This window comes from Cydia amplana, chromosome 17 (genome assembly GCF_948474715.1).
Source record: "Cydia amplana chromosome 17, ilCydAmpl1.1, whole genome shotgun sequence".
NCBI lineage: Eukaryota > Metazoa > Arthropoda > Insecta > Lepidoptera > Tortricidae > Cydia > Cydia amplana.
The window spans coordinates 1,267,158-1,555,515 of NC_086085.1; the positions used below are offsets into that span (position 1 = coordinate 1,267,158).

General features: G+C 37.3%; 1 protein-coding gene across 1 annotated transcript; it reads right to left on the reverse strand.

Moving 5' to 3' along the window:
• Positions 1-22,616: 22,616 nt before the first annotated feature.
• Positions 22,617-239,823, reverse strand: LOC134655690 (hemicentin-1). The gene is made up of 17 exons (XM_063511145.1): positions 239,642-239,823; positions 50,212-50,344; positions 47,035-47,243; positions 46,153-46,263; positions 41,966-42,169; positions 40,084-40,235; positions 38,588-38,729; positions 37,208-37,338; positions 34,849-35,008; positions 31,435-31,591; positions 30,915-31,054; positions 30,230-30,366; positions 28,407-28,572; positions 25,617-25,770; positions 24,398-24,573; positions 23,151-23,299; positions 22,617-22,771 (listed from the first exon to the last, which is right to left on the reverse strand). The coding sequence occupies exons 1-17, from the start codon at positions 239,751-239,753 to the stop codon at positions 22,625-22,627; spliced, it is 2,580 nt and encodes an 859-aa protein (XP_063367215.1). The 5' UTR covers positions 239,754-239,823; the 3' UTR covers positions 22,617-22,624.
• Positions 239,824-288,358: the final 48,535 nt, after the last annotated feature.

The following is a 288,358-nucleotide window of genomic DNA, read 5'->3' on the forward strand; positions in this document are numbered from 1 at the left end:
TTCTGACCTTTCGGAACACCTGTCCGATCGCTACTACCAACTGAGCTACGGAGATGACTATAGAAGCGCGCGAATCTTTCCGTTCCTTCTTTTAAATCACTACATAGTATAAAACAAAGTCGCTTCCCGCTGTCTGTCCATATGTATGATTAAATCTTTAAAACTACGCAACAGATTTTGATGCGATTTTTAATATATAGAGTGATAGGTACAAGAGGAAGGTTTATGTATAATTTATTAACCCGTGCGAAGCCGGGGTGGGTCGCTAGTTTGTTATAAATTAGATATCATTTTGATGTCACAATGTAATAAATTGTTCTCCAAGGCTCTACAACTGGGCCCCCACCCACTCCCCGGCAGTTTTTAAACTCCTCTTTACGACTTGAGGAACTTTAATATCCTGTCCGAAGACGGACGGGACTCCAACTCCTAAAAGATTTACCTTCGTAATTATCGGTGCTTAGCAAATATCGCCTTAATGGGTTACGGCGGTTTTAATTAAGTATCCATTTTGGAAAGTTGCTGCTAAGTTTAGGTTTTTGTAATATTTGATACAGTGTGACTGCTATAGTTTTTGGCCACTCTTAAAAATAGACTTATAGGTATTGCCTTTTTTCTTTCTGCCTCATAAAGTAAGTACCTACATAGTAGGCATGTTGCTTTAAAAATGCATTTTTTTTTCAACAAATTCTATCGAATGGAATGAAATTCGTTTGTAAAATCAAAGAAAAACTAACACTTTTAGGCCTTCTCCGTTAGCTTATCCGCTTAAGGCCACCCTTCTCTACACTTTTATTTTTTCAGTAGGTAGATATATAGTTAGAACAGTCAACAGCAGAAGTTGTTAAGCGGACGAGGTGTTCAAAATGATCATGACACGACTTTATTGTTAAGAGAGTAAGAGGGTGTCAAGGTAATTGTGAACACCTCGCTCGCTAAACAACTTCTGCTGCTGACTGTACATTAACCCTTCGTATGTACAATCACTGATCAGTGCGAACGAATTTAAACCTATTGTATTCAACAATGGATTTAAATTCGTGCGCACTGATCAGTGCGGGTACGGGATCCAGTGTGCGTGGTCCAATACACACTTGTCCAGTTTCTTACTCACATTGCGTGAGTAATGTACGAATGTATCCATAATTTATTTCCTACACTTGGAAGATGAAACGACGGTTAAACTATCGATGCGTATTGTTTAATATTCATTGGGATTGTCACATTGGTTGAGCATACACGAATAAAGTTTCGAATACATTTTAATTATTTTATCGATGACCTTCTTTTACATAGATTCTAAAGTATCGTTTTACATTAAAACATGATTTTGTAAATTTTAGTTTTAAATCAAAGGGGTGTTGCTCATTTGACCTGTTTTATTTCTTCTTTGTTTAACATATTTCGTAAATGAACATAAAACAGAACCAAATCAGTCGCTGGACTGGAAAACGGCTGCGTTTTCAACCCTTTAAGGTAGACTAAGTCACTTTCTTGAAAGGCTACTTTCGACTTAGGTCATGTTCCAAGGATGTCACTTTTGAACTTAGGTTTTTACTTTTAAGGACAACACTTCCGACTAAAGGTTTTTGACAGCACACTCGGTAATCGTCCATCGATAAATCAGTCATTATCTGAGAACATGTCTGCAGTTGTGTCTGCGACTAATTGCCACGACTCATTCCATACATTTTGTTTGGGTCGAGCTATTAGATTGCAGATTTATTTTATGAGAATTACTGAAATTATATCATCTTAAAACAAAAATAACTCCACTTGACCTAATTTCCTGTGATGAGTTGTATGAAATAACTTAATTTAGATGAAAGTTGAAGGACCTCGATATTTTATTAACGTCCAGGACGTAAACCGACACTGATGGACAGACGTCATTACTGTTTATTATAGAACAAGAGTTGCTTTATGACGCGCGGTTTTATAAGGCTTTTATGTGGCCATTTCTTTTCTAATAGCGGAGAGCAATGGAGAGTGTTTTTTTGGTTTATTTATTAAGTGACGTTTATTTTGCTAAAGTTGACCGAGCGAGCGCGAAGCTCGAGCCAAACGTCACTGTTTCAGCTTGGGTGAAGATGCCTTTGTATGTCCAACTGTTCAGAGGTCGGCTGTTCTCCTCTACAGAACTAGTATAAATTTTATTAGATAGCGTGATATATATGACGTAACGCAAACGCGTTGCATGGGATTTTGAACAGCGCACCAAGCGGGGTAAGTAGCAGAAGATACAAAACTTGCGACATGCTCAAAACGCAGCATATAAAATCCTATAAATTTTGTATGTATCCTTTATCTTTTTGGTACCTTGTTGTACATTTTGCTGCATTCGTCACCCTCTTTTCACTTTCTCCTCTCATCTACTCAAAGGTTAACTGGAAGAGATCCCTCATAGGGATTAGTTCGCCTTTGTACTTCTCACTACTTGTATGTTATTTTTAATATGTCTTTTTGTACAATAAAGAGTTTACTACTACTACTCCTAAAAACGAAGAAATTTTAATGATAATTAATTTCCTTGATGAATGATTAAGATAACTTTTAACTTATCTATATATTATGATGACTTTATTTCTATACATACTAATAGGACGTATAAAACGATGGTTGCACTTTGATCGTCTATTGTATCATACATTACTGGTGCACTTAGGTAAAAACGTAGTTTTAATAGCTACTATATGAAGCAGAACAGCGCGAGGGGCCTCACAGCCGAGGCCGAAACAACTGTAATTACCCACTGATTGCAAAAGTTCCGGATTGGACACAATCTGGGGTTCAGCAAACGTAGGTTTTTGACGAAAAAAAGCAGCTCAAAACACGTATTGCAAAGCTACCTATAAGATATCACTAGGAACATTAAAATCCTTTTTGACGAGAAACGTGAACGAGACGTCTTTAAAAACTTCAAAAACGAAAAGAAAGAAAGATTGGATCAAAAACAAAAAGTGTTACGGCGCGGTAGCTTATTTTCTGCATCTACGTATATATATTATAAATATTCTGTAGCGTATATGCACTTACAGTCGCCATCAGATATATCAGAGCGGCTAAGGCGCTCACTAATATCTAAACACGCCTCTATTATCTGGGCTTTAGAGTGCGTGTTCAGATATTGTGAACACCTTGGTCGCTCCGATATATCTGATGGCGAATGTACATGCATAGATTTTTGTTACTTTACCTAATGTATTCAACACAAAATACAGTATTTACTGTGTGCATAAAGAACCCTTCTATCGATAAATTGTCTAGGCCCATTGCATCGGAACCCACGCGTGCTTCAAACTTAAAACTGGATCAGATATTCGAGTATTGTTTCCAAACAATCCTTCTTTTTTTTCGCTTTTTCAGCTTTTATCAGCTCATATCGTTAAAAATCGTCAATAGTACACTCCGTTTTGAAAACGCATTTTGCGAAATGTGTAAATATATTAAAAATATTAAAATCCCTTTACATGGTAAATTAAGGTAAATTATTTACAGCTGGGGCCCGTTTCTCAAAAGCTTGTAACTAATAATACAAGTGGAAGTCCCTTTCTAACAAAAGCTGTCAAACAGTGACATCCGCTTGTATTACAAGTTACAAGCTTTTAAGAAACGTTCCCCTGGTAGTGGTGTAAGTACCTAAGTAGATATCATTTATAATATTTTACTTGACGGATAAAAAGGTACAGATCAAAGTCAAACGTAGTAGGCGTACGCCCTAGGTGGTTCTACCCCCCATAGCTTTACATCCAATCCATTAATCTATATAGACCCATCAAAATATTGGATAACATTAAAAAACTAAACGTTACATAAATTTTCATTGACGGTTTTAATTATTGACAATACCGAGCATAAACAATGGAATCCCTATAAATAACGCCTACACATTGATTTTGGGTCTAAAATAGGTTGATTTTATAAGATTTTCAATAGCATCCTACCAGTAATATTCCTTGAGTTTTTGATCGCGATGCGCGATGCGCCGCCAAAGGAATTTGAAACATAATTACTAGTTAACCCTTTTCTTGATCTTATAAGATACATAGTTTTACGTGTTTTTTTTCCTAAGAGCATTGTTTGCTCTCTATCAGGCGCAATCTAAAAGGCTTGAACTCACGATTTTTTTTTAAATTTGCCAAGAAAAAAGGTTTAGATTGTCCATATTTAACAATGAAGCTACTTAAACTGTGGAATAAACTGGCGTCCGCAGTATTTACGGGTCGAATCGACCTTCAAACCTTAAAAAAAATCATACTCACATCTTAAAGGCCAGCGACGCACTTGCAACCCCTAGTGTGACAGGTAATTGCTTGCCATAAAATGGTCCGTCTGCTCGTTTGCCTCCTATATTATAAAAATAAACGCAGAAAAAAATTCACGATGATAAACAATAGAATGAGTTCACGAATATCACTTACGGCTGTTTTAACCTCCTAAGGCCCAAGGTCCTACCTATAGTACCTATTCAGTTCGATGTAATTTAATTCAATTGGAACAGAGTCGCTTTTGCTTTATTTCGTTCAATTTTCAAACAACGCAAAGTCAGCTCTATTTCCTACAATTTAGGTTCAAATTTCAGTGATTAATTTTGGATGTTTCGTTTGTATGGCTGGGGAGGATAAGGCAGTAAAGACACATTGGACATCCAACCCCAAAGATTAACCCATAACTTATAATTACAACAGCAAATTATAAAAGACATATAAAGTCCCTACATATTCATTCCCCCACATAAATAATTTTAATTAACCGAAATTAAGTCATGCAATTTGATTACCTTAATTAATTCTTACCACGAAGCCATCTAAAGCTCGCATATGCCAAAATACTAAATGTGCCCATTTTATGGTAAATTAATTAAAACAAGCTGTTATTGTGAGGTAAATCAAATTAAATTGATACTGTGCCTTTCATATATCCTCTAGCGGCCCATACGTCAAACCTTGCCAAGCAAAATGAAATTTTATTTTGTCAACACAAAGTTCAAATTAGAATGGAACAGGAGACCTTTTTATAGGTCTCTGGGCGGCTAGAGGATATGAGTGGGTCAGGTTACAACATAATGATTATAAAAACGCAGACTTGTAATATTAACATTGGGTTAATGTTTAACGGCTATGAGGCCTTTGAGTCTAGAGAAGGATTAACGAGTCTAGACTCGGACCATGCTAAGTTTTTATGCCAAGAGATACGCCAAGTATGGAGGTTTTAGGGATATTGTACGCATTCTTACTGCCAAGTTTGTGCAAAGAAATCGTGGTCAAAGTCTAGTTAGCAGTGACCCTGCCTGCGAATGTTATGATCCTTGTTCGAGACCCCAGTTAGGGCATGGAACGACCGAACCGTTCTGCCAGCAGTGTTAGTGTGTGAATGGGCTTCAAGGTTGTACAGACAGTCGCCATGAGATAAATCGAAGCGGCCGACGTGCTCTAAAATATCCGCCTAACGCCTTGACAATAGAGGCGTGTTCAGATATTTGTGAGCGCCTTGGCAGCTCCGATATATACAATGATAGCGACTGTACAAAACAAGGAAACAACTCCATAAACAAACTTTTTAATTATAAACCACCTGCCGTTTCACCTGTTTAAATTCAAAATTAGAACAAAATATTTCCTATCGAGGTGTCGTAAAGAAAGAAAAATAATATCTTGACACGTTCAAGCTACTTTAAACCTTACGCGTGGTAGTTAAGGTTGGTTGTAGTTTGTGTATCACTTGGTCTGTTTATGAAGTTAGTTAAAAATGCATGTGTATGGAAATGTGATGCATAAATGTCAATGATAAATAAATATTTGTTAACAAATTGAGAATGTAACTGTCAGAGTGCTAGAGAGCTAAAGGTCTAGAATGTAGGTACAAGATTGCTTGTCAAATATCAAAATTGTGACGAAAATCTGAATTATGTCAAGTGTAATAAAATTGGAAGTATTGAATTCAGAAATAATAGTATACTGTCACAAAATAAAGTATATACTTCAAGACATAATCACCCACCTCTCCTGAATAAGTACAGCTTTACGTATCATTCAGTCCGCTAACCTTTTTGGTACATCTGGGAGGCTGCTAATGGCAGCTATAAGCTTTAAAAGTGGTAACTTAATCTTGTAGTCTGCCTCTATCGCACTCATGAAATATTCACATACCTACGTGATGGTTTCCCTTTTGCACACTTATCTTTAAACGTAAGCGTCATTGTATATCTGTGGCAAAGAGAATTTGAAATAGAGGCGGATTGTCAAAGTAAATTATGTATACTTGGTCAACCAGATCTTGACAGTAGAAAAAGGCGGCAAATTTGAAAAATGTAGGCGCGAAGGGATATCGTCCCATAGAAAATTTGAATTCGGCGCCTTTTTTTACTGACAAGATTTGGTTGACCAGCTATACCCACAGTAAATTTACTGCCATGGTATGGTATGGTGCAATCTTTTCGAGCGATTGCGCCATACTTTTGGCCTACTATCTAGTAGATAGCGTTAATGTTGGACATTTAAGAAATTGTCACATATCAGTGAAGTAAGGATCAAAGTCAAATGGCGTTCTAACAGTTTTATAGGCCACCAAACGAAGGAATTACAGCGGAAATAATACGTGTATAAGTAAATTTTCACATAGTTGTAGGGAATGGTGTAATTAACAAGATACTCAAAGTACAGGGGGGTAGGAGTGAAGATAACGGTTTTAAGGTCCCTTTTTATAGCTTTTCGTAGATAACTCTTAAACGGTGGCCCGTAACAGAAAATATTCTGTTACATAAGTAATCTACATACAATTTTCTACAAAAAAGATTCAGGGCACTTTTTCGCTAGGATCAATAGTTTAAAATATATTAAAGTGGTAAAGTTACGTATGTTCTACGATCGTTTTTGTTTAGTTTTTCGTACAAAAACATTTCGTACGAAATTAAATACATTATCAGCTATCACACCAAACTCAGAGCTCTATAAATTGCACACCTTCAATTGATTTTATTACAACCCCTTTGTTGCCCATCCACTCTCACACCCACCGCTGAACAGCTGCCAGGCGCCCCGGATTAATTAATATACTGGGTCAACCAAATCTTGTCAGTAAATAGGAACAAAAAAACTATACTCATCCTTTTCTTTTGGGTACTAGTATAAGACAAAGATAGTATTATTCTCTCTATGTTTGAAATCAAACAGACCTTTGACACACTATAATGATAGTATGGCACACTAACTAGAGGGATTTCGTTGCTCTATAAATTGCATACCTATTTCCGTAGCTAGCTCTTAGACTACTACATAATTTACCATGTCAATAACTATCTATACACTCTATTATCTTTGATCAGTGGTAATGAGCACTATGTTGGTGTTCCAGAAACTATAGTTATCTATTTAATATCGGGCGAGTTTAGCACATAATGTACGGTAAACAATGGGATAAGTGTTTCGGATATATCTATTTTCAGTTTACGACCTATCTGAGTTAACCGTCCCGAGAGACGGTCGTAAATGAAGCGCTACTACGGGCAGGAGGGAGATAGGATCGAGAATAAAGTGAGAAAGTGAAATATGACTACATATGAGTCATTAGAGAATGACTCATGATATTGAGAATATGTCTGCGATAGCGTCTAATTGCCACATTTGCCCCTTTTTCCTCTCTCTCTCTCTTTTCTATATCTTTTGTTTTTTGCGTACATTTTGTATGGCTCGCGGTAATTAGATCGAAGACTTATTTTTTGAGAATGACCGACATATTATGCTTCCTGCCTTGCACAGCTAAACTGTGTAATGAACTGACGCCTGCGGTATTTCCAGGCCGATACGACCTTCAAATCTTCAAGAAACGAGCGTACGTCCACCTCAAAGGCCGGCAACGCACTTGGATACCCCCTTGGTGTTGTGACGCTCCGCAGTAGGTAGGGTAAGTATTTGACTACAGCTAGTCAAATCATTTTATTTTTTCGAACTGTCTAAACGATTTTACTACTATGGAATTTATACGAAACACTAGCATGTGACGTCACAATCAACTTACCTACTCTTTATAGTTTTATACGGGATTAAAAATATAAATTGTGTTTAAAAAATATAAATTGTGTCTGCTGTCTAGATTTCTCTATTAATTTTCTGGTGCTTTATTTAATGCATGGTGTAAAATAATTTATTTTAAATACAGTCAATTACCCTATTGCCGGTCCTTTGACTCGTGCCCAAAACCGACAAAATACGGAGCGGAGGGCATGACAGGAGAATGACGTGCGGCATGACGAGTAACGTTTTCACACTACGTGTCTGTCTTTATCCCATGCCACTCGACGAGTGTGTGGCAGGGGTAATAGACACATGGTATCGAGTTCCACTAGTACCGCATCCATAAAGATCCCTAGTGATAAATTAACATTTTGAATGGCGTCCGGGCGTCGATTTACGTATAAATTAGTCCAGTTACGACATTTTGTCATTTCCGAACGGCGTAAAGCATTGTTTGCTTTATTTTTGTTCCTTTCGGATAACAGTGATATGTGAAATTTGATTGGTCTTTTAAGTTCATGTTATCGTCGGTTTAGTGAACTTATGAGTTTCCTTTTTAAAACTCGTAAAAAAATGTTAACCACTATTAAAATTTGGATTGGTACCTACACAAAATTTGCTGTTGGCGTTTTTACTCAACTGTTACTAGTTACGAATACATTCATCTCCAACAATATTATTTTACACAACTGACACGATAGTATTTGAAAAGCCTTATGGCTTACGCTCTTATAGCGTGTCACATATTTTTGTCTCCAGGAAAAGTTTTACAAATACCTAGGTAATTTATGAAATATCTCGCTCCGGTTCAAATATATCTGTTTAAGGCCAATTGTTCTACATAATATAGACATATCTCTTTTTGAATAAGTTATTAACTAGATAATAAGTATCTACACTTTTGACTCGCAGTCTGATCCGCTACTTTTGATGCTGACTGTACAAATTTAAATTAAATATCCCAAATGTGAATTATGTGAACAACCAAAACTCGGGCGAATGTTTTGTTTCATTAACGGGCTGCAATAATGGTTTATTATTACACTGTAATTAATAACGCGGACAGAATTTGATAAAATTTATTACTTATGCTGTGTCCGATCCATAAATTATTGTGTCACTTAAATACGAGGCTATGAAACCAGCGGATTGGATGCGGCTTCGTTAATACGGTTCAATCAAAAAATAAATCAAAAATTTGATTGTGTGTTTAAGTGTTACCTACTTAACAGGGAGTACCTATTGTATTGTAGTACGGGCGATTTTCCGCAACTCGACGTCCTGCGAGTACCTATTACTGCAATGTTTTGCCACCATAGTACAGTACCATATAGCGACGTAATGATACCATAGAGTAACTTATACATACTGTACCTTAAACTGTTTCTTGACAAGTTTTCACACACAATCAAACATTGATATAATCAAGGCGGTTTGTTTACAAAGGGCCTACCGGGAAACGAGAAATCGAAACTCAGCTATCTGCCTCTTTATCGCTCGAATACGCAAGAGTGATAGAGAGGTTAGATAACAAAAGTTCGACTCTATCGTTTGCAGTAGACCCTTAAATTGTGACTTATTGTGGGAGTGGCGCCCCCTACCAGGCGTGTCTCACTCCGCGATTTCGTCGCTTTGCTACAGGTAGCTAAAAGTACATCCGTTCGCCCCCAATTTTGGGGAAAGCCATAAGCCGCGCGTGGCGCTGTCGCCACCTAGCGGCCATATCTGTGCTGATTCTGAGCCCCTACGCAGACTTTCGCGTAATAATCCCTATTCAATAAATAAATGAACTTAAGTAATACACTTTGCTCAATATCCGCTCGCAATAGTCACAATATGCTCCACTCTCTCGGTTGAAGCACTGATAATTCTGCTAGAACCCAGATCACGAACAGTGTCGATACAAAAAAATATACAAAAATAAGTAGAAATTTGCCTATTAAATAATAATAATTGTTGTAGTATGCAGACAACGTGTTATGCTCCCATGGGCGAAGGCAAGTACAGGCAGGGGGGGCTACGCCCCCCTGGAGCTCAAATCTTAAAGTGGTAACACTCTATCGCACCGCACCGCGACCTTGGAGTGACAGCGAGAAACAGATATCTCTTTCTCGCTCTCACTTATGGGTGCGTCGCTCCAAGGTCGCGGTGCGGTACGATAGTGTGATACCACTTATATATAGGTACACTACATACCCCTCTGCGGCCTCTTCCCCCCCTAGGCCTATTAACTTACCCCCCCCCCCCCTCCTCCTAGTTTACTGGCTTTGTATGCTCCTTCCGCTGTTCTCGTGGCTCCAAATTCCTGGAAAACAAACGAGCACACCTCTACCACTAATTCCGTGATTAATCGCGCCAGCGATGACGGTTTAATTTCTTTCTCGATTTAATGATTGAATTAGTCGACCACGTGTTTCTTCTCTCTAAGTGATTTTTTAATGTAATTGCTAAATAATTAGTAAACTAAAGAAGACAGCGGACGACCGCTTCTCCGTAAAAAAGCAGTCCCCATTTTTTTCCTACGTATTGATATTTTAGAAAATATTTTTACACAATTTAGTGTAGGTACATTTAAAAAAAAAAGATTTTTTTTACGATTTTTTATAATAAGATCTCTTGCTTAATTAATTTTGTCTATTCTGAATACTTTTAGCGTGCCCCTCGTCAAGTTCGTATGCTAACGTATATCACTTACAATATCGATACATATCGATATTACCACCAGGAAAAGCTAATCAGTGAAATTTAATTAACCGATGCCAAACAAAGCCGGTTTTAAGCCACGCTAAGCTTAATAAGTACGTCGCGTCGGTTAATTAATATTAACACTAGTAATTAACGCTTCCATTGCTCGTATTTTGATATTAATAGTGTACGGTATTTATAGATAATCCGTATGTAAAATGGGCTTAGTAAGTAATTGGTAGTGTTAATGTCTAATTGCAGTGGAAAGTTGACAATAAATATTTTGTACCGTAAAATGTTTTTTTTTTTCTTTATTGAAAGAGCGTTTGTCACTGAGTACCGTAAAATGTGCCTACAGATGTAGTGCATAATTATTTTACTTCGAATTTTCACGGAAACGTACGAACGTCTTGCTATTTCAATCAGTCTCGGACAAAAAGTACTTAGGTTGATTGAAGTAGCATGACAAATACAGCATGACGAATGGAGCAAAGTTGGCACATTTTACGGTAGGTAGTGAGAATTCAACGTCTACGGAGCAGTCCAAGTAAATTGAGCGCTCGAATGATAACTAATGATATCATTTAGTCATCGTTTTGATGTCAGGTGCACGTTCGAAGCGGCCTGTTTAATAAATTTCAATCTCCTCCTTTCTAACCCTACCTTTACTGTGCCTTTACTTTAGATGATTAAATTTGCTATGGGTATTAGCAATTTCGCTACTGCTAAAGTTAAGAATGTATTACGAGTATACCTATACTCTTTATACGTATTACGTATTTACGATGCGTCAAAATTGAAATAAGATTAAATCTAATCCGACCACACATTCAAAAACTTTCAAAACTGAACATTAAAATTCCTACATACTAATTGAATCGTACAAGTAGCCATTTTACGAGCTGCCTTATAAAACGTAAAAGAAACATTAAACTTCAAAATAAAAACTGTAGTAAATCTTAAACAGCATCAAACTGTAACTGAGATGCTGATTCTGGGGTAAAAATTGGATATACCATAAAGGTATAAAACTTTGCCCTTTAACATAACATTGCCCACCAGGTAACAGTTCAGTAAAAGTGAAATAATTTAAAAGTAGTTACCACTTTCTTTAGAAAGTGTATCTGTAACTACTTTTAAGTTCTTTCGCTTTTACTGAACTGTGACGCGGTGGGCAAAGTTATGTTAAAGGGCAAAGATTTATACTTTTATGGTAATTTTCTGTTTTGGTACAACCTGGATCTCGGGCACCAATCAACCGTACCGTAAAATGGGCGTACTTTGCTGTAAAATTCACTCCAAAATTACAAATTTAAATTTTTATATTATCTTTATTTATTTATCTTCTCAGTTTAGGTTTTTTTACAATATGAATATAAAAGTAAAATAAAAAACACTTACAAAACAATAAAAAATACATATAAACAAATTACAAAAAAACCTAACCTAGGGTGCCGCCAGCAGCGCGGCAAGGCCCAAGCTGCCGGTGGTTAGGGCCGCAGAGAGAGGAACCGGCGGACTATCCGCGCCGTGTCCAAGATCACCGCCTTCTGCATCTGACCCTTGATCCAACCACCTAGCGAGAGTCTCTCAAGATGTTGGTCGAGACTCTTCGCTATTAGACCGTTCACTGAAACGACTATCGGCAGTGGCGGATTTGCAGTCTTTGCCGCCCTAGGCTCCAGGCCTTGTAGCCACCCCTTTCTCGTTAGGAGGTGAACATATCAAAAGTCCCCTTGAGAGGGGGAGGAGGGTTTGGTTGAAGGTCCCATTTTTTGGGTTTTTGCTTATTATATCTCAGTAACTATGCGTCCTTGTGACAAATTCATTATACAAAATCAAAGCTAATTAAATTTGCTACAAGTTTTATACAGTCGAGTCAGTCGAGTTTTTCGATAGGTATTTTGTTTAGTTTTTGAGAAATCCGCTCTCTGTAATTTTGCATTAAATTTCCTTCAATACATAATATGTAAATATTTACGGTACAACTACGTACAACCTATCAGATTTTAACAGTGTATTCCTGTAGGGCTAAGATGGTCGGTTTTTTATGATATCATGCCTGTCACGTTCTAACAAGTATGTAAGTGCGAAAGTGACGCATAACATGACAAGTGATAAAAATGCGACCATGATATTGCCGCTGATCATATTTAATTTAAAGACTAAATGTCCTATAAACTTTTCTGGAACTCGCCTAGTTTCAGAATTATTACCAATTAAAAAACAAAACATCTAGAATGCATTTACGGTGGCGATGTTGCCACTATGCGACGTAGTCTACATATTATCCTTATTAATAAATGTCAGAAAGTAGTAACGATTTGCAAAAAAAATAGGGTTTACGAAAAAAAGCAAATACTTATTCATTTTAAGTGACAGTTTTACCAATAACACTAGTTTTTATGTACAAAAACATTAAAAAAATCTAAAAAGAAACATAATAAAATCTTTTTTTTGCCAAAATTCACCTATAAACACTCATATAACATTTTTTTTCCTTATTTTGGCCTCCACCGAATTCCAGAGAAGTTGAAAGGACATTTTAGTCATTTAATATGATCAGTAATAAACTGTTAAAAATTTTCGGGTTCCTTTTTCCTCGTCAATATTATTGAAGAAAATTTAATGCAATATTTCAAGAGCCACTGCGAAATCGACGCCACACTCGCGTTCGGGGCTTCGCGACGCGATTCGCGCACAAGTGTAGAGGGCCCTCAAGATATCGAAAAACTTGACTGAGTAAAACTTGTAGCAAATTTAATCAGGTTTCATTTTGTATAATGATCATGTTTGTCGTTAGAACGCATAGTTTCCGAGATATAAGCGAAAAACCGAAAAATGGGACCTTCAAACCCCCCTTTTCCCCCGGCTCAGCAAAGGCTACGGCCGGGGACTTTTGATATGTTCACCTCCTAACTAGTTCAAACAAAGTTACGAAGTCCAAAATTGTGTTCCAAGACTTCCAAGCATTTCCCTCTATGGGTACCTTTTTTTGAAAATTCGTTGCCTAATTTTGAATTATTTCTTGTTATAATCAGCGAATTTTTTGTCACAATTTGCCGCCCCTAATATCTCGCCGCCCTAGGCTCGAGCCTACTGTGCCTTATGGGAAATCCGCCACTGACTATCGGGTCAACGATAGTCGTTTATATTATATTATTATTATGAGAACAAAATGACATCATTTAGATTTTGATACTAAAATGTAAGGCCTCGTTATGAAATGACTCAAGGTCGTATAAAATGTAGATGAAAACCATATCAAATTGGTACAACAGAATTGGCTTAATGTATAAAACTGGAACACAGGGGGGTAATGATATATTCTATCACTCGTATATTTTTGTGACACATATCGTTCAAAACAAATTATTAATACATATTTACACGAACTAAATTCCACCTTATCTTCATTCTGCTAAGACTTATATTTGATTTACATTTAAGTATGTACGTGTTAGTACGTGAAAGTAACAGAAAGTTATGTGGCGATTATTCTATTTTAGAATTTCAAATTTAGAATTGAAATGTAGAGAGTAAAGATGTCTTTTGATGTTATTTGTTCGTTTTTAGGGTTCCGTAGCCAAATGGCAAAAAACGGAACCCTTATAGATTCGTCATGTCTGTCTGTCCGTCTGTCTGTCCGTCTGTCTGTCCGTCCGTATGTCACAGCCACTTTTCTCCGAAACTATAAGAACTATACTGTTGAAACTTGGTAAGTAGATGTATTCTGTGAACCGCATTAAGATTTTCACACAAAAATAGAAAAAAAACAATTAATTTTTGGGGTTCCCCATACTTCGAACTGAAACTCAAATTTTTTTTTTCATCAAACCCATACGTGTGGGGTATCTATGGATAGGTCTTCAAAAATGATATTGAGGTTCCTAATATAATTTTTTTTCTAAACTGAATAGTTTGCGCGAGAGACACTTCCAAAGTGGTAAAATGTGTGTCCCCCCCCCCCTAACTTCTAAAATAAGAGAATGATAAAACTAAAAAAAATATATGATGTACATTACCATGTAAACTTCCACCGAAAATTGGTTTGAACGAGATCTAGCAAGTAGTTTTTTTTTAATACGTCATAAATCGCCTAAATACGGAACCCTTCATGGGCGAGTCCGACTCGCACTTGGCCGCTTTTTTGTTACTTTAAATTTATTTGACATTGACGATTTTGTGACGTATGTGATTGTTTCAACTTGTATGTTTTTATAGATGGTATGTTAGGTTTAATGTTTATTCAACATGATTTATTATAACATTTATAACTCAAGATACGTTATAGGCATTCCAAAATTGAAGCACTCACCTCGTGACAAATTGTACAAGTTGCCTTTAGTCGCACTTAGGCAAGCGAAAAATGTGCACGTGCCAACGAGCGCCCGCTCACCGCAAGAGAAAGAAACAAGCTCATGTTTAACAACAAGTGTGACAAAAATTAATGGATTGCGAATCTTAATTAAAAATAACAGATTTCTTCGTAAATATAGAAATAAATATAGAAGTATTTTTATGCTCCTTATGTATAACTAATATACCTACCTAGTTATTATCATTGATGTTTCACCACCCTAACTCATAAAGGTTGTCCTTCAAAAACTGCCGAGAAAGTTGAATTTCATGTGAATATGTGTTTTTTTTTTTAATTTATTTATCACAAAGTACACAACAATTTTTAACAATTTATATTCCTCGCCAAACTGCGATTTCAGTTTGTTGGCGAGATCGCGCTCATTTTTTGTGTGTGTGTGTGTGTGTGTGTATGAATTAAGTACTTACAATAAATGCAAAACAATACAATTCCCGTGGTTAGTTTTCGTAACACAAATGAATCAATTAAATTAAGACGAATCACAGCTTCTTAATCACGTAAGGTAAATGTGGCTAATTCCGTCATAGGTCTATTCCGTCTACTAACGTTTTTCTCGAACAACGAATAAAATTGATGATTTCATCGACAAATCAGCGATTGCTTTTAGTCTTAGCAATCAAAAGCAGATGTTTTTTTCCTACGATTGCAAATCAAAGAACCTACGCTCGTAGACGAAATAGTCCCCTATGACGGAATTAGCCACATTGACCTTATAGGATTATTTTTGCATCGTGTGTATGCAGCCTGCTATAACTAACTTTCGATTTAGCTACATTTCAAGTGGCGGTGTTTATTATAAACTGGCGACCCGGCGTCTTCACACGGGTTAGCAAATTATACATAAACCTTCCTCTTGAATTACTCTATCTATTAAAAAACCGCATCAAAGTCCGTTGCGTACTTTTAAAGATCTAAGCATACATAGGGACAGGCAGACAGCAGGAAGCGACTTTATTTTATACTATGTAGTGATAGTCTATAAAAATCCATCGTTTTTCTTGCATAACTTATGCATTGTTTTCCTCCAAGATTTAGTAAACAAATATTCCCCAAAATCGAATATCAAGTAAGCCAATTAACGATGTTTGCGCCTGTCCCAATTTTCACCCGATGGAAAACGGAAAACAGCTCGATCGAGTTACGTCGCCTATCGGATTATACTTTTACAATAACATTATTATTTTGTTATGTAAGTGAATTTGTTGATCGAAGTAATTATAACATTTTAATTGGTTTTAAGATAATTGTTATGGATGATAACTTTAAGATTGGTAATTGTAATTGATTACATCTACACAACTTAGGAAACAAATCAGAATCAGAATGATTTATTTGTAAAACATAGTAATCAAATTATTTTATTAGCGCTAAGAAAACGATGATTACCAATTTCACTCTATACCTATCTTTAAAAATAAATACTTGTATCACTTTTGTTATACAACATTAAGTACTTTCTTACTTTAGTACCTCGACGCTCTAAGTGCCACGACTTTTTTATAAGCAGAAACAAGATATCCTCTAGACTGAGCATAGTAACGCTACCCCCTCTGCCACTATATACGGTAGTTTTACTCCATCTTCGAGTCAAAGTATCAGAATCCCGTGCCGTGATTCGCTCACCTCGTCCCCCGCACCCCCGTATTTTGGCAGCATCGGCTTCATGAAATAATTTCTCTAAACGCCGTCTAGAGGATTCCTAGTCTATGGCAGAAACGCGTCACTTTTCAGGATTCCCATAAAACGAACCTCTTTTTTTTAAGAGGGGAAATGCTTTACGCATACCACCCGGCGCGGGGACGGGCCGGGATGGTTATGTGGGACTCCCTGTTGTGGGCTAATGAGACCCCAGGTTTACCCACTAAGACCCCTCTGTTGCCGCCTCGCTGCTATACGGCGAGGTCCCAGGAACGACGGAGTACTCTTCCGCAACCTCGCCAGCGGCCGTCCGGACTCGAACCCGACTCTTGGGGAAATCACCTCTTCACCTCAGTGTCAAACATAGGTTAGGTTTGTTTTATGGCGCCCACTGAGGTGAAGGACTTTTCAGGATTTTCGTAAGGTTATCCTATTGATAGCCTTACGAAAATCCTGCAAAGTTAACCGTTACAGTTTTATGAATGATGATAATATGACAAACAACAAATTATGACATTTATGACTTAAAACTTTATGGGAAACAAAGGGACCGCGTTATTCTGGGATTAGGAATATTAATAAAAACTTCATTTAATAAATGCTTGACATTGTATTTGGAAACATTTACAAGAAATCTCTTTCAACAATACTTCGTCATACTTAGTATGACCGACAATTGACGCTAGCCTAGGCAACTCCGTGACTTTTCACGGACACGCCACGGTAATTAGGTTGTGGTAATTATAGCGGTGATGAACTTTGATCCAAAATAATAAAAAAAACTTTAAAAAAGTAGGTAGAGTCCGTTTTAACTCTTTGAATTGAATGCAACGAAGTGAGAAGAGGTCATTATAAATAAACGTCATGTTTTCATAAAATAATGACGTTAATAAAGACATTGCCACACATTATCATTAGAAATGGCATACAGAGTTAGCAGTAATGAAAAGTGCGACTATGACAAAGAGAAACAATAATAGCGCTTTCTCTGCTATTTCTACTGAAAGTTTTATAAGACCATCTCATTCGGTCATCTCCTCCTTTCCCCACCTCTATAGTATTGTTCCACTGAGGTGCAGAGTTAACTTAGTCCGACTCAAGGAGCTATTCTACCTTTGAAAAATGCGTCGGTTACAACTTTGGTTTTAATTTAACTGGGTTGCTGGTTTTTTTTAAGTTTCCTGCAAATTTTCTGCAAAAAAAAAGGATGCTGGATTAAATATAAGTAGTGCCTTTATATCCTATACTTGTATTAATTAATTGAAATAAGCTATTTATTGGGATACATTGTGTTGTGCATAACAAGTGATCAAAGATTAAAAAAAAAACATTAACATGGACGGTAGCGGCAGTTGAAACCGTAAAATTTCACCGTAACTAAATTACCGTGGCTAGTGAATGATGTGATAACAGTGGAACCACGGTAAATCGTACGAATTAATTCGTTACGGGTCATTTCTTAGTAACATAACGGAAGCTAAATTACCATGTCATTGCCGTAAAAAGTCATGAGTGCTGGTAATTATAATATACAGTACTTAGCACCTTTAGACCTAAATTAGACTAGACATTTTAATTTCGTTACAACTTTAATACTTATTTACAAATTTACATTCATACAAAATTATTAGAGGAGTTATAAAGTATACAAAAAAATGACAATTTTTATTGAGTAGATACTATTATAGAGGTTAGGTGTTTTTTATAAAAAGAGTTCGTCTAATAAATCAATATTTTGTACAAATCCTTATAATTACAGCAGTTTAGGTAAAATTACAAAGTTAGACTATTATTAAAGTAGGAAAGTAGGTTTTTTGTAATATTAGCATGTGTAGTTCCAATTGAAAAAGGACCGTAGTACCACAGACGATTTACAGTGCCTTAATACTAACATTAAGTCCCTTTTTACTAAAAACCTCAAATCATAGTCCAGTTTACTTAACAATACATTTTATAAATTAATCTTTGATTAGTTTATTCTTAAATTAAGATAAAAATTAAAAATATTCCTATTTTGTAACATAAATAAAAATAAATCTACTGATTATAGCCAGCATGGTTGATAAAATAAAAATAAGAAATTTTCCTTAGTCGTTTTCCTAGCTGAAATCCACAAGAGACGAGACACGCTCGTGACAATGTCAATGCTCTGTGTCTTGTCTCGTTGTCATATTAATCATTTTAAGTTCGGATTAGACTAGGTATTCAAATATTTATTTATTTACAATTATTTTTGGAAACGATAGCGAATGTTATTAGGTACAACAGTTACATACAATCTATTTACAAAATTGAAGGAAGTATAGTACGATTCGATAATTTCTCGATGTTTTGTAACAATAAAATACAAAGTAATATTGGAGATATAAAATAAATGTTAAATAAAATAGGTGAATATTATTCCTAAGTTACGAACATACTGATTGTACGGCTAGATATACGAGGTGGTATTATAATCAAAGCTAAGTACAATAAATAAATGGTTTGACAATGAGCGAAAGAATTCCCGTGGTCGGATTATTATCTACAAACACAGGTTCTTCACGATTTTAACATTAGTGATCGCAATTACCAATTTGTATTTATTGTCATGAATTCATGATTAGAATAGAAATATTTTTAGTCACTTAGATACCATTATAATAATTAGATTAACAGGCGCATTCTAATTTTTATTACAGGAAAACTCATCACTTTTGATAGTGACAGATCCGATCCACATCTAATCCAGATCCAATGTATATCCTATCATTTAAATTAAATTACGCCTGTATGATAGCCCGTAAAAATGCGAAACCGAGTATGTGAAAAGCGCGAGGCACTGGTTTTTCCGAATTCATTATTAATTACTTGATGATCAAACGAACTTCTTGAAGTGAAATTCGATCGAATTCTGTCACTTAATTTGAAATAATACTTGAATTTGAATGAAAGATTTTTATGCAGTACTCTCAAAATCTCACGGGAAAATATTTACAGCCATAACTATACCATAAACGTCACTTTTCACGCCCTTTTTAATACTGTTTGACAATAGATCACTTTGGCCATTGTCAGTTAAAACCTCATAAAACTCCGTTTAAAGTGTATGTGTATTTTTTACACCCGTTTAAAGCGTATGTGTGAAACTTATAACCAGCGCGGCAACAGACAACTGGGCTAACTGGGATATTGAGTTAACTTGTAGATAAATGTTGTCGTTCGATTTAACGGCGCTTCGCGTGTGGCCGTCAAGGCGTGGGCGGGGCCAGGGAAAACGCGGGAGGCCAATTCAAAGTTACTTTTTGGCATCCAAATGATATTTATAATATAAATATTATGATGTATTTTTGCTATCATTCGCCTGTATGTCTCGAGCGAAATGCACGCGCGAATGATAACTAAATTACATAATTTAATGTCAGTTTAATGTCAAATGTACGTTCGAATCGACTTCCGGATTAAGTTTTGTACTATGGACGACTCTGCAGACCTGCTAGCGACACCACAGGATGGTTGCTTTTAGTTAAAATACTTTGCATGCGCAAAATATAGGACTAGAAATTTGATAGCAATTACAATGACATTATTTACAAATATTTAAATAACGACAAAGAGTAGGTAATTCGTCCGTGACAAGACTGAGTTTCATAATTATATATCTCTTTATTTATGTTGATAATCGTTCAAACAAAAAGAAACTAAACCGTATACATTTTTTTATAATAAAGGGAACCTCTAACGTGACTTGCGTGTTGTTCCATGCTCTTTGAGCACCTTCATCAATAACTATTTGCTCACATATACGCTTGCTACAACTATTATTCGTTAGAATTAATAAAATGTTGTCAAAAGAGCCAAGAAATTTTGCACCTAGCAAAAATGTTGCCATATTTTTTTTTTATTAAATGTTGTTATTGGGCAATACGCTCATTTTAAGGCCCGCCACAATTCTTCTCGATCGATCTGCAGGGTGTTTAACTAAATTACTTTTTCGGCCTTCCCTGTAACGGAGCCTTGACCGGCGTTAAATATTTGTCCAATCTATTATCTCCTACGCTTTGTTACTTATCTTAAACCTATGTTAGTTTTTCTTTTAACTCGCTGAGACATTTCTAAGTTATTCATTTGTTACTTTAATGTGTTACGTTTGTTATTTCTAATAATGGCTCTAACTTCGAGAATTCTTTCGTCCATTTTTCATCTGTTAATTCTTTAGAAGCTTTCTTATTTGATCGTGAATTCATGTGTGTAGTTAGAAATTCTTTTATTTATTGTTATTTTGTCTAGACATTTCGTGGAATAAATTAAATGTTATCGTGACATTACTTCATACCTATTTTTTTCTGGAAATCGAATACAATTTTGCAGTGAACTCATCATGCATATTTATTATCAATAAATTATGATAAAGTAATTTCAGTTGTAATATTTGAACACATATAGTATAAATATGGATGAACGAATAAGTGAAATATAATTTTAAAATGATTTCCAACATTATTAATAATATTTATATAATTTTAGGCATTAATTGCTGTAAAACATTCGAGATTACAAATAAATCAAAACGGAATATGGCAAGAAGGTAATGAAATGAATTCTTCATTTCTTAGGTTATTACAGTAATTCAGTTGAGCTAATAGCGACTTAAAAAAATATTACAAAATTCTTAGGCCTCATATAAAAGTTCTATTATAGCATCGAAACAAAACGTATATCACACTCTTAAACTATCAATTTGTACACAAAATTCGTAAAAGATTACAATAGGAGCTCTAAAGGAACACAGTCAAATACTTATTCATACGGAGAATTTACATCGGAGGGAGCTGCAGTCAGATAGACAACTTTGATGTTCAACATTCTTAGCAATCTTTCCTTAGGCATGTAATTACTACGACTATTTCACTTGCATTTAGTATGGTCATGGTAATTAGACAGCAGAAACTTCTAATCTAGTAAGGGCGAAGATACACATAAAAGATAAGATTATAATAAAAGATAATATAGATAAGACTTTGACGTTTAAGATCCAAAGAATATAATAATACTGTTAACATCTTTCCTTGCAAATTATTTTGACTCACATTCGTTTTACATCGTATGGTCGTGGTAATTAGACAACCGACTTTTTTAAACAGAAGTTGAAACAAGGAACGTCTGGACACGTCATTTGTTTTTTTTTTTTATCAAGGTGGATAGCAAAGATGTTATAAATAATTATAACGTTTTGCTTTAGCCTGGAGATTTTGCGTTAAGGTCGTTGGTTGCCATACCAGACTTTTATTTGTAGGTTTTGTTTAGGTACTTACCTACAGACAATTTTTCAGTTTTTTGCTATCCAAGATCTGACTGCAGAATTTGAAGGGAAATGGCGCTAACACATGACTATTCCCATATCCATATCCATTGAGCAAGACATTACTCTTAAATTATTTGCGCGTTCGTCTGATCTTTATGCATTCGTGACCCTATTGGAGCTGGGGTATTATTAAAATTCATGGTTGATATTTGAATAACGAATATTCATTTTTGTTGTTATTCCTTCTCTCAACTAAGGCAGGTTGTTTGCTGACATAAGCCAGTACGGCTAGTTAGTCCACTATTCTCCGCAAAATTTATCCAGTTCAGAATAAAGCTACTTTACCTGACTTGACTTCGAGTAATCCAGGCTGTATCACTACTGACTGATTGATGATACATTCATCTGACCAGCTTATCCACCATCATGGTCGCATTTTTATCACCTGTCATGCTATGCTTCACTTTCGCACTTACATATTTGTTAGAACGTGACAGCCATGGTGACAAATGATAAAGAGCCGGCCATCTTAGCCCTACAGGACAACGCCCAAAAAGTCGAATACCTTTCTGAACAATTTTCAAATTATTACATGCGCCATACCCTATGACTACCCTAATCTACTTATATACAGCTCTCCTGCACCCGGTGCGACGTCGTGACGACCTCGGGCCGGAGTCGGTGCGCCGTCAGCGACGACGTCACGCCCGTGGCCGAGGATGGGCTGCAGGCGTTCACGCCTTTGTTCACTCTTCCTAAACTATGATACGACTGTAACAATGGAAAAGAAGATTAGTGACTAATCAAAAGTGCGACTATCATAAATCCCATTCGTGGGTTTTATCCTCGACCGAGAAGCATTTGTTTTGTTTTTAAATTTGGAACCCTTAGTTACTCAATGAAAGTTCAAATTTTTTTTTTGGAATATGTACGAAAAATTGTACGCAGGGTCTTAGGTGGTTATGGGTGATTATGTAGCAAAAGTCTTGGCTTTATAACCCGGCACTTTTGGTCCAAAATAGGAAACGTGAACCAAATTGTTGTTTATGACCTATACCAATCTAGGGCAAATATAAAATTACATATATATACGAGTGGTGGTTGGTAGTAGGTGCTTTTCTCTCTCTAAGGGGTTACAACCTATACTTACACTAGTTAAAGGTATTCTATAATCCTTCTTCCTCAGGTCCGCGTAGTAGGCCCCGTCGGGGTCCGCGCGGATCTCTTCCACCTTCGGCATCTTGGAGGCCGAGGGAGGCCGCTGGAGGCTCATGTAGCCGTTGGAGACTGGCCTCCGTTCTAGAGACAAAGACGTAGTTAGAAACTTTTTACTTTTTCACAGAATTTGAAATGTTTAAGCTACATATCTATACTACAGTTCTATAATTAAAGTCAGACACTAAGCCAGAGTGCTTTAGTTTAGTAACTTATGTGTTCATCAAAACTGTAAAGTTTTCTCTCCTGTGGACTATAGTTAATAGCTCGTAGGCGTGCAGGTAATTATTTTATCATACTCATCCAAATAACAGGAGTACCCCTTCATGTGGTTAAGGGTTAAATAAGAAAATTAACCTTTATAGCCCTTAACTTTTGTGTATGTCTACAGGAGAGATGTGAACATAGTTTTGTGTTTGACCCTTATATCTGTCGCCCGCCTTTTTGACAGCCCGATACACGTTGACTTTTTCCTCGATCCATGAAGAAAAATGCACAAATTCCACTAGTCGGAAAAATAGTGCTCATCAAACATCAACAATTATTCAGCAAATATGCCACAAGGGCACTTGGACACGTCAACATGGAATTTACATACAAGCAAAAAAAAAACACATCAACAATTAAATAGGGATGATGACACATGTTGAATTTTATAACAAAATCTAGTAAAATAGCAAACGAACAATTTATCACAATAATGTGGATATTAAAATAAAATATTGAAAAATTACAAAAATATAGGACCTGAAAGTTTCAAAATTTAAGTTTTTTTTAACTTCCAAAAACGATAAAAGTAATTGGATGAAATGTAAGGAGTCGAATGGTACCCACCATTCGACTCCTTACATTTCATCCAAAAAAATATTGTATGGCAACTATATACATAAACGCAATATTTCACCGACAAAAACGCAATTTTCTTGTTTTGTCCATACTACAAGATGGGCGATGACGTCACGGCCTCTGGCCGTTTTGCATAGGGCGTTTCGCGAGTGAAGTGCGACTGTCGGACTTTGACTACAATTTCTGACTTTTGTGTTACTTTAATGCAATGGGTCCCATATAGACATTTGATCCTAAAAACAAACCCGATCGATTGATACCATAAAAGAAAATTAGTCATGTAGCCTATTATGAAATAAATAGATCTAACCGCAAATATCTGCAGTGGATACTCACCATATAAACAGGGTATGATGTCAGGATCAGCGTCGTCTTCTCTCGGGTCGGGCGCGTGCAGCAGCGCCCCGCGCGCCCCGCGCGTCTCCCCCCGCGGCTCCGTGCTGCTCGCGCGGGATTCCGCCTCTTTTACGGGAGTGGGGGCGTGCGCCGCGCGCTCCATGTACATTGCCTCGCTAGGGGCAGAAAATAGTTATTTGTACAACAAGAGATCAAAGTTTGATATTTCTTCGAGTGCTTATTTTGAGTCCCGTGCAAGCGAAAGATTCTATAATAGATTCACGAGCGTAGCGAGTGAATCTAATTTAGAATCTTGAGCGTAGTAAGGGACTCAAAAGCGCACGAGATGTAAATAACTTTGATCTCGTGTAGTTCACTAAACTTTTCACCTCAGCAGTGAGAACATATTAGAGAACCCAAAAAATGTATTCCTTCTTCATCACTTACCTCTATTCACTCATGTTTTCTTAAGATATGCCAACAATTAAATTTTCACCTCAGCATCTCGAACAAGGGTACTTTGCTACTTAAAAACAGTGAGCAAAATCGCATTTTGCTCATTTTGTCCCACTCAGTGAGCAAAATGCGATTTTGCTCACTGTTTTTAAGTAGCAAAGTACCCTTGTTCGAGCTGCTGAGGTGAAAAGGATATTGTAGTTGGTCAAACCAATTTGTCAGTAAAAAGGAAATAAATAAACTATACTCATCCTTTTCTTTTGGATGCTAGTACTAGTGTAAGACAAAGATAGTATAATTCTCTCTGTCTATGTTTGAAATGAGACAGTCCTTTGACTCACTATAATATAGTTGTCAGTCGTCAGGATTCATTTTTGTACCTAGTGTACTACGTCGATATTGCTGAACGTCCGAACTATTTAAAAACTCATCAGGATCGATCAAGATTCGACAGCTCGGTAGCTCAATGATTGGTTGGAACGGGATTCCAAATGGTCTCGAGACAGTGATTTGTTTTTAAATTCTTTTAATTTAAAAATCGTATACCTATTCTAGAAACGTAGTATAATATTACGTCGTATCTAAACTACTATTGTCACCCGGCCGACGACAAAAAAAGAAAAAAAAGTTGATCTATCCATCTACGATTACACAATACACAACATACATTACACATACATACATTATACATTATATATTTTTGTGGCTAGTTTCCTACCACAAAAATTGGAATAGTTACTACCTACTCAAACAGTTCACTTACCTCAACGGCGCATGTTTCGCCGGCAATCCCCGGTTTCTGTTGGCGTGTCTTCTATACAAGACCGCCAGCACTCCGCACACAGCTGTGGCCAGCAACGCAGACATGGCCGCTATCGAAGCCAACACTGGTGAGACGCCGAGCGTGTTGCTTTCACCTGAACCAAAAATATATTTATAGATTCAGTTTATTCAACTAAAAACCCAATTAAAATTATATTGTGACATCAAAATGATAAATCTAAATGATGTCCGTCGCCTGTGCGACAAGCGAAATTCACGCGCGACTGAGATCATTTGGATATAATTTTGATGTCACAATGTAAGTTTGAATTGGCCTCCAAGTCTTATCACCCTATACAATTTTGTAAAATGCACTACCTTTACTAGGTATCTAGACTGCAGTAACTTAGGTTTTTTTTTTCAATACTACAGCCGATATTTTTTACCACAGGCAAAACAATTATACAGCGCGGCTTGTTTGTCTGTCTTTGTTGTCTAATACTCAAATAAGTTAATAAAATCCATTGTTTATTTTCCTTTTTGTACTGCGATTATAGGTGAAAATTATACGCCAAGCGAAATAATTCTATTTCCAGAATATTTTTTTTTTTAAATATTATTATGAATCATTAAAACAAATAAAACTCCCGAAAATAGACCAAACCTAACTATTATCGTGTCTTTCCTAAAGCGTGATCACACGTACGTAGTGTTCCAAATAAAATCACTATCAAAGAAGAAATCTAAGAATTCCCCGCAAAACACACAAATCTAAACAACGGCTTCCAAATAACACATTAAAGGGACCTTAAATACCAAACAAACATAACATGACACATTATTAACAGACACTTCAAAGCATGATTATGTAACTAAGAAGATTAGCTTACTGACGAAGCGTTTATAATGAGAATTTTAGCAAAGGTAATTTCAAATTATATGAACCGCAAACACAAATTTTAATTAAAATAGTGTATTTATTACAATATGTATACAGTTTTAACAGTATTATGGCATCGCTGAGTGAAACAAAGGCTAAAGGCAAAAGGTAACTTGGTAAAGTCGTCAAAAATCTACAGAAAGTTACCCACGAGTGTGTAATGTCTAGTGTAGATACATAAAAATATAACATCACAAAAATATAATAAACTGAAAACATTAAGTGAACACAGAACAAAAAATCCCTTAATAATAAACTAGATCTAAAGTACTAATATTTTAAACTGAATATCAAAATCTAGATCGCTATCATTTATTTCATTAACTTTCTTATTACTGGTAGGTAAATGCAACTCTAGTAAATTATACTCCAGAAACCAAATTGTCAAAAATACAATTGTGTACCAAAACAGCATCACAGGTTTGTTTGATGCAGTTCTGTTTTAATTAATTTACGGCAAGTTATAAAATAGAGACTGAAGACGGCACAATTTAAATTGACAAAGGAAACTATACTTTAAATACTAACAATACGGTGTAGGATCGGTTGGCAGGTAACGTTTATTGTATGCAGTTTTTAATGCAGTCGTCTTCCGGCAAATGTCGGAAAATAAACGTGGCTCTGACGTTTATTGCCTTTGATGTAGTTAACATTTCTTGTACTAAAACGGGAAATTAGTAGAAAAAGATAATTAAAAATATGTGAATTTACTATGACATATCGTTTGATATACAGATGTTTTCACGGAGAGAAACAATGAATTTAACAAGAGAACAATAAACACTGAATGTTGATGAGTGAGACTAAACATGAAACAATATTAGTTATTCTTGGTTACATTTTGTTCCGCACCAAACTTGGTTCGTATCGGATGTCTTTATTCCTGACTAATATAAATCCTGAAAGATTCCTATAAAATCTAGTCTAACCTGGTAAAATATAAAAATATTAATAGTGAAAAAAATTATAACCCCCTTTTATGGTTTTCTTTTCTTCACTTTAATGTAAAACTTATGTTAGTACACGCCTAGCATGAGCGCTTCCGATTTAGACCCACTCGATCCAAACACCATTACTCTAATCATACTCAATTACATTCTATAGGAACTCGTCCTTCTAAAACGTGCAATCTCCTTTTCAGGTGATTTAGTAAAGTGAAACTTATTATTAAAGGCTTAAAGTGCCTTTCGAAACCAGCAGGTAAAAGTTGAGCACCATGTCAAAGCACTCGAGCCTCGAATTTAAAGTCAACTTTAAATAATCACACAATCACAAGCGTAATCACTCAACTTCCCAAATGTCGTAAGAACCATTAACTTTCTAGTTAAATAAGCCATTTAATATACTGGTACAGTATTTTAGTGCAAATGTTTCTCAAATTGGCGGTTTGCTCGGCCGCGGGTAGTTTATTCGACTGCAATCAGGAAATACGGCACGACCGCAGTTGACTTCATTAGTGACTTCGGGTTTTAACATACCGTGTAGGTATAAATGAATATAGGAAATTCGGATCGGTTCGGCGACATATTCGTACACTTTTTCAGATATACACGTGTTTCTGAATTAAATTTTGTATTCGCACGACCAATAATTATAAGTTAATGACGGAATATTAACTATTATACAGGATTACGATTTTTTCGGATTTTACTAACGCATTCGACACTAAAGATTAAAACTATGATGTAATATATAATTATGGAGGCTCAGGTCTTTTTTATACTATTTTGTAATTAATTAGAACTTGAAAATTATCCATTAACGTTCAGAGTTATAAATAGTTATAATTGTCGTTAATAATATTCTAAAAGTTAGGGTGTACCGCAGGGTACTATCTTGGGACCAGCTTACCGGTATACTTGGCTTGTCCTTTCAGAGTGACAGTTTCAATTGTCGACACGTCGCTACGACCCTTTGCGTTGACGGCGTATAAGTCGATACGGTAGCTGACGCCGGGCGGCAGCCCTTTGATCTCGAAGAAAGGGGGTGTTCGGTTAGTTGAGACGTTGTAGCGGACCTGTAAAATAATACATTGTTACGAAAGAAAAATAAATGATGTGATACAGTTAAGTTCTAAAAATAATACATTTCAATAATATAAAGTATCCTCCATTGAGTAAGATGCATTAAAAATAGATGGAATGGATTATTCCAAACTTATGGCTACACAGCATTATCAGCGATTTTATATAGGTATCTTTTACAATAAAATTTTAGACAACGTCGACCAAAATCATTTTTTTTAATACTCTATTAATAATAGACAATTTTATGCCTCTATTTTATACGTCTAGCTCAAACTTATATCGAAGCTCTGATGAAATTTTAAAGACGTAGTAAAAGCAAAGTTTGATACATAACTCTACGAAACTAATTTAATCTCCACTACGTACAGACAGCGGGTGTGTTATATTAGTTAGCTATATTAAAATATTACAGGGACAAATTTTAGATTTGATGCTCGTTTTAGATGTAAAGTTAATTTAGAATAACAAATTAATACTCTCAGGAACATTGGAATCGGAAATATCGTATCGAAATTCTAAACAGTTTCTGTAATGAAAGTTTGTTCATTCATACCAATAAAATAACTAAGTACATATTAGGTATGTAGATAGTGTAAGTCATATAGACTACAATAACAACGAAAGCCAATTATGATGATTACCTATGAATGAGTGTAAGTAACAAAAAACTACCTATATCAACCAAAACTAAGTACAATGATAATTTTACTACAATATAATTATGTTTATACGTAATTTATGATAGTAATTTTAGTGACTTATTATAAATTTTATACCAGATAATAGATTTCAGAACTACTACCGATATTATTTTACTCCAAACAGTTAAACAGCTTACCAACTATTACATACTCGAGCAAAACGAACGGAAAAGTAGTTTTGCATAAACAGGATTACCGATACCGATGGGATACTGTACCGATAAACTGCCTGCTCATGTTGTATCGGCGCGATCAAATCAACGCGATGCCTTTCGGGTTCAATACAGGACCATTCATATACAACCAGCATGGGTGAGTCAAAGGCACAAAAAACCCGTATTACGCTCTCTGGATATACACAATAGGTTATGGAATCTGAGGTCATGATTAACTGGTTAGGGTGAAAAATTGACTCGTACATATTCTGAATATACAAGTGCCATTGCAATTTTTTTCCGAACGCTATCAAATGATTGTGGCACGTTTTTGTTGCATTGTTTGTTTGTCAAGCATTTGGACATAGTTCCGCGAATTTCGCATTCAGTTCGAACAAATTTTATTGTATTTTTTTTAGTTTTTGCTTTGTGTGCGGTTTTATTTAAAAATCGAACAGTTACAAAAAACCGTAGAAAAATCTAACAATGAAAATATTTACGTGGATATATTCTGTACTGGTACTTTTAGGAGCATTTATGTTTAAAGGAATTCAAAAAAGTGCGTAGTTTAAAATATATTATAAAAAGCATAATTAATCTAAATATGATATGGCTTAGGTAGCTTAGTTAGGGCGGCACATAATCGCAACTTTATGAGGTACAGCACATTATAGCCCAAATAATATGGAAATCCCTTAAATCAACGGCCGAACTTTAAAATGTCTTGAATCTAGGAATGGACTGCGGCACTCAAAAAGGCCAATAATTCAATAATAATAAAATATACTCACAATCAGAGATGGCAGCTCCAGCAACTCCATGAGGAAGGTCTGGGGGAGACCGCCGTCGAAGTTCTCCACGCACTCGACGTATAAGGAGTCGATGCTCTGGTTTGCCACCGTGCAGTTTTGCAGGTGGAATGGACGACCTGGGAAAAAACACTAATATAGTAGCATTCTGAGCATAGTCATAATACTCATAATCTACTACCATTAGAGACAACCAGTAGGTATCAATGCTTTTCGACTGAAGCTTTTCATCTTGACAGTTTATCTCTTTGACCGCCAGACGTGCATGATGCAAGCGGCGACAGCATAATGTCAACATTCGTGCGTTCTGACAAGGGTCACGATGATACTACGCACGATAAGCGTAGCGTCCAAATTCAAAGCATTCGACGAATAGAAATAATTAGGGCGAGGAACCTATTTTCACGGCCAAGATAATCTTCAGAAAGTTTGCACTTCATAACTTACGACGTAATGAATTAATGATTCTCATCATTCAGCCGAGAGCCGCATTGTAAGAAATGACGATCGGCTATTGGAACAGCTATCGAAGTCGATGTAGTCTGTAGACTCTCTCCTTCAAAACCCTTCCTTAGACGCTGCAACTATCATTTGATGATACCATTAGAAGTTGTGGCCAATCATGATAAAAAAAATTAACAAATGAAGATCAGCTCCACCGACTCACCGGCCGCCACAAGCTGGAATGAACACGGCACCTTCTGCTGACCCACAGAGTTCTTCCCGTAACACATCAGCGTGCCGTACTCCATGTCGGTGGTGGGAGTATAGTTCAACGTTGACTTGTGGCCGTTGCTATTGAATAACCTGAGAAAATAATACATCTTTAGTATGGAATGCGAAATTGACAATAATTAGGAGGTTTAAATCAAAATTATGTTCAGCACGTTCCCAAAACCACCAGTCAGTCTGTCAGCGATTTTTGATAGATTAGGTGATAATAATTGTGTGTGATATTGGCATGATGTGTCACTAGGAAATTGATTAAGGAACTGATATGGAGAACATATCTCCGATATAAGACGAAAGGAAAACCAAAGAAAAGGTGGATGGACTGTGTGAGAGATGATATGAAAAGGAAGCAACTGATGAGATGACAAACGACACAGGGGTATAGAGGAAAAATACATTTTTGGGCCGACCTTAAGTGAAGGAAAAAGGGTAAGCGAATGATGACAATGACATACTTAGGCGCTAGATCTGTCTGCTCTCCAGAGTTGTTGAACGTCCAATGAAACGACGTGACCGCCGGGTTGGCGTCGACGGAACAGTGTAACGACACGGTTTCATGCTTGAGGGCACCGAAGAGCTCCCCATCGCGTTGTTGGGCGCATACTGGAGCGTCTGTTGACAAAAGGTGTAATTTAATTTTAGGATATGAAAAGCAATCGGTTACTTAGCTGGCAGTTAGTTACATGATCTACAATTCTACATATACAATTTGTATGATACATGGTATATGTAGAGTTGTAGCAAAAAACAATATTCAAGAAAAAGTACCGTTGCCCATCACCATACCCCGGTTTGACAAGTGCAATTTGGTCTGACGGTTAAAAAGTACGAGGACAAGTCATCATTATAAAGTCGATTGTTTGTTATTATGTAGTTTTATAGTTATACTAATAATATGAAATTACCTACTTATAAAGACTCAACGGTACAAGAGCAGTCAGATTCTAACTCACTCACCACACTTTACCATTGGGATTGTAGAAAAAAACCACAACTTACTAGCTTTAAAAACACTTATTATTAGAACGTACAAATTCTCTTGACCCAACAAAAAGCAACCCGCTAAATCTCTCCTTAAATCATTCGCAGATTCTAAGAGCACTATAAAAATCCTGAAAGCTTCAGTTTATCGACAATAACCTCGAGCAAAAGTCACCAATTTCAGTATCCATTAACTTCTGCGATATTACTTTGAAAAAGTTATACTTATCCTGGTTCATGGCACCAGAATAATGAAGAATAAGACTGAAACTCTATAATGATGAAAGCAAGAAAACTATCAAAGTTTGCAGATTTAATCTAGATTGATAGCGCTAAGTTTGCCAAGATAATAGCTAGAGGCGTTTTAATGAGAAAATGTGAAATTATATTTATATAAGGAGAATTTGATATTTAAAGAGAAATTAATCAACTAAACATGTACTGAATAATTTTGTATCAGAGCGAGACGTCTGATAATAATACTATCATGTATGCAATACTACCCGAAGCAGTGAATGTATCGATTCTCTCCTGATTGTTACGAACGAATCGGTTATGGTCTCATTATTGTGTTAGTTAAAAAAATACAATGTCAAATAAAAAATACTCCTTATCATTATGAGAAATATTTAAATATTAGTAGTATTTACATACTTAAATATTTCTGATACTCTTCGTCTTGAACTTCAGTTTATGCTGTAAGCATTGTACACCGTCAGTTTGTATGGAAGACAGCAATATTTCTTTATACAGAGCGTAAGGGTAACATTCCATTTCTGACCGCAGCTGCACTACTGGTACTGAACGCGCTGTCAATTTCCATAGTAAAATGAACAGTAGTGCAGTTGCGGTTGGAAATGGACTGTCACGTTAACGCTACCACGATACCAACGCGATAGGTATGCTGCGCCGTGACGCAGCAAACAGCGTCAAACAGATAATAAGGCCTATACAAGTTCCCCAACATAACCATGAAGCGTTTTAATGAGAAAATTAATAATAACAAGTGCGTCCCTTATCCCGTTACCTGGTAAATTAAATTTGCCCCGGGCCTTTACGCTGCATTCCAGAAAAGCGCTCGGAAATTTAAAGCATTTTCAAAGAAAATGCTAGTTTTAATACCCTATTATGGGCAAAATGCGGGTAAGTAAGCATACTATATTCAGCGGGCGTCTTAAAACGGTTTAGAATGCGAGTATTTTAAACGGAATATGAAGAATATTAAGAGAACACATAAATATTGTTTTATTATCCCATGTATGTATGTATCTTAAGCAGCGTAAAGTCAAGAAATTAGAAGGGGACAATAGATATGGTCCCCTGCAAAACATGCGACGGAAAAATAGCTAACGTGCGTTTTTACCTTTTATCTCAATAAATCTGAAACTATCTTAATATTTTGCTTCTCATAACAAATTCTACTCCGAAATCTTAAAACAATCACGTCTAGCAAAACAACAGAAATACTAATAAGGCCAATCGAGAGCCCTTCAATAAAACACGTTGGAAACCTAAGCTGACAAAACTCATATATGTGACACTCTAAACGTTGTCAGGGTTTAAGCATTTAGCGACCAATCTAGGCGTCCGACCGAAATCCGACTAGCGCCCGAACTCAACAGAACCACAGACATATCTGAAGAGAACATGTAAATGCACTCAAAACGATTCGAGTTCCTCACCACACCTAGATCAGGTTGAGTCGCTCAACTGATCTCGCTGATGCAAACTCAGTAGGAATATTCCAGTGTAGTTGAAGTAAAAGTAGAGAGAGAGGGCAATAGAGAGATTAGAGAGTAATCTCTCCAGGCGGGTGTTGACATAGACATTTATTCATAACATTTTAAATATTACATGTCAAAAGCATTGTTCAGTTCTTATATAAAATTAAAATATATTAATACATTAGGATTAAATTATTAAATTAAATTACATAAACATATTTACTATTAAATTACACTGAGAAGGCACTGTTGTGCACTGAGAAGGAGTACACAGTATGTAGCAAATTAGGCACATTTTACGGTTTTCTCGCATGCGACATCTATTCAGATATGTCTATCATTCAGGGATCACAGTTCGTCCAACAGGCGAATGTCGACTTAAAACGTCAGCTTACGCAGTGCTCTAGCTAAAAAATTGGATTTGCGTTTGGTGTGAGAACGTGGAGGGAGGGTTTTATACAGACGGTTGATATTTTCTTAACCCTACCTAATTCAGAAAAAAAAATCGAGGCAAAAGTCGCACTCGATGGTCAGCCACAGCTGGGAATTACTGAATTACCTATCAAAACCTCGAAACAGTTTGTCAGATTTTTCATTTGCCAAACTTTCATTTGACAGAACGCGCAATTTAAAAAAAAATAAAGACTGTTATTCAGACTGGAAGATTCAAATTTCACCTTTTAGTTTTTGCAGAATACATTTTAACTTTTGACAATTTAATAAAACGCGGTTTTGAATAAAACGCGTTCGTTCAAATGCAAAGGCAAATTAAACATCGACAAAACATTTTCGAAGTCGCGATATGATAGTAGATTATAAGATTACTGTCAACACCGCACATAACCGCAAAAATAGTAACAGCTGGTTCGTGAACGAGATCAGAAGCAGTCAAATTTTTTTTAAATAATAAACGGTAATTTATGAAATGGATGTAAAATCATTATTTTACCAGAGCCCTAAACCCTGAATACGAAGAGATGGCTCAATGGATCAAGAAACCGCTTTCTGAGGAACACGCACGACGGGTTCTTGAGAAGATCCTTGGGGGAGGTCTGTACTTACCAGACCAGCCGAACCAATGATCTGATTAAAATGAGAAGCCGCTGTATGAGGAAGCACAATTGGTTGTAGATGAGATCCTGGATACAAGGAGTCTTGACTTACATCTGACCAACAAGGAGACGGGATTGCTAGTGCCTTTGCCTTCGCTGTTGGCGGCCATGCAGGTGTAATCACCAGCAGCTGCCCTGGTCACCCTCTGGAGAACCAAGCTCTGGGCGCTGAGTATGATGCCGTCAGATTCGTTGTGGAGGATCTCGGTGTTCTAGAAAAACAAATACAGGTTACATACTATCACAAAATAAATAATAGTACTAGGTACAGAAGATTCACTGTCTAATAAAACGCGCTCTATTTAATTTTGTATAAGTGTGTTTTGTTATTGAGACTACAGTTTTTAATAAACTTATATTTTATAAGAAATTACACACGCAGATTAAAAAAAAACACAGAATCAAATTAAGTCAGCTTCCGTCAGCGGTATCAAAAGAACAACATTAGTTGTGCAAAAACCTGCCCTTTGAGTTTCATAGGACGGCAATTCTTTGCAGGCTTGCAGGAATTTATTATGGCCCTCAAAAGGCCGGCCGGGAAGTGTCATTTTTCCTTCAGAATAAATAGAGAATATTTTACGCGCAAGTTGGGTAAAGTAGTTTCATAATATGTGATTTATTTTTTAAAGTAACAATAATGTAACGTTTTTTTTTAATTGAACCTGCGAAAACTTCGACCAATAACATAAGTGTATTAATATATTTTGGAGCGTTTCAAATTAGTAATTTACACTCACTCACTCAGTAAGTTTTACCATTTCAAACGAAATTTCAAAGTAAAAATACAATAAAAGTTAATAATAGCCAGCAAATTAACATAAGTTCAAATAGGCGATGAAACCCTATAAGTATCTTATGACTAATAAAATAATTATGAAAGAAAAAACATTTCGGTACACTGCTTACTTAATTAATAATATAATTACGCAAATTTAATTTTTGTTGTGAAGAGGCTTCCTCGCGTAAAATCTTTTAGATAACATAATATTAATTTTACCTATGGTAGAAATCGAAAATACTAAAATATTTACGCAACTTTTTAATGAGTCTTACTAAAAATGTTTTTCATAATTGATAATAACCAACAACGATATTAAAATCAGACGGTGATTATTAATTTTTAACAACTTGTTTCAAAGTTACCATATAAAATTGAGGAAAAAACGAAACTCTCGAAAAAGTTTGGCCCCGTCAAACCGGGGTATGATTATGATCTTAATTGGATCATCAGTATTTATGTGGCATCTTATACTAATTGCAGGATAGTTCACTAAGAATAGAATTCGTGTACAGGTTTGAACATCGTTCACCATTCATAAGTGTAAGGCCTGAGTGGACGCTCGGAGGGGAGCGTTCGGCGGGGCGAGCAGCGTGGCGTCGGGCTCACAAGTGATTTGAGCGGCGTGCACTAAGGCCGCTCCTATACGTTTGCATTTGTTTAACATGCACGCCACACGCCCCGCCCCGCTGCACGCCCAACTTGAGCGTCCACTCAGGCCTTACACTTACGCTCCATCCATCTTCAATGAAATCTAATTCTAGCTAAATACGGCCTACGCATTGTTCTATTCATTCACTGTCCACTTTAGGACAGCCTGGACAGCATTTGACCAAAATCCCCAGCATCTAGGTTCACTGCAATATGAGCTTTATTTACTTTCAATTTAAGTTCATCTTCCTTTGTTATTTTTGTTGTAGTTGGGACCTTTTTGTTTGACGGTTGGGGAAGGCTAGTGCAGCGTTGATAAATTCACGTTTTAAGCGACCGATTTCAGGAATTTGTCCGAGTTAAGTGTAATGAATTTAAGGATAGATTTTGACTGACTATTTGAAATCATCTAGATCAAATCATAGTTTTACGAGTATAACATTTATAAGTTAATTCAGAACTTAAATATGTGTTCATTCAAAATATAAAAAAAGCAAAAAACGCCATTTAAAACATGACGAATGATTAAAAGAAATGAGCGGCATGTCAAAGAGATATAAAATGAGTAAAATTACACATTAAGACAGTTAAATTCAAAATAAATAAATATTAGGGGACATCTTGCATAGATCAACCTAGCCCCAAACCAAACTAAGCAAAGCTTGTACTATGGGTGCCTGGCGACATTCTCTAAATCTGATGAAATATTTAACTAAAGTCTATTTTTTAATTCGGTAGACTGAAATGACAGTTAATAGTATGAACATGAAATGTCATTTCATACTATTAACTGTCATTTCAGTCTACCGAATAAAAAAATAGACTTTAATAAGAAATACAACCTGTGAGTATACTGATCAAATTAATAACTAAAAAGGTGTGTTATATTGATCTATGTCTTGGCTCTACGATTCTCATTAATATTATAACAACCCTGAATCTTAAAATCTTTAACGTACTTATAAGATATTTGCATACTCACATCATGGAACCACACTAGCCGATGCACTTTAGGGTTGGCCCGCACGGAGCACTCGAAGTACACATCGTCCCCCTCCTTTATCTCGTCCGGGTTAAGACTGGAGCCCATCCTCAGATCCACTATCGGAACGTCTGTGAACAATAATGGGGTTTAACGTAGCGTTGCGCCTTTGACTGTCCTTCAACCGTATAAAGCTTAAGCAGATTCGCTTAGGGGTGAGCTCAGACAATTCATGATTTGTGAATTTTAAAGTATACAATACAATACAAATCCTCTTAGTTTCACGACCTCAATAAAACATTTACAAAGAAACACACATAATATATGAAGACAATGGGAAGAACAGGTCTTGTCGCTAAAAAGCGAATTTTGAATTTTAAAGTATTATGCATTTTTACTTTACATTCAAATTGATTCAGCATGTAACTAATATAATATTATAGTTTATTGCGTCGAACTTTTGAATAAATGTTCATCGCAAAAGCGATTTGTCGATCTCTTACATTATCGCGATTTTTCGAACAAGCGTTCATCGCAAAACCATTTTGTCGAGCAACAGTTTATCATTCCGATCTTTCGAATAAAAATTCGCCGCGGAGCCGTTCTGTCGCAATAGCGTTCAAAGTCGCACTCTAAACAATATTGCGGTGTTCATTTAGATTGAAATATGATTCCATGCGACATTAATAATTCAAATAGTACCACGATTTACACAAGGCAAGAGATTGCCCGAGTGTACCCTTAAATTGCCGTAGAACCTCTTAATAGACACAATACTATAACACAATATCAATGGGTATAATATGCTCTTCAGTTTTACTACATACCTACTCGTATGCCTTTAGTCTCGGTTAGACAATGAAATTGTTCCACGCATTGTAGCGAACATAATACCGTATTGGTCGATGAACAGTTAGGCTTGGTTCCGATCTGGGCAATCTAGGATCTATTCTATTCAAATATGTACAATATGAACAATGCATTTTGTATTAGTTCTTATTTGATAAACAAATAAAAAAATGAAATATAATTCAACCTGATATAAAAGTGTGATTTAACATTTCTGTTTTTTTTTTATTATTACTCCCTCAAAAATTGTATGTAAGTTATGCGTCGTTTTCGTTGACATCATTCAATAAATAGACCCTAAAGCTCAATTTTAATTATTCACAGGAAAGACTCCCCGTTTCGGGAACGTTATCTACACATAAAACTTTGTCTCAGCTGACAATACAATGCGACATTTTTTGCTTGAAAACGTCACCAGCTACATCCCGCGTTGCGTCGGCGGTAACAAAGAACGGGTCAGTAAATTCGTTAATAAATCTCCCAAGGAATCCAGGGCAATGAGACAAACACGCGTTTAGTGCAAGAACTCACAGTGCACATTAAGCCTCCATTTGTCTTCGATGGCCGAGTCGGGAATGTGCTTGTTTTCCGCCCGGCACATAAGGAACTTCCCGTCGTCTTCTACGGCCGGTACTAGACTGAGGACGCTTAGCGTTTCGTTGTTTTCTGAGAACTGCAACAAAGAATATTTGCAGTGATTATATACTTACTTGATTAGTTTCTAACAAGTTTTGGTCCCGGAGGAAAAAAGAGGACGAAGTAACGTGACCGCTTCTCCATAGAAACCTAGTCTCCATTTTTCTCTCTCGATTAACATGAAATGAAATAGAAAATGTGTTTCCTCAATTTTATGTATTTAAACCACAGCATCGTATCATTTTGTTATTAATGATCCTAAGAGTTCGGAACCTTCAAAAATTTGTATGGAATTTGGTTTTCGCTCGTTACTCTTATAATAATGAAAAAACCTATTATCATAGATTCATAAATCTCTATCAGAATATCTATAGCCTGGGAGAAAATGGGGTTTATCCTTGAAACCGAACTTCATTATCTTAATGCAATTCAATATGTTTGTTGAAATTTATTAAGTATGTAGTTTTTGTGTTCCGTCATAAACTGGGTGTACATTTACAAATCACTTGGAGCATGGAATCATTTCAAGAAATACTCTAAGATCTTAAAAAAAATACACAAACCAGTAGCCGTACAAACTAAACTTAAATTCCAGTACATTAAAGCAAAATACGGAAGCTCTAAGAGATAAAACACAAGTACGAGTATAGACCAAGCCCGTGACAAACGGACAAAGGAAGCGTTTTTTGCCTTTTGAGCGGCGATCCTCTAAAAAGAATCAATTAATTAAAACACAAAGGAGCACGCGACAGCAGGAAACAGCTCACTTGGTGGCCTGATTTGAGAGTTTATTGAGTCGAAAAGTGCATAGATTAAAGTAGCAACTCGAGTTTAGTTCGAACACAAGCAAAACTTCACGGACTTTCTGCACGAAGTTTATTGCAGTTAAAATTGTAACTATTCTGTGAATGTGAGTGTTCAAAATTAAAGGAATAGGTAGCAACTGTGAAGCTGGTGGTAGACATTCCGCGATGGGAGGTTCGTCTTATGAACTTTACTGCATATAAATATACGCCAGTAAGTACAACCGATTAGCATTAGCACTAAGTAATTGACTATCACGTTATTATTTCGCGGATTAGCAAAAAAATATTTTTGTTTTGATTAATATGGATATCTGCAATATAACGCCTTATTTTATTAGTAAATTACTTGAACTTCGTAATCTGTTATTTTTCACTTAAGTATCCGGATACTTACGTTTTTCGCCATCCGCTTAAGCTGCCTGTTGTTTTTCCACCACGACACAGAGGCCTCGAGCCTGTCGTTTTGCATTCGATCTCGTACCTCTTGACTGCCGATACTTGCTTTTCTTTCATTGGTATCGACACTGTAATTGTTTTTTTTTCCGTCTTTGTGTTCTATTATTTATGCACTTATCGTACACTTACGTTTTTCGCCATCCGCTTAAGCTGCCTGTTGTTTTTCCACCACGACACGGAGGCCTCCGGCCTCGAGCCTGTAGTTTTGCACTCGATCTCGTACCTCTTGTCTGCCGATACTTGCTTCTCTTTCGTTATTATCGTCACTGTTATTGGCTTCACTGAAATAAAGAAAAAGGTTTAGCTTAGAGTGAGACTTTACTTAATTTATCTATTGTTCGCATCATCACCTGGTTTAAGATAATTAAGGTCATTGAAATCTTAAAATATAAGTTGGAAGAGGGATATCCTCAGGCATTTCATGGGATATAAATATTTTGTTTGAGTAAATACATGCATGTTCTATTACGAATCCGAGTTATCTTACATACATAAATGGGTTACTAAGTAAAAATGTCATTTTTAAATTTTATTTCTTCAATTATAAAATCCAAGTATCGTCCAAATAGGTATAAAAAACACTGGTGGGGTAGGAACCTACTTATTCTACTTGTACAAAGTCTACTTGATTTGGTGCAATGTAAAATGTCCCCATAAACTAACTTATTGTAGTTTACAAAGTCGCGTACCGTACCTACTATTAAATCAATATCGATTTTGGTAGACCGAAATCATTCACAATGAATCGTGAAACTGTTTTAACTTCAACGAGCTTTGGCGAAATAACTGAAATATCCATTGTTCAGTTACACTCAATTGATGTTATTACTCGAGTACCGCGTGACCCAGATTTAGAAGTAGTTTGAAATCGTGCCTTTAACGTTTGAAAATTCTTGCTTCTTTTCCTAATGATTTACTTAGAACTGAAGTAGTGCTCTTATTACATGCTTTTAGTATAAATGGGAGCAAAAGGAGCAGACCGGTGTGATTTTACTAGCTGGCGTTTTATTTTAATTGGACTAGCTTTGATTTCATTTGTAGTTTCAAATAAATTCGTCGCTGTCAACCAATTAGCCCGAAATTGGTAGCGGTCAAATCACAAATGTGACGTTATCTATGAAAAGGGACCTTATTGTGGTTGGCGCTTACGCTATTATTAACGATGCTCGGATATAAATACAATGCCGCGCAACGTTGTGCGGCGTAAGCCCCATCGACAATAAGGTCCCTTTTCATAGATAATACCCCAAATAATCTATAGATATTGCGCTCTAGCGGGAAGCGTACTCAGATAGTTAGAATAATTATTTCGGAGCGATTTGTCTCTTATTGGGTAAAAATCGCTAATTTAAGCTTGAGCGATGTTTTAAATGAGCAACGATAAAACCAATGTCGGGTTGACTACTATTACGTATCCTCAATAGCATTCCATTGAGTAACAATGCATTGACAATGATGTGGTAAAGAACCTACAAAAGTGCAGTCAGCATTAATAGTAGCGGATGAAACTACCCGCCAAAGTATCTGACATCCTACATATAAAACTTTTCAAATATATAAAATATACTTGAACAGTTCACGTTTAAAACTATCTTTCACGCTCTAATTGCTTAACAAAGGAAGACAACATCAGCTCTTTTCGTAAAGACATTAGAGAATGTCGAATACCTACTTTTGGTGCGTAGTCCCATTTGTTACTATTGATGCTGACTACACTAGAGTATTATTTTCGCTCTCTCTCTAGTGTTGTCGCGGACAATCTGAAGACAATTTCAAAGTGTATTAGGAAGTTTTTGCAAATCACGCAATCCTGACTCCAGCAACTTTGTTGTACCAACACATTGTATGTAGGTCATCAGCTCAATCACGACTGCGCTAACAGCCGATACAGACAGACACGCCGACGTTACAGTTGGCGTGCAGTCGGCATGCAGTTCCCATACAAATTGCAGTCGGGTTGCAGTCCGTATATACCAGCCCTATAAGAGAAGGAATAAAGAGGAATACTCACAGTTGATATCCAATATGAGCACTTTAGTCTGCGGCGGCGCCAAGTTGGTGTTGGCAGCCTGGCAGACCAGCCGCGCGTTCAGGTGCTGCCGGCCCACGTTGGGGAACGTCAGCGTGTTGACGGTCACGCCGTCGCCTCGCTGCTCGTAGGAGTCGTCGATAACTGTGTTCTCGAGGTACCAGGTCACCCAAGGTCTTGGCCGGCCTGTAGAAGATTGTTTAGTTAGTGTACCAAATATATACATTGACACGTCGGTTGGATGACGCTCGGGTGGCGGGTCACTTCTGGATGATATTAGCTAAGGACCGAAACAAGTGACGGCTATATAATGCTGATATAAAAGGCTGATTATGACGATGATGATGTTATTCTTGATGCCTGATGAGAATATCTTTAAAGTTAAAAGTCTTTTTTTTATATAGGAGACAAATCGCCCGATAAGATAAGATAAAAGATAGTTTATTCAAGGAGGCATAATTACAATGCGCTTATGAACGTCAAATAAAGCTACACCGGCTCCAACCCTACACCTCTGCCCCGAGAAGATTTATATCCCCCCTCAATTGGATAGTAAGTCATTACTACTGCTCAAGGGCACTGTGCAACACCAGAGGCATTACAAGTGCCTTCCTTTATCGACCTTTATTCATTGTAAAAATCTGTGGGGAGGTTAATAGTCCATCGTTACCTGCATCGGGCTGTTATGAAGATAGTAATATCTCGTTCCCTAAAACGTTCTGCCGACTTATAAAAATAGAACAAAACCCCTTAGATTAGACACACAGAATAAAGCAGAGCCTTGATTAGTTTGTTGTATTGTTCCGTTGAACGAACAAAAGCAGGGAAAAAGAAAAATATTTATGTTATAAATGTGCGTTACTGTATCGCACTGTACCTTTGAATATTCGTTCGATTTTGTACTTTAAGACATAGGAACAAAGTCTATAATTTGTCTGTAGTTGAAAAAAGTAAGCTTCGTATATTGGTGTAAACATGATAGGAGTTTTATTGTTTTATCCCCAGTTATCGAAACTTTGGACAGCTTGATCGATGTTACATTACGGCTTATGTGTATTAAAAGCGTTTTTTGTATAACTTCGTATATTGTTGTTGTTAAAACTTTAAGTAATAACTAATAATAATCAAAAGACATATGGCCGTATTCGAACTTTAAGATACGTCAAATATTAGAGATTGAAACGATATATTCATATTCATATTTTTATTGATAAAAGTAATTACACAATATGGATGGATTGGATATGTCAGTGTCAAACAAGTGTCAAAAGTGACGCGTGTTTGAAGAATTCCATATCGTTTCAATCTCTAGTATTTGACGTATCTTAAAGTTCGAATATGGCCGATAATCTCAGACAGAATTTCGGGATTTGATTTTCATACAATACATAGGTACAGCTTCAAAAGGAATAAAATTGTAAGAGTTTATTTTGTAACGTAATGTGAGTTTATGTTGTAATAACATCTTTTATAATTATCATAGGTATGCGTGGAAACTGTCACTTAAGCATAATTTACATACAACTGATAAATATTTTTGAAGAGGGAAATAAATTTTCTTTTGTTATAATTACTAATTGGGCTAATAATCTACCATAACTATTTTGTTAATGTCACATGGCCCTCGCTGTATAATTCCCCCAATGATCGTTGTACTCGTAAAGCTACAAGGTGTCGTGACCAGATCTTGATAGTAGCAACAGCACTAAATACAATTTAGCATCGAAATGACAACTTGTCAGCAAGATTAATGGTTCGGGCGGAATTAGTAAGTTTTCAGGGACGCTGGTCGAACATATATCGAAATATCTATATTTATATTTATCTAGTCTGTAGTGACTAAACAGGAGGTCCCGGGATCGAGTCCTGGGAAGAACATTTTATTTGTGAGTTTATCACTAATAATTGTTCTTTTTGAAGTGAAAACTTCTTTACCGGCGCTGGGCACTTTTTGAGGTGGGAAAAAAATGATAAACTCGAGACAGCGTAAGGCGATCACGTGACCGTAAGGGGCGTAAGGTGGCCACTCATAATTTAGATGGCATTTAAATCAATATAGAAAAACTCAATGTTATTTGACATTTATGTTGCGGACTCCTTTTCAAGACTCTTTACCTATTTTCAAATAATTTGACGTTGTCATGGCAGTATGTAAATAAACATGTCAATGAAAAAGTGTGATCTTATTTGAGAATGATAATAATATATAATAAATAAATAGAATACCTCCGCTAAACATATCGTGTTACCGGGCGTCGGTAACATAGTGAGGTGAGTTTTCACTTCTATCGGCACTCCCGGAGTGCAACCGTTGTTGCTTGTTTTTTCTTTTTTTTTATGCTTCTACCTCCAACATTATCGGAGTCTTTAGTAAGTTCTAGATGTTTTCTATGTACATAAATACATTTAGACTAAGCTTAGCGTGTACTAATAAACGCCAACTAACTAATGCGTATCAATCAGTCTAGCCTGTCTTGATTACCTAGGTATTGGGTTTGAGCTACAATTACTAAACAAATAGACAAGCCTTAGATTAACTGTGACTAATAAATGAAGCAGAGAACGGAACCACAACAGTTTGATTAAACCTCGTAAGACCCACCATACAAAATTTTACCTTTTTGTAATTTGAACCTTATTGTTTTATACTAAATATGGATGAATATCGCTTCTTTGAGTTAGCAATGAGTCAATAAAAATGCTACTTTATTCGGTTTGTGAAAGATTCTAATTTGATTAAAACAGTTAACCATAAGGAAATTATGGCGAAAGTGGACGACCAAGCGAGAACGCTTGTCCATACCAAGTTATATGGATATTAACATTATAGAAAATAAGTTTACACAATTTGATGTATATCACAGACAGAGGAAGTCTTGTCTGTGATGTATATTAACCACAGCCATGCCTCTTCTTTTGGTTATATATATTACACGATATCGATATGCTTGGTCCGAATTTAGTAATATATTTTTTCTGAAGTTCACTTTCCGTTCTCATAGGTACCTACTTTTAATGGAAAAAATCACATTATTGGGCTTTTTCTAAAATAAATATCGAAAACCCGATTCTTTCAAATCTGGACATTCTTGGGCTCATTCTACTCAGAATCGACAGCACTCTCCATCCTACCATTAAAAAAAGATGTCCCAAAATGTCCATTCCATTACGTCACGTTTTTAGTATGAGAAAAATTTTCACTTGTATGTAACGTGACGTAGTGGAATGTACAATTTTCATACAAAATTTTGGGACAATGTTTTTTATCACCAGGATTGAATATGCTAGTGATTCTGAGTTGAAAGAACCCAAAAACACCAGGATCTGGGAGAAACGGGTTTTCAATATTTATTTTAGAAAACGCCCTTTTACTACCATCATGTTTGTGATTAGTCTTTATTTCGTACACTAAATAATTTTGTAAGTACATACATATACAACAGGTACGTACCAAATCCAATTGACGGTTTTAACCTCCTAAGGCCCAGCCATACAAACGAAACATCCAAAATTTGCCACTGAAATTTGAACCTGAATTGTAGGAAATAGAGTTGATTTTGCGTCGTTTGAAAATTGAACGAAATAAAGCAAAAGCGACTCTGTTCCAATTGAACATGGTTTAAATTACATCGAACTGAATAGGTACTATAGGTAGGACCTTGGGCCTTAGGAGGATAAGGAAAGAGGATTGCGTGCCACGCCGCAGTAACATTATCACAAATACGTCTCGTTATGTTCCTTATGCGTTGCTTTAATCGCAGTAGGATTATTAGGGATATTTTCCTTTGTAAATGCTTTCTATAGGACTATAGTAATAGGTACTTTCCGTTTATAATATTCAAATATCATGTAGTATTTTTTACAAACTGACCAGTGATTGATCCTTTTCTCAGATGATATTAAGTTTTTTGTCAAATTTTTTTTTTATAACATTAAAAAGTATAACTAGTAGCCACAGTCGTCTTACATCCTCGATATTTTTATTACTAACTTTTGTAACTTATGTAAGAAATATCATTTGATATTTACCAGTCGCCAGTCCAGCCGCTTTTCGGTGAAGGAAAACATCGTGAGGAAACCGGACTAAAACGGAAAGTATTACAGTATAACTAGTAACTGTAACCAGCACAGTCGTCTGACATACTCGATATACTATTTATCTAACTTACCTCCTTCTACCTCACAGGTTAGCTGCACATTTGACCCTTCATTGTAGGGCTCCACTAGCTTCGTCCTGTCTCTTCTTTTGGAATCGTATATCGTGGGCCGATTTGGAGGTACTGCAAAAAATAGCAAGGATAAAGATTGGAAAGTTGTGCACAAGACTTTATATCGACCGGGATATGAACCGTGACCCACCCACCCGCTATCTTCAGTTGCCCGTGAACAAGATGCATGTAACTGCGTCGAAATATCGGACGCTCGAAAACAATACAAAAGGTATATAATCACGGTTAATATCCCGGTCGATATAAGTCTTGTGAAACTAACCGTGAATCATTCAAAACTGGTAAGTTGTGCACACTTCTGGTAAGCTTCCGTAGCTCAGTTGGATAAGAGCGATCGCTTATTTATAAAGTTTTCCCTTAATAGAAAAATTGTAATATGATTCCAATATTGAAATTCGATTCCCGCAAACACCATTGTAAGATTGAAAATAGAAATAGAGTTTTCTCAGAATAGTGTAATTAAAAACAGATGGTGCAAACAAATAAAAAATAAACATTATTTCGATTTCGAAACAACAGTTCGTGGAAACCATCTGAAGTTCCATTTTTCTCTTTCCATTTCTAGGTTGTTGTTGGAACATTATACTGAAAAAATAATTCGCCGAACTAATTTCAAAAAATAACTAGGTATTATGACATAAGATTATATATGAGAATAGCATATACCTGTAGTTAATACCGACATATTTAATATCATTTGGCATTAGGGATACCTCGAAAAACGAAAATCGAGATTTCATTAACTGCCTGTGTATCGCTCTTGCACATTTGAGCGTTAGAGCGATGAAAGTTCGATTTTCGACGAAGATATCTACTACTTACTTATAACAGTAAAATTGACTTTCAGATTCCTGGTAGGAGAATTCTTGAAGTCTACCCTGCAGCGATAAAGACCAGCGTCGACCGCTATGACGTTGTCGACCATCAGCACCGCTGGCGTCGCGCTCGCCCTGAAGTACGCGCGGTTCCCGAAGACGGATGGGGACGACCACAGCTTCGGCTGGTTGGCGGTGCGGCCGCGGATGTCGTAGCTGAGAACAATATGACAAATTAAAAACAAGTGAGAACAGTTCAACCAAATGTTGTCAATACATGTAGCGGAAGTGGGAGTAATAAAAATATATTCATTATAAATAATTTAATTTGTATCCCAATACTATGTACCTATACTCATTTAATTCTTTCCCGTATTTTCTCGCAATTAAATCCCAAAGTCAATCTGTTTTTCAAGTGTCAGGGCGAAAATATAATTCGCATAATGGATACTAATAACATTTACATTGAAAACACATTCATTTCAACATTTGGATCTAACATTGTACCTATTTCTAGCTAATTTGAATACCTACAAGCACGGACTCTATATCAATAGAAGATTTAATTTAGGAATAAGATACTTAGAGCTTATTCACACTATCGACTGTGACTTTCTATATAGTTCATATAGGCGTTTACGCACTTGGTCGCCAATCGCCCGGGCGACTCATGGGCGATGCACAAGCGACGGCTGGGGCCCGTTTCTCAAAAGCTTGTAACTTGTAATACTAGTAGAAGTCCCTTTCTAACAAAAGCTGTCAAAAAATGACATTCGCTTGTATTACAAGTTACAAGCTTTTGAGAAACGGGCTCCTGGTCGCCAGCGACCTTTAGAAACACGGGTTCATATATGGAAGCGTTCACACTGCGAGCAACTGTCATGGCGACCTTGTATCCGCCCCTCTCTCGAACATAGTTGTGAAGAACACAACATATTTTAGTGATGTTTCCGCTCGGCTTGGTCTCCTGGCCCTAGTTGTCTATATATTGGTCGCCAAGAGACCAAGTCACCGGCGACCGGCGACTAAATAGTCGACAGTGCGTAACGGCTCTTATAGAGTATACAGACGTATAATGCTTTGTATGCCTTTGAGGAACATGTTAGCGTTCACCCGTATGAATGGAGGTAGAAATTCCTTCCCAACTCCATGTAGGTATGTCCGACCGAAGATTCGGTTTCGGTTTCGGCCAGTTTCGGCCATAAAATCATGTTTCGGCCGTAGTTTCGGTTTCGGCCAAAAAACGGCCGAACCTTTCGGCCGGGCCGAAACATAATAAATAGTACTTCGTACTATGAAACTAAACTATGTGACAAAGACCAACAGTTAGGGAGCAAGTAGGACAACAATATTTATGTATACAGAAATTAATTGGTTTATTAGAAAACACAATTCCCCTAATGATGGCGCCACTGGACGGTCGACGCAGTCCTAATATGTGTATAAAAGCAGTTTAATGAAATTTATTCAACGATTTTAGTAAATCTGCAAAAGTTTCGGTTTCGGTTTCGGTTTCGGCCGAAACTAGAACCAATGCCGAACCTTCGGTTTCGGTTTCGGCAAAAAAACATGTTTCGGTCGGACAGTAAGTATAATGTGAATAAAGCTACAGAGCTATAATCAACTATACCTAAATTACCTACCTAAATTTATGTGAATTTCATGTGAACCGGTTTTTGTACAATAAAGTGATTTACTACTACTACTACTATAGAGTGCTCTATTGATTCGGTCAAATTGTGTTTTTTGAAAAACAAATTATAGCTCGCTTGCTCAGGTATCAATATTAGCACGAGAGCTTACACTACAACTTTGCCGCCTTGTAAAACAAATAATTTATTAATTTTCCGCTTTTGATTAGCAACAATTCTATCATGCCTCCCATTTTCCTTAACAAAGTTATTACGTAACTTTTACATCCACTTTAGTTGCTCGCAGAAAAATGTATTTCCATTATTCAGAAAGGTTGTGTCGTTTATTACCTATGGGGTAAAAATAAACTACATTGATACGAGAGTTTCCGGAGCCGTGCGGAAATACGGACATCTTTGAGCGACAGGGCGCATCGGAGCCTTACAGGTCAATTCGAACAAACACAGATATTAAACTTAGAACCAATTTAAAGTGGAAAAATTACTGCCTTGGGTGAGACTTGAACTCACGGCCTTTGAATCGATACTCCAGCGCTCTGCCAACTGAGCCACCAAGACCTCATCCATAGCCGGCAAATCTTTCCACCATATGGGACACTAGCGACATCTAGCTTAAGAGTGTTACACTTGTTAAACGGCTAACGGAGTTCCGAGTCATATTGGAAATTCACCAGTTACGATGTGTAAGGTGTGTTTTTATACACAGAACTTAATTATCGTGCATTTCGTTCGTACTTGTCTGTATATGTATTGGCGCGAGCTAGAATAACGAAATCGCATTCAAATATTATTCTCGTGTCAGTGTACGTTCGAATTGGCCTGTTATGTTGAGCGACAGGGCATATTCGAGTCTTATGTTAACGTCAAAACATTCGGTTGTTATTCCCGATTCTTCCGTATGATGAAGGTGTTTGGCAGCCTTATTTCCCGAAGTAGCCAATCAGGAGAATTTATGTATTTGTTGTTTTACTAGATGGTGTGATGTCCAGTAAAAAGGACATTTTTTTGATGACCGAAATAGGTACCTGTATATTGGCAGTTTTAACTAGTAAAAAACTTTATTGTACAAAATAATACAGTGAAAGACAACAGTTTAAAGGTCCCATGTTTCGGTGACAGTTACGTAGGAACAGTGGTGCCCCCAATATTGTCTACAATAGGGAGTATTACTGCAATGTTTTGCCGCCAGAGTGCAGCACTAGCGCCTTTAGTAAACCATAGAGTAACTTATACATATTGTACCTTAGTTTTTTGACAAGTTTTCACAGATATTAAAATATGACATTGATACATCAAGGCAGTTTGTTTACAAAGGGCCTACCCGGGATACACGAAATCGAAACTCAGCTATCTGCCTCTTTATAGCTCGAATATGCAAGAGTGATAGAGAGGTTAGATAACAAAATTTCGACTCTCTCGTTTGCGTCCTTAGATTGTGACTTATTGTGGGAGTGGTGCCCCCTACGCAGACTTTCGCGTAATATTTCCTATTTCTTGTCGGGCATTTAATTTGCTCTTGAGTAACAACTTACCTGTATAGAGGTTCCCCGCCGCTCTCTTTGAACCAGAGCACCATGACCACTTCGTCGTTCTGCTGCAGCGGCGCGATGTCGCACGGGAGGGACGCTTTCTTCCCCAGCACGCCTTGCACGTCCGATGTTGGCACTGCGGAAGAAAAGAAACTTTGGTAAGTTGAAGAAGTACAGACAAAACTGTCCAACAAAAGTAACACCCATTAGTGCGAGCGAGATGGGACTGCGATCGATTTTACTCAGTCGCTAGAGTAGGTAAATGTCAATTGTCAAGTGGTGGTAGATGTAAGTACCTACTGCAATATTGTACCTACGATGTGAATATGTAGATCATACTGAGCAACTTTGACTATGGGGCCAACCCCGAAATCGCGATTTTTTTTTACTCTTCCATAAAAAATAATATATACCATGTTCAGACCAAGTGAAAATGTATGAAAAATCCAATACTTTCCCTTAATTTCAGCGTTGGTCCCATAGTAAAAATTGCTCAGTATGAAAAAACATCCTTTATTTGACCAATATAGTATAGACCATCAAAAAACTAGTCGTCTAGCATAACCTAGCTATTACCATCTCACCGACCAGTCATGCAACATCAACCTCAAGGTCAAAGATTGATGACGATCATCTGACACCGTCATCAATTGATCTCATCACTGCGTCATCGATCACCGATTTTGTAGGTCATCGACCATCGTGTATCTAAGTCCGGTTGATTTTTTTTGGTCATTAAATCTTTTTGCTTAACACACAGGCCAATGCTAACGCAAAGCTACTGCTATCAGAATCATATTATTTAGTTAGAAAAAGGTTATAAGATATAGGTATAAGATAGAAAAAGGTTAGAAGCTTTCGAAATGTGGTGTTGGCGGAGGATGGAAAGGATCAGCTGGACTGAAAGGAAGACGAATGAAGAAGTCCTGAGTATGATAGGAGAAAAGCGAAGTTGTTAAATACAATAAGAAATAGGACAGACATGATGGTAGGACACCTGATACGGCGTGACAAGTTTGTCCTGGACATCTTGGAAGGCAGGATTGAAAAGACAAGAGAAGAAGGGAAACCTAGAACAATTTATCTTATCCAAATAAAAAATGATACGTCGTATGAGGAAATTAAAAGACTGGCACAAGAAATAAATTATTGGCGATTACTCCACTGACAAGAGCAAAGCTCTTAAGTTATGATGATGATTATTATTATTTAGTTATAGTGCATTGCGCTCGTACTTGTCCGGACATGGATTTCCGCGAGCGAGACGCACGACATCTAAATATATAGGTAATATGATTCAAGTATCATTGTGATGTCAGTGTTCGAATTGGCCTGACAGTCACTACCAAAAACACGATATTGTATGTGTGCTCAGATTGTTTTGGAAAGGGGACGCTTGGCACTGAAAGTCTTAATTTATGTGCAGTGTGATGCAATATAAGAAAAGATTTGGCCAAAATAATATTCAAGTACTACATAGGCATTTTCATATGATACAACTTTAGATAATTTTAGATGTAACCTCACATTCGGATGTCTGCCACAGCTGCATAACTGTTGCGTCATCACTGCTGCGCCATAAACGCCGGCGCTATATTTGTCAATTTTCTTGTATAAAATTGTCGATAAAATTGACTAATTTTAAACTGTTTAGACGACAACCGTTTCACTCACTTGAATTTTTTGTCGCTATTGGCGACATGTTTCGGGCCCTTCAGGGGTCCTTCTTCAGGCTCGAGTGCTCGCGGCAACTGCAACTCGTGCACTGATCGCCAACATGACATGACATGTCGCCAATAGCGATTAAAAATTCAAGTGAGTTAAACCGTTGTCGTCTAAACAGTTTAAAATTAGTCAATTTTATCGACAATTTTATACAAGAAAATTGACAAATATAGCGCCGGCGTTTATGGCGCAGCAGTGATGACGCAACAGTTATGCAGCTGTGGCAGACATCCGAATGTGAGGTTACATCTAAAATTATCTAAAGTTGTATCATATGAAAATGCCTATGTAGTACTTGAATATTATTTTGGCCAAATCTTTTCTTATATTATGAGAGAAATAACTCGTTTAGAATAAAATGATAAACAATAGTACACAACAGGAAAATTCTAGCATTTAATTATGTTTTTATCTCATTTTTACCGTAACCCGGCGACATAACATCATACTTATGTGCTCTTAAACTAAAAATAGAATTCAATTAAAATTTCCCAATAAGCATAAAATGCGCATATAACATTACCAAGAACTACACACACATTGAGTTCAAGTCATTGCTACATTATCATAAAAAAAAGAACATGAGCATCTCCGGGTGTAAAACCTGTTTTTATCTCCAACTTTACTTTGCCGGTTAACAAATAGATAAACATAGAAATCACATATAAAATTCACGTGTATAATGAAAACTCGACCGCAATTATAACTTTGTGCATTTTGACCTCAGATGCGGTGGCGTTTCCGTTCTATAAAAAACAAGGCATTATTATCTTAAATAACGTGTTTATAAGACTACCGAATTGTTTCAATATGGAAAACCTGTTTGGTGAATGCAAGCCAATTTAGGTAATGTATTTAATATACCTTGTAAGTGTTATTTGATAGCAATTTAAAAAGTAGCCGACTTTTACGCCCCACCCGCCGCTTTTACCCAAACCTGCACGGCTGCACGGGTATAGCTATTGTTTTTTGCATGAGAACAGACGTCGTAACATGACATCACTTTGTGGCTGGCAATAGATGGTCATAGGTACATTGTCGGCCTAGGCCGGCCGGCAAAGTGAGCTTGAGCCACACGTCACGTTTCGTCGTGAGTGAGACAAATTGAACCTCCGGGTAGTTTTGATTTAGGTAGAAATTTTTGCGAAAAGAGAATTTTAAATTAACGCGAATAGTTTTTGATGTCATGTACATTTATAATTATTAAGTAAATAGTATTAACTATATTAATAAGTAGCATTTCTTTGTAAACTGTACACAACATTTAAAGTAAGGTGGTTTAACTTTGAAAGCGGGATAATTTTGAAAATTGCTAAATACTTATCTACTTAATTAAATTGTCGTGTTTGTAGAAGTTATGCATGCAAGAGGGACTTATTATTTACCAATACCATGCCACACCATAGTTCATGTATAACTTCGGAATGATTTCAAGAGTTTTTTTCCTAAATATGAAGCTAACTGCATACCTAATAAATAAGTAAACCAAAGCTTAATATTTTGCAGCTGTACCTATACGAGTAAGTTGTACCTAAGTAGGTAAAGGCCAGTGTTCCGTGCTCGTAAATCAACGCCCTTCGTTACGCGCATGTAGGTACAGAAATATAGCTCCGCGTCAATTTTCAGCAATGTTCATTTCCTTCACGGGTCACACTGTGCGATTTCCGGGTTGAGGTTATTTTGTAGGTTGGGAAAAACGGTTTCATAAAATATAGTTATAAGATATAGTAAAAAATTGGTGTAGAGGGCACAGATACTTGTAGCTAACTTATAAGATTCCAATTATTGAAATATCGGTTTGATGTCATATGCACGTTAGACTTGGCCCGATAGTTTGCAGCAGCAATGCAGTAGGCAGTAAAGTCGCGCTCAAAAAACATGACATTTGCGACAGTAATGCTGTCGACAATATTATTAGACTGATTTACACTTTCACGATTTTTACACATTATTAAATTGTACAACGGGACTTAATCGCGTATCTAAGTTTTAAGATTTACCTCCGACGTTTCGAGGACGGCGTTGTCCCCGTGGTCTCGTCGTCGTGGTCTTCGTGGTCGTGGTCGGAGAAGACGAGGACTTCTCCGAGACCACGGGGACAACGCTGTCCTCGAAACGTCGGAGGTAAATCTTAAAACTTAGATACGCGATTAAGTCCCGTTGTACAATTTAATAATATTATTAGAATTTAGCAGTAATATTGCATACTGCTGCAGTAATACTGGCAAAAATCCGAACTAACTGCTGTCTACGTTTCTGTATTAAAGTTCTGTTGCTATCATACATGATGTTTAATAATTTATTTTAAATACATTCAACACCCCTATTGTGTGACTTTTTCATTCAAAACCCTGTGACCCTTAAAAATAATGAGATGCACACAAACATATATCGTCTAGTGTGTATCGACGACAATACAATGTTTATGTAACAAGCGTACAATGTAGGTCAAAACGATACGATAGGCTTCGACAACAGGCGCTTCAATAGGCAGAAACACCTAAGTTAATATTTATTTATTCCTCGTTCGATGTTTTTACCTTAGCCATTATAGAAGAAATATGTTCTGCGAAAAACAAAAGCTCTATAACTCCAAATCAAATCAAATATCTTTATTTTGCATAAAATATGGTACAAAAGATGGACTTAGCAACTAAGAAGCACATGCATACTTCACCAGCAACTGGCATGCAAAAACCCAAACACTCTAGCTATGCTACATCTATTAATAATGCTAATATAGCTGGTCAACCAAATCTTGTCAGTAAAAAAAGGCGCGATATCCCTTCGCGCCTACATTTTTCAAATTTGCCGCCTTTTTCTACTGTCAAGATCTGGTTGACCAAGTATAAATCTAATATTATACATGTCACTTCTCAATATTAAACTTTCGTGAGACATATTTTTGTCAGCGCGCGCGCAAATAGCGACGAGATGGGCGGTGCGATCAGTGCACGAGTTGCAGTCGCCGCGCCGCGAGCACTCGAGCCTGAGGGTGGACCCCCGAAGGGCCCGAAACATGTCGCCAATAGCGACTAAAAATTCAAGTGAGTGAAACCGTTGTCGTATAAACAGTCATGTCACTTCTTATAATTACAACGCTAAATACAAATGTCATACTTAATCTAATTCCAATTGTCAGTGCCTATCTAGTCATATTTGAAATAGTCAAAAAAATCATCAATTGAATAAAACATTCCTGTATCAACCAACTCTTAAGTTTGCGCTTAAAAAGACTAATTGTAAATACCACCCACCACTCCACCTTCCATAGAGTCCATTTTATTGAAAAAAACATCTAATCGAGAAACAATAATTGAAAACGAGTAAAAACACTGATTTAAACTTTCACGATTATTACACATTATTAAATTGTACAACGGGACTTAATCGCGTATCTAAATTTTTAAAAAACAGTAAAAACAGTAGGTACCGATCTGAATCATAGAGAAAAAAATACATAGAGTGCTCACTCCATACATCAGTTTTAGTACCAAAAAGACTATTAGCATCTAGCATCGAGTAGCGGAACTATCAGTACTGCTACTTGACAATAGATGTAGCACCGACCGGAAAGTCTTATGCTGTTGAGATAAGACTTTCCGGTCGGTGCTACATCTATTGTCAAGTAGCAGTACTGATAGTTCCGCTACTCGATGCTAGATGTAGACACTGAAATTAATAGTCTGAACTGATGTATGGAGTGAGCACTCTATGTATTTTTTTCTCTATGTCTGAATCCCTAGTGTAAGTTTCATCCGATAGCGTGATGTACACGTTTGTGGTAAAGTGTAATTTTTTATGGAATTTTGAGTTTCCAAAACGTCCCGCTTAGCGCGCTGTAATGTTTTATCACATATAAAATGAGACATAACGCGAACGCTCGTCACGCTATCCAATGAAATTTACACTAGGGGTAATTGTTGTTTAGCTTTGTCATGGTGTATCATTCACGTTTCTTATTTTGTTTCTTTTTTGGGATGTAATACATGAATTATATTGAATTTAGGATGTTTAAGGACTTAACAATTGCGAAAATGGAAAATCTCAACTATAAGGAACATTTTGTTCGCTTGTTTGCCACGTTTACATTGTAAAATAAATACAACCAGTAACATGACAGTTTTACCATTTGCAAACCCATACAAATAATATTTACCCTGGAGGACAATTCCAAGTTATATTGTGACATCAAAAGTGATATCTATATGATGTCAGTCGCCCGTGCGTCTCGCTCATTCCAATACATGTACAGACAAGTACGACCAAAATGCACGTCCAACTGACATTATTTAGATATCATTTTGATGTCACAACGTAAGTTTGAATTGGCGTATTGGCGTGTTAAACAACAATATTCGTGTAACGAGTCTTGTAAGCAAACTTTTCCGTATTTATCCGGCATTATGAGAAATTCGTGTCGTGTGTGATTGCCTTTATAATGGTGATTCCTTGAACGTGAAAAGGCAGTTTATATTGTTATAATAAATCAGTTTGTAGAAGTCCTAGTTTAGCGAAATTTTGTTTCCTATTAAGTTTTTAGGTTTACGTACCCAAAGGGTGAAAGCGGGACCTTGTTACCAAGACTCCGTTGTCCGTCTGTCGGTCATCAGGCTGTAACTCATGAACCGTGATAGCTAGATAGTTGAAATTTTCACAGATGATATGTTTCTGTTGCCACTATAACAACAAATACTAAAAGCAAAATAAAATACCTAATTAATTATTAAAGTGGGGCTCCCATACATAGTCTGTTGTGATATACGTTGCTTTCCATCACAGAAGGGTCCTTATGCTTCAAAAGTGCTGCTGTGAGGACATTTGTGACGTCCCACGGGTAAAGGTACCTTATGGCCGTTGGCGCTTACGCTATTATTAACGCCGCTCCGCCGCCGCGCGCTATTATTATTGCGACGCTATGCGACGTAAGCGCCAAGTGCCATAAGGTACCTTTTGCCGTGGAACGTCACATTTTCTTACCTTTCATAACCAGAGATCGGTCAAATTTGCGTCATTGCTCGCAATAATGTGGACATGACTCCAAAATTGATTAAATAATTAATCATTTAACTAATTTCTTACCTGAGTTTTAATTTTGATTCCTAATCAATAAATAACACAAAAAATTCTTATAATGTAAATATATTTAAAAAAATAATTAGTATGTTTTCCAAATTTTCTGATGGTACTCATTTTTTTATATCAAAAATATATTTAAGTGCTATTTATTGACTAGGAATCAAAATTAAATCTCAGGTAAAAAATTAATTAAAATAATTTTATGATTAATTATTTAATTAAATTTGGAGTCATGTCCACATTATTGCGAGCAATGACGCCAATCTGTCCGAACTCTGTTCATAACAAAAGGATTGGACAAGTCCACTACCCAAATTTATGAAAAAAATCAAGACCATCTCGCACTCATCCAATTTAGGGGTCCTATTCTCGCTCGTTTCAATTTGTCTGTCATATTTCATGTCGCATGCGACTATTTGTCACCTGTCCGATGTATTCCTATCACTCAGGTGATTTTCTGCGAATTTCAGAGGTGATCGATAAAAAGTTGCAAATAAAATATTTAAATGAAATGAAATGAAAATATTTATTTAAGGAAACTAGGAGCCCATAGATAAATATCTTAAATGTGGTATAGGTACTATTTGTCACCTGTCCGATGTATTCCTATCACTCAGGTGATTTTCTGCGAATTTCAGAGGTGATCGATAAAAAGTTGCAAATAAAATATTTAAATGAAATGAAATGAAAATATTTATTTAAGGAAACTAGGAGCCCATAGATAAATATCTTAAATGTGGTATAAGGTACCTACATATTACAGAAAAATATCTTAAAAACTAAAAGGTCCTTCTTCGAACGCAGTTACTATAATAGTTTAATTCAAATTTTAACTAACCCAAATTTTAAGAACCAAACGCAAATTTTAAGGCGACCGTTTTTTTATCTAAAAACGCTTCACCATTTTTCAATAAGTAACTGAGCTGGCTGAACCCACTGCACCTTAAGAAGGCATCCGAATCACGTTGATACATTACTTTGTTACGTACAAACCATTAAAAACATTTCACAAAAACGCGATAATAAATTTGTGCGTCCACGCTTTTGACTAAGTTTCCACAAAACTATTCAAGTTTAGACTGTAATTTGAGTAGTTTAAGGTTCAATTTAGCTTAGATAGGGTTACAATAGGCTGTTGTCGTATTGTCAGGTCAGTCTAAGGTTGTGGGTGATGATTGATCGATGTGGTCAACAACACAATTGATATAGAATTGCACAACATATCCAATAACTATTGTGTTCTAAAAAGAACCTTATCACGTGGAATTATGGTTTCAATTCCTCCGTCCGTCCAATTTATAGTTTTATAAAGTTATTTAGCAAAGGATACCGAAGACTTGTTTATAATTTAATTTACATCATCACGTTACAATTACAAGACACAAGAAAAAAAGAACATTAGCACTTCCATACAAAATTTTACTTAGAAATTAATAAGTCATTACAACCCTTCGCCTGTAAACTTCCGCCTCGGGAATGTCTGTTTAAAAATGTAACTGACAGAATTTTCAACAAATCTAAAACTATGAATGTCACGTGAAGGGATAACTGTGTGGCTACCACCAGTTTGGCACTGACATTAAACGCCATCGAGAACGTAATTTACTTCTCCTATGTATCTCGTTCGTACTCGCATATTAGTGCGAGCGAGATGTATAGAAAGTAAATTACGTTCTCGATAGCGTATAAGTCAGTTTTGACACTGTCAGTGACTCATTGTACGGACTCTGTAAGTAACATTAAAAAAGTTTTAACTTGGAATTGCGCAGAAATAGGTAAGTAAATAAAGAAATGAGTTTTCGAATGTCACATAAAATTGTTACATATTGTGGTAAAGAAGAATGTGATATTTGGTTAAACCTGGAGTTACCATGGTTACCAGTACAATTTGACACTGATTTAACGGTTTAACCGCTTAACCCCGGGTTAGTGGGATGGTGCAAGTGGAGTTTAGGCGTTCTTAGGTAATTTAGTAAAATCCAACGTTCGTCCAAAGATCAAAAAAGTCTCACATAGATAAGTAGTAAAGAATGCCGTTGTATATGTTTTGTGCAATAAGTTTAAAAAGTAATATGAGTAGGAATCACCAGATTTGCAAGACCAAGTTTTTCTAAAATGTCACCATTCGAAGGTAATCTTCTAATTTACCGTCAGTTCCGTTGTATTTGATTAATTTGACAAGGTAGCTACTTGTGCCTATTGCGCTAAACTTGTGTCGTAGACAATCTATAATAATGTCAGTTTTATCTTTAACAGTGATGTATTTGAGTGGACTAACGATATATCAAATTGGCAAGTAGGTATTGAATGTATTAAATACCTATTTATAATTCAAAATCATCATTTAATAGTCGAATCTACCCGCAAACATAAGAAAACAACTCAAAATTTTCATTTGATTACTTTGCCTCACATGTGAATAAAATGCAACTTTCTTATCAGTTTTTGAACAATAAACTAGTAGGCGCCCGCTAGCTATTGGAATTTAATTCTAAAATATATGTATAATAGACAGTTATTGAGGGTGCCATTATCCTAAGGGCATCCTGTAACCATCATGTCAATATAAAAATAATTGACTTAAATTAGACTCAAAAAGACCCCAATACCTAGTATTCCTACTAACACTCATCCCTACCCGTCCCCCGTCCTTTACACTTGTAACACACTTTGCACGTCATAAACTGGACATCGGTTATAACGAACCTTAGGCTGCGTTTCCACCAGATATGTTCGAGGATGCGAATCGAGGGATGTGTTTCTTAAGAACCAATACAAAATCGCCGACTAAGTAGAGCTGCGCTGAGCGAGGACAGGTATTAGTGATTTTATTGATTATTTACGAACATATCCTTCGCTACGCATCTTCGCTATTCATTTCTGGTGGAAACTCAGCCTTATAATAATAACCAGCCTGGAAAGTGTCCAACTACACAGTTTACCAACGCAGCAGGTGCGCTCAATAGCGCCAGTACCCGTGTAAGTATTGATACATATATTATACTGTAAAGTGGGGTTAATTCTATAGGCTCGTTTCTTGATGGGTCAGACCAGCCTAAATATATTATACTCGTATATACTCGTACTGCCTAGAGTCTGTGCGGAAAGAGAAAAGTCGTGGAATGTATGGGGCCCAATACATTCCACGACTCTTCAATTTACGCACAGACTCTAAATCATTTCACCCATGGAGCGCCCTAGCGGCCTTATAGTATCCTAAATAATTGTGATTATTTAAATTTAACGATAGATACCTATTTAAGAGCCAACAGGAGTGGTCATTTCTCCATACAAACGTACTCGACTGGTTCCTCCGTGGGTTTAGAGCAATGATTTTTTCAACACAGATTAATATTGTCAATATCTGTGTCGGACCGTTTTGCTTTTTTTGATATTTTTGTTTTTTAAGGCGCTAGAGCCCTTCAAAAATGGCCAAAATGGCCTAATTGACTATGCCGCAATGAGAGGCGCGCTATTCAAAACTTATATCAATTAGCCAAAAAAGCAAAACGGTCCGACACAGATAATGGTCATTAATCATTTAGATTTCCAAATTTGGTTACGATTGGTTAAGTTTTGGAGGAGGAAACAGTCGAGTACGAAACCTCGATTTTTGAGATTTTTACGCAGGATTTTTCGCCTTGTCCTTATCGCACTAGTTTTAGGAGCCGCTTCCGTTAGCGAGACGGGTATATTTACCTAAAATATTTAAATCTCAGCTCCTGTTGGCTCTTAAAAAGGCGGCTCACTGTATGTAGATACAAAATTAACATAAAATAACAGGATTAAATAGCTACCTACATTTAATTAGTTGAGCTCAACAATATTTGAAAACATCTAAGGGCCGGTACAGACGGACTGCAACCAGAGTGCAATTTGCACGCTGACGTCCGTCTGTATCAGCCCTAATTATCAGTAGTTTTCACAAAATTAAGTGTGAAGCCCCATTTTGTCTTGTAGCGTAATTCTGACCCTCCATCCTAAATAAGTGAAACTTGAACAATATCCACCCACTAATCCTTAAAATCAATAACCAACAACAGAATTACTATAAGCTTTCATACTTAACTGATATTACTATAAATTCCGTCTACCATCTGCCACAGGGTCCAATAATAAACGAAGGTGATTTTGCTTTCATGGTTATACGCACCCAATTCATCCAAACTGAACCCTATTCAAATCATTTTAAAGTACAAATTCCAATAACGGGTCACAAAGAGATATTACTAGATACTCGTATGAAAGACATAAGTTTTTACGATTGAATAAATTTGATCAGATGTTAAATGAACGGATTTGGCCGTTAAATTTAACTTATAAAAGATATAGGTGCTTCATCTTTTAGAATCTATATTTTAGATTAATCGTTTTGTGGATGCTGAATTTGGTGTATAGTAAACGTTATGTAATCTCTATTTTATTGAAGTGAAAACGTCTTTAGCGGCGCTGTGCACTTTTTGAGGTGGAGAAAAAATGTTAAACCCGCGACAGGTCACGTGACCGACATATTCGACAGATTGAAAATTCGTAAGACTGATACGTGACCTGATCGAAAAAATGTTACAATGTCATTGAGTTTTCACTTCTGCCAGCACTTCCAGAGTGCAACCCGTTGTTTTTTTCTTCTTATTATTTATTAGCGTTCTATAATTAAATAATGTACTTGATAACTAGGGGAGAGTTGGTTATATCGTACCAGTTTCTACATAGCGCCACTTACACCATCCCACTAATCCGGGGTTAAACGGTTAAACCGTTAACCCAGTGTCAAATTGTACTGGTAACCATGGTACCTAACTCCAGGTTTAAGCGGCAAGTGGCGCTTAATGTTATGTAAAAAATTGCAGTACAATCTTATTTTAATAATACGTAAGGAATCGAATGGTGCCATTTTTTTTTTAAATTATGTTTTGAAACTTTGAGGTCACGTATTTGTTTATCATTTCTACATATTTTTAAGTGTCCAATTTATTGCGATGTTTTGCTCATTTTCTGTATATTTAACTAGGTTTTATAATGATCTTTCGCGTTTTGTACACATATTAACTCACATTAATAGACGGGTCTATCGCGAATTTATTTTATTACCTTTATTTACCGACGTTTCGACACAGGTTTCACTTAGTAAGGGTAAATAGATTCTGTTATAAAATTTAACATGTGTATTCTTCGTTCTTAGCGCCCGTACTTTAAGCAGCCAGCACTTTCGAATACTAAGTCTTGAAAGTTAATTATCACAGCAATTTATTAATGTAATTATTATTGCACATGCTGTAGCAATAACGCAGCAGCACTGCAGTGACTTTGATATATGCTTCGTACCTTAATAGCCTAGCTAGATGAAAATATACAGAGTGATTCCAGCAAGAAATTGGGGCATATTAAACTAAGAGAGGGCTTCGTATTCGAAGTTATGGGCCAATTCGGGTAATTTAATACGGGCAATTTGGATATTTAAACGGGGTACTAGTCTAGAATATAAACGGTCTACACGTGAAGAAGGAACGACATCTATATGCAGAGACATGTACCATCACGCTCCGCGATTGTTGCGAAATATAGGGTCCTAGCAAAAATTGATTGTTCAATACTTACGCTATAGAATTTACAATTTAGCAAGAACCCTAAATGGCATAACGATCCCGAGTGGTGACTGTACCTATACATCGCGCGTCCAATGATGGTCCCAATGACAGTTCATTTTTGTAGCAGCTGTCTAGAGATGGGTACCTAGACTATTACCTAGTGAGTAAATACCGAGTAAATACTCAATATACCCTTATTTACTCGCGCGAACATATTTTCTTAAATCAAGCCAGTCTAAAAGCTACCCAAGTAACAAAATTTGGTACTATAAAAGTCCTGAGAACGTTGTGGAGAGTGCTAATTAATTAATGTTCATGATTAGCACTATAATGGTGTTGTAAACTTTTACAAAACCCCAAATAGGCCCTAGTTTTATCACTGATTTATTCTATAAACATTACATAAAGGCTCTCACGGTGATAAATCAGCTCTATGGTTGAAATGTAAAAGTGACGAGAAACGCTTTTTAGTACTAAAATAGTGCTGTCTGCAACGTTTATGTCGCAATTTGGAATTATAAAAGTAACCAAAACATGCTTATAGTGCTATTTAGCACCGTAAACGATTCCAGTGATCTAATTTATCACACTTGCGTCGTGGGTGCCGAAAATATTATATAAATATCAGTAAGTTAATTCGTCACTGTTTCTTAAAGTAACATTTGTATTTAGGTAATAAAAAGGACGTACTAAAAACATCCGTGGACCGTTACTATGCCGGTATATTGTACATGCGAAAATAATTTTATCGATAAAATCATTATGCTGATTTCAACTTTGACAATGCGCTCTCATAATTTTCATGTTTTAATTAAATTTAAATTAATAAAATAAGGACTTGTCCCAACTGTGGCTACTATAGTACACATAGGTAGGCTCCAGCCGTGCTACTAACGTGCTATCATGGCAGAAAACAGCAGCCATATTTTAACGGGTTAGAATTAAGTTATTTAGCAACGTACCAGGTAACTTTTATGGTACTATATAGCACTATAGAAAAACCTTCATGACTTTTACAGAACTAGCCTTATAGCGATGTTGAGAGAGCTTTTAAAAAGCTACAATGTTACGTAATGGTCGTGAAAAGCCCTTTTATAGTGCAGATTGATCCTCTAATAGTGTTTACGATACTGCTATAATACTAGTACTATAAAAGTTTTTTTGACGCATTATTAGTGCAAAATAGGTACATAAGCGTCAGTAAAGTCGTCTATAGTATTAAATAGTACCATAATCGCATAATTGCGTATCTATTACAGTGCAGCACTTTAAATATTCTTTTGTACGGTGCTATAAGCGTTCTAAACGCTCTGTTGAAAACCTTTATAGTACAAGCAGTCACAATGGTTACCATTATAGGCCTATATCACTGTTTGGTCATATAATGTCTTAGTTATAGAACCTTTTGTTACTTGGGTAGGTACTTGGAGGAACTATTATATAATAGGGACCATCATTCGACGCGTCAGGTACCTAGTGTTAACAAATATAGTAAAAATAAAAATATTTTCCATAATGTCAATAACAAGAGATGAAAATGGGGTCTACGTTTAATTGTCTGGAGAACCGGTCGTCCTATTTCCTCTTATTCCCCAGTACGGATATGTATGATGGTCGTTCTTGTCTACGTGACAGCGTGATAAAGCGGTATCCGTCACTTTCAGTCGCGCTCTGTTAAAAAGTGACGGATATTTTTTCACGTGGATAAAGACATCCATAATAGGCGTTCAGCTGACCCTTATTTAATGCAAGGAATGTGGCAAGTAAATCTACTGTACTACGAACGCAACGCCACTACTTTCGGCCATATTCGAACTTTAAGATACGTCAAATACTAGAGATTGAAGCGATATAGAATGGATATGTCAGTGTCAAATAAGTATCAAAAGTGACGCGTTTGTTTGAAGAAACGTCAAACAAGTGTCAAAAGTGACGTTTCTTCAAACAAACGCTTCACTTTTGATACTTGTTTGACACTGACATATCCATTCCATATCGTTTCAATCTCTAGTATTTGATACGTCAAATACGTCGTCTTAAAGTTCGAATATAGCCGTTTGATTCATCTACAATCGCGGTACCTAATTATTCAGTCCAGCCGTCAAGATATAACAAATGGTCCTCATTAAGGAGGCCATTTGTGTATCAATCACTTGTGGCCTTGGCTGGACATATTAATTTTGTTTTTACCGTTTACTGTGTTGTGAGGTGGGACTTTGGAACATATGGTGAACAACTAGGTTTTTTGTTCGAACATTGTATAATTTTTGATCACCTTTTCTTTGCTATATTTATTGAATTATTTAAACTTTATTGTACAAAATAGAAATAAAATGTAAAATGGCGGACTTAATGCCTAAAGGCAATAATGCTTAATGGCTATATTATGCTACCTTTTTCAGTTTATGATATCAAAATATTATTTCTGGCGGTTTAATGCTGTATCTATCTGCTATCTAGAGTCCGGCTAAGTTAACTCTGCACCGACTTCAAAAGAACGAAGGGAGTGTCATTTTTAAAGTCACAATCATAGAAATTTGTCATTAATAATGACATTGCCACGCCATTGCATTTCGCCGCGGTCGCCCACGTTCGTCTTGAAGCTCTTATTTTCTTTACAATAGGGATGATGACACATGTTGAATTTTATAACAAAATCTAGTAAAATAGATAGCAAACGAGCAATTTATCACAATAATGTGGATATTAAAATAAAATATTGAAAAATTACAAAATTACAGGACATGAAAGTTTCAAAATTTAAGTTTTTTTAACTTCCAACAACGATAAAAGTAAGGGTACCATTCGATTCCTTACATTTCATCCAAAAAAATATTGTGTAGCAACTATATACATAAACGCAATATTTCACCGACAAAAACGCAATTTTCTTGTTTTGTCCATACTACAAGATGGGCGATGACGTCACGGCCTCTGGCCGTTTTGTATAGGGCGTTTCGCGAGTGAGGTGCGACTGTCGGACTTTGACTACAATTTCTGACTTTTGTGTTACTTTAATGCAATGGGTCCCATATAAAAACAAACCTGATCGATTGATACCATAAAAAAAATTAGTCATGTAGCCTATTAACTTGGTCAAGCAAATCACAAGACTTGCTTTTTTCTACTGACAACGGTAGAAAAAAGCAGCAAATTTGAAAAATCGCGGGTTAGCAACACTACGTTTGAATTGTTCGAAAATCGCATGTCATTTATATTATATCTGTGAAACTGTTTTGTTTACGTTTCATCGTTGTTCGATGTACATTGCTGCTTTTTGTTCGTTTCCTAGGGATACCATACTTTGCTTTACATTGCTACTGACTTATCCAGCTTGACAGACTATAATTTGATTGTCAGTTTATTTTGAACACCTCGCCCGCTCAGCAGCTCCTTCTGACTATATTTATACAAGAAGGAATAAACTAATACAACTCTCTTCTTCCTCGCATTATTCCGGCATTTTGCCGCGGCTCATGGGAGCCTGGGGTCCGCTTGACAACTACTCCCAAGAATTGACGTAGGCTCTAGTTTTTACGAAAGCGACTGCCATCTGACCTTCCAACCCAGCGGGGAAACTAGGCCTTATTGGGATTAGTCCGGTTTCCTCGCGATGTTTTCCTTCACCGAAAAGCAACTGGTAAATATCAAATGATATTTCGGACGTAAGTTCCGAAAAACTCATTGGTACGAGCCGGGGTTTGAACGCTCTGACCGCTAGGCCACCAGCGCTTCGCTATAACTAATATGTATAACTGAACATAACAAATGAATAAAACAGTATGAATTAAAACAGTAAACGGTCATATAAGTAGGAACGTTCCTTCGTCCTGCAATAAGCGGTGATCAATTACACGCCAGTTAGCTAATCGATAGTAATGGGACACTTATCGATACTTCTTTCTAAGGTTATTTCTGTAGTGCCAAAAAAGCAGGTTTCTATTTTTAGTCGAAAGCATAAGGACGTATATTCTGTCATATACTATACTTAAGTCATACTGAAAGTTCCTGGACTGGCCACTTAGAAAAAAATAAGTTTTCTCATATATCAGAATCCAGAAACTTTCATTGTGACCCACGTATATGTATTATGAAATAACCGATGGCGTTTTCGTTTAAAATTTACTTTTCTGATTCATGATTTTCCTTTTGGACAAAAATAGATATCGTTAGGTACTTTGATATATTAAAAACTGGGGTCCCGTTGTTTCCCATAAAGTTTTAAGTCATAATGAATTGTTTGTCATATTATCATTAGTCATAAAACTGAAACCGTTATCATTTCAGGATTTTCGTTAGGTTATACTATAGATAGGTTAGGTTAGGTTTGTTTTATGGCAATCCTGAAAAGTGACGCGTTTTTGAACCAAATGAATTATAACTGACGAAAATGCGGGCTAACTATACATTATGGCTTAAAACTATTTGGGGAACAATAGAGACCCATTAAAACTATATCACAACCACATTTACGTGTTACTACACGATAATATTGATGATCTACTTTAAATCGACATAATATGTATCGTCATACCTACCACAATATAATAATTTTAATTTAATTTCGAATTTGGAACAAATTTGAAGCAAAGTAGGCACATTTTATGTGATAAAGCTTTGTCCACACAGTAGTCACGTTTGGAAAAAGGCTGACATAACGAAACCTCTCCATGATTTTATGGTAAAAATATGTGACGCCATTCCAACCCCTCAACTCAACATTATGCTGTGATAAAGTTCTAAATAGAACATTTGTATTCAGGAGGTGACATTAGGGTTTTTCGACTACGGTAGAGGTGCGTTATTCAGTTTAAAAACACTGTTTAGTATCAGATTTGGAGATAAGGAATTAAAATTAGTGGTGCTTTGCAGTTTCGCATAACATGGAACATGTGATTGCTCAAGATTGCACATATTTTTATAGAATTTTACCTATTTTAAGTACTCATTACTTATTCTCTCTATGAATTTTATACCTAATCATTTTTTTATTGTCAGATTATAGTTTGTATTCATAGAAACTATAGTGCCTATTATTGGCGTTTAATGGTAAAGTTTTTAAAAACATATAACATTATTATGTACTTTTAAGGATGAGTCCAGCCAAGGCGTCCAACACATTAGTTTTTTTCTAAAAATCATGACCTGTCATAGAAATCAAAGTGTCATTCTTTAGACAAGAACACAATATTTCAGTTCCATTTTAAGGTAAGAAACCAACACATAGACACAAACTCAATACCTAAGTCCTAACAATTGCTCTGTGCTAGTTGCTATCTTTGATCACTCAGCTTCGCTGGGAGTAGAAATGAACAAAATGCACTTTGCTCACGATAGTCGCGAAAACTTTGTGTTACCCCGCTGAGATTAAAGTCGAGAGCTTGACGGTTCTACGAAGGCTAGGAAAGCCAGGAAACCTAGGAGAGGTTATAAAAGGTTATCTAAAAACAACAACAAGCTTTCTTGAGCTTACCGTGGGGCTTAGTCAATTTGTGTAATAATGTCCTATAATATTTATTTATTTATTTATTTATTTATCGTGATTGCTTATATATCGACGATTATATAAGCATTTTTTGTAGACAATGAGTTATTCAAAACGTCATATTAGCACAAATTGTGCGATAAAAAGAACGGTAAACAGATTTTAAAATTTGTTACGGTTATTTTATTGATGATTTGCCAGTTGTCAAAAATTACATTACTTCAATCAGAAATGTCACCATTATAAGCTGTCAGATCGTTATCTATATCCGTTTCATTTAAAAAAAGTTCCAATCCCCCTCAATGTTTTGAGAAAAGTTGTGTTTACTGTTTATTTACTTTTTCTTTTCTTTTTTTAATATTAATGTATGTTTTGTAGTATGTATTATAATTATATATGCGTGACTATTCTTACCCGACCTTTAGGTTACAAAGCGTTGTTGACCGAAGCGTAGCGAAGGTCTACGTTTTGACTCGGGCATTTTGCTTTTGTATGTCCGGATGTTCTCCTCTACAGGTCACAATTCTCAACCGATTCTTGTGAAATTTTGTGACCAGATTCTATGAGTAAATAATTTTTTTTTGTCGATCCCGTTTTTGGAAATTTTCAAAAATGGAAGAGTTGTGATACCTCGCGCTTAAACAAATAGTCGTATCGATATCATAAGAGTATTTTCTTTTTGAGACATATTTACATAGTAAATGGCAAAAAATTCAGAAAAATTGTATTGCTGGTTTAGGCGGTATTTAGATATTTAGTTTGTACTCGAGAATGAGTAGCCGAATTTCGTCAGCTAAGAAATCCTGGCGCATTTTGTAAACAATCGCTTTTTTTGTTTGCACACAGAAAGTCTGGGTTCGATCCCCAGTAAGACATAACTTTTTGCATTTTTTTTTCACTTATACTTCGTTTTTATTTTAATAAATTAAAATCTTTGTATTGTTGATTGATCAAACCGATGTGTGGCGCTGTCATCGTGCACGGCCCTAATAAGCTATGCTCGCGAGGTCTACAGCTCACAGAGCCACTAGTATTACTTTAGCGAGAAAACGGGCTATATCGCTTGAAATTCTAGACATACCACATACCAGCGGTTTTCACGTAAATAAGGAATTTATTCTTCTTGGGTATTTAATCAAAACAACTGATATGTATAAACATTTTTACTATTACGTATCAGCATAAGGTAAAATGACGAAGCCCTTTGCGGATAGTTTTATTGTTTGTGTGTAATGACGACGCATGTTGCTGATTTATGGTTGTATACCCACCTGACGAAACCTACGTTGTGGATTTGAATTCATCAACCTCTTAAATTAACAAATTCTAATGCTGTTAGTAATCAATTAATATAATTTTACTATAGTTATCAACTTCTTTCTATTTTTGATTTAAGTTATCGATATGAATATTTTGGTAGGTACAACACTAGCAGGAGAAATTATTGAAGAGATACGATACATCGTTGCGATTAGTGTCGGTCGATAGAGGAACCACGACCTAATGCGTAATAAGCCGATTTGATTAGTTTCTGCGATTCCATCATTCTTAGAACTTGCTTGTTATTATATTATGTAGGTATTATTGATACTTCCACCTAAGTATATTGTTATTAAAATTAATTCATTGACTAGAATAATGAGCTAGAAAAAAAGTATGTAAAAATTGTATTTAAAGTAGGATCTATCAGGTTAGCCAAAACCGTGGGCACCGCGTACAATAAAATTATAAATCTGATGCTATGCAGTATAATTAATCGGCTAGATTTAAAATAATTAACATTTATATACAGTTAAACTAGAGACGAGAAAAAATATAGACTGTTAAGGTAGGTACAAGTTAAGCTTTATTAGACTAAATTTTTAAAAGTGGAAAAATTACTGTCTTAGGTAAGACTTGAACTCACGGCCTCTGGATCGATACTCCAGCGCTCTGCCATCTGAGTCACCAAGACCTCATCCATAGCCAATTTCATCTAGATTTTTTTGGTTCCATCGATCGACGTATTACGTTGGATCCGTCACTCATTTTATCAAGGAAACTGACAAACAGCTTTGATTGACATCCAAATGTCACCTTTAGTTTACTCTTTCTTATTCTGAACACGAGAATAGTGATTAATAAGCAGTCTTTGTCATTAACTCGTCTCTTAATCATTGTCAACGAAAACAATATTTCTCTCGAAATATTCACAAATCCGTGTCATCGGGGGCATAATGAGCTACAGTGTAAGCTTAATTAAACTTCAATGGCCCCGGAACAATTAATGGCAGTGGGGAAATTTATACAAGGCGATTCTTCACTAGAAATGGTGGGAGTTAAGGCAGAAGCGGAAAGCGGTTTATGTGATACAGTGATACAGTAATTTATTGGTAAAAGAAACATATACATTTACACGTCATTTCGTTACTTAATTACTATTTACAATTTACTTATTATAGGTATGTGTATACAATTTATAATATAACATAATATTAGGTACAGCGCTGGGTCAATGTAACAGTTGATTAGCATTAACACTATTAATTTTAATATAAATGGTTTGATGTAATGACTTTTTGACGTTTCCTGCAGTAATGCTGCCGAATGCATTACTGCAGCTGTATTGCAGCGCGACGTTACTGCCAATTGCATTGCTGCCGCGAATGTTTTGACATTCGCGGCAGCAGTCGGCAGCAATGTCGCTCCGAAATACTGTAGCAGTAACGCTGATGCAATCTGAATCCTCAATTCCTCATCCTCATACTACATAAGTAGGGTTAGTTGTTGATCAATGAAACACTAAAAGTTCAAGCCTTCCCATCTCTGGTGTTTTTAAAGTTATGAGTGTGATATTTCGTACGAAGATAAACATTTATTTGGCTATCATATGGCGTTCTTGGTTTCTACTTATTTTTAACAGTTTCTGTATTATAAAGCTTTTTTGAAAAATGAGTTTTGTTTCATTGTGTACTTGTGCATGTTTTCAATGAAACACTCTAATTTTTACAGTGAAACAGATGTAATATATATAGTCTACCATGAAACATCCTTAATAAACATTGAAACGTTGTAATAAATAAGTTACATTAATACATACATCCTTTCAATCAATTAATGAGAAAGGAAAGGAGAAAATAGTGGTAGGCTGAAATTTCATGAAATTTGTTATTTAAAAGGTTTCCGAAATATGGAATCGTTATAAGATTGCTGAAATATCTAAAAGCGAAAGACTTGTTTAATTGTACGCACACCTAAGTTTCATTGTGAATCGAAAATCTGGTCGGCACTTACGGCATGCTGCGAGAAAGGCGCCTTTTATGTCCACGGAGCATGATTGCCAACTAGGTGGACGCGGGAGGGTTTTAAGCATCTCTATGCTTGATATCATACACTTTCTTGCAACATAGTGTTTATAAACGACTGTTTCAATGTTAGACATGTGACCTTAACCTTGCCATCAATGAAACATTCAACATATAAACTATCCTATCTCAGCCATTTCTAAAGTTAAGTATCTTATATTTTGTCATATGATAGACAAATTATTATCAATTTTCATGGTGTTTTAGTTTCACAAAATTAGCACATAGTCTTTAATTAATTAAAAAAATAATGGGTTTGTTTCATTGTGTACTGATACTGGTGTTCAGTGAACATCATGTTTCATTGTTTACTACATAAAAATGTTTCATTATGAGACTAGGGGGTGTTTTTTGAAACAATTAAAAAAAACTGCACCAAAGAGTGAACGAAATTTAAAAATATTTAGCTCCAAAGTAACTTTAATACACATAGAACACAACAAAAAATGAAATAACGCCAAACTAGACTCTATATCTTGGTAAAAAATTGCGAAACATAAATGAAAAATATTACTTTTGTCGCACGAATTCACAATAACGCTCGTAGCAACGTGCTCCTTCTCCGAGGCGCGCTCGCGTATTGGGGAGGTGCTGGGGGTCCCTGAGCCTACCCTTGCTTGACAGATGGCACTAGCTGATAATACCTAGTTTCCGAGATATCGCAAAGTTTCACTGTGTACGATTGTTTCAATGTTCGACAAGTGACCCTACATCACTTCCTACTACTACTTCATGCTTGCCGTGTCGCTAGTCGTGAAAAATGTTGTGTTGTACTCGGTACCCAGCAAAGTTTGTTTCACTCTCGTGCTTTGAAACCCTACCTTGTTTCCTCTTTGTGAGCCACTCGCTATGATCGTGATTCAATTTTAGAATATTTCGCTTACTCGGGTATCAATATTATCGCGAGGAGTTAAACACAGCAACTTGCCCCCTTGTAAAACAAATAACTATTTTAAGAATCTCTCGTAACTTGCGCCGCTTTCTTAAAATATTGGACGCCAAAACCTTCTGTCAGTGTTTCGATAAAGACTAGAGAATAATGACCTGACGAGTTAAAGAGAGATAGCGACTTTAAATAAAGGCGTACACAGAAAAAAATGTTACAATAGGTGCATCGTATAATTTACGATATGATACATACGATTCTGTGGTATTCTATTATCGTTCAAACTGCCGAGGGCTTGGAGGATATAATGAAACGGAGACGCCATGTCTGTAATTTTCTGTACAAAACAGTCTGCCGATTTTTGCGGGGGAGGGGAACGTCAAATGTATGCGTAACGTAAAAATAGCCATGTCAGATAAACGTCAGTCCATACATTGTGTATGACCGTTGGCCGCCTATTTTCGACAGATTGGAAAGCCTGTTAATGGCTACTCCGTTTAGTTGTATCCTCCAAGGCCGAGGGCCAAGCCAAGATAGAATAGAAATCGCCAGTAGAAACTTAGGTAAGTACTCGTAATGCATGGAAATAGTCACGTGACTTAGATTTACGTTTGTCATTGACATTGAAATGGCGTTGTCATCTGACGGGTCCCTGAGCCCGTACCATGAGTCACTGACAGTGTCAAAACTGACATAAACGCCATCGAGAACGTAATTACTTTCTATACATCTCGTTCGCACTAATATGCGAGTACGAGCGAGATGTACCTATAGAAAGTAAATTAGGTTCTCGATGGCGTTTATGTCAGTGCCAAACTGATGATAGCCGTACTGAAACAGCAGTAGGTATTCCCTTGCTTTTAAATTGTCAATCCATTTTACCCTGAATATAATTGCATAGGGAGCGTGAATATCAAGAAGTTTCCGATTTACGCCACAAGATGGCACAACCTCCAACGTGCACGGCTATATACCTACAGAGGAGTATCTCCCAGAGCTGTAATTTAATAAGAGCGAGGATGCTTGCGAGCAAAGCCCTTGTTATTAGCACTTGAGAGGGTTATTGTGGTACTTAGAATACGATATAACACCGTATTATGCTCAGAACATTGCTTCAACGCTGGGAGACTGAATAGATACAATATTGTGTTCATACAAAGCACTATGGCAATACATATTTGTGTTCTTCAGCAAAAGGAAGCATAAAATGTCGCACTGCAATACTGCATACTGCATTACTTCAGACAGAGAGACAGACATACAGACAGGCGGACAGTGGAGTCTTAGTAATAAAGTCCCGTTTTTACCCTTTGTGTACGGAACCCTAAAAAAATCAAGTCATTGCTCTCAATGCTTTAAATTACATGGATCAATTTCCTACTGCCTTGAAGATACGCCTACGTATGGCAATTAGGTATATCTTTGTAATATCAACAACCATACACTATCGTTGGATACCTTGTCACAATCAAATCAACGGGCTCAGCACGGTTCCATTTTTATCCACTATCACTAAGCCCGTCACTTTCGCACTTACATACTTGTTAGAACGTGACAGGCATGGTGATAAATGATAAAACTGCGACCGTGCTACTAGGGCAAAGATTCATGTTTATATAATTTATTACGCTTCAATACTGTGATAAGGTTCTATATGTAACATTATCAATTGGATGACAAACGTGAGTAGGAGTAAACTTAATAATGGAATATTCAACAAATTGTTACTCCCACGTAACTATTATGTTATTCATTCAAGTTTACATCGATCATAGCGTTATTATATTTATAGCCAAAACATTCTTTAAATTTCAATAAATTTGCAAAATAATTAAAAACTGAAAATGTAGAAGACCAAAAGCAATATTAAAGTTAGTTTTTTTGGAACAGAAGGCCAATTTAAAAAAGTTTGTACATTTCGATCACATCTTAGATTTCTATAAAAATTGGTATGCTGGTAAAGTACCTACTTACATGAAGCTGAACAACTTCCACCATATTTCCCAAAATGTCCCAGAAAGTTTCTATGAAACATTCCTTTTTTCTTACCAAATGTGTAAGGAAATCCGGTAACAAAAAAGGAATGTTTCATAGAAACTTTCTGGGACATTTTGGGAAATATGGTGGAAGTTTTTCAGATTCATGTACTTTTACCAGCATACCAATTTTTATAGAAATCTAAGATGTGATCGAAATGTACGAACTTTTTTGAGAAATGCTCACCTACACTTTGACATCAAAATATATCCGAGAAATTTTAAGTTTTAGAGTTATTGAAATAAAATTTAAATAGTTTAATTGTAGACTTATTGAGATAGAATATTAAAACCCGCGCGTACGTCAAATCTTCTATCGCAATTTTCGCTCGGCTCGCCATATATTTTGTTCCTTTCTAGTTTACCGGCTTTATGCCTCATAAAAACACTTCAAAACGCCTGAGCAATCGAGCTCAACACACGGGGCCCGATTCCGATTTTGAACTAGTTATCTATTAGATATCTATTAGACATCACCAAGATATGTCAGTGTCAAACAAGTGTCAAAAGTGACATGTTTGTTTAAAGAAACGTCACTATTGACATTGGGCCCAATTCGGATTTTGAAATAGATATCTATAAGATATCTTTTAGACATCATCAAGATACGATAACGATATTTTTAGGATCTAACCTGTCAAATTTGACATTTCCGCGATTCTGGAGATACTCTTGAACGATTTCCACAATATATTACTTAGAGATCTAATTCACATCTAATAGATATCTAACACGATCTATCGTAAAAGTGACATTGGTTGCCCGAATTGCACTGCAAAAGAGAACTAGTTGAAATCTAAACTATAACGTATCTAGAATGAATCTAGTATGTGTCGTCTCTTGTGAATATCTTGAAGTTCGAATACGGCAGATTGACACTTGTTTGACACTGACATATCCAATCCATATCGTTTCAATATCTAGTATTTGACGTATCTTAAAGTTCGAATATGGCTGAGGGTCGGAACCGATCCCCAATCACAGGTTTAGCCGCCAATTTGATGCTATCGCGTTAGTCACGGCTCTGGGCTCGCTCAAACGAGCTACCGACGTCTTGGTACGGACAGATAACTCCAGGCCATTCGGACGTGCACTGACATAAAACCGATATGATTTATTTTCAGTAAATCATACAACAACATTAACGTATAAAACTTAAAAACCGGCCAAGTGCGAGTCGGACTCACGCACGGAGGGTTCCGCACCATCAACAAAAAATAGAGCAAAACAAGCAAAAACACGGTCACCCATCCAAGTACCGACCCCGCCCGACGTTGCTTAACTAAAATTTCAACTGTCTAGCTATCACGGTTCGTGAGATACAGCCTGGTAACAGACGGACGGACGGACAGACAGACGGACGGACGGACGGACAGCGGAGTCTTAGTAATAGGGTCCCGTTTTCACCCTTTGGGTACGGAACCCTAAAAACTAAGTGTAATAATAAGTAAAACTAATCTATAACGTAAATTTATTGAATAAAGTAATTAATTACATAAAACAGATAAAAAAAATACATTAAAATTAACTATACCTACTCTTAAAACTAAACACTAATACTAAATCTTAATCTAAACTAACAACTAACAAGTACTAAACCTATTCACAAAATTCGCCCCGTGCCCCTCCAGACGCAAAAGGGCCCATCACGCTCGCCGCGTTGCCACGTTGAACCGCGATGGACAACCTTTGCATGAGGAACGACCCGGAACGAGGATCATGACCACTCTCTCTCAAACGCCTGCCCACTTCCCCAATAAAAGTCTTGGCCTCAGCGCACCAACAGCCAGTGGTTTCCACAGCAAGAAGCACAAACAAGTAGTTCTCCAATACTGCACATTTTTCCCGTTTCCGAGCCGCCGCTAACTCAGCCGCTGACCCTGCCGAACGCTCAGTGCGGCTAACATGCGAAGCGGCAAAAATGTTGACGCACGTGGCGTCCCACAACAGACATCTGCCCCTCTCCCACGGCACCAAGGTCAACCCTTCGGGCCTCTTCCCATCAGACCTACTAAGACCCGGTGGCTCCAGCACACAAGGTACATTCGCCGAGACCAACGCCCTCCAAAAGATATCATTCAAGGCGTGGTGGCGTGGGTACCTTCCTGCACACCGAAAACAACTCAACGCGTGATGGCCGTCCCTCTCCACCATAGAGCCGCAGATGCATACATGGGGTTCACACACATCACATCTCAGGCGAAGAGCCACGGCCACCCGCATCGAGTCATTGTCAAGAAGGGTACCTAAATGCGGGGAAGGAAGCGTCTTAAACTACATATTCCCCTGCGCCGTGAATCCTGGCAGAATTTATTATTTGTGTGAGAAAGCTACCAGCTCGATCACCAGTAGCAGACGCTATTTTTTTGGTATTAGATTAGATTGACATTAGAATGATAACAGTTAGCTGTCATTCCATGTTCTGCAAAACGTTGTACGATACACGTGCGATTAGATAATGCAACTCATGCCGATTTAAAACACACCCTTCGATCGTGTTTTAATTTATCGCTACTCGTTACGAATTTCCTACTTTTCGCACTTTTATCGTAATTTACTATTAATTTGCAAGCAATATAATCTATAATTGTGTGGCTATTCGCCTACACTTCTTTTGTTATGTCCATACATTCGTTACACACGTGACTGAAGGTGAAATCAATCAGAAATATTATCATCGTATTTGCATACTAACATGATTGACAAATTATAATCTCAACTTGTTTTGACTGCGACTTATTAACCGCCTTTACATATATTAACTACCTGTCTAAACACAAAATAGCGTAAGTCTAAATAAATACTGTATTAACATTATTAAGGCGAATAAACGCTCGGCATACATGTATTTGGATACATCCCAATACGGGCCTAGTTTACCCTCTGGGTTGGAAGGTCAGATGGCAGTCGCTTTCGTAGAAACTAGTGCCCACGCCAATTACTGGGATTAGTTGCCAAGCGGACCCCAGGCTCCCATGAGCCGTGGCAAAATACCGGGACAACGCGAGGAAGATGATACATGTATTTGGATCAAATTTTTGAGCAACGACTGACTGGTGCGGTGCGCCTTTACTTTCGAGCGCGCTAAAACATTTTTATATGTCTCAAGGGAGTTTAATAGTTAGAATTCGAAATAAATGTGTCACTCAATCTAATTAGAAAATTAACAATACATTAACAATTTTCGTCTGTAAAACCTAAAGTTCCCAGGATGCTTGCTGCGTTTCCCCGTTGGATTGCCAGACTTAGCCGCTGATTAGTAAGTACCTATGAAAATTGAGGTAAGCGTTAAAACCTGAGGTTTAAACAGCCCGGTATTTTTTTTTATGTAAGAAAAATAAAGATATACTTAATCACGGGATATGAAAAATAACTAAGGGAAAATTGGTTCACAACTTTATAGGCTTTTACGCTATTAGAGCAATCAACTAAACCAGATTTAAAAAGACAGTTTACCTTCAAAACCGGATATCCCTATTAGATAAGAATTAAAATCTGATCCTTATTCTCAATTAGATACGGCTGCTTTTTCAATAAAATATTAAAATAAGATAAGACGATTGTGAAATGATTTATCTAAATCCACTTAGCGGGATTATGATAATGCTTTTATGAGTAAAAAATCTGTCAACATGTGATCGATAAGTATCTTTAATCGCTGGCAGCTGAGCAAAAGTAGGTTAAGATAAAAAAATAATGTAATTTTAATGACAGCTGTCGTACAATTGTGAATTTAAAAGGATAACGTTCAGATAAAAAAATGTGCGTATTTAATACATTACGCTTAGTGAACAAACGCGCGCTTTATAATTATTTAACGAATCTACAAAGCGATACCTATATAGTATAGTAGTTTATGCAACAGTGATATAATAAGGGTTCTTAAAATTCAAGGGTCGAAGTTACAAAACGAGACGTAGTCGAGTTTTGTAAAAAAAGACCCGAGAATTTTAAGAACCAATTATGAGCTGTTGCATACATTACTTTTTCTATGACAGCTGCAGCAAAAAAAAAAAAAAGTTATTATTAAAAAAAAAGAGTTATTATTAAAAAAAAAGAGTTATTATTAAAAAAAAATTGAGTTATTATTTAAAAAAAAAGAGTTATTATTTAAAAAAAAAAATTATTATTTAAAAAAAAAGAGTTATTATTGTAAATGAAAACATACCTCTTTCAATCAAGATGATCGGAACTTGTATCTTTAAAAAAAATAAAGCAGTTGTATTATACTCATAAGATGACTGCTAGCAGTCATCTTATGAGCCTATAGACAAAGCATTCAAATGACATTGCTTTAGATATCACTGTCAGTCATTTAATTGACACATTTAAGTGCTGGAGTAGAAAAAAGTTATTTGTTTTTTGTTTTACAAGGGGAAAAGTTGGTGTTTAACCCCTCGTGCTAATATTGATACCCGAGCAAGCGAAAGCTTCTAAAATTGGTTGCACGGGTTTCAAGGCACGATGGTTAAACAAACTTTGCCACGGAGTGAAACACAAAATTTTTCACTACACAAACGCAAAGAAAATACTAACTGTAAAACATTTAAAATCAAATCCAAATGAACGCTGTTAAATATTTATTATAATAAAATTATCAATTAAAAGTCTATTCCACCAGCCAAAATGAATTCATATTATGAAGTAGGTATACAAGCTGATGTGGTGAAAATACTAATTATTTTTTAGATAGCTTTGAGCAATTTGTTTGCGCAGATGTATTAAATTTGATGAATTAACATAGCTATTTATATTGTTTCTGCTAAAATCGTTTAGTTTTGATCATAGTTTCTTTGGCAATCATTTGTTTACCTAAAATTTGTATCTCAAACAAACGCTGCACGCTTTCTCAAAACATTGCAACACGTATTCTTTTTAGAACAATAACAAGGCATAAAGACACTTTGATGTATGAGAATATGTTTATTAACGACAACACTGTGTTAAATGATGTTATATGTAAACATGATACTTACCGAAACTCGTTATACCTACTATAGTCTGACGATAATTAAGATAATCGATAGGTTAAAAGCATGAACCTATAATATTACGGACAGAGTTTCGCTTACAACACAACTGTGATTCCAACATCCACCAGTTTCATAGTATTTACGCGTGACACACACACATTGACAGCCCACATCCACCAGTTTGCCGTCAAACGAATCGAAACGTCATTGAAGTAAACATGTCGAAGAAAAATATAAAATATGCCGGCATGCGTAGTTAAATCCTGCTAGAATTGTACCGATCGAAAGAAAAAAGTCACGGAATAACTTTTCATACTTAAGTTTATCAATTAGTACGTAAAATCACGATAATTTGTTGTTTATAAATTATCAAACTGCAAAACAGGAGTGTGACCAGTAACATGAATAGGGTAATTTCCCGAAAGTAGGGTAATTGATACCCTTCTTATTAAATGTATTAATGTATCATTTAGGTAAATGGTTAAATTATTGATTGTGCATTTCAAACTAGGTCGGTATGGTAATTTCCCGATACTAAGGAGATTAGACGCTTACATGCATGTTTGATAGTTAACGTTTGTTTGTTATGTATTATAATTTTTTTGTTGAACCAGATATGTTTCAAGTTAAATGTATAAATTAAAAAAACATGACGAACTGATTTCATTACGATGCTAAATATCATTAGGTATTGAAAATAATGTTTGCACAAAGTAATTGTGCAATATTGCGCATTTTCAAGACCTATAAAATCAGATACGTACACACCTTTTTTATTGTCTAACGTAAAACTGTCCTAATTTTTTTATTTGAAAACAAGGACGATATTAAAAATAATTGTTTCACCATTAGGGGAGAATTTGTGTTACATGGTAACACTCGTCTACACGCACACATTCAAACCGTCCGCCATTGCAGTGTCACAGTTTGTCTTAGCTGACAGTCCGTCCGTAATATTCTAGGTCCATGGTTAAAAGTACAGCTTTATTCTGGATATCGTTCCTAAATATTAACGTACTTAATACCCAAATAACGGCCTTTTAGTCTAGTCGGTATATAGTGACCCTGTCTATGAAGGAGGAGGTCCCGGGTTCGAATCCCGGTCAGAGCATTTATTTGTGTTTATCACGAATATTTATTTTGTTCCTGATCCATAGCTCAGGGACCTATTTTCTGTGTAGGCATATAAATATATATTTATCTATATACTGTATAAGTATGTATATCGTCGCCTAGTACTCATAGTGCAAGCTTTGCTTAATTTGGGGCTAGGTCGATCTGTGTAAGACTGTCCCCAAGTTGGTCAATCAATCAATCAATAGGTGGCATTGTAACAGTCATTCAGTCATCGTGCATTTTGCTCGTACTTGTACGTACATGTATTGGTTCGGGCCAGACGCACGATAACACATGATTTCATCAGTGTACGTTCAAGTTGGCATGTAATGTAGGCTAGCGCCAATACATGTACAAACAAGTAAGAACGAAATACACGCGCGAATGACATCATTTAAACATCGAAGTGTTAGTAGCCTCTCCCGTAAATGACACCCATTTTCAAACGCCCCTAGGCACAAGTAGGTACTTGTCATCTCACCAGATCTCCATTAGACTATCAGAACCCTCAAAAAGGTCCTACGACCCCCGGAGCCAGCCACCTCAATACTCGTATCTTATTTGAAAATCAAAAAGCGACTTGAGGGCGAGCTCGCAAAAAGAGTTGAGAGATACGTAAACAGGCCCGTACTACTGGCACGTTCGAGTTGGTTTCTCATTTTGACTTCAGTCAAATCCGGCTTTCACCGCTTGGGCTTCGTCATTTTAATGTTTAATATATGACATCTATTTCAGTTTATAATTCAAAAAATTAATTAAATTCGTTTATTATCATTCAAATAAGGCAGGCTTATACATAATAATAAAAACCTTAAAAGCTCAAAATTATTTCGATGGCACAGTTTTCTGTTGCGTCGCATGTTTCGGTGTAGAAATCGGCAGATTCCCACTGAATCTCCGAAATATCACTCTCTTCGGCATCCGCGATCGCGATGGTTTGCTGTTGCAAATGTCATAAATCTGGGCCAACACGTCGATTTACACATTTGCGGCAGTAATGTCGCGCTGCAACTGCAGCAGTTAATGCTGGTGCAGTCTGAATCCAAAACGTACCTTTAGTTAAGACGATATCAAGCAGAGACTTTAAACTTACCGTCCTCAAGATTAATTTCGAATAGATATATATTATACATTATTTAAGAATGACTCACGTCAGACCTGGCCGTGTCCGGGCCGGAGCTTCTTGCGCTTAGGTAATTTTCTATGACAGATGACGGTGATCATGTGATGCTTTCCATAGAAAACAAAGCTCCGGAAGCTCTGGCCACGGCCCGGTCTAATGTGAGTCATCCTTTATTCATAATACCCACAACATACATTAACATCAGAACAAACAAAACAGAAAAGTGTAAACTTAATTACTAAATTTTACATAATTAATGAGCCATGTGTCGTGGCACAGAAAAGGTGCTGACTCAGCATGGTTAAGCGGCAAGCCACATCGCTGGTATTCTGGTATAATAAACTCCAGGGGCCCGTTCCTCAAAAGCTTGTAACACAAGCGGATGTCACTTTTTGACAGCTTTTGTTAGAAAGTAACTTCCACTTGTATTACAAGTTACAAGCTTTTGAGAAACGGGCCCCAGCACCAATAGTAGTGCCCACAATTTTTCCGCAACCAGGTGTACTCGGCTCGGCAAACACGTGTGTCTGCGACATGTTTGGCCGGCATTGTGCGTCCACTAAATAACGGCCGATTGCAGAAAAGGACTAGGATTGAGGACACTTTGAATGCTCCGCAAAGACTTTGAAGATTTGTGAAGGAAATTGGAAGCTGGAAACTGACTTTGACTATGACATCATAACAAATTTTGTAAGTAGACGAAGCCTATAGCTGATTTGCGTTGGTGTCCACTTGACGAAGCCTGTATTGCTGATCACTAACTATGGATGGAGTTGTTTCTATTGAATAAATGCTTTAGGTATTTTTATCTTTGAACATTAATCAGAAATGTGTTTAGGTTTTTGGTTAGTTGTATGTTAGTTCCAGCAACTAAGTCCGGTAACTTGCTGAAATGAACAAAACTCTTGAACTAATGAAGATACGCAAGTTACAGTTGTTAAAAGATTTAATAAAGTCTATTGAAATCACATAATAGTTAAGCATAGGTATTTTGTCAGATGATAATTATTAAGATGATGAAAATAAAGACAAAGTTAACTAAACGATTTAATAACACGCTTACTTATTAGTGCCAGATAATTATTATAAATAATATAACATCAATATTTAATTACAGATTTTTAAATCTTAAAGTCGTTCTGACCAAAAGACAATAAGTAGGTAATAAATAATGTTCATTCAGAGCCTTTTCTTTAAATAAATAAAAAACGTAAATAATTTCCCAAAATCAGTAAAATAAACCCAATTGGCCTCGCAAAAAGCGCCATAAGGCGTAAGACATGATAACACAAGTTAAATACCGGAAGTCCAATAAGGCGACCATATCTCAACTGGATACGCCCGTCTCCCTCCCTCCTGGGGAGGCTACATAAATCTTACTCCGTCTACCAAATTCAAGAAGCCTGGACACTGGCCCACCTGCGTCGTAGGTAAAGAGAAGTTATGCGTTCAATATTGTTACGCGCGGATAGGTTTTTGTGGTGCAAGTTAAAAGAACTCGCGTTGAAAGTTCGAAAAATCGCTGCTTTGTTTATTGCGAGTTTATTTATTTGCCACTAAACGCCAGTCATCATCATCATCATCATCATCATATCAGCTTTTTATCGCCCACTGCTAAGCATTACATTAGGCCTATCTTCGAGTACGAGTACGCCACTTATCCCGGCCCTGAGCCAATCTCACCCAGAAGTGACCCGCAATGTTCCGAGTATCGAAACGCAAGTAGCAAGAAGTAAATGTATGAACTCAATGCAATAAAAAACTAAGTACCTAGCTTAATATTTTCAACTTCTGCGCCATCTTCTTGTTTTTTGTCAGTCCCTCATTACTGTGGATCGTGACCACTTGGTTGCGCAGCTCTGTGATTGGTCTACATCGGTCTCGATCTCCCGTAGCCCTCACCGCTTGATGGAGTTTGCCTTAGGTGGCCTTCTTAACTTGGTCGGACCATCTAGTTTGTGGGGGTCGGTGGGTATCGCCTTCCACTTTTCCAAGCATGACCATTTTCTCCATAGATGGTCATAGATCGCGCAGGCAAGCTAAAAGATGCTAATGATATTCATGGTATAGATAGAATGACCAGCTTAATATACCTGGGCTCGCAATTTCCCAGAGATCAAGCGCCGAATTGCCATGGCGAAAGATGCAATGACCCGCCTCCAGACCATCTGGAAGGATCGTGGCATCAGCTTCCGTACTAAAGCACGCCTAAAAGAGCCTTGGTCTTCCCAATTTTCATGTACGGAGCAGAAACGTGGACAGTACTCTGCCGGCATATCGCGATTGTTGCCTATTATTTGTCGCTCCCGCTCTCTCCTATGCCTTAACCCCTATCTCCGCTGTCAGAGGCAAATGCCTCCCGGAGAGAACTTCCTGCCCTTATAATAGCCTTTTGTTCTTGTGTCCGACACGCTGATACGATATTTTTTCTTTTTTTTTATTCAGGACAATACTTCTGTATTTCAATTTAGTTCAGCGCCGTGGAAATTATTTTTTGTTCCGAGTCAATGATAATTTCCCGCGTTTTTTGAAGTCGGGAAATGAAATTCACTGTGATAACGTTTTGCTTAAGACCGTTGGGCCTTGGTTAAAAAAATATGAATATAAATTTTAACTGTCAAATGTTTAAAAACCGATAAATAAAAGACATGGGTATCAACACAACGTAAATTTTAAGATTTTATATAAAATTATGTCTTTACTCATCACGGAGCAATGATGTTCTGGATTCGTGCGCAGAGCCAAAGCCAACACGTAGAGCCCCATTTTGACAGCTCGCCCGTGTCATGGGACGAACGCAGAGTCAGCACCCGCTAGGCGTGTAAGGACTATGCAGAGTTGATGGAATATAAACTTTTTACGAGATATCGAAATTTTAACTATACAGAACGAAAGCGCTTGGAATTCTGAACAAAACAGTATATATAACTAATTTTCGCCAAAATGTCCTTTACGCCAATTGAAAAGAAAAGAAAAGAAAAGAAAATATTTATTAGTAACATCGTTACAAGTCAGGTTGAACCCAAAGATATCGATATCTTTTGTCCCTTTTTAATTTCCTGGTATTAGATACGACTCTTGACAACACTACTGACGCATCAAAAATGTTGTGTTCGTGTACGTGTTCTCATATTGTGTGAACGGATAACGGATCAAACAAAGAGAAAAGTCCTTAATTTATTTGTAGAGTACACACGGTGTTGGACAGAGCTTCTCGAACTTATAACCCCACGTACCCCTATTCAATTTTAACAGCGACTGCAAAGTTTTGGTTAGGGCGTCCGCTAGCTGGCGCGGTTGCATGAAATTAATATAAATTAAATTAAATGAAATAAAAAAAATTAAGAGCTTTATTTTCAGACACAGTTATACGTTATTAAAATTTAAATATTAATATGGCCCGGCAGCTTGAATATGTCATGCTCGCTTAAAAGTCTTTGCTTACGGTGGCGTTGTTGATCGGGTCGCCACTTTCCCGAATGAAGGTTGAGAGAGGCGATGGCTGAGATACGCGTCATACTCGTGAACGGGTGCTGTTTGTGGAGACTGGTCTATTTAAGCTAACACGAGCTATTATATTTAGTTACTCTATTTTTGAGGATAATTACATGGACACAGACACACATCATTCGGTTCTCGTATGCTATTTTATTTTTATTGTCATTTTCTTACTTAATGAATGTTTTAATTAGGTATACAGGATTTTGACTCTTGGAGACCCTATACATCTCTAAGGATAATTTGATTAACTACTATATATTTGTAATCTTTTAGTTATGATGACACTTAGAGACATTTACATCTCTAAATAATTTTAGATTATAGTTTTGTATCTTTGTGTTCTTTTTTTTTCAATACTATTGTTATAGCGTTTTTTTTTTTGTAATTCGACATTTAGAGACTTTATACATCTCTATGTAATACTTTAGTTTGATTTTATATTTGCAGCTTAGAAAGTTGTATTTTATAATTGTAGATGTGTTTTTTTTGCTGTATGTAAATTCCATGTTGACGTGTAAAAGTGCCCTTGTGGCCTATTTGCTGAATAAATGTTGATGTTTGTTTGATGTTTGATGTTTGACAACTATTGGCCCATAGATACACACCATGGAACACCCCTAGTATCAATTTCATTCGATAGCGTGACAAGCGGTCGCGATTGCGTAAAGTCTATTTTGTATGGGATTTTGAACAGTTACCTATACGTGTACGTTTTGTAAAATCAAATAAATAAATAAATAAATAATAATTAAATTTATTAATTTCCGCTACCTAAAGGTTGTCTGGAAGAGATCGCTTTTTAGCGATAAGACCGCCTGTTGTTTAACCTCTTCTTCCTGTATTATCTGTATTGTTTTCTGTAATGAGGTGTGCAATAAGGAGTATTTGTATTGTATTGTATTATATCCCATACAAAATGACACGTCGCACGCGTCCGTGCCAGTTAGCGTTGCTCATACTATTTTTCGCTAATCCGCTCACCTGGCGGCCTAGACCAGGTGACGATCGCTTGCGCATCGCCATCGAATCGCTTTGTGTCTCCCTAACACTCTTCCATATTAGTGCGACAGTGATAGTTGCGCTTCATTCGCTACGTAGCGTAAGCGATTGGCATGTTGTCGCGCCTGCTAGTGGGCGCCTTTACAGTAAATAGACCTCATGGGTTTTGTGTACCCAACTTTGAGAACCACAGGTCAACACACAACAAAGAACGCTGAGGACAATATCTTTTGATCTCGCCTCACTAGATCAAACGGATTTTTCGATGTCACAGTTCAAATACCGGCTTTTTCCAATAAATTTTACTAATTAAGAGGCATTTGTCCGTAATGAATCGGAAATTAAGGCAAAATTATTACCGACTGAATTTTGAAGATAAAAATATTTAATTTTACTTTCACCATCAATATATTATGTATAGGTAATAGTAGAGACACTGCTAGATATTTTTGACCTGCAGTCTGATCCGTTATTTTTGATGCTGACAGTAAGATAAAGTCAAGCTACTATTTGTAGCACTTTTCGTCTGTCATAGTCGAAAAATCCTAATTAACTGAATTAATTGCCCAATCCGGAAACGTCTATAAAAAACAGCTGCCTCAGTATAGGCCATAAATTGCGACCGTTTTCTTGAATTCCGTCCGTAATTCCGTCGTCAAACATGACGGCCAATATTTCAGTCTCAGAATCTATTAACAATTGAACTAGCTGACCAGTGTCGTAAATATTAGACGATGGGGCTTGCGTCAGCATGGGCATAGTAGATTACATTTATAAAGTAATCTGTCTACAGCAAGGGAACAAATCAAATTAAGTTTATTTGATTTATATAATTAATTTTCATAAAACATATATACAGTGGTACTACTATACTAAATTAATTTAAAAACTAACTTTAAATAAGCCCTTGAGGCATTGTACTAAGGATGCTGGTGCCATTTCCTCGCTGTATCGCAATGCTGATACGCTTTGCGAGGAAGCCGCCAGCTCTTCGGTCACCAGTTACGACAACCAGGCGCTTCGCGATTTCTGCAAACAACTTGTGCGCGCTGGGACCCCATGGACCTAGAGTTTCAATAGTAATAAGTTTACGGTTTAGACTCACGTATTTTAAGTCACTCGCGTGACATGTTTCGGAGAGCCTAGGTCTCTTTCTCAAGCACTGTACAGCGAACAGCGTGCGTACAACAGTACAGCGTGCGTTCACGACGCCCGTGCTTCGCGTTGTTTGTTAAATGTAAAAAAAATAGATTATACACGTTACTGCATAGTTCACAGCTGGCCTAGATTAACTTGGAATAAAAAAACCACCAAAAAGTCGCATAAAAGTCGCATATTTTCATTTATTTGAGAATACCAGACATCAGATTTTCTAGTTGTGATCAGATCAAAATTCCGCTCACGAGTACGAGGGAACGTTCGGTTAGTACTGTCGAAATAGATTACTCCCTGTCTGCTTTCACTCTGATCTTGGGAATAAACGCTGCGTTCAGGGATCCTTCGATTGTGGACGACACTTCTATGGATTTATTAGGCATTAAAAAGTATGCAAAGATTGCAAAGGACTTGGTGTTATCGAATAAAAAACGACCCGATTTGACAATAGATGTCGCTGTGCTGACCTTAACGATTTCTGTATCACGGTGGCGGAATTCTCTCAGACTTTGTATAAATATGTCGTAGTTAAATCGTTTAATATCACATAGAAGGTAAAGGAGCATATGATGCCGTTTGATGGCAAGCAGTTACAGTAGCGTATGGACGCTAGCAACTCCCGATTTAAAACCCGCGCCTTTAAAACCTGTTTCCTAGTTAAGTTTTATTTTAATAGCGTAGCGTACCCCATTTAATAAGATTTGTTTATTGATTAATAAATGGGGTATTAGAATCTATTCTAGTCTATTTTAGTCTAAAACCGGCAAAGCTATTGAAAACGAAATACATTTAGACACCCACAGCAAACAATCCAAATCCAGAACTGTCTGTAAACTTCTAAAAGTAATGTATGATTCAATTACAAACATCGAAGCAGTTTTCCGAACAAGTGATCTTTCTGTTCGTCCCCACGGGTGGCCTCGTGTTTTCATTTATTAAAGAATACGGCTGAATAGAACCAGTACTACCTGAGCTATGTAACTTACCCTCTTGCTTTTGGTAGCTGTAGCTACCAGTGGCCTATTTTATGAAGCTACAAGTTACAATTTACAAGCGGAAGTCTTTCTAACTCTATGTGTTAGAGCTTACGGGCCAATTCTAACTTTAACATACGTCAAATACTAGAGATTGAAACGATATGGATTGGATATGTCAGTGTCAAACAAGTGTCAAAAACCGGCCAAGTGCTCGGAGGGTTCCGCACCATCAACAAAAAATAGAGCAAAACAAGCAAAAAAAAAACAAGCTAAAAAACGGTCACCCATCCAAGTATTGACCCCGCCCGACGTTGCTTAACTTCGGCCAAAATCACGTTTGTTGTATGGGAGCCCCACTTAAATCTTTATTTTATTCTGTTTTTAGTATTTGTTGTTATAGCGGCAACAGAAATACATCATCTGTGAAAATTTCAACTGTCTAGCTATCACGGTTCGTGAGATACAGCCTGGTGACAGACGGACGGACGGACGGACGGACGGACGGACAGCGGAGTCTTAGTAATAGGGTCCCGTTTTTACCCTTTGGGTACGGAACCCTAAAAATGACGTGTTTGTTTGAAGAAACGTCACTTATGACACTTGTTTGACACTGACATATCCAATCCATATCGTTTCAATCTCTAGTATTTGACGTATCTTAAAGTTAGAATTGGCCCGTTAGGGCTCATTAAATTTAAACGGCGCGCGAACTCGTATACGATTTTAGTTACAATGCGGACCATTGAGGTTACATAAATTCAACCGACCGATCAAATAACGCAATGTAATGAAACTCGCATGTGAGTTCTCGCACAGTCGAGCCCTTATTTTGAAATAGCAATAGAGGTCACTGAAAAATATCAATCAAACATTGAGCTAATAGCTACGGTTTAACTTGTGTATTTTAAGTTAAGATATTGGAAGGAAATTGACCGCGTTAACGACGCTGCAGCAATGTCACAACAGTAATGCAGCTGCAGTTGCCATACGAATCTCACCTTCCAACAGAAATGTTGTTGTAGTCACCATCAGAATCTCACCTATTAAGTAGTAATTCTCATATTTCTCTCAAAACTCAATGACTAGTGCAAAATTTCTGCTGCACTATGTAAAATTGAGGTTAACGCCATCTAGCGTTATTTCGTCGCATTACTTGAAACCCCTAAGCACATCACTGTTAGTACTCGAGTTATATTAATACCAGTTAGAGGGAAACTCACTAGATGGCATTTAAATCAATAAAGAAAAACTTAATGACAGGTCACGTGTCCGCCTTACGGTCACCTGATCTGTCGCGAGTTTAACATTTTTTCCCCGCCTCAAAAATTGCACAGCGCCGCTAAAGAAGTTTTCACTTCAAAAAATAAACTCATTCGCACTCGCCAAGCGTCTCGAATATCGTCGCTGTTATATTTGTACTACAATGGTAGAGTTTAATAAACTGAATTGTAAGAATAGATTTGACATTTTTATTGGAATGAATTGAGTTAAAATAAGTGATCTTGCAGTCATATTCATGTTGATGTCACAATTGATATGGGTGTCGTAACCCAGTTCATGAATTTTATGATAAGTTATTGCAGTTACGTTATGAATAATAATATAATCATTAACTTTACTATCTTTGTGCAATATTGTTTTGTTATAAGTAGGTGCCAAAAGTTCTTTGAAATAGTTATTTGTTTTACAAGGGGGCAAAGTTGTTGTTTAACCGCTCGTGCTAATATTGATACCCGAGCAAGCGAAAGATTCCAAAATTGGAATCTTGAGCGTTGCGAGGGTTTCAAAGCACGAGGGTTAAATAAAATTTGCCCCCGAGTGAAACACAAAAATTTTCACCACACCAACCCGAAGCAAATATTAAATGTAAAATATCAAACAAAATCAAACCAAATCAAATCCAAATTAATGTTATTAATATTATCATCCAATATCATCATTTAAAAGTCAATTCCATCAGCAAACATTAGAAAACAACTCAAAATTTGCATTTGATTACTTTGCCTCACATGTGAATAAAATGCAACTTTGCTATCAGTTTTTGAAGTGCAAAGTGAGCCTTTACGAGCTGGTATAGTGAAAAGGTTTTTTTTTGTTTCGTACCCGACTCAAAAGTCCTAAAAAAGCAATGTTACATTAAAAATCTCTTAATGCAGTCTAGAAAGTTCATCTTGCCTTATAATAATATACTAGGTACATATTTATTACCACAGACTTCAAACGCAGAATCTCCCAGTCCCTGGGTAAGGAGATTACAGAAAGAGGTTGTTAATCCTAATGACATTAATCTCCGCATTAAGTTCAAAATAGCAGTGAAAAAGTTCTAAGGCGAATTAGGGACAGGCGAGATTTGGAGTTCTGAAGAAACTTTACTGTAGACTTTCTTCTATTGTGTAGACTTTGTGACATGATTTTAAACACAGAACATATTAAAGAGGTTAGAATGGCTATCGCGCGCAGTTAGTATCGGAACCGGTGTCGCCGCTCGTTCCTCTTCACATTTACTAACACTCGCGCAACGGTAGTAAAAACTAGCTAGTGCCTTGTGTGCGTGGTGAATGGATATGCCTCCTTTAAACAGATTTGACGTCTGGCTTCTTAATCTGAACGTTATTGTGGCGCAAAAAGGCATGTTTAGGTACTTCATTTTCGGTCAGCGCGGGCGAGTAGCATGCGAGCGTTTGCTCAAAACCCCGCGCCGACACGTACCCTGCTGGCATCGCCATTCTACTTGTCCTGTGATTTTAAATATGAGTAGGAAGCAAATCAAATTATTTCATTTAGTTTTTTGGTTTGGGTTTTTAAGTAGTCACACAAAAACTGAAATAGATAAAGAGAAAGTGACCTTGCCCTCCGAAGGCTGAGGACGAAATCGGACCGACATCACCACCTGGGCTATAACCGCAAAAATCGAAGTTCGCAAATTGCGGCCATTTTTCTCGGTCACTCTAATTACGCCTTCATTAGAGTAAAATAGAAAGATCCCCGCAATTTGCGAATTTCGGTTTTCGCGGTAGCCCTTCAGCTTCCGTGGCTAACGTCCGCGACCATCATAGGACTTAGGTAATAAAGCTGGAAACAAATTATCGGACGCGGCTGACGGACGCGGCTGACAGACGCGGCTGACAGACGCGGCTGACAGACGCGGCTCACAGCCGCGACTTATAGGTATCTAGATAATGAATATACACTGAACTGTGCAAACTATCGGAGGTAAGCCGTGGACGTAACCTTGAGCCTTCGGACATCCGACAGAAATCTGGCGCGCTGGATGTTCCTGACTGTGCACACTTTTATGTCGCGCGTCCTTCAGCCGCGTCCGATAATTTGTTTCCAGCTTAAATCAGACATGTTTTCGTGATTTTTAGGATTTTTAGTAAGGATTTTTTTTCAGTTATAATCCTGTTTTCGTGTGATTGGTTTCATGAGATTTTCCTTCGTAAAAATACAAAAAAAATTACTAGAAATTTGCTTTAGCCTCCTATTAATAAAATGTGCCTTCCATTATGGGGCTTTAAATGGATTCGATTCGATTCTACTCTCTAAACTGAGCAACTTTTATTACAAATATATTGTCTATTTCACATATTTTGGCTCATCAGATGGCGATATTTTCTATGGGAAAGCCACATTTCTTTTTTACGATTACGCGATTCTATCTAAACCTATACTCTTTACATCTTACCACTATTGTCGACATCATCAGAGTGATAAAATTATGTAAATTTCGATTACACGCATGTTTGTTAGCAGACAACACAAAAATAAAAATTTCATGAGGACTTTTCCTTAACAATTTGCTGAAATCCTGAAAGCCTCGGCTTCGCTTATAATCCCCGTCTTTACAGCCACCTGAAAGTCGCTGAAAATAGAAAATGTAATAAAATCAAGCAGGATTTGAGGAGGATTTAAGTGACAAATTTTAACAAAGAACGCTGCTTGTTTGAGTTCTTATACGTGATGCGGAAAGTTTAGGTAAAACAATCCAATTCGAACGTGCACCTGACATCAAATGATATTTGAATCATGTCAGCAACGGTATCGTGGTCGCATTTTTATCACCTGTCATGAGTCACTTTCGCACTTACATATTTGTTAGAAGGTGACAGGCATGGTGACAAATGATAAAGAGTCGACCATCTTAGCCCTACAGTTCATTTCTCTCTGACTTGTCCGGTGCAGTGTCCGGATGTCAGGTCATATACAAAGATAAAAATAAGTTTATTGCGCATAGAACAGGCAGTACAATTCATAAATTGTTGTGACATCAGGTGTGTGCATAGCATGGGTTAAATAGTAGTAATAGTACCGAATTTCCAGGGGTCCCCGCACCAGGCTAGGCCTGTACCGCGGGAGACCTGTACATTCATTTATAAGTAAGTAATTATGAGTTATATAAATTTGAGTCAAGAAAGCGGCAGAATGTGTATATAGCTAAAATTCTAGTACTCGCCCCGTAGACAACATGCCAATCGCTAACGCTCCGTAGCCATAGAGAAATATAATAAGACAAGAGTGCTCACTCCATACATCAGTTCAGACTATTAATTTCAGTGTCTACATCTAGCATCGAGTAGCGGAACTATCAGTACTGCTACTTGACAATAGATGTAGCACCGACCGGAAAGTCTTATCTCAACAGCATAAGACTTTCCGGTCGGTGCTACATCTATTGTCAAATAGCAGTACTGATAGTTCCGCTACTCGATGCTAGATGCTAATAGTCTTTTTGGTACTAAAACTGATGTATGGAGTGAGCACTCTATGTATTTTTTTCTCTATGCTGTAGCGAACGAAACGCAAATCTGCCGTATTCGAACTTCGAGATATTCACAAGAGACGACACGTACTAGATCCATTCTAGATACGTTATAGTTTAGATACCAACTAGTTCTATTTTGCAGCGCAATTCGGGCAACCAATGTCACTTTTACGTTAGATAGAGTTAGATATCTATTAGATGTGAATTGGATATCTAAGTCGTGTCTTGTGGAAATCGTTCAAGAGTATCTCCAGAAACGCGGAAATGTCAAAAGTGACAGGTTAGATCTTAAACATATCGTTATCGTATCTTAGTGATGTCTAAAAGATATCTATTAGATCGATATTAAACTTTCGTGAGACATATTTTAAACTGTTTATATGACAACGGTTTCACTCACTTGAATTTTTAGTCGCTATTCAGATGGACCCCCGAAGGGCCCGAAACATGTCGCCAATAGCGACTAAAAATTCAAGTGAGTGAAACCGTTGTCGTATAAACATTATCTAATAGATGTCTATTTCAAAATCCGAATCGGGCCCAATGTCACTGTCACAATTAATATGGAAGAGCGACAGAGAGACACAAAGCGATTGGCGAACCGCAAGCGATTGTCACCTTGGCTAGGCCGTCTGGAACGTTACTTTACACCTTGGTAATTTTAGTTTAATTATTTAAACATTTAATTTTAGTTTAGTCTGATTGCAGATTTATCTATTATGTTTTATTGTAGGTACTAATAATTTACTTGTTACATAATAAAACAAAACCTGTCGAAGTAAGTACTTCTGTCTTTGTTCATCGATTCAAAATTAAATTCTACAAACTTCTCTCATTTAAAATGTAATCCTTAACTTCAGAAAGGCTGACACCAAACTTTTGTCTTCGGAGAAAATTAAATTAAGCAAAGGGGAGATTTTAAAATCATTACACGAAATCATTTACGAGGTTTTGACATCGAGCCCACTCTGAGGGCCTACCGCGAACCACGTTCGACGTGTTCCCTCTCTGTCGCACTTGTAACTTCGAACGTAAGTGTGACAGGGAGGCAACACGTCAAACGTGGTTCGCGGTAGGCCCTCAGGTTCCGATACCAAAGGCAACTCGAGCATAGAGAAAAAAATACATAGATTGCTCAAATGCTCACTCCATACATCAGTTTTAGTACCAAAAAGACTATTAGCATCTATCATCGAGTAGCGGAACTATCAGTACTGCTACTTAACAATAGATGTAGCACCGACCGGAAAGTCTTATGCTGTTGAGATAAGACTTTCCGGTCGGTGCTACATCTATTGTCAAGTAGCAGTACTGACAGTTCCGCTACTCGATGCTAGATGTAGACACTGAAATTAATAGTCTAACTGATGTATGGAGTGAGCACTCTTGTCTTACTATATTTCTCTATGACTCGAGTTACCAATTGTGTGTAGGTAATTAAAGGGGATCAAATTGTGGTAAATGATAATTTGTGGTAATGTGGCAATTTCAGTAATTATAGAAATGTGACCTAACTCGAAAGTGACTCCTAAGAATGTGACATACTGACAACCGTATTTTTATGTTATTAGAACAGACTGGCTGTTAAATTATTGTCATTAAATTGATTTGAAAGTGTTGTAACTTATTTGACTCGTTCATAAAGGACACCATTTTAATTTATAGGGAACTGGAAACATAAAATTCATCATCATCATTGGCCCGTAACATCAATAAAATTATGGTTTATACAGCGTCCATAAGAGTGCGGCACTTCTACAAATGACTATTAGTAAGTGCAAGAGTGGCAGTCGCCCCCTATTATAAACTTACAAACCATATAAAAGTACCTATGTATAATAAAATCAAGTGTAGGTGTATTTTATGAGCCGATGTAAAAAATAAGGATGCTAAGCACTAAGAATTCCATATATTGACACGACATTTTCTATCTTGATCGCACGCGTATAATTATATTGCTTTCCCGCTCGCACATTGGCATTTGGCATGGTATTGACCGCCAGCATCGTCGGCGGGACAGCAACATAAATTAAGCGCGTGCGATAGCGATAGGGAATGGCGTGTCAAAGTACGAAATTCTTCGTGCTTAACGTCCTAACTTTAGTTAGCTATAGTAATGGATAAAATCCTGGGTACACGGTTACGATATGTCAAAATACTTCACTTTTCATCAATATAAATACTTATCACCTCATATAACTTTCAAATTGAACAAAATCCGTAGCAGCATTAAAAATAGATGCCTACAAACTGCTTAAAATTAAAAATAAATTCAGTCCCTGAAGATTAACAATGTTGTAACTTGTAAACTTAATTTTTACTAATCATATCTATTCTTAACTATAAACTTAGTTTTACTAGGCATTTTCCGCAAGTCGACAACATAATATACTTATCAACTATAAACTTATCAACACTTCAATCTAATATTCATTTCGACACCATTTTAAACAGCAAAAGATGGCCAATAATAGACTTTATTCAGTTGTAATAGGGTTTTAATGTTCACTCAATTCTTCGGTAGTGTCGTGTCACCTAAAAATAAACTACCCAATTTAAAGTTATGTTAAAGTTGATTTATAAGTGCGGTGTCGTATTTCATAGCTGTTAAACAGCTATAAAATGAAAATTTCTACGCAAATTACTGTGAAGGGCGAAATAAAATCAGTTTATAGCTCTTTAAAAAGTAATATCGATTACTATACCTGTGTCCGATGTAGAAAACTCATAAATACACAAAGGGTTAGATGACATGTTTTTATTAATGGTATCAGTCGGTCAGGTTTGTTTTGAGGATCTAATGTCATGTCTAAATGGGACCCTAGTCAAAAATGATACAAAAGTTTAAAGTATCGATTTTTTTTAATTAATTATATGTTCAAACCTTTTGCAGTTATTTTCTTCGTTGTCATAATTACCTGAAACAAACAATAGGTATTTTGTGACTAGTGTACATAAAAATACCTAAAGCTACGTACCGTAAAATGGGGTGAGTAGGGTTCGCGGGGAGAGTTGGGTTATGAATGGGGAGAGAAGGGATGAAAGGGGGGTGAGATGGAATTTAAGGCTACTGCTACAAAAATAATGTATTCCAATTTAAAATGGAGCTATAGTAATACTCATATAAAAAAAATCGATCTAACAATGTTCCATAAAACTAAGTTAACTTGTCTAATATGATTTATACTATCTATATCACGCACGCAATGTTATTAGGGTTCCGTACCTCAAAAGGAAAAAACGGAACCCTTAATTTCCTTAAAGGATCACTCGTGCATCCGTCTGTCTGTCCGACCCCCCCCCCCCCCCTCCCCCCTTTATCTCCGGAAGTACTGGGTTTGAAATTTTGAAAAAATATAACATTTAGAACAAAATAGTTCTTTACCTATAGATGACAGGAAAACCTATAAGAAATGTGCAGTCAAGCGTAAGTCGGACTTAATGTACGGAACCCTTGAAACGCGAGTCCGACTCGCACTTGGCCGGTTTTTTTTAAATAGGTATCCGAGTAACGTGCTTTGGCGTAACTCCGAAAGCAGGATAGTTTTGAAAGTAGCAAATATCTATGAAACCTTTTCAAAACAAATCCGTTCAGTAATTTTTGAGTTAATCGCGAACACAAGTACATACAGACAGACGCGGCGAGGGAATTTGTTTTATAAGATGTAGTGATAAGTGTATATACTCAGCAACTGTGTGACATAGCCATGTCACCAGCGCGCCATGTCACCGCAGCGACGCGCCCAGAGCGGAATCCGGCCACAACGACACGACGGCCCCGCGCGAGGCGCAATGGTGGGGAACACCGACCGGAGCTATATAAGCACGCGCAGCGCACAGTCCCATCAGTCGCGGCCGGGGTGACATACGTGCGCCTAGGCCAGGCTCTTCCCTTCCCCCACGGGCTGGAGCGGTCACCGCCTGCCAGTGGTATCCTGACCCGGGCTGGAGCGGCTATCCGCCTGCCAGGGTATTCCCGTCACGGGCCGGAGCGGTCACCGCCCGCCAGTGAATCCCCTACACCCCCATACGCAAGGCCTGTAGCGGACACCGCCGGCCGGCGTAATTCCTGTCCCCGATCTTCCCTATCATTCCCTTACGTCCGTGTTACCTAGGGAACCCGCGTATCGACCCACTACCGTAGAGTCCCCGACCGATCGGGATTAGTTAGTGATAAGAGTAGTTAATAAGTGTTTACAATAAACGGCATAAAGCCCCGTCTATATCAGTGTACTATCCGTGTTTGTATTCACAACCCGTAAGTCCCCTTTCTCCCAAATCTGAGACTAGCTCGGTAAACCTCTCCAGCCCTTCAGACCGAGAGGATATGTGACTCCTGCTCAGGCAGCACATCACATTTGGCGCCCAACCGAATAACTCACAATTAGGAGTCTTATAGACTCGGGAGAAAGGTAAATAATATAAATACGCGACGCGTCCCACCCGCCCGTACAGAATCAATGCAACACCGCGAACCTATCACCGTATCCGGTCAATCAAATTGTTATAACTCCATTGTCAATCAAATCGTCATAACTCCGTACCGTATCCTGTCAAGGAAATCGTTATAACTCCGTACCGTATCCTGTCAATCAAATCGTTATAACTCCGTACCGCATCCTGTCAATCAAATCGTTATAACTCCGTACCGCATCCTGGCAATCAAATCGTTATAACTCGGTACCGTATCCTGTCAAGCAAATCGTTATAACTCCGTACCGCATCCTGTCAATCAAATCGTTATAACTCCGTACCGTATCCCGTCAATCAAATTGTTATAACTCCGTAGTACCGTATCGCGTCACTAAAATCACAACATTCAACAAATTACCGCCGCAAAGTCCGACTCAACGCATCGCGATAAGATAACAGCGTAGCCTACCGTATATCAATGCCAACTTCTTGGGTATACCACTTGAAGAAGCCAGAATTAATACAACAAGCCGAAGATAGAAACATTCCGACAACAGACCTCACAGCCAACCAAATAAGGAAACTGCTGGTAGAGTCCATAAAGTCCACAGACGAATTTCGAACTCCAGAGAAAAAACGACCGACCAAGATGTCAGAAGACGAAACAAAAGTCGACGCGATTCGCATATCCAAGCTAATCCGGGAATGGAATCTCTCATTTAAGGTATACGACGACGCCGAAGAGTTCTTGGAAAGACTAGAAGAGCTCATCGCAGCAAGCGGGATAGAGAAGGAAGAGATATTACCCGCGCTCCCGCGTATCTTACAGGGAAAGGCCCTAGCGTGGCATAGGAACAATGTAAAATCATTCAAGGACTGGGACAGTTTCCTCAGTCTATTTAAACTTTATTACTACCCCAGCAACTACGAGGAGAACCTCATCGTCAGGATAGTAGCAAGGAAACAGATGTTCCGGGAAAGCTTCGTCGACTACCTAACCGACCTGCAAACGCTGATGCGGAGATACGATAACCTAACCGAAAAAGAGAAACTACATAGAATACACGAAAATATGGCAAAAAACTACAAACTTTATATAAAGAAAACCGACTTCAAAGACTTAACCGAACTAGTAAAACTAACAGCAGAGTATGAAAGCATACTAACACCGGCGTACAGTGGAGGATTTCCAGGAAAAGGACCCACAGAAAGAGCAAGATGGAACAACTCACCGCAGGATCAAGGCGACAGAACGCCACAGACACAACAACGAAACAGACAAATCCGAGATCGCCAGTATGGACAACGGGACAGCGAACCGGGACCATGCGCAAGCGAAGGGATAAAGATACACCCAAGATATGATCCGAAAACATGTTGCTGGTCGTGTGGCAAGTTTGGTCATGACGCAGCACAGTGCCGTTCGCAACAACGCATTTTTTGTAGTACTTGCGGCATACTAGGCATTTTGAGCAAGAACTGTTGTAAGGGAAATAAGGGAAACAGTGGCTCACAACCAGTAGGAGCGGCAGGCGACGAGGACCAAGGCGACACCAGACCTTTTATCAACGTGACATGTAACGAGGTCACATACGAAGGCCTTATAGACACAGGATCAACTCATACGTATATAAACGAAGAAGTATACAGAGTCTGCAAAACGAAAGGAAATCTCGAACAACATGTACACGACGAGTAATAGTAATAGTTTTGGCAAACGGCACGAAAACAACAGTAAGGACAGCCGTACTAGTGAAAATAACAATGAACAACGTTACGTTGTGGCATTGGGTACGCGTACTGCCCATGGCGTCAACCGTCATCATAGGTATGGACGTTTTAAGGAAAATAGGCGTGAAAATTACGTGGCCTGAAGCCCAGGAGGACAAAAGCGACCACCGCGACGAAACGCAGATAGAAATTCCAGACCAAGGGTCAACGCATCCAGACACGTGTAATGCGGACCTCCAGACAGTAACCGACCGCTCAAGGAAACCACCGCAGACTCTGACAGACGCCCGAAAACCACAGTTAGAAAAACAACCGCATAACAAATCCGTACAGTGTGACACCAGCCCCAAGGGGGACATATGTGTTAAAAATAAAATAAAGATAAACCACAACAAACCTATCAACCAAAAATATTACCCAAGAAACCCGGAACAACAGCGAATTAAAAATCAACACGTCTTGGACAGACGCCCGGAAAACATAATAGACAAATCGAGCAACCCTTGTAACCGGATAACAGATGAACCGTCAAGGAAACCGCTATTTACTCCGCGCACGCAAGGCTGGTACGACAAGAAAGTAGACCTAGCGCAAAAGGAGCCAAATACGACACAGGAATACCGCGCGGAAGGAGGAAACTTATACAAAAAGATAATCAATTCAAGATACAACACACAAACAGACCTTGACACAGACTGGAAGTTCTGTGTACCAGAATCCGACAGGCTACAATGAATGCAACAGCATCACGACACACCGAGCGCAGGACAGCTAGAGATGACAAAAACTACTAAGAAAGTAATGCAACGTTACTACTGGCCCGGTATACAACGAGACATAAACACATATGTAAAAAAGTGTAACGCCTGCCAAAAACGTAAAGCAACGCAACAGAAGACGAGCGGAACCAGGCAGGAAAGCAACAAACCCGCATCTTGGCTAAAAGAAAGAGAACAACGTACTTCACAAGACAAGAATCCACTCCAGACACTCCAATGCATCCCAAATTCTAGACAGCCAGTACCTAACATAGTACCCACTCGTACTAATAGATGACTCACGTTATCAAGCGATTGGCGACATAAAAAAAACCGTAGCGCAGGATAAATAAAGCACAATTTAAAACTAAATATTTTAATTAAACCTATACTTACCTAATTCAGTCTTAAAAAAAATTATATATATTTATACACAAAAAAAAACTTATAAGAGGAAACAAAAAAGTTTACGAAATTTAAAAGAAGAGAAAAAATAAATAAATAAAACTAAAACCCATTACCAGAAAATATATTTGAGAAAAAAGAGAGAAAAAAAATTATATACATTAAAACTAAAAAAGAAGTGTAAAATAAAATGGGTTAAAAAAAAAATATATATATAATACTAGATTTCTATTTAGGTTAGTAATTTGACGGTGATTTTTCCCCAGATAAAAATCTCCTAACCAGGGAGGGGTATGTGACATAGCCATGTCACCAGCGCGCCATGTCACCGCAGCGACGCGCCCAGAGCGGAATCCGGCCACAACGACACGACGGCCCCGCGCGAGGCGCAATGGAGGGGAACACCGACCGGAGCTATATAAGCACGCGCAGCGCACAGTCCCATCAGTCGCGGCCGGGGTGACATACGTGCGCCTAGGCCAGGCTCTTCCCTTCCCCCACGGGCTGGAGCGGTCACCGCCTGCCAGTGGTATCCTGACCCGGGCTGGAGCGGCTATCCGCCTGCCAGGGTATTCCCGTCACGGGCCGGAGCGGTCACCGCCCGCCAGTGAATCCCCTACACCCCCATACGCAAGGCCTGTAGCGGACACCGCCGGCCGGCGTAATTCCTGTCCCCGATCTTCCCTATCATTCCCTTACGTCCGTGTTACCTAGGGAACCCGCGTATCGACCCACTACCGTAGAGTCCCCGACCGATCGGGATTAGTTAGTGATAAGAGTAGTTAATAAGTGTTTACAATAAACGGCATAAAGCCCCGTCTATATCAGTGTACTATCCGTGTTTGTATTCACAACCCGTAAGTCCCCTTTCTCCCAAATCTGAGACTAGCTCGGTAAACCTCTCCAGCCCTTCAGGCCGAGAGGATATGTGACTCCTGCTCAGGCAGCACATCACAACTGATTCTACCAAAGAACGAAAAGTACTTTAGCCATAAAAGTGGTAGACGTATCTATTTTTTATACAAAAGCAGATATTGCGCTTGCGCAAACGGAACATCTTGATTGCAAGCGTCTTAACTCGATAATATAATATATCTACTAGAACTCTTGTGGAAGTACTCAAAGAGCTTAGTGAAGGATTAAATGCATTCAAATCAGCGATTTTCCTGGTAAGATTTCTGGTTTAAGGATCTATTTTAATTTAAGGTGCCGTTCGGATTCAGACAACACCAGTTACTGCAGCAGTATTGCAGCGCGACTTTACGACCGACTGCATTGCTGCCGAATAATATATGTCAAAATTCCGGGCAGTAACATCGATTGTGTCATTTGTGGCCCAGTATTTTCACAATGTCATGATTTCCAAGCCTTTTTAAGTCGTGTTATAAAAGGTTAATTTAACCCAACCTCCAGTAAACGAGTTAAGCTCACCATTTCTTTGTATTCTCCATAAATTCCTTCGAGAGTTCCCGCGACTCCACTACCCAAGAATCAAACGTTAAAAATTTCATCCCGCTCTCCGCCATTAAACGTGGAACGAATTTAAATATTAATATCGCGAAACGATCTTTATTTACTTAAAAATCCATTAACTTGGCAAAAATGTCGTTTTATTTAAGTCTTTGTAGGTTCAGGTTTTATATTGGATTCATTTTCTCAAGCGCTTAGACTATTTTTTGTCTTGTATATTTTTATAGTTGAAGATTATAAATTTTTGTATCTCAGCTTTCATGACGAGCAGAAATGTTTAATGTAGAATGTAGAAGGGGGTTTTCTAAAATAAATATTGATAACCCGATTCTCACAGATCCTGGTGTTTTTGGGTTCTTTCAACTCAGAATCACTAGCATATTCAATCCTGATGATAAAAAATCTTGTCCCAAAAATTTGTATGAAAATTGTACATTCCACTACGTCACGTCCGGATGAAAAAATTTCTCACGTGACGTAATGGAATGGAAATTTTGGGACATCTTTTTTTAATGGTAGGATGAAGAATACTACCGATTCTGAGTAGAATGAGCCCAAGAATGTCCAGATTTGAAAGAATTAGGTTTTCGATATTTATTTTAGAAAACGCCCTATTTTAGGTTAATGTCTATGAGATAATACCGTCTTCAAGCTGTCTTGTGTTTTGTAGTTTACTCCACTTGCAGAAGATCGAGCGAGGCTCTTCCTTTCTGTGTCTGAGCGAAGTACGTATACAAATACAAGAAAACCAAAAACTTTATAAGCCGGTCTTCCCCACATTGGTCTTACTTCTAATATTAGATGTCTATAAAGTCTTTGTTGTACAGTCAGCAGCAATAGTTGCTAATCGGGCGAGGTTTTCAAAATAATACTGACGCGACTTTATTGTTAAGATAATAAGAGCGCGTCAAGGTAATTTTGAACACCTCGCCCGCTTAGCAACTATTGCTGCTGACTGTATCAGTAAAAGGTTCAGTTGCGACGCATTTGAGAGGAATATTATTTAACTGCGCTAACTAGCAATTTACATGCTTCAACATCCTTGTATACGACGGGTTTACTCTTGTATTAGTGAGGGGATTAATCGCCGAGATTTCTGAGAGTTAATTTGACAAGATTCATTGTATTAACGAACTTGGTTTGGAACTTGGCTTAGTGTGGTTTGAAAGTTGTCTGGAAGAGATTGCTTTTCAGCGATAAGAGCGCCTATTGTTAACTTCTGCCTTTGCGTGTGATGCTGTTTTCTTTTGTATTGTTTTCTTTTATTGAGGTGTGCGGTGTGCTATAAAGAGTACCTATTTGTATTGTATTGTATTGAATATTGAATAATTTTACGGTTTAGACTCACTTGTTTTAAGTCACTCGCGCGACATGTTTCGGAGAGCCTAGGTCTCCTTTCTCAAGCACTAACAGTGCGAGCAGCGTTCACGACGGCCGTGTATCGCGTTTATTGTATTGGTTTGAAATTGGTTACACATTTTATAACAAGAAAATGTATTTTATAATGGTTGTCCTCACTGACTTAATATAAAAGAAATAGACACACAAAGCAGAACAAAAACGTCAAGAAATGTGGATCCCAATGACGTTTCGCACCATTTGCATTGATGATAAAAACGCTTACGTAAATTTTGAGTCAAGATAAATGTTTCGTACAGAAAAGAGCTTAATGTCGTAAGCATTAAGTGTCAAATTTGCAAACATAAGTACCAACACTGTTAAAAAATTTAGTCCAATGGCACCAAACGTAACGTATTTACGTCAAACAACGTCAAACGAGAATAATGAACGAATGGAGTCACTTTGGCACACTTTAATATGTATTACTGTACAGGAAAACCAATTAAGTAATAAATAAAACAAATTTAATTTAATCGGGAGCTCAAATAAAATTAATTCGTGGTTCAAATTCAAACAAATTAAATTTTTTATTCGTAAGTATACGTCTTTAAATACTAATTTCCTTGAAATAAATTCTACTTATTAAATAACTGTGTATGATCTACATTTACTCATAGCACGGGTACACGGGGACATTTAGGTACTGATTGGATTTTTTTTATAAAGTCTACCTATACTTTATAAAAAAAATCCTGTGGTTTTCACTGTGTTCAGGCAGGTTTAGCATTTACAGTTAGTCGATATAAGCCCTTATTGGTGGTGTATATGTCGGAAACAGGGAAATGGGCCGAACACACAAGTGCCGTTTTGCCTTGTTTAAAACTGCATAATTAAATAGCAGTCCACTTTGCACGTCGCATAGGTTTTCTTGGAAATCTTGAATTTAAACATAATATTATTCCTTATGAATTCCATATACAAATATAAAAAAAATATTGACCTCACATCGACTCATTAGATTTTTGTTCCTTGACATCCCTTCTTTGGTACTAACAAATTAATTTATTCAAAACCATAAAATTACAACCAGATTACATAAATTATGTAATGCTATCCAAAGAACTAACCAAAAGAAATACATTCCATCCTTTTTCCTTGTTTTATCATTGTTATTTTTACATATTTTAACGGCACATTTCGTAATTGTTGACAACTTCACATTTGAGCGTTTCAAACAAGACTAAACGAAAAAGTAATGCATCATCTGTTTTGACATTACTTTTGTGGGGCCATTTTTGGCGGCTGATTGGGTATCCAGTTATTTATACTATATTAATGGTTGTCCTACACTGGCTGTCATATAACATCGAGTGACAGGGACAACATGATAGTGTTTTATTATGTCCTCCCTGTCAGACAATGTCATAAAGCATTTTATAACAGCCTGTGTGGGACCACCATAACAAGTAAAATATTAAACCCAAATTTTCGTATATAATCTGTTTCCTGGATGTTGGTTATAGATGTAGCTTAAAATGGCAACAAAAGCGAACGCCGAAGCTCAGTTTATTCTTGAATATATTTTCGGCTACTTGTCCCATCCCTAGTTACAAACAAGCACTTAACGCCGATATCGAGAATCGCACGTCCACCTTTGACACCAATTTAGCTAACCACTCCTGAGAACGAGAGATTCTGTATACGATACGATAAGTGCGGATAACATAAATATTTCGCTCATTTCTATATCTCGATAGGGGGTCCATATTGGGTCGCATAATAATTGATTGTCATAATGTAATGTTACGCATAAAACTCATTTCGCATAATTGTTATTGTGCTGAAACTATTAACATTTCTGAAAAATTATAAAAGAAACCTAACCTAACCTACCCTGTTCTACACAACCTATGCAAAATATTTTCGAAAATACTTTCTGTTTCAGCTGGAGAAAAATTATGCGAAAAGAGTTTTATGCGTAACATTACATTATGACAATCAATTATTATGCGACGAGATACGACCCCCTCGATAGGTTATGACTTTTCATACGAAAATTAACCTTATGGAGATTGAGACTTACGCCTGAGTGGTCATTTTGTCCATACAAACGTACTCGACTCTTTCTCCGTGGTTTTTGACCCTAAAGTAATGTTTTTTTCGATATGGGTTGCAACGAATATTCGCAAAAACGGCCTAATTTACTAGGCCGCAAAGAGAAGCATGGTATAGTCTGTGCGGAAAGACAAGAGTTGTGAAATATAGGTATCGGACCCAATACATTCCACGACTCATCTCTTTCCAAACAGAATCTATTTAAAACTGACATCAATTAGCTTACAAAGCAAACCAGCTCGACACAGATAATTTCGTTACCATTTACACCTCAAAATTTCGTTACGTTTGGTTAAGTTTTGGAGGAGGAAACAGTCAAGTACGAAACCTCGTTTTTTGAGATTTTTACGCAGGATTTTTCACCTAACCTAGCGTTGTCCTTATCCCACTAAGTTCTTTAGTTTTAGGAGCCGCTTTCGTTAGCAAGATGGATATATTCACCAAAAATATTTAAATCTTAGCTCCCATAATATATAATACAGCATTAAATTAATATTAACGTAAGCGCCAATCATCCAAAGGTCCCGTTTTATATCAAGAATCCATTGTTAAGAAACCTTTTGTATCGCAAACCCTAGTTTCCAGAAATATTTGTAATGGGTCACTGCGCCTTAATAAAAATTTCTCGTACTTTTTTCGTGTTTAGTGAGCTTTAAACTTTCAATATTATTTTAGAGATTCTTTCTTAAATAAATACGGATTTCCATCTTCTGAACCAGATACCTAAATTTTTTTATGATACGAGGAGACAAATCGATTTATGGTAAGCGATCAACATCACCCATGGATACCCGCAACACAAGAGGACTGTAAGTGCGTAGCCGGTATTTGAGATGGGATCTCTTATTGAAGGTTTGAAGGTCATATCGATCCGGAAATACCGCAGGCGACAGTTGATACCTACATACATGTTTAATGTGAGTTTTTTTTATAATCAAGGGTAGGGGACTGGGGAGTAATATTGTACCTATACTTTCTGATTAACCATTGTCTTAAGACAGAAGAACTAGATCGCAGTTATTAATCAAAATCGAATGTTTAATATGATATTTTTACTATTTAGTACCTACCGTTACTATTTTTGACATTGATTGCATAATAACAATTACATTCTAAATCTATTGACCACTAGCTGTCAATACGGAATCCAGTTAAATTTGTGAATAATTTATTACGATCGACGATCGGCTTAAGACTAAGCCTATTACAGGCTTATCTGGAGTATGCTAAGAGACTGTTTAAGCTACAACATAATTATGTAAAACAGTTCAATAAGACACAGTGAAAAGCGTACGAAACTTAAAATAGAATAAACCATTGATTACGCTTGCCTAGTTTTTTTGTAATATAGGAAACAAACAAGCAGGCGAATCCCCTGGTGGTAAGAAACCACCGTCGCCCATGGATATCTGCGAAACCAGAGGGGTTGCAAGTGTAGTGCCAGCCTTTAATATGGGAGGACGCTCTTTTTTTGAAGGTTTGAAGGTCGTTTAGGTCCGAAAATATCACGGGCGCCAGATCATTCCACAGTTTAGCTGTAAACAAAAAAAACAAACGAGAAGTAGGTAACTAACTCCAGAAAATTATTCGGTCAGAAATTCAAGCCAGCCAGGTTAAGCTTTTTCTTCAAGTCAAAATACTGTTCCAAAAACGTTTGTTGTACTAAGCTAGGCAAGTATTTAGGGACTTAAGCCTACACGAAGTTCGTATGTGTTGTTAACCTTTAAATGGCTCAAATACTTTTTAACCCTTCGGGTTACGTAAGATTGACGGACAAGATTATAAGGCTACTGAAAGTACAAAAATATGTGTATTTTACATTTTAGTGCCACATGGTCACATTGAAAATTACTGTCAAGTTTCTACTTAAAATACGCGATTTTTGTGGAAATTGGAGATATAATTGCTGCTGTTCGCTATTCGAATGAAAAGATATCGTCAGATGGAACACATTACTTGAGATAGGTACCTACGTGAAATAAGAAAGAAATTTCGATTGCAATTGGGAAACAAATCAAACTACATATTGATTTAAACCAGTGTTGGGCATTCAAGAATAAAATCATTATTTGTTTAAGAATTTCTAAGAATAAAATCATGTTGATTTTATTCCCGTCAAAATATGTCAAATAAGTTTGGTCGGGAATAATTCAAATGTGAAAAAATTGAATAAGAATAATCTTATTCTTAGTCAAATAAATGTAATCAAGATTTTATATTCTAAATAATATTCCTGGATTAAAAATCTAGTCTGAGTGCCGTTTAGGCGTTACGCATAGATACAGGTAAATAATAGTAGTTTCTTCTCTAATTTATACCTACTTCTATGGAATAAAATCTTACAAATTTAAATTACTGCCACATAGTCTTGGTATCGGTAATAAATCGGTATTAAATTTTAAACTAACACGATTCTCACTCATAATTTTATAATTACCACGGGACTTAATCGCGTAAGACTTACGTTTATTTATGGCCTGACGTTTCAAACGTAACGTTACGCCAGTCCTCGCCAGTCTGCTGTAGTATGTGTGTGGGTGAGGCATACGTAGTACTGCCTGTGACCACGAACGTAACGTCACGTTCGAAACGTTAGGCCATAAATAAACTTAAGTCTTACGCGATTAAGTCCCGTGGTAGTTATAAAAGTATGAAATGAAACTACCTTTATTAAAAAATATTTTTATTTGTATTAACTCACATTAAATTTATGAGTTAAAATGTGTTCAAAACGCGAAAATTTTAAATATTATATTTTTATTTGTTCTTAAATAGCCACACCACTAGGTATTATATTATAAATTAAAAACTGAAATAATGTATATCATGAAGTCTTATAAACGGTTGGTTAAAAAAATGTACCTACCTACAATACCTGACCTAATACACGGCTATTGGATATATATGTAAAATTAGAAACATAATTCATATTTACGAATCCCCCAGTCCACAGCTTAATATCAAAGTGCGAAAAGCTTTCAAAAAACAATGGCTACATTAATTAAAAGGCAAAAGCTGCGCGTGATAAGTGAAGCTTTTAGAGCTTTATCGGGCGCAAATAAAAGCCCAATGTTTATGAGGTAAAGAATAGCTTTGCAAACAAAGCTTAGTGTGGCCAAAGTCTAGTAAATAAAGAATACCTACCTATAGCTGTCATACAACGCCGTGAGAATCGTCAATATTGTAGATGACGTGAAGCAATTCAAAAACATCTAAATTTCAGTCAGAATGAGGGACAGAGGGACTCATACCATTGGATGTCGTGAGCACAGAACATTATTAAAGAGGTTAGAATGGCTATCGCGCGCAGTTAGTATCGGAACCGGTGTCGCCGCTCGTTCCTCTCCACATTTACTAACACTCGCGCAATGGTAGTAAAAACTTGTGTGCCTGGTGAATGGATACGCCTCCTTTTGATGTCTGGCTTCTTAATCTGAAGGTTATAGTGGCGCAAAAAGGCATGTTTACTTCGTTTTCGGTCAGCGCGGGCGAGTAGCATGCGAGCGTTTGCTCAAAACCGGCGGCGACACGTACCCTGCTCGCATCGCCATTCCAACTTGTTCTGTGGTCGTGAGTGTTGTGTGTAGGCAAAGTGACAACCCTAGCGTACAAGTGAATAATCAAGATTAAGTGTGGGTAGTTCGCAAAACCCGCGCAGTGCGCGATGTTGATACAATTCCTCGCCAGTCTACCTGTGACCACGAACGTAACGTCACGTTCGAAACGTCAGGCCATAAATAAACGTAAGTTTTACGCGATTATGTCCCGTGTTAGTTACAAAAGTATGAGTGAAAATCGTGTTAGTTTAAATCAATATTTATAATGTTGTAGATGACATTAAATAAGTATTATTTTGACATTTCACATCCTACTGCTATTTATAATTGGTTTTAAAAATTTATAACGAAATAGGCATCATTATACTAGAGTTAGACCAAGAAAAGTTTGTAGAAATTTTGTCAGCACACGCAGTGTTATCTAATATTTACCTTTAAACGAGTATATATACTTACCTTTAAACGAGTAATTCTTGTTTATTTATTTATTTATATGTATATTTATTTATATATATTTCGGGGATCTCGGAAACCGCTCTAACGATTTCGATGAAATTTGCTATATGGGGGTTTTCGGGGGCGATAAATCTTTTCTTCTTCTGGGAAAACGCGCATTTTTGAGTTTTCTATGTTTTCCGAGAAAAGCTCGGCCTCCCAAATATTGTTATTTATACGTCATAATTTCATAGAAGTTTGACGTTTAAAATAACACCTGCACTGCGTGTGCTGTCAAAATCTATGCAGATTTTTCTTGGTCTAACTCTATAACACTTTTAGTACGACTATTTTAATTTATAGGTTCACATTTTGTCATTCTCAAATAAAACAGTATTAATTTATAGCCGTCTTGATATCAAGTTGCACGATCAAATTAAGAAGTCCCAATTTTCTATGGTTACAGAGACAATGATTAATATTCTTTATTTGAATATTCTAAATAACGAAGATGAATAGCGGAAATGCAGCAATAAAAAACCGGATAATAAAAACGTCGAATTTTTGTCTATTAAATTATTTGATAGTAAAAAAAAAGGTTTAGGTTTTTAGGGTTCCGTACCCAAAACGGTAGCTTATTACTAAGACTACACTGTCTGTCTGTCTGTCTGTCTGTCAGTCTGTCAGTCTGTCAGTCTGTCAGTCTGTCTGTCCGTCAGTCTATCAGTCTGTCTGTCCGTCTGTCTGTCACCATGCTGTATCTCATGAACCGTGATAGACAGTTGAAATTTCTGTTGCCGCTATAACGACAAATAGGTACTAAAAAGTACGGAACCCTCGGTGGGCGAATCCGACTTGCACTTGTCCGGTTTTTTTAAATGAATGTCAAATTAATATTACAAGTATTACAAGCACTTGATGCCGGCGGTCAATTCCACTGAGTGCGAGCAGGACAGCAATATAATTATGCGCGTGCGATAGAAATAGTAAAGCGTGTCAATGTACGTAGTTCTTGGTGCTTAGCATCCTTACTGACATTACGTTTGATTAACAATCACTACTGACAGTGTACACGTATATGGGGCATTATCTATAAAAAGGGGCCTTATTGTCGATGGCGCTTACGCCGCACAGCGTCGCGCGGCATTGTATTTATATCGGAGCATCGTTAATAATGGCGTAAGCGCCATCGACAATAAGGTCCCTTTTCATAGATAACGTCACATGTGTATGTTGCACGTAGAACTGATGGCCGTTGGGGCGGAAAGGTTCTCGAGTGGCGACCATAAGGTGGACCACAGAACAAGTTAGAATGGCGATGCGAGCAGGGTACGTGTCGCCGCCGGTTTTGAGCAAACGCTCGCATGCTACTCGCCCGCGCTGACCGAAAAACAAAGTAAACATGCCTTTTGCGCCACAATAACCTTCAGATGAAGAAGCCAGACATCAAATCTGTCTAAAGGAGGCGTATCCATTCACCACGCACACAAGTTTTTACTACCGTTGCGCGAGTGTTAGTAAATGTGGAGAGGAACGAGCGGCGACACCGGTTCCGATACTAACTGCGCGCGATAGCCATTCTAACCTCTATAATATGTTCTGTGAGGTGGACGATGACCTGACGGTCTAGCATGAGTTGCGTTCTCGCGCGCGACTCCATACTTGAAGTCGCGCAAGATGTATGAAGTCGCGCGCAAGAACACAACTCATGCTAGACCGCCTGGTAAAGGTCGCGGGAGTCCACTGGATGCGGGTGGCCCAAGACCGGTCATTGTGGCACTCTTTGGCGCCTATGACCAGTAGTGGACGTCCTCTGGCTGATATGATGATGATGACTGACAATGTGGAAAAACGGCGAGGCCATTTTTCAAAACGAGTTACATTGGTTTCACCAAACCCTGAGTTTGACATATCGCCGCGTCAGACAAAAAATAATGATGGGCCCGTTTGCGCAACCGTGTAGGTTGTGCCTTCACAATCAGGCGTAGATCACCGCACACTAGATCCCGCACGGCGCGGAATCGAGCTCAACCTATTGGATGCTCGTACAGTCACCATCGGGTAATCGGAGTGGCAAAGGCATTCACGAATACCGGAACAAATTTGGACTCGATTACAAAAGGAAAAAGAGTGTTGTTGTATGTATATTGATTTAAACTAACACGATTCTCACTCATACTTAAGTGTTGAAGTACATATAAGTGTTGTTGTGTTTTGTATTTTGTTGTAAAAAAAATGTCATATTTTGTGGTACTGCTGCGCCCAGTCAACGATTCGGCTCGAAATATGAATAATCAACCGTCAAGTATGATTGAACTTACTCTTTCAAACAACTTAAAAAATAAGGTGAAATAATGAATGTATATTTATGAGCTAAATATACAGAATGGGCCAAAAATAATTTGACAAAAAATTGTTTCAGGAATATTTTTATTGATTACACGTCTGTAACAAATTATAATCATTTAACTGAAACAAAGACGTATTATCACAAACTCAAGAGTTTGTTAAAATTATCAGCAATATGCACTGCAAAAAAACTTTGTAAAGGTACTTTTGGGCCAACCAGTACAGGAGTGATGTGTAATAGGTTCAGTTGTGTTGTATGCCCCATCTAGGGACAATAATCTTTAGTAGGCCATATCAAGCGTGGGTAAGCTAAAACTACTTGTTCGATGTTTTGAACCCCAATGCAATGGAATAAGATACAAAATTGCCTACACATCGTCGAATCTCTTCGTTACTTACGTTTTGTTACTACAAATATATTTCGATATTAATCTGTATTGGAATTTCTAATAAGTTTTGATACTTATGTATATGGATTTAAGTCTAAAATCGTAAATATTTTATGGACTTTTAACCGTTTCGATAAATTTACGATTTCGATTCTAACAGAATCGAAGAAGAGTAATGGTTTTTCTATGCATGATCAAGAAGTAACTGGTATTTGTAAGATTAATGGCGCGTGTACACGGTGCCGCCGCCGCCGCGCCGCCGCCGCGGGTTTCACGCGTCTCGTGTACATACGAAGGTGCGGCGGAGGCGCGGCGGCGGCGCGGCGGCAGGCTTTACGCGTCTCGTGTGCATAGCGCGAAGGTGCGGCGGCGGCGCGACGGCGGCGCGGAGGCGGCACCGTGTACACGCGCCCTTAGTTGTGGGTGGTGGTCTACGGCATTATTAATTGTCATATCACATCACATGTATAGTCAGTTGCTAATCTCATCCATTGTTATACAAATATATTGTTTACCAGTACATATGGTGCTACTTTCTCGAACTAGTGCGGGAAATAACACTTTCCGTGCGTATGTCGAAAGTTTAAAGTGCCATGTACTGTAAAACGTTGAACGATACACGTGCGAATAGTTAATTCGCAACTCGTGTCGATTTAAAACACTCTCTTTGGCCGTTTAATTTATCGCCACTCGTTTCGAATTTCCTCTTTTCCGCACTTGTATCGTAAATAACTATTATTGTGCACTATACAGTTAAAATAACACAGTAAATTAAATACAGTTAGCTAGGTAGCAACAGTACCCATAGTGTAAATTTCATGCGATAGCGTGACGTGACGTACACGTTTGCGTTAAGTCTAATTTTGTATAAGATTTTGAGTTTCCAAAACGTCCCGCTTGGCGCGCTGTTCAAAATCCCATACAAATGAAACAACGCAAACGCGTACCTATTAGTTACCTGCGTCACGTCACGCTATCGATTGAAATTTACTGTAGGGGATATATCGTATAGAGCCATATCAAATAATTATACTATGTATTTTGAATTTGTGACGTTATTTAGGTATCGATCCCATCAGTGTGGCTACCACCAGTTCACCACACTACCGAGAACGTAACTTACTTTCTATGCATATTAGTGCGAGCGAGATGTATAGAAAGTAAATTACGTAGACGTTAGCGTATATATCGGTTTTGACACTGTCTGTGACTCATTATGGTACGGGCACTGGGAAACGGATTTTAGTAACGGTTAACTTAGTTACTAAATTTATAAATTTAATGGCATATGCATTTCATATGCCTTTCATTATGTAGCAGTCACATAAACTACTATAACAGCGAAATAAATTAAAACCTATAAGACTGAAATGAAACACATAACTTTCTATCAAATTCGCCGACCAATTGATGCACAAAGGTTTCAAAGAAAAAACTTAAAAACAGAATCCATTTTTTAAAACTTTGCCGAAAAATAGCGTTTGCTTTTCCACGAATTGCCGGTGGCAGAGATTGGTTATTTAATAGGGTTCTATGATTTCTGGTAAAGAGGTTTCCATTTTGATGGAATACATACCTACAAATAAAAATAAAAGTAGTAGTAGCAGGTAGTTTTACTTAACAATAGACAAAGGATTAGCCGTTCAGGGCCAGCTACAAATCGAACGACTATACATTCAGTATTAAAAGTAGCGACGTAGCCGCGTAGCCAAGATGACAACCGTTCGCTCCGTGGCGAACGATACGGTAGTGTTTCTGTCACTCTTCCATAATAGTGCGACAGTTCGCTATGGAGCGTAAACAATTGGCATGTTGGCTACGCACCCAGAGTACTCTGGACATACCGCGGGTTCATTCCACAGTTTAGCTGTGGAAGGAAGTTTCTGGTGAAACGCACAGTCGAGGACAACAGTTTTATTATCGACTTATATCTATTCTCGCATAATATACTTAATAGTACCTACCTATTTTATTTAAAAATGATCTTGTTTTGTATAAATAAACTTTTTAGTTTTAAACTAGTTTTTAAGACAGTGCTACGCCCTTGCAGGGCGACCATGTACCAAGTGTTTACCTATGTAACACCTATTATAACCATGGTTAGCCGCACATTACGTAACTATATCGAAAATTTAAAGGGCCATATTATGTAGTTACTGTAAAACGTTGTACGATACATGTGCGAATAGGTAATTTGCAACTCGTGTTGATTTACCTGATGGCGACTGTACTCTCGTTAAGTAGCCTCAGTTCAGAGCTAGTCAGAAGTCGTAAAAAGCAAACAAAATGCCCAATCGAAAGTTTCCAAAACATCGGATCTCTTTACACGAATTCAAAAGGCTGTATCAGAGGGCCTACCGCGAACAACGTTCGATGTGTTACCTCCCTGTCACACTTACGTTCGTATTTACAAGTGCGACAAAGAGGCAACACGACGAACGTGGTTCGCGGTAGGCCCTCAGACGGCGGCCCAGTTATGACAACATGTTTACTTCGAGACAGATTTTAGTAGGTAGGTAGCTTTAGTATTTTTCTTATATCATTTTCTCATTTCCGGGCACATTCGTGTGCAAAGTGCCAACCCATCCACTGCAGCTTTGACCTGGTCCGTCCATCTCATTGATGGTTTTGTTCGTGGCCGTGTACCATCCACTATACGTCTCTCGGACGTAGTCGGACTATTACATCACTCAAATAACACATCCATATTACAATAAAATATTTATTTCCAGTTTACGTTACAACGTTAAAGCCAAAGATAAAATAATAAATCCTACAGAGGTCTGAGAACTGCGAGAATTGCTTTATGTTATCAATAATTTTCTACATTAATCTCTTTAACCCTTTAACCGCCAGCGTATGATATATAAGACATTATACATATCCAGCTTATTTCGCCACAGTCTGATAAATAAAACAAAGATCTGATTTGGTTTTTACAACACATTTATAACTCCCGTAACTATGCCAAGCTTACTCTACGTGGTACAATTAATGTCGGTGGCGACACGAGCACGCTCGATCAAAAATTGCTGGCGGTTAAAAGGTTAAACGTGTTTACACAGAAAAATTTAAAGTGTTAAGGCGGTCCCTCTCTGGCGCTATGGGGGGTCGTTGAAAACTTCTCAAAACGGCCACCAGGTGTCTCCCAAGTTCTGAATTAGAACGCGAAAACACTTTTATTGGCGCTTCCGAGTTTTGAAGGACACTTAGAGATAAAATTTGTTAAGTTAAACGATTTTGGATTAAAAAATCCAGAGGAAAGATTTGAGAAGAATATTGTCATATAAAATATTTTCATTGTGAATTTATTTGAGGTAATTAGTATCATAATATCTTAATATAAGGGACTGCTTTGCAGGAAACTGACCTTTTCGAATGCAGCAGTAAATGATGACTCACGCTAGACCGGGCCCGGCCCGGGCCGAGGGGTCCGACGTGTCATTTTCTATGACGGCTGATCGGTGATCACGTGGTGCTTTCCATAGAAAACGAAGCTCCGGCCCAGCCCCGGCCCGGTCTACCGTGAGTCATCCTTTAAAATACTTAGGCCAGAGCACACCAGCTGCGTGTGCTAAAACGTGCAAGTGTGCGTGCGCTAAAATATCGGAGCCGTGCACGCACACGTCACACAAGCGGTGTGCCGTCTCTTTTAGGAACTGTATATTATAGCGCACGTGCACGACTATGCATACGCATTCGGTGTGCACAGCCGTTTAAGGTAAGGTATATATTTAAAATAAGCTTTACTGATTAACAGTTAACAATTCTTGTTCTGTGAAAGTAACATGAATCACGTTTCTCGGATTAAAACGTAAAATCCAGTTCAATGGAAATCTGAACTGAAATAACAAAACATGTACCTACATGTAGGTACCTACCTACGTGGCTTTCCAGGGTCCTTATGCTGCAGTACATAAGGTCCTTTCTCTGATGGACAACCACTTACAGTAGGCGCTCGTTATTCCGGCGCTCGTCAATCCGGCATGCCCAGTAATCCGGCAATCGGTGAATCAAATATTATTTTCATGTCACATTGTTTTGAATTGGTCTTTAAAATCATGTAGGTACCAGGGTACCACAAATACAAAGAAACGGTAAACCAAAGTTTACACAACAGTGTTTGTACAGTTTGTTTAGGCTTTAGCGGGAACAGACGGACAGTCCCCAGCTGCCGCTCCGTTCCTCTTGCGACCGGTTCTCGAAAACAATAAAATAGAAACTATGTCTATTCCACAGGACGCCAATTCGAACCTAAATTTTAATATCTAAATGATATTTTATATCATTTTGTTAAATGCTTAAATAATTAAAGACAATAGACAAAGAGATATTTAAAATAAATTGTAGCTTTATTAGTAATTATTGTTTTTATGTTCTGAAAGAATATTATAATTTTACATTATACCTACATAATTAATTTAAACTTTTTGCATCATTTGTTGTAAATATTGCATTGTTTTTGCATTTTACAGGACAGGAACGTATCTACTGTTTTAGTTAAATATAAGACCTACTATAAATCCGCAAAAGCCATAAATAAATTAATTAATCATTTGCGCGGGCATTTCGTTCGTAATCGTTCATGCGAGCGTTAAATAATAACAAAACGACATCATTTTAATGTCAAAATGTAAGTTCGAATAGGCCTCCGGTTCTTGAATACAATAAAACATAAATATAAATAACGGTAGTTGTAATAATAACCCCCTTATTCATAAAAGTTTACTAAAGTTGACAAGCCGATAATAATCGTTTGTCCCTTTCCGACGTACTGGTATGATGGAAAGGGACAAACGGTTATTATCGGCTTATCAAATTTAGTAAACGTTTAAGGATTAAGTAGTAAGTAAAAAAAAAAGCGGCCAAGTGCGAGTCGGACTCGCCCATGAAGGGTTCCGTATTTAGGCGATTTATGACGTATAAAAAAAACTACTTACTAGATCTCGTTCAAACCAATTTTCGGTGGAAGTTTACATGGTAATGTACATCATATATTTTTTTTAGTTTTATCATTCTCTTATTTTAGAAGTTACAGGGGGGGGACACACATTTTACCACTTTGGAAGTGTCTCTCGCGCAAACTATTCAGTTTAGAAAAAAATGATATTAGGAACCTCAATATCATTTTTGAAGACCTATCCATAGATACCCCACACGTATGGGTTTGATGAAAAAAAAATTTGAGTTTCAGTTCGAAGTATGGGGAACCCCAAAAATTTATTGTTTTTTTTCTATTTTTGTGTGAAAATCTTAATGCGGTTCACAGACTACATCTACTTACCAAGTTTCAACAGTATAGTTCTTATGGTTTCGGAGAAAAGTGGCTGTGACATACGGACGGACAGACAGACGGACAGACGGACAGACAGACAGACAGACAGACAGACAGACAGACAGACATGACGAATCTATAAGGGTTCCGTTTTTTGCCATTTGGCTACGGAACCCTAAAAACAGTTAAATAAATAAATTAAAAATCCCAAGTGGAACACAACAACACATGTGATACAATAAACAGATCATTGTCTTGTCTCGAATCCTGCGCATCTGTTTATGCGCCTTTTTTGTCTCTTTTTTGTCGGTCCTTTCGTTCCGGCGCTAAGTATCACGCTGAGCTTGCCTACATTCCAAAAGGACATAAGTAACGTTTTTTAAGAATCAAAACAGGCTGTTTTGTGTTTATGGCTTTTTTGTTGAAGATTCCTCTTAGAAATTGGTTTATTTTGGTCGCTTTTGAAGATTTCGAGCTATTAACTTTGTTTATTGGGCAATTTGGGCTGTAGTGTTCTTTTTCTAAATATGGAGAGTATTTTAATCTTACTAACTATGCATGTCGTTCTATGTTCAAAGGAAAGATGTTCTTATTTGTGCAAAGTGAGTGGGTGGCGTGTAAAAGAAACCGGCCAAGTGAGAGTCGGACTCGCGCACGGAGCTCGGAGGGTTCCGCACCATCAACAAAAAATAGAGCAAAACAAGCAAAAAAACGGTCACCCATCCAAGTACTGACCCCGCCCGACGTTGCTTAACTTCGGTCAAAAATCACGTTTGTTGTATGGGAGCCCCACTTAAATCTTTATTTTATTCTGTTTAGTATTTTTTGTTATAGCGGCAACAGAAATACACATCATCTGTAAAAATTTCAACTGTCTAGCTATCACGGTTCGTGAGATACAGCCTGGTGACAGACGGACGGACGGACGGACGGACAGCGGAGTCTTAGTAGTAGGGTCCCGTTTTTACCCTTTGGGTACGGAACCCTAAAAAAATACAGTTTTGAATGTGAATCATAAATTTTGCCCACTCGCTATCTTCAGTTGCTTCGTCGAAATATCGGGAGCTCGAAAACAATACAAAAGGTAATCACGGTTCATATTCCGGTCGATATAAGTCTAGTGAAAAAAAACTAGATCTCTGTTTGACAGAAATCCCATCCAGCAAATAAAACAGGCAATCCAAAACAACCCTAATTAGAAAATATCCGATACTACCCCAATTTACATAAATACCAGCAACGCGCTCAATTAAAAAAAATCCTTTTTCAAAGCGAATTCGGACTAACGTTGCAAACAAAGGGGAAGCGATAAATTACAATTTTGTGAGGCCCACGGTGTATATACATATACTTATGTCTATTTAGATGGATTTACCCTGTATGCGGTAATACCATGGCTCGTCGCGGGAGAACTCAGTCCTCGGGAAACCTTAATTTCGTAATATAGGTACTCATTTGTATACTTACTCGTATATAGATAATGTCTGAATTTTCAAAATTACAGTAATATTACCACAAGAAAAACCGGCCAAGTGCGAGTCGGACTCGCGTTCCAAGGGTTCCGTACATTAAGTCCGACTCACGCTTGACTGCACATTTCTAGTAGGTTTACCTGTCATTTATCTCCTCCTTCTTCTTCTTAGTCGGATACTCTTGTCAGAGCAGTCGTGGTCATTGGGGTCGTTGTACGGCTTTTTTCGTTGTTTCCCGCCATCCTTCTCTATTTTCTGCATTCCGCACGCACAGATTTAAAGGTGATCCGGTGAGATTTTTAACTTGGTCGGTCCATCGCATTGAGGGCCGCAATCTGGGTCTTGTGCCACCCACTCTGCCCTGAACAACAAGCCTCTCCATGGCGTCGTCTTCCCTGCGCGTAACATGACCGAAGTAGCTAAGGATGCGAGAGTGAACGATTGCCGAAAGTCTTTGTGTAACCTTGAGCTCCTGGAGAATGGATATATTAGTGCGACGCTGAGTCCACGATATCCGCAGCATCCTTCTCCAGCACCACATTTCCAAAGCATCAATGCGTTTCCGTTCACTCTCTCTTACTGTCCACGTTTCAGCACCGTACAGCAACACTGGAAAGACGAGAGCTCTTACCAGGCGAGTCTTCGTTGCCTTTGTGATGTTACGGTCTCTCCAGATCTTACCGAGTTTCTCCATTGCAGAATTTGCAGACCTAGTAATAGCTATGCGTCGCTTGATTTCATCTTCGGAGCCTCCGCTGTCTGAGACCAATGACCCCAAGTATATGTATGATGATACAACTTCACAGTTTCCAATCGCTTTTGGTTTCTTTACGTTGTTGCGGTTCACGACCATCATCTTGGTTTTCAGTCGGTTAATCTTCAGACCAAATTCGAGACTGACTGTCTCAACGCGACGCAATAGTGCTGCTATAAGATGTTCGCTGGTTGCTATGAGTGTGGTATCGTCAGCGTAGCGCAGATTGGATATATTTTTCCCGCCTATTGGTATACCATCCGTCCAGTCTTCAAGCGCTATCCTCATTATGTGCTCAGTATATATGTTAAATAATAAGGGTGATATTACTTGACCTTGACGAACCCCAGCCGAAGGGTGAAGTGGTTTTGACATTGTATTGTCCACTTTTACTGACGCGGAGTTGTTTTCATAGAGCGCTTTTAGTATGTGAACGAGATGTTTTGGAGCGCCCATTCGTAAGAGAATTTCCCACAGCTGCGGCCATTTAACAGAGTCAAAGGCCTTTTGAAAGTCAACAAAACAGATGTATGTTGGTGTGTTGAACTCTTTAGCTTTCTCCACTATTTGGCGCAGTATGAGAATCTGCTCTCTAGTTCCTTTACCTCTTACAAATACAGCTTGTTCTGGTGCGATTTCTTTGCTCAAATATGCCTTTAGTCTCTCATTTAAGATGTGCAGTAAAATTTTACTGGAATGATTGATTAAAGCGATAAAGCGATAGTTACCGCACTTTTTTGTAGAGCCCTTTTTGTGAAGAGGAACAAAGATCGAATGGTAGGTGGTGGTGGTGGTCATTTATAGGTAAAGACCTATTTTGTGTATTTTTTTCAAAATTTTAGACCGCGTAGTAGTTTCGGAGATAAGGGGGCAGGGAATGGTCATTTTTTGCCTATTTTCTTGAATAACTGCTAAACTATTTATCCTAAAATTATAAAAAAAAATATATTTGAGATTCTTACAATGAGCTCTTTCATTTGACATGTAACACGATATAGTTTGAAAAACTTTATTTTTTAATTTTCTCATTTACCCCCAAAAATGGCCTCCATATTTAAAATTTATTTATTTACGTTACACGTCCATCTTTGGGTCACAAACTTACATATGTGTGCCAAATTTCAACTTAATTTGTCCAGTAGTTTCGGAGAAAATAGGCTGTGACAGACGGACGTCCGTCACAGCCTATTTTCTCCGAAACTAGACAGACGAGTGATTCTATATTAGGGTTCCGTTTTTTCCTTTTGAGGTACGGAACCCTAAAAAATAAGCAAATGCCATTCTGATAAACCTATTCCATACCGCCATATTTATATATCATTTAAACCTTAATAAATGGACTCGCTTTTAAAATATGGCGTAAAATGGACTCGCCCGGATTATCGCAGGGAGGATGAAAATGTAAATTTCAATTATTATTTAACTAGCTGCAGGGTCGGCGTGGATTAGAATAAATTTGGTTTTTGTTGTCATTATAATTTTTTATCAGATACCGTTGTCAAAAACGTTTTAATATTTTTCTCATTTGACGAGAGATTTATATAATCCCGAATACCAGATATTAAGCCTGTAATAAAACAAACATAATAGGTATTTTAAAATTTTGAATGCTGACGTACGAAGAAAAAAACTAGTTCCTGATAAATATTTAGACACATCGTTGAAGTATGACGTAAAAAGTTTTAGAGTAAGTTTTCGCGTAAAACCTAGACATAACAGTATTATTATTAAAAAGTGACTTGCCTTGTCAAGAAATTCGATTCCTACGAATATATTGTCATAGTAGGGTGTCATTCTGAATCCCTAACAACGTTTGTCCTAAAGTCACTTGCCCTAACTGGTTTGTCCTAATGGGCACATGCCATAACGATCAATTGTCATAACGATTATTTTCCATAATGTAAGGTTCTGAAAAATGGTGTTAGGTTTTAGAACTTGCTGCCACAAAAGTGGTTAGGTTAGGTTAGGGTTCAACTGCGACCCTCGCAAAAAAGAAAATATGCATAATAACATTAGGATAAGTATACAATATTAGGATAACCAAAATTAGGGTTTTTAGTGTTAGGGCAACTGATCATTATGACCAACAATATTAGGGAATGCATCGATAGGAAAAAAGACTTTAGGGATTTAGATATAGATCCGTCATAGTATCAACGAGAAATCCGCTAGAGTCTAGGGTATGTTATAGAATTTTAAAATAACACTTGCACAGTCTGTGCTATCAAAATCATTGCCAAAAGCTTGGTCTGACTCTTGGGATCTTATATTATTGTCACTGTGACAGGGTACGATGTGACTTAAAGTCGTAAGAACTACATATTATATATTCTGTCCTTAAAGTGTCTCAAAGGACTGTCTCATTTCAAACATACATAGACAGAGAGAACTATACTATCTTTGTCTTACACGAGTGCTAGCGCCCAAAAGAAAAGGATTAGTATAGTTTGTTCTTATGTATGTATGTGTATGTGTGTTTTTCTTATTTACTGACAAATTGGTTTGACCAACTATAGATATCAAACACCTTGTCTGTAAGTTTGCCTTTCATATGCGCGCCGGCCAATATCATCCGTCGCAAGCACTTGCCATAAGGTACAGTTCGGATTCAGACTGCATTAAATTTGAGGTATCCTGCTGCAGTAATGTAGTCGACTGCAGCAGTGTTGCAGCGCGGCGCGACATTACTGCCAACTGCATTACTGAAAGGGATAAGTTCGCCTTTGTATGTACAAATGATGTGTTTTTTCATGTTTTATGTTTCTTTTCTTTTTTCTTTCCTTTAAAGTGTTTTACTACTACTACTTACTACTACTAATATTTACTGTCACCATAGACTAGGAATCCTCTAGACGGAGTTTAGAGCAATTATTTCATGAAACCGATGCTGCCAAAAATACTGGGGTGCGGGGGACGAGGTGAGCGAGTCCCGTGCCGTGATTGGTCCGTTCAAAGACACGGACGTCATACAAAGACACTTTTACTCGAAAATGGAGTAAAACTACCGTACCTATATTTGAGGCAGCGGGGGTAGCGCTACTATGCTCAGTCTAGAGGATGTCTTGTCTGTGCCTGTCACAAATGTCAAAAACGATGTGGCTTTCCAGATTTTTGGCATTTGCGGCAGTAATGCAGTCGGCAGTAATGTGGCGCTGTAAGTAATATTGCACCAGCATTGCTGCTGTGTAATCTGAATGGTATCTCTGCGGGTCAGATCCGCGTTCCTACAAAAACTTTCATCCAATACCCTTTACAAACTAATAAAGTGAAATAACCTCTTAGTTCAAAGCAACAATCAACTTGAGAATTCTTCTCGGAATTCCTAAGTAAAGGAGATCTACTAAATCTACGTACAAAGTTACGAGTTACGTTAAAGTTTTACCCTTTTTCTTATAAACTAGGTTGACCCGTGAGCATACGAGTAATAAACAATATGACATTTTTTACTGACTTCCACTTAAATCACATTTTTTTTTTCAATAATTTACCTTAATTTATCAACAACTATTCTTGGTTTATTTTCCTATCTTATTTAATATCCTATCAAAATTATACAGTAAACAGCAGAATGCAAAAAATTAAAATACCTAAGGTAAATGTCAACAACGAACAAAATTGATATATTATATTCGTATTTATTTCTGGATAATTAACAATGTAGTACATCTCGCTCGCTTGCCAATGTACGCGAATTTAGAGCCGCCATAAAAGAAAAAATCACCAACTGTCACGATGACACTTCATATATTTTGCGCGCGCCGTAACGCATCTGTCGCATAGTTATTAAAAATTAAGTTTTATCGAGTAATTACTAGTTTTTCCCATGCAGTTATACCTAAAAGGTCTATATACAGTGCAATGTGTACATGGAAAATGAAATTTGTAAATATCGCAACGTAAGTACCACGGACTGTGGTAAGTACATTGTACAGCCTTGTACATCTTTACGGACAGCATTTGTCAGCTAGTAAACAAAAGTAGTTTTCATTTTCTAAATTCTTGCAGCTAGAAGGTGCTAAGAGTGCTCCCGTGGGGAAACTTGGACTTCTGATACAAGTCATGTACTTAACCTCACTTTATTATAGAGTACCTATACAAAGTTTTTATACATTCTCGTGTGACGAGTTTGTCTATGTCCGTGGGACATTGTTCGAGGTGTTGGCTTAAAGATATTTACATACTTAACCTCACTTTATTATAGAGTACCTATACAAAGTTTTTATACATTCTCGTGTGACGAGCTTGTCTATGTCCGTGGGACATTGTTGGAGGTGTTGACTTAAAGATATTCACATATCGCGTAGCGACATTTTGTGCTTCGTTCTATAGAGAACATAGACTTAGGTCCGTGGGACATTGTTTGAAATGTTGGCTTGAAAATATCCACATGTTGCGTGGCAACATTGTGCTTTGTTCGTGGAACGAAGTTCAGATCTTTTTCAACTCACTTTGACTATAATATAATGCTTATTGCATAGCAAGGAGCCCTTCGTCCGTGGGACGAGCACGAGTATCACTATTCAATAATAAAATGGATTAAATGTGAAGAAACACCTCATCCGTGGGATGATAATTTGTGAATGGGAAAAGTTTTTTTTATTTCAATAATATAAATACGTACATACAAAACTTAAGAACTAAAACCTGTTCTGAGCCATGCCGGGTCCAAAGGCCCCAATCACACTTGCAGCGTTACATTTGTGAATTGTTTTGTATTACCTAATAATTTCTTATAATGACATTAGCACTTGAAATTCAGTGCATGAATTTCGTCACACTCATGGATGTGATCCGGTATCATTTACAAGCATATTCTGATATAGATGATATTCTGTCATTAGCAAGCCCGCTAGCGGCATTAAACAAATTGTATGCTAATTAAGCATCTACTTACTGTTTACAAATAATAACAATATTCTGGATGCTGTTGGAATAATGCCTCTGGATTAATGTATATGCTAAGCATTTATAATATATGCTGAACCCTTTTAAGGCTTAAGAATGGCCTACCATTTTTATTATTTCTTTGCTAATCAAAACTTCTGTAACCTGCACTAATATAATAAAATAAATAAGTGCCGTGGCAGTGTTCAGCACACACATACTAGTGTACAAAAGAATGCTATTTAACAGCCTTTATAAGGACTAGATCCAAACCACTGCCTTATTGTGAAGGTCATATCCTGGGGTTAATGGCTTATACTTTTTTCACTCTTACAAGTTTACTATAGCTTGAGCGTGTTTCATAATAATATATCATATTGTGTGAATATGGATAACTTGTTCCCTTTTCAGGCAGTTTGGTAAATTGCCATACAAGTTTACTAAAAAATTCTAATATCATAACATCATAACATAACCCTTCAAGGGCTACTAATTTATTTTAGCCGAAATGTCACAATTATAGTGTGAACAAAATTATGAAATGTCCCCGGATAGCTCAGTCAGTTGAGCATGGGAATTTTAAGTTCTTGAAGCCCAATTGCCTTCGGTGAAAATGTTCAAAAGATATATAAAGATATTATATACTGAATTAAGTGAGTTTATTATTACTTTCAAATGTAAGATAATGAGAAGTATGTTGTATAAAATACAAGACTGTAGGTGAACAAGGATACAATACCGAAACTATACCTACATATGAAATCTTAATCAGTCAGCCATTGGATGGATATTTAATATCAATTAAATTATAGCCCAACGCTTCAAACTCATTTATTTATCAAACTTTCAGACCTTTATAAGCCAGTGGTAACATTTATTTATTTTTTGGAACCCTTTTACAAAATGATAGGGTTCAGTTTAGCACAAGTTTATGCCCATTAAATGGCAGACTTGAATACATTTGTGATAAGAAAGAGAAATGGTTAGGTTGGTATGTAATATAATATAAGTAGGTAGGTAGGTAGATAATTAGTTAGGTTTATAGGTAAGTATGTAATAGCTATATTACATTTCCCAACTTTTGAACAGTAGTGTAGTAACAAATCTCTATAGCAGAATCCTTGACTTTTTAAAACAGTAACGGGCTTAGCCAAATTAAGCCCAGAACATAAAATGAAGATAATATAATTACTTACGTATTTATTTATATTTGTGTTAGAATGTTTGATACCTCTTGGTACTGTAAATTTACTTTGAACGGTTGGGGGGCTAATGATAATGGGTCAGGTCCATCGGAGACAATTATCAATAGTAGAGCTGAAATGAAAGAAGGATTGGATTCCGAAAGTAAAATTATGGTTTATGCCCATTTTATGCCATAATGAGCAATAGATATTTTTCTTTTATCTCTAATGATCTAATTAATCAATTATAAATGTATAAATAATCAGTAGTGAATTGAAACAATTTCAAAAGTATAATAAAATGTACAACGGATCATTTTGTTGCATTTATATGCTTTTCTTTATACTCTCTGTACGAATATGATCAGAAAGATCCAACAGAAAGTGGATAGATAGTTACACCTCTCAGCAGTCTTACGACTGTTCAAGCTGATCTATGAAGATATTTTTGGGCACTTAACAGAGCATTATAGACAAACTGTCGATCCATAATAACTCATGACTATGTTATATAAATAGTCATTTTCTGTTTTTCTTAGTACCTATTTAGAATTCTCGAGGTGTATGCATATGTACAACATACGAAGTACGAACATATGTCACTTACAAGTGATTTGCGGTTTTTATTATGGGATAATACACGAAACGTCACAGACCGATCCACATACATATGTGTGGTTTTATAATTCACACAGTCCCTAAATAAATGTTTTACATTATTTTACCTAATTACATGTTGTTTTGGTTTAAACTGCTTATTTTCTTAGATTCTGTAGTGGTGAGAAATACTAGAACAAATAATTGAAAGAATGTTACCCAACAGGATCATCTTTTTATATAAGTACCTGTAGATATTTATAATAAGTACTTAAATAAAATATTCCCTATGCCCATGTCCAGCAGTGGACGTCCTCTGGCTGATAGGATGATGATGATGAGGAAATAAATTATTAAAATATAATACAAAGTGAAACTTGTTGTAGCTAGGAAAGCAATTTATCGTATTTTAAGTGTAGGCTATATAATTGGTAATACCCCGTTTAGCATAATTAGCAAGTAAGCAAGTGAATACTTACTTAGCTTAGTTAAGTACTTAACAATATTTTAAATAAGGGTACTTAATCCCTTCTAACGTAAACTATCTGGTGTTAAGTCACCATGTAGTAACAAATTTACTATATTTAGTTTAAACAGCTCCAAACATGTCTCAAGATTCTCCAAACGGGGAAAGAAGAGTTTATTCGGATTAGAATATGGACATGCAATCAATTACGCTTAATTGCATGCATGAGAAGCAATGCGAGTATATTTAAGGGTGTATGACACGAATAATAAATCAACTTGAGAATTTGAAACTAAGATTACAGGGGTAGTTACTTCATGTTTCAACAAATAGCTAGTACATTTATTTTTATGTTTACTTAGAATAGCAAAACTCTTTGAAGACCTTAGCTAAGAAAAATTAATAGTGTCAAGATTTTACTTACTGGGTGATGCCCAGAACCTATGACTATTGACACAATTTTAATAAAATGAAATTATGTATTTATTGGAATAAACGAATACAATATAAGAGAAAAATATGGCATCATAATGTCTTAAAACCTTGTCTTACGTATCTTAGACAAGTAACAAGAAAGTACAAGGTATTTTAGTAGCCATTCACATGTCTTCTTTCTTTTATGGAGGCTTTATATTTATATATCATACATTACTTAGATGCTATTTAGTACTAAAAGAGGGGGTAATAATATTTCTATATTTTCTTTACATATGACAATTATCATGTCTCACATTGGATAAGGTAAAGATCATAAGGGCAGGTCTCACCAGTGAATTTAATGTTTTAATATAATGGAGGGATGCTTCAGATAACTAGTCTGCTACTTTTGTTAGATACTTATTTATTAGATATATTTACATGTTCAAAATTTTGTATACAGTAAATCTTTGATTCTCAAAGTATTTACCTATTAAAATAGCAGACTCTAATTTTATTGTTGATAATTCCCATGTCATAGGAAGGAGAATTTTTATTTTAACATTGATCTACTTTAAGATGTCTCATAGCAACTTATGTTTAGTTTACCTTTGATGATATATAGAGATAGGTATCCATTATAGATATATAGATATATAGATATATATGTATATTCTTACCAAAAAGACAAGTGCTTGTTTTTGGGTAGATTTTTGAGATATTTGGTTTTTACAAATTATTTAATTCTCTTCTCTAAACATCTACATTGTTAATTATCCAGAAATAAATACGAATATAATTATAGGATTAAACGAACTTACCTGAAGTGAAGTTCAATCCTGATTATATGAAGTATTTATTTCTGGATAAGGGATATCCCCACCCTCCTCGAGTAACCATGGATCCATGGTTACTTCCCAATTAGTGTATGAATACTCTAAACTATATGAAGTGTCATCGTGACAGTTGGTGATTTTTTCTTTTATGGCGGCTCTAAATTCGCGTACATTGGCAAGCGAGCGAGATGTACTACATTGTTAATTATCCAGAAATAAATACTTCATATAATCAGGATTGAACTTCACTTCAGGTAAGTTCGTTTAATCCTATAATTCATCGACAAATCAGTGATTGCTTTTAGTTTCAGCAATCAAAATTAAATAGGTATTTTTCCTAAAATTTAAAATCAAAGAAATATACGCTCGTGGACAGAATAGCCCCTATGACGGAATTAGCCACATTGACCTTATAGCACGATCCGCCACGTTACTGGATCATTCCTAAGTCCGAAAGTAAGTTACGTAGTCGTTAGCGAATATGTCAGTTTGACACTGTTATGGCAGTTATGTTCGAAATAAATCATGATAAGTTATGGCAGTTGTGGTAAGGCTTCTTGACATAATATAGTTGGTCAAACCAATTTGTCAGTCAGTAAGAACCAGGAAAACTATAGGTACTCATCCTTTTATTTTGTGTGCTAGTACTAGTAGTACTAGTGTAAGACAAAGATAGTATGATTCTCTCTGTCTATGTTTGAAATGAGACAGTCCTTTGATAAACTATATCTGCCCAACTTTCAAACATTCAACACGAGTAATATTTCACGCCATGACACTTTGACTGTTCATCGGTGGACCTTATGCCTATTGTAATAATTAAGGTTTACGAACTGTTAGTTAACAGTGTAGGCGATGATACATGCTGAAAGTGAAATAGTATTTTATGCAACCGTTGTTTAAGAGAGGTCAAAAAAGGCGAGTGGCGTGAGTAACAATTTGAGGCGAAGCCGAAAATTGTTAATAAAGACGCCACGAGTATTTTTTGACTCAGTTAAACAACGTTGCATACAATACTTTTTCTACGACCAAGCACTTAATTTGAAATAAAATTGTAAATGTAACAAAGATTTTTCATTTAATAAGTAGCAATGAATGGAGGGTATGGGCGGGAAAAGAATGAATGAAATAAATAAAAAAAGCGGCCAAGTGCGAGTCGGACTCGCCCATGAAGGGTTCCGTATTTAGGCGATTTATGACGTATAAAAAAAAAACTACTTACTAGATCTCGTTCAAACCAATTTTCGGTGGAAGTTTACATGGTAATCTACATCATATATTTTTTTTAGTTTTATCATTCTCTTATTTTAGAAGTTACAGGGGGGGGGACACACATTTTACCACTTTGGAAGTGTCTCTCGCGCAAACTATTCAGTTTAGAAAAAAATGATATTAGAAACCTCAATATCATTTTTGAAGACCTATCCATAGATACCCCACACGTATGGGTTTGATGAAAAAAAAATTTTTGAGTTTCAGTTCGAAGTATGGGGAACCCCAAAAATTTATTGTTTTTTTTTCTATTTTTGTGTGAAAATCTTAATGCGGTTCACAGAATACATCTACTTACCAAGTTTCAACAGTATAGTTCTTATAGTTTCGGAGAAAAGTGGCTGTGACATACGGACGGACAGACAGACGGACAGACAGACAGACAGACAGAAAGACAGACAGACATGACGAATCTATAAGGGTTCCGTTTTTTGCCATTTGGCTACGGAACCCTAAAAACATGTCTATCGTTCACTCATCTGTCAGAGATGACAATTAAAATTAGGTTGGCAACAATGTATTTCATACAATATTTTAAAGTGGTGATTACACGAAGTATCGTAAAAGTGCCAAAAAGATACTGCGTGTATGCACAAATACTTTTTTGGGTAATAGACTAAAGACTTGTCTTGACAACTATAAGATAGGGATTTAAAGGTGGGTGCACGACCCTGTAAATGACAAATAAAAGTACGGGACTAGAAAAACACATAAACCTTAGAATCGTTCGGAAAGAGAAGAGTCGTGTAATGTATTGGGCCCCATACATTCCACGACTCTTCTCTTTCCGCACAGACTCTATTAGTTAAACTTTGTTTTATTAATTGCATTTCAATTAATTGTGTTTGTGTGTGGCTTGTCTACTTGCCTTGTTTAATGTATGAATTTAAATACAGAGATATTGTAAAACAATACAGAGATTTAGTCGTATTGTAGGTATATATATTTTTTTATTCAATGATACGAACTTTTATATTTTACCTACTGTACTTTTCTTTCAACATGTAACTAATATTCATCGAGACAATTAAGTATAACAAACCCAACCACAATTAGGTTGAGTTGTGTTATCACATTGTTCCTATGTACACATCCTGTCTCCATCATCAGATCAGCTCGATGGTACCATAATATTGCATTGTCACCCAATTTACATGTGTACCTATGTGAAGTTTCAGTTCCATCAAATAATGGGAAGTGGGTCTAATTTAGCTTGCAAGATTTGACCCAAACATACCTACAAACAAACATTACACGTTAGATAAAAGCTTGTAAAAAGCTACAAAGAACATCAACAAATTCCTTGTAAGACGCTACATGACCCCAAAGTATAACCCCGTATTTGACGAAAGAACAGATAAGTGCAGAACATTTGCAGTATCTCCGTGCCTTTAGCGCTATTGGCTACATTTACCGCTCAAGCGAAGCCTTATCTTTCGGATAAAGCGTATCGGCGCATTTGAACGTCGTTTGCATGGAAGTCTAGGATTCTGAATGAAATAGATGCACTTTTAGGAATATAGTCGGTGAATACGAATAGCTGCTTAATGTAGCTTTGGGGGAGAAAAAATGGACCATGGTTCTTTATGAAATAATTTAGTGACTCCAATGTATACGTAAGAGACGTGTTTTAATGCATTTACCTTTACACATGCTTTAATTTTTTTTTTCATACTTGCGGCGCAATAAGCGTGCTATTTCACGCTGCTTTTTTTTGAGCAGGAGGTAAAAGTCAATTTTACTACTACGGGAGTTTTAGCTTTTTAATTACATCACTATATCATACGAACCAAGTATATACTTGTTTCATGTCAAGGTATTATACAGTTTTACTTTTAAAATACTGACGGTTAAGTATAAATTTATTTAACCTGACAAAAAATTTATGTCACCGTATTTAATAATTATTTCGCTTAAATTTAGTGTTTTCTACGCAAGTGTGATGAAAAACATCGTGTGTAACTCCGGGGGTAAGAATATTGCAAACTCGAGTCTTCAATTCATAGACAAATCATAGAATAGTACAATGTATTGTACATTGTTGATTGTTGTTGTTTGAATGTGACTCTCCAATGAATATGGTCGTTCGCAGGCAAACGACTCAAAATTAGTGAAGTTATGTCTTTTCGTTGGAAGCTCGCTCATGATCATTATATACCTTAATATCATTGCAATAAAGTTTAAAGTTAACAGTCCGTTAACTGTGTCAGAGTTTGATGCAGCACGGCAAAGTTTACGTTATATAATTATTCAAGTACAACGGCAAGCGGTTTTCCGTGCGGTTTTCAAACAGAGGGTTGGTCTCAGAAGGCATATAACGTTGCAAAGACAAGATTAAACGTGCACCTCTGCTCTGTTAGGCAACTAACGGCCCGATACGAACTTTAAGGATTTCGTTGAGTGTTCCATTTTCGAAAACTTTTGGCTGTGGCGGCGATTCCAGTATTCGTTGCGGATGGCCGCCTATCGTGTCATACGCCACACGTTAAAAACATTGATGACACGCCTGTCGTGCCATACGCATCGAAACGGTTAAGATTGTGACGTTTAGCGTCGCAGTTAGGGTTGGAAAGAGGTAGGAAGGAAATGAAAGTTGGAAAGAGGTAGGAAGGAAATGAAAGTTTAATTTAGAAAAGTTAATTAATATTAGGTATTTAGAATTACAATAAGTTAGCTAGGGCCGTGAGTCCTTATAACTGAGCCGGCAAGAATGAAATAATGAAACAAGTCTGTCAATAGGAGGCACTTTCCTGGGACTCTACTTCGCAGGCGGGCAGTTGTAGATGGCTCCGCTGAACAAAGCAGGCATCGCAGTCGCAGGTCCAGAGTTTTCTAAGAAGGCTCCGCACTGTGGTCCAGGATCCTCAGCTCGGAATGGAAACCTTCCAGATTGTGGAGCATACGCATAGCGCAACCCGGGGTAGTGCAGGCTAGTGGGTTTTCAGAGTGAACCCCAGACTTGATCCCTAGCAATATTGGTCTTATTAGAGTATGCACACAACGGTGACTGCGTCATCCGGCCCGCAAGGAAAGAAATATCAGGAAAGTTAACCTTTTAGCATTTCTTTAGTGTTCACGGATGAAGCAGTCAGAAAAGAACAGATTAGTAACAGCATAAAAGAATACAACGTAACAATATTCCCATAAGAAACTTAGATTAGAGATTCACAACACTTACCCGATCCGGGGAAATGTACACAACATAATAAAAGCTTGTGAACACAACAACTTGTGATCTAAAGGTATTCAATCAAGTTTAGTATTTTACATTTAATATATATCAAAGAAAATTTGCGAAAATACGAGAGCAACCTTCACCATATTTTTCATGTGACAGATTCACAGATTCCTGAAGGAATTTTTAAAATGTAATGTTTTTTTTGCAACCGGCCAGCACAAAACGCTTAGCGCAAACGAGGTTTTATAGCAAACCGTTACATACCCCCCTTTTTAGGTTAGGATTTTTGCTAAGAAAATCCGCTGCTAAGTCTATTTTACTTAATAGAAATACAAGTTATCAATCAGGCTTCACACACAAAATACCTCTTCATACTTACAACACGCAGACAAACAAGCAATAAACACTATAGAACAGTGTTTTTGCGTCCATACAGACTGAGTATTTTACTTAAGCTAGAATAAAATACTCTCATATAACTATTAATAGATGTTGATTAGTCTAACTCTAAACCTCAGTATTCAAGTTGTTCCGCATACTATTCTTTTTTATAAAACTTTGTAGAAGTCTTATATCCTAATATAATAGGCAAACAGCTCATTAACCGGTAGGGGATAATGGCAAATTAATTTTTCGAACTTTGTAGAAGTTCATTAACCGGTAGGGGTTAATAAAAAATTAATTTGTACCTAATAAGTCATTAGAAAATTCAAAGAATATGATAGCGGTTTAGTTAGTAAGTACGAGTTTCATGAGGGTAGTTTTACAGAATTAGATTATAGACGTAGAGATAGCAACAAGGGAAGAAATTAATTTTAGCACTTTAAGGATGACAACATAGTCTGAGACTTAGAAAGCCTATCCTTGACACCATTTAGATCAATTGCAGGCTCTAAGTGAGATTCTAAAATATCCTCAGGTGGTATGTTTAATTTTACAATCTGGCTTCGGAGATCCTGTACTAAGCCAGCTGATCCACCTCTGAGAACGACCTCGTATTCAAGCTCAGCTTTTTGTAGAGACAAAAATTTAATAGGGTGAGCCATGATTAAGTCACACGAATAGGGTAGGTGTTGTGATTACACAGTAGGTTGAAATACAGTTTTAGTTTCTTAGTATGTGGTTTTAAAACTCACTTAGTTAGTTAGTTAGTTAGAAGCTACATTAGTAAGGTAAAGGCTATGGAAATTACCATTTCCTTGACAATAATTAACAAAAATAGAAAACCACGTACCAAGGAACTGCTCTAATCAAACTTAAACTAAATATGACAGTACAAAAATGACTTAAAAATTAGAATGACAAATGAAGCTACCTACATCAGTGAAAACCAAAAAAAATGCTAAAGACCTGTTTCGGTAGTGCTCAGCTCAGTTAAACCTAGTATGGGCGCCAATGTGACGTTTAGCGTCGCATTTAGGGTTAGAAAGAGGTAGGAAGGAAATGAAAGTTGGAAAGAGGTAGGAAGGAAATGAAAGTTTAATTTAGAAAAGTTAATTAATATTAGGTATTTAGAATTACAATAAGTTAGCTAGGGCCGTGAGTCCTTATAACTGAGCCGGCAAGAATGAAATAATGAAACAAGTCTGTCAATAGGAGGCACTTTCCTGGGACTCTACTTCGCAGGCGGGCAGTTGTAGATGGCTCCGCTGAACAAAGCAGGCATCGCAGTCGCAGGTCCAGAGTTTTCTAAGAAGGCTCCGCACTGTGGTCCAGGATCCTCAGCTCGGAATGGAAACCTTCCAGATTGTGGAGCATACGCATAGCGCAACCCGGGGTAGTGCAGGCTAGTGGGTTTTCAGAGTGAACCCCAGACTTGATCCCTAGCAATATTGGTCTTATTAGAGTATGCACACAACGGTGACTGCGTCATCCGGCCCGCAAGGAAAGAAATATCAGGAAAGTTAACCTTTTAGCATTTCTTTAGTGTTCACGGATGAAGCAGTCAGAAAAGAACAGATTAGTAACAGCATAAAAGAATACAACGTAACAATATTCCCATAAGAAACTTAGATTAGAGATTCACAACACTTACCCGATCCGGGGAAATGTACACAACATAATAAAAGCTTGTGAACACAACAACTTGTGATCTAAAGGTATTCAATCAAGTTTAGTATTTTACATTTAATATATATCAAAGAAAATTTGCGAAAATACGAGAGCAACCTTCACCATATTTTTCATGTGACAGATTCACAGATTCCTGAAGGAATTTTTAAAATGTAATGTTTTTTTTGCAACCGGCCAGCACAAAACGCTTAGCGCAAACGAGGTTTTATAGCAAACCGTTACAAGATACCTACGTCAAAAAATTGCGTAAGATAAGATATGGATCGGATATGCCAGTGTCAAAAGTGACGTTTTTGTTTGAAGAAACGTCACTTTTGAGATTGACATATCCGATCCATGTCGTATCTTTAGCAATTTTTTTACGTACCTATCTTAAAGTTCGAATCAGGCCGTAGAGCATACAGCATGTAAGTATTTTTGATACGAATATATTGTAATGTAATATTTTTCATATATTTTACAAAATATTACGACTATATATGACTTATATTTTTACTTATTTGTAGTGTAATTCAGCTCGCAATGTATTAAAATATTAATTTGTTATTTAAAACGTCGCATTAACTACTAGTTTAGGATAAATTCTTGTAAAATCGAAATCTCGCTGCAATACCTACTGGTGTAAAAATGCAGCCGACTGCATTGCTGGCCGTATTTTTGACATTGAAGTATGTTGATGTTTTCCTTATCCAAACGGTACCTTTAGCAAGTTATTCCGTCATCTATTCAGATATGATATTATGCACATATCTCATAATTCATCCCTTTTTCATTTAATTGAAATCTGCGCAGTATGTTTTTTTTCCTCCATACCTAATACTTCACTGTCACCTACTTATTTTGTAGAATAAAGTGTTTATCATTTACCTATTTGCACTAAAACAGTTGTATCAGTAATAAAACGCTTCCAAAAAAAAACCCACACTTTAATCAAAAAGTAAAATCCCCAACAATTATTTAAAAAATTGGCAGCCACACATAAAAACAGCAATACCACGGCAATACTCATAAAACTACGCAATCAGCCTGTTTTCAGTATACAAATATTTCAACCGGCCAAAAAGTATTGTGCGGAGCGCGAAGATTTACAATGACCAAATATGCCGGCTCTTAAAGTACCGTTGTTAGTGTTGCGCCGTTCCCGGATTATTTCCCAGGCAGGGATATTTCTGGTAACATTCTCGAAAACATTACTGAGTTAAGGAAATATTAGAAAGCAATTTTGCAGTTCACTGTACACACACTTGTGTGTTTTACACTTGACTACAAGTATTTAGTGTGTGTGTCAAAGTAGTTTAAGCGATAAACTCCCTTTTTAGTATAAACATGAGTTTAAAGATCGTGTAAGTTTAAATCAATGTAAAATAAAGCTCTGCTAAACTGTGGAATGAACTGTCGCCTGCGGTATTTATGCACCGATCAGACCTTGCTCAATTGGCTTCCGTAGCTCAATTGGTTAAGAGCAACACACGGATTGTGGAGGATGCGGGTTTAAGGCCTGCCGGAAGCGTAACTTTTCCATTTTTTTCCTTTAATATAAAATTTGAAATATTCCCTAGTTATGGGAAAATTTAAGAACCGAAAATACTCTTCATCACATTACTATAACGTTGGCAGTGCGCCGCAGAGCCGCGAACAGCGGGTTTATCCCAGTACGGATTGGATCTACCGAAAAATACGGTATTGAAAGACAGAGATTTCATACGTGAACGTAATACGAAAAACAGTTAATACTTCACGGGCTTAATCACCCAAGATAGTAGATTGTACAACAAGAGCATAAAGTAAGCTATTTTATGCCAGCCAATTTATAGCCGATATAGGTCGAAGATAAAATTGACATTTATGCCCGAGTTTTTCACTTCTATTGCGAGGAAAATATAGAAATATCAAATATTTAAGTACTTATGGTTATTTTATCGTATGTTTTAAGCCTTTGCCCTCAGTGGGCCGTATATAGGCTAAATTATTTATTATTCAAGTTACTCTTATATGTAGTAGTAGTGAACTATTCAAATACCTAACTATATCTCCGTTTAAATTACCAGTAGGTATTTATTTAAAGTTTATTGAAGGTTTATTTAAAGCCTGACCAGAAAGATATGATCACGCGCCATGTTGCGGAATTTCACTGGAACTAATATTTTCATACGATTTTATACTGAATTGTCACCCTATCCATGACAATAAACGCCCTCTTGACACAATAATCATAATTATTACTGGCCAGGCTTTACTTTTAGTGCAACAGAATTTAATAAATAAAATCGATAATCGAAATTATAACGTAAGGTTCGCAGACAAATAAAAAATAATTATCTACTTGGCTAAGATATTCGAAATATGCCCATTTCTGCTAAATATATTAAATGATATTTACTTGTATACAATTTAAATATGAATTGCAATTTTCATTCAGCTCAGTCAGCATCAATAAGTAACCACATATGCGAAATGCACATAAAATCCCTGACCATTAAACGGTTGTTCAATAATAACTATATTTGCCGAATAACATTTATGGCCGGCAACCATTGCACTGAGCCGCCAATTACATTGCCGGCCTAGTGAGAAATGAGCCGTTTTGTATGCATGTTGCTGTGGTGTTCGGTCGTTTTTAACTGGACTGTAAGATTTAACGGCGTTGCGGTTTGCTCTTAACTGTTGATTTGTACTATTACTTTTGTTCACATTTATTCAGATTTAAGAGCTGTTTGTAGCAAAATATCAGTGATGTTGATATCATATGTGATAATTATGAAGTTATTGTCCGGTTGTATTTATTTTTAGTCGGTCAAAGCAAATTTTTTAAGGTTTCAAGCTTTTTTTATGGGCTAAAGCTGAAAAAAATTGAGACAGAAGCTGACATTGTTAAGATAAGCATAAATGTATGCTTCTCTCCTCACAATATTAGCCAAAACAATTTTTTGATTCTGACTACAACATAAAACTTTTTTTATATTTTCCGCACTGACTACACTTCGCCCATGTTATTGTTTTTACCCACATGTTGTAAAAACGTGGTTATATTTTTTCATCTTTACCTACTCCCGTTAAAATATTTGTAGGATTCCTGGATATATTTTCTGTAAATATCTTATTACAACGACATTAAAAGAAATCAGGCCATTATAATTTAATGTTTTGCGTAATCGAATCTTTATAATGGCCTACAAGGCGAAGCCAACGGAGGAGAAGTGGCTTAAGAGGATTAAAATAAGCACCGAAATATGTTCTCACGAGTAATAAACAAATATAATCAATAACAATACCCATAACACGTCATACATAACGCGTTTAATGTCCATAAACGTCATACTGCCGTATTCGAACTTCAAGATATTCACAAGAGACGACACGTACTAGATCCATTCTAGATACGTTATAGTTTAGATTTCAACTAGTTCTCTTTTACAGCGCAATTCGGGCAACCAATGTCACTTTTACTATAGATCGTGTTAGATATCTATTAGATGTGAATTAGATCTCCAAGTAATATCTTGTGGATGTCTATTACAAAATCCGAATCGGGCCCATAATCTTTTAGCCATTCGTCGTAAACAGAACGCATTATAAACACATATGGTTCGTTGAAATTTATAACGGGTTTTATTATCACTCAAATTTCCTTTCGGATACGCGAGGGAATGATATTATGAGGAGTTGGAGGTTGTACATTATCTTCAAGATGGCTTTTGGTGTGAGGGATAAGATGAAAGAGGATTTTGTTTATCCCCTGTAGAATACCTTTCTTAGTCACTGTGTAATGGACATAGTGTACCAAGATTGCGATGATGAAGGCAATTTTCAACCGTCGTAGAGATCCTTAGATAAAATACCTATTTGTCTAGCAGTATTTGAGGTAGGTAATACGATATTAAAGTTTGCTCCACAGCTGGTTTCAATGAGCAAATATAGCGACTTAATGTTTGGCCTTTGGAGTTTTGAACAGAATTGGTTCTGCCAGAATAAAGCGTTCGTCTTTATCGATTAAAAGAAGTGTCAATAAGTGAGGTTTGCTCCACTATTTGACACTTGTTATGTTAATCATAATATTCCGTTTAGACGTAGATAGAACTTATGTTACTCGTGTCTCTTTCTTCCATACAAAGCGTTGCTGCAGTGTTGTTCCTGATACGGTAATTGTCGTAAAACGCGGCCAATTTTTTGTGAAATGGCAGTATTCTTATGATTTTCTCCTTTAATCACTGTACACGGCAACCTCAAAATTCGACAGCAAAACTTCCATGGTCATGAAAAAAAAAAACAGTAAAACTGCGTTGCCGTCAAAACGCTTCATCCTGTCCTAAACACCGCACACCAAACCGTCATAAAAGGGGTGAGCAGTGAAAAAGACATCTCGAGATTCCACCCTAGGTGCGAAGTGTGATCACATATGACGTGATTATCGTTACGGCGCTTTTACGACCCGAATCCACTGGTTATGACTGGTTAATACCGGCTCATCAGATTTTAATGGAAACTAACATAGTTGCTTACGTGTTCAGATATTTGTGAGCGCCTTAGCCGCCCCGATATATCTGATGGCAACTGTACAAATACCTAGACCAGAACAAACATTGAAACTTAACATTACCACAGAATAAATAATAGTAGGTACAGAAGATTCACTCTAACAAAACGTGTCTATTACGACAGATATGACCGCTATGTGGCGAAAGCGCGAGCAGGCGTCTGACGTTACTTACCAAATTATACACACACCATTTTTTCTGTCTGTATCTATTTAGGTATTTAACTCCCAAACCTCCTTACCTGAAACAGAAAAACATTATTTTACTCATAAATCGTGTATAGAGTTCCCTACAGGGTAATTTTTATTCGTCCATCGCTGTTTATCCCGCTAACGGCCTGTGGGATGGGAATTACTTTATTACACCTGTTACGCAATTACGCATTGTTTTTCATGTATTGGATATCTAATTTTGTGATATACGCAACGTCATAACCATTATATAGTAGATTGTTAAACAAGGGATGAAAGGCTAATCCTTGTCGAGGTATTTTGGCGCTCGAACGGAGTGAGAGCGTCAATAGTCCGAGGCTGAAATGATGCCTGTCACCCGAGTTAAACAGTCTCATTTTCATTTAGAATATGAGGAAAGTAAAATGCATGTATTTTTTTTAAACATGACTAATAGTATGAATTTTTATAGTATTTTTTGAGGGTACTTTCAATTACAATTGGGAGTCAAATATCAAAATGGAAATTGTATAACAAATGTATCGTAATTTTTTTTATTAAAACGTACTTGGAACCTAAAATGCTCTAGTGCAAACGTATCATTTTCTGCACATCTTTTAGAGAAACAATGACCCTCTTTCAGAGCATGAGAAATGAAAAAGTATTTATATTAGGTACATAGATGTCGAAAGGCTCCCTTGAGCAATCAGTCGTTTAGTATCAATGACTACATTTATTCATGAAATAAAATACTCAGCATGAGTAACTTATTATTACCTAGGGTAGGTACCCTAATAACTACCCAAGTTCCCCAATTTAATATCTCGAGCAGCCACGACGGTAAAATCCTCTTACAGCGCAGAATACAGATGTCCGTTTCATCTTAAATGCAAACGATAAGCCGTAAGACTCTTATTAGACCAGTCAACAAGGATATCCTCGAGAGACAATATTTTCCTTTTATCGCTTTTGCGGTTGTGTTCAAAATTAAAAAAAAAATCTGCAACGTTCTTGGGCTCTTTCAAGTCGAAATAATATTTACAGTGACAGCGTATAAGTGATATGAAAAAAACATAGCAACGTTAATGTTAAATACATCGGTAAACTTCTTATACCTACTAGATAAGTATTACAATATAACAGAGTAAATCGTGAAAGTTTAAATCAGTGTAATATAACAGAGATCTGATGTATAAGTCTCTATGGTAAAATAATGTACCTATGTATTACCTACATTCAATTTGGAGATGAAAAAGTCCCCAAAGTCAACTGCATTACTGCAGCAGCATTGCAGCGCAACATTACTGCCGACTTTTTGCTGCCGCCAATGTCTAAATCGATATTTCTCTCCGGATTATTGGCATTTGCGGCAGCAATGCAGTCTGCAGTAACGTCACGCTGTAATGCTGGTGTAGTTTGAATCCGAGTGGTACAGTCGCCATCAGGTATATCTGCGCGGCCAAGGTGTTCTCAGATATCTGAACACGCCTCTATTGTCAAGGCGTTAGAGTGCGTGTTCGGATATTGTGAGCATCTTGGCCGCTCCGATATATCTGATGGCGACTGTACCTACTTTTAGACAGCATTTTAATGGGAAAATACAAAAAAACTCCTCTCTGGTTGGGGTACACCACCCCTCCATGTCCAGTGCTCTACAGGGGGCAATAAATTAAAATCTCGTCTGATATATTTACCCCGCGCGGACTTTTTAGTTAACGGGCCCCTTGGCAGCTCTGTCGGAGTAAAATTGAGCACTATTTAAAAGTGATTAAGGTGGGATTTTGGATGAAGCGTTGGCATTTCAATCAGTGGATTGTGTCATAGTGTGACATATAGGTAGTTATTAACTCACATTTATAGACGGGTATATCGCGAAATTTATTTTTTTACCTTTATTTACCGACGTTTTGACACAGGTTTCACTGGTCGTGGTCGCGGCTAACTGATGTCCCAGCAAAATGTCAAAACAGAGATTTGTGCAACTACCCGACGAAAAGTGTAAGTATGAAAAAGTTGGAGTGAAAAAGTTTGAAAAGTTTGCGTGGAAAAGTTTGGTGTATATGTGTTCAAAACGCGAAAGTTTAAATATCATATACTTAGTTATTAATTATCTATTATTTAAGAGGATACTTGAGGGTGGCTTCTGCATACACACGTAGACCCTATTTTCCTCCCTGAATATTGGATGCTGATTCTATTACAGCCCCAGACACGAAGCCTTGGTCACTTTTTCTTTCACACCAATATGACATCTATTTCAGATTAATATATCTGATAATATGATCATCTATCAACATCATACATCATGTAACTTGTCGTCCAGCAAAAAGCGTGATTCATCAAGCCATCTTAATAAGACTAGCTCGGAGCATAAAACGGGTTCTTTCCTTTAGAAGGCAAAAAATCCCTTTGTCCGTACTTACATTGTCTGCGGTATGAAGTATGAACATCTTTAGGGACCAAATTGGAAGGCAAATTTTGATTAATCGTGGGATAAGAACCCTACTTAAAGTTTTTCGGGGACGCCATTTTCTGTGGCGAAGTGGATCGGATTTTTTATTTATTTTTGGAGCGGTTGGTTGAATTCTTTAAATGCTCCATACTTTGTTAATAGGCATAAATCTATCTACTTAAAAAAATATGAAGGTGCCGTAAAGTGTCATTCAATAGAACTTGCTAACTATGTAAACAAACCGCCATACTAAAACTGACACTGACTGTCAATTTACTAGTAACTTTTGTTTACATACTTAGCAAGTTCTATTGAATGACACTTTAGGTTCAGAAAGCGGACTTTTTGAAAAATCGTGCCGCTTTTCAATATGGTTGCCAAAAAACGAATTGCCAATCATGTGGATTTTTTTATTATTTATTTATTTTTATTTTATTGGTATTCAGGATAACAATAGCCGTAAATATAACTAAGACATATGAATGCTTACATAAAAATCTAACTTTCTAGGGACTTCATCGATTCGAATCCTGATTTTTTAACATTAAAAAAAACGATAAAAAAAAAACTACGAACATGGTTCTAAGACGCACTTTAAAAATGTGTAACAATTTATGCACCTTCAAGTTGGTCAAAGATGCCTATAGCCTTTTAAATATAGCATATATTATCTAATTTGGGACGGATACCGCCGCGCCGTGACCGGTTGGTCTAGTGGTCAGGACGTTAGCCGTGTAAGCTGAAGTCGCCGGTTCGATTAGGCCTCAGGAGGGCTGGGTCACTTTTTCTTTAGGATATGACATCTATTTTAGTTTGATAATACTTCTGTCACAAACTAGCATAAATCATTAAACATGTTAAGCCACCTTAGGCCCCAAACTTACAAACTAACTCAACAATCTATTATAACAAACATATAACTTTATAGTTAAACCCTCAGGCTTGGAAGTTGGAAGAATATAAACATATTCATAAAGGGGTGACAATGATTGAAAGGCGAACAGCGAGTAGACATTGCGAGATAAATGTCTCTTTTTGCCTCACGTTTTCATGGTAACATTCAATGTCGATGTCCTGGATAGTTTGTCATTTTTTGTAGCAAAGCAATCTGCAGCAACGGTGCCCGGCACTATTAATTGGAATGCTACTTTTACGTTTTTGTTTGAAGAAACGTCGCCTTTGACACTTGTTTGACACTGACATATCCGATCCATATCGGTTCTATATCTAATGTTTGACGTATATGGCTGATATTTAATACTACATCTTCCTGTTATTCATTAGGTACCCTTTCACACTGCATTGTTCTCTAAAACTCGACTGTAGCAAATATTTCCGTAAACAGTTAGCAAATATAATTACGAGTTCCTCTGGAAGGAAGTCGTTAAAAACGCTGTATCCTCCGCCTTTCGCCACCAAAACTTCGCGCAAGCCAACAATACAATACAGAAACATCTCCGAGAAATTTCCTACACGCAACATACACAATACCATGAGCGATCTACTTCCAAAAAGCCCTAACAACAATCATCTGCTTCCCAAATTTGAGTTCTAGACACATTTCGATAAAGTTGATATTGAAATATCCTCACCATATGAGCTGGTGGTAAATCATTCGCGAAAAGTCCAAACGCATGTATAAAGATTTTTAAATATGAGATCTATTTTCATGTGATAAGGTTGGAAATAGAATAATGCGAAGTTAGGGATGATTGTTCTATTATTGCGTTGGATTTTGTATAACCCCAGGAAGATGTATGCTTCAGGTTAAATGATAACGAAGTCAAGGGCAAAAGTCCAGAAACTTGAACAAGTTGACTGTTACGAACAATCAACTTTTGCATCTTTGAGAGTTCCCCTTGTGTGTCGTTTTTAGTTCGGTATTTTTTTATGATATAGGAGGCAAACGAGCAGGCGAATCGCCTGATGGTAAGAAATTACCGTCGCCCATGGACACCTGCAACATCAGAGGGGTTGTACGTGCGTTGCCGACATTTAGGATGGAAGTACGCTCCTTTCTTGAAGGTTTGAAGGTCGTATCGGTCCGAAAATACCGCAGGCGACCACCAATTATCTCCACTAAGTACTTAATATTTTAAATGTAAAAGTAACTCTATCTGTCTGTCTTTCTGTTATTTCTTCACGCTTACACTGTTAAATAGATTTATTTTTGTTATGGACATAATTATGTAGTTTAAGTGCCGAAGAAGGACATAGGATAGTTTTCATTATGGAAATTATTAATTCGTTATTGCACGTAGACGAAAAGGCGGGCTAGTAATTCTTGTAAAGACAGAAAAGTTACATATTATGTACTGTTTGTGCTGCATAATAGTGAGTTTAAAAGAACTTTATGAAAATTACGTATCTAAAAATTAGAAAGTAAAATCTGCCCTGCTTATCGCAAACGCAGTACTTTGTATGAGGGTTTTCATGCAAGTACTGCACCCGCGATAAGCAGGGCAGAAATAAGTAAAATTAAACAAAAAAGTACAAAAAACACGCAAATAATAACTAGGTCATTAGTATTAGTATTGATTACTTAAGTATTAAATTTGTTTCTTAAATTAACCGTCACACAAAACAAAATACTTATAGTATTTTATGCAACCGTTGTTTAAGAGATGTCAAAAAAGGCGAGTGGCGTAAGTAACAATTTGAGGCGAAGCGGAAAATTGTTAATAAAGACGCCACGAGTATTTTTTGACTCAGTTAACGTTGTATATAGGGTTTGCACGACGGATCCGCAATGTATGGGAAGATCCGCGGATCCGGATCCAGATCCGGATAATTTCATACATTTCGGATCCGGATTGCAAACCCTAGTTGTATACAATACTTTTTCTACGACCAAGCACTTATTTTGAAATAAAATTGTAAATTTAACAAATATTTTTCATTCAAGAAGTAGCAAAGAATGAAGGGTACGGGCGGGAAAAGAATGAATGAAATAAAATAAACATGTCTATGGTTCACTCATCTGTCAGAGATGACAATTAAAATTAGGTTGTCATGTATTTCATACGTATATTTTTTAAGTGGTGATTACACGAAGTATCGTAAAAGTTTTTTGGGGAATAGACTAAAGACTTGTCTTGACAACTATAAGATAGGGGTTTAAAGGTGTGTGCACGACCCTTTAAATGACAAATAAAAGTACGGAAGTAGAAAAAACAACTAACAGAATCACATCACTAACGAACATTTACCACGAACTCAACAAAAGTTATAATTACAGAAACAAAAGCTAAACGTAAGAACATTGGACCCGTCACATAAAGGACGAGACACCCACAGACACGCACGACAATTAGACTAATCACAACACCTAAAGATAAATAAGCCTCCAGTGTAACAAATGCTGATTGCCGCGACACAATTGCTCGGAATTACATGCTTAGCTATAAATTATAACCTTTTCCGTAATAACACAAGTCACAAAGCTTGTATATAAACATATGCCCTTTTGTAAACATGTGTATAATAGTCATTAAGTAGATGTACTGCCTAAAAGCCGTGCCGTATGACACTTTCTCGAATGTATTTCCCGGTTATAGGTTCTTCAATTTGTGTTTACAAGTTAAGGATATTGTTTTAGCTGCTAATTAGGGATTGCGTTACATGTAATATGGTGTGCTTCCCAGTCGGAACACAAAGGGGTATTTCTTTTAAAATTTAATGAAAACTAAGAGAATAAGAGTAGAGCTAGTAAAGTTGCAGGTAACATAAGCAGAGTCGAGTGGTGTAGGTTAACTTCAAACTGGAGGTCATGGCTTTGAACCTCTCGTACCTGCGTTTGACAGAACTTTAGTGTACGAAACATCATTCAGTGTGTATATTGTCTCATTCGGCATTTATTATAAATTATTTGTTTCTACAGATTCGATTGCTATCCAATATTTCTATCCAGGCGGCCTAGCCAAGGTGACGATCGCTTGCGCTTCGCCATCGAATCATTTTTTGTCTCTCTATCACTCTTCCATATTAGTATGATAGTGACAGTTGCGTTGCGTTCGCTATGGAGCGTTAGCGATTGGCCTGATGTCTACGGGGCCAGAGAGGAATCTAAGGCTTGGAATCTAATCTTATGGTTTCTAATGCTTTCCCTAATAAATGTCTAGTCTAAGTATTATTAAGGCTTATAATATATCCCGGTGACCCCATACGCCTAATGCCGACCCATTACGTCTAAATACAAGATAACGTGCCACTTATTGTTGAGTTTAGTGATGTGAGTGGGATTGACATAGAGACAATATCACAGGAATACTTGAATAGCGTGTGCTTTATTTATAGGAATTTTGTTAAAGTAAGTTAAGACTTTTCGGTTACGTTTTAAGTAGGTTTTGAAATTAAATGGATTTTATGAAAAAAAAAAAACAATTGTTGGTGACTTCAGTAGTTTTGTGGGTGGGTGTAGGTGAATAATAGAGATACCTACTGCTCCTAAAAATACGTGTGATACCTCATTGGTTTCGGAATGATGTCTAGAAAAATGGAAGCACACAAAATGGAAGAAATATCAAATAACAAAATCGTAACTATAGGAGTTACGATGGTGGAGGTGGACACAACTGTCCATCAGGTCAGCTCGACGGAACCATAATACATATATTAGCTTACCTATACATATAATATTATGTGAAATTTCAGCTCAATCGAATAATGGGAAGTCGGCCTAATTTAGCTTGGAAGATTTGACCCGAGCATAAATAAAAGTTTTGTAAAGAAAGACCTATAAAGTCTAAAAATAGATACAACATTTACAATGACATCATATTCCAACAAAAAAAACATTACTCGCTGCATTTCATGCGCAAATCCACGTTAACACACCACAAAGGCACACGGCACAACCCTAGCTCATTGTGCTCGCTATAATAGATCCTTACGGGCCCGTGTATTGTGACGGGATAAACGGATTAGGGCTGACAATTGATGTGTCTTGGAATTTATTTAATGTGTTACGGAATAATGGAAGCTAAGACGGAGATTAGTCATATCACATTTCATTAATGTTTTGTCTTTGTCGTTGGGGCTATGAAATGCATGGATCGATGACGCTTTACAAAAACTTTTAATGAAAAGCATGTGTAAATATATTGTGAAATTGGTGATAGCATGACTTATTTTCATAGCGATAAAGTTCAAGTTCCAAGGTTCTAACCCTTACATTGCATGTGGGTACTAAAGTAGTGGATTTAAATTATATTTATAGAGGAGAAACTCGTTCTTAGAGAAATTGCAAGAGATTGAAAAAAGTGGTCAGGATCCTAACCAAACAAAGATGAAACATTAATGTCAAGTCAGGACATAGGTGCGTAACTTTTGACCCTCTTTTGCATTTTGTTATCAAAAATCATGTAGTTCAAACTCGCTACTTTTGTTTTTTCGTACAAAAATAATCTCTATTACTTTCATTTATAAGTACAGATTTATTAATTCATTCAAATAGTTATTTGTTTTACAAGGATCCCTCTTGTAGATCCCTCCCGTTTTTGAACAATAAGAGCCTACGAGCCGGTGTGGTGAAAAAATTAAATCCACGCGCATTTTCCCAAATTGAAAAACAACCTTCCTCACAAAGTAGACTCCGTACACAAAATCCCGAAAATTTCTCATCTCCCATCAGTTGTGATTTGTTTCCCAAGCTATGAGTTTCGTTAACAATTTTTTCTATTCTTGCCTTGCCATAACCGTTCTCTTATCCCGTCTTATTTACAGTTATTGTTTCCTACAGAAATATATTGTAGCATGCAGGTAATAATTTGCATATTTTCCGTGCCAGCCTGGCGTATCTGCTAAAGTGTTATGTAAGCTTGGAGGGCAGACATTTGTATATATAGACGCCGCACCACACATTCCAATACAATACGAATGCAAGTCTTCAATTCAATTATTCAAATCCTTGGAACAGGTCCCTTATTTACATTTAACAATTTGTTATAGATAATATAGTACGTATACCTACATATTTGTACATGTCTACAAAACGCGAAAGTTTTATATGGTATTTTTTTTTTGTTTTGATCTGGTTTTAAATTAACGACGAATAGCGAAAATCGAAATGAATAGTCGGGTGTGAGATGCGCGCCAATCACTAAGGCGATCGTCAAGGTCGTATCAAAACCAGTTCAACACTATAACAAATTGCTAAACTGAATCTGACTCCTTTTTTTTCTTTAGAAAAACTCTATACGTTCTTAAGACATATTGGGAATGAAACGTCTCGTTTTGCACTATTTCACGATTTTATATGAATATAATTTTGTATAAATTAACAGCGTGTCGTTATGAAATTTGGTATTGAGTTAACCAAAGGACGACAAACGTTAACGGTTAAAAGTTAAGGGTTAAAGATTAAACAATGTTTTAATTTCGACAACGCTTCTGAAATAAAACATCATTCAGTGTCATACTAAATAGTACGCGAACTAGTAGCATTTGCGTAGTCTACAAATAATACATGTCTATGGCAAAGAGTTATAACAGAACAAAATATACAGAGATAGGCTTATCGAGGCACATGTATTGCTTAATATTAGAACTAGGTAACTTACGGTAAATTACGATACTTGGCATTCTAACCATGGGCCATGTAGCGCATACGTATGGCAAGCCATAATATATGTGTAAGTTGGCTCGATAGAGGAAAATCACGAAAACATGTCTAATTTTCATTTACTTTCAATTGTATATCGTTGCCCTGCATATTACAGCAATGTAATTTTATATTGAATTGCTAGAAGTACATTTTCAGAGTAATTTAGGTATAAAAAAAAAAACAAAAAAAGTCATTTATTGACGCAAAGAAAACTTAAAGCATCGAAAAAAACAAAGAAAAAAAAGAAAAAAGACACAATAAGCACATAAAGGTTTTAGTCCAATAGGGTTGTTGAAATAATGTAAAATCCCGCTCGAAAGCCAAAATTTCCGACACAAGTTTCAAGTTTTTTCTTCGTCTTCTAATTTCCTAGCTTTGCACTTCTCTTAACTTTTCTAGTCCGAGTACCTAAAGCTTCATACGAGTTTGCATTCATATTATAACATAAAGTAGAAGATATAATAAAAGAATACCGTGAGTTTTGTATCTTCCATCCAGCAAAGAGCATTTCTTTGCAAAGTATAAGTTAATAAAGAACTAAAGTTGATGTTCGCGGCGTAACTTCTCGTGTTTGTCGCTTGTCGCGTTGGCAAGTTTAAACAAAGTTTTAAAAATGGCGACCGTTGCCGCGGCTTTATGACAAACTTGTTCGTGTGAGTTTCGTGTTATTAGTATCACAGCACACACAACAGCGTTAAGTTATTTAAAAAAAGTTTTTTGTCAAAAATTCATTTATGAGACAAGATCGCTGAACACTCAGCACACACACACACACACAAGTACACACTTGTCTTTCTACAAGAAACTAAAACTTCAAAATTCTGACAACCTCAAACACAAATTAGTTTGCGTTGTTTTATCATAGAGTTCCCATGGCCACCTCCTGTCTCCCTTATCAGATCAGCTCCATGTCATCATAATATTGCATTGTCATCCTAGGTATTTACATATGCATGCAAAATTTCATCTTGAGGTGGGTCAAATTTAGCTACCAAGATTTCAACCATACCAACTAACATACCTAAGTACATACATACAAACAGGGCAACGAAATAAAAGCTTGTAAAAATAAACTTCCTCTCCCACCATCTAACTTGTACCTGACCTTTTAATGAAACTAGTTCTTAACGGGATCGCTTTGCAAAAAACATCAAAACTTTTCACATTAAAGAATCTCTATGAAATATAAACTTCCAACTGGACCATTAGGCTATTAAGCTTAGAATAGTCGTGTTCTCTGAACTTTTGTACAAAGAAAGTTAAAAGGCTAGTTACTCTAGTAAATATATTAAAAACGGGTCACTCACGTATTTTAAGTCGAAAAACGCTCGACATGTTACTCTAGTTAGGAAATTGTCTTGTTCATATTTGAAATAGCAGTCTACTTTATGGAGAACTTTATAATGTATATGTTGAAGCGGAAATACACCTTATAATGCAGTGAGTTCAGTATCCTTACTAAGTTTGACATATTCGCTAGCGACTGCGTAAATTAACTCACAATGAATCTCTATCGTACTGACATTGGGACAAGCGAGATGCACTGTGTTTGAGTTGACGCAGTCGCTAGAGTTTAAGGCCACGTAAAACTCATGGTGAGGGTTCTGATTCTCCAAATGTAGCTCGCTGAGTATTTTTATAATTTCGGGTACAGAAGGAACATTTACTTTATTTTATGGATGTAATTACATTTATAATAATAGTTCTAATTACTATGTCCAATTACGAAACATAATTAAGCCAAATTGCAATACATAAAATCCATAATAGGAAGCCTTCTAAAATCTCTGCGCATTTGGGCTGATTGCTCGAATCCCAATACAGCCAAAAGGGAGATTACTCGTGCATTTAATATCGTCAACGATTAGTGGTTTAATTAACATGTGGTCCAATTTAAAAACTTAATAATGCAGTTGTTTCACTTGAATTATTATCTTTATGTCTAAGGGAAGACTTTGCCTCTTTGTGTATGTTCTATTTTACCAGTTCAGTTTCAGCTCATCGGTATCAAAATATTGCATTGTCACCTAACTTCACTACATAGTATAAAACAAAGTCGCTTCCCTGTATGTCTGTCTGTATGTATGCTTAGATCTTTAAAACTACGAAGCTACCAAAAACGTCAAAAATTTTTTACCGTCAAAGACGCTACACGACCCCAAAGTATAACCCCGTATTTGACGAAAGAACAAACAAGTGCAGAATATTTGCAGTATCTTTGTGCCTTTAGCGATTAACTAAGGCTACATTTTATTGAATAAACGCTTGTAATAAAGGAAACTCCCCAATCGCTCCGCTCCCAACTTACACGCAAACATCCAATCATTAATATCGTCAGATATCGACCAATCGTTTCGTTCTCGGATTATCGTTTGCTTTGTATTGCAAATATCTCTCGACGGGGCAATAGGCGGGCGGATTAGGCGGCCATTACCGGCATTTGTCCCTTGGCAAATAGTTGCAAGATATTTTATTATCGGATCGGATACATGGTTGAGCCTTGGCATTCGGTTGAAGCGGACCGCTGCGTCACTATGTTTACATGTTTAGGAAGACAGCAATGTTTATACCTGTAGAATGTTACAGTATACGGCGTCAACTGGTGCAAAATGTGTTATCAAATACATTGGGAAAACATTACAGACTATTATAAGTTCTGGTGTGTAACTGGTAGGGAATGTCTACATATTTTAGACGTTAAGTTTGCTATTTATAGTATTTATTATTTCGAATATACAATTAGACAATATTTATACAATGCTTCAGCGCACCTCCCAATGTATTCCAGATAAAATACAAAATAAAAAAATTATTCTCTTTTACAAGTTAATTTAAGTTGTTTTTTTTTGTCACCTTTTGTACCATATATATGAATAAATAAAGCATCAGGTATGTATCTTCTATTTAATATTTACAATGACATCATATATGAGTAGTGACATGAAAACACATCAACCTTTATACACACAAATATACTTCAGAACCTAAGGAAACGTAATCTATTTCCCCACATTACTCTCTGTCACTGGTTCCCAGAATGAACGTATGCATAATACAAACCTCAATTCCACGCAAAATGACCTCCAAAGCGAACCCATTTTTCGAAAGCACCAAATCTAATCAACCCACATCTGTCATGTGGAAAAAATTGCATTTATTATACTACCACTATCTTTAACTGGATTTTTTCCGTATCTTTGTGTGAAACGACAAATGTCCGTAGAAAAAACAGACACTTATATCGTTCTTCATAAAGATCAAACTACGTCTCCTATCTCCTTTGATGCGGGCATGGGATATAAAGAATCTGAAAATGGGGAAATTGCTTATTCAATGTATTTTTTTATCTAATTTATCTAAAGTTTCACACATCACATTTTATGCGGGTTTTATAAATAATTATGTGGAATTATATGAGAAGATCCTTTGTAAAGGATTGTGAATGTTACCATATTGATCGGACAAAATTTGTTAAAATTGTATGATGATTAGTTGCATGTAGAAAGAAAAGTATAGTCAGCGATAAAACATTAACCTTAAAATGGTCTTAAGATAGTCTAACTATATATCAAGTCAATCCTAAGTTCATTTACCTATATTGTGTTTAGTTCCATAAAATTCATTTCCGTATTCATTTCTCTTCACAAACGTCACATAAAATTTGTACCCAAATCAGTCAAATTACTCAAGAACACCGTTTCAGACAAAAAAGCTTCGCGTGATTCCAAGTGAGAAACACGCACGATATAATTAATTCCCGACTTACAGGCCGCATTACACGAATGTGGAACGCCGCGTCAAATTGGATGTGATACACGGTCGGCTGCGCCTGACCACAAGTTTCAACCCTAAACACTTCAAAAAGCCGGTTTTTAGAGCATTTTGATGCATTCTAGCCCGCTTATTCATAAACGTCTGCTAAGTTAATCAGTTGATGATCGTCGTTTGTCCCTCTCTCCTCTCTATGGTATAACGACAGATAGGACAAAGGACGATCATCAACTGATTTAGTTAGCAGCCGTTTATGAATAACGCCATTAGTCTTTACTGGGCTAGCCTAATGATAATTGTTTATAGAGAACGTCAATCGAACATCGTCGTCGAGATGGAGCTACGTTCTGCATTTTCTATCTACAGAGGAATTGTTCAAATTAATCCCTGCCGCTTCTTTCCGCAATCGATCTACGCGACAACATTTCCATCGAATTTAAACTGTTGTGAGACGTACTAACATTGAATAATTTTACGGTTTAGACTCACTTGTTGTTGTGTCAAACAAGTGAGTCTAAACCGTAAAATTATTCATCATTTCCATCTTGGTTGGCAGTCCTCAACTGTGCGTGTCTACAGAAATAAGTCCGCCTACTGGTCAGAGCCGGCCTCCTCTATAAATAGTCCAAGACTCTTGTATACTTGTATTGGACTATAGTTTCAATCCAATTACCCAATTTTTTGGGGCGTCACGTTTATTTACGTATTCACAGTATCCGTGAGTATCGCGTGTTATTTACTCCCTACGCCCTTTTATTAGCTGTAGAGAAATACCTTTTCAAAGGTCAACATGTTACACTGGCTCTTTTATTTGTTACAACGTTTGCTGAATTAGTGTTATGTGTACGTATGATCCTTTGAACAACATAACTGATACTAACTAGGTACACAACTGAATGTGTTATTTTTGATAGAAATATTCGGCAGTCACTATTTACTAGTGTATTATACAATATGTTTTCTAGAATCCGGTGGTTTTAGGCTCCTGAGGACTAGGTACGTTTATTGCGTAAATTTTTAATAATAATTCGAGCCTACGTATTGGACGCGGGTCGTCAGAATCTTGCAGCATTTTTCTAGGAAAAGTTGAATAGAATATGTGTGTACTGTAGTAGTAGTAGTTAAATGCTTTATTGCATACTACAAAAGAAATGGTACAAAAGTACTGTATTATTGATTGCCGTTGGATGGATAGAGTGGAGGCAGATCTCCGTGAGCTCGACGTCGGCGAAATCTGGCGTGATACCGCTCTGGACCGAGCAAAGTGGCGTGCTCTTGTGTTGGAGGCCAAGACTCATTTTGGGTCATCGCGCCAGCCAAGTAAGTAAGTATAATTGATAATTCCTGCCGAAATGCAGTCAGCAACAATGTTGCGCTAATGCTAAGTACACCTGACCTATCACTTGAACGTTATTTCACGAGAATACGGTGAACAATTCAATGAATTTTCTCATAAAACTTATGGTCGTTATGCAAGTTGGGAGAGAAAAAACAATCGTCGCTTTTACATACAAAAAGGCAGTTCTATTTAACTAAAATGCTTTGATCAATTTCTCCAAAGGTTAAAAACTAGATAGCACATATTTTTGTGATTTGCCATTCGCGTGTTATAACCCTAATGTTCTGATAGCACGACTGAGTTAAAAACTAGGAATTGTTTATAACTTGAAAATTATTTCCTTTTAGTTTTATAATGAAAACTTTCTTATGCATGTTTTAGTATGATTCTCACTTTAAATTCAGCTTTTCAATTTTATGAACAATGCTTTATTAGAACCCGGTTTCTAATTCTTCCCATGCGGTAGTCAGCATGATATAGGGTCACTTGTCGAACATTGAAACAATCGTACACAGTGAAACTTTGCGATATCTCGGAAACTAGGTGTTATCAGCTAGTGCCATCTGTCAAGCAAGGGCAGGCTCAGGGACCCCCAGCACCTCCCCAATACGCGAGCGCGCCTCGGAGAAGGAGCACGTTGCTACGAGCGTTATTGTGAATTCGTGCGACAAAAGTAATATTTTTCATTTATGTTTCGTAATTTTTTACCAAGATATAGATAGAGTCTAGTTTGGCGTTATTTAATTTTTTGTTGTGTTCTATGTGTTATTAAAGTTACTTTGGAGCTAAATATTTTTAAATTTCTTTCACTCTTTGGTGCAGTTTTTTTTAATTGTTTCAAAAAACACCCCCTAGTCTCACAATGACACATTTTTATGTAGTAAACAATGAAACATGATGTTCACTGAACACCAGTATCAGTACACAATGAAACAAACTCATTATTTTTTTAATTAATTAAAGACTATGTGCGAAATTTGTGAAACTAAAATACCATGAAAATTTATAATAATTTGTCTATCATATGACAAAATATAAGATACTTAACTTTAGAAATGGCTGAGATAGGATAGTTTATATGTTGAATGTTTCATTGATGGCAAGGTTAAGGTCACATGTCTAACATTGAAACAGTCGTTTATAAACACTATGTTGCAAGAAAGTGTATGATATCAAGCATGGAGATGCTTAAAACCCTCCCGCGTCCACCTAGTTGGCAATCATGCTCCGTGGACATAAAAGGCGCCTTTCTCGCAGCATGCCGTAAGAGCCGACCAGATTTTCGATTCACAATGAAACTTAGGTGTGCGAACAATGAAACAAGTCTTTCGCTTTTAGATATTTCAGCAATCTTATAACGATTCCATATTTCGGAAACCTTTTAAATAACAAATTTCAGCCTACCACTATTTTCTCCTTTCCTTTCTCATTAATTGATTGAAAGGATGTATGTATTAATGTAACTTATTTATTACAATGTTTCAATGTTTATTAAGGATGTTTCATGGTAGACTATATATATTACATCTGTTTCACTGTAAAAATTAGAGTGTTTCATTGAAAACATACACAAGTACACAATAAAACAAAACTCATTTTTCAAATAAAGCTTTATAATACAGAAACTGTTAAAAATAAGTAGAAACCAAGAACGCCATATGATAGCCAAATAAATTGTTTATCTTCATACGAAATATCACACTCATAACTTTAAAAACACCAGAGATAGGAAGGCTTGAACTTTTAGTGTTTCATTGATCAACAACTAACCCTAAACTTTATAGATCTATTTAGTTAGTTCAATCCTGAAGGAAAGGTTTTAGAAAACATCAGGATCTTTTAAATATTTGTAGATACGGATCTTTTAAACAATATTTCAATAACATAATTCAGATCGTAGTGCATATCGCTCCGTGCAAAGCGGGTGGTAGGGGAAGCCGAAACGATCGCAGCGCTTGATGTGGCCAATACTGACAAGTTTGGTAACTTTGTTTCTGTCAATTCCCATACTTCTCAGTTATTTTAGCTTTATAATCACACTTACGATAAAAATGGGTCACGATAGCTATTGTGTGGTAAACTGCAATAATACTGGACGAAACAGTAATATTAAATTTTATATATTTTCAACGCCGAGCTAGATATTAGCCTTTTATACCATATAGTACTATTCCAGGCTTAACAACGTAATGGCTAAACATTTTATCTAATCTATGTCAACACAGAGTTTTTCTTGTATGTTAATAAAATAGTATGGCTAATACAGTGTACCAACATTAAGTGAATGTAATATTAGTTATTGAAAGCCCGTCAAAAGCACACTTTTGGCACGTAGGGTTATCTGTCGTCTGTCACAAGTGTCACAAATGACATTGTGCCTAAAGCGAGAGAACATAAATTTTTAACACAAAATATGTTGATTAAAACCTGTGAAAAAGGTTAAAGTTTTTATAATTGCAAGCATCGTACGTATCCCCAGGAAGAGGATCACTAAGTAAGTCATCAAAACATAGTGAAACATACATTTTTTCATTGAATTTGTAACGAAACAACAACGAAGAAAATTGACCGAATAATATAAAATACACAGATAATTCTTACTGTTTTCACTAAAGCAAAAACCAAGTGTATTTAACATGAAATAGGAATAGATTCCGCACATTGTTAAGTACATTATAGTAAATATTTTTAAGGAATAATCTTTATTTTGTTGCGCTCGTTATTTGACAGCGCCGACCACGTTGCGAACGCTAGGCGGCGCTGCCATCGTGCACGGTCCCAATATACATTATTCCTGAGTTCGTTTCATCATTCATATCCATATTCGTTTTATTCATAATAAAAGCCAATTTACATGTCAAAATTATGGATCAATTTTAAATTATGTTCATTATACATTATTAAGATGAATATTCGACAATTTTCATTCTTCATGAGCACAATACTCCTGGTAGTCGTATAACGGGCGCTCGACAAACCAATTCTTAAATAGACACTAATTTTTATTAATAGCTATTTAAATTGGGAGTTTCAACGATACTTCAATAACAATAATAATAGTAGTAGTAGTAAACACTTTATTGCACAAAACAAGTACATAACACAGAGATCATCCAGTAAATATGTACAAAGGCGAACTTATCCCGTTAAGGGATCTCTTCCAGCTAACCTTTAAGTAACTGAGAGATACATTATGAAATGGTAGTCAAACTAAGATAAATTGTACATGACGGCGAGACTTAAAAGTAGTAGAATAATTTTTGTAAAACCTTGAGTACTTAGGTACTTAGTTCTTGCATACAAAACAGTAAATAGAAACAGAATAAACAAGTAACAGTTACTCTAGGCCTGATGTGATGGCAGTAATAAAGCTACATTGTCCCAGCAACAACGCCACTAAGAAACATAATTACACGTAACCTCTCCAACGCCCAGTTAATGTTGCGACTCCATTATTTTTATTAGCCAGGGGACAACTGATGGGAGATAAAAAATGAGCTAAGTGGCGCGGTGGGAATGAACCCGTCAAATTTGGATGAGGGTGGGTTTGCAGAAAAATTAGGTCTCCATGACTTGTATTTTAGAAGATACGACCTGAGGATTTCTTTGTTTTACTTGATTTAAATAATCTCTGTTATCACACTCCAGGGTTTTGGATGCGGGAATGTTTTACACAAGCCTAAAAGGTATTAAAACGTTAAAAACTAAAACAATTTTAACGTTTCTAAGCACATTTGGAGCAACACAAACATGGACATAATGTTGGTGCAGCAGAGATTCATAATTTAAAAGGGGAGTTTTTTTATTATTATTATGTACCTAGTTCATACAGCACATATTTACCTATAAGTTTTTCTCGAAGCTCGATAGATAAAGCAAACGAAGTCCCAGCCTTTGCAAACATAAAACCTTAATATAAAATACAAACATATCCCAAAAATTCCTAAATATAAACACATCCAAGCACCAACAACTTTATCATGCAAATGGCCTTACAAGTTCTAAAATACCGGGTGTCAGGTACCGTACATTTACTAACAGCGTTGCTCTAACTTAAAATTCAATATTCAACACGACGTTTCAGTGTAAACATTGCGTGACAGCGTTTCGGGGGTGGTCTGAGTTGGGAACTTTTGGAGGACTTAGAATAGTTTGAGTCTGTTGGTAAGCTATGGATTAAGGGAGTATTCCTGAGTGTTGCTAATGGAAATTAACGGGCCAATTCGAACAAACAGTGATATCAAAATGATATTATCATCACTCGTACTTGTTCGTATATTGGCGCGAGTTGGACGCACGATAACTAAATAACATTAAGTATTCAAATATCATTCTCATGTCTAATTGGCCTGTCAGCTGTTAGTAATTTCAATATGTAAATCAATACTTCAAAAAAAAATACTCGTATGCCGATTCAACGTGCCGCGATTATGACATTCATTCCGTCACTAATTATTTTATCAAGGAAATTGACACATCATTATTATAGCGACAGCAACGACGACGCCGCACCAGTAATGCTGGAGTTGACATCCGAACGTCATCTTCACCTAAATTCATATTTTTGAAGTGAAAACTTCTTTAGCGGCGCTGTGTACTTTTTGAGGTGGGGAAAAAATGTTAAACTCGCGACCGTAAGACGGACACGTGACTTGATCGAAAAACTGTTACAATGTCATTGAGTTTTTCTATATTGATTTAAATGCCATCTAGTGAGTTTTCCTCTAACTGGTAGTAATATAACTCGAGTACTAACAGTGATGTGCTTAGGGGTTTCAAGTAATGCGACGAAATTACGCTAGATGGCATTAACCTCAATTATACATAGTGCTGCAGACATTTTGCACTAGTCATTGAGTTTTCACTTGTGCCGGCACTCCCGGAGTGCAACCCGTTGTTTTTAGGGTTCCGTACCCAAAGGGTAAAAACGGGACCCTATTACTAAGACTCCGCTGTCCGTCCGTCCGTCCGTCCGTCCGTCTGTCACCAGGCTGTATCTCACGAACCGTGATAGCTAGACAGTTGAAATTTTCACAGATGATGTATTTCTGTTGCCGCTATAACAACAAATACTAAAAACAGAATAAAATAAAGATTTAAGTGGGGCTCCCATACAACAAACGTGATTTTTGACCGAAGTTAAGCAACGTCGGGCGGGGTCAGTACTTGGATGGGTGACCGTTTTTTTGCTTGTTTTGCTCTATTTTTTGTTGATGGTGCGGAACCCTCCGTGCGCGAGTCCGACTCGCACTTGGCCGGTTTTTTTTAACCGACTTCCAAATCTAAAAGGAGGAGGTTATCAATTCGGTTGTATGTTTTTTTTTTTGTTTTTTTTTTCATTTTTATGTTTGTTACTCCATATCTCCGTCATTACTGGACCGATTTTGAAAATTATTTTTTTGATTATACGTATATGCATACAGATTGGTCTCGTTTTTGTCATAACCCAGTTCTGATGATGGGATCCATGAGGAATCGAGGGACCTCCTCAAATCTTAAAGGCATACATATAGTGATTTTTAGGTTTTTATCAACAAATCAAACATATACATTCAAAAAAGTGACATTTGGTGAAGTGGAACTGCTGATGATGATCAGAACGGAACTCTTCAACGACGCATAGTACACGTTTGACGATTTGTCCTTTTCGTTATGTTTGTTAAGCAAGTTAAGTTTTTAAGCCACATTTTTGTTAAGCCACATTTCTGATGATGAGATCCATGAGGAATCGAGGGAACTCCTCAAATCTTAAAGGCATGCGTATAGAGATTTTTGTATTTTCATCAGAAAATCGAGCATTTTCATTAAAAACTGTCGCATTTGTTGAAGTGGAACTGCTGATGATGATCATAACGGAACTCTTCAACGACGAATAGTACACGTTTTGTGATTTTGAATTTCGAATTTGACTTGGACTGGGCCCCGGACTCCGGGCTCGGACCCGTACTCGGACTCGGACCCGGACTCGGATCCGGACCCGGACATTGACCCGGAAAACTACTATGATACCTGAACTAAATAAACCACTATGATTACCATAAAATGTATACATATTACCAAATAAAGTATAAGCGCCGTTAAGTGGGTTAGGCTAGAAGTTAGAGAAGTCGGTTTTTTTCTATTAAAGATTATGCTTTAACGCGCGTCTTCGGCGCTCAAGTTTGAAAGAAATTATTTTAAAAACAAGATAACTTCTCATAACTTAAACCACTTCAATTCCGACCTGTTTTGTTACGTCATCGATCATCTTCAACGCGTTTTTGCGTCGCGTGGAGTGTCGAAAATTACTTACAGCAAATACGTTGCTGTATAAAGGCTGTGTGAGGGAAATAATTTGTTTTGCGAGTTATAGTGTATTTTGCGATATTAGAGTGGGTTTTTGGAACGAATATTTTTCTGGATAAGATATTTTTTTGTTTTCGTTCATAGGTTTTGTCACTGACAGGGGTTAGACAATAGTACACGTAGACAATCAGTTACTAGTCTTGTGACTATTTAAAATCCCGTTGGTTTTGCAGGAGTCCATGAGCGACGGCAACAATTCAATAACGCAGAGTCTCGAGGTTTAGATACCTATCAGTCCAAACATTGTAAACTCTCAAATATTTTCAAATAAGAATTAGTCCTCACATAGTATAATTTATCTAATGGATTTTAAATCAAGGAAGATGGGAAGTAAATCGAAATGTGTATTGTAAATTCAAATCGTTTCGCATATCATTAAACTAACAACAATTATTTACATATAACCACAACCCGCATAAAATATTAGCGTTGAACCGCAATATAAATTCGGTCAAAAAAAAAGAAACAAGGGAATACGGAACCCTAGTTTATCCTCGTCGGGCGGGACCCTCGGGCTCATAAATTAATGCTCAGCTCGTTCCGAACGCGCTACAACATACAAGAGCAACCCATAGACCAGTGTAATGGCGTCTGCTAGCGGGTGCGGCTGCACGGAGCGGGTTAACGAAAAATAGTATGAGCAACGCTAACTGGCGCAGACGCGTGCGAGGGATTTTTCTTACAATGGCACCCGCTCCTTGCACCTGCGTCAGCTGGCGGACGCCCTAAGTGGAATCTATTTACGTTCGATGCCAGCCTTTGGAAAAGTTGGAAATACGCTCTTTTCTGAAATGTTTGAAGGTCGTATTAGTCCGGAAATACCGCTGGCGGCAGTTCATTCCACAGTTTAGCTGGAAGCTGGAAGTTTCTGGAGAAACGCATAGTTGAGGACTGCCTTTTTTTTTTTTTTTTTTTTACGTTGGGGAAATGCGTTTACGCATGCCACCTGGTCCGGGGGAACCAGGGGGGATGACGGACTAACCAGTGGAGGACTACCGTCTAAAACCACCAACGAGTGCCGACTCCGCTTTAGATGGGGTGCCGCAGGGTCGCTGATCAGCATTCGACCACGTGCATAGTTGAGGAGTTGAGGACTGCCTACCATCTAAGTGGTAACTAATACTCGGAGACCAATGGGAATAGTCAGCCTGGGCATTTACCGCCCACTCTGTACGGACCGAGAATTTTTCACTAAAGCACGACCACGTGAGCTTTTGGGGGCTTAAATTGTATACCAGGATATTGCCCCGTTCATAATAAATGTTGGGCTTTCATGATAAGTAGTGGAACGATAGTTTGGGTATGAATGGGGGAGTGAATATTTTCACAGTATTGCCTGCTTGCAAAAAGGACAACCCGACCCACACATTTTGTATCTAAAGCAGGAATTTTCTTTAGTTTATTTTAGTAAAATAATCGGCCTATATTATTTAGCGCTTGTATGTTTATAATTTGTAAACTTTTACAAAGGGTTTTGTCTTAAGAGGCCCTTAATGAAGTATTTATATCAGTAAAGCAAAGAAAATAAAACGTACATTTGCTCTGCCTTATCACATAACTATTTCATTACTAGATTACTACTATCAAGAAAGTTCTCGATCAATCCGAAGTCTAAGTCAAAATCTAGAAAAGTTCCGTTGCGAGCAAATTTGGAGTTGACAACAGAAAGTACGGAGCGTGATGAACGAGGTATTAATGTACTGTCGAAGTCAAATATCACATTATCCACCTTATTACAAAGGAGTAAGGTACATATCTTTGACGTCGATTGTACAGTTGGTACAGGTTTCATGGATGTTTTGTGATTTATGGATTGTGCAGAGCTCACGGCATTAGAAAAAGACTGAAAGCATTCTTAATGCCGTTTATATTTTTTAATATCCTGCATTAAGACCACCGTTTTTGTGATATGTTTCTTCTTCTGTGCGATTGAGTTTAAATAATAAAAAGGTTCTAATCCTGGTAAGGTCATTAAATTTATATGTGTGTTCATCATTCAGTGTATTTTTAAGTATATATTTCGTCTTCTAGTACCCACAACACAAGCCTTGTCAATTAATGTAAAATTATCGTAGAATATTTATATTTATTTGTATTACATCGGAGATGTACTCGTAAGTAATTAGAAATCACCTTTTCTTATTCTGTGTTTCTGTGATTTAATTATACTTTAACATGTATTTCTTCACACTCTAGAAAGCTAAAAAGTAGCCGAAAGGATTTAAGGTGTCTTTAAAAAAACTGGTTCTCTAACGAACTTCTATAATGATTGTATTCTGCAACGAATAAATAAATAAAGATGACTTATTATAATGTACCAATAAGTGTCCAGTTAAAAGAATTAATCTACAACTTGCAGTCAATTAATCAAACCCGTAGTCCACAAAATGGCACCACAAACAATAGGGACGATAAAATATTAACAACAGACGATCATGTCCACGTCAAATAAATGTTATAGGGTTGCGCTGATCCGGCTAACTTTTATTAATGGTGGCCCAATGACAGCACCCTTAGGAACGCCTGGCCTTGATACCCTGTCCACCTAAAATGACGTACGTGCATAGATAAATCATGGCGCTTATGCCCTTTTGGATGAAGCAGGAAACGCCTTTTATAAATGTCGATAGAGCGCCTTGTAGATCGCTTTCTGACATGATTTTGTCTTGTAAGTTGTTAATATGATTAGTAGCAGAAGCTATTTAAGTGATCACAAAAATACTTAGCAAAAGAAAAGGCAGTTAAATAACAAATGAATGTTTATGCGATAATCTTGCACAAATTTAACAGTAAGCTTAATAAAACTTGTGTTGTGGACACTAACATTAACATGCAGGTGGAAGAAAAAAAATATCAATCGTAACATTTCTAATAAAATGTTAAAATTTACACTGCCGTTTTGAATTTCTGCTACATTGTTAAGAAATGTTAAATTTTCCATTCTTATAACAAAATTTTAGCTAAAATTATTTATTTAAAGCCTACAATGCATAAATATCATTGCTCCGATTATTTCCAAGTAACATGAGACTTTCCATTATTTTCTGATTCTGCAGTACCTTGTTTTAAATTAAACCCTCTAATGCCATCTCCAATTTAACGAGTTCCGGGATCCGCTTACGGGGGATTATTACTTTATTATTGAGAACCCCCCACTCCTGCTTTTAATGAATTCCCACTTGCCATTAATTCGTGGAATGCGATGATTCTAAATCAATCTCTTTTATGATGTTGTTGGAGTGCATATTGTATTCGTATATAAAACGGGTTCACTAAACAGGATTTTGTTTGGCATTGGTACTGCAAGGCAGGGGAAGCCTCTCTGAGATTTGTCTGTCTGTCCATCCGTCTGTATAACGTCGTCGTCTCATCGTCCGTATGAATAACTAGATCCCAAGCTGGTTGTAGATAAAAGCCATCTTCCCTATTAAAATTTGGATACTATTTCTTAATCTCAGATGCCTCATGCAACACTCTGGGAATATATCGCTTCTCTTTAGCGAAAACCAGAGGCTTATCAAACTTTATTCAGTTTATAGTTTTATTTAATGAGTAAATAACTGTCGCGGTAACCAAAGACAATATACGCTCTTATAAATAAATTACTGGAAAAGAGAAAATAAATAAAACTTTAAATACATACGTATACGTACCTACCATACGACTGGAGGTGACTTTCGAAAATGCATTGTACATACCTGGAAGCAAACAATTATTCATGAACACAAAGCATCAATAACAAAAATCTGTTCTGTATTTTTCATCATCACATCTATAAAAAGTAATTAATCAAAAATATTTCCCGGAGTTGCTGCGTGCATTCAAAGACTAAAAATAACTGACATAATACATGTTCATAAAGCAGCATTAAAAAAAAAATCTTCCTCGCGTTGTCCCGGCATTTTGCCACGGCTCATGGGAGCCTGGGGTCCGCTTGGCAACTAATCCCAGTAATTGGCGTGGGCACTAGTTTTTACGAAAGCGACTGCCATCTGACCTTCCAACCCAGAGGGTAAACTAGGCCCGTTTGGGATTAGTCCGGTTTCCTCACGATGTTTTCCTTCACCGAAAAGCGACTGGTAAATATCAAATGATATTTCGTACATAAGTTACGAAAAACTCATTGGTACGAGCCGGGGTTCGAACCCGCGACCTCCGGATTGCAAGTCGCACGCTCTTACCGCTAGGCCACCAGCGCTTCATTCTTCGCTTCTTCATAAAGCAGCATTAATGTTTTATAATCATATTTATTTTTTCTTTCGAGCAACCGTTTCCATTTTAAAAAGATATCCTCTTTGTTTACAAACCTTTGAATTTCTCTAGCTATCAAGTTTCTAATAAAAAGCTTATCCTATATTTATGTGTCAGAAACTACGCTGTGAATAATACCGGAGGATTCTTGCTCCGTAGTTGAGTCACAGATATGCTCCGTAGTCGTAGTTTTTCTTACGAAGTTGGTTGAGTCATGTTATTAAAAAATCTATTATTTTTGATTTAATAGGCCAATGAGCAGACGAATCGTCTGATGTGCATTAACCGTCGCTCATGGACACTGTTACTGTGTGTGTATGTGTTGTGTGTGTGTGTGTGTGTGTGTGTGTGTGTGTGTGTGTGTGTGTGTGTGTGTGTGTGAGTGTGTGTGTGAGTGTGTGTGAGTGTGTGTGTGTGTGTGTGTGTGTGTGTGTGTGTGTGTGTGTGTGTGGTTCCAGAGTAATAGAGATGCAGTTACCACCCGAATATCATCATTAGATCGAATGGAACTGTCATGGACGGTATACACCACACTTCCACATTCACTTGCCGGGTATTGTATTAATAAGTAACGAGACTGCGAAACCCGGAGGACTTGGTCCAGGTTACTAGAAAAGGCGTTCCAGACTTCTGAAGTTACCGTAGTCTGGTTGCAGTGACCGCAGGGACTGCAAGGCGCGAGTGTAAACTGCAGTATTAATCTCTGCCGCTTCTTTTCGCTATCGCTCTACGCGACAACATTTCCATCTTAGATGCCCACTTTGAGGCTTAGATGGTTGGCACTCCTCAACTTTGCGTTTTTCCAGAAACAGGGAGCTTAAAAAACAATCTGCTGTCTCATACATTTTGGGGAATCATCTTCCCCTCAGAGTATGGTCAGACATAACAAAATCAAAGGGTGCATAGCTGGCTGAGCGACTGGTACTCTTCTATCAAAAGGTCGTTGGTTAACACCCTGTTTTAGACCTCAAATCTTCAATATCTTGAAAGCCCCCGCTAGGACTTGTCCCTTACTCCGGATCCCAACCCTCAAAAGGGACCAGTTTATGGTTTACGCCGCGTAGTTCGACGTTATTTTTTATTTTAACCAATAGCTTACCCTCTAACTTAGTGGGGCCCGGCGCGTTTTTGAGCTTGATAGCTTTACGAAGTAGGGTTCGCATAGTAACAGTAAATTTGAGAGGCTCTTGTTTGTTGGCATATAGCCTCTCAAGTTTCTGTGCTGAAAGATTTTTGGGTCGGGTGTAAGATATTGGCCGTTTATGTTTGCAGTGTTTTGGGTTACGATAAAGATTTAGATACAGTTTACGAAATTTCAACAGTAAATATATTTATACATATAAGTAACGAACTAGAATAACTATAGAAGTCTGACTTAGAGGTCATGTTTACATTGTTTACCCTTACCAAGATTCGAACCCAAATCCACCGCATCCTCGTAGCAACTTGGTATAAGTGGTGTCAAATGTGTAAAGTGATAAATTCAATTGTTTGTATTTCACTTCGAGATATATTCTTGTCAAGCAACAAGACATGAATCTCCAAAATCCATCAGGTTTTAATAACAAAGTAGCGTAAACAATAACTTCCGTATTCGCAAGCACCCTCCAACTGTTTTCACCTTTTATCTCCCTTCGATATTTTGCAAGATGTACTTTATGCTACACAGTTTAAGGTTGATTTTAAATAATAACATAGAGCTAACTTCGACATTAAGATATCAGTACGCTTATTAAGCAAGACCATCTGCCGGTAGTCAAGCGCTTGAAATTGTTCAAGTATTTCATCGTTTTCTAAAACGCGATAGGGAAATTCGACTTGCTGGTACCTCTCAGGCGGGTTTTTTTTTCTCGTAGACCCTAAAGGTGACATGCGTCGAATTTAATACGCCTCAAGGCCAATGTCGCAACAGTAATGCAGCTGCAGTTTCCATCCGAACGTCACCTTATAGCCGAACAACAATGCGGCGCGGAAAGGTGCCAATCAAGATTGCCCGATATTGTCAAGATTTGATTTTGGTGTGGTTAGATGAAGGGCAGCATACGGCTGGGCGTTGAGGAGATCATTTATAGGAATAATTTGACCAGCGGTAGCCTTGGTATACCTAGTTAATACATATATAATGATGTCGCTAATGAAAATGAAAACGACTTTGACTTTTGTTAATGAAATCCTCCAAGCACTGCTAAAGATGATCCATTTTATAATGTCACAACATTAGCAAACTAAAATGGTACTAGGGTACCTACTAAATACCTATTATGTCTCAATATTGTTAATTTATGGAATTAATTAATTTTTCTATATTTACGTTTTGTTCAGGCCAGAGCAGACATATAAATAGAGAATTTTGCCTTCCCTATAATCTTCCTCACAAAATGGATTTGCAAAGTGCTTCTATTAAAACATCAAAATTCATCTCCTACATTATTAAGTCGAAATGAAACGAAAATAGAACAATCACCTAGTAGGTACATTATTCACTCGGAATTATGAGTCAGATAATCCATCATGGCATCTCGGAATTGTAGCATTAAAATGTTGCTGCTTATCAAATTTAAATCCCAACGAGGATTGGCGGAGGCGAAATTATGTTGTTTTTGATTACACAGTACATGTTCTGTTTATGTTTAATTTTGAACTTTGAATTTTCTGTGAAAATATCTATCTATAATATCTTGAGGAGTACAACACAAAGTAGTAGGTATGTAAATAGCATTTGAATTTGGTTCATCATCATTCATCTTCCTCGCGTTTGTCTCGGCTCTTAGCCACAGCTCATTCTAGCCTGCGGGACGACTGGCAACTAATCTTAAGAATTGGAAATACTAATTTTACAAAAACGACTGCCATATTCGAACCCAGAGAGAAACAAGGTCTTATTGAGATCAGTCCGGTTTCCTCACAATGTTTTCCTTGAACGAAAAGCTACTGGTAAATATCAAATATTAAATTTTACATTCATATCCTCTAACGTCTTGATAATAGAGGTTGTGTTCAGATATTTGTCAATACCTTGGCCGCTCTTATATGTCTGATGGCGACTGTACTACAATGTTCTGATCTGAGAGCTCACACATTTTCGAATAACATGTACCAATTGTACTGCTCCTAGTCGTGAACGAAACATGTTGATGTCCCACGTATTCTATCACGGAGCGTTGAATGCGAAAAACCCGGGTCTCGTGCAAGATGCAATTTGCACGGATTGGCTTGTAAACGTGAGCGCCAAAGCGGTATTGGTTTAAGTACATGTTTTTTTTAGAAAATTGTGCTTGAAATAGAATCGCAAATTTATTATAACTCGGGTGTTATTCCACTTTTTTAATTTAGTTATAAAGCATGTCAATTTAATTAAATGTGTAATTATATTTCTGGACCCCTAAATTCAATGCTACTTTGTCGTATTTTTTTTATTAAAGAATAAATTTAAATATTCACCGCATCGGGGCAGTTTCGAGCAATTGTAATCGCTCTTAACCAACTGAGCTACCGAATCTTACCAAAATCAGTCAGCGTGTGAATGTTTCCTTCCTTTTGTTCACACGCCTTGGGGAGACCATTAATTTACCAATTTGCAGACATAAACTGCTTAAAAAAAAAAAAATATATAAACTTAATTTTTTTGCAAACACCAAACGGTAGTATAAACCATTATAAATTTTAATTTCTTTTTTAGATTTGGAATCTGAATATAGGATACCAAATCAATTAAACTCTTGCATTAAATTTAATAAACATGTGCGATTCAGAGTTGTATGAAGTGTAGGTATATATTTTCTACATTAACATTAGGACCATCGGGCTGGTTCGATTAAAAAAGTGTTATTTATGAATTAGAGTAAGACCACCAGTGAATGAACACTTAAGCAATTATCCAAGTTTGAAAAATCATTGCTCAGCATTCATTAATAATTGGAATAATTAACTGCAAATTAATCAATCCTCATTTAATAAATAAGACCTAATGAATGAACATAAAAACTAGTGAATGAACACCGAAAAACCTAGTGAATGAACATTATTTAGATCTTTTTAATTAGCATATAGAAATCATTATTAACACAAACACCGCTTCCAACTCTATTTTAGCAGGTATAGCGATAGCGTTTATATCTTTTTATCCCTCCATATTGATTTGAAATAGATTAGAATGTAATAAAATGATGGTTATTCACCAATAACAAAGAAACCCGTTACATTTTGATAGGAAAAATAAAATCAATGTTTAAAACAAGTAACAACGTGCATATTTTGATGAGAAAAGGTCATTACTCAGCAAATAATGCTTAAAATAATAAACTTGTCATTGCATTGTTCGTGGTTACACTGTTCATACATAGAATAAATAGAAATCCAATAAATGAACAAGCCAAATTTTGTATTGTTCATACATAGGCACGACAAATCTAGTAAATGGACTATAGAAATTTGGTTTGTTCCAATACTGGCTGGATTAATCAGAATCGTTTTCTATGCAGAATCACAAAAAATAAGCTCAATACGATTCCGTTTACATATACAATTGGAGAAAAAATTAAATCTACACGACACCAGTAAATGAACACACTGTTCATTTACTGGTTTCAGCATATTGGATAAGCCAGTAATGGAACTGTAAAAAATAAAGACTTAATTGCAAAATACACCGACAAAGTGTACATTTATAGAAGGTTTAACTCTTAATCTAACCAAATAACTAAACTTTGTACAGATAAAGATTAAATAAGCACTTCATATGTTGCTCCAAACGTACACTGTTCTTATTTTTTCCATGTAAAACTTCAAATCCAGAAACACGTAAACTTCAAATGTCAGTCAAATCCCAACTGGTCAAAAATAAATTTATTACGGGTTGCCATTGCATAGGAAATAGAGTTGTTAATAAGAAAAAAAAAAACGACAAGTGGTAGAAATTGCTATAATTCTTATATTAGACGAAAAACGTGATTTTGTTAATTCACTGGGGGGTGTTAATTCACTGGAGGGTTTGCCCTATTTACTTAACAATTTCAAAATGATGCCAAACCGCAGCAACATTTAATACACTTCGAAACACGAACGCGAACAATCTACCGCTTCGTTGATTCGTGTTAAGACGAGATAGAGAAATTACCGCCGGCTCTCACTGCGAATGTAGAATTTTAAGCGCATTACCGCTTCAGTTTAATGGGACCGCTAAATTTGAAGTGGGAGCTTATGCAAAGAAGAGCACAGAAGTTAATGTAGTTGAGGGTAAAGAAATTTACATTATGACGGAAGGAGAGCGACTGATAAACAAACCCTGGTATCATAGACAATAAAGAGATGGGTTCGAATTCGAACTGGCCTCTAGCTGTGACTAACGGCCTGATTTGAATTTTAAGATACGTCAACAATTTCCTAAAGATACGTTATGGATCGGATATGTCAGTGTCAAAAGTGAAATTTAGTTCGAAGATACGTCACTAATAAATGTTGAAGTTTGAAGTTTGCAAGATTTGACCCGTACATGCATAGTTACATAATTACATTGTAAGTTAAATAAAGCTTGTAAATAAAAAGGATAAGGCATCGAATGCAAGTAATGTTTTTTTTCTTTTGTAAGATGTGTGTTTTATAGAAATAAATACAATAAGCCTTTATAGGATAAAGCTAAGTAATAATGAATTCCGGTTGATCCGGAAATCCGGTTGCCCGTTTCAATAAACGCGTTTTAATTAAAGCTTTTTGTGTTGATACTTTTGTACCTAAACAAGCAATAAATGTGTTTTATTAATCAAAATCAATTCGCGGCAGCAGGTGATTGAGCGCGACTTTGCCTTCGTTTAATTCAGGTATCAGCAAGGAATTTCAATTTGGGAAGCTTTAACTCTTAAATTGATATAATACAAGGGAAGTCAGACACTCGCGGTTAAACCTCCTCGGAATTCAATAGTTTTGTGCTAAATTAATCTGTCTGGGCGGAAAGAATAACGTCAGTGACAAACGCCACACTGCTGCTAGCATGCACTGGGCCCAGGACAGAGCGGCCTGGAGAGCACTGGTGAAGAGTGCCCACAATCGTCACGTCCCTCAGCCATGAGGTTACGACAAGGCAGAAGAAGAAGAATCTGTCTAGTTATCTCAATAAAGAATAATATCTGGGAGACCGAGCTTTGCTCGGAAAACATATAAACTCAAAAATGCGCATTTTCCCAGAGATAACTACATCGATTTTTCGTCCCCTTACGGGGACTTATCGATGTGATGGGGGTACACCCCCATATAGCAAATTTCATCGAGATCTTTAGAGCTGTTTCCGAGATCCCCGAAATATGTACCCTCTATATAAAAAAATATACAAGGATTGCTCATTTAAGAAAAATATCATGAGTGTTACCAGTCAAGTCATTGTGATAATTTACGTGAATATCATAGCTAATAATGATGATGATACTAACGTAACGACCGAACTTTTCAATATTCCAAATTCATCAAGCAAATTGGTTTCCTTGCCAACAATACAACAGAAGGCGAATTTGAACAGAATGGCTGCTATTGGTATTGAGATTCCGTTTAAAATTGATACAAGAATGCCTCGAAGTCGGATATTGTAAATGCCGGTGTTCTGACGTGAGAACGAATATTTTAGATATTGGTAATAGTTACAGACTCCTCCCTTCTAGAGGGGTTGCTTAAAAAAAAACAATTTTTTTAAAATTCAATAATGTAATATAATATTTAAAACCTTCGCGTTTTGAACACATATTAACTCACATTATGACCAGTGAAACCTGTGTCGAAACGTCGGTAAATAAAGGTAATTGAATAAATTTCGCGTTAGACCCGTCTATAAATATGAGTTAATATGTGTTCAATAATGTATTCTGTCTCTAGGGCTTGTGAAATCCAAGTCAATAGAACATTTATAATTTTACAGTGACATAAAATAGTGACACAAAAAATACATAGCAACAATTTTAAGCCAATACTTACCTAAGTAAACGTTACGTTATAATAATAAATAATTACTACCTATAGAGATTATTACCTAGAGAGACTCTCGCTGGGTGGTTGGATCAAGGGTCAGATGCAGAAGGCGGTAATTTTGGACACGGCGCGTATAGTACGTCGGTTCCTAACTCTGCGGCCCTGACCACCGGCAGCTTGGGCCCTGCCCCGCTGCCGTTGAAATTTTCAGATGATGTATTTCTGTTGCCGCTATAACAACAAATACTAAAAACAGAATAAAATAAAGATTTAAGTGGGGCTCCCATACAACAAACGTGATTTTTGACCGAAGTTAAGCAACGTCGGGCGGGGTCAGTACTTGGATGGGTGACCGTTTTTTTGCTTGTTTTGCTCTATTTTTTGTTGATGGTGCGGAACCCTCCGTGCGTGAGTCCGACTCGCACTTGGCCGGGTTTTTTAGCATTAGAAAGAAGCTAAACAATCTTGACGTCTTTTTATTTAAAAATATTAAAAAACGCTTTAAAAAAATAGTTTATAATACTTATGAAAGCAAAAGAATGTAAAAGATCTTATATGATTTATAATTCTAACATATTTACTGTGACTTAATTTTAAATTGTGATTTTTAATAAAAAGACATGTCAAGATCGCTTACCTTCTTTCTAATGCTAAGAAAACGAACTAATAGTTGTGTGAGACAATATCCTTGCGTGGTTCTAACCGTGTCTTCACATTGAAACAACTCACGTACCTACAATTCATATTGTATTTTTACTCCACAAATCTTTTACATTTTCATTGCTTGCTTACTAACTCTGTTCCCTCCTGCCATACAACTTTTTTTTTCCTTTTCTTATATCATAGACAACAGAAAAAATAAAAACCTAAAGAGTTTTAATATTTAAATTACACTCTGTCCAGTTATGAACAAGTTTGGTCTGGTTTTCCTCTTCTTCGATTCAAGACAATTTAAGAAACAGAAATTACAAACTAGAGTACTAAACCTTACAAAATGTCTCCAATACTGATAATAAAGATTTGTAAAGTATTGTAGCTTCAATCCAACGGTTCCTTCCAATCTCGATCATGCAATTCATTAACAATCATAAAGAGGCGTTTAAAAAACAAGAGCTAAATGAACTTCCTTGCCGATATGATCCAAAATCCATTATTAACTCAACATAACTCTGAGCTATCTTTTCCATGTTATAACGACACGATTTCACATTTATTTTTAGGTACCCTAGTTTATACGAAGGTATAGTGAATTCGAAGACGAATAGTTGCACCTACATCGAATAATATTAGCATGGCGTAGCTTTAACTTTGCATTAAAGCTCAATACACTTGTAGCAGCTTCGAAACTCCGATAACTCTTCAAGACTTAATGGCCCCAAGGAAAGGGCAAACTTTTCTAATTTATTCATAACACGGAATCCCCGCTTGTAGAGTTGAAGAGTTTTTGTTAACAATACGGATGAGCGTTCAAACGGACCGGTAAGATTGTTAATGTTTTTTAGCGGGATAAGTTTAGATTGGCCTGTCGTCGTGTCGGCTTTAAATATACAAAAATAATAAATGTTATACCTTTAAACGAGGAATTCTTGCATATTTATTTATTTATTTATATATCTATCTAATACCTTTAAACGAACAATTCTTGTTTATTTATATATATATATTTCGGGGATCTCGGAAACGGCTCTAACGATTTCGATGAAATTTGCTATATGGGGGTTTTCGGGGGCGAAAAATCGATCTACGAGAAGCTAGGTCTTATCTCTGGGAAAACGCGCATTTTCGAGTTTTTATATGTTTTCCGAGCGAAGCTCGGTCACCCAGATATTATATCTTATACCTTTAAACGAGCAATTCTTGTTTATTTATTTATATATGTCGGAGCGAGACACCAGAAAGACGTATTGCAGCATTACAGTTCATAGTTAGACGCCTGTATAAAATCGATTAGCAATGTTTGGCGTATTGTTGAACTAAATGACAGGTAGAAGGCTTTGGAACGTCAAGATGACGTAGTATCTTGAGTGAACGTAGGCACGAGCAGGCATTTTTGTCGTTATGTTGGTAGACTGGTCAGGCAGGTTTACCAACTTGAATTGGAGGCGGGAGCGGTTGGCTCCGCCGCTGGAACTGGCTTCTTTCTTCTTGATCGGACCGCGCTAGAGATCGGACGTTAGCCAAGCTCGTGCCTAATTCGCTACGTTCCTGAAGGCTTACACCTGAAGGATTATTCTGAAAGCTTATAGATTCTCACGTTCTTTAACCGTTTAGCTAAGTGTTTTATTCCAAGTGTTATTTTGATTTCTTATGTGCCATTATAAGCTTACTTTTGTAAAATAAAGAAACTATGTGTTGTTTTGAAAAGATGTGTCCCGCCGAGTTTGTTGCCGGGTTAGATCTTCTCGGGTCAGAGGTGTAGGGTTGGAACCGGTTTAGTTTGACTTAAATAAAGATTTGAACGATTTCATGTGATCTTTTTATTTTTATTGAATTCCGATTCCATCGTAAGATCGTTTAGTTATTTTTATTATTTAGTACTGAAATAATAGTAGGCACTAGTATGGTTAATGAGTCCGAATGTTTATTTCATGCGTAGGTAGCATACCTACTATTTTGGCTGTGAAGTAATACATCTAGGTACTACCCCCACGCGCCCACCGCCATTGAGACCATCCGTCGCCGATATCAGCAAGTGGGATAGATGCGGAGTTTCATGTATTGCTTACACAGCCACCTGGGAGCGTGGTGTATTTCTGGTGACCTACATTCCATAATCTGGACACTTTGTAATGGTAAGCTCACGTGTCTAACCTTGATTGAATGGTGAGTGTAATTCATTGTTATTTGGTGAGAATTATTGTGAAATTGTGAATTATGATTGAGGCAGTCGAGCATAGCGGTCGTTACGTGACGTCATCTCTGGTATCGCCGCGTTTCTTTACAATTAATTTTTGTAATCCATTTAGATCGAGGCGATCTCGAGTTATTTTGATTTGAAATCCATACTGTTAATTAAAACCAAGTATTAGCTATCACGACGTGATATTATTTCATCGCTCACTTGTGAATCTACCCTCAATAATTGATTTGAAAATACAATTAATTTTTAAAATCCGTTGAAATCTAAGTGATCTTAAGTTATTTTGATGTGAAATCCATATTTTTAATTAAAATCAAATATTGGCTGTCGCGACGTGATATTATTTCATCGCTCACTTGTGCATCTACCCTCAAAAAATATTTTTTTTTCATAAAAATACAATGCACCGTTAGAAATTGATCCTGCTGATTTGCCAATGCAAGCATTATGTAATCTTTACCCTGTAATGTTTAGTAATTAATAAAATTGCGACAAATTATTGCTCGTAATGCCGTGATAGATCACAAATCGTGTATACTATGGAAACATGAGCTACGCATATGAAAATTAATGTTACAGTGTCCTGCAGCCGGAGCCGAGCGAGCTTGCGGACGCCATTGCGCCCGTGATACAGAGGCGGCTGTGCAGTATCTTCTGTGCTGGAGATTTGGAAATAAAAGGACAGGTTTCGTTCCAATTGTTTATTAGTGAATTTTATTTTGAGTGTAATGGCGAAGCATAACAGTCGAACGTAACTAATAAGCTGTCACTTTTCGTATTGGCCCATTTACCGTGTTACTTATTTTTGGAACACGTGTTTGTTTGTTCATGGAATTAAATAAAACGCACTCATTGAAGTTTAAATTTTATTCTGAGATTTTTGAAGTCCCGTGTACATTGGAAACATGTTTTTGTGTCTGCTACCTTGCATTTCATAAACCTTTTGAGTTTAGCCTGCATACATGATAAACCTGATACCGTGCAAATGATGATTTCAGTAACAGCCAGCTATGTTGAACCACATCGTGTCTCTCGCAATCTGCCGCAGCAACGGCAACGGCAAGCGGAAAGGATCAGCCTCCGTGCTTGGGTTGGACCTCACCACCACCACCTTTGACTTGGTCGCGTGCATCATACTTTGTTAAGCTGGTGAGCAGTTCCCATTTTGTTGGGATTATTTTGAGATGTTTTACTTCTGCATAGAAGTCTTGAGCGAGTTTCTGTTGTTAAAGCTAAAGAAGAAAGCTATCTTTAGTGATTTTGATCAGTAATGTTCAGTTTCAGTTGATCAGTTGACGCTGATAGTACCAATGGTTCTGAGTAACATGATTTAAAGACCTGTTTTTATTTTCTTTTTTTTGGAATTCACTGTTAACATTGTTTTGCTTTCGACGGACTGAAAGCTTGTACTTTCGTATGGGCTGAAATCACGCCCGATGGACTGGACAATACTGTCATGCTTTCGATGGACTGAAGGCACGCCCGATGGACTGGGCAATACTGTTTTGCTTTCGATGGACTGAAAGTATGCCCGATGGACTGGGTATTGTTTAGTGACCGCATCAGAAGTGCCGGAGCATGTAAGAGGTGCACGTGGTCTGCTTTTTATGTGCAGAATGCTCTTTGCGAGGAGTAGCACTTACGCGGCTGAGATGGTTACTTCTGACGAGGGTCTGGTATCTGCCGAAGGACTGGCAATGCACCGAAGGACTGGTGTTGTTTTGTTAAAAATGAATTCCCGTTTATGTACTGTGTTCATATGAGTAAAATTGGAACTATCAATTCAGAATGTTATTTATCTTAAGATGTCTTACAAAAATTTAGATCACATGTGACCAATTTTTTTTTAATGCCAGATAATTTCCCCGTAAATTGATATTGACGACAGTAGTAGTGATACTGTCGAGCAATGAATTAGAGCTGTTGTGATTTGTGTTTTTGATGTTTGGGATTGTTCTGTTTTCACATAAATTTGAGAGTATCCGCCAGATGGAGGCGATGATTATTGGAGTGTATCCGTTAGATAGCGGCGATGATTACTGATGATTATTTTTATTTAGTCGTTGCTCGATGGACTATTTTTGACTAGAGAATTGAGGATTGTTAAAGTAATTTTAAACAATTTTTTTTTTCTGGTTTGATTGATAACAAAGTTTGATTTTAATAGTAATTTGAGTGAGACCCAAATTGTTGGTCAGGAATGACCGAGCGATGAGATACTGTGCTGAGTATTTTGTTACAGAATCAAATGCGTACACCCACACACGAGGACGTGTGTAGCGCAGGACGGCCGTGTCGGAGCGAGACACCAGAAAGACGTATTGCAGCATTACAGTTCATAGTTAGACGCCTGTATAAAATCGATTAGCAATGTTTGGCGTATTGTTGAACTAAATGACAGGTAGAAGGCTTTGGAACGTCAAGATGACGTAGTATCTTGAGTGAACGTAGGCACGAGCAGGCATTTTTGTCGTTATGTTGGTAGACTGGTCAGGCAGGTTTACCAACTTGAATTGGAGGCGGGAGCGGTTGGCTCCGCCGCTGGAACTGGCTTCTTTCTTCTTGATCGGACCGCGCTAGAGATCGGACGTTAGCCAAGCTCGTGCCTAATTCGCTACGTTCCTGAAGGCTTACACCTGAAGGATTATTCTGAAAGCTTATAGATTCTCACGTTCTTTAACCGTTTAGCTAAGTGTTTTATTCCAAGTGTTATTTTGATTTCTTATGTGCCATTATAAGCTTACTTTTGTAAAATAAAGAAACTATGTGTTGTTTTGAAAAGATGTGTCCCGCCGAGTTTGTTGCCGGGTTAGATCTTCTCGGGTCAGAGGTGTAGGGTTGGAACCGGTTTAGTTTGACTTAAATAAAGATTTGAACGATTTCATGTGATCTTTTTATTTTTATTGAATTCCGATTCCATCGTAAGATCGTTTAGTTATTTTTATTATTTAGTACTGAAATAATAGTAGGCACTAGTATGGTTAATGAGTCCGAATGTTTATTTCATGCGTAGGTAGCATACCTACTATTTTGGCTGTGAAGTAATACATCTAGGTACTACCCCCACGCGCCCACCGCCATTGAGACCATCCGTCGCCGATATATATATATATATTTCGGGGATCTCGGAAACGGCTCTAACGATTTCGATAAAATTTGGTATATGGGGGTTTTCGGGTGCGAAAAATCGATCTAGCTAGGTCTTATCTCTGGGAAAACGCTAATTTTTGAGATTTTATATGTTTTCCGAGCAAATCTCGGTGTCTCAGATATTAAATATTATATGACATTTTTACACAGATTGACTAAGTCATCACTGTGACAAAGAACGAAATGGTACAAAAGTCAAATTCATCTGTACAAGAGCTCTTGGTGCAGTTTAAACAATTAACGTCGCTTATGTTTGGCGTTCAACGAAATTTAAATCCACCCTGTATACTATAATCCTCAAATACTTCAAAAATAAATTTTAAACAAACACTTGCAGTAAAATTCGAAAAGCTTACAAGCTAAAAATATCATCACCCCAGGATATAACATCGTAAAATAATTTAAAAAATCGTCCCCCGCGCCGCGCGGAGCTAACTTCGTAAATGTGGCAAAGGATTCTGTAAAGGCAATTTGCGAGGCGGTGGTGGTAATCCCGGCGTGATTGGAGATGTTTTAATACTGAAAATATCGACGAGATGGCGATTCACTCTGTATATTAATAAAGATAAAGATAAAAGATAGTTTATTCAAGTAGGCATAATTACAATGCGCTTATGAACGTCAAATAAAGCTTACCGGCTCCAACCCTACACCTCTGCCCCGAGAAGATTTAAGTCCCCCCTCAATTGGAGGAGGGTATCCCAATATGGGACCGACAACAAACTCGGCGGGACACATCTTTTAAAAAAAATACATCTTATAATTAACATGCATTACGAGAAAATAAGTAAAAAAAAATACAATTTAAATTACTATAGAATTCATGCAATTATACACATAACGTGTAATACAATTTGTATGGAATCATACAAATACGTAGCTCTTTCAGAAAACATATCAAATTCTTACAAAAGGAAAAGAAAATAAAGTTATTAAAATAAATGGGAAAACAATAAATCTGATTTATTGTTATGAATTACCAACATAACATATTTGATGTGCTTTCTTAACTGAGCTGTGTCACCTAAATCAATCCTGTGCTGTGTCAATAAAAAGGATTATTAGGGTTTAGGGGTGGGGAGGTCCCACCCTTCTTCTATGTTTTGAACCAAGACTCGATTTTCTCCGACTAGTTTCAAGTAGTGTCAATAATATATCAGTTTATTAAGTTCAAAGTTCAAATATTTTGTATTCATGTAGGCCTAGGAACAAGCACTTATGAATAGTATCTACTTTTTACATATAATTGTATTATCTTAAGCTAATTTTCAGAGCAATTTATTGATGTAAAAGACAATATAATGACTTGGAATTCGAACACAACGCTTTAAGGTGACAGTCCATTTCCAACCGCAGCTGCACTACTGTTAATTTTACTATGGAAATTGACAGTAACGGCGACGCGTTCAGTACCTACCAGTAGTGCAGCTGCCGTCAAAAATGGAATGTTACCCTTTTCATGCTCGTATGTGTATTATATTACTTCAAAGTGCATGCTAGCGGCGTGTTTAATTAAGATTATTTTAGATTATTAATTTGACCGTGCGCTGTCAGTATATGTATTAAAAATAAAGCATCGAATATTGACACGGTTTTAAAATAGGCAAGTCATGGAAATGGTGACAACCCCCCCTCCAGAACTGACTACACTAACCGACTTGGTTTAACATCTCAATTCTTTTTTTGTAGTAGAAAAACTTATGTTACATCTTTTGCTTTATGTTTTTGGTGGATGTCTTCATCATCTGCGACTGGCAGATCGGAGGCAGAATCAAATCCAGCCAACAAAAAACTTCCTGCTGCATTTTAATGTGAAAATTCAAATAATTACACAAACGGGTCTACCGCGATATAATTTCATTGTTTTTCCCTTACATTCCGACGTTTCAGTTGAGTTGTGAAAATTTTAGTAAGAATATTGCTTCATAATAGGGCATTATTACATTAAATCCACCAAGTTTATTAACTATGGGGTGACGACGGAAATCAGAGACGTCTGCAAGAAATGGCGTCATTTCCTGCCGGCGCTTCTAATATTTTCCAACGAACGCCATTTTATCATTGGTTTTGGACTGTTTATAGATGTTTTCTATCAAACACGCGTTTTAGTTCGACAAATTAACACCCAATTTAAATAATAAAACCTGTAAGTAAAGGCTATTATCAAACTAATAATAAAAAGGATAAAATTACCTAAATACAATTTCACATACCTGATAAGTAATAAAACATTTAAGTCTTAAAATGATGATCAATTTGCAATATTTTGGTTACACTTTTAAGATTTTTTAAATATATTTTACATGCTTCTATCTATAGTGGAAAATTCCACTAAACACCAATTTAATAGTTTTTTTACGTCGTATTTGATTGAAAAAATAAACTAAAAGTTTGGCCTATAGCTATAACTAAGTACATTTATTAAACTGATAAAAATAATAGGCTTATTTTTAACAGGGCAACTAAAATATTAAACAGGAACTTTCATTGGGCATATAATAATATTTTGGCGCCAAAAAAAATATTTTAGCCTCAAATATAAGCATCATATTATTAAAAAAACTGGCAGCAAAATCAAGCCACCTAAAAAAAATATAGGGAACTTAAAGTGATAGGTTGCAACTAATATTGTAAAGCGATCATAAAATTTAGTTGTCATCTAGTTGTTCACACTTAAGTAATCAACTAATAAACATAACTGAGCATATCGTTTTCAGCTAGGTAGTATTTTAACACGAAAGCAGTTAAATTTAATGAATTTTGGTCACTTTTTACACAAAGCACCTCAAATTATTTTACCAATACGCAATGGTTAGTATACTTATAGTCGAAATTTCTAATCATGAAACGCCTAATGGCCATTATACCATTAGCACTTTAAATTTTTAATTACTAATTTCAATAGTTACCACTGTGTTCTGCTAGAGTCAACAGATAGGTGCGACGACGAGCGAAGCGAGGAGGAGCGTGTTAGGTTGACCGTGTAATGACCAAACAAAATATTTTAAAAGAACTTCATTTTTGAATAATAGATAGCCGTTTTCTTTTTAAAATGTGCTTCATAAATAGTCTCTAATAATATTAATTCAGTTGCCAAATAAATACTTGGTACCTGCCTAAAAATATTCAAATGCTGTAACGGCTTTAAAATACAGCTCATAATGATATATTTTAAGACCCCGTTTTTGTTGCCAAACTATTAATTTTAGTAGCCATTTCTATTTTTTTAAACTACCCAAAATCGATTAATTAGTTGACCGGTTAGGTAAATACGTGCCAAAATAATATAGATGGTCAAGCAAATCTTGTCAGTAAAAAAAGGAGCGAAATTCAAATTTTCTATGGGACGATATCCCTTCGCGCCTACATTTTTCCAATTTGCCGCCTTTTTCCACTGACAAGATCTGCCTGACCAAGTATATCAATTAAAACCAACGGAATTAAGTAAATAGTTCGTAATGTAAAACTTCTCAAGAAATTTTCTTGAACGACGTTGAGGCAAAGAGAATATTTTGTGGTCGAAGACAATGCAAAAACACGGAATTTTCCCTCATTTTAAAGGAAGTTATTCGTTCCGGGATACCTCTGTGTTTGGATGGGATTTTTGAACAAATATGGTGTTTTTTTTTAGGGTTCCGTACCCAAAGGGTAAAAACGGGACCCTATTACTAAGACTCCGCTGTCCGTCTGTCACCAGGCTGTATCTCACGAACCGTGATAGCTAGACAGTTGAAATTTTCAAAGATGATGTATTTCTGTTGCCGCTATAACAACAAATACTAAAAACAGAATAAAATAAAGATTTGAGTGGGGCTCCCATACAACACACGTGATTTTTGACCGAAGTTAAGCAACGTCGGGCGGGGGATTTGGATGGGTGACCATTTTTTTGCTTGTTTATTTTGCTTGTTTTGCTCTATTTTTTGTTGATGGTGCGGAACCCTCCGTGCGCGAGGCCGACTCGCACTTGGCCGGTTTTTTATTGATGCTACAGAAGAATTTCGAAGAAATATTAGTACCAGGCAGATTAATGTACGAAATTCTTCATGCTATATCTGCCAGTGATTATTTTCAGTCACTTTAGCCTAAATTATTAGTAATGTGTTTGTGAAGCAAGTGGTCATAGGTTCGTTCGGTCATAGGACCCGGCCATATTTTTGTGTTCAAAAATATAATAATTTGTTTTCTGATTAATAAATGTTTCCTTTTATGTTTTTAAGTATGTGTCTTAGTAGCTGTTATTTTTGAATATCGCGTCTCGTACCCACAACACGAATTATTGAGACATATTTTACTAGGTTGAATTGTGTAAGATTCACCAATTTTATTGATTAGGTATTAATTTTGTTCTATAAAGTTTATTGGTAACTTTTTGTAACGGGGAAAAGACATAGATTTTCCTTTAAACAACTTTACTAATCATGGTTACGGTTTTCATCTCAGTAGGTACACTTAAAAAAATTAAACAACAACATACATTTAAAAAAAATCCTAGATCTTTCGAATTATAACAATTTTTGTAGGTATATTTTATGAATATCTTACAAAAACAAGAACGCCAAGCGCTGTCACTTTAGTCACAATTTCCTCGTCCTTCGAAAGAATTCCTGTCTCACGGAAACATTAAAAAATATCAAAACGTGCTTTTGCTTTTCCTTGTTCACTTGGCGTTCTGTAGGTAAGTATTTGGGGTAATTTTTATTTGAAGGCAGCAGATTCCGAGTCTAATCTTCAACACGAGGCTAAGACAGGAGATTTTCAGCCATATTAGAACTTTAAGATACGTCAAATATAAGATGTTGAAACGATATGGATCGGATATGACAGTGTCAAAATAAATAAAATAAAATAAATAAAAAGCTTTTATTTCAGGCAGTACCGTAGAGTTTCCTATCTTCACCTGGGTTTTGACACTTTTCCTAAAAAATCTCTCAAATTTGAAAGCATTTTAATCCGTTAAGGCGAAAAAACGTTTTTTAGTGTTCCTAACTATCATTATTCACAATTGAAACTTTGAATTTCATTGGTTAAGTTGGTAAAAAATGGCCTCAAAGGCAATAGGCGATGTTTGGGTATTTTTCCCAATCTTCGCCTACGGCATGCTTTACCGCTAATAATACACTTTTCTGTGACTAACACATGTTAAGTCGTATCTATTTGGAATGTGCTACTATACTATGAACCTTAATTACACCAGACTAGCCATATTTAAAAAAAACGGTGTAGTAGGCGAAGTTTGGTAACAATCTGAAGTTGGTTTCATACATTTTCTATAACGAAGCTAGGGCTGCCAAAAATTAACCAACATGCCAAATAAAGGGGAGTAATGGTTTATAAGTAAAAAAATTATAGTTTTTAACAAAAATATTTAATATTTAAACCTGGCTCGCTGAGCAACTTCTGTTGCTGACTGTACAAAAATATTTAAATTTGGAAACAAGTAATGCCATCCACCACCAATAGGGTATTTGACTACTAGTCAAATCAGTTTCTTTTTTCGAACTGTCAAAACGATTTTGCTACTATGGGGTTTATTATGTAACATTAGCATGTGACGTCACAATCAAGTTACCTATTGTTTATAGTTTTATACCGGTTTTAAAATATAAATTGTGTCTAAAAAATAACTGCTGTCTACGTTTCTCTATTAACCTTATGATGCTTTATTTCATGCATGGTGTAAAATAATTTATTTGAAATACTTACAGTCAAATACCCTATTAATGTGGTAAAACAAATTTGACAACCCTAGGGGTAGGCGAAATTTGGCAACTCACTTCACCAATGTTTTATCCAATTGTGACTTCTAAAGGTAAGCTAGCCATTAAATAATAGTTTCATATGAAAAAGAAATAGTTATAGTATATAATCATGTAAAGAGTTTAACATTACCTGGTCTGTATCACTGTTAAAAACCGAAGTTCAAACACTGGCTTAAAAAAACGGGTGGTCGGCGTCGCGAAAAAACCTCACTGAACGTAAACTGTGTGAAGTTAGCCGCAGATTGTTCGAAGAATGTTGACACCCGTAAAAAATACTTTGTATTTAGTAGTTTTATGTAAGGCTTACATTAGAAACATTTTGTTAATGGCAACTCTTGTCAAAGTAGGCGAAAATAGGGAGCCCAGGCAAAGATACGAAACTCTACGGTACCCATATACAAATTGCATTAGAACTAATTTAAAACTAAAACTACTGACAAGTGTCAAAAGTAGTGTTGAGTCGCTCACTCGTGAGGCACCTCATTTGTACCACTCATTTTGTTAATTTGTCGCAGTACTTCGTACCGCAAAAATGTCTTACTTCACTCATCTATTCATTTTACTCATTTACCCGCGCGCATCACAAACACCTCTTGCCACACAAATCATTCACACACCAAATTTCTAAACTCTTATCCGTTCAAATTCACTCGCGAGTCTCGCGACCCTCAAAACTCATACACTCCTCACAACTCGCAAGAAAGACACTGGATCGCGCGAGGCGCTAGGTGCTCGCCTGCTCGCCGGCACTCAAAACTCAAATGTCTCAAATGAAGAAACGAGTAATGGTCCACACTGTCAACTACCGAACTACAAACCTTATTGCAACGACAAAAGGTCCACCGAGAAATGCGTTGAGTTTGTACCATGCCTCTCTGTGACATGAACCCCTCAAAAATCCTCTTAACCTCCAGAATTGCACTCCAATTAATTATTACTATTTATTGATTTATAAAGGAAGTGATGAATACATAAATATGTATATACATTCAAAAAAAATGACGCTGTTGGAATTAATGGAATAGTCGACGCTGTACCTCTAGTACCTCACCTCATTTGAAGTAAGACATACAAACTCATTTTAAATTGATGTCCTACCCATCACTAGTCAAAAGTGACGTATTTCTTTGAAGAAACGTCACTTTCGACACTTGTTGACACTGTCATATCCGATCCATATCGTTTCAATATCTTATATATTTTGACGTATCTTAAAGTTCGAATATGGCTGTTTCTCTTGCCTCGGAGTCGCGTAAGCGTATCGTAAAAACGTTACGAGTACGAGAAGCGTAATAGAGTTCTGGGCACCAAGCGTCGCGTAAGCGTAATCATGTTGAAAACTCTAATCATGAAGCCATGAAACTGAAATCATGGCGTCACTGGCGGCAGATGAACTCATATGTCTTTGGCGGACGTATCGACGATCTTACTTTCTCGTCAGATCATTATTATTGTTTGATTATGTCAGAAGTTTTGTTTTTTACGCCAGTATTACGCTACGCCTGTCGTAATGACAACCGGCATCTCATACGCTACGCTACGACGACGCTTCGTGTGCGGACTTGTTTGAACTTTTTCGTGCTCTCGTAGCGCTCTCGTTCTACGCGCGTATTACGATACGCTTACGCGTCTCTTACGCTTACGCGTCTCTTAAGCTTACGCGTCTATTACGCTTACGCGTCTCTTACGCTAACGCATCCCTTACGCTTACGATCCGTGTGCTGACGGAAAAATGTTGGTTCTTACCCTACCTAACCTTACCAACATTTTTATTTTCCACACTATTTGTCACTCCAACCTGGTCCAATGGCAAACAAGCTCAAGCTTCCCTCCATATTTTTCGCAGCTTTGATAATTACACCCTCTTAATTAACGTAGTGAAACTTGCTCGGTGTTTCTAATTCCCTCTTTAAAATACTTTTCGTGTTTTGACGCTTCCTTTTTTCCAAGATTTGATTGTTAAAAAACTGCAAGGTTATTTAATTTTCCTTGTTAAATGGACTTCGTTAAATGAAAAAATGTTAATTGTTTTCCTCGTTTCGAGTAATTTAGTATACCTACTAGACTTATATCGACCGGGATATGAACCATGATTACTGTTTGTATTGTTTTCGAGCTTCCGATATTTCAACGCAGTTACACATGCATCTTGTTCACGGGTAACTAACCGTGAATCATTTAGGTGTAGATATGTTTTAAATATTTATTTTACTCGTGAAAAGCTTCACTTTAGAGCTTACATATATATCTTATTTAAGAATAACTTGTTTCTTATTATACAAAAAAATATAAGAAAGATTGTAGGAAGGAGTGAGGACAGTGGTTTACTTACGTGACTTACCCCTCCCTCCCTTCCTCCTGCCTTCCTCCTCCTCCCTTCTGTTATTTTGTCCCTCTCGCTGTTGAGTCGGCTGGTCCTTGGTGTTCCGAGGCGAAGGTTTTTGTGAGGGACCTGGGAAAACGCTTGCGGGATAGGGGTTACGATCCTAGGTCTGGTTCGTACCTGGTCCAGCGTATATCGTTGGCTATTCAGCGCGGGAACGCCGCTGGTATTTTGGGGACATTTGTGCCGGGTACCTACTTACCGGATTAGGATATAGGTTTATGGCTTATTATTTATTGTGTATTTTGTAATGACCAATTTCCTTTATTGCTAATTATTTATTGTGTATTTTGTAATGACCAATTTCCTTTATAATTTGACGATGCGTGTTGCGGATGACATATTATGTGAAAAAATGCATTTTATTTTGACGAAACCTGAGGTGGATGAGCTTTCTGTATGATGACGAAGCCTGCGCTGTGGATCTGAAGGTACCTATGCTGTTATTATTATGTTGGTTTAATAAATATTTTTTTCTATTAATTAATTTACCCTAGTTAATTAATTTAGTTAGGGCCGTGGGGACCTAGCGCGCGTAGCCTCTATAAGGAACTGTCAAAGCGCCTTATAGAGGCTTCTGGTGACCAGAGGGCTGGCCAATATTTTGCCCAGCGGATCAGCATTGCCATCCAGCGGGGCAATGCGGCCAGCCTTCTGGGTACCCTACCGAGCGACTACGACCTAGGCCAAATTTTTTATTTATAAGGTTTTATTTTAAGTGTTTTTATTAAATAAAAGTTATATTTAGTTATTTAAATGAGATTTAGCGTTAGAAAGGTAAGTACGCAGTCGCCGCTAGTACTAGATAATCTAGTTTTTTTTTTCAGGAGAGATTTTATATTGCAACTAATCTAACTAGTTTAGTAATATAGTTATAGGAGATGTAGCCATACATACCTAAGGTGTGTCCTTAGATCCGTTAACGATATTTTAATCATAAGTTGACTTCACCACTGGCAGTTAATGGATTTTACATGGTCAGAAATAAATGAACTTCATTTGTTAAAACGTACTATTAAATTTAATAGCAATTTATAGTATAATTTCCTATATTTAGGATAATTTAGGAACATTCATGGAAATATCAGTGACAGATTTATATTTAATAAAATTGATTACCTACCTAATCTGAAATAGATATGAGGGTTTGGCCTGAATATGAACGAGGTCACCTGATGGTCAATTATTGATATTTTTGATATTCCAGTGAGAAATTATATATTACTAGCGACCCGCCCCGGCTTCGCACAGGTTAACAAATTATACATAAACATTCCTCTTGAATTACTCTATCTATTAAAAAACACCGCATCTAAATCCGTTGCGTAGTTTTAAAGATCTAAGCATACAGACAGACAGACAGACAGGGAAGCGACTTTGCTTTATACTATGTAGTGATAGTGATCATATACATACATTGTATTAAAAAAATACCATTCATTTTGCATTATGTTTATTATATGTAAGCTTCAATTTGTAAACATAATATATTCTGGTGGATAAACGGTCTGTATTTGTATTCTATTAAGGTATCGGGTCGTCCCTCGATAAGAAACGTTTTCAAGCTTGTATAATCTTATCGAAGACTAGGTATCTTGTTGCAAGAACAATACGGTTTTGTCGCACAGAATATTATATTGAGGCTTAAATTTAACCCTCCGGGGCTATTGTTTATTAATTTATAAGCCGTTATAGAGGAGCGTTACAAACTATAGGGACTACAGTTCGGGTTCATGAGTTGCTTTAACTATTTCTATTTATTTATTTAGTCGCCTAGTTCCCACATTACAAGCCTTTTTTGAGCTTACTGGGGCTAGGTCGATTTGTGTAAGATTTTCCCATTTTTTTAATTCTGCGTCGGTGGCAAACAAGCATTCGGCCCGCCTGATGGTAAGCAGTCTCCGTCCTAAGGACGCCTTGATAAAATTAGTGACAGATTGAACGTTTTAATCGCGAGTCGCGACCGCAATGCGGCAACGACAGCTAAGCAATTTATCAAGGAAACTGACCAACAACGCCACAATCTGAATGCAACCTTTAAGCGTGATATTAGGTAGTATTTATTCAGCATGTATATTATAATATTTAACAACCGACACTCGCGACTTCCTGAATCCATGACCAAACCACAAACCACTGCAAACATGGTAACGTTGAACATAATAATCTCAATGGTTTAAACCACACCTTACAAAGTAAATTTGTCCCAGCGAAACCTCTCTCAATTTTAACGCGCGGGTCGCGCTCAAAATGCGATATAATAACGAATTTCACTCTGAGAGCGCGTCGACTCTGCATAAAATTGTGGTCTAGAGCGGAATGGAGAAGCGGTTTCGGAAGTTGTATTTGTAGTGAGTACCGTAAAATGGGGTGAGTAGGATCATAACTGAAATTCAAACATCGATAACATTTTATTTTTATATATGAATACTGAATGGTGTATATAGTAAGTGTTCCGGACGTTTGTATTTTAGTTTTTATTTTATTTTGGGTAGTTCCATTTCATAACTTTGACGATAAAGAGGAAAACCCATCTCACCCCGTAGTGCCTCGTATTTGGGGTGAGAGGGGTTTTCATACAAAGCTGATTTTGGAAGATTGTTGGATCGATTTTTTTTCATTATGCGTATTACTATAGCTCCATTTTAAATTGGAATACCTACATTATTTTTGTAGCAGTAGCCTTAAAATCCCTTCTCACCCCCCTCTCAAACCTTCTCCCCTATTCATAACCCACCTCTCCCCGCGAAACCTACTCACCCCGTTTTACGGTAGGGAAAATGGTCTGTGAATTGTGGGCAGAACTGTGGAAATTTGTTTAAAACAGGCTGGGCCAAAGTGGTGGCGAGTAAGTGACAAGGACAGTGACTGGCTTATATTGTGATATTTGTTATATTTGGCGTAATCTAGATAGAACTTGCAAAACAGACAGTTCTGAGAAAATTTCATTAATTTAATCTACCTACTCCAAATATTGTGATTATGTTATATTTTGTCAATTTGTGAAGCCTAAATGCAGATAGCAGTTATTTTACCCGATTGCCGAAAAGATTAGGTAACATTAAAACTTGTTAAAAGTCCTTGCTAAATTGAAATATAAAAGTCACGTGGAGATTACCACACATTGTTCAGTTTTCGATTAGCTTTGTCGAATCACGATTATCACCCTGACCCGTTTAGCCCCATCATTATGAACTTAAGGTGGTTCGATTTTCATACAAAATTCAATCGACTTTCATTAAGTAACTACACACTATTACTACATAAATATTTCCGCATTTATCTTCTTTCGAATATTCATTTTTGCTAAATGAATAGGAAAACAATGTTTCATACAGAAATCATGCAAAAATCATAGTTAACTTTTCATCAATTTTACGTATGTGTGCGTCACAAATGTCGTGTACGGATACATTTGCGACGTTGCCATACCATTTCCGACGTTGCCGGGCTGACCACGGCGCGAATTTGAAGTGCCGTCATGTTTAGCGCAATTTTGTTGCACTACCCGATTTTGTTGAATAAGTACCCGAAGTTCGTCAGCTTAGCTAAGAACTATCATGGCGCGTTTTGTAAACAGTCGCTTTTTTGCTTACAAACGGAAGGTTCCCGGTTCAAACCCCAGTCATTGTATGCTGGGACATAACTTTTTGTATTTTTTTTTACACCTAAATTTCGTGTTGTGTTTTTTATTTTTATTTAATTTTTCTTATTTTCAAAAATCGATGGATTAAGTATGGGCTAAGCGTATTCGCTTAATTTTTACAAAGATAATTAGAAATTATACTCTACCTAATCTTTTTGATTTTTACAATCAGGACATCCTCACAGCAATAAAAAAGAAATGTATAAAATTTCCTGTGGTTGAAAATAATGGAATTTTGTCTATGAATGAAAAACACAATTATTACTAATTACTACCAGGTATGTAAATTATAACTTTATTAGAATCCATATTGTTGCATCATCTTTCTTCCTAATATTTTTTTCTATCATGATTCATGATATTATATTTCTTTCAGGTACAGGGACTACTACGGATAACAAATATAAAAAAATGTACTGTAGGTACTTGAATTAAAAAAAAAAGATTTCCTTTTATTTTATTTTACAATTACCTACTACTTTATTAGAGGCTGGGCAGTAAGGGATTGCTTTACTTGTAGAACAAACTATTAGCGCTTTAAAAAAAACTGATACCTGACACTTACAAACTGGACTTCCTTGGGCTTTTCTACTAAGAATCGTCAGTAGGTATTCTCCATCCTAGCATAAAAAGATATCCTAAAATGTCGGTCATCACGTCAGGTTTTAGTATCAAAAATGTTTCCCAGCCTGCGTGACGTAGCGGAAACTAAAACTTCTATACAAATATTTGGGACATAGTTTTTATATTAGCTTCAGGATTCAACAAGAATATGCTAGTGATTCTGAGTTGGAAGAACCCAAAAAGATCATAATCTGTGAAAATCAGGTATTGATTTTTTTTTTGAAAACGTTGATAATGTATTTTATTGATAATAGCTACCCGCCCCGGCTTCGCACGGGTTAACCAATTATACATAAACCTTCCTCTTGAATCACTCTATCTATTAAAAAAAACCGCATCAAAATCCGTTGCGTACTTTTAAAGATCTAAGCATACAGACAGACAGACAGAAAAGCGACTTTGTTTTATACTATGTAGTGATAGTGATGATGATGATACTGAATATCTGGGGGAAGCGCTGGTGGCCTAGCGGAAAGAGCGTGCGACTTGCAATCCGGAGGTCGCGGGTTCTAACCCCGGCTCGTACCGTCGTACCAATGATTTTTCGGAACTTTTGTACGAAATATCATTTGATACCTATTTACCGGAACCTATTTATATAACGATACCTATTTTTCGGTGAAAGAAACCAATGTGAGGAAACCGGACTAATCCCAATAAGTTTACTCTCTGGGTTGGAAGGTCAGGGCAGTCGCTTTCGTAAAAACTAGTGCCCATGCCAATTCTGGGATTAGTTGCCAAGCGGACCCCATGCGAGGAAGAAGAGATTGAATATCTGGGAGACCGACCAAAGCTCAGAAAATATATAAAAACCCAAAAATGCGCGTTTTTTCACAGATCAGACCTAGCTAAGAGATCAAACCCCTTATAGAAAATTTCATCGAAATCGTTAGAGCCGTTTCTGATATCATCCAAATATATAAATAAATATATATATAATAATTGCTCGTTTAAAGGTAAGATAACACAAAAAGGACAAAAATAAACAAAAAGAAATTACCTACTCGCACCAGTCTTGAACCCCAATCCTCTTGCACGTATTTCCACGAACATACCGTAACGCTATTGCAGTATACTTACGTTGTGTGAAATTGTCTACTATAAGCATCACGGAAACACTGCTTGCATGTGTGAGTTATAGTAGGAAAAAGCATGACAGCAACACTCCGTCGACTTTAAAGGGTGGTTTTTGCACAATGAAGTATTCAATGTTTATATTAATAGTTCAATATTTACTTAAAGAGTTCGCTAAACATAGTTTTAAGTATACAAATACCAAGACCATTCCATAAAAAAATTAAACATGAAATTTTGCGAAAGTGGCACCATCTAGCGAGGGTTAAGCTTTGAGTAACCTAGTCGAACCACCTTAATATCTTATCCTTGACAGTCTGATACGATACGACAACGCTCCCTTCTATGATTAGTCTTGATGAATTCATCGTGTTGCAACAGATATTACAACATGTTCCTCCTTCTATTTTCGCCGAGTTTTTGAACTAGTCCTCAATTCCCACGCAGATTCCCAAGGAAACGCCAAAATAACACTTTTTTCAGGTAGTGCACGTAATTGCGCGATCGCAGCTGGAACAGTATCATCTCGAAAAGTCCCGCTACTAGGGTTTGCACGACGGATCCGAAATGTATGGGAATATCCGCGGATCCGGATCCAGATCCGGATAATTCCATACATTTCGAATCCGAATTGCAAACCCTACCCGCTACCTTTCCAAACTCAGACCACCACCCAAAGCGGTGCCGGGAACTTGTGTAATTTATTCATAGTCGAGTAATGACACTCGATTACTTTACCGTCAACCCTTTACAGCGAGGTTCCGAGGCTTTTTAAACTGCAACCAAATTACTGGCTCAGACAGGTGAGGGTTGAATAATTTTTTTCTTAAGTGTGTTTTGTAATTTTGATGGGTCCGTGAAAGTGTTAGGAAATTGTTCTTTTTCGTTGCGAAGTTTAATTATGTTGTAAAGGTGAGGTAAGTGTTTCAGTAAACAGTGATCAGTGACACAACACGTACAATCAAACCGATTTTTACCTACCGCGTATTCACAGTAAGTGTCATGATAACTTTTTTTTAATAAAGTAATTCCAATGACGTTATCAATAAATAATTTTGGATCTATATCCACGCAAGCCTTATATCAAAAGACCGGGATTATAAGCCCATGAAATCTGTGTAAGGCCTGAGTAGACGCTCGAAGCGGGGCGTACAGCGTGCAGCGTGGCGTCGGGCTCACAAGTAATTTGAGCAGCGTGCACTAAGGCCGCTCCTATACGCTTGCATTTGTTTAACATGCACGCCGCACGCCCCGCCCCGCTCCACGCCCAACTCGAGCGTCCACTCAGGCCTACTAAGGAGATACAAATAATAAATAATAATATCTTTATATAGTTTTATTTGAAGCCAAATAAAGTTATTCTAGTTCATATTACATTACACAATAATTCAAACTCGATTCAAGGGGTAGATTTTCATCGTTTAACTTACAAAATTAGTCAACTAATTAAAATGAGTAACGAGCAATATTTTGACGTTATCGCTTGTATCTCCATGTTTTGTGTTTTATTTCTATATTTAGCTTGGAAAGGTTAACTGGGGTTAATTGAGATAGGCATTTGTTTGTATTATGCTATTTCACCTGAAGGTACATTAATTTGTAAAATGTTTTTAGACCTTAAGTCTTGTAGAATTAATTAGCGCGAATAATTTATATTTGAAACAATGGGTATCAAGAAAAACTTCGACTTTGAAATATAATTTCCAACGAAGAGTATTTTTGAAATTTCAGAGAAATTGATGGGTCTAGAGATGGACAACTCTAATCAAAAAGTTAGAAAAAATAGACAGTCATATCAACTAAATTTTATTGCCCTCCATAAAAAAATACTGTTGACCTTTAATAATATGGAGTAAAGCCTAGTAACTTCAAAAGCATTCCCTCTTACAGTGTTTTTAAGTAACATACTGACGGACAGACGCACAAGAGCTGACGAATTTACGGGGCTTTTTTTCCATCTAGGCTAAGTTTGCACTGACTTGAACAGAACAAAGTGAGGGAGTGTCATTATAAACGACATATTTTCATTGGACATAAATTATGACGTAACCTCAGAACACAAGCCTTCTTGAGCTTATTGTGGGACTTAGTCAATCGGGTAAGTAATAGAACGTATACAAACCTATAATATATTGCTCAGAATATATAAATTCAATTAGTATAATTTTGAATGGCATAACGTGCAATAAGTATAACGTGCGATACGTATAACAATGAATTCTATAATTTTATTATGTATAATGAACTTTACATATAATATCGTTTATGGTTGTACGTTGTTTCATATACTACATTTTCGTAGAATTGCGCTTCATAGAAAATGTTTCCTATATTATCATTTCATAGAATGATCAACTTCCAGTGCACATACATTGTAGAAGATCTATTTGTATATTTTTTATAGTTTAGAAAATTAATGTTTCGAAATTCATTTTATGAAATTTCAGGTCATATATTATTATTCCTTATAATATTAAGTTTATATAAAACTTGTTTCCAAGCCTGCATATTCATAGAATTGTGTTTCTCATTTTATTAAACTTAATATTTTAATTTTCTAACCTAACCTAACCTACTTTTCTGGCAACAGTTTGTTTCTGCGGTGATCGCAGTTCTAACCTAACCTAACCTACTTTTCTGGCAACAGTTTGTTTCCGCAGGGGTCGCAGTTCTAACCTAACCTAACCTACTTTTCTAGCAACAGTTTGTTTCTGCGGGGCTCGCCGGGAATCCGTTATGGATCCCACCGGCCCGGGAGAAGCAAGGTGGGTATGTCCGACTCCCACGGACTAAACCCCCTGGGGTGTTCCGCCGCGCGCTTTGTTCACGGGGTTTCGGGAACGCTACTGTAGACCTCCGATACCCCGCCGGCGTTGCCCTTGCGGGCTCGTCTTTTGGGGCTGCTTTAGCAGCCTGCTCCGCTGAAGGCACCTCGGAACACTTGAGGGCCTTCCAGCTTGGAACCTCTTCAGGCGAGTGATGGAACTCCCGGCCCATCACCCGCAGGTTCCGGTTAAGGCGGCATCATTCGGGCTGCGTAGGCCCTTCGCCGCCGTCCTGGCCTTCTACGGCGCTGAGGGAGTGAGTTCGCATCGTCCTCGCGCATTCTCTCTGCAGCCTCCTTTTGTGTCAGGACGGTGACGCTAAAGGTGGCCACTGCCGCCCATACCTCTTCACTGCTGAGCATGCGGCGTATTAGCGCCGGCAGTGAGAGGTCTCCTCCCACAGCTGCGGACAGGGCAGCGCGAGGCTCCGCCCACGCAGGGCACTCTTCGCGCGTGTATTGGGCCGTATCCACGGCTCCTCCGTTGCAGTGGTGACACGCCGTCGTCGGCTCTCTTCCCAACCTCTCACACAGGTACCAGCCGAAACAGCCGTGCCCCGTAAGGAGCTGCGTGAGATGGAAGGAGGGTGCGCCATGCTTGCGTTCGACCCATTCTTTTAGCACAGGCCGTACAGCGGCCACTAGGTCCCGGCTAGCTCCCGGGATTTCTAGACGCTCTGACCACTGCTGGTAGAGGACGTCTCGGGCCTCTTCATGCCACTGGCGGACCTCACGAGGAGCGGGCCAGTTCTCCTCCCTCCTTGCTGCTAGCAGCCGCCAATATACCGCGGACTGGACCTTAGCTTCAAGGTCCCATGGCGGGCTCCCTGCTAGCAGGCCGGCTGCTGCGTGCGAGTTGTCGCGGTACGCTCGAGCCACCCTGAGAGCTATGGCTCGCTGTGGACGGCGCAATAGGGCCGCACTCCGAGTACTCATGGTATTCGCCCATATTGGTGCCCCGTAGAGCGCCATTGAACGTACCACACTCAAATATAGCCTCCTGCAGGCTCCCCCTGGTCCGCCTAGATTGGGGAGGATCCGCCCAAGCGCTCCGGCTGCAGCTAGCAATTTTGGAGCCAGGCGCTTGAAGTGCTCCTCAAACTTCCACCTACCGTCGAGAACAAGTCCCAGGTATTTCATCGTCGACCCGGTCGCAGTTCTAACCTAACCTAACCTACTTTTCTGGCAACAGTTTGTTTCCGCAGGGGTCGCAGTTCTAACCTTTTTTTTTTTTTTTTTTTTTTTTACCCAGGGGGAATCCGTTATGGATCCCACCGGCCCGGGAGAAGCAAGGTGGGTATGTCCGACTCCCACGGACTAAACCCCCTGGGGTGTTCCGCCGCGCGCTTTGTTGACGGGGTTTCGGGAACGCTACTGTAGACCTCCGATACCCCGCCGGCGTTGCCCTTGCGGGCTCGTCTTTTGGGGCTGCTTTAGCAGCCTGCTCCGCTGAAGGCACCTCGGAACACTTGAGGGCCTTCCAGCTTGGAACCTCTTCAGGCGAGTGATGGAACTCCCGGCCCATCACCCGCAGGTTCCGGTTAAGGCGGCATCATTCGGGCTGCGTAGGCCCTTCGCCGCCGTCCTGGCCTTCTACGGCGCTGAGGGAGTGAGTTCGCATCGTCCTCGCGCATTCTCTCTGCAGCCTCCTTTTGTGTCAGGACGGTGACGCTAAAGGTGGCCACTGCCGCCCATACCTCTTCACTGCTGAGCATGCGGCGTATTAGCGCCGGCAGTGAGAGGTCTCCTCCCACAGCTGCGGACAGGGCAGCGCGAGGCTCCGCCCACGCAGGGCACTCTTCGCGCGTGTGTTGGGCCGTATCCACGGCTCCTCCGTTGCAGTGGTGACACGCCGTCGTCGGCTCTCTTCCCAACCTCTCACACAGGTACCAGCCGAAACAGCCGTGCCCCGTAAGGAGCTGCGTGAGATGGAAGGAGGGTGCGCCATGCTTGCGTTCGACCCATTCTTTTAGCACAGGCCGTACAGCGGCCACTAGGTCCCGGCTAGCTCCCGGGATTTCTAGACGCTCTGACCACTGCTGGTAGAGGACGTCTCGGGCCTCTTCATGCCACTGGCGGACCTCACGAGGAGCGGGCCAGTTCTCCTCCCTCCTTGCTGCTAGCAGCCGCCAATATACCGCGGACTGGACTTTAGCTTCAAGGTCCCATGGCGGGCTCCCTGCTAGCAGGCCGGCTGCTGCGTGCGAGTTGTCGCGGTACGCTCGAGCCACCCTGAGAGCTATGGCTCGCTGTGGACGGCGCAATAGGGCCGCACTCCGAGTACTCATGGTATTCGCCCATATTGGTGCCCCGTAGAGCGCCATTGAACGTACCACACTCAAATATAGCCTCCTGCAGGCTCCCCCTGGTCCGCCTAGATTGGGGAGGATCCGCCCAAGCGCTCCGGCTGCAGCCAGCAATTTTGGAGCCAGGCGCTTGAAGTGCTCCTCAAACTTCCACCTACCGTCGAGAACAAGTCCCAGGTATTTCATCGTCGACCCGGCGGCGATGGAAGTTCCACCCACAGTTATTTGTGTCCCCTCCGGTGGTTTATTTCGAGGCCCGTGGAAAACCAGAACCTCGGATTTATGCAGAGCCACTCCTAGGCCTATAGCCCGGATCCTGTGGACCACAAGTGACACTCCTGCTGTGGCCAAGTAAGCGGCCTCCCTGTGGGTTCTGCCACGGGCCGAAACGAGAGTGTCATCAGCGTAACACGTGACACTGATCCCCCGCAGAGTTTCCCCGCGTAGGACCCAGTCGTACCCAATGTTCCACAGAAGCGGCCCCAGCACTGAGCCCTGTGGAACACCGCACGACATCTCCCGTCTCCCCCAGCCGTCCTTGGTTGGAAATATCACACCGCGGCCTGCAAAATAATCCGCCACGATTTTTTGCAAGTACTCTGGCACGTTGTGGTATTTTAGTGCCGCCTTAATTGTTTCCCAGGGCAGGGTGTTGAAGGCGTTGGAGATGTCTAGTGATACAGACATCACAACCCCACCCTGAGAGACCTCCTCCATGGCTAAGTCCCTGACTCGGGCAATTGCGTCCAACGTCGAGCGCAGTGGGCGGAAGCCATATTGGCAGTCACTCAGACCCGGCTGCAAGCTCCTGACGAGACGACTTGCGATTATACGCTCAAAGATCTTACTCGTCTCGTCGAGCAACACTATTGGGCGGTAGGCCGATGGCTGATCTGGTGGGCGCCCATCCTTCCGGAGGAGCACCAACTTGCCTGTTTTCCACCTATCGGGGAACCGCCCTTGAATCAGGCAAGAGGTGAAAAGGCCTCTGACTCCTTCTTCCAACTCACTGAGTGCTACCACCAAAGCACGTCCAGGTATGCCGTCTGGCCCGGGAGCTGTCTTTTTCGACCGGAGTTTTCGGACGGCAACATCGCAGTTCTAACCTAACCTAACCTACTTTTCTGGCAGCAATTTGTTTCCGCAGGGCGCGCAGTTCTAACCTAACCTACTTTTCTAGCAACAGTTTGTTTTTGCGGGGGTCGCAGTTCTAACCTAACCTAACCTACTTTTCTGGCAACAGTTTGTTTCCGCAGGGGTCGCAGTTCTAACCTAACCTACTTTTCTAGCAATAATTTGTTTCTGCGGGGGTCGCAGTTCTAATATTACAATTCTTTGCATTGAGTTTCTTTTCAATAAATTTGAATGAAGTGAATAAGTTCTGAAATAATAATATTTGAAAAGAAAATACTCCAACTAAATGTTATATTAAACAGTTCCTATGAAATAACAATCTATGAAATCTGTGTCTACGAAACAAGAATACACGAAACATAATTCTACTGTTTGATAAGTTTCTAAATTTAAAAAGTTTGATAGTAATATTCATTCAACTGAATTTCTGTGAAATATGTTTCAACCAAGTAAATAGTCTATGAAACAATAATATTGAAACTGAAAGTATATGAACCAAATAATATATGAAATAATTTCTGAGAAACGATATTCTATGAAATTTCTGTCTGTGAAATAGGGTGACACCATCGTTTATGATAAGTATAAAAAGGTATAACGTTGAAATAATATACAAAACAAATTTCAGATTGAAGTTTCTTTTTCTTTGGGGGGGTTACAGTTCTAACCTAACCCACTTTTCTGGTAGCAGTTTCTTCTTATTTCTACCATGGGTCTCACCGCACTGTTTAAAAAAAAACATTTCCTTCACAACTAAACTAGACGGAGCCCCGCTTCGCGGGGCTCCTATTTCTGGGCTGTTTGCCCTTCGGGCATCTGAAGCTACCTAACGAACCTAACCTACCTATTGATTTAGTGTGACCTCCGTGAAAACCTCGGGGAAAAAGCGTAGGTAGGTACTTATATGAGATGTTATTTTATTTTAATTTTTATGCGTAATGAAAGTTATTCGTGCGTTATAGTGCGTAATTAAATGTTATTCGTTTATTTGTATGTTATACCAAACAGCGATATGTATATTGTATGTTATATTATTTTTATGTTATACTAATTGAAAATATAGATTTAGTGCATTATACATAAGATTAGTATACGTTTTGAACGTTTGTAAACTGAAATTATACCAAAAGTGCGTATTCATTATGATACGCACCCTAGTCAATCTGTGTAAGAATGTCCTATATAATATTTATTTATTTATTATCATTGAAAATATCGTGCAGAGTTAGCTTGGTCCGACTCTCATGGCTTTACATTCGACTTGTGCCAATTGAATCCGTGACCCCATCGATACCCATTTAATCCGTTTAATTTCGGCGACGTGCCGAGATCGAATATTCGTATACGTCCGTCAATAAAACGCAGCTTATAACGGCTAGAGGACTGCGATAAAACGCGCTGTTCTGTCAGGAGGTTTATTCTGTTTTCAGAAATATGATTCCTAACATGTTACGATTCTCGATGCATTCCTCTTGGACCAGTATTTTTATATTATACCTACGCATAATCTTTACTGCATATTACATTGTATTCTTAACCTATTACATAGAATTGTATACAACATGAAATCCTGTAGGGCACAGCAAACATAGTTATTATAAACTATATTACCCGAATAATTACATTAGGTAAATTTTGATTGTTTCAAAATCACGCAAAGAATATTGTTTAAGAAGAAAGGATTCAATTGTATCAGATAAATATTATCTTATAACCACCCAGACGTCAAAAATTGCCAAGACAAATGCAATTTTTATATTTCAAAATAAAATTTCAAAATACAATTGCTTATAATGGTTTTTAAATTGTGTATTGCTTGACATTTGTATACAAGCAATACACAATTTAGAAGCACTTTCATAGGCTTCTCGGCGGCTAGCCCTAGAGGTGAAATTAAATTTTATACACTTTAGAATGTCTACATCTCATTTAAGCTACAATTCAATATTTTTCTTTATAGAAGAAACTTGTTACTTATAGAAAGTCGTTCACAAAATATATTTTTTTAAATATTCATATCTCAGCGCGACGGTTTTTTCTTTTAGTGCGCCTTCTGTTTATAAGTACATTATATTTCTCGTTATGTTGAAATGGCGTATTTGAATGAAAAACACGTATATTTGTTTGCAGCGATTTATAAAATTAACACGCGTTTCATTGGATTATAATAACGAGTTTGAGAAGACTTTTTAATTAAAAAGACCTTTGGAACACCTTTGGTTTCACGTGTCACTTTGTTTATTATTAGTCAATGTAATTACTAAGTAATCAGTACATAACATATGTTTTAATTAAGATTGATTTCGCACGGTATTCTATTATTCAGATGTTTCCAGCTAATCTAATTAAACTGTCGTGAGTCAAACATCAAACCTTTATTCAGCAAATAGGCCACAGAGGCACTTTTACATGTCAAATTTTTACAAGCAATAAAAATAACCAAAAATTATAAAATACCATTACAAATATGGAATCGATGAAATATTAGATTCTTAGAGGTGTATCCAATTTCTAAATGTCAAATTACACAAAAATACTACCTATAATAATAAAAATAATGTCGTACTAACACTATGCTAATTTTACGATTTCACTCACGTGTTTTTAGTGACTCGTGCGACATGTTTCGGAGAGCCTAGGTCTAGGTCTAGGTGGTATATACTTATTAGTATATGAGTTAAATCATAAAATTAGCGGAATGTTTGCAGATAAGTTAAAAAGGGTAGACTGAATTTTTTCACAACGAACCTTCAGTGAGACACTGACATAAAATATTAAATATATTATTTAAAATGTACCCAAAGTTCCTAAAAGATGGTTATTTGAAAAATTATAAATTATACAAACTAAACACGTGTATATTTTTTTCCTTTAGATTCTTAAGTACCTAATAAATATTAAAAAAGGGAAAGAAGTCGGCCTCTTCATATTTTTCTTTACATAGGGGTGGCAGGGGGTCAAAAACTGGCAATAACATTCATAATATCATAAATGAATGGCGCCCAAGTCGAACGCTCGCCTGTCAAAGCTAACCTTCGCAGTGTTGGTAGGAACTCGAGTCCATTGATTTTTAATTTTTAACAAGCAGAAACGTCTGTTAACGATGCTATTAAGCTTAGAATAAATTTAAAAGTAGAAAAATTACTGTCTTGGTTGAGACAAACTCATAGTAATTTTTCCACTTTTAAATTTATTCGAGTCGAAGTCGAATTTGAAGAACTTGGCTCGTTTTTACTAGATTCTGCGTTTAAAAAACGTCTGAGTCTTTTAAGCCCTGAGTCGAGTCTTTTTTAAGAGCAACTCAAAAGGATTCGAGCCTCCAAATAAAAACTCTGTGAAAATGTTTATAGGTTTACCTAAATAATAGTAAAGAAATTAGGCGTTAATGTATGATTTGTGTACCTAATCTACAAATTATACATAAAGACAACGCATTTCGAATTTGCTTGTAAAAAAAATCGAGAGTGTCTGAAAAAGACTCAAGTCTCTACAAAAGACTTGGGTCTCTATTAAGTTGACAAGAACTCGAGTTTAGGTTTAATAGGGTATTTTCCTATTAGTCAAATCAGCTTCTGTTTTAGAACTGTCAAAACGATTTGCTAATATGGAATTTATATGAAACATTACATCGTGACGTCACGGTCAACTCACCTAAAGTCTATTTTTTTATTCCGTAGACTGAAATGACAGTTAATTGTATGAACATGAAATGTCATTTCATACTATTAACTGTCATTTCAGTCTACCGAATAAAAAAATAGACTTTACTTTTTATATTTCTATCCGATTTATTAAATAGAACTTGTGTTTAAAAATAACTGCTATCTATGTTTTTCTAGTAATTATCTGATGCCTTATTTCATGCATGGTGTGAAATTATTTTATATACAGTCAAATACCCTATTATAAGAGTCTTCAAAACGGAGTCGAGTCTTGAAGCAGAGAACTCAAAGGATACGAGTCGAGTTCTACCCAACACTAAACCGCCGTGATGTTTTCTAAGTTAACCACACCATAAACTCTGAATATTCATGTTATCTAAACAGCTCTGTTTGTGCCCCTAACAGGTTACGTCAATAGCGCCACAGCGTAGTTAGTTATAGAATTGCTAAAGATTTCTTGGACCGTGAATTTTTTACGCGTCGAAGATTTTGCAACCGATATTATAACATTAACTGTTTATACGTTGGCGTATCCTGTCAACGTATTGAGAACGTTTACGTGTAAAGAATGATTCACGTTAGACGGGTCCGTGTCCGGGCCAGAGCTTCAGGCGCTTCGTTTTCTATGGAAAGCATTACGTGATCACCGTCATTTGTCATAGAAAAGTAAGCACCGGAAGCTCCGGCCCGAACACGGCCCGGTCTAATGTGAGTGAGAAAAGGAAAAGTATTCGAGGGTTGTAGATGCTTCTGGCGCATTGTTTTAACACCTATTGATGCTGACTGTACCAAATATCAATTAAATTACTTATAGCCTCGTCCTGCCCAATGTGATTTTGAAAGGATATACCTAATCCATTTTTAGGTTATGAATAAAAAAGCCTGGATAGGTTGAGATGACACTGAAAAATTTTTTTTGATACTCAAAACGTGAACTAAAGGAAAATCAACTCTATTTTCCAAATAGTTTGGTTTAAATTTCAATGGCTTGAACTGAGTATGGTGGGCAGGATGAGGATAGGCAAAAATTGTCTTAGAAAAAGCTTATTGTTAACATGCAGTGTATTCTCTGTTAATGTGCTCTATAATTATAATAGGGTTACTTTGTTATCGACAACTATTCAAGTGCACTCTCTGGGCCCGATTCAGATTTTGTAACAGACATCTATTAGGTATATTTTAGACATCGCCAAGATACGATAACGATATGTTTAAGATCTAACCTGTCAAATTTGACTAACAGAGAACTAGTTGAATTCTAAACTATAACGTATCTAGTACGTGTCGTCTCTTGTGAATATCTTGAAGTTCGAATACGGCAGTCTGAGTCTACTCTATATACATTGTACCTACCTTGTATCTATTATACGATGCTTATAATGGTTATGAAACTACTGAACCTAACTTTGAAGCTGAAGTTATGGTAAACTAATAGTTTGAAGCTCAATCAACATCTAGTTGATGAATCGATGTTTGCTACTAGCCTAAGATAGGTACCTATTAAGCGCCATTCATTTAGTAAGGCTATTTGGGGGGGGGGGGGGGGGTTCTTAGTCTTGATAGTTCTTACAGTAAGATCTCAAAAGTGTGCAAATATAACTTTGAAAAAAGCGCGGACTGGTCGAAATCCTATGTAATAATGATTCATTATAAAAAAAAACTCTAAAATTAAACCAAAGTTAATTATTACCACAAATGAATTGTTTCTTTAAAAAATACCATAGGTAAATTAATATTCAGCTTTTCCTGTAGATAAGATATCCTTACGTATCTAATAATTATTAAACAGTTGGCCTATTTTTTCTTGCATACCCATCTCACGGGTCAAATACTAGCAAATATCGTCTTACGTAATAAATGAATGGCGCCTTAGGTACTTTACCTTAAGATGGTTCAAGCATCGCCTGAAGACACCCGTTCCCGTTAACTCTTACCTGAAACAAAATTAATGGTTTCAGTTTTGCTGAAAGATACACAGTTATTAAATTAAAGGTGTTATTTAGATGCCGATTGCAGCAGATGTGAGCGATGACCCCATCCTACATATTCTCAAAACTTTTTCATAACCGCATTTGAAACATTTCTCAGACACCTACGTAAAGTAACGGATAGTTAAAACAAGCGATATATCTGCATGTTATCTGTTAGATAACAATAACAACGCGACTCTGGAGTGTTACAAGATCACACACGACGATCGGAGTTTATGGGATTGGATACAGTGGAAGATAAGCTATATTTAGGCCATCGAACGGAACAGCCGGTAGACAGGGTAAGCTTTCTCGTCAAAATAAAAGTGGAAGGACAACATTGTCCAATTCTCAAGTGTTATTTCGCAATTCCATCGCAATTCAACGCGGTAACGCTGCGAGTGTGATGGGCACCTTTGCGCCAGGGGTAGCGCGGGGAGGCCTCTTTCAGTAGTTTTTTTATTCCTTGTTTTATTTTAGATATATTTAGGTTGTTAGTTTTAATTTAGTTTTATTCATAGATGTATTTAGTTCATAAGTTATTTTACAGTACATATGGGGCTACTTTTCCGCACTAGTGCGTAAAATAGCACTTTTCGTGCGTATGTCGAAACTTTAAAGTGCCATATGTACTGTAAAACGTTGTTCGATACACGTGCGAATAGGTAATTCGCAACTCGTGTCGATTTAAAACACTCCCTTCGGTCGTGTTTTAATTTATCACCACTCGTTTCGAATTTCCTCTTTTTCGCACTTGTATCGAAAATAACTATATTTGTCTTTTTACTGTTTTTTACTTAAGAAATTCTCAAGTTACTCCAACAGCGGCTGTGTTGAAATACTTGAAATTAAGTATAGGTATCTTAACCCTAATTCAAACATAAGCACCATCGCACATCTTCACATTGCGATGACGAGATTGAAGAGTAATTTCCTAAAAATAATAAAATTCCAGACAATATTAAAGTACTTGACATATATGAATTCAAAAAACAGTTTACTTCGTATCTTATTGACAAATGCTACTATACTATTAGTGAATATATACACAGTTGTGTGGAATCCATATTGTATGGGAATCGCGAATAGGAAGAATTGCGTTTGTGTTGTCGATCGCATAATTATTCATACTAAGTCTAAGCAAATTTTTCGGCTTAACTCACGCAATATATCTTTAGTCACTCGCGCGTTTCGTTTCGGAAAGCCTGCCCTATAGGTAAGTGGCTCGAATATCGATACCAATAGATGTGATTACGCCCTAAAACCAAGTTAGCTCTGCTTCGTACTATCTTGCACTGGTCCACTATTCTAAACTATCGATATCAAGATATAAGATCAGATAAGGTCAGATAACGTTGTTTTCTAACAGGAGCGCCCATTAAAGGTCCAATCTGATTCGAAACGGACATTCTTGTCTTATTTATGACATTCCTGTACATTATTAATAATGAACGTGTTAATGATTTGGACGATATTTAAATGTATCTATTAAAGTGTTTTTGTTGATAATGATGTTGTTTTTTAAAACAAAGATAGGGTTTACTTTTGCATTTAAATGTTATAGTGGAGTTTTTACTTGAAATGGAGTTTTTACTTCTGTTTTTTTATAACGTTTCGTGATTTTTTTCTATCGAGCGAAAGTGAAAAAATCAGGATTCGAATCGACTGGAGAAAATCCTCAAGATTGCTAAATACAAACCACAGATAAAATAAGTAAACACAAAGCCAGTTAAAACAGAACCTGGCACGGATCGGAGGTAATTTTTCTCCAATAATCTTAGTCTAGCATTTGACGCAGTGCGGCGGTTCGTTGCAGAACCTCTCTTTAATTGCATATATCTATAGCTAGTTTATAGTTATGTATATATTCCATATACTAGAATGGCGAATCGATTGGCCTATTTATTATCCAATCTTCGTGCTATTGTACTCATTGTGTACATACTAAAATGATTGGACAAATCGAGGAAACTAATAATTGTGTTTTTGGCGTACTGTCATAGACGACCGACCGAACGTGAATGAGTTTTCATTGAATGGAAGAGACTTGCGCTAATGATCATAAATGTTGGCTATATCTAAGCGACCCGCCCCGGCTTCGCACGGGTTAACAAATTATACATAAAACTTCCTCTTGAATCAGTATATCTATTAAAAAAAGACGCATCAAAATCTGTTGCGTAGTTTTAAAGATCTAAGCATACATAGGGACAGACTTTGAAGGAAGCGACTTTGTTTTATACTATGTAGTGATAAGTGGCGATATCGCTAAGCATAGTTTCCGTAAATTCCGGGATATTATCGAAAAACCGAAAAATGAGGAAAATTTGACCTTCAAACCCTGTCCCCCTCCCCGGGTTCAATCAAGGTCTACAGCTGGGAACTTTTAATATGTTCGCCTCCTATAAGTCAGAACAAAGTTACGAAGTCTCAAATTGTTTTCCAAGCATTTCCCTTTATAGCTCTTTTTGAGCATTTGTTGACTGACCTATATTGTTTTTTATTTGACTGAATGAAATTAGCCATCTCATAAAATAGCAATGCCACAAAAAGTTTAACAACGAAGACGGGTAAAGGATGACTCACGTTAGACCGGGCCGTATCCGGGTCGGAGCTTCCGGCGCTTACTTTTCTATGACAGATGACAGGTGATCACGTGATGCTTTCCATAGAAAACGAAGCTCCGGCCCGGACACGGCCCGGTCTAACGTAAGTCATCCTTAACGCTTAATTTGACTATGGTAAAAGGACACGTAAAAGGATTACCTTTTATCCCCTACCAAAATAGAACCGATATATCTACAGATATTTTGGAGATAAAGATAATAAGTAGATAAATAAACCTTGTATCATTGTAATACGGTTCAAAACTGAATAATGCAACGTCACAACTGGTTCTTGGGCGCGACAGGCGGTGTTGATCGATTTCCGGTACAGACAGTTGGAGGTACCGGATATTAGCGTATACACGTGTATGTTAGGGCTGTGAGGCGAATTTGCACGTTCACTGAAATCAGAATGATATTTTGAATTTTGAATTTGAAAAATTTATTTCAGACACAATATTATCCATATCATTGGTTAGTAACAAAAATCAAAACATCAAAAAAAAAAATTTAATCATGTTATTTACTTATCGTGCGTCTCGCTCGCGCCAATACATGTTCGGACAAGTACGAGTGAAATGCACCATAAATAAATGACATCAGTGAGATGACATTCTAATATTAGTGTATGGTCGAATTGGCCTGTATGTCTTGACGGTACTTAGGATGGGACAAATACCAAAAATTTATTCGCGTCTTTCCTGTAGACATACCCAAAATTTAAGAGCTATACTGCTGCATTCGAACTTCAAGATATTCACAAGAGACGACACGTACTAGATCCATTCTAAATACGTTATAGTTTAGATTTCAACTAGTTCTCTTTTGCAGCGCAATTCGGGCAACCAATGTCACTTTTACGTTAGACAGAGTTAGATATCTATTAGATGTGAATTGGATCTCTAAGTCATATCTTGTGGAAATCGTTCAAGAGTATCTCCAGAAACGCGGAAATGTCAAATTTGACAGGTTAGATCTTAAACATATCGTTATCGTATCTTGGTGATGTCTAAAAGATATCTAATAGATGTTTTTTTTTCAAAATCTCAATCGGGCCCATAAAGGTTAATTTTCTTATTTAACCCTTATCCACCCAAAAAGGTACTTTTTCTCAAAAATGGACGGCAAAGTCGACGTTGCCGGTTAAAAAATAGGTCGCGAAGTGCGTAGTTTATGGTCATTCAAAAAATAAAAACATTGCAGTCTCGATTTCGGGACTGCAATGTCGCATACAAATTCCATTATTTAACGAGTTCCAAACTTTTTAAAACTTCAAATGGCCATATCAAATGAAGGCATAGGTCCCTTAAACAGCCAAACAGATGATCAGCACTTATTATTATAAAGCCTATAACAGACTATCGCACCGCACCGCGACCTTGGAGCGTCGCACCCATAAGTGAGAGCGAGAAACAGATATCTCTTTCTCGCTCTCACTTATGGGTGCGACGCTCCAAGGTCGCGGTGCGGTGCGATAGTCTGTTACAGGCTTAATGTTGGTACCGCGACTATTTAGGTGTCTCAAATAGGTTGGCGTATTTTCAGCAGAAAAATACACTTCTTTTTTTTTAAAGGCGGCAAGCTAATTTTTTTAATGGTTGTATTTTTTTCTGTGAAAATTAATGGAAAATTAGAACGTTGCTTCTGTAAGTTCGGTAAAATATTTCTATTTCTTGCACCATTTTTGAGAAAAGCACTATATATGACTCGGCTGGAAGGCTACTTGCTGGCTTCGGATTCAATTAAACGGACTCCCAAGGTCGTCCGTTTAAAACGAATCTTCAGCCTGCAAGTAGCTACTTCCGAACCTCGACAATAATGTACTATTATTGGATAAGTATGATAAAATCATTACCTACAAGCTGTTATTGCCACAGAATAAATAATAGTAACTAGGTACAGAAGATTCACTCTCTAACAAAACGCGTTTATTACGACAGTTACGACCGCTAGGTGGCGCAAGCGTGAGCAGGCGTCCGTTCCGTAGCGGTGCGCGGCAACTACTATGGCTAGACACCAAAATTGGTATGGGTCGCATGTACTTGTAGCGACGCGACGAAATCGCGAAGTGAGCCACGCCTGCTATTGCCCACAGCCTTAGAGGATATAACTAAACGGAGTAGCTATTAATAGGCGTTCCCCTCTTTCGAAAATAGGCGGCCAATGGTCATACACAATGTGGCCTGACGTTTATCTGACATGGCTATTTTTACGTTACGTATACATTTGACGGGCTCCTCCCCCGCAAAAATCGGCAGACTGTTTTGTACAGAAAATTACAGACAAGGCGTCTCTGTTTGCTTATATCCACCAAGCCCACAGAAGAGAAAACTTGAGTGTGTTCGGCCTAGCCAAGGTGACAATCGTTTGCGCTTCGCTTTCGAATCGCTTTGTCTGTCTATCACTCTTCCATATTAGTGTGACAGTGACAGTTGTGTTTCGTTCGCTACGTAGCGTTAGCGATTGGTATGTTGTCTACGGGGCTTGTACTGTGTTCGCACCCTCTGCTATTATATAATCTGTACCCTCTCGCCCTGGCCCTCTGGTAAGGTTAATCCTTACACCGCCCTCAAGTCCATAATAAAAAAATAAAATAAAAGTTTACCCCTAAAACACCATCTGGCACTATACCTAGGATATCTTTAGCTCATATTATCATCTACCGGTCCCAGGTGTGAAGTTAAGCATCTGCAGTTTAATTTTAGGCAACGTTGACAAAAAATCTTAGCACGGATTTAAACTAAAGTTTTGCTTGACACGTGTCTTCTGTTTTTTTGTAGTGTAATAAAAATAGTAGGTACATTCTTCAGTTAGTAGAATTGTTTAGAACAAAGTTGGGTCGAAAAATACGTTGTCATACATTTTTTGTGCGGCATAATTATTGTTGAAAAAAAGAAAGGTTTGCGTTTGTGTATGAGCTTAAGGAGAATATTTTGAAAATAATACGTTTTGTTTTAGTCAAATGACTGTTAGTTTTACATTTTAATGACTCTTTGTAAACAATAAGTAAGAAAAATATTCCTATAAATACTTTCTATGAAACAAATTAATAACAGAGGCCGTGAGTTCAAGTCTCACCCAAGACAGTAATTTTTCCACTTTTCAATTTATTCTAAGCTTAATAGCATCGTTCGGAGACGTTTCTGCTTGTTAAAAATTAAAATTAATAACAGATATTTAAAGTTACGTAACTATGTATAATGTCGCTCAAATAATAATATAACTGTCCTTTTTCATTTTGATGTAGATAGTAAGCATAAACGGTTACATTTATAAGAAAAGTTTTTAAATTAATGATTATTACAGATAAAATGGATAACGTAGATATTTAATGAAACGTATTTTAAGATAAATACTATTAAACTCACTCAAGAAATGCTCCGACCTCTTTAGAAATTCGTGTATTCCCCATATCTGTTGAAAACACATTAACAACTCAATGCTGCAAGCGGAATGGGCACTAAAAGCCATTTCTTCCAGTCTACTTCGGTTACCGGTATTACTAACAGGGCTTGGCACATTCGCTTTTACGGTAAAGAACTTTTAGCAGGCAAGGCTCTTAGTATCTATTTTATGCTTGAAAATAGCAATGGGTGTAGTTTAACAAACAATGTTTTTTTTATATTTTGTATGATAGCAGGAGGCAATTTTATGATGCTGGTGCAGGCGAACCGTCTAACGGTAAGCGATTACCGTCGCCCATGGACACATTAGAGTGGTGGTAAGTGCGTTGCCGTCATTTAAGATGGGATAGCGTGTCTTCGCTTGGAGGTGTGAAGGTCGTATCGGCCCGGAAACACGATCTACGCGTATTGTCGGATGTTTTAAACTGTTACACAAATCATCCTCTACACGATGGCCCAGCCCTGGACCAGCGAGATAGCAATGCGATGGTTATGGCTCCTCTACCCGATGGCCCAACAATGCTGGACCAGTGAGATGGCCATTAGATGGTTGAGAGCACGGACTGTGGAATGGGCCACGTGTAGATGCGTACGCAACCATCGCTGGACCACTACCTTTGATGTGCGAAAGAAAAACCGACACCGTGGCCATCTACACACTGGCCGATCTTAGTGGGCCAGTATGATGGCCCATCGTGTAGAGGTGCCAAAAGCCCCGCCATCATCGATTACCAGATGTAATAACCTGAATTATTCTGTAATATTCCTTTTTTGTATACCTTTCAACAATATATAAAGCTTTCAAACCAACCTCACATGTAAATGTCGTCGACTTTTTTCCCTTTAAAAATAGTGAACACCTTCATTCATATTCAGTAGCATCCGTAATATATAGCTCTTGCCTATGATGTATGACCACTTGCCATTCTCATTGCAAACAACACTTAATTTTAAAACCTCACATCTTAAACACGCGTCAATGTTAATTTAGACTTTATTAACTACTGTATATGGTTGATATTATAATAAAACCAGTACAAAATATGACGTTCTGAAAGAATATTTTTGATATTAAAGGATGTATTTACAGGGGTAAAATTATGGGACACGGCACACGGCGATGGCATTTTTTGATAAATTGTTGCGAAGTAAATGAGGCTGGAGTTAATGTATGTTTTGAGTGTAAAATTACCATTATAATGCCGTAATGGCGGATTTACATTAGGTAGCTCGAGTGAGTTACAATTTATGGGCAGACAGTCTGGGGTGCCATTCCAGGCTTGAGTCAACGTGAATCAAGTGACGTCATGACGGCTGGGTATTATGTACATTCACATTTCTATTTTATATCTATTTGTACAAACTTAATATACATAGTTACATACCTTACTTACACATTACACATTTCTTACTTCAAAATTTTGAAGCAGGAGGTACTCAGTTTTCTCGAACACGGCTTGACTGATTTGCCGTTATTTTTGTATCGTAGTTCTTTAATAATATCGTCGGTGGTACTTTTATGGTTTTTTTATGTTTTCTATGTGAAAGCGTAAACATTCAAAAATAATAATTTAAAGGTAAGTACAGACTTACAGGCATTTAAAAACAACTAACCCTTAAAAAAACTTATTTTATCTAAAATCGTTTGTTCCTTACGTATATAAAAATATTAGTTTATTTTCAAACAAGACGTCTGGAAACATTAAAATTGCTTTTTGTCACTATAAAGCCATCAATGTAAATTATGGGTCATCATAGTCACGGGCAACAATCATCCATCAACATTCAACTTCCCACACATTACACAGCTCTTCACAGAAACATCACTTCGAACCAAAATAATTTGTTTTAAAATTTGGACAAAGATTGTTCGACGTAGTTTAGTTTGACATGAAATGGGGTATTATCTATGAAAAGGGACCTTATTGTCGATGGCGCTTACGCCGCACAGCGTCGCGCGGCATTGTATTTATATCGGAGCATCGTTAATAATGGCGTAAGCGCCATCGACAATAAGGTCCCTTTTCATAGATAACGTCACAAATAATTGGACCATCAGTCCTTGTTTATTTCCTTTTGTAGATTCTTCTTTGTTGTTAACTTTGTTTATCCTTAATTTAAATTAATACCTAACATTAAATTGTAGGTAGATTACCTATGATGAAAAGTAACATATACTAATATAAATCGTAAAAGAAGTAAATGGGTAGCTTTTAATATAGTAAAAAAGTTAGAAACGTTTGTCTTTATTGCGCTATTAAAATGTTGCTTGATCTTTAAATAAATATTTTAATAACCTCAATGCCAACCTTATGGTAAACAGCAATTCCTAGCCTCCGATGTTATTGAACCATTTGAATCTAAATAAGCTATAATCCGTTTCGAGTCTTTATATTGTTGAAATTATTATTCCTACATATATCATAAACTAGTTATTTACGACATCACACCGGATGTTTGCAACTTATTATTGTAACTTAAACATTAACCCCATGTTCAGGCAAATACATGTTATCAGCTGCATAAACAAATAACACAGTAGTTACCTGTTGCTAACCGCCTCGGGATGGGATGGAAGCCGGCTCCATTTCTGGTCAGGGGCAGAGCCCCCGCTCTTGTTGATGTTTCAATTTAATGTTCCGAGGTTCCTGACACTTGATACACTCACACAGAACCTTCACAGATAGTATTTTCACAATAAAACCAATTTTACAGCACCGCCATAGCAAAAACGTGCCGTCCGTCGTTTGTTTTCCGCAGTGACTAGTTTCCCTTTTCTGCCACGGAGGGAACTGACCGGCGAGTGGCGTGGCTGTCGCGCGGTTGTCGCAAGCACGGCGATTTCCCGCGCTATTTGAATTATGTAGCCGATAGACATGTTTTTATTATGCCTGAACATACACTCCCCCCCCGAACCAAGTAGAGCTTGGTTGATCTTAAGCATCAAGAGGAAGTCTAGCTAATTTAGCAACGGGCCTCATTAGAGTCCCCTTTTGAGTACGAAGTTCTACAATTCGTATTACGTTATCATTGCCCGGTAGTAACTTAGTTATTCGTCCGCGTCTCCATTGCAAGGGAGGATAGTTATCTTCCTTAATAAGGACTAGGTCTCCGATTTTAACCGAATCTGTCGAATCCGTCCATTTATGCCTTAACTGAAGGGTGTGTAGGTATTCGTTACGCCAGCGTGACCAGAAGTGTTGCGAGAGGCGTTGTAACAATTGAAAACGATTAAGTCGACCGATATTTGTCTCCTCAAAGTCATACTCAGGTAAGGCCGTCAAAGGTTCAGTTATTAAAAAATGTCCGGGGGTAAGGACTTCAAAATCATTCGGATCCGAACTTAAGGGCGTCAAAGGTCTAGAATTCATAACTGCTTCTGCACGGGTGAAAAAAGTACTAAGCTGTTCGAAAGTCAGATTTTGTTCGCCTAGAACTCTACGCATAAGTGTTTTAGCTGTTTTTACTGCTGCCTCAAATAGACCTCCCATATTAGGACTACTCGGAGGGTTGAATAACCATGTTATTTCAGATTTAGCAAGTTCCCGACTAATCTCTGTATTATGATTCCGCAGGTACACATAAATGTCCTTCAAATATTTATCAGTGCCCGTGTAGTTTGTGCCACAATCGGATCTAACGAGAGATGGTAATCCGCGTCTCGAAACAAAGCGTGTAAAGCAGTCTACAAAAGCTTCTATGGAAAGTCCAGAAACTACTTCTAAGTGTACAGCTTTTGTAACCAAACAGACAAATATGCAAAGATAACATTTTTCTACTCGAGCATTTCTTAAAGTGCTGGTCTTAATGTTAAAAGGTCCCGCAAAGTCCGTGCCTACACCTTGAAATGGACGCAAAGACCTAACACGATCTGGTGGTAAATCTGCCATGAGTGGTTGAGTAAAGCGTGGACGAACTCGGAAACACTGAACGCATTTAAACGTTACACTTCGAGTTATTCGTCTGACTGTCAGAATCCAGTATTTACGTGATAATATTGATTCAAGCGTATTAGCTCCAATATGACAAAATGTAATGTGATAATCTTCAACTAGACGTTTAACAAACGAGCTGTTACCCGGGAGCAATATTGGATGCTTGGCATCATATGGCAAAGTTGAATGTTGGAGGCGACCACCGACCCTGACAATACCTAAACTATCCAAAAAGAGATTTAGCTTTTTTAAGGGTGATTTTATCCTACTTTTTAAGTTGAGTGAATTTATTTCATCGCTAAACGCATCTCTTTGAACTAGAATAATAAGTTTTCTTATAGCATTTCTACGTTCGTTAACTGTAAGGTAAGTCTTTGAAATTCGCGAATTGGGGTTACGTATATTATGGAGAAAACGCAGTATAAATCCCGTAACACTTACAATTTTTTTAAAGGAGCTATATCGCTCAATAATATCAAATCTGTCGTCTATAGTAGTTGCAACATTTGTGACGAATTTAGATTTCAAGCCGGGAAGTAATATTTCAGGAAATTCAGGTCCTTTACTTGGCCAAGTGCTGGGTTTACCGGTTAACCATGTCGGGTTCCACCATAACGAATGGTTCAATAACATAGCAGCAGATGTACCACGTGATGCCACGTCTGCACAGTTTTGTTCAGTTGGAACATGTCTCCAGGTAATTTTCACTTCAGATGTTATAATTTTCGATACACGATTCCCTTCGTAAACCTGCAATTTGTGAGGTTGTGTTCGTATCCAAGAAAGTACAATGGTGCTATCGCACCAGCCAATAACGTCATTGATCTCTATAGACAATTCGTTAACCAGAGTGTTATATACATGGTTGATAAGGTTAGTCAATAGCAAAGTACCGTTTAATTCCGACTGAGGAATAGTCATTCTTTTCCGTAGAGGAGAAACTCGCGATTTTGCTAATAAAAGTCTAATAGTAACTTCACCACTTCCGCTAACTGTGCGCAAGTAAACTACAGCACCATAACCTACAGCAGATCCATCACTGAATCCGTGCAGTGAGTAGGTATTGTTTTTACTATCCGGTAATTTCAAACATCGAGGTATTGAAAGCCTCGTTATGTTAGGTAGATCCGAGAGGAGCTCACGCCATTTTTGAACAAGTTCTTCAGGGGCGGGAGAATCCCAATCGACGGCCTTATTGCCATCTCCATTACTGAGTAGCTCTTGTAATAGCAGTTTAGCCCGAAATATTACTGGACTGATCCACCCGAGTGGATCGAATAATTTTGCAGTAGATGATAGTATAGTGCGCCGAGTTACTTGTTGTTTTTCATCGGGCACATTGACCTTATACGTAAAACAATCAGTTTTTGGATCCCACTGTATGCCTAAAACTTTGATACATCCGTATTGATCATCTTTATCGAAGTTGTTGGGCATCTCACAATGGTCGCGAGGAAAGTCTTGCATTAACCGAGCATCGTTAGCTGCCCATTTGCGCAGCTCGTAACCCGCAGTGTTCATCAAGGCAATAAGCTCGTCACGCACGCTTAAAGCCTCCTCTAAAGAATCACCTCCACCGTTCAAATCGTCAACAAAACTATTGTGGCGTAGAATTTTAGTCGCCCGGGGAAAATCTGCTTCTCCGTCATTTGCTAATTGTTGCAAACAGCGATTCGAGACATACGGGCTTGACTTCAAGCCGTATGTATTAGTGGTAAGCTCGTATACTGTCAACGGTAACGAACTATTTTCTCTCCATAAAATTAGTTGATATTTTCGATCATCGGGGTGAATCCATGTTTGCCTAAACATCATTTTTACGTCTGTGGTGAACACGAATTTATAGTATCTAAAGTTCAAAATTATATCAACTATATCGTTTTGCAGTTTTTCACCAGCGTATAAACAGTCATTTAGAGAAACACCGTTCGACGTTTTTCCACTTCCATCAAATACCACACGAATTTTTGATTTGTCACCAGATTTAAAAACTCCATGATGAGCTAGGAAATAGTGTTCATCCGTATAGTCACAAAAGTCTGACTTCTTCATATGTCCCATTTGTATATATTCCGTCATAAATTCCACATATTTGTCCCGGAATACAGGCTGAACTTTAAACCGACGTTCTAAAGCTTGAAATCTCCGATAAGCCATTTGTCTAGAATCGCCTAATTGAGGATGTGTAGGTATAAGCGGCAGTCGTACCGTGTATTTTCCATCTGACCCCCGATTTGTCGTTTCAATAAATAAATTCTCACATTCAATATTCATGGGGTCCTTAATTTTCATCATAGGTGGTTCTTCCGAAGACCAAAACCTTTCAACCGCTTCGACAAGTGCGTTTCCCGAAAACAAAATATTATCAGCATCCGTATTATTATTTACCACCGTATTGTACTTATGAATCGAATTTAAACCGAATAAAACCGAATTGTCATTGACAGACGTATTCACCGAGACCGAATCAAATAAAGCCGAATTATCACTAACTGAATCAGAACCGAATAAACCTAAATTTTCTTTAACCGAGTTACACATATTAACCGAAGCCGAACCGAATGAAACCGAATTTTCATTAACCATGTTATGCGAAACCAGGTTCTGAGCCGAAATACCACTATTAAGTGGACCGAAAACCGCATAGTCGAAAATCGTATTTAACGCATATGGCCCACCTGGCCCTAACGTTACAATTTCGCCGGTTAAAATCTCGCCTAAAATATCACATCCGATAATAATATCGATCCTTGATAGTTGTAATAAGTCCGTGTCTGAAATCGGAACCTTATTTATAAATTTTATTATATTCGCCAACTTGCACACATAGGCTGTAGGAATTTTCATAACAATGGCCGTGCAAGATAAAACCTTATTATCATTACTTTTAGGTTTCAAATTCAATACTACCATTTGATCATTAAGCCTACCTTTTCCGCCGACACCGTAAACAGAAGTATGACAGTTATGTCGCTTTAATAAAAGTAAGTTACTAAATGCACTTCTAATTATAGTTAATTGCGAGCCAATATCTAACAAGGCGCGTGTAGGTACCAAGTTACCGTAAGGGTCTTTCCGCGTAACTCGGACATGACAACGAAAAAATAAACTATTGAATTTAGAATGTGTTTGAATGTAGAATAAACAAATGAGGGTAGCAGAACAAATTTTATAACCTTAAGTCAATAATAAGTCAACAGTTGTCATAATTTCCGACATTGTAAGTGCGGCTTGCGGAATCAACTACGAACGTAAAATAAGTGATTATAAATATTACAACTTTAATTGATTTTTACGCAAAGAAGAGGTAAGTAACCTATATTTATTTGTTGTCTATTAAATTATTCACGCGTTACTTTGATTACAATTATCATAAGTTGAAAGAAAATTATGTAAGAGGTGAATGAAAATTGCATGTCGTTGAGTAACGTGAGTAACGCGAAAAACAATATTTTTCATATACTGTACTGAAGTTTTGGACAAATGAACTTATATTGAACTATGTATGATTGGGCTGAGATGGTGTCATTCTCGCGGTTTATTTCTCCGCAAAAGTGTTATTTTAAAGAAATACATGACTTGAGATACTTGTAACGTGAGTCACAGTGAATCGCGTTGTTGCAACTGTAAAGCGAGTAACTAAATATTTTAATGTATTTTGTAGCTACAATGCCTCTATCAGCGGCAGAAAGGGCAAAAAGAAGAAGACAGAAGCTGAAAGACGAAGGAAAGTACGAAGAGTATAAGAAAAAACATAGGCTTGCCGCCAAAAAAAGCAGGCAAAAGAAGAAGAAGTTGCTAGATAACATGACTCAAAAAAAGAAAAACCAATTTATAAAGGATGAAAGAGAAAAAACCAGAAAAAGAGTTGAAAAACATAGATCAAAGAAAAAAGCTGAACAAGCAAGAGCCTTAGATGGTTCAATTGCATCGTCATCTTCGATGTTAATTAATCGCCAAGCTTTGGGTAGAGCTAAATCACGTATCAGAAAAGTTTTGCCAAAGGACGAATTAAAAAAACAAGTAGCATTACAACAATTGTTAGAAGAGTGTGGTACTGATTTTTCCCAGACGTCTGAATCAACCGTTTTGTCAAAAACACGTGCGACACGATTGGATCCCGAAGTAGTTTTGAAAATAGAGGAGTTTTACAAGCGAGATGACATCAGCCGCCAGTCTCCTGGTCTAAAAGACTGCATCACTATCCGCAATGATAATGGCGAAAGCGAAAAAAAACAAACCCGATATTTATACCAATCGATTACTGAAACCTATGCCCTATTCTTCAAAGAACATGGGGCAATTGTAGGAAAGACCAAATTCGCTTCGCTCCGACCAAAACACGTTTACTTGTCAAACAAATTACCTCACAATGTTTGCCTCTGTAAATATCACGAGAATTTTTCCATGGCTGTGAACAGCCTCCATTCAGCCATAGGGAGCCCCAAGTATAATCACGAGTTTATAGAAATGTTTATCTGCAATCCAGATAAACCAGAATGTTGGTTAAAGAAATGCGACAGCTGCAAAGATTTGCTGAAAACCAAACTGCTTGAGTGTGAGCTTATTTGTAATGATTTGCCGAACGAGGTGACTTGGTACACATGGAAAGATGTTGAGAAAAAATTGAGGAAGGTACAAGAAACGGGCACGATTGAAGATCTTATAGAACATGTGACGGATATGTCATCAACTTTTTATGAACATGCATACATTAAAAGACATCAAGCTGATTCTTATGAAGCTGACAAAAAAGCCGTATCATCACTGAACTATGACCCAGATGTCTGCTTGCTACAGGTAGATTATTCTGAAAACTATACATGCATTGCCCAAGACGAAGTACAAAGTTTTCATTGGGTTCAACCTCAGGTTACTTTGTTCACTGCTTCTGCCTGGTATTCTGGAAAGCAACATCCCATTGTTATCGTGTCTGATAATCGGCACCATGATAAAAACACGGCGACCATCTTTATAGATCGCATTCTTCAAAAGCTACCAAATAACATTAAAGAAGTCCACCTGTGGTCAGACGGCCCTGCTTCACAATTTAAAAATCGGTTTATTGTTGAAGCAATAAAACTCTTGGAAAAACGAAATGGAGTACACATCATCTGGAATTATTTTGCTACCTCCCACGGAAAGGGTCCTGTCGATGGAATTGGTGGCTCTCTTAAGAGAACTGTGAGACTTCAAGTGATGACCAGAAAGGCGGTTGTATTTAATGCAGAACAGTTTGCCAATGCGGCAAAGGAGTCTTCTGTACAAGTCATCAACCTCTCTCCTCAGGAAATTGAAGCTGTCTCAAATGAAACTGATTTGGATAAAATATTTTCTAAGGCTCCAACAGTTACTGGCATATCAAAGTGTCATATAATGTATTGGCAGTGTGGTAAGTTGGAGAAAGCACAAATATCTCAAGCATTCGACAAAGGGGTAAAAGAAAAACAAGGTTATACATAAACCCCACTAGCTGAATAAAAAAATATAATCTATAGCCTTTATACAATTTATTTTGTCTAATTCTAATAATAATAAGTAAAAAATATGCTATTTGTTTGCTAGAAATGATAATAAAATATCAAAATATTCTGGGTAGTCGCAAGTAACGTGATTCACGAAATCGCTGTAACGTGAGTTCGTAAGGTTTTATATTTTATTTAAATAAGTGTATATCTTTGGTTTCATTTGGTTAACTATTAAAGAAGCTTGATTATTTATGTCATTGTTTTGTTATTTTGTTAAAACTAATTCATTCAATAATCAAAGGGAAATCAATAAACACAAAAGACGTAAAACTCCGTGTCCATTTCTTGTAACGTGAGTCATGGAGTTATTTTCCACTATTCTCCAATTATTATAATTTGTTGGAGAAAAAGTACTTCGATAAATGATTCGCAGTAATGTACTCTGTGATATTATTATCAAGTTTTCGATGTAGAAAGCTCTTGATCTCAAATATACGACAAGATTGTTAGGAATAGTGACTTCAAAGTAACGTGAGTCACCGTGGATTTACCCGTAAGCCGATTGTGCATAAACAATTACAGTAGGTAGTAATATGTTATCCGGTAATTTAGGAACGGATGAAGCGACATGACTGTCAATTAATTGCTATGAGTTTCTATTCTGCCCAGCAGTGGGCGAAGTCGAGAAACGAATATCGTTATTCTCGCGTACATCTTGTATCGCCGGCGCCGGTGCCGTCAAACGATTGTCATTTGAGTCAAAACGGCACGAGTACTCACGATTCGTCTCAAATCGTCCATAAGCCGAATGCGGGGCGTTATTCTCAAATCTGTCGACCGACCGATTGTCGAAGTGATCGTAATCGTCATTACAATCAGTATTGCGTTCACCATTGTAATCGAACATACCTACGGCTACGTGACGCGTGTTTTTGTTTATTTTGTTATTTTTATTGAACTTGTCGTTTTGGGTCAAGCAAATCAATTTATGATGGCCAACGTTGCCGCAAAAGGAACATGCTACATTACGCGTGCATGAAATAGCCGAATGTCCACCGAAACATCTAAAACAGTATCCCTTTGTCTTAACCCACGTACGTCGTTCATCCGGGGTTGAGCCTAGAAATTTAAAACAATCGAATACCTTGTGGTTCGTATTATTACAGAATAGGCACCCGACGGGTTGTTTACGTTGCTCATAAGTATTTAACTTTCGAGTCCGTTCATCCGATTTTACTGTAACCGAATTATAATCCGTAGCAGTGTCAATGAAATGACATTCATTTTGAATAAACGTTATAAAAATTTTAAACTCCGGTAATCCATTATTTAATCCACCGTGTTTTTGTTCAAATCTAGTTCTTAACTCTGTGGGTAACTTCCCAAGCATCATAAACACAAGCATGTAATCTTCGATAGATAATCCTAAATTTTTTAGGGACCTGGTACATTCTAATAGCGGATTAAGTAACCCTACGCGAAGATTTCGCGGATTCGTCAAGACGGGCAAATTAATCAAGCGTCCTAGATATCGGTCAATCATCATCCTTTTATTATCATATCTACTCTTTAAAATTTCTAGGGCGGTATCTAGTGAGTCGTCCGTCATAGTCAGGTGTTGTATAAGCGTCCGGGGCTCGTCATAAACATGACTAAACAAATAGTGATATTTTTGCGTCTTGGAGAGATCGTTTCTGGACAATATTAGAGAGTTGAACAAACTAATAAATCCGAACCATTCGAATGGTTCTCCGTGATAGTTCTGTAGATCTATATTAGGTAGACGGCCATGCACTGAACTTTCCGTCGTCATGTGTGAACCATCAGAATTCGGTAATTTTACAGAAAATGCTTCAAGTTCATTGTAACAGAGATTAGCCTTCTTAAATTGCTCATCATATACCGATACGCGTGCCTGGTCTGTTTCCTCATCTAATTTTGTTAACAAATTCTCATAAGCGACCGATAGATTCTTATAATGGTCTTCGAGTTTACGAATTCGAGCCGATAATACCCCTGATGAGTAATCCTTTGATTTAATCATAGCGGCCGTGTCCGTAAACCACTCGCATTCAATTTTAAATTTTACTTCGTAACTTTTAAGCGCCATCTTGAATCATAAAATTTTCACAACACAACAGACACGCCGTAATATACCAACACCTATGAATTAAGTACGCACCGAACGGAAAGCTATGTACTTTATATTACCTACGTAATAACAATTTTAAATAATTAGCCACAAAAACCGAATTCACCGCCGATAAATAATGAAATGTACTTAGTATCTTAAATCAAAACGTTCGCCGTCCGCAATCGAAGACGCGTCTTCTAGTACCAAGGTAGATTTAAAATCCGCGCTCTTAGGACCAAATTTATGTTTGCAACTTATTATTGTAACTTAAACATTAACCCCATGTTCAGGCAAATACATGTTATCAGCTGCATAAACAAATAACACAGTAGTTACCTGTTGCTAACCGCCTCGGGATGGGATGGAAGCCGGCTCCATTTCTGGTCAGGGGCAGAGCCCCCGCTCTTGTTGATGTTTCAATTTAATGTTCCGAGGTTCCTGACACTTGATACACTCACACAGAACCTTCACAGATAGTATTTTCACAATAAAACCAATTTTACAGCACCGCCATAGCAAAAACGTGCCGTCCGTCGTTTGTTTTCCGCAGTGACTAGTTTCCCTTTTCTGCCACGGAGGGAACTGACCGGCGAGTGGCGTGGCTGTCGCGCGGTTGTCGCAAGCACGGCGATTTCCCGCGCTATTTGAATTATGTAGCCGATAGACATGTTTTTATTATGCCTGAACACCGGATATATAAACAATAGAGTTAATTTATTCATAATTTAGGACGATATAATTTCTATAGTTGAATATTTAATAGAGATTTGTGTTTCAGAAGCATTTAATTAATTGTTAATATTTTAAAACTCTAAAATCATAATTACCTATTAAATGATAATATTTTTATGCACTTTTCGTTTTTATTTATTTAAATTTAGATTAGTCCCAAAGGATTTCTTTTGCTCGCTAAATAAAATATGTAGATAAAGTTGAAAATAAATATAACTTTGTTAGTTCTTATTTATAAGATAATGTGACTTTGGGTAACTTAATAAAAAAAAGCTTAAACAAAGGACTGCGCCGACTGCGTTTTGAAAAACAGGAAATATATCAGTAAAAAATACACAGCAAGTTTAAAAGACCGCAAAGTTTTGTTGTCCTTTAAAAAGGACCGAATTCATTTAAACAAAAAATACACGCCAAAATATCCGAGAAAGATAAAAGCTCGAAAAGAAACAACTGTACAACGCCCGTAGAATTAGCGCGAGAAACGTTGAGAATAAGAATTGAAACGATAGCCTAAATTCGCTCATTACTACGACATAATCTTAAGACGTCGTCACAGATTGCATAATACAAAGGTAGACACGCCATTATTTGTACAAGCTATGAGAAAGAGGAAAATACTTACCCCTTATTCGTAAAGCTAAAGGCATAATTTAACTAAATCAGGTCCGTAAGGCCTGATTTAGTTAAATTATGTTTTATCCCTTTCTTTCGTATTTGTAATACATAAGTCAAAATTACTGATAAGGACAAACGATTATTAGTTAATTGAAGTTTGTAGCGCATTTATGAATAGGGGGGTTATTTTTTTGCATTTCCTTCCAAAAGTTTTTGTCAATTTCATTTTTATACAAGCTTTTATCGCTGACTGTACTTTTCTTTCCACAGACTAATACTCATCGAGACAATTCTAACAAATTAAACAATTAGGTTGCGTTTTATCACAGAGTTCCTATAGGGCTATCTCCTATGTCCCATATCATATGTATTGAGTGAGCGTGAGCGAGACGCACGGGCGAATGAAAACAAAACGATATCACCTTGATTGTGATGTCAAAATTTAAGTTTGAATAAACATAAAACAAGCCTTATTGAGCTCATTGTAAGGCTACAAAGATTGTCCCATAATATTTATTTATTTAACTGGCCTCGTGTCGTATCTATAGCGTTATGCAATCTGCGGTTTCTTCGACAATGTCACTTAAGCACCCTCTTTCTACCCCTCGTAGCGAAAACCATAAAAACAGTTATAAATGTGAATCGGTAAAGTTCGCCATATTATCTGCGGTGAATAAAAACTGTTATTTAAAGGGACTTATTCTCGAATATGTATTTGACGTGTCGGAATGATATCGAAATCGTATTGATTTCGCGCGTTCGCTCTCTTAAGGCTCTCCTAAATACTTTGCGGTGTATTTATTTCTGAAGGTCATTTCTCTGTCACGCTAATAACGCCTTAATTGAAAAAAAAAACCGGCTAAGTGCGAGTCGGACTCGCGTTCCAATGGTTCCGTACATTAAGTCCGACTCACGGTTGATTGCACATTTCTAATAGGTTTTCCTGTCATTTATTAGGTAAAGAACTATTATGTGTATTTTTTCAAAATTGTAGACCCAGTAGTTTCGGAGATAAAGGGGGGGAATGGTCGGACAGATAGCAGACAGACGCACGAGGGATCCTATAAGGGGTCTGTTTTTTTCTTTTGAGGTACGAAACCCTAAAAAAGAGAATGATGCCCGCAATTCACGTACTTCGGTGTTCGCAGTAGAAAAAGGTACAGGTACCGATGTAGGTCATACTGAACAAAATGTGACGTTATCTTTGAAAAGGGACCTTATTGTCGATGTCGCTTACGCCTTTATTAACGATGCTCAGATATAAATAAAATGCCGCGCGACGCTGAGCGGCGTAAGTGCCATCGACAATAAGGTCCCTTTTCATAGATAATGCCCCAAATAACAATTACTTTCACTATGGGGCATATAACGAATCGTCCGATTCGCTCCGAAGTTTGAGCGAGACAACGCTATGCGCATAATATCGGAGCGGACGCAGCCGCAGTGTGTGGGTGTGTGTGTGACTGTGTGTGTATGGTCACCCCGAAATCATAAAAAAACCGACAAAGGATCGGCATAATTTTCTTATAATTCTCCAAAATATACACAGATTCTGGTGTTGGCTATATAGTTTAAGTTGTACAGTGTGATGAATTACAAAATCATTCTGTATTATATTGATGTTATTTTTTTTTGTCTGAATTTGGCTCTAGAGCAAACTAAATTATACGCTTCTCTTAGGTTTTAATGAAACTAATTTTCATGCGATTGGTTCGAGTCTCTGTTATCGGAGACTTGTTTGAGTTAATGCGATTTCCTTTCTGCGATGCAGTAAAGTTGAGGTAAAAGTTAAGTTAATTCCGTTGTACTTTACGTGAGATATAGTATTTTTGAAGTGAAAACTTCTTTAGCGGCGCTGGGCACTTTTTGAGGTGGGGAAAAAATAATAAACTCGAGACAGCGTAAGGCGATCACGTGACCGTAAGGTTTAGATGGCCACTCATTTAGATGGCATTTAAATCAATAAAGAAAAACTCAATGACATAATTCAATAAAGTTACATCTTGATGAAATCGCTAATAAAAGTGAACTCTAGTATAAAACTCAAAATATCATGACCATATTTAGATGCGAGGTCTGCAAGGTAACTTTACAATTTCTATTCGAATTTTAAACAATTAATGCTACAAATTTGAATTTCGAATTTTAAACAAGCTCACTGACCAGCAATTTCGGAACTAAAGTTTTTCAATAGAAAGGAGGATGGGTCAATTATACATAGTGCTGCAGACATTTTGGACTAGTCATTGAGTTTTCACTTCTGTCGGCACTCCCGGAGTGCAACCCGCTGTTTTTTTTTTATTTCATTACAATTTCACATTAGATGGATAAAAAGGTACGAATATGACTTTCGGACCACATCGCCTACCTACGTTTAATAACACCTTTTACGAGCAAGTGTAATGAAAAACACTGTGTGCCACGGGCGGTACAAGAATTACGAACTCGTGTTAATTTTATTAAGCCCTCGCCTTCGGCTTCGGGCTTCAATTCACACTTGTTCGTTCAAATGCCATGCTCTTTATATAAATATCATCATCATCATCATCATCTCAGCCGAGAGACGTCCATTGCTGGACAAAGGCCTCCCCCAAGGATCTCCACAACGACTGGTCATTCTAAATAACGGTTCGGTCGGGTTATAAAATAATTAAATACTAAACCTATTTCATAGAAAGCGTATTAAATCTATAGACGTTTATAAGATGTTTAGGGCTAAACGTTTTTCAAATTATAATCAGCATCCACGAGTTTACTTTCAAAGAACATATCCCAAAAACAATTTATAACAAATTAACTGAATAAAAACTTAATCGCCTAACACCAATAAATAACTTTTGAAAAAAAAAAACCACGGCTCCGTTTAACAAACAAACAAAGAATACATTAAATCATCTGGACACTCGTCGACAACCCTATAATATTATGAATTATAACGTTTGTAATTTGTCATACAAAGCTAGGGTTGAAACAAAAAGTCGGAACCTTGGGAAGGGCATACATGAGTCGGGCATATATTGTCATAGTTAGATTTTATGGGTGGTTGTCACGCGAAGTACTGATATACTGGCTCATGGATGAGTTTGAATCGTATTTATTGACGTGGGTTCCGTATTTTATGTTATTATAGTAACTTTCATAAAAGTCGCTACAAAACGTAAATAGGTATACGTAGGGTTAGTTGTTGATCAATGAAACACTAAAAGTTTAAGCCTTCCTATCTCTGGTGTTTTTAAAGTTATGAGTGTGATATTTCGTATGAAGATAAACAATTTATTTGGCTATCATATGGCGTTCTTGGTTTCTACTTATTTTTAACAGTTTCTGTATTATAAAGCTTTTTTTGAAAAATGAGTTTTGTTTCATTGTGTACTTGTGCATGTTTTCAATGAAACACTCTAATTTTTACAGTGAAACAGATGTAATATATATAGTCTACCATGAAACATCCTTAATAAACATTGAAACGTTGTAATAAATAAGTTACATTAATACATACATCCTTTCAATCAACTAATGAGAAAGGAAAGGAGAAAATAGTGGTAGGCTGAAATTTGTTATTTAAAAGGTTTCCAAAATATGGAATCGTTATAAGATTGCTGAAATATCTAAAAGCGAAAGACTTGTTTCATTGTACGCACACCTAAGTTTCATTGTGAATCGAAAATCTGGTCGGCACTTATGGCATGCTGCGAGAAAGGCGCCTTTTATGTCCACGGAGCATGATTGCCAACTAGATGGACGCGGGAGGGTTTTAAGCATCTCCATGCTTGATATCATACACTTTCTTGCAACATAGTGATTATAAACAACTGTTTCAAGGTTAGACATGTGACCTTAACCTTGCCATCAATGAAACATTCAACATATAAACTATCCTATCTCAGCCATTTCTAAAGTTAAGTATCTTATATTTTTTCATATGATAGACAAATTATTATCAATTTTCATGGTATTTTAGTTTCACAAATTTCGCACATAGTCTTTAATTAATTAAAAAAATAATGAGTTTGTTTCATTGTGTACTAATACTGGTGTTCAGTGAACATCATGTTTCATTGTTTACTACATAAATATGTTTAATTGTGAGACTAGGGGGTGTTTTTTGAAACAATTAAAAAAACTGCACAAAAGAGTAAAAGAACTTTAAAAATATTTAGCTCCAAAGTAACTTTAATACACATAGAACACAACAAAAAATTAAATAACGCCAAACTATACTCTATATCTTGGTAAAAAATTGCGAAACATAAATGAAAAATATTACTTTTGTCACACGAATTCACAATAACGCTCGTAGCAACGTGCTCCTTCTCCGAGGCGCTCTCGCGTATTGGGGAGGTGCTGGGGGTCCTTGAGCCTGCCCTTGCTTGACAGACCGCACTAGCTGATAACACCTAGTTTCCGAGATATCGCAAAGTTTCACTGTGTACGATTGTTTCAATGTTCGACAACTGACCCTACATACTCGTAAAATGTGTCACCTCAGCAGGGTCAAATATAGTTTTTTTAGCTAATGATTCAAAAGTTTCAATACAAATAAATAAATAATAATTATTATTGGACATTCTTACAGAGATTGACTAAGTCCCACAGTAAGCTCAAGAAGGCTTGTGTTGTGAGTACTCAGACAACGACATAATATATAATATACAGATACATAAATACATAGAAAACACCCAAGACTCAGGAACATGTATCTGCAGGCAGGGGGTCACTACCGACTAGGCCAGACCAGTAGTCATACAAAAATGTAAGGAATTTGGTCAGAATACATTTGCATTTCATGCTCAATAGAGTCAATAGCTAATATAAAAGCAAACACAAATCTATTTACTCGTATATGGAAAATAAAATAACACTGAAATGCTTTGCTTATATTTAACATTTGTGGTGGGAAACATGCAAACATCATAATTAATTAGGTAATTACAACGCTGAGCTAAAATGTAATGAGAATAATTAATTCACATCTCTTTCCCATACATGACATTTTCAGAATAATAAGTTGTTGAGGCGCGTTTGAGGAGGCGAATTCTATTTGTTTAATTTATTGAGGTAAGTGGAAAAGATTAGTTGGTTAATGTTTTGTTCTCAACTCTAAACTTTTGAAAACCTTTTCGGCCGGATTCCTTTGTTTGACATAATGATTGAAAGTGAAAGAATGTAATTATTGTCAGATTAACATTAGTCATAATTCTGAAACCGTTAAGTTTTCAGGAATTTCCTAAGGTTATGCTATAGCTAGGTTAGGTTAGGTTTGATTTTATGGCAATCCTGAAAAGTTTCTGACAAAAACCAAATTATGACTGATGACATGATGATGACACTTTATGAGATTAAATCGTATCTGTAAGGTCCCAATGCACCCACGCATCCCTAAACCCGTCATACGCGTATTTTTATATCCTCAGATAATACATCAAAGGCTTAAAGCACGGATAACACGAGCTCAGATCACAACTGTAATTTACTTCTACCGACCTTTATTCGATATAAACATGATATGGAGCTGACGTAAGCAGTTACGGCTATAAATGTTTGTTGTACAGTCGCCATCAGATATATCGGAGCGGCCAAGGTGTTCACAATATCTGAACACGCACTCTAACGCCCTGACAATAGAGGCGTGCTCCGATATGTGTGAGCGCCTTAGCCGCTCCGATATATCTGATGACGACTGTAAGGCTTCAATAACGGTTTTTGGTAAAGATTTATCGGCGAACAAAGCATTAAATGCTTAATGTTCTATTTGAAGGACATAATTTTAATGTTCACTTTATAGTGCGTGGGACATGATATGGTTGCATACGCGTTCGCTTCTAGTAAGTTATTTTGAGGGCTTTAACTTATATAAAGTTCGACAATTTTAACACAATCACAACAACATAACACACGACAATAATTTGCGCAACATCACGAATAAAATATTTGATAAAATTATGATTCTGAATTCTGATTCAATGGGTTTTTTGCGGCATGACAATAATTTTTGTTTCCTGGCCTCAATGAAAGACTCAGTGTGAATGCGCCATAATTTTAATTTCCACAAAAAAGGTCTCTATTTTTAACGAAAATCCGCAAATTATCTAGTCATATTAAACTCATGCCTACATTTGTCTTACGGCGGGATCCGGAAAATGAATAAGAGATTCACTAAATATGAAATGGTAAAGATATGTGACATTCCACGGCAAAAGGTACCATTGCCCCGGCTGAATATTGGAGCGGCGTTAATTATAGCGTAAGCCCCAGCCGCCATAAGGTACCTTTTGCCGTGGAACGTCACATATCTTTACTATTTCATATCTAGTGAATCACTAATTCATTTTTCTACTCCAGCACTTAAATGTGTCAATTAAATGACTGACAGTGATATCTAAAGCAATGTCATTTGAATGATTTGTCTATAGGCTCATAAGATGACTGCTAGCAGTCATCTTATGAGTATAATACAACTGCTTTATTTTTTTTAAAGATACAAGTTCCGATCATCTTGATTGAAAGAGGTATGTTTTCATTTACAATAATAACTCTTTTTTTTAATAATAACTCTTTTTTTTTTTTTTTGCTGCAGCTGTCATAGAAAAAGTAATGTATGCAACAGCTCATAATTAAGATAAAAGATAAGATAAGATAAAAATATATTTTATTGCACGGAAAGGATACAACAGTGGTTACAACACGAGTTACTGGTAAGAGTTGTGCATAACTAAATTGACATGCCGAGATTCCAGGAGTCCCCGCACTAGGCTAGGCCTGTATCGCGGGAGACCAGATGTACATTGTATGTCATGCAAGTTAACTTAAGAGGAGAAAGATACCTAATTCTAATTTTAACAATTGTGTAAACTATGTAAGTCTATCTGTTATTACATTACTACTAATTTTTGTTTCTAGGTTCTTATTGGTTCTTAAAATTCTCGGGTCTTTTTTTACAAAACTCGTTTTGTAACTTCGACCCTTGAATTTTAAGAACCCTTATTATATCACTGTTGCATAAACTACTATTCCCGAATCGCGCCGTTACACATAGGACATTAGACAAAATACGAATAGGTACGTAGGTACTACTTAAGTGTCAATAATCTAAAATTACCTATTATTAAAAACATTTTCTTAATTTATGATATCCAATCTTAAACTTTATAGACACACGCAAACAAAACCTGTACTGAATTTCTTAAAATCCCTAAACTTTTAAAAGGTCACCCGCAAAATCTACATAAATTCCTAGAACCTTCCACTGACATGCCTGAAATTCTTAGTGAAATCAGCCCCGGCATGCCACAGCGTAATAGAAAAAAAAATCCTGTAAATGAATCTAAAGAATGCCCCAAGTCTGTCCTTCTCATAGGTCAGGTGGTCATAAAATGCGTGGATGAAATTGTCAATTTCGCAGCCACGTTATTTGACGTATTCAGCAAGGCGTTAGGGCTGTCGATTCTAATTTAACAATTTGTTAATAGTTTTGATTAGAGATGGGCCGAATATTCGGTAACTATTCGGCACTTTGCGATCAGTTATGAGACGTTTCCTTTTACATTTCAATAAACATTGCCGGTTGGTCGGGAGGAGAAGGGTCAAAAACAGGGTCTAAAATGAGTGCAGACCGCGGATTTGAATGAACTTCTTTTTAGCGTTTTAGGCAGTATTAGCTGAACCGAATACTTATTCGGCCGAATATTCGATTCCGTATGAGCTGAACCGAATATTCGGCCGAATATTAGTATTCGGCAAAGTCCATATTCGGCCCATCTCTGTTTTGATACGACCTTGACGATCGTCCTGGTGATTGACCCGCATCTCACGCATGTTTTTTACTTCGCATGCACCAATCAGCGTGAGCGATATTCAAGGTCGTATCCAAAGAAGATCAAAACCGTAACAAGTTTATAAATCTGAATTCGGCTCGGGGATTCCGTACAAGCTTAATTACGGTGTTAAGTTACCTAGATTCAACGCATTTTTGAGGGAAGAGCCAAACGGTGCGAAGTGAATAAAACCACAGCAGACTTAGTTTGCTAATATGTGGTAAGTATATTAGTTATAGTTGGTCAAACCAATTTGTTCGTCAGTAAAAACCAGGAAAACTCATCCTGTTTTTGGGCGCAAGTACAATACAAATACTCTTTATTGCACACCTCAATAAAAGAAAACAATACAAAAAAAAACAGAAACACAAGCAGAGGTAAACAACAGGCGGTCTTATCGATAAAATGCGATCTCTTCCAGACAACCTTTGGGTAGCGGAAATTAATAAATTTACATATGTCAGTAAGTGGTAGTACTAGTAACTAGTGTAAGACAAAGATAGTATAATTATCTGTCTATGTTTGAAATGAGACAGTCCTTTGACAAACTATATACATAATATTCCATACATAGAGGCTGTCTTATTTACTGGCCGAGGTGTGTTTACTATTTTTCTGTTCAACGGAGTCGGAAATATTATAAAAAAATCTTACAAAATTAATCAAACCTCTCTGCTAAATAAAAAATAATTTTCCAACCAATAAATTATCTAGGTTATGTCTACTGTCTATCCGAACACTTCACTACTACGAGTACAAACAAAAGGTTATTAAAGAACACAGTAGTAAATGAAACAACGCCATGACAGCATAGACTAAATGTTTATTTTTTTACGCAAGAAACAACACTTGTCAATGTGCCAACATAACACCTTTCCACCAAAGTTGACACAAACATTAATCAGACTTACATCTCTCAAATATAATTAACTACTCAACAGTACTCTCTGTGAGCGAACAACAAACAAAAGTAAATTCTAACATTACATATGAAACAAAATCAGAATCCAATTATATCCCTCCATTCACTTTCAGGTGGTATCACAATGGGCGGATCACACTCCTGTGACAGATCCCTGACCCATCTCTCTGGTGTACTACCCATGGGATTTTGTGGGAGCTCAGTCTCAGAGTCCTGGTCCGGGCTGTTATCTTTTCTCGCTCTGATTTGATCCACATGACGCCGATACACCAGCCCATCTTCAGCTCTCACCTCATATATTGTTTCACTACTCTGTTTCACCACCATTCCCTTCATCCACTTCTCCATATTATTATTATATTTCCTTATGTATACTTTTTGGTCAATCGAAAATTGTCTTAGGGCCTTACTTGATGCTTGAACAAACTTTTTGCTATGATTGGAATCAGGGTGTAATGTTGATAAAGCTGTTCTAAACTTCCTGTTATTTAGGAGTTCTGCCGGAGTCTTCCCGGTTACTGTACTAGGAGTTGTTCTTAAGTGATACAGGAGTTTTGCAACTCTTTCCGGCCATGGTATATCACTCTGACGCTTGATCCTGTTCTTAATTGTCTGCACCGTGCGTTCGGCCTGTCCATTTGAATTTGGATGATAAGGTGGTGAAGTTATATGTTGTATGGAATTCCTCTTTAAAAAAGTTTCAAATTCATCAGAGACAATAGCAGTTCCATTGTCTGATACTAGTACATCGGGCAACCCCTGTTCAGCAAAAATCTTCCTCAGCGACTGTATAACTTGCGCGCTAGACATACTAGACATTACTTCTACTTCTGGCCATTTGGAGTATGCGTCCACCAATATCAAGAAGGTCTTGTTCATAAATGGCCCCGCAAAGTCAATGTGCAGGCGTTGCCATGCTTTTTCGGGCATAGGCCATTCTCTGAACGTTGCCGGAGGATTATTACGAGTCAACTGGCAGCGCTCACACTGCTCAACAATTTCAGTAATGTCTGCGTCCATACCTGGCCAATAAACGTACGATCGTGCATAGGCTTTTGATTGTACCATACCAGCATGCGGTGCATGTATAATCTTTAATACTTGACCCTGCAACTTCTCTGGTATTATTACTCTATTTGAAAACAATAAGCAATCTTTGCTAACTGAAATTGCATCTTTCCTTTGTATGTAGGGCCGCAACATGCGGTCATTGCTCTCTGACGGCCACCCATGTAAGGCAAAAAACACAACTTTTTTTAACACCTCATCCTTCTTAGTTTCACTGGCAATATCGTCAACAGAAACTGTCCACCCTTCTGGTGTTTGTTCAAGAAGTAACACTTCTGGCAAAGGAGCTTCCTCTTGCACAGGCTCTGGACTGCACCATCTGCTTAATCCATCAGCATTCTGAATTACCTGGCCTGGCTTGTACAATATGTCATAATTGTAACTAGCTAAAATCAGTGACCAGCGCAGCAGACGTGGAGAGATTTGATCTGGAATTGGCTTCCTTGGGTTCAAGAGACCAATGAGCGGCTTGTGGTCTGTAACTATGGTAAATTTTACACCAACCAGGTACTCTCTGAATTTCTTTAGTGCATAGATTATAGCCAGTGCCTCCTTATCCAGTTGGCTGTAATTTCTTTCATGAGGTTGCATAGTTCGTGAGGCCATTGCAATTGGTTTCTCTTGACCATCATCACAAATATGACTTATCACAGCTCCAACGCCATATTCCGAGGCATCACAAGTGACAATTACCTCTTTATTCTTGTCAAATTGCACTAGTGTCATGTCGGAGGTTAACAACTGTTTAGCCTTCATAAACGCATCTTCCTCTTTCTCTCCCCACTTCCAAGTCATGTTTTTCTTCAGAAGTTGATGCAGAGGCTCTAAGATGTCTGACTTAGCTTTGTAGAACCTTTCATAAAAATTGACTAGGCCTAAGAATGCCCGAAGCTGTTTCAGATCTGAAGGGCTTGGTCTTTCTTGGATTTCCTTAATCTTTCTTGGGCACGGGTGTATACCATTTGCATCAAGAACATAGCCGAGGAAGGTCACTGATGGCACAGAGAATTGACACTTGCTAATGTTTATGGTGAATCCAAGCTCTTGAATACGCTGAAGTACCTTAGCTAGCCTTGCAGCATGTTCAGCCTCATCAGTGCCTGTCACCACAATGTCATCTAATAACACAGCAACACCATCCATGTCTGCAAATTGACTTGACATCACTCGTTGAAATATGCCTGGTGCTGAACTGACCCCAAAAGGTAATCGGTTTACTTTCATCAGTCCCAACGGGGTATTCCATGTCAAAATTTCAGCAGATTCCTTATCTACTAACATCTGTGTATAAGCTTGCTTCAGATCCAGTTTTGAAAATATTTTACCCCCAACTAGTAATTGGAATGCTTCCGTTGAGGTTGGCAGTGGATAAACTTCACAGTTTATTGAGGTATTAACCGTAGAACGGTAATCGCCGCATATTCTCAAGGTTCCATCTTCCTTCCTCACGATGCGTAGTGGTGTAGCCCAATCAGAATATCGTACAGGAGTCAACACACCTATGGCTTCAAGTCGCTTCAGTTCAGTTTTCACTTCTTCTTTAAGAGCATAAGGAATAGGTCGACATTTGAGAAACTTTGGTTGAGCTTCACTCTTCAGACTTAGTTTTGCAGGTGGCCCCGTGTAACAACCCAGTTGGTCGCTAAATACTTTTGGGTATTTCAACTGCAGATCTTCTGGTACTTGATTTGTCCAACAGAGTCCTTCCACTTGTATTCCTAATGGTGCAAACCAATCTCTTCCCAAAATATTAGGTCCCCTGTCTTCAGCAACAACTATTGTTAATTCATGTTCAAGCCCTTTGTATCCAACTTTAACTTCAGCCAATCCCTTCAGCTTAATTGGATGCCGACCCCAGGTGATAAGGTTTATATTGGCGTCGTCCAATTTAATATTGAGCTGCAGGTTTCTCCATGTTTCATATGACATGACGGTTCGTGCTGCCCCCGAGTCGACTTCAAACTGAACTTCTTTATCCTGCAACTTAATGATTGTGAAGATCTTGCTACTAGCTTGTTCAGTTCTTGACTTGACATGTACTTGCAGGATTTCCTTCATGTAAGCGAAATCCTCCTTACTGTCATCCAGTTCTTCAACTTCAACCAGATTAATTTTCTTTTTATTTCGATTCCAACATACGGCAACCGTATGGCCCACCTTCTTGCAGTAGTTACAGTTTGCCCTAGCAAATTTACAGCCTCTAGGGTTATGATTCGCCCCGCAGTGACGACAGGTAGTCTCGCGCTTGTGCGAGCCGACGTTAACTAGGTTGGTGTCCATAGGTTCAGATGTACTTGTGCTCGTTGTTGTTTTGGTCTCCAGAGGTGTTGAGGTACTCGCGGCCTGCGGGTAAAGGTCGCTCACAGTTTGCTCATATTGCACGCTTCGGCTTACGGCTTGCGCGAATGTTAAATTGTCCGTTTTTAGTAGTTCACGCCGCAAACGCACATCTCTAACTCCCAACACCAGTCTGTCACGCAATTGTCTTTCTAAATCACTGAAGTTACAATGCACAGCTAACGCTTTAATGGCCGAAATAAATGATTGCATTTTTTCATTTTTCTCTTTACATCGGAGATGGAATTTTCCGGCTTCAAGTATTTCACTTTTCTCGGGCGCGAAGAACTTGTCCAATACGCCCAAGATATCTTTAAAGTCCACTTCGATGAGTTTTTTCGGCGCCACTAATGAGCTTACGAATGCAAAAGTATCTTTTCCACATTGTGAAAGAAAAATGGCGCGGGCACTTTGTAGGTTATTTTCCACGCCTAGCGCTTGTAGCGCAAACAACAATTGTTCTTTATACACTTTCCAATCGTCCTTTTTTTGATCGAAAGCTCCGGGCAGCAAGAAACTAGTGTTTAACGCCATTTTCACTAATATAACTAATTAAATTTCCTCGAGTCGCCAATGTAGTAAATGAAACAACGCCATGACAGCATAGACTAAATGTTTATTTTTTTACGCAAGAAACAACACTTGTCAATGTGCCAACATAACAGTTTTACCCCCTGCTACTGATATACCCATGGACGTGTTAAAATCAGTGTAATTTTTAGTAATTACACAGGCGAAACGATTTGTTTCAATATTATCTTACATTTTTCGAACAACATAAATTGTTGGAGTAGCAAATTTTTTAATGAGTCAAAAGTTATACACCGCGGGATTTAATAACCCGAAAGATTTACGACATATTTTTGACGACAGTACGAGTAAATAATGTTATATCAACATGGGTCCAATTATGTGTTTTAATTAAACTACTATTTCAGTACAAATTAAATCACATTAATTTACCGCTTCTTTGTGAACAAATCTTTACTTCAGAGAGTGAGCGAGTTTAATTAATCTCAAGTAGAGAAACAGAGAGCGAGTATGACATTTCACGAATCACTCCGATATCATACGATGCACGGCGAAAGCAGTGACTTGTGTTCCATGACAAGAAGTGTCAAGTTATGTCTAGGATGATGTTTACGTTGAAATTATTTCAATTTATTGGCACCACAAAATACCACAAATTGTATCAAAACTTTATTAGTCCAGTGCAGTTATTATTGTTGAAACTTTGCGATAAAATCTTTTCCTTTGACTAACGTAACCAAAGCCATTAACCATGATTATAACCGAAAGAAATGTTGCCTCTTATTGTTTTAACTCATACTACCTACAGCTGGAAAGGGATGATTACTTTGTTAAAATCAATGACCTTTTGTTAAAATATCGATCATGCTTATCAGTACGTATTTTAAATTCTCGATGTGTTGATTTATACTGAGTAAAGTATTTAAAATAAACAACTATGTTAAACAATTACGCTTTGTTATTAATTTTCATTAAATTAATAACAAAGCGTAATTGTTTTAGGTTTTCGAAGTGTGTACCACCGTCTTCAGCACAAAGATTTAATTTTAAACTGATTTAATTATTTAGATTTACAAAAGTGTTCTTTATTTCTTCGGAAGTCGTTCGAATTCTTATTAATAATTCTTCTCCAGAGTTCAGTGGTGTTGAGTATTCCTTATCTTTCAGAGTTCCCCATGGAAAAAAAAACCAATGGCGTTAAGTCGGGTGACCGAGCGGGCCAGGTTAGGACGTTGCTTCCACGGCCAATCCACTTCTCAGGGTATTGTTCGTCTAGCCAATTTACGAACTTCTAGGCTGAAGTGGGTCCGTCGTGCCGGAAGCACATAGTTCTTCGGGTTTCCAAATCCGTACACAATGTGAATATCCGCTAAATGAGCCGGAGGATAATTCAATTATTCAATTATTTATTTATTTCCAATCCATACGATCCATAATTGTTAGTACAACAACAAACAAACAAACAAACAAATCTTAAAATTTATTAAGGTTAGTGATAATTAAAATACAAAATAATAATAATAAATCCAATAATAAATCTACAAGTAAGTACTGACAATAAATATAACTATATAACTAGGCAACCTAAATGCACCACTTCTCAGCATCTGTGGCTGCCACATGCAGCCCATTCCAGTGCATGAGCAGTGGTGCATCTACCTTACCTGCCAACGTTTTCAGGATGCTATTGGTACTGCCACACAGTCTCAGCATAAGTGACGCCGATCTGTTGCGTATGATTGCAAAAAAGTCATGCGTGTGCACCTCCGCGAACATTCCAGACGCACTACATTGACGTGGCAGCCCCATCAGCATCCTGAAAACGTTAATGCGGCATAGCGAATTTTATTTATTACAGTCAATCAAATTTTTAAGATTTTATCTTGCGTGACAATCAGTAATAATATGAAATATGTCATTTTAGTGACATCAATTTCCCACTATCAGCCAGTTATCGTGAAGGTAAATAGTTTGCACTCTCGCGATTGAGAACAGAACAAAATTTCTGTAGTGAAACCTTTTTGTAGGATAGATACCAAACTTAAGTGAAACTGGCTAATAAACATGTAGTTAGTGCGTCTGCGTGTAAAAATTAGTTGGTGGCTACGTCACGCATAAGGGTGTGTTAGAATTGAGATTTGTTTTTGGACTATATGTTATACAACTTTATATACTCTAATTAGGCTCTAAAATCGTTGGTCTAAAATCTTTCGGGTTATTAACGCCCACGGTGTATATTTGACATTATTATTCGTTATTTTTGAGATAATGTTAAAATGTTTACGTACCGTTCCCATTCATTAGAAAGCTATAACCACAGAACATATTAAAGAGGTGAGAATGGCTATCGCGCGCAGTTAGTATCGGAACCGGTGTCGCCGCTCGTTCCTCTCCACATTTACTATCACTCACGCAACGGTAGTAAAAACTAGCTAGCGCCTTGTGTGCGTGGTGAATGGATACGCCTCCTTTAGACAGATTTGACGTCTGGCTTCTTAATCTGAACGTTATTGTGGCGCAAAAAGGCATGTTTACTTCATTTTCGGTCAGCGCGGGCGAGTAGCATGCGAGCGTTTGCTCAAAACCCCGCGGCGACACGTACCCTGCTCGCATCGCCATTCTAACTTGTTCTGTGGTTATAACATAATATAATTAGTTTTAACTTCAGCATTAACGTTCGTTCGTGTGTTAACAAAAGTTTTTCAATTGTAATATCATTAAAACTTTATAAAATAGTTCGTAAGCTTTGTAGAGGTATTTTAATCTAATATTCCCAACTACAAGGCCACTTGCAAGCGAAATTAAATTTTGTGGAAAAATACTGTGCGAAAGTTAGTTTTTGTAACATAATACGAATAGTTTAAGTACATCATTAAGGCAGTTTATGCTAAACCAAATTTGGACGAACAGAGGGGCTACCGCGAAAACTAAAATCCGCTAATTGCAGGGATCTTTATCTTTTACTCCAATGAAGGCGTAATCAGAATGAGAAAGATGGCCGTAATTTAGATTTTCGCGGTTATAGCCCAGGCACACTTAAACTAATAGCTAGGAGATGCATTGTAAGTTAGTTTACGCAATCGCTAGCGAACACAGGGTGCAAATTAGAGTGCGTGTTCAAATATTTTTGAAGCTCCTTGGCCGCTCCGATATATTTGATGGCGACTGTACCTGTAATCCCTTGGTGGGCTGAATACTAACCACCCACGTCATATAAAATAGTCATAATAAAAGCTGTAAGACATAATCCATCAGTAAAACGTTTGACGGGTTTGACGGAATGCATTTACTCATTTTTACTTTCGTCGTTGGCGCCATTTTAATTATATGAAAGGAATGTGACTATAAATCAACAATTGAAAACACAATTAAATATTTTAAACGCCATTGAGACCATTACCGTAACGAACACACATTAATAATAGTAATTTAAACAGCAGTGAAATTAAAGTCATTTTGAGGTACAGCGTGCCAGCATATTTTTAACTTTGTTACAGATATTTTAGAGTTAATTTCTTGTGCATGGACGAATTGTATTTCTTTCCCTTAACCTTAAATACACCTAATAGATCCATGTTACAGGTACAGTCACCTGCAATAATATGTAATACAACGAAGGCCGCAAAGATATCTGACACGATCTTATTTGTAGAGCCGAAAGAACTAACTAACTAACTATTACGGCTCAGCGACCCAAAGAGGATCTTGGCCTCCGAAACGAGAGCACACCATTTTTCCCGACCCTGCGCCGTTTCCTGCCAATTATCGGCTTGAAGCTGACGCAGATCCGCTTCCACACTGTCTCCCCAGCGGTATCTGGGCCGACCTACCGGGCGGCCACCAGTCGGTCTTCCCAGGTACGCCCTCTTGGCAGCTCGGTCCTCTCCCATTCTCAATAGGTGCCCGAACCAGCGAAGTCTGTGGGATTTCGTTTCGCCGATAATAGCCGAGAGCCGAAAGAGCGTGTCATATATTTTTGCAGCCTTCGAAGATTAACATTATTGCGGGTGACTGTACACACAATATCGATTGTTCTTATTCTGGTTTTCCGAACTATGAATTCGAATGTAGTCCGATTACATTAGGGGCAACATCGTTTTCAATTAGACGAGCCATCGGAACGTAAACGTTTAATCTATATTTTAGACCGGTTTTGGAGATCCCATCTGGAACAATTCTAATAATTGTAGTTGGTTGAACTTTGTTCAAACTAACATAAATTGATATAATATAAATAGTCGAATAACAAAACTATAATTTATTTCATCAGGTATGAGAAAAAAATATAAGCCTGTTCAGCACTTATAATTTGGCATGTCTCACGTCATATTATGAGGAAAATAGTTCACCCCCGCCGACCTCAATTCAATTCAATTCAATTAATTTATTTGTCGAAAAGCAGGTAGTGTTTTACAAACAGGTGTTACATACATATAATTAAGTGCTCCACTTTTGGCCGTATGAGGCATACAAATATTTAACGTGAGTGACGGTGTAGCTCATGAGTTATCAGTAATATATGATCATGGTCAAGAGGGCGCTGTTATTTTCTAGGGTGACAGTTTAGTATATGAGTAGGTAGTATCAAAAAAATAGTTACAGTGAAATTCCGCAACTTGGCGCGTGATCATTTATACATTTATACTGCTGGTTAGCCTTTAGATTGATACAGTCGTCAATCCACAGTTCATGATCAGCATCGCAGGCTTCATCAAGTGGGGATCTTTCTCTTTTACTCCAATGAAGGTGTAATTAGAATGACAGAGAAAAATGCCCGCAATTTGCGAAATTCGGTTTTCCCGGTAGCTCCTCTGCATAATAACGCGCACATGGATGTCTGTACACACGCATCTGGTGTCGATTAAGTCGACACCTCAAAACTATTTTCTTTCAACAACGCAACGCTTACTTTTTTATTTATTTTGACCAAGAAATTATGCAAAATAAAACACTTTCTTCTTTCTTAAAAAACTAGACACTATTTATGCTTTTCAAAAGACAAGCAAAACGACAACTCCAAGCACAAAAGTTAAATTAGCGAATCAGATCCAAGAAACATTTTCCAGACTAACTTAAATTTCTTTCGAACTGCGAAAGAAAAAAAAAGAAGTCGTAATAGGTCGCTCTAACATTGGAGGTGTTACGAGTGAAGTAATTATGGCGCTTTTTAAAAATTCAGTTTTGAATTTTCTCGTGTATTTTTATGTTTCTAGTTCTCTGGAGTTAGTTTTGAAACGGTGAAATACGTTTAGTTGTAAAAAGTTTTGCTGAAACACGTGGTAACTTAGCACACATAAAATGACATAGATGTCATGTGCTAGCGAATTAGTTTTTGTATGTATTTAGCAGTAATTGGCTTTAACTTATTGACACTACTGCACTAAAAATGTACAGAATGCCATCAACAAAGCCGCAAAACAGTTGCGTAAATATTCAACACCACATTAACATAATTGATTAATAAGTTTACCAAGCTTTTGTTTGCACACCAAATAAATCGCGCTTCGTATGTACTCGGTATCTGTTAAAAACTGACAACATTATTAATTAATTAAAATGGATAGGTAACTTTAAAAAAATATCTCAGCTTTAACATATTTCTGGTGCAGTCATTTCCATTTGCAATTTATTATTGACTGCTTGCACATGGCACTCACGCATTCACTCACTACACTAAACTGACACACACTTAATTACCTTCTGATGTTATACATAATATATACTCAATTTGCTCAAACTTGGCAGTAAGGAAGCATACATCCCTATAAGCTACATACATACCTACTTGATGAAGCACTAATATCAAATGATCATGGCCCAACTCTATAAGTGTCAAGATTCGAAATCTCTGAGAAAATTCTCAGTGTCGAAAGCCGTTCGTGGTTCCTTAGGTCAGCCACAGCTTTAACTAGTTTACTACAAATAAAAACTCACCTGGTTTATCAAGATCGCTGAGAAAATCCTCCGTGTCGAAGGCCTTCGTCCCTAGGACCACGAGTGCGAGCCAGGCGACGACTCGCGCGCCGTGCGCCCGACGCTTGCACATGGCACTCACGCATTCACTCACTACACTGCACTGACACACACTTGATTACCTGGAACAAGAGAATTTTTCGTTAGAATGTTCTGGTTTATTTCTGTAAATAACGACACTCAAGTAAAAAAAAACTTAAGCTGTTGAGTGTTGAGGGAACGCAAAACTGTAAATTGTTTCGACTACACTATGTTAGGTCGCCCAAATTAGCCAATTTTGAGATAGATGGCGTTGTACACAATTATATTTAGTGTACTTATGCTGAAAAATATTTAATGTAGGTACATGTATAGTTGTAAGAGGTACCCACATGAAAATTGTACGGAAGCCTCGGTGCGCCAGTTAAGCGCAGTCGATCGATTTTTTATATTAACTTCAGGTGACATAATAATTTATTTATCAACAGACCTACCAAAAACTCGCCAATTACTTACAGCTAATCTCATGATTCACAGACGATTTTACACGTGTTACATAAATAAAGATTAAAATTAAATAGTTCTCTAAAAGCAGCATGACATAGGTCGTTTTATTACTTACTTAAATGTCTCTTCGCACGCAATGCGACTTTATTTCCACCAAACCAGCCAGATGAGCTCTGTTGAAGTGCCGCAAAATGACTACCAGTATCCGAACACAAACCAGCCAGCTCAGCTGCTTGAAATGCCGCAAAATAACATTATCTGAACATGATCTTAACCTAAAGGTGACGTTCGGATTGTTGCAGCTACATAACTGTTGTGACATTACCACAGGGCGGACACGCCATACTTACATCAAAAATGATTTGCGTTTATATGTGTGCGCGGCACGTCTGTACACGCGTCATTGTGTATCTGACGGACTTCTGGCATGCTCTCAGTAGAGCGACTTACGCACACATTCATGTCGCGGCCAGCCGCGGAGCGAGGTAATCCGAGTCGGGGCGGGGCGGTGCGTGTCCGTTCTGTATGATACTACTATTACTTATTCTGTGACATTACTGCTGCGGCTTGAGCGAGCGCTGTATCTGTCAATTTCCTTGATAAAATGAGTGAGCGCTTGATCGCAGCAGTAACATGGCGGAGAACGCCACTTTTGGCACTTTGTCCGTAATGTCCGTATCGATATTTTTGGACGTGACTGACTTGTATTGCGAGTGAGACGCACGGGCGACACAAATAATACAGATATCATTTTGATGTCACAATATAAGTTTAAAATGGCCTCAAGATCAATTCAACATCTTAATCTGTCAGCTCCCAGTGGCTCATATATGAGCCAGAACGCTTATGGGTGACGTCATATCGTGGGATTCGACAGGTAAAGCGCTATTTCAAACATAGTTTAATCGATAAGTACTTTAATTTCAAGTTAACCAAAAGTACTCAATCTAAGTTTTAAATCGCAATCAAAGAAACCAATTTTACATAAAAATCTTAAAAACATTACATTAAAATTTACTGTAAACTAAATTAAATCTAAACTTAACAAGGCCACAACTTAGTCAAACAACTCGTCCCGCGCCCTTCCAGATGCAAATGTGCCCATAACGTACCGTTCGCCGCATTGCCACGCGGAACCGCGATAGACAGCCTCTGTATCAGGAATGACCTGGAACGAGGATCATGACCTCTCTCCCTTAAACGCTGCCCTTAATAAAGTATTAATAGGTAGGTAGTTGAAAATTGCGAATACCATTTTTTACCAACTTCTGAAGCATCCACGGCCACATTTTTACCCGACTTACGAGAAAAGTAGCGTAATTTTCCTTACAAACGCTTCTAGCCGGGAGCTTTCTTTCAGAACTCTTGCTTAAATGTGTTTTTATTTTAGCAGTTCGATTGTGGGAAGTTTGAAACTAAGTATAATGCACTTCTGCCTTGGGCTGCTTTTTATTATTTAGTTCGTTTGCGTTGTTTGCAATGAAATGGTTTTATTTAATAAGATTTACCCGAATGCAAAAGTAGATGGTAATGTTTCACGCGGAAACTGCTTATTTATAAACAACTTCTGTTAATAAAATAAAACATTTTCTCAGCATTTTAATAAGAATATTAAACTACAAAGATGGGTCGGTACAACAGAGAATAAAAAACATTTATTCGGTTATTTAAAACTATGTATAGATCTTCTTTAAACTATACAATACAATACAAATCCTCTGTATTGCACAACCTCAATAAAACATTTACAGAGAGACACACATAATATGAACACAGAGGTAACAACAGACTATCTATAACTATGACTACCTATGTTAGTTACCTTAGCATAAAACTTGTACATTTTGTACTGTCAGAAAACTAATTTTCTACATCAAAACCACTTTAAACTTTTGTCAAACAAAAACTATTCCATACCTAATTCTAAACTCCTCAGCACATGCATTGCATACACTTGGAAATTTCTTCCACGAATAAAGTTTTTCCACTCGACTGTCCGCGAATATCTTCGTTCGTGTAGAAAATTTAATACTGAAAGGAAAGCAATATTAAAATTACGTGCTCGCGAAGGTCGATGTACTGAGGAGACTGCTAATGTAGTCTTTTATGAGTCGGATTCTTTTCGCCTTTTTATTTGCCATTTGTATGCTTTCGCCTAGAGTCCGTAACGGGGTAGCATTGAAATTGCACACGTTAAAAGTTCAATTTTTTTAACCTTGATAGGTTCCTATCGTTTTTTACGTAAACATAAGCACACTCGTGAGATGGAATAGGAGTCTTCTTTCCGCCTGGCCCCTATTTCACCGCCGTGACAGGAGCGACAATTATAAAACATCACTGTTGATGACGTCATAGGCGTGACGCATGACGTTTTTGGTTGAAGAAATGTCACTTTTGACACATTACCGATCAGTATCATATTGGAATCAGATCAAATACCTAAAACTTGAATTGACCTGTTAATCTTTAGCAAGCAAATGTGTTTTGAAATAAAAATCACGGTAATTTTCCAAGCGTTTTTCGTCTATTTTTAGAAAAAAGGTATTTTATTCACCCAGCAAACCTACAACAGATACATTTTAATGTTTTTGGAGAGGTTCTATTGTCAGCTTTTATTTGGTAAAGTTTTCTTGGTATGAGTAAACATAAGAAAAGGTATTGAGCGGAGACGCCAAACATGTGGAGTGATTCAGTTTCTTTGCTAGCAAGTGTACCTATTACTTATATGAATTTCTTGTAAATTAAGTATATTTAAGAAGGTTTCAAAGTGAATCTTACAAACAACGAATCTATCTTGTTAGAGTCGGTTTTTACCTTTCGATGTAAACCGCTTATTATTCGATATTTCTCAATTTAGCGTTTGTTTTTTTATTTTACAATTAAGAACTTTTATTTTGAACAATTAAGAACGATTAAGAAGTTTGCCAATTGTGACTGGTGCAACTGAAGATGACAATGTTTATCTGCTAACCTATCTGTAACTATAGAGCTCAAACGTATATACCGATTTTGATTAAATTACCTTTTTTAAGTCAGTTCTTGGTCATAATAATCATCATCGAAGCCATCAGCTGAGTGATTACTATATAATATTATAGTTTCACTTAATTGGTTGAAATGTAGTCTAATTCACCATCAATCAAAATAATAATTCTTAGAGCCTCGTTCTGATTGTAATCTAGTTATGAAATTGATCTGGATTTGTTTTTCGTTTGATCATATCCATAACAAATCCAGATCAAATTCATAACATGTTGTTACTATCAGAATAAACCTCCAAAAATATCTTCAACATTTTACAGACTACTATAAACGGACCCTCCTCACAATATCCCTTACGCATCCCATGATCTTCACACATTCGTCGTTTTTTACCCAAAAATTTCGCTAGAACAGACAATAAATCGAGGGACGCCTCAAGGGTGGGTGTTAGGGTATTTTTATTTCACTCTAACGGGGATAATGTCGTTTTTTGCGGCCCCAGTGAGGTTATAATCGTTTGTGGGCATTAAGAAACTATTCGATTTAATATTATTGTCTTTAGCACAATTGATTATACTATTAGTCTCTGCCTGCGAGTAGTTATTTCAACCCTTTCACTCCTTTAGGGATTGGATTCCAAAATTTCCTTGCTTATTCCTCTCGCGACAGTTCCTTCAAGTGTCTTTTGATCGGGATTGATTCAAAAATAATAGATAGATAATAGATAATATATATTTTTACTTTTTAGATTAAGTATCTATAGTGGACTTTGGAAAAGCTCTGATGGCCTAGCCTTCGTAAAAACTAGTGCCCACGCCAATTACTGGGATTAGTTGCCAAGCGGACCCCAGGCTCCTGTGAGCCGTGGCAAAATGCCGGGACAACGCGAGGAAGAAGAAGAAGAAGAGTGGACTTTGTCCATTTGAGGGTTAACAGAGTGCAATATTTTTTTTTTTTCGAACGGCAATATATTGCGTACATAGTAATTACTTATGATAGTTGTGATGCAACGGAAAATGGTAAGATGAGGAGCGATGAAGATGATTTGATGGTTAGCGTATTTTGCGTAAACGAGGCTTTGAAATGCATCTAACCATACAGAACAACATTTCTCTATCAGCAACTCATTCAGGAAAACTTCGAGACAACATGTACATCCTCAATTTCTCACCAGCTAAAGCACAAAGATTTTTCAAGTCAAGGCCTTCCCCTAAATAAATCTACCAAACGTTTACCCAAGCAACGCACGCCGGGAAGCATAACATTCCCAATTCCACTGTTGTTATATGTAAAGAAGTCTGAATATTTATGTGATTTTGTAATGCAGAGCGAAATTAACATATTTTGGTGAGTTTTTGTACAAGCAGCTGTGTAAATTTTACGCATACTTCGCTCGCGTCTTGTTCATTTTGGGATGACCACTTAGCTATTCTAACCCGTTTCCTGTTTTCCTATTGGTCAATCTAAGACAAGAAAAAAGTACAATGTCGGTAGAAGCAAGCAATATATTTTTTTATTTTTTTTATTATTTATTTATTGCTATCTCTTTCAAACGTCTAAATTTAACAAGTATTATATATCGTTCCCCGCAAACTACAAAATTTCGTTCCCTCTTCTAACTGGTCAGGAGAACGAATTTTTTTAGTTCACCTTCCATTAATTCACCGGTTTTCAGATGAACGAAATTATATAACGGTTTTGCAACGATATTAACAGGTATTTTTCAATTCCAATTTCGAGCCCTAGATGGAACTATCATCATAACCTGACCATTTTTGCACCTTAATGTCTTTGAAATAAAGTTTAAGTTTGGTCAATAAACAGTACCGACGATACTTAGGAATCTCGACCGCTCATGCGGCTTTTGTTATCGCCACTGTAACTTTACCAAATTCAAAAGGTACTAAGTGCGCTTGTGGGGCATACAATGTTGATACCTTTTGAAAGTAGACGGGTAATACAACGGATGATCTTGAGTGCAAAGAGCTATAAACAACTAATGGAGCAGCAGTCCTTTTGTTTGGAGTTGCGAGTGGAAAACTTGTTGTTATTAAGGGGAAATGGGAAAAAGCGGTAAATCAGGTTGGCCTATAATGGCATTAATGTACACATATAAGGTAGAATATAGGTACTAATGGCCCTCTTCTAATGAAAGAACTTTAAGCGAGCAATGTTTTGTAAGGTTGTTCTTAAAACCTTACACGATTTAGATTACCAATGCAATGCACCAAAGTGAACTTTCAAAACTGCTAAATTCTAATGGAAAGTCCGCGTTACCTATAGTTTTTTAGGAATTTTCGGAGATTTTGTCAATGTTCTGCTAATTTAGATTTAACAATTTATAAAGTGGCTTACAACTATTAAACGTCGATCTGGTTAAGTTTATTGATAAGGATAGTTCGTTTTTCCAAGTTGTCTCGCTCAGCCAGATAAAAGGATAAATAATTATAGTAGTAAAAAAAAAATTAACTAAAAATTAAAAAACACGACTGCAGTTTAAAAGCGAACTGAAAAGCTAAAAATAAATTTAGTTATGTTAGTTACTCAACTTAATGAATGTAAATTAGAATATAAGTGTTCAGTCAGGGTCATAAACAGCAAATGCAAAAGTTTAGGCTCATTTAGGATCGTGACTGTACCTGTATATTTATAAAAAAGCACTTTTTTCTGTCAAAGTCGGTGCAGAGTTAGCTTAGACGGACTCTACAATCGTATCGATTAATAAATATGTATAAGTTATATGTATGTACACATTTCGATTCCATTAGCGCAATTTGGAACATAGGTATTTGGCTGCTTTTAAAACATGTGTTAAAAACTTTAAGTAGTATAATGTAATATGTACTATATTATGTTTTTTTTTATGATCGGCCGTGAAAACCTTCCTTTTATTATCCGATTCAATAGTAATAAATGGATTAATGGAATTTGCTTTTCTTAACATATTTTGAAAGTTCTTACTTTCTCAAAATTAGACTTAAAGCAACATGTTGCATATATATTATTACTCGTCTTTCAAAGCTCTACATTTTGATACCCTACTCGATAGGTTTGCAAGATATTTTTTTCTTAAGGTTGCGTAATATGGCGTATTAAGTCCGCCATATTGATTTTGTAATGACGTCACATAGCCTATGTCACCCGGGATGACGTAAGGATTCTAATGATATATCATACATCTAAATCGGTTAAGGCATTCTGAAGTTATCGTGGAATAAAGAAACTCACATAAATACTTAAATATATACATACAAACATGAACGCTGATGAAAACAATACACTCTTTTTGTTTGGGCAGTCGTGTAATAAAGGTCACATCATAAAATCTGAAACTGTGAAACTCGACACCTGATTCTACTAAATAAGAAATAAAGTTTTTTTTTGCTCCTAGACATACCTTTTCTTCCAAGCCTTGTATTGTGTCTGTATTTATATTTCTAAAATATGGTCATACAACAACTTCTTCTGCTGTATAATAAAAACACCTTAAAACAAACGACTACACAAAATTCCGCGAAACAGTAAAAAGTAAGTGCAAATTCAAAAAATTAAAGCCCAGCTTTTACTGCGAAACTTGGCAAAAATCACCAACTTGACAAAACTCAAGTCATCCCCAACCACTTAATGGCGGTATCTAAATAAATATACAGGGTAAATATACAGGGTGGCGTGTGACAGGCGGCCGTGACAGCGGGTACCGGAATCAACGCGGGAATACAAATCGTGAGGATAATCTGTAGGGATGGGACGTTACGGATATTAGGGATATTTCTCTTTTGAAAACCGGTCAAGTGCGAGTTTCTACGCTCTCTTGATGTTATATTTATTTATCGTTTGAAAAACGTTGGCATCCGGTCTTGTGAATTTCATGGGGTTATTTATGGTTGAAAAGATATAAAGCTTATGTCTTTGTAAATGGATCTTGTGGCATTGAGCCGTCGTTGCTTACAATGGGTCTCATAAGAAGGCTCAGTCACTCAAAGGGCGATGGAGCGATATATGCTCGACATTTCCCTATATTGGTAAGAGAAAAAAAACCGGCCAAGTGCAAGTTGGACTCGCGCACGGAGGGTTCCGCACCGTCAATAAAAAATAGAGCAAAACAAGCAAAAAACGGTCACCCATCCAAGTACTGACCCCGCCCGACGTTGCTTAACTTCGGTCAAAAATCACGTTTGTTGTATGGGAGCCCCACTTAAATCTTTATTTTATTCTGTTTTTAGTATTAGTTGTTATAGCGGCAACAGAAATACATCATCTGTGAAAATTTCAACTGTCTAGCTATCACGGTTCGTGAGATACAGCCTGGTGACAGACAGACGGACGGACGGACGGACAGCGGAGTCTTAGTAATAGGGTCCCATTTTTACCCTTTAGGTACGGAATCCTAAACAGGTGCACAAAATAAAATTTTGTACTACCATACTTTTCCGTTTAAACCGTTCACGCCCCTCACTACATAAGCTTCTATGAGATATCTCGTCGCACATTGGTTTTATTGTAACCTTCATTGTGGCAATTCCTGCGGCCAATGTAGGTTTTTAGCTTCATGAGAACTTTTGTCGTTGTCAGCTTGTTGACATTATTGAAATGTTCTCGTTTATCGAAGTTACGATAACGTTGTGACAAATTGTCAGTTGTTAAAACGATGTGTTAAATACAATGCACGAATTTTTATTCAGGTCAATATTAATATACTTTTTGATCTGATTCTTGAAGAAGCGCTGGTGGCCGGTGGCTGGTGGCTGGTGGTAAGAGCGTGCGACTTTCAATCCAGAGGTCGCGGGTTCTAACCCCGGCTCGTACCAATGATTTTTTCGGAACTTACCTTCATAAATATGTAGGTACGAAATAATAAGTATCATTTGATATTTACCAGTCGCTTTTCAGTGAACATCGTGAGGACACGAAGTTCATTTCAGATTTTATCTTAAAAATGTCATGCAAAGACAGCTTGGGCCGATTCTATTTATTATTCACGTACGAAGCGATAAACATACAAAAGCTTTGAGGAATCAAACACGAGTAGGCACGTGAATCACGTGATCCATACAGGAATGCTTTGACGAGAAGATATTTCATATTCCCTAAGAGATGCGTGATAAATAAGACGGAAATTAGGATATTACGTATTCGAGAGCGTTTGATGAGAGCCTTTCTAATGAACGCGTCATGTTAATAAAGGAACATATTTGATTGGATAATCAGCTGCAAAAATACTTTCGGCCCAATTCGAACAATGCTTATAAGATGTCACAGCGATACGATACTGTTGTAGTTTGTAATCCCTTTTGTGCAGACAAATGTTTATAAGTTTTCTATTTCTATTTTTATATATATTTTAAATTTGCCTAGTTCGAATAAAACACTCATGTCATTATAAACATCTCTTTTAAATTAAACTATAGTTTTACAAATACCTAATTTTTATAGGTTGTCAAAGGACTGTCTCATTTCAACTATAGACAGAGATAATCATACTATTTTTGTCTTACAGTAGTACTACTAGCACCCAAAAGAAAAGGATGAGTATAGTTTTTTTGTTCTTATTTACTGACAATTTGGTTTGACCAACTATACAACAGATACCGATCTGTCAGTGTCAAGTGACGTTTTTGGTTAAAGAAATGTCACTTTTGACACTGACAGAGGTGTCGTATCTTTATATAATATACTTTTAGTTTAACTACGCTAAAACAAAGAGACGAGTTACTTACAAACTTTAGTAAAGTGATAGTCTTATGCCAGCCTTAAGGTACCGTTCGGATACAGACTACACCAGCATTACTGCCCCAGTATTGCAGCGCGATAATACTGCCGACTGCATTGGTGCATATAACGTCATAAAAATTATTTATCGAAAAATTAATTATAAGGTGTCGGAACTTTCAGACATAGGCAACCTAACCCTTAGTTAAGATCTTCGCAGCTACGTTTCTTAGGTAAAATGCAAGAGATATATTATTTTAATTAATCTCCTATCATGTAGAAAAATTCTAGACATCCTTTTTTGTTCTCGTTTTCTCAAGTCACAGCGACGTAATTAAAAACAAACAAGCGATGTATGCATCCGAGCTGTTAAAGCGCAAAATATTATACTTCCAGATCACCTTCAATGGATAATGCATATAAAATTATTCGTTATCAACACGTCCTTATCAAAAAGAGTTAAAATACAAATGCATTTTGAAAACGCGTTTGCGGTGTTTAGTAATATGAAAATCCACCTTTTATTTGTGCGTCCGTATAAAAAACATTCACAAGTGAGTTTTGGGGATAAAATGGAGTACCAAAAATTTTATTTTGACGGTAGTCACATTAAACGAATAAATAGGTAGAATAGGTCCGTTAGGTTGCTTCAGATGTCCGAAAGGCAAACTGACCAGGAATAGGACCCCGCATAGCGGGGCTCCGTCGACACAGGGAATGAGACAATGATTTTCACGTTTCACGATATGCCTAGTAATTATATGATCTGGTTGATATTACGATCAGCCGCCGATATTTACCGATAGTTTCACCTTATTTATTGCAATGGATTAAGGTGAAGAAATATATACCTACCTATTTATGAAATCGACTGAACATATTTTTAAATCCTAAAATGCATCACTTGAGGTGTCACATATTTTGTAATGTTGTGTAGGTAATTTGATATTTTTACGTAGTTAAATGCAGAATGTAAGGGATGTAAACTTGTATATTCTCCCTGTTCAGACTAACACGTACGATATTAACGCTGCACGTGAAAATTAAGCATATAATTACGAAAGTTGTTGGAAATATAATGTAACGTAAACTGGAAAAAACAAGATTACAGATAAGCAACTGTATTATCTTCTCTCATTAATTAGAGACGTGTTTCGCTTCATTATTTAGTTAATATTAAACAAACAGGTACGCTGGTATGAATAAACTACTTAGTAAATAATATTCTTTTTACTTAACTAGAAACTTACCTACCTTATGCAGAAAAAAAATCCTCTTAAATATACGAAAATTTATAAACATACAAAACTTAGGTTTGGTATTTCGTTAACATTGCATTCAGCATAATAAATAAAATAAATAAAAAATAAAATAAAAATCATTTAATTCAGAAAACAGGTTCCATAATTTGGTTAGTAACTATTAACTTAAGACCTATGTTAGAGATATCACTATAATAATATTAAAAGTGTATTTTATGTTTTTCACGCTTTATAGTTTCCGTAGTATCTTACGACTAAATGCTTTAAGGTTTATTCTCAAGGGGCCCACTGATTAACAGTCCGCCGGACGATATCGGCCTGTCAGTTAGAACAAAAAGTTGACAGTTCCGAACAACTGACAGGCCGACATTGTCCGGCGGACTGTTAATCAGTGGGCCCCTTCAAAGAAAGTTTTCACATTCATTATTCAAAATCACCAAATATCAATATATTTAATGATGACACGATGTCCCGCCATTACTAACAAGCTGTTATAGTGACATCTACCTCACCAAACATAAAACATAACAGCCACTAGGAAATACATGCAATTATGTACCGTATCTCCACTTAAAAAAGTCCATATTTAAGCTGATTATGTTATGGCTGATTCGATTTGTAATGCGTGGTGGGAGCAACATGCCTACCGCATTTTCACACGCTACTTTGATTTTGCTAACCTCAAATCTTAAATATGTATATTGGTTTTGAAATTTCAACTTTATCTTTACAATTATAAAGTAACATTTACATTATATCATTTCCAGAAAGTTAACAGTTCTTGATCTTATCAAACGCTAGTTTGGATGCAGTTTTGATCACACATAATTTGAATAGTTGTAAATTTTGACAATGACAAGTGTTGATTACTTTTCTTTATGTAATGTTCTTACTCCGCTCAGAACATACACAAGGACATACTAACGCCATCTATGACTAATTATGAGAAGCCGATAGACATTAGGGTACATCCCTAAGATGAGGTTTTGCGATGATGAAGTTGAGGGTGGCGGGAGAAAACGGGCCGACCCGAGACAAAAAATAAACGCGGAGAGAGGAGACGCTGCAGGCGTTTGTCACTGCAATGGCAGACGCATAAATTAATACTGCGAGATATTTTACGGTCATTGTGTGCGTGTAACTCCGAAACAGATATATGTAAAGTTTGTTGGTGTGTACCAGTCACGGGGTAAGTGTTTTAAGTTGATTGTTCTAGTCGGGACTTTGTGCGCTTGCTTTAATTGTGATCAACTTATTTTTGAAAACACCGGGTAAATTACATTCGGCCCTTTTGTCCGCAGCATATGGGAACGCCCTTTTTGATGTACGGAATTGGGACATGCAAATAAAAAAAATATTAGTTATTGTAAGTTGTGGTAAATCGCTGAAGGATACGGGTGCATATTTCGCCGCACTACGTATCGCCAGCCTGGCCCAGCGGTACGAGTATCGTTGCTAGAGAGCGGTGCAACTGGTGCAAGACGTTGCAAGATCGATCCCCGGCAGGACCTAATTCCTTACTTTTTGTATTTTATTTTGTTTTTTTTGTTTATTGTTTGATTTTTTGATATTGTTTATTTCCTTTACCTGTTTATTTTCTAGATTTATTTTCCGTTCGGTATAAATTTGTTTTATGCATTATTTTTAAGTTTTCTAAATCCGGCCCAACTTTAATCTTGGTTTGTTTGTTGCTTTCCGTTGGCCTTTGTTTACTTAGTTTTAATTTTGTGTAAAATCACTTATTATCTAAACTTCAATTATATATGTTATTTACAACGCTGTCAATAGTTTCCTTGGTATACACTGCACGAACCCTGATCATTACATTTGGCGCCTGGCAGCGGGTACTAAGCACTATTTGGCAGTTGTTGGCAGTTGTATGGAAATTTAATTACATGTTAAGTTTGTAGCTAATTTTTGTTCTCGTTATTTCTGCAAATTAGTTTAAGATCATGGATGTGAACCATTTACATAAGGATGAGCTGGAATTTGAGTTAGCTTGCCGGGGAGTATCTGATTGTCAGACTGTGGCGGCTATGAGGAAATTTTTGCGGGCAATGTTAAAGCGGGAAGCTTCGGGGGAGTCCTCAATTTCGTTCAAGGTCCCTATTGCGTGCATTGAAAATCAGGGTAATGAAATATTAGGTTGTAGAAGCAAATTGGCCACGTTGGTCACTTTGATTGGGGAGGCGTCACTCAGTCCAGACTGGTCTTTAATCAGACGGATACACTCCCGGTTGACACACCTAGCGAATCGGACTAAGCTAATTATGCCCAAGGATCAAGACGACATTGAGAGGCATTCTGCGCTGATCAGGGAGATAGGAGAAGCGAGATCAGCTCTAGACAAGTTGGGTGAAGAGACCAGCGATGATGAGCATAGCATCTCCGAACATGACAGAGCTGCGTTACATAAGTCCTTAGGTGATGAGGCGGTTAAGATATTAGGTCATTTGAATATGGATAAGGACACAGTTAGGGACACCCCGAAGCAGGAACAGAGCCAGCCGAGAGGGAAAGGTGCGTCGACATCTGCAGGTGTGGAGCTTCAGGACAAGCCTCAACCGGGTCGATCAGAGTGCCCCGAGGGGAATGACGGCCACAGAGACCCCCAGGGTAACGAACGAGGCCCGGTCCTCAAGCCTGCCTTGCGATCCCCCTTGTTGCAGCGGTCATCCACGATGGATCATGATTTCCAGAGACGGAAATTGATTCCCATCAAGGATTGGGGGGTTAAGTTTAGTGGGAGAGGGTCGGTTAGCATCAACGCATTTCTTGAGAGGGTTGATGAGCTCAAGGATGCACGTAATGCCGGTAATGACGATTTATTCCGCTACGCTATAGACTTCTTCGAGGAGGAAGCCCTCATATGGTTTAGAGCTAACAAGAATTCTGTAACGACATGGACGGAGTTGGTGAAACTTTTGATGGATACCTTTCAAAAACCGAACTATCAGGACGAACTTCTGGAGGAGATCAAGCGGAGGACCCAGAGTAGGCAGGAAAGCGTCATCATTTACATATCTACCATGCAAAACATGTTTAATCGCTTGCCTGAACCACTTACAGAGCTGCAAAAATTGGTCATATTGAGGAAAAATGTACAACCTTATTTCCAGAAGGAAATATGCCGGGATTCCTTCAATACGGTAGCAGAGTTGACAGCCGTTCTAAAAGTGGTCGAGCGTACTAAATTGACTTGCGAAAAATTCAAAGAACCAACACAAGACACTTCTTCGTTGGAGCGGGATCTCGCATATCAGGGCGTAGGCGAGGCTGGGCAACTTAGGCAGAACGAAGTTGCAGCCGTTGGAGACAAGACGCAATCTAAATGCTGGAATTGTAGGAGTCCAGGGCACCGGTTTAGAGACTGCAATTTACCAAGGCAAAGACTTTTTTGCTATAAATGTGGGCGCTTTGGGAATACAGTTCAGAAATGTGCCTGCAGTGCTACAAAGGAGGGAAACGGGCAGTCGGAGTCGATGCCTGCCGATCAGACCCCAAGAAGTTAGGCAGTTCCGTAGGTGATGATTGGCAGAAATGGTTAGCTACCGTCTCAAATTTTTTTACTACGGGGGAAATTTGTAGTATTCAGCGGAAATCAGATACGCGGTTGTATGCAAACCTCAAGATATTGAACCAGCCCTTCGTGGGTATGCTGGATTGTGGAGCTACGCCGTCGTTAGTTTCCCAGGAGTTTAGTAAAAGATTGTTGAACTTAGGGTTGAACGCACGAACAAACGATAGTAGCATTTCAACTGCGGATGGTACCAATCACTACATTAACACGGTATTCGATTTACCTATACAATTCAGGACTAAGTACAAGGTGGTCCCTTTTCTCGTCATGAAGCACTTAAAGCATGACATGGTGTTAGGAATGACCTTTTTTGATGCATTTAATTTGTCAGTTACGGAAGAAGTACCTCGGGGCGATGGTATTTCTGAAATTTGTGTCGCGACGCTCGTGACTCCGGTAATTTCACGCGATGAACTGACAGATAAACAGAAAGAAAGCTTAGACATCCTTTTAGAAGCAATGGATGAGGAAATTGGTAAAGGTTTAGGAAGGACTTCCTTAATCGAGCACAGGGTTGACACAGGTGATCACTTGCCTACCAGCCAGAGACAATATCCTTTTGCACCGCCGATAATGAGAGAACTGGAACGGGAAATTGAGGATATGCTCAAGGACGATGTTATCGAACCATCCTGCAGCTCGTGGCGCTCACCAGTACTCCTCGTAAAAAAGGCTTCCGGTAAGAACCGTTTATGTCTGGATAGTCGGCAGCTGAACAAACTGACCACAAAGGATTCTTATCCACTTCCGAGAGTTACGTCCATCTTGGACAGCCTAAGAAATGCTCGTTTTCTATCGACAATTGACCTGCGTTCGGCGTTCTGGCAAATACCCCTCGAGGAAGGAAGTAAGGAGAAAACAGCGTTCGGGCTAGCTGGAAAAGGACTATATCAGTTTAAGGTCATGCCATTCGGTTTAAGCAATGCTTCCCAGACACAACAACGTTTAATGGACCGCTTGTTCCCGCCAGAGTACGAGGGTAAAGTATTTTCCTACTTAGACGATATAGTCATATGCAATGACAACTTTGAAGATCATTTATCGTCATTGACATTTGTCAAGAATCAGTTAAGAGAAGCGGGCCTAACTATAAACTTAGAGAAGTGCGTTTTCGCGAGGCCATCACTGAAATACTTAGGCTATATAGTGGACAAAGATGGTCTACGCACAGACCCAGACAAAGTGAGAGCAATTCTAGATTATCCTCGGCCTACCACGTTTTCGGAACTGAAACGGTTTATTGGGTTAGCAAGCTGGTATCGTCGTTTTGTCAAGAATTTTGCAATTGTGGCATCACCCTTGCATGACTTGACCAAAGGTGGTAAAAAAGGCAAACGTATACTGTGGAACGATGATGCGCAGCAAGCTTTCGTAAATCTTAAGACAGCACTCACTTCTACACCAGTTATGAGAGTTCCTGACTTCGCCAAACCCTTTTCGGTACAATGTGATGCGTCCAATAGAGGAACGGGTGGAGTTTTGATTCAGGAAATTGATGGCTTGGAGGTGCCAGTAGCCTACACCAGCAGAAAACTCTCTGAACGGGAGTGTAGGTATTCCGCTTCTGAAAGGGAATTGCTTAGCGTGATTCACGCCGTTGAACAATTCCGACCATATATTGAGGGGAGCCATTTTAAGGTAATTTCTGACCACAGTGCTCTTCAGTGGTTACACCGCAATAAAGACCCACATGGCCGCCTAGCGAGGTGGGCGATGCGCTTGCAGCAATTCGATTACGATATAGTACACCGGAGGGGGAAATACAACACGGTGCCTGATGCCTTGTCTCGAGCTATCACAGAAGAAATCGCTTTGCTAGAAGTAACACCAGAAGACAAAGACGATTGGTATAAGACAGAGGAGGAAAGGGTAGCTAAAGGGATTAATGAACCAGGTTGGGAGCTAAGTCAAGGTCGATTATGGAGGTATCTTAGACTCAAACAATTTCCAAACGACAGCGACAGCTGGAAGCTAGTAGTGCCAGCAAAACTTAGAAATCAAGTGCTAAGGGAATGCCATGACCACCCGGCTGCAGGACACTTGGGAGTCAAGAAGTCGGTTAATCGCGCGAGACAACACTACTTCTGGCCTACATTGATTCAAGACGTAAAAGGCTATGTAAAGAGTTGTGAGGTTTGTGCCCGGCACAAACCCTCCCAGATGAAACCAACCGGATTGATGGGAAGGCAACGTGAGGTGACAGAGCCTTTCCAAATAATATCAATGGATTTAATGGGGCCTTTTCCGAAATCCAGAAAGGGTAATACCATGCTACTAGTCATCTCGTGTTGGTTTAGTAAGTTTTGTTTCCTATTTCCCCTGAGAAATGGTAAGTCTTCGACAATTTCACAGATAGTAGAGGAACAAATATTTCTAATGTATGGCACTCCGGGCGTGATTGTCTGCGATAACGGCAAACAATTTGTTTCTGCACAATTCAAGGAATTGGCATCAAATTATGGAGTGAAACTGTGGTATACACCATATTACCATCCTCAGGCCAATCCCACAGAGCGGGTAAATAAAGTCATAGGGACCGCGATCGCCTCGTATGTGAAAGATGACCACAGGGAGTGGGACATGTATATCCCATTTATAGGACATGCGATTAGGACTTCGGTGCATGAAGTGACAGAAAGGACACCGTCATTTATGTTCTTGGGTCGGGAGTCATCAGTTCAGGGCATGAAGCCGTATTTTTTCGAACCGGGCGATAAGCTTGGATTCAATAAAGATAAATTCGAAGAAGGCATTGGCATTCGCCAGAAGATTTACGAGGATGTTTGCAGAAGAATGAGTATATCTCACGATCTGAATAGTAGAAGGTATAACCTCCGGCGCCGCGAATGTGAATACATGGAGGGGGATCTAGTGTGGAAGCGTACGAAATTTTTGTCCAATTCCGACAAAAGATTTATGTCCAAGTTAGCGCCAAAATTTGAGGAAGCTATAATTGCCAAGAAGGTCTCAGAAAATACATATAAATTACGTAGTCTCAGGGGCAAAGATTTGGGCATGTGGCATGCAAGCGACTTGAAGCGCAGGGTATGAATCCGGTTGGATTCTCTGGAGGAGAGGGGATATGTAATGTTCTTACTCCGCTCAGAACATACACAAGGACATACTAACGCCATCTATGACTAATTATGAGAAGCCGATAGACATTAGGGTACATCCCTAAGATGAGGTTTTGCGATGATGAAGTTGAGGGTGGCGGGAGAAAACGGGCCGACCCGAGACAAAAAATAAACGCGGAGAGAGGAGACGCTGCAGGCGTTTGTCACTGCAATGGCAGACGCATAAATTAATACTGCGAGATATTTTACGGTCATTGTGTGCGTGTAACTCCGAAACAGATATATGTGAAGTTTGTTGGTGTGTACCAGTCACGGGGTAAGTGTTTTAAGTTGATTGTTCTAGTCGGGACTTTGTGCGCTTGCTTTAATTGTGATCAACTTATTTTTGAAAACACCGGGTAAATTACATTCGGCCCTTTTGTCCGCAGCATATGGGAACGCCCTTTTTGATGTACGGAATTGGGACATGCAAATAAAAAAAATATTAGTTATTGCAAGTTGTGGTAAATCGCTGAAGGATACGGGTGCATATTTCGCCGCACTACGTATCGCCAGCCTGGCCCAGCGGTACGAGTATCGTTGCTAGAGAGCGGTGCAACTGGTGCAAGACGTTGCAAGATCGATCCCCGGCAGGACCTAATTCCTTACTTTTTGTATTTTATTTTGTTTTTTTTGTTTATTGTTTGATTTTTTGATATTGTTTATTTCCTTTACCTGTTTATTTTCTAGATTTATTTTCCGTTCGGTATAAATTTGTTTTATGCATTATTTTTAAGTTTTCTAAATCCGGCCCAACTTTAATCTTGGTTTGTTTGTTGCTTTCCGTTGGCCTTTGTTTACTTAGTTTTAATTTTGTGTAAAATCACTTATTATCTAAACTTCAATTATATATGTTATTTACAACGCTGTCAATAGTTTCCTTGGTATACACTGCACGAACCCTGATCATTACAAGATAAGCAACTGTATTATCTTCTCTCATTAATTAGAGACGTGTTTCGCTTCATTATTTAGTTAATATTAAACAAACAGGTACGCTGGTATGAATAAACTACTTAGTAAATAATATTCTTTTTACTTAACTAGAAACTTACCTACCTTATGCAGAAAAAAAATCCTCTTAAATATACGAAAATTTATAAACATACAAAACTTAGGTTTGGTATTTCGTTAACATTGCATTCAGCATAATAAATAAAATAAATAAAAAATAAAATAAAAATCATTTAATTCAGAAAACAGGTTCCATAATTTGGTTAGTAACTATTAACTTAAGACCTATGTTAGAGATATCACTATAATAATATTAAAAGTGTATTTTATGTTTTTCACGCTTTATAGTTTCCGTAGTATCTTACGACTAAATGCTTTAAGGTTTATTCTCAAGGGGCCCACTGATTAACAGTCCGCCGGACGATATCGGCCTGTCAGTTAGAACAAAAAGTTGACAGTTCCGAACAACTGACAGGCCGACATTGTCCGGCGGACTGTTAATCAGTGGGCCCCTTCAAAGAAAGTTTTCACATTCATTATTCAAAATCACCAAATATCAATATATTTAATGATGACACGATGTCCCGCCATTACTAACAAGCTGTTATAGTGACATCTACCTCACCAAACATAAAACATAACAGCCACTAGGAAATACATGCAATTATGTACCGTATCTCCACTTAAAAAAGTCCATATTTAAGCTGATTATGTTATGGCTGATTCGATTTGTAATGCGTGGTGGGAGCAACATGCCTACCGCATTTTCACACGCTACTTTGATTTTGCTAACCTCAAATCTTAAATATGTATATTGGTTTTGAAATTTCAACTTTATCTTTACAATTATAAAGTAACATTTACATTATATCATTTCCAGAAAGTTAACAGTTCTTGATCTTATCAAACGCTAGTTTGGATGCAGTTTTGATCACACATAATTTGAATAGTTGTAAATTTTGACAATGACAAGTGTTGATTACTTTTCTATTGATAACTTTGAATAAGTTTAAAGTCATGAATAGCTTAACGTTCTAAGTTCAATATGGAATGATTTCACGAGTATTTTAAACTTGTCTGTGTGACTACCAGCAGTTTGGCACTAACATAAGTACGCTATCGAGAATGTAACTTATACTTCTTACGCTCGCATATGCAAGCGACATTTATAGAAAGCAAATTACGTAGACGTTAGCGTATAATTATGTCAGTTTTGATACTGTCAGTGACTCATGGTACGGGCACTGTTTTATTATCGCGTTTTAGTTTCGTGAGTATTGCGATGACATTGGATCGCTGGGCTGGCCAGCAGAACCCCTAGTATACATTTCAATCGATTTCAATAGATAGAATTTGCTGAATAAATGTGACATAAAACCTTTAAAAAAATCGATAGCATGACGTGACGTCATGTAACGATCCTCTGTTCTAAACAAGTCATAAAGCTGCTTTATTAAAAGATTTAATTAAAAAATTGTACCACGTGGATGCTAATTACCGTCTGTCGTCCTTATAATAAGGCCTTATTTCTTACACGTGTAACAGATTAAGGACACTATATTAGCTATTAGCATGAATTATAATAATTACATTAAGTATATTAGCTCTATTATAATAATTACAATAATAACCGCAATTTTAGGCTTTTACGCATTTCTCAATGTAATTATACGGGACTATAAAAAAGTCGACAGTTATTTTATTTCATAATCCTCATATCGGCGATTGAGAACTACCTGCCGTATTTGAACTTCAAGATATTCACAAGAGACGACACGTACTAGATACATTCTAGATACGTTATAGTTCAGATTTCAATTTTCAACTAGTTCTCTTTTGCAGCGCCATTCGGGCAACCAATGTCACTTTTACGTTAGATAGAGTTAGATATCTATTAGATGCGAATTGGATCTCTAAGTCATATCTTGTGGAAATCGTTCAAGAGTATCTACAGAATCGCGTAAATGTCAAATTTGACAGGTTAGATCGTTCGATCGAGGACATATCGTTATCGTATCTTGGTGAAGTCTAAAAGATATCTAATAGATGTCTATTTCAAAATCCGAATCGGGCCTTACGTCTATGCTTTTGACACTTTAATACATTCACTGCCAACGTTTTCATAGCGCTACGCTCGTAGCCGATCCCAGGGTTTTCCCGTTTTGTAGAGGAAAGCGAATACGAACGAAGAACCCGCCGAGAGCTGGTTCCCGGCACTCAAAATGGGGCTATTCATAAATTACGTCATTTCAAATGGGGGGGGGTCTGGACATCGGATCGGATGATGGTAGCATGACGTAGGAGGAAACGGGGTCATTCGAAGCATGATTTTTGGATGATTTTAGGGGGTGGGGTCAAAAATCGTCAAAAATAGATGACGTAATTTATGAACAGCCCCAATTGTGTTAACGACCAACATTAATGTGAAAAATTGCCTTTGGTACAAAAACTCCACCCCCCAAATACCTCTCCATGTTAACTGTGCGTGTAAAAGCACGTTCATTTTTCAAGTTTAGTTCTAAATATAACTTTATTATGTTAATACATGTCCTAGTTTCTGATAAGCACCAGTCGAGCGTTCCACGGAAAGAGGTCAACGTTATTTATCTGGCGATAGTTCAACAAAGGTATTTCAACAAAAATGTTTTTTTTTTATCCCAGTTAGCTTTTTTAGTGGGACATTCGGATAGCTTTTAGTCAAAATGGTAGGGTTTTTTTAGTTTTATAGCTAGATCCATCTCATAAAAAGGCATTTGTTTGTGTGTTGAAACTGTTGAAAGCGAATTTTTTAGCCTACCTTAGTGTCCCACTTCCACTAGCTGGGCAAAGGCCTTCCCACGTCCCATTTTTAGCATTTTTAGTAAGCAAATATATTACTATTCATTAAAATAATTTGATTATAGTCCGGTATAAAAGCAGCCTTCAATAATAATATGTTAGTACCTATTTAAAATCTAGTTCATAATTAAATGCCTGAAACATAATTCACTGTAACTCGAACTAAGTACCTTCAAAATCAGCGACACTGTCCCTTTCTACACGAAGTAAAAGTTAATTTACATTTCATTAACAAGCCAGTTACTAGCGCTGTTCGCCCAAAATTATAACCACGTAAAAGCTATGTTAAACATAAATCAACATCAGAACCGCTTATCAATAAAAGACAAGAATCTAACTAAAAAATAACATTAAGGAACTAACAGAAGCAAAATGAACTAACAACAAAAATTTGAACTACAATATTCAGTCTTAAGAGTAAGTAGTAGAATTCATAGTTCAAGAGGTATTTTCATGGTTGTTTCTTTGTTGTTAATAGGATGATTATTCTAAATTACTATCAAACAAAAATCGGAAACAAAAATTAATTTTCTGTTTTGTTATTATGGTAGGAAAAATAAGATCCTCTTTCGTTTGTGGGGTTCAGTAATAAATTAATGACACCTTTAATATTTGTTATTCTGTTTGAGTTTGTACATTTTACTTATGGTAAACAAATAATAAATATAATAATCAATATTGTAATTGTGAAGGTACAATAATGCGTAGATCTAGATACTAGCCCGGCGCAAATTGTAAACTTGATTTATTTTACATTATTAAATTGTACACCGGGACTTAATCGTTATTAGATTATACTTACATGACATTTGGAGATGTAAAATTCAATGTCACAGAACAAAATACTTTGAGGTGTAAAGGTCTCCAGGTATTAAAATGAAATTATACGAAATAATTATTTCGCGCCAGGACTGTTAAGCTAACATCTTATAAACTAATTTTACTGAAAATATCATATCAAAATTAAATCAACTTGAAATTTAAAAAATCTGAATGTGTCTCTTGGTCTTGTCGCGTCTGTTACGGCAATTTCTAGGTACGAAGTCTCAACTTTTTTAATATCAACTTCGATGTTGGTTGGTTTTTTTGTAAAACAGGACCCTGATGTGAAAATAGACCGTAAAACAATTTTAATCAACTTTTCATTTTCCTATAAAAAGGGACGTTACGTCGAGGTAATAAAAATTAAAGCTCTCTTTCAATATTTTCAATTTTACCGAATAATATTTGCACAATTATATTGATGTTGCAATTCCATTATGAAATTAATATTAGTGCGAATGTATGTATTAATATAAGTGCGAATATATATGTAGGTATATGTCAAAAATTACCATGTGCTCCTTTAGAATAAAAAGTCAGTCTTGAGGATGGCTGGAGGCTAATTCTCAAGTTGAATTCAAATTGAAGTTTGCATCAAAACGTACGGCACTATATATGTCGGTGGCCGATCGTAAGATCAAGCAGATCATAATGTTCCTGTGTAATTTGACGATAGTGACATTAAACCAATATATAGGTAGGATAGGTTCGGTTCGTTAGGTTGCTTTAGATGCCCGAAGGGCAAACTGCCCAGAAATAGGAGCCTCCGTCGACTCAGGGAACGGGTCAAAGATTTTCACGTTTCACGATATGCCTAGGAATTTCACGATATGCCTGATCTTACGATCGGCCGCCGACATATAGATTACACACGTAACAACGCATCAGTATCGTATGTCAATACATACTGACATGAGACAGGCGTAGGTACAAGTTACGCTAGGCGTCGCATAAGTCAATATTAGTTTACATAGTACCCCATCGAATACCGTGTTGCGATATATGGACATAAACATTATATGCGAGTGTTACAATGCTACAAACATATCAATTGCTAGCACATATAATAGGATTGTATTATTTTATCCCTTTTGAAGTAAGTTTTCATTTTTTTTAAGGTTTTATTTTTCATGAAGGACAATGCGTATTTGTAAAGATAAGATAAAGATAAAAGATAGTTTATTCAAGTAGGTACCTAGGCATATTGCAACGCTTATGAACGTCAAAATAAATATCCCAATATGGCATCAGCAACAAACTCGGTAAAATCGAATACTGGCCAATATATAGGTTCATTAATTTATATTTGTAACATAAGGCGTTTAAAACATATATAAGATAACTACAGCTTCAAACGGAGTTTATATCTACCGAAAATACCTCACTTGTAAAAATCTAGTTTATTGAATAGTGTAATACCTATTCAACAATATATTTAGTTTCACCAAGAGATCTGTTTTTCAAACAATATTTACTAAAGCTCACTTATTTAGTGACCACTTACGATAAGAACCCTACAAAAGAAAATCGGATTGAGAACTACCATAATGACCCCATAAAAGTAATAAAAGCTTTTCTGAAAACATTGACTTGGGACCTTTGGTCGCGTTAATTGGGAGTATACAATAATCTGATAAGAGGGAAGAAAATAGGGAAGCAACATTCAACAATGGGATTATCTTATGCTTTGTATGTATAATAGTTTCATGACCGAAGACAATATTAGTTTCATGAAATTTAGAAAGAGGGGAGTGAAATTATTGTTTGAAATACAAACGGCGAACTAAAGTGATTGTGGCTGATGACTATATAATATCAGGGTACCATGATGTCTTTGCGATTCTGTTTAGGACCTAAACTGAATTGCTAAAGGACGGAGCTACATAAGTCGCATAACTCCGTCCCTTAGCAATTCAGTTTAGGTCCTAAACAGAATCGCAATAAGACATCATGGTAAGGCCCCAGGAGGCTATACCATTCAAGAATTAAAAGATGCCTCACAAATTCAAATTTATCTAGTATAAAAAAAACATTGAACTACCCTAATCGAATTTAAACTGTTGTGAGACATACTAACATTGAATAATTTTACACATTATACAAGGCGAGCTGCGGCATGTACGACAGGTGTTAGAGAGGAATGGGTATGGTTGGAGACAGAGCCAGCGGGCAGCAGGTTCGTCATCGGTTCGAAAGAAGCATACAGCGGAGAGAGCACCTGCTTACCTACCGTACATTAAGGGAGTGATGGAGGTTTAGCATTAGAACAATCTTCCGTCCTCATATAAAAATTAGAAGTGTGCTGCGCTCTCCACAAGGATCCGCTGGGTAACCCGGGCATCTACGAGATACCATGCGATTGCGGTAAGTCCTACATCGGAGAAACCGGACGCAACAAGTCCACTAGACTCGTAGAACACATACGGAGTGTAAAGAAGATGGACTGCAGCAACTCCGCAGTGGCAGAGCACGCCCTGGGTACTGGCACGTCGCACTATCTTCGATTCGACAAGGCGAGATTACTGGTACGGGAAAAATGCTACATACCACGTAAGATACGTGAAGCGATCGAGATTGGGCGGCGCCCTAATTTCAATCGGATAGCGGCTGGGCTGTGCCGCCAGCATGGAAGCCTGTGATTCCTCAGCAGAATACCAGTAAGTCTTGTGACAGTGTAGTGGACATTGTGAGTTCGTGCTGTGTATCGCTACAAGTGTTAGATGACCAAAGCCTAAACACACCACTATGCCCGCCTACAATGACAGCGGAAGACCTCCCCCAACCGGCTTTCTCGGCGCGCGCGCGGCGCGCGACGCGGCGTGCCGCAGTACGCGATGCACCGCCGTCGTGAACGCTGTTACTGCTTAACGCTGTTAGTGCTTGAGAAAGGAAACCTAGGCTCTCCGAAACATGTCGCGCGAGTGACTTAAAACAAGTGAGTCTAAACCGTAAAATTATTCAATTGAACTATCCTTCTTCAGAAAATGATAAAAGGGAAGAAGATGAGTTAATTATTAATACAAAAACTAGGCGATGAAGCTTAATACAAAAGAGTTATGAAAAAGACTTACAAAGCGGCAAAAATGAGTATGGCTCAGCATTATTGTGGTACTTTAGAGATGCTTAAGTATGGTAGGTAAATATGACAAAATTCCTGGCACGCACTAATAGCCAACTTGTACAGCAATACTCTTAATGGGAGATACGTTATAAGAAGTATATACCCACATCTGTTATTTATTAATGATAAGGAATAAAAGATAGATAACATTCACATTGACAGAAGTTAAATTGCGTACAGTCAGTATTAAATAATTAATTTTATGTTAATCACATGTTAAATCAAATGAAAGCTTATTTTATTTTTTCTACTCCCGTACTTTTATTTGTCATTTAAAAGGTCATACACACACCTATAAACCCCTATGTTATAGTTGTCAAGACAAGTCTTTAGTCTATTCCCCAAAAAAGTATTTGTGCATACACGCAGTATCTTTTTGGTACTTTTACGATACTTCGTGTAATCACCACTTAAAAAATATTGTATGAAATACATTGTTGCCAACCTAATTTTAATTGTCATCTCTGACAGATGAGTACTAAGTGCATTGCTGCCAATTTACAAAATTTTCATTAGGTTCTATAGTAAAAACAATAAAATTGCTTCAGAAGTCAGAAACGCGCATTTGACACTCGTAATATAGAAAGATCCATAGACTACGAACACCGATTAGCGTTGCTTGTTAGTCTCCATAGGCTACTGTGGTCAAAATCGAGAAAAAAACTGATCAAAATTGTAATTTAACTAAGAGCAAGTACCAGGGCCTCATGAGTTACAAGAAGGTGTCGCTGACCAACCGGCCGGGGGGCGCGGGGCGCGGGGGCCGGGTCGCGTACTGAAGGTATAGCGGCTGCTCGCGTATCTTAGCTGTATACTTTTGGTTTGCTTACCTACATATATGTCCTATATGATTCCACTTGTTTAAAGTATTATTTTTCTTGAATGAAAAATCTTTGTTAAATTTACAATTTTTTTTTTTCAAAGTACATGTGCTTGGTCGTAGAAAAAGTATTGTATGCAACGTTGTTTAACTGAGTCAAAAAATACTCGTGGCGTCTTTATTGACAATTTTCGCCCTTGCCTCAAATTGTTACTCACGCCACTCGCCTTTTTTGACCTCTCTTAAACAACGGTTGCATAAAATACTATAATCTAACTGTAATAGGGTGACTTATTTAACCGTTGGGTGGTTAAAGTTTTCTGAATGGAAAAAATACACGAAAAGTTGCATTTTAGTGAAGAAAAGCAAAAACAGTAAAACTGTGAATACTTAGATCTGCGATCTTTTCAAGCAAGTGTAAAACGAGCAAGTGTAGTTACGAGTGTAAAAGTCGGAAGGCCTTTTAAAGCCCGCGGCCTTGTGTCCTGGTTTGTTCAATTTAAACGACACCAACCTGGTTTGTTCAATTTAAACGACACCAACCAAACAAAAGAAAATTGTTCCGATGACAAACACCAACAACAATTAGGCTGGAACAATACAACAGCAGCTGTTCTGATACGTACTGGAGGCCGATTATGCTTTACCAATATGATATGGCTTCATTATTTTGATATGACCTTGACTATCACCTTCCCGGCTTTGCTCATTCATATTCATATCATATCATATCATATCATATATCATATAATTTATTTTCATAATAGGATTTTACAATCGCTCTATGACGTCAAACAGTAGCAATTACCTACTTAAAAATTAAATAACATAATTTATATTATCTATGGTTACACATATTTATTAACTCCAAGGGTTAACTTCTTCTAAATAGTCTGATATTTTATAATATCCCTTTTTACACAACTTTTGTTTGAGGACCGATTTAAATTTATTTAATGGCAAAAGTTGAATATCTGAAGGAATTTTATTGTAAAAACGAGTACATTGGCCAATGAAAGATTTACTTATTTTATGAAGTCTAGTTACAGTAGGTACAAGTTTGTTTTTGTTTCTTGTATTCCTGTTGTGTATGTCGCAATATTTCTTAAACAGGTGTTTATTTTTCTGCACATATAATAGATTTTCATAAATGTATTTCGACGCAAATGTCAAAATGCATATTTCTCCAAATTTGTCTCTTAGTGAGGCCCTACTTCCCAAATTATAAATAGCTCTAATCGCCCGTTTCTGCAATATAAAGACACAATTAGCATCTGCAGCGTGCCCCCATAAAAGGATGCCGTATGACATTAGCCTGGTACCGCTTGGCTTTTAGAAAAACGACTGCCATCTGACCTACCAACCCCGGTTTTCTCACGATGTTTTCCTTCACTGAAAAGCTGGTAAATATTCATTGGTATATCGTACATAAGTTCTGAAAAAAACTCATTGGTACGAACCAGGGATCGAACCCGCGACCTCCGAACCTCGGACGTTCGTAGGTAGCGCTAGGCTACTAATGCTTTCGATACGACTTTGATATGACACGACCTTGACTGTGAGCACCAATGACCGTTACGTAGGTCACGCTGATTGGTGCTAATGAAATGCAATCAGGGGTCATCTCATAAGGCATTTCGCTCGCACTTATTGGGACCCGTGAGATGACACGACTAACAGTCGTATCAAAATAAGATAAAAATCATATCAATTGATTTATACAGAATCAGCCCCATGTTCCCTACTCAAAGGGATCCGGTAAATAATTTCCAAGATTACAAGACAATAACGTCATTTGAATGATTTACTGTTTTATCAGATACAGGCTCTCGCTCGCTCCCGTTGCCTGTAAGTGGGGGATAATTGAAACAGCATGATTTATTCGCCCCCATGTTTTCACTTGCTATTCGTTTACAGGAGCCACAGTGGGAATTGGACAGTAAAGCAATGGACCCCCATGAATTGTTTGTACAGTTTATGATTAAATTTGAATTCGTTTGATCTAGTCTCTATCTTGAAAGTCACTTAGTGTTAAATTCCAATTGCAAACAGCGTTAAAGCGCAGCGCAGCATTGTGGCAGTGATTATGAATGACAAAGACATAGATTTTGATATTTCTTGGAGCAATACAACCGGCGGCAACGCTGCGCTATAAAGCTCTCGCAATACAGCTTTTACTGTCTAAAATGTTGAACATGATGCTGTATACTCGTATATGTAGAACTAAGGTTACTAGGTAGGACAAGTAAAGTTAATTGATCTAATGTAATGTAAAGTTAAATGACTAATTGATCCTAAGATCATATACTAGGTAGCAACTAGCAACCTTAATTGTTTTTTAAATACACAAAAATCGGCCAAGTGCGAGTCGGACTCGTGCACGGAGGGTTCCGCACCATCAACAAAAAATATAGCAAAACAAGCAAAAAAGACAAGCAGAAAAACGGTCACCCATCCAAGTACTGACCCCGCCCGACGTTGCTTAACTTCGGTCAAAAATCACGTTTGTTGTATGGGAGCCCCACTTAAATCTTTATTTTATTCTGTTTTTAGTATTTGTTGTTATAGCGGCAACAGTAATACATCATCTGTGAAAATTTCAACTGTCTAGCTATCACGGTTCGTGAGATACAGCCTGGTGACAGATGGACGGACGGACGGACGGACGGACGGACAGACGGACGGACGGACGGACGGACGGACGGACGGACGGACGGACGGACAGCGGAGTCTTAGTAATAGGGTCCTGTTTTTACCCTTTGGGTACGGAACCCTAAAAAGTGTCTGGCAGAGGCGCAGTATAATTTCTCCATAAGTACCTACCTACAAACACCTTTTGTCAAGTTTTTGACTAAGTGTCTCGACAATTTGATAGTATTTGTGATTGTTTGGTAGATTGGTAATTTATTCATCATCATCCAAAGAAACACTCAAAAGCATTTCTAAAAAAAATTGTCAGGGGGAAATATATTGTTATATGCATTGATTCGCCTTACTAGTATTTAGTAATATCTTGCGGTACTGCTGTAAAGACCCCACTGTGACCCTGAAAGGGCTTTCTTACAATTTTGCCTCCACCCTTTCTGTGAATTATAGCCTTTTAAATTTTTATTCTTTGTTATCGCGCTTATTTTTTTTCTCGCATTAAGAGAATTACGCCATTCATTTTAGCTTGTTTTCGTAAATGAGTTTGATTTTATAGTAAGAGATTTTCACCAAGTATTTAAATAACAAATGGTTATCCAAAAATAAATGAAAAAAAGCGGCCAAGTGCGAGTCGGACTCGCCCATGAAGGGTTCCGTATTTAGGCGATTTATGACGTATAAAAAAAAACTACTTACTAGATCTCGTTCAAACCAATTTTCGGTGGAAGTTTACATGGTAATGTACATCATATATTTTTTTTAGTTTTATCATTCTCTTATTTTAGAAGTTACAGGGAGGGGGGGGACACATTTTACCACTTTGGAAGTGTCTCTCGCGCAAACTATTCAGTTTAGAAAAAAATTATATTAGAAACCTCAATATCATTTTTGAAGACCTATCCATAGATATCCCACACGTATGGGTTTGATGAAAAAAAAATTTTTGAGTTTCAGTTCGAAGTATGGGGAACCCCAAAAATTTATTGTTTTGTTTTTCTATTTTCGTGTGAAAATCTTAATGCGGTTCACAGAATACATCTACTTACCAAGTTTCAACAGTATAGTTCTTATAGTTTCGGAGAAAAGTGGCTGTGACATACGGACGGACAGACAGACGGACAGACGGACAGACGGACAGACAGACGGACAGACGGACAGACAGACAGACATGACGAATCTATAAGGGTTCCGTTTTTTGCCATTTGGCTACGGAACCCTAAAAATATATATTTGTGTGTTTTTTTATTACATCGGCTTAAGGTGTATTCAAGTGATGAAATATATATTAAAAACGGCTCACTCACGTATTTTAAGTCGAAAACGCTCGACATGTTACACTCCGTACCGAGAAGTGTCATCAGGAGCTTGCGCTGACAATTCCGAAAACGGACTCTTATTGCAACAATTTTGGGGATCACTAAATTTTCTGAATTTAACTTTTATTGTTACATGATTTTTTCCTCTTTTTTTCAATATTTGTCGACGATATTAGTGTAGCCAGCCTACTTGCGACAGTTCACTGTTATAGATGGTCAAACCAATTTGTCAGTGAGTAAGAACCAGGAAAACTATACCTACTCATCCTTTTCTTTTGGGTGCTAGTACTAATGTAAGACAAAGATAGTATGATTCTCTCTGTCTATGTTTGAAATAAGACAGTCCTTTAACAAACTATGTTGTTGTTGTTGTTGTTGTTGACTGTCCTAGGGCACCCCGGAGGTGCATAGGGCCTCCACAAGATCCTTCCACGCCTTCCTGTCTTGAGCAACCGTCTTGGCCTCGTACACAACACGTCGTTCGTTGTTGACAAGCTATACTAAACGAATTTTAACGAACTAGGATGACGATGACATACGGTTTGGTGCAACGGCTTTAACCCGTCATCGCCGGCAGCTATGCGCTAGGTCGTGAATTCATGTCTGGCGTCTTTATGTGTAATAAACACAGACATACAATTCGCGCTCGCGCTTGACAGACAGCTTAAGTGTGCGAAAGGGAAGCCATCACGTATATGAACATCCCATGCGTGCGAAAAAGTCAGACTACCAATGAGAAAACGTAACCACTTTTGAGTTTGACGACGGCCGCGGACGGCCAAGAACGTATCACGGTAATTTCAAATTGAAAAATATACACGGATTAGGACGAAAAGTATTAAATAAAGTAATTCAGTGAAGATGGTGTCTTGTAGTGTGCCGGATTTCAGTGTTACAGTGCCAAATAATCCAAGCAAATACTCATTTCAGAGGATTTATGATATTCCGAGCGAAATTTTCATAACGATATTTTGTCAAATTAACAGCGTAAAAAGTGTAGGAAGCCGGTTTATAAAGTTCATTATAAGTTTTTCTTCCTTTGTGGTCTAATATTTTATCATATTAGTCTATAATTTAAAATATTTTGTGTAAAAACATAACCTGTTACTTTACGCTAGGGCTTGACAAAATGTTCATATGACAGTATCGATAACTTGTCGGTATATTAATAGCTATGTAATTATTTCTTCACAAGACATCATTAAGATATTAGCTTTTATAACCGACTTCAAATAATAACGATTGTTATACCTTTTTGAAGGTGCTCATGTTTAGCGGTAAATTTAAACTTCACTTTCCAACACAGTAAGAGTTACATTAAGATAAGTCTGCAACGATTTTGATAGCACACGCAGTGCAAGTGTTATTTATACGTCATAATGTCGTAGAATTTTAACGTTAAAAATAACACATTCGAAAAAGTAGTCGATAAAGCAATCAAACATCGACAGATTATTAATATGTTGTAACATGACATCACTATTTTTGATCTCACATAGACAATTTACGCACACACTTGCATTTCATTTTTGGTCGCACTTTTGAAGATTGACAGTTGTTCTAGTCATATTAATTCTATGGTAATAAATGACACTAAAGTCTATTTTTTTATTCCGTAGACTGAAATGACAGTTAATAGTATGAACATGAAATGTCATTTCATACTATTAACTGTCATTTCAGTCTACCGAATAAAAAAATAGACTTTAGAGGCGTCCTAAATGTCACAGAGGATTAGAAATGACAGAGTAACATAATGTTTCTATTTATGTACAAGCCTTGTTTACAAACCTTAGTCAAAATATGTGGCTTGGCTGTTTTTCTACCGTCACATGAGCGTAGATACCGAAGGTAAAAAAAATCCACTGTTTATTACTTAGAGGATATAACCAAACGGAGTAGCCATTAACAGGGGCGTTCCCCTCTGTCAATAATAGGCGGCCAATGGTAATACATAATATTATACGGACTGACGTTTATCTTACATGGCTATTATTACGTTACGTATACATTTGACGTGCCCCTCCCCCGCAAAAAGGCGTCTCCGTTTGGTTATATCCTATAAGTTTCTTTACTTTTTTGTTATACGATAACTAGTTCTTGTAGTAACATAATATTTTGAATAAGTTGTAGTTTGTGAAGTCAGGGCGTGTAGATACTGTAGATTTAAAGGCTTGGTTCTACATCAGGGGGGCTACCGCGAAAACCGATTTTCGCAAATTGCGGGGATCTTTCTCTTTTACTCTCATTAAGACGTAATGAGAGTGACAGAGAAAAATGCCCGCAATTGACGAACTTCGATTTTCGCGGTTATAGCCCAGATCTGATAACTTTTTGACACTGCGAGCCATAATGGTCCCGTCTTGGCAACATACATGAAGAATGTTTTTAGTGGGATAACACATTTCTTATTCAGCTTACTCGGGGACTGGGTGGATTTGTGTAAGATTTCGTGCTATGCTTACTATTTATAAATAATAGGCCTTTTCATCTGTGTCAGATGTATTAAGGATGACTCACGCGTCCGGAGCTTCGTTTTGTATGGAAATCATCACGTGATCACCTGTCATGTGTCATAGAAAATTAAGCGCCGGAAGCTACGGCCCGGACACGACCCGGTCTATCGTGAGTCGTCTATTAAGCAGCATCCCGGTAACAACACGCGTTCGTGGCGTAGCCCTATGCGGGAGAGGATCCCTCGTCCACACACGCGCAGGTGTATACTCCCCCAGGTTGGCGAGGGCTAGTATAAAAGCAAACGTAACTCTGTCTGTCGTTTTCTGTCTGGCCGGTACCTCTCACGCTTAAACCGCTAAACCGATTTACTTAAAATTTTGTAGGATAATTTGGTATGTATATACTAGTAATTACCAATCATGATCATGATCATCATCAACAAAGTCGAGGGTAGAAGCTAGTTTATTAATAAAATAAAAAAAGTCCTAAAAAGTCTAAAGCTATTTTTATACCTAAGCTCACCCACACAAAAACTTCGCATCCACAAAAACATTCCTTCTGTTCAACTTGTAAACTCCCTCTCATTCCCATAGGTAACCATACTTGCGCCTGTTCCTGACGATTGAGATTAAAAAACTTCGAGAGCCTTCAAAAAATAATGAAATTTCCGAAAGCCACCGATATCCGAAGGGTCCATCAAAGCGATCCTGTGGCGGATAGGTAATTAAGGAATTAAATTTGTTAGCAACTTTTGAGTTTGCCGTATTGTTGAAAATGAATGCAACAAGTTGTTTGGTGAAGATGTTTGAAAATTGTTCAAATAATGATCGACATATCTATATCAATGTATAATTTTGGTAGCAATTTGTAAAATTTTTAGCTTACAATGGAATGACCATGATGAAATTTACCATGTGTAATTTTAATTGAAATTGTATATTGTGAAATAAATAAATCATATCATATCATATCATGGCATTAAACATGAATAATCTATGAAACTTTCCATACTATAAAATTTTGCGGCTTGCCGTGACTCATATGTGGGGCACGGGACAGTGAACGTGTTAAAATGAGGTTCATTGGGCAAGCGCTAGAGGTTGGTCTGCTTATTGAATCTATCCAGCTTTCCTAATGAATCTTTATACACAAGAATCACAGTCAGTTTTACTTTAATAAATATGTTAAGCACTCTACAATCTTCTTCGCTTTTTAACCCCGTTGAAATACGAGTACATTTGAATTTAAAAGCTCCTTTTGGACGGATAAAAATACGCAGAAAAATGTAGAGCACTCTTTTAGTGTCTAAAGTACATCCTTCTTCCGTCTTATCTCGAATGCTGGCTGATTGTTGGAGTCATAAATGGAACACTTCTCCGACGCGTCTAGTTAAGCACGACTCCACAGAGCTGAAGTGAACAGAGTAACATTTTCCCATTTTTTTGGAGGCAAAAACGTACAAATTCTAGTTAATAGTTAAAATATCGACTCAAGCATTATCGATAGCAAGCTTTTCTAAATCATAATAACAAATGTGGTTCATCCTTGAAGTAAATATTTATTACCTAATGCTAGTTCTTTTACTATCTATTTGCAAACCTCTTTGAGTTATTCTTATTGCAACTGTAAATAATAGTATCTGTCATTGTCTTATAATATTTAGTCCATTTTATTGTAAAAAGCATTATAGGTAATATTTAAAAATTACATACCGGTAGTGTCTTACATCATTATAAATATCGACATCGACTTATAGTAAAACGTTGCATATGTTCACCCTAGACTAGATGATAAGAGTTCGGAAATAGTTTGTGGTATTATTCCGCAAGCAATAGGTGAAATAGTAACTGAAGTTGTAACCAAGCAAAGTAAATATAAATCTAAAAAGGTTAGGAGAATAAAACTGGATCCAGGGCCATTAAATGGGCATTTCGAATCAAAACCCTAAATATTATGACGCACTAAAAGATGGTTCTGTAAAGATCGCCAGCAGAGCGAAGCCGAAAGGATTGAGGAGATCATACACTTTAGTACTGGCTAGACCAGTCAACAAGGCCACGGTTACATGAGAGTTTTAGAGAGGTAGTAATGTAAGAAACAGTTCACGTCGCATTTTTGAGATCATAAGGAGTAAACCTACAATTTTTGTCCTATTATTTCAACCAAAAAATATTTTAATACCAACAGACCATTAGACATTAACTAATTTGTTAAGTATATCAGATTATATGCAAAAGGACGTGGAGGAGGGGATAACTGAAATAATTATAACTGACTACGTTGGGACTGCAAGTTTAACTACATGTGACTGACTTCTATTATGCTTCAGTAAGTAAAAATAAGGTAGATTTAGTCCCAAACTAAGCCATCTTCCAGAAACTACCGCGAGAGTATCTCACCGGTGGACTGATTTACAAAGGTTGTAAGATTAGTAACGAACTAGTCGCGAACTGTGTAACTTACTTTCTATACATCTATATCTATATATAACAATATGTAAGTACGAGTGAGATGCATAGAAGGTAAGTTACGTACACGCTAGCGAATTTGTCATATATTAGCGAACTAGTGTCAAACTGTTGGTAACCATACAGTAGTACTCATTGATCGGTCTAACAGGGGGAGTGGACGTCCGCAATGTCATTGAAATTCGAGTGCCAGTAAACCCCATGAGCATAAATTTCTGGCACTAATGCCGAGACTCCAAGTGTCGACTCCCCGTTTTTATTTTCGGTATTATTTGTGCACTTAAGGCGAGGATTAGCGTTTCTTTTTGGAATAGTGTCGAGAGTTCTTTGGGAAATAAAGTTTATAGACTTTGGAATTTAACTGTAATAGTTCTCAGATACATGAAAGAAAAGTAAGTGGCTAAGGCATTCAGACCCTAGGAAGGACCCAGAGTCTTCTGTACCCCTAGTGTATATTTCATTAGATAGCCTGACATGACGTATGCGTATCGAATGAAATGTACACTAAATAGGGGTCGGTATTCGTAGCGGCTTACATAAGATAAGATAAAATAAGAGAAGATAATATTTTATTGTCAAAATTGTGTAAAAAGTATAACATGTTATAAATTATAAATCGTTTGTTATAGGACAAAATTACATAATTCGACCTAGACCCAAATTAAGCTCAATAAGGCTTGAGTTGTGAGTACTAGACGACGATATGTATAATATATAGATAGTTATATTTAACACTTATATTTATAGATAGAAAATATTTGTGATAAGAATACAAATAAATATCCAGGTTTTGATGTTATGAAACCCTACACTGAGCATGACCCGACACGTTTTTGGCTGTTTTTAACACATATATAAACTTAAGTCTGGGATTTTACATTGCCCATAAAAAACAGAAATTACAGTAACAAGGACAATTTATAGCCCATTCCAAATTATCCATTACTCTAGCGAGTCTAGCATCTAGTTTATCGCAGTCTAAAAATCGTTTTCATGGACTAAGTAGAGTTCTAACGAGTTCTCAAGTCGGTTATCAAGTCATCAAAGTTAAAATACCGAACCGACGATCCGTGAACCCTTTGTGAATTGTAACCAGTTAGGTGGAAAGGGGGCGACCGCCTCTTCATACAAACGTAGTCCCCATTTTCCCCTCTGGATATTGATATTGTAGAAAATATTTTTACATAATTTGATGCACCTATATACACCTATACGTTAGACTTTTTTCGCGTTTTGAATTATTTAATTAGGAGCAAAAAACGAATTCCATACAGCAAATGATCCTTTCTGTAATTAAAAACTCAGATAAAGTTAAACGAAGGGGCATAGCTGTGGTTGATAAACAATAAATTGTGACAAAAAAGTGGCGAGACATAATCGAATACACATGAAACTAAAAAAGGGAAAAGATTAAAACTAAAACTACGTATAAATAAAAAAACTGGCTCCAACTCGGTGCCTTGTGGCAAGGTGCCTAGAACAAAATATTTTCCATAATGTTAATATCCAGAGAGGAAAATGAGGACTACGTTTGTATGAAAAGGCGAAGTCGCGCGAGTCTTCCCTCTCGCTTTAAAAATGCAAACTCTGCAGACTATCAAGAAACCGTAACTTTCCCAACAATAAACATCATTCTTGAAAGCTTTGAAAGCATCTTTACGGGCCAAATTGGTGCGCAGCGAGTTGTAAAATCGTATTTTATGTGTTACATAGCAAAGGTTATTAAACGAGAGTGGATCAGTGGAAAAAGGTTAGGCAACAATAAAAAAGGTAAGATCCAGAGGATCTTTATAGTCAGGCTTTTGTTTTGACCGCCTTTGTTAAGGTTTCGCTCTGGATGTTTTGAATGGAACCGATTTCTCGGGGTAGCGGCTAAAATTTATATTAATGCCTTCGGATTTGCCGGGAAAGTGTCTTTACGGTCTTTAGTACACTTTAGTGGAATGGAATTTAATGGTTTGATCCTTATTAAGTTGAGTGTTTCGTTTCTACGTGGCTGCATGGTGTCCTGACGTGCCCTCAATGTGCGCGGGGGTTCTCCTCGAAGATCGGGCACGTCAGCCATGTTCGGGCGCACGAGCGCCAAGCAAACTAGGAGTCGAAGTGGTCGCCATGGCCGAAATCGGCCGGAAGGATCATCATCCCTAGTTTACCTGTCTCTAGTTTTGTCCTATGAGATTTGAGCTAAACGGCTAGCATGCAGGCCATAAAATTCGAAAAGTAAACAAGAATTCTACACATTTCTGAGGGATTGACAGGTAAAACCTATGCTTATACTGCACTGCTACCCTGGAAGCGACCTTGGCTGCTTACCATGGTTATGTTAGCTCTCAACTAAGATACGGACTAATTCTGTGGGGTAACTGTACAAACTTTGAAAGGGCGTTCATAGCCCAAAAGAAATGTATAAGGGCAATATGTGGTGTGGCCCCAGATGAATCTTGTAAACCCATTTTTGTAAAACTAAATATATTGCCACTGCCTTGTCTATATATTTTAGAGGTTTGCGTCTTTGTTAAAAAACATATGGATCTTTTTAAAACGGCTAAAGAAGTATACCCTCGAAACACTAGAAACCCTGAAAGGCTGGCAGACGATTACATTCCAAGGACTGCATTTTTCTCAAAGCAGTGCTATATAATGTGTATAAAATTGTTTAACAAGTTACCGCCGGAAATTCAACGACTACCTTTTAACAGCTTTCGAAAAAGTGTAGCAGAATTGTTGCGGAAAAAACAGTATTTTAATGTAGGGACGTTTCTTTTAGACAACTTAAACGAAGTAAATCTAATAAAAAATTTACATCAAGTTATTGTTTCTGGTCATTAATTAATTATTATTTATATTTTGACATTATATTTCGATTTTATTCTTGATTTTATTTTACTTTTTAGTTCTGGTTGTTGTTTTAGCTATAATTTGTAAATAAAATTGTTATTTAATAAAATAATGTAGATTTAGGCTAGCTTGTAAGATTTGCATGCTGTGCATGGACGGCTAAAAGGACGGACTTAAATATAACGTACCAACTTTTTTTTTGTAACTCCTTTTTTTGCAAATAAAAGATTATGAATTATGAATTATACTTCGACTGGCCAATCCCATTATACGTAAAGAAAATTTTTGACGGGAAAACTTGGTAAATATTGTAAATGAGGAAAGATCGAAGGTACTTAGCTATTTTTTAAATCGTAATGAAATTTAAAAAAAAAGCCTCTGCTAAAACATTAGAATTATATTTGCCACTGGTCGTATTTTCGATCAATATTACAAGAATATTTGAAATCGTTTGTTTAAAACACGTTTATATTAATTTTTTCTGTATAATAACTTTAGCAGTAATAATTTATCCTACGAAACAACTCAAGTAGAATTGTTAAATAACTTTTTAATTTTGATTGAGATAAACACAGGGAAAACAAACAAATAGATGCAACAAAATTAGTAATCTAAAAGCCCCGGGATATTGTTCATAATAATGAAAACGAAATACTAATCTCAATTGGATGAAATTAAAAAAGTTGAAGACGATGACCCACTTTCTAAGGTAAACAAATGTTGTGCCAATTATTTCATCCCGCTGAGAATCGTATATCTTAATTACAAAACTGGAATAGAGATCAGTGGAAATGAAAGGAATTTTTTCTACCCCCGTACTTTTATTGGGTTGGTCTCGGACTGTCTAGAACACAAAATGACTAGTGTAATATTTTGCCTATATCCCTTTTAGTCTACATCGCAAACGGTCTAGAACACAAAATGACTACAATTATTTAGACCTTTATTTACCTACATTTCGTCGGTTTATCTTTACGTTAGCGATGTCGACGCACAGCGGCAGCGGGGCTCCTATTTCTGTGCGGTTTGGCCTTCGGCCATTTGAAGATACCTAACGAACCTAACCTACCTATATGTGGTCATTTTGTGTTCTAGACCGTTTGCGATGTAGACTAAAAGAGATATAGGCAAAATATTACACTTGTCATTTTGTGTTCTAGACAGTCCGAGATCAAAGCCTTTTATTTCTCATTTAAAGGGTCGTGCACACACCTTTAAAACGGTTTACCTTTGTTTTGTCGCCAATTTTTCTGTAGAATATTGTTTAACAGAATTTTTTTCAAGTAATTTCATATTGCAAAATAATCATTATACAGAATATTTAACTCAAACAATTTTAGTTCGGTTTAGTTACATTTCACAGAAAAAAATTAAAACATTGTTTCCTTTTAAGGATAATTTATCCATGTAATTTCATTTCACAGAATCATCAATAAAGTTGCTTCTTTTAAATATGATTCAACAAAATTTAAAATACAGGACACTTATTTAGTCGAACATTAATTTCATAGAATAATATTATTAAAGTATTCTTCATACATATTTTTGTTAGGCCGAAAGTCATTGTAACGTTAACAAAAACATTGCGGGTAAAATCATATGAAATGTTGACGCAAATGAATGTCAAATGTTGCGGAGTTGTTATTGTTGGAGTTCTAGGTACCTATTCTTGATCGAGGCGTGCTCCGCATCAGCTCCGGCGCTGCGGGCAAAGCAGCCCCTTCGCCCTTGCGTATCAAAGCGCAGGCACAAATGCTAGCCTCCGCAGCTTCGGCTTGCTGCCAGCCTCAGCCGCAACGGCTCACTTTGTGCTCTGCACTTTGCTACGGCGGGCGAGGGCTGCTTCCCCTCCACGTCTCCGACTTTTTACATACACTCTAGGGGTAGGACAGACAAGACCACGTGGATAGTGGGGTGCTCCGATTCGGATTTTGGTTAGTTAGACTTTTAAGTCTAAGTGCGTCTATGTGTATTTGAAGTGTGTTTTATTTAAATGAATACTAGGTGAAAGGTAATTTAGTGAAGTAATAATACTTAAAATCAATATTCTGTGAACTGTACTGTCGTACAAATAATACTCAATGAATAATAATTCTACAGAAAGTATTTTATTTTATTTAAAAATATCTCAATAAATATTCTGAATTTTAATAAAGTTACATAGTATGATTCTTTAAAATGAATAATCGAAGAAACAAAAATAATTGTAACAAAAATGTGGGATTCGATTATTCTATGAATAAATTTTCTTTAAAACAAAATTCGGCAAAAAATTTGACGGTAAAATAAGGGTACACCCTTTAAAACCCTATCTTATATTTGTCAAGACAAGTCTAGTCTATTCCCCAAAAAAGAATTTGTGCATACACGCAGTATCTTTTTGGCGATTTTACGATACTTCGTGTATTGACCACTTAAAAAATATTGAATGAAATACAGTGTTGCCAACCTTATTTTAAATGTCATCTCTGACAAATAAGTGAACCATAGACATGTTTTTTTTTTTAATTTCATTCACTCTTTTCCCACCCGTGCCCTCCATTTTTGCTACTTCTTGTATTAAAAATACTTGTCAAATTTACAATTTTATTTCAAAGTATGTGCTTAGTCGTAGAAAAAGTATTGTATGCAACGTTGTTTAACTGAGTCAAAAAATACAAGTGGCGTCTATATTAACAATTTTCGGCTTCGCCTCAAATTGTTATGCACGCCACTCTTTTGCTCACGCCTTTTTTGACCTCTCTTAAACAACGGTTGCATAAAATACTATAATCCCACGTCGTTTCTACATTATTATGTAAGTAAACCCTCAACAATAAAATAAGTATCCTTAATAATTAATTATAGTTCAGCCTATACATATACGTCCAATCAAATATACTTTATTCATGTAGGCCTAGCAACAAGCACTTGTCCCAGTGCTGGACACAGGCTTCCTTTTACGCAAACGAGAGGGATTGGGCTATATAGTCCCTATGCTGACCATTGGGTTAGGTCTTTCTGCTAGAAGAAAGACGTTTACAGTACGAAGAGATAAAAATGATTTGTTGTCGGGTTTAAGGTGGCATAAAAGTAAAGCTCTTAATTATTGAAGAATTTTTATTAAATCCAAAAACAATCCAATCCAATAATTTTATGTATTCATTATTTAGATTAATAATAACATATTTAAATGTTTACGTTATTTTATTGAATGACATTGACATGAATGACAAGACTATTTCTTCTATGGCCATAGAGGTCTCCTAATACAAAATAGGTATAACACCTCCGTCGCAAATCTCTATGATCGGTCTTCTGCATCTTGAATTGGTATTACCGTGCTCAACATCTGGTCTATGTGTCTTTTCCAAATATCTCCATAATCCGTCTTAATCTCGTAATGGAGCCGGCCCAGAGTTTTAGTTACAGTTCCAAATTGCCATTTATTACGTCCGCTAGTATAATCTCTTGCTTGAACTCTTTGGCCGACCGTAAATGACCGGACGGTGTGGTTCTCTTCGGACCTTTCAGGCCTTGTCCCCACATCTTCCCCCCTGGTCTTGAACTGCACGTGCAACATATTTCTTATCGTTCTTTTAAACATAAGTTCATATGGGCTCTTGCCGGTGGTAGTACTCGGCGTTCTCAACAATCGCTCCTTTACTGCTAAGATTTTGTCGTGCAGATTACCTGGTTCAGCGTCCATGCATTTTAGACCCTTTTTAATTGTCTGGACATATCTCTCAGCTTGTCCGTTGGTAGCTGGATGGTACGGTGCGGATGTTTTATGTACTACTCCTTTTTTCTTAAGGTAATCTTCGAACTCTGTTGAAATGAATTGACGTCCGTTATCAGAAACGAGTGTTAAGGGAAACCCAAACGTAATAAAAATCTCATGTAATTTTCTGATACACCAAGAGCTGGTTGTCGTTTTGGTTGGGAAGATTTCAACCCATTTAGTGAAAGCATCGACAACTATAAGTAAGGACTGTCCTTTCAGAGGTCCCGCGAAGTCTATATGGAGGCGCTGCCACGGGCCGGTCGGAGGCTCCCAGTGGTGTAGTGTAACCGGTGGAGGCTCGTTTTGGTGTAACCGGCATTCACGACAGTTTCTTACTACGTCTTCTAATTCTTTGTCCATATTTTTCCAATAGACGTAGCCTCTTGCTAGTAATTTCATCCTCACCATACCGAGATGTCCTGAATGTAATTCATCCAATATATGTTTTCTCAGCCCTGCTGGTATCATGACTCGCGTTCCCTTTAAGATACACCCATCTTGAATGGTAAGTTCGTTATCGTTGTAGCCATATCGGCGAACGGTCGTGCCCGCCATTAACGCTTGTAATAGGATGCTGTATTCGGGATCTCTTAACGTTTCTTCAGCGATTTTCACACGGTCAACCGCAATGGTGTTCATTTGATTTAATTGAAATGCGGTATGTACATCAATTATATTGGGAGATATTGTATCTACTGGAAATCTTGACAAATAATCTGCATTACTATTATCGTTGGAAGTCCGGTACTCGATTGTGTAGTTGAAACCGGATAGAAAATGTGCGTAGTGGAAAAGCCTCATTGTGCTCATTGCTGGCAAGGTCTTGTGTGGGTGAAAAATGGTGGTTAGCGGCTTGTGATCAGTCACAAGTATGAATTTGCGTCCGTAGCAATAATGGAAAAACTTTTTGAGACCCCAGAACAGCGATGTAGCCTCCTTGTCTATTTGGCTGTACTTTTTCTCGCTACTTGTTAATGAGCGCGATGCGAATGCAATAGGTCTATCAGATCCATCCGGTAAGCGGTGCGAAAGAACGGCTCCCAGACCCGTAGGTGATGCATCAGTAGCTAAAACCAGAGGATGTTCTGGGTTGAAGTGGGTCAGTACTCTATCGCTGAGTATTTCTTTTTTGATCCTATTAAAGCTTTCAGCACATTTCTGTGTCCACACGAAGTGTGCGTTTTTCTTAAGCAGGTTATTCAAAGGCGTAGATATTGAAGCCAAGTTCGGTATAAATTTGTTATAATAATTAGCCATGCCAAGGAAGGTCCTTAATTCATTTACGTTACTGGGTGGTTTAGTATCTGTAATGGCTTTTACTTTGTTTTTATTCTTGTGTAAACCATTTTTATCAATAATATGCCCTAAATACTCAATGCTCTCCTTCATAAAATGGCATTTGTCTTTGTTCAGTTTCAAGTTGTTTTCATTTAATTTTTGTAATACTTGTCGTAGTCTAGCCAGTAGTTCTTTTTCTGAAGATCCTTGAATGATGATGTCATCGAAAAAGCATTTGACGCCGGTGATTCCTTGTAGCAGTTGATCCATGAATTTTTGCCATAAATTAGGGGCTACTTTGACCCCGAACATGAGTCTGTTTACTTTAAACGTTCCCTTATGTGTACTGAGGGTCTGCATCATGGCACTTTCTTCGTCCATCATCATGTGTAAATAGGCTTGGCTAAGGTCTAATGTACAGAACAATTCTCCTCCATTCATCTCTACCAGGATGTCTTCTATGATAGGGATGGGGTACTGTTCATCTCTAATTGATTTATTTAGGGTGACCTTATAATCTGCGCATAAGCGTATGCTACCGTTAGGTTTGACAATCGGTACAACAGGTGTCCCCCATTCTGAGTTGTCAATCTTTGTGATGACTCCTTGTTTACATAATCGATCTATTTCGTCATCTACCTTATCCTTTAACGCATATGGAATGCGTCTAGGTTTGACAAAGATTGGCGTTGAATTTTCATTTAAGGTGAAACGACCTTTGTAGTTAGGTATACAACCTAGGGTACCATCAAATACATTGGGAAATTCAGAGATAAGTTTTTCGATGTCTGGGTGTGTTTCTAAATTGAGCTGATTAATATTATCCATGTCGAATAAATTTATTGCGCGTATCCATGTTCGGCCGAAGATAGCATCTAAGTCTTCTTTCATAATGTAGAGTTTTCCATCAAATATTTTATCTTTGCATTTGCAAGTGACATAGGCTACGCCAAACGGTACGAAAACTTCTTTCGTGTATGTCCTCATTGTAATTTTAGATTTGTATATTTTACACCCTGTATTTAATTTCTGGAAATCTTTGTAAGACATAGACGACAGGGCCGCACCCGTATCTACTTCCATGACGGTGTCCTTGTTGTTGAGAGACACGTTTATCATAAACTTATCTGTGTTACGGGATTGTATTAAGTTCATATCCCAGGGTGTGTTGTCATCGACTGTTTCAGTTGAGCTATCCGTGTCGTGATCTTCCGTGAGTTCATGTTCTATTTGTTTGTTCGCTTGCGTAGATCGTAAACAAACTCGAGCAAGATGGCCTTTTCGCTTGCACTTGGTACATGTGTCATTTATGCTTCGACACGTATTTGCTTGATGTTCTTGACTTCCGCAACGGAAACATTTTCCCTTTAAATCTTTAATCGAAAGAGGTTTGTTATCCATTTTACGTTTAAAACTATCGTATCTAGTTTTAATTAAGTGTTGATCTTGAGGTTCTTGCGTAGAGCAGTGTGCAGGTGACATGTAGGTACTGTCCGATTTTGCCAGTTCGAGTGTAGTTGCAGTTTTTATTACGTCTGTGAAACTTTTTACCTTTACTTCCTGCAAGAGTTTTGTTCTTATATCGTTGTCGCGTAAACCTCTTATAAATTGTAGAGTAAGAAATTGATCGCAAATTGATTTCTTGCAGTGAATACACGAAAACTCGCAATCTTGGCACAATCGTTTCAATTCAGAGGTATAAAGCATGACTGATTCATGTGTATCTTGTACTCGCGTAATAAATTTATGTTGGCATGCCCAAACGCTAGGCTTTGGATTTACATATTCCTGCAATATTTTGGCAACATGATTGAAATCCATTTCACACGGATTGTCGGGTGCACATAAGTCGTAGGCCTTTTGGTGTAGGTCTGGTGGTATAGAGCTTAAAAGCATTAGCGTCCGGGTTCTTGAATCTTCACAGATATTTAGTTGCATGTATGTTTCCAACCTTCGTATGAAATTTGTGAAGTCTTCTCGATCATGATATGGTTGAAATGTGATCTTGGGTCGGTGTACAGCCACGGGTGTATTATCGCGCGTGCCTTCAAGACTCCGAGCGTGCTGCGACACCGACACGTAAGTTGAGGATCCCTCGACAGCGGGGGTAGGGCGTAAGCCGTGTAACTTCATTTTTAATTGCAAAATACATTCCTCTGTCGCGTGGCGTTGCTCGATTTCGGTCTCTATATTTTCTGTTCGTGACTCTATTTCATTCTGGATGTTGTCAAACTTTTTCTCGTAATTTTCAAGGCTTGTAAGCCGTTGACATATTTCGAAGTCCGATGTAATGTGTAATTGTTGTAGTTGTTGGTCTAATTTTGTAAGTTGACCACGTACCGATGCCCGCAAGCGCGTAAAGCGTTCTAATTCCTCCGTCATCGTCGCCAGTTTTATGTATTCATTATTTAGATTAATAATAACATATTTAAATGTTTACGTTATTTTATTGAATGACATTGACATGAATGACAAGACTATTTCTTCTATGGCCATAGAGGTCTCCTAATACAAAATAGGTATAACAAATAACATATAATTGCCTTCGCAAAAATTGAGAGTCATTATCATTCGCTTGCCCTTGCCGCACCTTTCATCTCATCGTTTAGGTATTTACATCTTTTAATTTCATACCGGCTCTCACACAGTGCATCGATTTACATTTTCCTTAGTTTACCTTTAGGTACCTTTAAATTCCTCCGTATCTCGAAAACTAAGAATATTATTTACTAATCTTCTTCAACTTCTTCAACCGGCATCCTCAGGTGTGAGATTGTTCTTTTCCATGTCCTTATCACGATGTCCAGCCAGCGCTACTTTGGCCTACCGCGGCCGCGTGATCTAGGGCCTTGGACAGTGAGGTTGCAGCAAGAAAATAATACCTAAGATAATTCTATACCGCCCAAATTTAATTTACCGCCTAATCCCAACAGAACATAACATTAAAATTTAATCAGAGCGAAGAAACTTCGCAAGTACCAACCCTTTATTGCTTGGTCAATGGAGCGACGGAAAACAGCCGTACTTTAAAGTGGTCCCGAGTCAAACACATACAAGACCGTGGTTTAAATTTACTGAATTAAAATAGGGAGAGGATTCACCTAATCATCAAAAGGACCGCTTGGCATGGACGTAAAACCAGTACGATATTTAGTAGGTACTTAATGTGTAATTGCCGTGTGGTGGCCGGCTTTAGAATAGCGCCAACCCTCAGATAGGATAAGGGTGTCGTACGAGGCGACTAAGTCCACAAACGAAGCAAGAAGCTTTTTCGTCAAAGGACCCCCTTAGTCTTAGCATTGGTTTGCAATCCATCTAGGAGAAGGATACTCCAAAATAAAACCCGGAATGGAGTTTCCTTAAGACGCGAGTAGGGTCTAACCTGAAATAAGCGGCAGATATCCTGCAGCCGACCTGTCTCCACACGTATTGGCTCGCCTTTCCTGTGGGATAAGACAATGAAGCCGAGAGGGTAATGCAGGTGCTGGGCATCCCTGCGTTTCCTTAATTCCGTACCAGGCGGTGTAATGTCTTACACCATAAATCGTCTGCAATAGACGCTAAGGCCCACGATGAATGTGTAATAATAGAAATATCCAGGGTCGCGGCAAATCACGATGGTGATGGCGAGATTACCTTGACGCATTTGATAAGAACTGGTGGGAGACGGGGCTAAAAAATCGAAAAATAAAATTACAAAAGATACCATCATGTATGGAGGGTAAAAAATTTCAAAGCGCGGTAGCGACCCTTAAAATGTATTTAAAAAGTCTGAATAAAATATTTTGTATTTTAGTAGTAGATATTACATAATATTATATAGCGAGTAGGTACCCCGTAGAAAAATATAACTTCGACGAAATAAGGACCACCATAATAAGTATACATACTAAAAATCCGGACAAGTGCGAGTCGGACTCGCCCACTGAGGGTTCCGCACAAATTTAGTTTTTAGTACCTATTTCTGTTGCTAGAGACAGAGACAGAGAGACAGACGGACAGTGGTGTAATAAGGTCCCGTTTTTTTACCCTTTGTACCCTTTGAGTACGGAACTCTGATAAAATTTACAAGAAACAGTATGACTCTTTCACCCTTTGGCCTATTTAGATACAAAAAATATCCGTTGCTAATGAGATATCACCCGAAAAACGTCTACTTTTTAACATAGGCCTCTTCCTAAAATACTCCTAACGTTATAAAAATACAAAAAAATAAATTGTAAAAGTTTTTAAAATAAAAGGAACAGCTTTCCCAGCACTCGCATCCAATTTTCGTACAAATGGAAAAATGCACTCGAAACTTGGCACAGACTTACATACTGCGAAAACGAAATATATTTCAAAAGCGAAGTAAAATATTCACAAAGATACTTTTTTAAAGGTAGTATGAAATAGTTTTAAGTACTTAGTAACGATAGATAATAAAAATAAATATCTCATATTAAAAAAAACATACTATACAGGGTGTTTCCTGTAACAGGAGCAATAAATTAAACTGTAGGCTGTACTCCTCAAACTGACCAACATTTGTTCAGCAACTTTTAAAAATAACTTATGTTTTGATTTTTATTACACTTTAAAGTTTATGCTAAGACGCAATGTATTGCAAATTTTGTTATGTTTAAAGGGTGACAAGCAACGTCAATTACACTGATGTCAGCGTACATTGAAGGCAATATTTATTTTGTATGAAAAGAGGAAATCTAAAGGATTCATATTTTTTTTAAGTTGTTTAAAAGTTTTATAGTTTGAGGAGTATAATATATGTTTCAATTATTTGCTCGTGTTACAGGTAACACCCTGTATGTTATACCTTTAAACGAGCAATTCTTGTTTATATTTCAGGGATCTCGAAAACGGCTCTGACGATTTCGATGAAATTTGCTATACGGGGGTTTTCGGGGGCGGTGTCAGTGTACGTACGTTTGAATTATGTGTATGTAAGTTATTTAGTTTTACTCATTCTTAGGTTTATTTTAGTTTACAATTTGTATGTTTCCGTTCGAATTAGCCTGAGAGTTACTTTTGTATTTATAATATTTATTAGTAGGTACGATGGCAAGAGAATATTTTAGTGTGTTTTGTCCTATTAATTATAAATGACTTTAGAACCTCAAAAACATATGACATTATATTAATTATAACTAGTTTATAACCAATAATTAAATTAGTAATACATTAAATTATGAACCAAACTTAATATATCACCAAATATTTGACATTTAAGAAGAAAATATTTTAAATTAGTATGCCCATTAGCATTTGAGCAAACACAACTCGTTTGATGTTTTTAAGAAACTGTTTGATTAAGACATTTTATCGATATTTACCAATAACTCAATATATTATGTTAAAAAATAAACTCTTCGATGTTGATAGTACTCATTCAAGGGTATTAATAATATTTTACTAGTAAGTTTGTTATACATACTGTTCAATTATTAATAGGCTAGCTGTCTGACTCTTAAATTACTTACGTACTTTTGTATAATAAATAATCCAAGTTCTAGAGAACACACATACACTGCCGTATTCGAACTTCAATATATTCACAAGAGACGACACGTACTATATCCATTCTAGATACGTTATAATTTATATTTAAACTAGTTCTCTTTTGCAGCGCAATTCCGGCAACCAATGTCACTTTTACGATAGATCGTGTTAGATATCTATTAGATGTGAATTAGATCTCTAAGTAATATCTTGTGGAAATCGTTCAAGAGTATCTCCAGAATCGCGGAAATGTCAAATTTGACAGGTTAGATCTTAAACATATCGTTATCGTATCTTGGCGATGGCTCAAAGATATCTAATAGATGTCTATTACAAAATACGAATCGGGCCCACAGTAGGACTTTGATGATCCGGACGGGCAAAAAATCGGGGTTTTTAGAGTATAACAGAGGTTTCCGGTTAATATTAATTCATTATAGCAAATATGTATACTTTTCTGCTTTATATTTTTTTACTTACTTGGAACCCTGGAACTTACTTTGGAACCCTAAATATCGACTAAACAAACAGCCATTATAATTTAATTATCAACATCTTATTCCTTTCAACAAGTCAAAAGCACTATAAAATGTATCCGTCAAAAGAACGTGACGGGAATTCCTCCAAATCCACCTTTTACAAACACAATGAGCCTTGAAAGGTTGCTGAAACGAATACCTCCATAGAGTCCAGGAATGCTAGCAAACCAACAAAGCGAGTAGAGCG

Excerpts from the sequence above, each read along its gene's own strand:
- LOC134655690 (XM_063511145.1), bottom strand. The coding sequence starts at position 239,753 with ATGTGCAAGCGTCGGGCGCACGGCGCGCGAGTCGTCGCCTGGCTCGCA. Across the intron at positions 46,264-47,034 it reads AGTCAATTTTACTGTTATAA|TACCTCCAAATCGGCCCACG; the intron begins GTAAGTAGTAGA and ends TATTTTTTGCAG. Across the intron at positions 31,055-31,434 it reads CAGACAGATCTAGCGCCTAA|GTTATTCAATAGCAACGGCC; the intron begins GTATGTCATTGT and ends TTATTTTCTCAG.